At 42.1% G+C, this 243,793-nt stretch overlaps 3 protein-coding genes and 1 long non-coding RNA gene across 7 annotated transcripts; 1 reads left to right on the top strand and 3 right to left on the bottom strand.

The window, feature by feature from the left end:
- Positions 1 to 113,196: 113,196 nt before the first annotated feature.
- FAXC (failed axon connections homolog, metaxin like GST domain containing) lies at positions 113,197 to 151,985 on the bottom strand. Of its 2 annotated transcripts, none has more exons than XM_030554222.1 (6): positions 151,523 to 151,985; positions 147,616 to 147,751; positions 137,775 to 137,971; positions 130,005 to 130,222; positions 116,105 to 116,221; positions 113,197 to 114,446 (listed from the first exon to the last, which is right to left on the bottom strand). In XM_030554222.1, exons 1-6 carry the CDS (start codon positions 151,783 to 151,785, stop codon positions 114,157 to 114,159), a joined length of 1,221 nt encoding a protein of 406 aa, XP_030410082.1. In that variant the 5' UTR covers positions 151,786 to 151,985; the 3' UTR covers positions 113,197 to 114,156. The 2 variants fall into 2 exon arrangements, with proteins under 2 accessions (XP_030410082.1, XP_030410083.1); XM_030554223.1 differs by lacking the exon at positions 151,523 to 151,985 and adding an exon at positions 150,241 to 150,755.
- Positions 151,986 to 170,863: 18,878 nt separating this feature from the next.
- On the top strand, positions 170,864 to 178,095 carry LOC115648408. Of its 2 annotated transcripts, XR_003999547.1 has the most exons (4): positions 170,864 to 170,893; positions 172,577 to 172,711; positions 173,223 to 173,266; positions 177,172 to 178,095. It is a non-coding gene; the product is annotated as an uncharacterized LOC115648408 (long non-coding RNA). The 2 variants fall into 2 exon arrangements; XR_003999546.1 differs by lacking the exon at positions 170,864 to 170,893 and having other exon boundaries at positions 172,551 to 172,711.
- Positions 178,096 to 188,130: 10,035 nt separating this feature from the next.
- Positions 188,131 to 202,959, bottom strand: COQ3 (coenzyme Q3, methyltransferase). Of its 2 annotated transcripts, none has more exons than XM_030555994.1 (7): positions 202,804 to 202,959; positions 196,891 to 197,014; positions 196,279 to 196,431; positions 194,602 to 194,701; positions 192,231 to 192,473; positions 189,991 to 190,150; positions 188,131 to 188,763 (listed from the first exon to the last, which is right to left on the bottom strand). In XM_030555994.1, the coding sequence occupies exons 1-7, from the start codon at positions 202,907 to 202,909 to the stop codon at positions 188,561 to 188,563; spliced, it is 1,089 nt and encodes a 362-aa protein (XP_030411854.1). In that variant the 5' UTR covers positions 202,910 to 202,959; the 3' UTR covers positions 188,131 to 188,560. The 2 variants fall into 2 exon arrangements, with proteins under 2 accessions (XP_030411854.1, XP_030411855.1); XM_030555995.1 differs by having other exon boundaries at positions 196,924 to 197,014; positions 202,804 to 202,958.
- Positions 202,960 to 212,713: 9,754 nt separating this feature from the next.
- Positions 212,714 to 243,517, bottom strand: PNISR (PNN interacting serine and arginine rich protein). The gene is given in 13 exon segments (XM_030555993.1): positions 212,714 to 213,782; positions 214,025 to 215,129; positions 220,845 to 221,015; positions 222,416 to 222,469; positions 223,184 to 223,283; positions 224,232 to 224,311; positions 224,314 to 224,368; positions 225,379 to 225,569; positions 225,977 to 226,163; positions 229,933 to 230,156; positions 232,125 to 232,310; positions 234,249 to 234,355; positions 243,386 to 243,517. Coding segments are annotated over 12 exon segments (2,472 nt in total). The 5' UTR covers positions 234,337 to 234,355; positions 243,386 to 243,517; the 3' UTR covers positions 212,714 to 213,751.
- Between the last annotated feature and the right edge of the window lie 276 nt (positions 243,518 to 243,793).

A 243,793-nucleotide genomic window follows, 5' to 3' on the forward strand; every position in this document is an offset into this window, starting at 1 on the left:
GACACACATTGGGTGGCAATAAGCAGAAAAAAGGGGAAGATGGTTGATGGGCAGCACGGTCCCAAGGAGAAGAAGCAGGTTTATCAGTTGTCCACACCTGACCCATTCAGGCACTGTGTGTTTTCAGGAATGCAAGACAGAGACCCTGGGTTAAATTTTGGCTCAATAGGAGTTTTGCCATTGACTTGAAGGGAGCTAGGATTTCACCCTTTGTGGTTTGCTGTAGAATATATGGCTCCTCTGAATGCATACTGCACCTAGAAGGGTCTTGCTAACCTTCTGAAACAGGTCCTAGCTATCTTGAAGCAATGGACAAGATTTGGTCCAAAATACTACTATGGCTGCTTGAGGATGAAAGGCAATGCTCTGTACAAGAACAAAAGATGGTGGTGAATTAATGACTTGAAGAAATGCTACCTATTGCTATAATATAAATATCTAGTATCCTAGGAGTTCTATAACTTTTTCTCATTTTATTTAGTGCAAGAAGACATGACCAATTATACCAGTATGGGTAGTTGCAAGTGTCCCAAATCAGGAGCCAGGCCTCAAAAACTCATGACATTTTAGAAAAATTATAAATTTGGGGTTCTTTTTGTGTAGCCTTCAGTTTTCCAGCCTAACTAATAACTGTTAAGATAAGTTCCTGTCTGCATCCTAAAAGACTTGCCCATACCAGTATTGCCCTGGCCTCTTCCTTTGTCATTCAGTGTTAAACGCATTCTGAACTATATGCATTTCCTCACCTTTTGGGGGCGAAGCCAGACTTTCAGGCACCTGCTCCCCTACTTGGTGTAAACTTTGCTTGTACCAATCAGAAACGAACACACACAGTTTTTGGGCCCCGTCCCCATGACACTTCTATGATGTCATAGTGGGTATTTTAGGCTGGACTGCCATGTGCAGGCAGAAGGGGAGAAAGAAAAACGAATCCTGTGTACCTTGTGCACACCCGTAACCGAGCCTGATCACCTCGAAGCCTCTCTCAGCTCACGTGTTTTAAGCAGAGTTTCTACATTTGCCGGTCGTTATGAGTTGGTTTGTATTCGTAAGTATTGGTTATTAATAAATGCTGCATCTGTGTTTATAAATATTGTTTACTGCATCTTTGTTTATAAATATTGTTTAATAGTAAATACTTTAGCCATTGTATGTTTTAAGTTCCATTAACCCTATTAGCTAATCATACACTGCTCCCCTACCCCTTGTAACTATCCCCAATAAAATTTTAAATTAATTAATTTTAGTTGTGTGTGTGCTTGCAGTTTGCATCATAACCCAGACCCTCCTTGCATCCCTTACCTATACAGTCTATTGCCACGTGCAGCCTGGTAAATAACAGGTCTGCATTTTTCTTTTGCCCCTAAAAGTACGTGGCAATCTACATGGCGCCACGAACAGGAAGCACGGAAGTTGGGCCATGCCTGTGGCACACTGCAGATCGCGCAGATAATGAAACTGAACAGTTCCAACATTTGCAGTTTCACCTTCTTACTAGCCAAAATTCGACTAATCCAAAATAGAATGGATCTGTTCTCTTGGCTCGGGCAAAACTCTAAAAGGTTATACTGTACCATTAACCCTGACAGATATGGGATGCCTCCTTCGGTGCCACCCGAGCTTTAGGTGTCAGCCAGCCGATTGTTCCCTGCAGCCTCAGTGCACGGATACTGTGGAAAACCTCGGTGCTGCAGATCCCTCTCAACTTTGGAGAGAATGTAGCCGCATTGTTAAAAAATCTGGAGGCACCGTTTCCAAATTAATTCCCCCACCTCAGGTAATACCTGCTGATCTGGCACATAAATTATTATGTCAAATGATAAAAGAATTAAATTTGATTAAGAAAACCAAAAATTGCGACCCGATGAATATAAATCTGAGGATGTTTCCACCGTCCTGTTTAGCATGATATGCAAGGCCCTCGATCTGTGTTCTGTCCTCCATGGAGGCACAACGTTTACAGCTAAACAGGCAGCCCCAGGCTCTCCTAAAGGTAATAATGAGAAGAAGAAAGAAAAGGTAGAGCCCATCACTACCCCCCCAAGTCCCTCTCGGAAAATTTTGCCACCCCCATATGAAGCTCCTAAACTCCTCTGTATCCAGCTCTGCCAACAGCCCCAGAATTTGCAGAATCTGAAACCGTAGCAGAAGCTTTGCCTATTGCAATAACTAAAACTAAAATAGACGCACAAACAGGCAACACCACGCAGGTTACTGAACTGCGAACATGTACTAAGGCCGAACTTAAAGAGTTTTTAAAGGAAACGCAACGAAAAGCCGACGAGGCACCCATGGTTTGGGTCGGGCGGCTAGCCTTAGAACACGGAGCAGAATTGGTGGACCGCGAGGAGGCCGGCACCTTAGCCAAAACGGCCAATTGGGCACGAGGCTTCCCGGGTCATGCTTTATTAAATAATCGCATTTGGCCTCTTACCACCCCGGCAGCTGCCATTTTAGCAATGAAAGGCAGTTTTTAAAGGATTATATGTCCGTCCGGGAACCTTAGTTACTCCACATGATCTAATATGGGCAATCACAGGAGCTTCCATAGCCCTGTGGGATCCACTACAAAATCCACTTAATTAACTGTTCAACAGCTATTGGTGGCCACACCCTTTATGCACGTTACTGATCCCACCCAAATTCCTGTCTCAGCAGAGGCGGTTAATTTGGCATTAGAAGCTGCCCCTGGAGCTGATACCGGTGCCATGCTGCACTTGCATGCAGCCGTTCGCAGACCCATCTTAACATTATTTGAAGTGGTTAGTAAATTAAGTTGATACTGCCACCCCCGCCTGTTGTTCTCCCAGTTGATTCGCCACCAAAAACCCTCCAAAAAGTCAGTTCCCCAAAAATATCCTGAGCGAACTAAAGCTGAACGGGCACTATTTGGCTTCCTTCTTGACAAAGGGATCCCCAAAGAAGCCCTGCGTAAAATGTCAAACCAAGAGCAGCAAAATGTAGCCGAACAGCTAGGCTGGAAAAATTGGGGAGGACTCTGTTAGGACAAAAAACGAATAGGGGCCGGGTGCTGCCTGGCCCAAATTAAAGATCCCACCGATGAACGCCCATACGCCACCCTGTTAGTTAACAGTGACACCCCCACTTCCTTTTTATTAGACACTGGAGCTCAAATTAGCGTTATTGAGCCCAACGTTCCCCACTGTCCTACTGGCTCCTTTATGTTTGTTCAAGGTCTCAATGCAGTACAAGAAAAACCCGTGGTTTGGGTTAAAATTGCCCACGAAAAATACCTAAGAAAAATAAAAGCCTTGTTGGGATCAAAAAATCTGCTAGGTGTCTCAGATGTTAAAAAATTTAAACTGCATGATCAAATTCTGCAAGCCCTCCCTATAACCGTAGGCGATCATTCCCCCTATACCCCCGAAGTAGTTAACTCCCAGCCATGGAAATTTTCCCCTATTCCCACAAAATCCGAAGGACTTCCCCTTATTGAAGCTTTGCTCACTCAGCTTCTAAAAGAAAAAAAAAATAGAAAGGGTCACTGCATCCACCTTTCTGTCCACGGGCTGGGGTATTCCCAAGCCCGGCGATCCCTCTAAATATCGCCTTGACATTGATTACAGACAAGCTAACAGCCGTGTAAAGCCTATCGCATTTTCCAGCTCTGTCACCATTCCCGAAATACAGCGGCAACTAATGCCGCAAGTAATCAGTGGGCATGTACTCTTGATTTAAAAGATATGTTTTACCAAATCCCACTCCAGGACACACAAGGAATCTTAAACTTTGCTTTTAAGGGCGTCCAATATAAATGGAAAGTTTACCCACAGGGGTTCTGTAATTCTCCTGCACTTGCATCCTCCCATCTCAATATCACATTACAAAAGGTAAAACCCCTATGTAGATGACATTGTCATTTGTGGGCCCAATCCACAAGCAGTTCAAAGTACCACCCAAATGATAATTGATGCATTAGAAGCAGATGGGTGGCAAATTAACAAAACAAAGAGCCACCTGCAGGCCAGCCAGCAATTCTCATTCTTGGGACTCCAATTCACTCCCACCACTCACACCCAAGCCCCAGCCAGTGTATTAGACCCTTGGACAGAAGCCCCTCCACAAAATAAACGAGAGCTTCAGCAGCTATTAGGTCTCCTTAATTATCACCGCCAATATATTCCGGCACAGCTAATTTTTAACCTAGAAATCCTACAAAGCTCTCTCTCTTCTAAACGCTCCTGAGAAGTATGGAACGCATCAGCACAACAAAGCTTAGAGAAACTAGCTGGCTGGTTCGCCTCTAACCCCCACCTCGCCCGTTTTAATTCCCAAGAACCCCTCAACATCAATTTGTTTATTACAAAACACCATGCAGGGTTCACTGTACTGCAACATGGTAATGCTATTTACAATTGGGCCCATCGCCTGTCTGGACCCCAGTACAACTATGGTCTAGTGGGAAAAATGCTACTGGCTGCGTCCAGTGCGCGTCACTGGTCCCACTCCCTATCCCAGGTACCCTGTCTGGACCACGTGTTCATTTAATCCCATGGCTTACAAGTACCCCTCCACCCGAGTTTCATGGCACTACTCGCACCTGGCAACTTCTATGTTTCCAGGTTGAGGTAGCTTGGCAGGCATGGACCCTAACTCCCAGCGATAACATCTTACCCCCCCCCTTCACCAACCCATTATGCATTGAAATAAAATATGATCCCTGGGTTGTGTCTGACGGGGGCACCTCACCATCCCCTAGGGCAGGAGTTCTTTGTTCCACATGTAATCACTTTAATGTGCAGTTGCTGCCCCCCCTCCTGCTCCGCACAAGAATGCGAGGTGCAGGGCGTTCTTTTAGCTGCCCAACATGTTGCTAATGCCCACTCTGCCAACAAGCAAGTTGTTTTAGGCATAGATTCTCAATTTTGTTTAGACATTTTAATTGAGCAAGCCTCTCCCTCAGCCTTTGTTAAATTGTGGGACCAAATTTTTGCCCTAATTCGTAAATTCTCTCATCCTTGGTTCGTTACGCACTGTCCCTCCCATCGACCAGTCTCTAAACCCCTGCATTCCAGTCTTCATCAAAGAATGAGAGAGGTCTCCCAAGTTCATATGGCAAATCCCGCCGTACAGGCAGACCCGCTGTTGCGCTGGCTCCACGAAGAATGGGGACACTTACCACCCACAAAATTGTACGGCCTGTTATCTGGCTTTTCTAACCAAAAACCTGACGTTAGCCGCACTCAGTGCGAGCTCATTGTTCAGTCCTGCTTGCAGTGTGTGCAGGTAAAAACTATGAATCGTCCCCGATATGAGCGCTCTGCATACGCTGCAGAACACTTTGCCCCAGGTAGTACATGGCAAATTGACTTAATAGGACCCTTGCCAGGTGCGCGTCATTTTCCAAAAGCCTTAGTTACTGTCGATCTGGGGTCTCGACAAACTTTTTGTGTTCCTCTTAATAAAACCAATGCTGCTTCTGTCGCTGTGGCTCTTAAGCAAACAGCAGCTGCCTGGGGCACTCCCACTGAAGTCCAAGCAGATGGTGGACCACCCTTTATCAGCAAAAGCATTGAACAGCTCATTTTCGGATGGGGGGCTTCCCTTCACATCCATACTAAATATCCTCCTCAAAGCAATGGTGTGGTAGAGCGAAAAATCGCAGTCCTTAAAACTATGTTGCGAACAGCAAACCCCAACCCTGATTTTAAAAACTGGAGCTCATTTTTACCCCAGGTACTTATCACACTCAACAAAAGTTACTCTCGCTGGCCTCACATTTCATCTACACCTAAGCCGCCTTGGTCCCCCATGTTTAACACCGGCCAATTGGTTTGGCTTACAGAACCCCAAGTCTATGGCCATCGAAAACCTATAAAAATCACCATTCTCCGGGCCAGCAAGTACCCTAACACCTACTTAGTGGCTACAAGTACCCCCGGTAACAAGCTAGTTCATCATAACTGGTTCAGCAAATGTAGTTCTTAATAAACAAACTAATGCCCCTGAGCAGGGCTCCTATTATTCTGTTTTACAGGTTATACTGCCCTTCCTCACAACATCTTTGCCCATGGAACCTTAGGAGAAGGTGGACTACAAACATGGTTCGCAGCCTACTGGGTGCAGGAGGTCAGCGGAAACCAGTCCCTGTCAGTGCTGAATCCAGAAGATTGTCTTGTTTGCTCTACTCAGTTCTTACCTAAATATCCATTACCCTTTCAATTTGTACCAATAGTTTATAATTTTTCTTCATTTAATTTGTCTAATGTAAATTGTTATTCCCCCTATGTGCAGTGGGCTGCTTCTAGTGTTTGGAATAATTGTTCTTCACAATTTAATTCTTATGTGTTTCCAGTTCTTAATGCTTCAGGTCGAAGTGATCATATCTTTCCTTTAATTGATAGTATTAGAGTTCCAGCATCTCATTGTTGGGTTTTTGTTGGTAATAGTTTAACCCCAGCCCCTCCTTGGGTGGGTACTTATTCTAATTGTTCTATGTGGAGTTTCTTTTATGCTAATACCTCCCTAACTAAACCCACTCTTACTTACACCTACCCCCATCCCCTTAATTGTTCTTATCGTCTTAATTATAACATTCTTTTTGGAACCTTTTATACCTCCATAACACATACGTATCTGTTCCATGCCCAGCATATGCATCATGCTGAGGCTGCATGTATCAATCGTGCATCCAGCTTTTTCTCCATGAACAATAATAGGTGGAGCCATACCACAATTTCTTCCTTAAGACCCGGTCATTTCTGGATTTGTGGTAATGTCGTATTTGCTGTGCTTCCTCCCAACCCCCAGGGGATATGCACCATTGGCACCCTGTGTCAGAAACAGATAGCTAAGGGTTAATGTCTCTTTCACCTGAAGCACCTGACCAGAGGACCAATCAGGAAACCGTATTTTTTCAACTTTGGGTGGAGGGAATTTTGTGTCTGAGGTTTTTGTTGTCTGTCTGCCTGCTTTCTCTGAGCTTTGGAGAAGTAGTTTCTGCTTTCTAATCTTCTGTTTCTAAGTGTAAGGACAAAGAGATCAGATAGTAAGTTATACGGTTCCTTTTCTTTGGTATTTGCATGAATATAAGTGCTGGAGTGCTTTGATTTGTATTCTTTTTGAATAAGGCTGTTTATTCAATATTCTTTTAAGCAATTGACCCTGTATGTGTCACCTTAATACAGAGAGACCATTTGTATGTATTTTTTCTTTCTTTTTTATATAAAGCTTTCTTTCTGAGACCTGTTGGAGTTTTCTTTTCTGGGAAATTTCAGGGAAATTGAGTCTGTACTCACCAGGGAATTGGTGGGAGGAAGAAATCAGGGGGAGATCTGTGTGTGTTGGATTTGCTAGCCTGATTTTGTATTCCCTCTGGGTGAAGAGGAAAGTGCTTTTGTTTCCAGGACTGGGAACGGAGAGGGGGAGTCACTCTGTTTGGATTCACAGAGCTTGTGTCTGTGTATCTCTCCAGGAGCACCTGGAGGGGGGAAGGGAAAAAGGATTATTTCCCTTTGTTGTGAGACTCAAGGGATTTGGGTCTTGGGGTCCCCAGGGAAGGTTTTTCAGGGGGACCAGAGTGCCCCAAAACACTCTAATTTTTTGGGTGGTGGCAGCAAGTACCAGGTCCAAGCTGGTAACTAAGCTTGGAGGTTTTCATGCTAACCCCCATATTTTGGACACTAAGGTCCAAATCTGGGACTAAGGTTTGACACCCTGTATCTACAGGGGGGAGGTATTTATACCTTGCCATCTAGCCACCGACACCATCGTAGTACCCGCTCATTTTGGACTCGTTTGCAAACAGCAGCTTCCTCCCTCGCCTCCTCTGTTGTTAGTTTTAACCCAGTCGGTTATATGATGTTACGTGATCAAGTGCTGTTTCAATCCCTTGCTATTGAAATGCTTGCTAATACTACGGCCAAAGGCCTCTCCTTAGTTAATCAGCAGTTAAATTCCCTTGTTCAGTATAGTATTCAAAATAGATTAATGATTCAATATTTGTTACAATCTCCCTCATTTTGTACTAAATTTGCTGAAGTATATCCCGAGTTTGCTGATAAATGTTGCGTTTCTTTGCCTTCTATTTCTCCTAATTTGTCCTCAATTGTTAAAGACCTGCAAACGTTGAGCTCTACTGTCAAAGAGTCACGAGAGTCCTTCCAGTTTTGGTCATGGCTCAATTGGTTTGGCCTTGCCCCCTACAAATCCTATCTCCAATCCCTGTTTGTGTCCCTTCTGGTTGGGCTCGCTCTTCTCTGTCTCGGATGTGCCCTCATTAAAGCCTGCATTCACAAGTTTGTTGCCTCGGCCTACATCGCTTCCACCCCCGAAGCGCATCCCCTCATAGGTGGGAATGAGGAGTCGGACTCGGAAGTTTAGGTTTTCGGCCAAACTATTTCGGCCAGGGCACAGGGGCATGTTAAGATAAGTTCCTGTCTGCATCCTAAAAGACTTGCCCATACCGGTATTGCCCTGGCCTCTTCCTTTGTCATTCAGTGTTAAACGCATTCTGAACTATATGCATTTCCTCACCTTTTGGGGGCGAAGCCAGACTTTCAGGTACCTGCTCCCCTACTTGGTGTAAACTTTGCTTGTACCAATCAGAAACGAACACACACAGTTTTTGGGCCCCATCCCCTATGACACTTCTATGATGTCATAGTGGGTATTTTAGGCTGGACTGCCATGTGCAGGCAGAAGAGGAGAAAGAAAAACGAATCCTGTGTACCTTGTGCACCCGTAACCGAACCTGATCACCTCGAAGCCTCTCTCAGCTCACGTGTTTTAAGCAGAGTTTCTACATTTGCCGGTCGTTATGAGTTGGTTTGTATTCGTATGTATTAGTTATTAATAAATGCTGCATCTGTGTTTATAAATATTGTTTACTGCATCTTTGTTTATAAATATTATTTAATAGTAAATACTTTAGCCATTGTATGTTTTAAGTTCCATTAACCCTATTAGCTAATCATACGCTGCTCCCCTACCCCTTGTAACTATCCTTAATAAAATTTTAAATTAATTAATTTTAGTTGTGTGCGTGCTTGCAGTTTGCATCGTGACCCATACTCTCCTTGCATCCCTTACCTATACAGTCTATTGCCACTTGCAGCCTGGTGAATAACAGGTCTGCATTTTTCTTTTGCCCCTAAAAGTACGTGGCAATCTACAATAACCATGAGGTCTACAAAATTATTTTTTTCTTTTTAAATGAAAGCTGAGATAGTCATGTCACAATATGACTCTAGGTACTTGGGCTCTGAGAAAAAACACTAAATTAAAATTGCAACTGATGTCAGTATTTTGCACAGAGGCTGCCTAATTCACTTGACAAGCCTAAACTGACAGGTATACTCCATTTATTAAACAAGCAAACACTGCATGGAAAAGGACAAGTTTACCAGTCTAGGCTGTTTTGAGCTCTCGGCCAGTCTCTTCAAGCTGTTACTATTTTAAAATGTCTCCTTCTCCAAGCTAATGCAGATTACTCTGCACTGTGTAGTTGGCTTAGAGAACACAGGAAAAAAGGGCCAGTGGCCTGTGTTGCCTTTGCCTGGTATTGATTCCTATTTCTTCTCTTTGTGTCTTCCAGAAAATAGCTGAGTCCCTGATATGGTCCAGCTTTTGTTTCTAATTTGTTATTTATTTTAAGAGATCTTACACCAGGCTGCATATTAATTAAAAAAGTTAAGTATATTGTAGGAAGACTCTTTGTTCTGGTCCCTTATGTGTGTCCGAATGTGTGCACATATGCATGAAGAAAAAGCTTTACTTGCATCTGCAAAGCAGCTCTACAAAGTATAGACTTGGCTATTGCAAGAGCCATAGCAAGCAAAGGAGGAATGGGGAAGACCTTGACCACTAATAATCAGAAATAAACCTGTACAGACAGTGCAGTTTCTATTACAGCAGTTTTCATGGAAGCCCTGAAAGATCTTTTAGAGCATCGGGTTAAGTGCAAGTGCAATCAGTGCTAATGAGGATGTGACTGGCTGGTATCTTTTCACAGTCTTTCAGCACTTTTGGATTTGGGTTGGTTGGCTTTTCTATTGTTTATTTATCGAGAGAGTTTTTAGTGGGAGGCTGGATAAGTGGATTTTAAAAGGAACTCAGGGAGATTGCATAACCCGGGGATTGGAAGTAAGATATAGAATTTTTCACCTCTAGGTCACTGGTTCAAATACAAATCCAGATGTCTTTTCAGTGGTCCCTGTGAAATTAGTTGGTGATCTCAATCCAAGCTAAGTGAAATTTGTTGGTGTTCCAAGTGCAATCCCTGCTGGGCAGATATTCATTGTGGCGCTCTTGTTGGAAATCTTGTCAGATGCATCAAAGTCTGAATAAAGTCTAAATAAGATGGCATGAAGCTGCGGATGAAGGGGTGGGTGCAGGAGGATGCTTGAGGCTGGGACTGAGGGATTTGGAGGATGGGAGGTATATCAGGGTTGGAGTAGAGGGTTGAGGCATGGGAGGAGGTCAGGGGTGCAGGCTCCGGGCAGCGCTTACCTCAAGCAGCTCCCAGAAGCAGCAGCATGTCCCCACTCTGGCTCCTACACAGAGGCGTGGCACCGGCCAGGCGGCTCTGCGTGCTGCCCCATCCACAGGCGCCGCCCCTGCATCTTCCATTGGCCATGGTTCCTGGCCAATGGGAGCTGCAGAGCCGGCACTTGGGGCAGGGGCAGCGTACAGAGCCCCCTGGCTTCCCCACTGCTTCCGGGAGCCATGCAGATCCATGGCACGTGTGGAGCGGGGGAAGCTCAAAGGCTGGATTAAAAGGTCGAACGGGCTGTGCGCAGCCTGCGAGCCATAGTTTGCCCACCCCTGGTATAACATGATCCAATGGCTGGAAATTAAGATAGATAAACTCAGACTGGAAATAAGGCACTAATTTTTGAAAGTGAGCATAATCAAGCATAATTGGAAAAATTTTGGATTGTGTTGGATTCTGCATCACTTGAAATTTTTAAATCAGGATTGCATTTTTTTAAGCTCTAGTTTGAATGTGGAAGTCCTATGGCCTGTGTTATATGAGGGTGAGGTCAGACTAGATCATCACAATGAGCACTTCTGGCCTTGGAATCTATTAATTCAGACTCCCAGGTGTTAGGGGGGTTATTCCTTCACCCTCTTACTTCCCTGGTCCTTCTCGCATGAACAGAGAGCAACAACACCCAAAGTCCAAAGGCGCAAACAATTCGATGTTTATTGGGGTAAACTTCCAGCAAGCATGATTCCAGTTTCCTTCCTTAGTGTCCCCTTTCCCAGTTCTGACACCACAGAGCCTTGCCTGTGTCCCTGTTCCTGTTCCCATCCCCTGTTCCCATTTCCCTCTTTAGCAAAACATGATCCCAATTCCCCCAGTCCCCGTTCCCATTCCCATTCCCCCCCCTCACTTCCTGACTGACTGTAGACTATACAGTAAAACCTGAGTTTTGCTTAGCTATTCCTTAACCAATCATTTTACTGAAATTTAACTAACCAATCCTAACATATTGTAACATGGTTATTTAACCAATTATATTCCACCACCTTCATTGGTTTACACCCAACAAAATTATTTATACAGCAGACAGAAACAATTACAGAACCAGACAGAGACCATGCAAATAAACATACAAAACAATACAGAAGTGAGGATTTCACAACTACAGACATAAGGGTTTTCCAGCTGTGTCTATTTGATAAGTGAGTTCTTGCAGACATGATGCTATCAAACTAAGTTTCCTTTTACATCTTCTAGGCTCTTCCCTTTCTCTGGAGGTGATAGGAATATCAGGACAGGACTGTATTCCTAATAGCCCAACAGCACCTTATTTCAATGTGATTAGTTTGGAATGTGAGGATGTGACCATACACTTCCCAGCTTATGGCTGCCTAACTACATCTTAGCTGAAGGCCTTAGCCTGTCACAGTAAGAGAAGGCCATTACACAGAGAGTGGTTTTGATTCTTTCTTTTATACCTCTATAACTGGCTAAGTGATAAGGATACACCAAAATTCTTAAAGTATAAGCCTTTGCTGACAGGCCTGAATATCTATTTCCTAACACCAGGGCTTGATTTTCCTTACATGTATGTAGTCATTTAACTGTGCAAAGCACTGTCAAATCAAAATGGTCATGCTTCCCACTGTATTATCACAGGTGTGAGTACCTGAACAGGATGCTCAGCAGTGGAGAATCAGGCCTCCTGAGATTTACCTTGACCCTTCTGACTGACTTCTCAATTACACTGAGGCTTCTTATACTACTCTCGCAGCATTAAGGGCCTCAAAGTGGTCATAAAATGTAATTTATATCTACTTCAATGCTCATTTATGCTGTCGGATGGATGCAAAGGGACCTTATGTGAAATATGAGAGTTAGGTCCTTAGGATCATATCCACTTACTAACATGTAATGTACACCCTCCTCCTGTATTATCCTCTTAATTTGGCTGTCTGAACCTAGGGGTGTCTGGATTAGTTTGATTCACATATAAAGAGGCTTGAAAAGAGGGTATCAAGAAAAGTTACTAATAGGAGAGTATAGGAAAGTAGGTGAAGAAGGCCACTCTCTACTTTAACAGAGGGTTTATCTATATGAAAAGATTAAACTGGATTAAGTTGAGTGAATCCAGTTTGAAAACATTTGCATACACAGGAAGCAATTTAGTATAGTGTACTAACTCCACATATATCATGAACTCTGGAGTCCTCTTTCACAGTGAACTAACTTTGCTGTGAATTGAGTTAGTTCGGTCTGTTGTTCATGTGTATGCAAAGCTGTTACACACTATTTTTGAAAATCCTCCAACAGCTATCCCACACTGCTTTGTGGGTGACTGTTACGGATCTGCCTGTTTACCTTCCTCTGCTCTGATATCAAGTTGACTGGATGTCCCCTCCCTCTATTTTTTTTTAAAGCTGGTGAGGGGCAAGATTTTGTCCATTTGCTCCTGGATTGGAGTATATCAGCACTGCTGCAATATTATTCGTGAAGTCCTATAACATGCCACAAGCAGCGACTTCCAGCAGTGCTGAGTCCCTAGATCACATTGCCATCTGGGAGTAAGCATTGGTGCAGGAAGCTCTTATGGCCAGCCCCTGGACTAAAGATTTGTTTGTGGACATTGCTAAGTAGATTTGCTTGCTGACTCCCAGCTCCAACCCTCTGCAATGCCTTCTGACTGTGACTCCAGTAAATCTTTCAGCTTAGGCTTTGGCTTCTGGCATCCAGCTACAACCCTTGATTTCACTCCTTGACTGGCCCCATCTGGATTCAGCTCTAACTGCTAGGCTGACTCTTGCTCCAACCACTAGGTCAGACCACCCATGACTCAGTGGTTGACAGTTTGAGCAGCCCCCTGTGAATGGTTTTGCCTAGTGGATGGAGCAGGAGTCTGGACTACCAGTTTGAAGAGAATCCAGAAGAGAAGTGAAGGTTCAGAGCTGGATGTCAGAAACCAAAGCCTAAGATGAAGGGTTAATCAGAATCACAGTTAGAAAACAGAGACAAGTCTCTGAGCTGGGATTCAGAAATCAGGAAGAAGCGAGGGTGAGAGCAGGAGTGCATACAGGTTGGGACAGAAACAAAGCTAGAGACAGCAGAGACAAGGACAAGACCAAGTACAGTTTCAGGCTAAGAATTCACTGGATTGCTGCTGCTGCGCTTAATTATCAGCTTCCTGACTCCTTCAACCAATCAGGTGGCACAGTTTCTATCAGGGTCAGCTGCACTCACTAGTTACCAGGGGACAGGCTCTGCTGCAGGCTAGGCTCCTGAAAGAATCCTTCCAAAAGTGGAAATGTGGACAAATTGTAAGGAGGAGTACAGAAGAACAGCACAAGCATGTAGGGACAAAATGAACTACACCTAAGAAGGGATATAAAATGCAACAAGAAGAGGTTTTTATATATGTTAGGAGCAATAGAAAGACAAAGGAAAGCGTAGGTCCTCTACTTAGCAGGGAAGGTGAAATAATAACTGATGACTTCAAGAATGCTAAGGTGTTTAATGTCCATTTTGCTTCGGTCTTCACTAAATAAGGTAATAGTGACCAGATACTCAACACAATTTATATTAACAATGGGAAAGGAAAACAAGCCAAATTAAGAAAAGAACAGGTTAAGTAATATTTAGATAAGTTAGATGTATTCTGATCAGCAGGGCTAGATGGAATTCCTCCTAAGGTACTTAAGGAACTCACTAAATCAGTCGTAATTATCTTCAAGAACTCATGAAGGATGAGTGAGATCCTACAGGACACAATACCTATTTTCAAAAAGGAGAACAGGACCAGGGAATTAGGGACAAGTCAGCCTAACTTCAATATCTGGAAAGATACTGGAACAAATTATTAAACAATCAATTTGTAAGCACCTAGAGGATAATAGGGTTATAAAGAATAGCCTACGTGTATTTATCAAGAACAAATCCTGCCAAATTAGCCTATTTCCTTCTTTGACAGAGTTACTGGTCTAGTGGATGGGGGAAAATGGTAGAAGTGATGGATCTTGATTTTAGTAAGTCTTTTGACATAGCACAACAAGACATTCTCATAAGCAAACTAGGGAAATGTGGTCTAAATGAAATTACTACAAGGTGGGTGCATAACTGGTTGAATGACCGTACTCAACAAGTTAACAATGGTTTACTATCAAACTGGAAGAGCATATCTACTGTGGTCCAGCAGGGGTTTGTCCTGGGTCTGGTACTAGTAAATATTTTCACTAATGACTTGGATAATGGAGTGGAGAATGTGCTTATAAAATTTGCAGATGACACCAACCTGAGAGTGGTTGCAAGAACTTTGAGGGACAAGATTAAAATTCAATATGTCTGGACAAATTGAAGAGCTGGTCTGAAATCAACAAGATGAAATTCAATAAATACAAATGCAAAGTACTGCACTTAAGGAAAAATCAAATGCACAAATATAAAAAGGGGAATAACTAGCTAGGCAGCAGTGCTGCAGAAAATGATTTGGGCGTGTTGTGGATCACAGTTTGAATACAAGTCAACAATGTGATAGAACTGCAAAAAAAGACCAATATTTTGGGGTATATTTACAAGAGAGTGTCATATGTAAGACATAGGCAGTAACTCAGCACTGGTGAAGCCTGAGCTAGAGTATTGTATCTACTTCTTGGCCACACTTTAGGAAAGATGCAGACAGGAGAGCAACAAAAATGATATAAGATTCAGAAAACCTGACCTATGTAACCCTTCTGCCCCTCTGAATTGGCAGCAACAAGGGCCGGGTTCAGTATCCAGGGGTTCCGTTTCAATAACACAATGCAAAACCAGTTTGAGCCCCCACCCAGTGACCTGGGAAAATCTTACACACACCCCTGGGCGCCTCGAAGAGGCAATACTTCCCCTCTTGCAAGCACAGAATCTCGGTGTAGCAGAAAAGGTTTAATTACATGAGATAAACAACAAACACTAAATTGGGAAAACACCTCAACTAGAGTTCATAGACCAAATCGTGAGCAAAGACCCACCGCAGGAAATTGGGCCGTGTCCTTTTCTCTGGGCTCTTGAGTCCAGCAACCCCCAAATCACCCACAGTCCCAAAACTCCCACAATCCAAAAGTCTCTGTCCTGGGTCAGTGCAGCCCCAGAGTTTGAGAGCCTATCTGCAGAGGTCCCCCCCTACCAAGCCTGGGTAGAAAGGGGCATCTTACGTGGTCTGGGGCCAACTGCCCTGCCTCTCCGTGGGTTCTGCTTCCGCCGTCTCCACGAACTGCTCCGCTCTACCAGCCACTCCACTCTGCTCCTCCAGCCGTCCTCACAAACTGGTCCGCTCTGCTCCACCCGCTGCTCTGCTCCACCAGCTGTCCCATGATCTGCTCCAGCTGTCCCCGCAAACTGTCCCCGCAAACTGCTCGGCTCTGCTCGCTCCGTGGGCCGCTCCACCCATTCCACTGCTGCTCTGCTCCGCCAGCCGCTCTGCTCCACCAGCTGTCCCGTGATCCGCTCTAGCCGTCCCCACAAACTGCTCCACTCCACTCTGCCAGCTGCTCTGTTCCGTAGTATAGCTTCATGATAAAGCCACTTCTATTGACTGTTTTTAGGCTCATGGCATGGAGGGCATATGCCCATCCACTTATTTTTTCCCCCTCTCCTCATCTGCTCCTACCATAGTCTCCAGCTCAAAATGGCAGCCAGCAGCATCCACAGCCTCTACACCACCCCACCTCCTGCAGCAGGTTCCAATAATGAAAACATTCATTTGTGTGAAATGCAAAAGCTTATCAAGATAGTGTTACAGGAAAAGAAATCTGGTTAGTATTCTCAGTTTACATGATGTAGACATGAAGACTGCATGAACATTAAGGGACAAAGATTAAAGCTCCACTCTGAGATATAAATGCCCTGTAACATGAATTCTTACAGGAGAAGAGCTTTACCATAGTGATAGCAAAGCTCTTCATGTCCTTTGACAGGCTTACACAGAGAAAAACTGGGGACAGTGCATGCTTCACACAGTCATTGCACTTTCACCATGTCTGCAGGGAAGATAAAGCAGAATCTCAGGCTAAGAAACTGCTCTATTTTTGTCCAGACATTCTGAGGGATAGCTGCATGGTCATTCCCTCCCCCACACCCCACTCCTGGTATAGTTCACTACTTCCTTCCACTCCTGTAGCATGTCTGGGAGTGGGGACCATCTTAGTGCATAACTTTACAGCATCTCTCACTGGTTTGCTTTTCTGAATAAGGCCATTCTCTGCTTCCTCATCACCCACCTCAGTGTATCATCATCAAAAGTCAGGACAGCCTAACAGGGATGTAGAGGGGATTTCTATCCAGCTTGCACTAGATCTCATCTATCGACCTCGCCAACACCTTATAAGCTCTTCCAAGGCACAGCAAAACTGAAATCCAGATTGGGAACATAATTCCAAATCCACCACCCACACCCACACCTATAGAGACTCCAAGGCACAACAGCAAAGCCGAAGACTGCACAGACAAAAATCCCAATACAGCTTTCCTCTCTGCTCACACCACTTACCATCTCATAAGTCCCCCCACCCCCAAGACTGGGAAGAATCTCAGGGAGGGGGAGCCAGAAATGCACGTAAAAATGCTAGCATTGCTTCTCTGGAATATGAACCATCACCACCTGTTGTTTTTTTTGTACTCCCACAGCTCACAGCACCCGCACTAGCCAGGCCCTCAAGGACAGGACTTTTATCAATGGCCTAGCAGCCAGCTAACTTGAGAAGGAGAAAAAGCAAAACTCGTGATGAAACATTCATTGACCTCATTTCAGAGTCTTCAAAAAACCTGGAGGTAGAGGAGAGAAGGCCGTACATGAAGACAGAGAGGGAAACAGACAGAGCTCTCCAGAGAGCTCCTGGAGTGGCCAAGGACAGTATTGCCATGGCAAAAAGGTAGTATTGAAAAAGACAGGGAGGTGCAGAGGCAACTGCTTCAGGCAATACAGAGTCAGAATGCTCTGTTGCAGCATATGTTGCTGCTAGGGCAGCAGGCCGTGCAGTACTGTGAACCAACAACCAGACATGCCATGCAGCCCCTGGACAATACAGACTACTAGGACCAGCAGCAACCCTTACTCACTGTACCTCCACAGCACCGCTCTGAGAAGCCACTCCCTTCACAGACACAAGCTCAGGGCAGCCAGAACAGCTGCTCCTGAGAGCCATGTTCTTTTGAGCCCTCTAGTGCCCCAGTAATGTATAGCCTCAATGAGCAACAGAAGCTTCACCGACAAGCAGCAGCACAGGTAAAATGTACACTTGCCTGTAGCTTGACGCCCCTCTCCCCTACTTTGTGCTGTGCCCTGCATCACATTGTTGCACTTTGGTGTGGTTTTTTCCACTATTGTTTTAATTAAATGTTTCTTTGTAGTTGTTAGATAATGGATTGCTGTTCAATACATTGCGTGGAAATAAAAACCCATTGTTTCATTACCATTTCATGTAAACGTTTATTTTTATTATATAATAGATCGTTGTGTAATAATAAAAACGATTAAAGCTTCAATCAGGAGTTGGCAATGCATTGTAATCAGGAGTGGGTGGGTGAGGTTCTGTGGCCTGCAATGGGTAGGAGGTCAGACTAGAGATCCCTTCTGACTTTAAAGTCTATGAGTCCATAAGAAAATCATTACGTTTGAAACAATTCATAAGATTTTACAAAAGTATCTAGGCAAAGACACAAGGTAATATAAGAATTGCCAGAATGTTGTACTTACACCACCCATAAACAACACTGAACAGCTCACAATTTCATCCTCTCTCCCCTTTCCCCCTCCCATATGCACCTATCCTCTATGGATTAACAGCTGGATGTATAGCTGCAGAGTTTCAGGCTTGAAAGTCAAAATAAGATCAATAGCATCCCTGATAATATTGCCCCAGCTGTTTCCATTTTCTGTTGGATGCCTTGCTGGCTGCTCAAGCCACTAAGCAAGTCTCTTAACCTCAGCCTTCCACCCATCGCTAAGACTTTCTCCTTACTCTCACAAATGTAAGAGCTGTGTTAAGTGGTGGGACCTGAAGACATCCTGGTGGATTGGCAATCAGTTGGCAGGATGGCCAGCAGCGAGGTGCAGTGGGCAGGCGGCAGGGCAGCCAGCAGCAAGGCGAGGCGATTGGCCAGCAGGGTGGCCAGCGGAGAGGCACTGAGCACCAATGGGCCAGCAGGGTGGTCATAGAAAGGAACAGTGAGCGAGTGCCCAGACAGTGGAGCAAGTAGAGTGCCTTCTTACCCCTCCCTCCACCCAGGGTAGGAGGTGAACTCTGCAGATGCACCTCTGAACTCTGGGCCCACACTGACCAAGAACAGCAACTGTGAGTGGGATGCAGAAAAGAGATGGGCACATTAAAGGGACTTTTGGTTGCTGGACTTAAGAACCTGAAGCAAAAGGTCAATACCCAATGTACTTGGGCTTTTGCTCATGGTGTTATGTTTATGAATCCTGCTTGCGGCGTTTTCCCAAATTAATGATGGGTTACTTCCTTTCTTTGATTAAAAGTTTTTTTTCTACACTCAGATTCTGTGCTTGCAAGAGGGGAAGTACTGCCTCTCAGAGGCACCCGGTGGTGGTGTGTAAATGTCCCAGGTTACTAGGGGGGAGCTTGAGCTGGTTTAGTGATGTATTGTTGAAGAGGAACCCCTAGATACTGAATCCTGCCCTTTTTGCTGCCAATTCCAGTGGGCAGAAGGGTTACACAAATATTGTGCAAAATACAGTATGCTGCTATAATCTTTTACATGGATTTTTCCTGCTGCTTCATGCCTATTCCACAGCAGTGCTACCTTCTTTTCAAACAGCCAAATGTACACGCCACCGTCACTCTGCAGCTACTGAACTGATAGTTAAACAGCTCCTCCCTTCTGTCCAAGTGGCCTGTGAAGGGCTTTGTTAACCAGGAAAGCAGAGAATAAACTGGGTCTTTCCCAGGATTACCGGGGCAATGTGTCCATAGCATTAATGTCCATAGTGTTTCTGGGGGCAAACAGTCCTTTTTCCATTAAGGTAAACAGAGCTGAGTTCCAAAAGATCCTAGCATCGTGGGCCCTTCCAGATCACCCTGCATCTGTGTCCATAAACCTGCCCCAGTCATCAACCAGCCCTTGAGGCACCACAGACAAATACCCCTTTCTGCTTATAAATTCTGAGCCCTGATTGGTATGCAGGGCAAATAATAGACTCCATGCCTCAATACAGCTTGGGAACCTCATGCATGCAAAGCCATCAATATTCTCCTCAGCATTACCCAGCTTTATAACCCACTGCAATAGTACTTTTTCCATGGTATCACACACCTGAATGATCGATCTCCCCACGCCAAACTAGTTTAGTATGGAGCTGTTGCATTCAGGGTTGGCCAGCTTCAAGATGGCAATGGTGAGCATGGGACACAGCATGATTGTATGCTGCTGCTGCAGCTTCAGAGTTAGTTCAGTACATGTTTCTAAAAGAGTTGCCTTCCCTATCCCAAAATTCTCTTGACACTGCTAGTCATTCCAGGTCTGCACAATAATTGTTTCCCACCACTCTACGCTGGTTTTCTGAGCTCAGAAATGGCACTGCACAGTGTGAAAATGATCTTGAATGATCAATTGCTCAGAGTCTCCTTCTTCCTCATCGTGCTTCTGCCTTTGAAGGCCATCCCACTGCTGCTGCCACATTATCTCCCAATGGTCTGGTGGGCAGAGTTCAAACTTGAATTCATCCTGCTTGGAATGCAAAATACAGATCAAGCAGCCTCTGCATATGCACAGTTGCCAGCATAGCAGCGCAGAGCATTGGTGGAGCATTAGGACCAACAGCAATTCAAAAATGAAATTAACACATCAAGAAAGAATGTATGGGGTAGATCACCGGAAAAATGGGATTTTTCTCATTTGTACCCACCGGCTTCTGCCTATGCATATCACAGTGTACAGTGAGAAAAACCCCAGAGTGCACAATGCTCGGCAGAGAACTAAAGGCCATGCATTTAGTAGACAGGAAGCCACAGCCATGTGTACATCATGCTCATTGAAAGAGGGAGCATCATCCCACGTGCATGCTATTACTGCAGCTTTTAATATTGATCATTACCTCAAAGAGATGAGAATAATACTCCCCATTAGATAAGCACTTACTCCTTTTTTCCTAGGCATGTAAGGTACACCAATTTAGACTCCCTTACATGTTGGGGAGTGGATGTCAGCAGGGAGTTTAAATTAAACCAGCTTCCACATCACCTCTGAAACTGACCCACTGTCTTTGTTTTCAAATCTAGAGTTTCTAAACTGTCAGCCCAGATCCCTACATCTAGGCTAAAATTATTCTCCTTCACTGAAATCAGCTACCTGGTTACATTTCAAAGGGACGTTGAAAGTATATGAATGTAATGTTTCTTAAATTTAACAATCACCTTTGAGGAGGAAAACTTCATATTCTGTTTTAACTGAGCAGAAGGGTCCCAGGCACCTTGGTTTAAGAAGTGGTGTGACAAGAAATGAACATTGAAATGTTCCTTGACGTATGCACAAGTGACACCTCAAATTAGTAGCAGAGCTTCATAAAATTAGCAGAATCCTCATCCACAGCTGTAGACCCTATGCTTGACAGGTCTAGAGTTGAACTCTGCCATGCTAGATAACACAGTACAATGCCAGTACTATTCCTGTATTTTATTTTCAATCAAAAGAGAGAAAATCTCTTATTTCTCACTGCTTCCTTTTCATCAAGAGAGATTTTACTTCCTCATGGTTATATCTTATGTTTAAAATTTTGCCACAATTTTGCTTGAAAAACCCAACACATGGGTACACAGGAGGAAAAATGGAGAGATATAGAACAAAAGTGATGCGCTGGACTCAGCTTTCAAACATGGATGCCTGAATAAGACATCCATATCCAGAGTCTGAAGCTAGATTCTGCCTTGGGGTAAACAAATCTGGTTCCACTGATGTCAATGGGAACTATGCTTGTGCATATCTGGTGAGAATTTGGCCACAAAGTACTTTGGCCACTAAATCTATATTTACCTGTGTAAAATTTTGCTCCAGAGTACTGATCTAAGTACCCAAATGTAGGATTTGTGAGCCCTGTTAAAGTACTCATGTTTACTACAGAGTGCTCCCCCTTTTCAAAAAAGATTTAGTAAAATCTTTGTTTTTTCGCACTTTCTTTACCTGAAGTATTTTTCAAAAGCTATATTTACAAGGGCATCTTCTCTAGTCTCATTCTTTTTGATCCATTCACCTCCTTTGATGCAGGTGATCAATCCCTGCTTCTCTCTTCCCAAGACTTCAGAGACTCTCTGCTTTCCTGTCACTCCAATCATCACACTGTATGCTTGGTGGCTCAACTTCCTCCCTCCTCTCTAGCCATATTCCCCAGGTCTTTGTCCTCGCTTTTTCCTGTTTCCCTCTAGATGCTATCCTTAGGTGACTCATCTATTCACATCCCTAGTCTGCTAACTCATAACCCTGCTCTCTGACCTCATCCCTTCAGTTATGTCTCTGGGATGTAGCTATGTTACAGCTTAGAAATATAAAGGTGCAGTACATAAAAAACTAAGTAGCTTGGCTGTATGGAGATGCAGCTGCCATTTTGGAAAGCAGGATTGGTTCAACATGCTACATAAGAGACTTGTGATCTGTCACCGAGGACTTTTCTTTGTTTTCTTGATTTGTTGCTTCCATTAATCTAAAATAAAAATAATTCAAACTGAAAGTATATGATTGTTCTTTCTGTTTAAAAAATATAATAGTTTCCTATAGTTCACTCTTTAATACCCTCCTGGATGTCCCATCTCCAGTTCAAACTCAACATGGCAAAAAGTGAATTCCTTATCTTTCTTTCCTCTTGCCTTACCTAAAGAGCTTACAGTCTAGTCTTACATCCTAAAACTTCCCTCCCACCCCCACACCCTCACCCCATGTACAAGGTGTCATAAACAGATAGTTAAGGGTTAATGTCTCTTACACCTGGAAAGAGGTAACCTGAAGCACCGGACCAGAGGACCAATCAGGAAACCAGACTTTTTCAGGTCTGGGTGGAGGGAAGTTTGTGTCTGAGGCCACGTCCAGACTAGGGTATTAAAATTGATTTTAGGTACGCAACTTCAGCTACGTGAATAACGTAGCTGAAGTCGAATTTCTAAAATCGAGGTACTCACCCGTCTAGACAGCGCGGCATCGATGTCCACGGCTCTCATGTCGATTCCGGAACTCCGTTCGGGTTGATGGAGTTCCGGAATCGATGTAAGCACGCTCGGGGATCGATACATCGCGTCCAGACTAGACGCGATATATCGATCCCTGAGCAATCGATTTTAACCCGCTGATGCCGCGGGTTAGTCTGGACGTGGGCTGAGTTCTTTGTCTTCTGCCTGTCTCTCTCTCGGCTATGAGAGGATTCTGTTTCCTGCTTTCTAATCTTCTGTTTCCAAGTTGTGAGTACAGAGATCATAATACAATAGGGGTTATTGTTTTTTTCTTTTGTATTTGCATGCATATAGTGCTGGTATTTGACTCTAATGGGAGTGCTATTGGGTGACAAAAGACCTGTAACAGCTCCTTAATGGTTTCTTGCTTAATATGCAAGCCACAACTGCCATGAGAGAGCAGAAAAAAAATTCTCTCTGGTTCCCTTTTAAAACCAAACTGTTTCTCTCTGCTAAAAAGCCCCCTAGCAGAGAAAAGAAAAATATAATATTTTTGCATATATTGCATATTACTCAGTATAAGGTAGTTGTCATTTACTTGTCCAAAGCAGAGTCCAGTTCCTTCTCTGGGGAAAAGGGTAATTCCACTTAATTTTGGCCAAGATTCGTCTCTGTGTGTGATCAGTTCCCACAAGAATGGTCGAGAAAACAACCTGCTAGGCTGGAAAATAAATGCTTTCTCCCAAGCCCAAAGTCAGTGGCATGTCTCCATTAATATCACTAGACTATGGATCAGGCCCTAACTGAGGTGTCCGCTTTAAGATGTTTCATGCCTAATGAAACATAGGCACGCCATGTGGCTCTGATGGCAGAATTTGGCCCTAAATCATCCTGTCACATCAGCTACACAGAGAAGTGCAATAATTCAAGTGGGTTATGACAGTCTGTTCAAGTGTGAGATAACTCCTTTCAAAGGAAAGCAAGCTAGTAACCGGCCAGTGTCAAAAAAATCAGGTGATGAAGAGAATGATCATGGAAGGTTTTTTCACTTAGTTATACAGCAACAAACTCTCCCAACCACAAGAGGGACACCAGTATTCTAAGTGCTTCTTTTTCTACAAGATAGTTGCCTCATGTTGTAGAATCTTATTATTTAAAATCATTGACTGAGGCAGAGCAGATACCATAGCAATTAGTGTACTATAAATATATAGATAGGTCAATAGATGCCTTACCTATATCCCAGTATTGGGTTAGAAGTATATTTAAAACATTGAGATCCCCTTATGAAAAGCACTACAGGACATACGAAGTATTATTCAATATTGGGGTTGTCTTTATTTCACTGAATGCCCTAGTAACACAATGGGTGAGGTTTCAACTTTTTGTTTTGATATGCTTACAACTGTTTTGGTCTCTCCTAAAAAACATGAGATTAAAAAAAAATCCAGACATTCCATTAGAGTGATAACTAATTGTACGTGGGCAAAATTAATTTAATTTCTTTTTGCCTGCTCAGAAAAGTATTTTTTTTTCCAAATAATATAACTGCCTGTATTCAATTTCTGATATATGTTTACAAGGGTTCTCCAGCCTGTGTCTTTTGGAAGCAAAGTGCTGCTGCTTACTGTCTGACCAAATCCTAAAACTACTTAGCTGTACTTTCTGGTATTTGGCACAAAACACTTATAAATATATACGTACAGCAATAATTGCAACCCTTCAAATATTTACTAATGTTCATAGCACCCTTTTATTAAAGATACCATCCATGGATAAAGCCTGCTTCTTTGTCCCAGAAAATTCTGTAACAACAGGATAGCACAGCTACACACACACACACACACACACACACAAAATAGGAATTGATACAAGAGGGGAAAGGCGAACTATAGCCACTGGGAGCAATATAAACACACTATCTGGTGGCCTGCCAGTGGATTATCTTCACGGGCCGCAGGCTGCCCACCACTGCATTAACTGTCCAAACCAGAATGGACTTTCCTGTAATTTCTTTACTGAACATAACCTAGCCCCTCCTTAGTAAGTAAGATTATATTACAGTGCTTCTCAACTTTTGTATTGGTGACCCCTTTCACACAGCAAGCCTCTGAATGTGACCCTTCCTCCCCCTTATAAATGAAAAACACTTTTTTACATTTAACACTATATAAATTCTGGAGGCAAAGTGGAGTTTGGAGGTGGAAGCTCACAGCTCGTGACCCCACTACCTAATAACCTTGCAACCTCCTGAGGGGTCATGACCCCAGTTTGAGAACCCCTGTATAATAGGCCAAATCCTGCCTCCTCTTTCACAGTTGTGTAATTTCCCCAAACATATTAGAACCAGGGTAGTTCTGCTGTGTGAATTAGAGGGCAGGTTGTGTGGCCCCGGCAGGAAGTCACATCTCTTATGCTGCAGGGGAATGAGGTTGGCAGGGCCACCCCCGCACATCTTGCAGAAGTAGAATTTGGGAGAAGGGTAGTGGTTGACCAGGAAATCAGTGGGAGCTGTGGTTCCATCTGTCATTGACTGGTTACAGAGAAACTAATACAACCCTGGCCCAGCTCCAGCGCTACGCTTCTCTGGAGTGAAAGCTATATCCCTGCCACACTGAAACTTTCCACCCCCAGGCATACTGCTTGTAGGCCTGTATTTTAAAACAACTGTAAGAATGTTTAGAGAATGGTGGGGGGGGGTCTATATTTTCCTCACTCTTCTCATAGTCAAAAACAACTGAGCAATTTTTACTCAAGACTTCCAAAATATTTACTTTGGCAGAGACCGGGTCTGGATAATTTTAGTCCAATAGGCAGGAGTTTTGGACAGTTATGAGTGACTCAAAATAGGAGTTTGGAATGGAAATGCATCTGCAACCTTAATTATGTAAGTTGCTACCATTCTAGCTATAATCAAAAGCCTCGATTAACACATGAGATAGGACACACATATATCTAGGGAAGTTGAAGTGCAGTTCTGCTGTGAAAAGTGATTCCTAAAACTGGCATTCTAGTGTCTTATATTATTCTCTCTCCTTTTCTGTATTTCAGGTATTCAGTTTACAAGTAAAAGGAAATTTTTCTAACTGCCAGTCCTGAGAACTCAGCCTGGAATCTGATATTCGCACTGGGTTCTTTCCTTCTCATGCATCATCACTTGTAATAAAGATTTGCCAGTCAATTTAGGCCTTCTAATACATTTTTTGCAACTCCACTAGCTTCTGATGTAACTGACTGGAATTTTAGCAAACATAATGTTGATAGTACATGAAAAGGAATAGAATCAGTCTTCCTCTCTCTCGTTGTGATGGTTCTGCACAGCAACAGATAAAAAATCAGCTAAAAGCTTACTATCGTCATTAAGTCAACAGATATTACTCTGAATACACATAGGGTGAAGAAATGGTTGAGCAAAAGGTGCTGTTTTTTCCAGTCACTTTTCCCCGACTTAGAATTATTTAGGGAAAGGTGCATGTGAACTATCTGAGTTGGGAATGCAGCGCTAAATCTATCTTTTCAGTTCTCCGAGGCATTCTTTGAATGTTGTGTCAAGGTTCTCACAGTTAACTCTAACATTCAGTCCATACATCACTGTGTCTATTTCCCTATTAGAAGAATTCAGCATGTACACCACCAAACTAAGTTTAAATAAAAGTTCAGCAGAGAAATCAGATTGACTTTAAATATTTTTTACTGCTATGCAGAAATCAGGTCGAAGTTGACACAGCATACCTCTCTCATGCTTCTAGATGTACCATTCCCATTCAGACATATGGAAGTACATGTGAGCATCAACGTGAAAATGCATTCCTTTGAGAGTTGTTCTCATAAGTGACTTTTGTTGAATTACTCTTTAATACAATATTGGAATTATGAGATGGTGTAATTTAATTAGCTAAACAACAAATCTTTATCTTTTCTTTCAAAAGATTAGTTATGTTGGACCCTACTAATTGTTGGGGAATTTCATCTGCAAGGAATGCTACCAATTTAAAAAATTGAAACCATTCAGTTTGCCTTTCATCTTAACTTGCTCTTCAAATCCAGCCCTGGGCATCCATGACTGGAAGTTACTACTCTCTGACAGCTGTTCATTAGGATTAGGTCTCAGTCCAGTTCCTAGTGGACAGGTGGCCACATGACTAAATAAACCTCTTACAATTAGCACTAATTGACACTCTTGTGGGCAGTGCTCAGAAGGGAGGTCAAGGATTGAATGAGATGAGGAACTCATTCTTAGAAGTGCTCCCAGAAGATCGGGTCAGAAGCACAGCAGCAGGGGCACACGGGGAATCTTGCATTACTACCACTGTTGGTGCTGTTGTATTTCTATGTAGAACACAGAAAAATCGATCTCCAGTGCTTTGATTCCAATACCATTCACCAGCACCTTCTCACTGCCACCAGTCCTATTGTTCACTGCAACAATGAATTGGACCATTTGGGCATTAGTTGAGTTGTAAAACTGCTTCAGTCTGCAATTACACATTTTACTATCTCTCTGACTGTGCTCCTCACCGTCTTCTGTGCTTTCACCCTGCTTTCAGCCTGATGGGCCAGTTTTCTGAATAGACTCAAAGATGTTACCATCTTCCATTTTTATTTTCTTTTAGGAACATTTCCACACTAAAAATGTGTGGTCGACTGATCGACTGCCAACCCTTGAAGCTAAATCCTCTCTAATCTGGCCTGGGAACGTTAGTTGATTATGCAGCTTCCAAATATAATTGAGTGCAGTGAGGTAAGAGGTTAGCAAGTGAAGGGAAATGGCATCTAAACTCCCTGCTATTATTTGTTATTTGCCAACAACTTTCTTGGTGCTGTTACAAGGCACAAAGGGTGAAATTTACCCCTTTGCAGAAGACAAGTACAAAGCCTCTGCGCCACTCAAATGTCACTTTTAACCCTACTTTGAGATCATGGAGTATCTAGATGCCCCCGAAAGACTGATAAGGAAATCTGAAACTTCTCATCTCTAGGTCCCCAATTCATACTTAACCTACATCAGTATCGGTAATTTGTCATCACCCCTTAGAGCTATCTAATAGCTTTTGCAAAATGATATGGTCCGTCCATCTACCTATACTACTCCCAGTACTGTAGTATCCAAGTGCCCTGGTGGTTTTAGTCTAGTCCTGTAGAGGACAGATGTCCACATCACAGTCTCAGTTGTAATGTCCAAAACTGAATGGACATGGAAGCTGAACTGCCCGGACTTCTACAGAGATGGTCCCCAGGCCCTGGTCAAGCTTGAGGTACATTATTAGAAAAGCATTGCCTGTGCCATACAATCTTCGCAGATGCATGTTTTAAGAAAAGTGGAAACAAAGAAAATTGATTGGGTGTGGAATGATGTTACTGAATCTACTTTTGCCAAGAAACTCAGGATGTGACTAATTTCCAACTTGGGCAGTCATACCTGCACTAGCCCCAATTGAACTAGCATGCTAAAAATAGAAGCATAGCTGATGCAGTGCAAGCAGTGGGACAGGCTAACCACCTGGGTTTCAGACAGGATCATGCTCTGGCAGCTAGCTCGTCCTGCCACTCACACCACCACAGCTACACTTCAATTTTTAGCTACCCTGATCAGTCCTAACACATATGTTTACCCAAGCTCTGGTGTAGACTTACTGTCAGATAGGAAGTTTGAACCTTGTAGATAAATCCACACACCATTAGCTGATTATTCTCCTTTGTGATGCTGGATTTTGTGAGGCTAAGCCCAGAGTGTCACTGTGAACATCTGAATCAAAACCTCTGCTCAGTGTGCAGTGGTGGTCAGAAAAACAAAGACTGCTAGGATGCATAAAAGATGGGGCAGGAAAATATTGAAAATACTATGATGCCATTATATAATGCTTCAATAATTAATGTAATCTGAAGCTAACCAGTTCCTGTTGCACCCACATGATGTATATGAGATTACACGTCACACATTTTGAACAGGTTTTTTTAATTAAATAAACCCAAAAGGCATAGGAATATAGAAATTGATGTAGAAGATCAGACAATAGGTCCATCTAGTCCAATAGTCCACATACAGCACCAGAGGCAGCTGTGCTTATGGATCATTGTTCTAATAAATAAAGCATAAGATGGGGTACTAGCTGATGACTGTAACAGACTACCACATCATTCTAGGGAACAGGATGACTGCCTCTTTATGCACTGATCTACAATGTGTAGGGAAAAAAACTGACTGATCAAGGGGGACTTCAATTTGAGTGATATATTTTCTAGACAATTTCCTAACTCAAAAAGTGTTGCGGCCAACGCAGAGGAATTCTTTATCAAACCTTATCCTAACAGGTGACGAGGAACTGATCACAGAACTAAAAATAAAAGGTAGCTTAGGTACAAGTGATCATGACTTGGTCACATTTATAACATGTACGCAGAATAAACTCTGGAGCTGTAATATATATGCTTGGTGCTTTTATAGGGCTAAAAACAATTATGAGCCAAATCAACTGGGAGGAAGAATATAATCAGAAAAATAGGAATGATAATTGGCAATCATTTAAGAACACCTTACTAGATGCCGAAAAAGCCACTAAGGGGAAAGGCCATACTGGTTTAAAAATGACGTGGTTAGAGGGGAAGTGAAGGCAAATATAAAAAATTATATGAAAGAAAGAGGAAGTTGTTTGTAATGAATACATGCCAGAAGTTGGGAATTATAGAAAACTGATAAGGGACACAAGGAAAAATCTATAATGAGCAGAGTTAAGACAATAAGAAGATTTTTACATTTATTAGGAACAAACAGAATCATAACAATGGTATTAGTGCATTACTAGATGGGAATCGTAGAATCATCAATAATAATAATGCAGAAAAGGGCAGAAGGTTTCAATCAATATTCCTGTTCTGTACTTGGGGAAAAACAGATATAGTCTCATTATATGGCGATAACACTTTTTCCATTCCACTAGTATTTTTGGAGGATGTTAAACAGCAGCTCCTGAAGTTAAAGTTAATTAAATCAGCAGGTCCAGATAATTTGCATCCAAGAATTTTTAAAGAGTTGGCTGAGGAGCTCAGTGAATTTTTAATTTTACTTTTCAATAGGTATTGGAGCACTGGGGAAGTTACACAAGACTGGAGGAAAGCTAATGTTGTATCTATTTTTAAAATAGAGTAAATGAGATCACCTGGGTAATCATAGACCTAGCAATCTGACATTAATTCTGGGCAAGATAATGGAGTAGCTGATAATTAATATAGAATTAAAGGAGGGTAATGTAATTAATGCAAATCAACATGAATTTATGGAAAATAGAACCTGTCAGACTAACCTGATTTTTTTTTTATTAGATTACAAGTTTGGTTGATATAGTTAATAGTGCTGACATAATATACTTAGACTTCTGTAAGGGGTTAGACTTAGTAGCATATGACATGTTGATTAAAAAACTAGAATGATATAAAATTAACAGCACACATTAAATACATTAAAAACTGGCTAACTGATAGGTTTCAAAATGTAACTGTCAATGGGGAATCATTGCGGTTGTGTTTCCAGGGCGGGGAGGGGGCAGAGGTGTCCCACAGAGATCAGTTCTTGGCTCTACACTATTTTTATCAATGACCTAGAAGAAAACATAAAATCATCACTGCATCAGATGGCATAAAAATTGAGGGAGTGGTAAATAATGAAAAGGACAGGTCACTGATTCAGAGTGATCTGGATTATTTGGTAGATTGGGAGCAAGCAAGCTATATGAATTTTAATACAGTTAAATGTAAATGGATGCCATTATATAAACTGTATATGTAATATAAAGGTATGTATCTGGGAACAAAGAATGTAGGCTAAATTTACAGGATGGACGATGCTATTCTGAGAAGCAGTGACTCTGGAAAAGATTTTGGAGTCCTAGTGAATGATCAGCTGAACATGAGCTCCAGGGGCGGCTCCAGGCCCCAGCACGCCAAGCGCATGCTTGGGGCGGCAAGCCATGGGGAACGCTTTGCTGGGGCTGCGAGGGCGGCAGGCAGGCTGCCTTCGGCGGCTTGCCTGCTGAGGGTCCGCTGATCCCGTGGCTTCGGTGGACATCCCACAGGCGTGCCTGTGGGGGGTCCTCCGAAGCCGCGGGGCCAGCAGACCCTCCGCAGGCAAGCCACCGAAGGCAGCCTGCCTGCCGTGCTTGGGGCGGCAAAATCCCTAGAGCTGCCCCTGATGAGCTTTGAGTGTAATAATGTGGCCAAAAAAGCTAATGCAATCCTAGGATGCTTAAACATGTGAATCTTGAGTAAGAGTAGAGACATTATTTTACCTTTGTATTTGGCACCATTGCAACTGCTGCTAGACTACTGTGTCCAGTTCTGGTGCCTTCTCCAAGACAGAGCAAATTATAGGTCTATAAAGAACTTACTGAGGAAAAAAAACTATGAAGAGATGAGTTTTGTATTTAGGACTGAAAGTCATGATGTCCATGGTCATTCTTATCCCTTGCAAAAGCAAGTTCCATAGTCTAGGTGCAGTGCCTCTGAAGGTTCTGTCTCCTTCACTCACAAGCCTTTCCCTGTTGGTTCAATCCTATGAAAAAGAGCTTTAATTGTATTCAATGTGAAGTCAGTGCAGAGGGTGAAGCACCAGGATGATGCACTTACAGTGACCTGTGCTGTGGAACAAATAGGTTGTTGGACTTTTTTCAGGGTACAAGTTGGAAGTTTTTCAGGGTGTTGTGGTTACATTCCTACATGTAAGGCATTGCAATAGTCAAGCCCAGAAGTCAATAATGCTAGATCAGCATGGCCGGGTCTGTATCTGATGAGATGACGCACAATCTTTCTGACAACTTGCAAAAGGAAGTGAACTTTTTTTTGTCACTATGGTTATTTGAGCATCTGACAGCATTGGGAAGAATCCAAAAGGATCCCAAGGACGAATTCTAACTTAATCTAAAGCTTTATGTACTCAGACAGTGAGGGTTGTTAAGGAGAAGGCAAGTTCTTCAAAGAACTTCCCTCTCCTGACCAGCAAGACTTTAGTCTGACTTGCGCTCCACTCTTTGTCCAGGTGCTGAGTTCATGTAAACATTATGAGAACTTGACAATGGTGTTATTTATACTTGCCCTAAAGGAGATGCAGAGAAGACTGCTTTATGTGTATTGGTGGCACCAGCTCTCCTAAAAGCCTCATATAGCTGCTGAATAATAAGAGGGAGAGGACAGCGCCCTTGGACAATAAAGGTAAGATGGCAGAATAGTTCGCATAGCGACTCTTTCGGTTTGGTTCAAGAAGAAGGATGTGACTCATTTCAGGGCATTCCTATTTACCTTGATGGCTTCTTAGAGGCAGGACAAGAATATTTTGTTATCTACGTGAAATGTCAGCAGGATGAGTATCAGTACTTCTGCAAGACCACCTTTCCTCTTCCAAACAAACAGAGCTATGACTGCATTTTAGATCACTAATAATTTGAAATGGCTAGCTGGAGTATTTCAGGTACAGTTAAATTGTGAAAAGAAACTATATTTATTCAAGCCTCAGCTAATAATTCTATCATTCAGCTTCAACTCTAGCTTTAACTCTGTCTCTGCAGCCACATAATCACACTTCAATTTTACACTCCAAAACAATAAATAAAGGTCAAAGGCGCACTGACACACAGTAATTATCAGGATTGAGTTTGCAAAGCGCAATGCAAAAGCAGGATCCACTGCAGTTGGTTCTTATAGAGAAAAATAGAAAATCAGAAACGCACAGAAAAAAAATGAAGATTACTATTAGGATGTGCACGCCTTGCATCATTTGTACCATATATCTCTGCACCTTTTGTGTTGCTCTTTATCCTTTCCTGGAATTAAATTAGCTTTCAGTCTTTTTCTTTTTTTTTATTTTTTATTTTTTATTTTTTTTTACATTTGATCTTATTTAAATCAGCCCCTTAGCAGGTTGGCTGTATTCTTGAAAACCTAGCCCAGCTTGCAGATGTCTGTCTGTGCAGCCACATGGCAGAACCAGGCTTTGGGAATCCCTGGAGCCTAGCATAGGACCAGGAACTTCTAGGTACTAGTTCCAAAAATCCATATCCCTTTCCAGTTCATTACAAACGCCTATTGTTTGCCATATTTATCTGCCATCACTGCTGTTTGTTAGCAAATGGAAAAGGAAATGCCAGGACTAAATTTCAGCCTGCCTCCAGAATAGTGGAAAGGGGCTACAGGAATTGAATGACAGATGGTCTTTGAATGATATACAGAACCTCTGCCCTGGGGCCTGCTTTGGAGGAGCTGTTTTGGTTGTTGCTCATAAGAGTGGGAAGTTGTTGTGTGATATGTGATTATTCCATAATAATTTTAATTATTTTGCCTGTTTTCAAACAATAATCTCAGCCTTTTTTAATTTTTACACTCACTGAGTTGAGACACGAGCATTCTTTTCTCTGTGTTAGCAGGGATTAAAAATCAAGCCCTGTATCCCTTCCCATTTTTCAAATAATCCATGTTTAAATAAATTACCTCCGTCTGGAAAAGTGAGTTACAGGGCATTCTCCTGGCATTCACAGTGGCAAGGAAAAAAGGAGGGGAGAGGGAGCGAAGCTTTATTGTGTTTTCTAGCATGAGATGGTCACTGTAACAAGTTTCAAGAAGAGGCTGCTCTTTAACTCTTCTTCCTCAGCACTGAGAGCACAGCTCTGGGAGGCTCATTTACATGCATATGGGTATCTGATTGGATCTGTTCAAAGGTACAGTAGGAGTCAGTCAGATTGCATATGATGTGCATATAAATGAAGTTCCCAAAGTCGGGTGTGATGCTTCAGGAGAGACAGGGAAAATATGCTTTTTCTGCTTCATCCAAAGTCCATGGAAACTTGGAGATGTTTTTTAACCGGCTACAGATAAGCAAAAGTGCAAGATACATTCCCCCACCCACCTATCCCCATCTTCAGAATTTAAATTGGATACCAAATGCAACTCATCGCCGAAACTCCACCTAGATAACTAGGTTATCTCTGTACTGGCAGAACACAGGTTGTTTGGTTTACAGGACTACTTCATACCCCAGTGAAGTCACTGGATTTAATTCCTTTGCAGCATGAGCAGTATACGAGACATGCCAATGCTGCTGCCTGCTGTGTTGTCCCCCTGGCTAATACCACCCCACCTCTGACAAACGGGAAGACCAGCAATCTTTTCTTGCTAGCATATGGGCTGCAATGAATCCTATTCCCAGCAGAAGCCATAAATACATTAATATTCTAGTTATGGTCTATTCACTGAGCACTTCAGTGCATGACTGCCACTGGCGTTTGTTTCTCACATTCAGTTCACAAGTCCAGGAAAGGCTGTGGCTAACTCTAAGTGTGCAGGCAACACAGACATAAAATGAGACAACGTGGGTGAGGTAATATCTTTTATTGGACCAACTTCTGATGGTGAAAGAGACACTTTCAAACTACACAGAGGTCTTCAGGTCTGGGAAAGATACTCAGAGTGTTACTGCTAAATACAAGGTGGAACAAATTGTTTAGCATAGGAGTTAGCACATATTCTAAGGGACCGTTCAAGGTGAAGTGGTCTGTTAACACCCCTGCAGTCACAGGACAAAGAATTGAGATTATTGGGTTACCAATTTATTTCTGAGGGAATTCTGCACCAAAAAAATTAAAAATTCTGCACACAATATTTTCAAATTTTGCACATTTTATTGGTCAATAAATAAATGTGGTTCCAGCATAGCAGTGGGGAGCACAGGCCACTGACTGCATTGAGGTGAGAGATCACCCTAAAGCCCCCATCTCCCCCAGTACAAGGACTCAGCAGTGAGGCTGCACCTGACCCTGACACAGTATAAGGGCTGGGCTTGCCCCAGAAACATCCTAGGGACCTTCCCCTCTGCGCCAGGTGCACCAGGAGCAGGTGGGCAGCCTCAGCCCATCAGGATCCAAGTGTGGGGTGAGAGGTTTGTGGGAGGGGGACTCAGTGGGAGATCTGGACGCACAGGGGCTCATTGGGGGCTTCTGGTGCAGGGACAATGGGATTCTGCAGGGGATCCAGGGGAAGGTGGTTGGGGCTCAGTAGGAAGGTCTGGGTGTGCGGGGCTGAATAGAATGGGTGCCAGAGAAGAGGAGCTTGATGGGGGGGTTCAGGGTGGCAGGTGGAGCCCCCCTTAGGGGAGGCTAGCCCTCGGTTCCACCCCTTCCGTCCCCCTCTCCAGATCCCCTTGCCCCCTCACCACCCCATGACCCTCGCCCCCCTGCATTCCCTCAGCACCCGGAGCCCAGAGCCCCTGGGCCTCCCTCTGCAGCTGGAACCCTGGGACCCTCTGCCCTCCCTTGCAGCCTGAACCCTCCCCTTCCATGGCCAGAACCCCGAGATCTCTCCATGGCCAGAGTCCCTGTTACAATGTATCAATGTGGGGTGGGGGAGAAAAGAAAGATGTTATGGACCCCTGCTAAGAAATCACAGGTATGGCTGTCCCTGAATTAGGATCTAGCACCTAATTGATCTCAATGCAAATAAGGCTATGGGACAAGAAAAGGTAAACTGAAAAAGTACTTTATTTAACATAAGGTAAGTATATGGACAAAATATTTCAGTGGCTTGCATGGGCATAGACTATCAGGGTTGGAAGGGCCCTCATCTAGTCCAACCTTTTGCTCAGTGCAGGACCAATTCCCAACTAAAACCCCAAATGGCCCCCTTAAGGGTTGAACTCACAAGCCTGGGTTTAGCAGGCCAGTGCTCAAACCACTGAGCTATCCCTCCCCCCATTGGAGCCCAGAACCCTCTCCCTCTACAAATGAAAGACAGAGGTACTTATATTTTACAGATCAAAGTTCGTCTGATCATCTGCCTCAGCCTCGAGATGTTGGATCCGAACCTACCAATGAGCTTGGGAATGATAGGTGGTGCAGGAGGGACTCGGACCTTTGATGACTACTGGATCAGGCTCAGGATCACTTTTCAGGTAAGTAGCTGTGGTGGTATCTCTCAGAGATCTTCCAGCAGTTCTTGATCCTACAACACGAACACAAGCTGCCACTAGGGAGGCCAGCACCCTAGAGCCGAGGGCGGCGGGGGGGGCGCTTTTATATCCTCTACTCTCTAGACAGATTAGTGATTACCTGACCAGATCTTTTCCCGCCTTTCCACAAAAGAGCACCAAACTCAAACGAAAGGGCGTCAAAGTTCCAAAGAGAAGGGTAGCCAGTATGGCTGCCAAACAACTACTGGACACCATTCAAGATGGCCATTTTAACAAATTTTTGACATTACCATTTCCCAGGTAAATAATACAAGATATCACATAGACATAAATCAGAGCATGCATATTAAAACATATTAAAGCATAAATATATGAATAATGCTTTAAACCTCGAGACCCCCTGCCGACTCTCCCCCTGCAGCCATAGGAGCCTTGGGCCAGCCTGTGCAGCCCTCTTTAAGCTGCTCAGAGGAGCCCCGGACTGGCCGGAGCCCCCACAGCTGTGCCTCCCCTCTGTAGACCCCAAGCTACCCTGCAAAAATTCAAAAGCTCATCTCTTCTTCTGTCTTCCAGAAGAAGAACTTGAGCTTTTTCTATGCCCCATGCAGGTGCTGGGCGGCTGAGGAGGTGGTATGTGTTACTCAGCATCCTGGGTTCATCAATAATCTCCCTGTAGTCCAGGGAGATTACTAATGGACCCAGAAAGCTGAACAACACATACTGCCACCTCAGCTGCCCCGGAACCTGTGTAGGACATAATAAAAAGAAAAATTTCCCCCCACCAAATCTGCAAGTGGGGTCCCATGGCAGTGGCTGCTCTAGGGGAGGCAGAGCCTCCTCTTGCCTATTATATCTGCTGCCCGTAGTGGGGGTCCAAGGTGCGGCTGGTGGGGATCAGTGGGGTGGGGATCTTGGTGTGGGGGGCTTATCAGAGGGGTCCAGGTGTATGGTGGTAGGGCTTGTCTGGGTGAGGGTTTGATGGACCTACTTAACGGGGGAGCCCCAGCTGCTGCTGACAAGACACTGCAAACCAGGCTCCCACTTTCCTCCACGATTACCCCGTCCCCTTTTCTTTGCCATCGCCTTCTTCTCAGTCCCACATTCCCCTCCCCCTTCCCTACTCCACCCCCTTCCTTCCCCACTGCCTCTTTCCCCCACCCAACCCTCTTCCTTCATTTTCCCCACCCCCCCCTTACCCAGTCCCATCATGGGCACTCACTTGTGCACAGAAAACAGGAAGGCTCCCAGCACACAGAAGGGGATCATGATTGATACTAGGACCCAGGCGGCAGCATTCAGCTGCAGAATCAGCAGAGCAGAGAGGCAGCCTCCTTCAGCTGGGCAGCTCTGTGTTTGCAGAAATGAGAAGGGGGCAGTTGCATGTAACCTTGTGAGCCCTCCCCCCCATGCCTTACTTCTATTTAAACTGAGCCCATGGTCACTCCGCCCTCCCCCCACACACATGCGGCTTCCCTGCCATTTTCTGCAGGAAAGCACAGGAATTCTGCAGGAGCATTTTCTGCAGGCACGCAGAATCCTCCCTGGAGTACCAATTGTTGTAATAAGCCATAGATCCAGTGTTTTTATTAAACCAAGATTTGTATTGTCTATCAATGTTATAAATGTTAGCTCCCATCCTCAACTTTTGAAGGTGTTGTACAAGTTCCCTTTGAGGATGAGGATGGAAAGGTCAGATACAGAGTAATCATTTTCTGAAACTGTTCACCCACAGGTGATAGGGTGTTTGTGTCATCATTTTTCTGAGAGAGTTCATTCAGGAGCATAGTGATTGTATGGTTTTACCCACAGAGTTGTTACTGGGGCATTTAGTGCCCTGGATGAGGTACACCACATGTGATAGGCATGCATAACAGTAGGCTCAGTTTTCAACAGCTTAAAAATTATACTTGACATGACTGAGAACTGCTGGACTATCAAAGTTCTCTTTGTTCAAACTGCTCCTTAAAACACACATCCTCCATGCATCTTTCCATGAGAAATCCACCATCAAAAAAAAAACAACCTTTTAGAGGACTATGTACACCAGTTAGGAATCATACCTCTCAGTCCATGGTGATCCAGTGTTTCATTTGTGTCTGAACCAGATTGTTTATCTGGGTTAGACTGTAAACTTCTTTTCCTTCTCTACCTTTTGTTAAGCACAATAACCGTGCTCAGTAATAAGCAGAATCACTCAAAAGAAGGAAACAAAATGACAATTTTTTGTTAAAATGTTGCTGACCAGTTCTGATAAGTCATATATATACTGAACCAGGTTAGATGAAACAACTCTGCCTACATGTAGGAGATGCCACTAAATAACAATGTGATCCAGTGGTTAGGCCACTAGCCTAGAATTTGAGGGAGCTGCATTCAAGTCTCCACTCCACCAGACACTCCCTCTGTCATGTTAAGCAAGTGACTTTAGCCTCTCTGTGCTTCAGTTCTATAGCTGTAAAATGAGGGGATTCACAAGGGTGATGTGAGGAGAAACACAGTAAAATTGGGAGTCACACAGATACTGTGGCATTGGAGAACATATAAGTACCTAAAATAGATTCTCAATCCTGTGCCATACAGGCTTTTGAAAAACATCATCAGTATCTGTCCTGCCTACTTAGACAGCAACAGCAAAGTGTCTTGCGTTTCCCTTGTCTCAAATTAGCTGATCAGCATAACTTATAAAATAAGGCACTGAGCCTGTGTGACTAACAATGGTTGTTACAAAAGAGAAAGACAAAGCTCATGTAAGGTAAACTACAGACAGAGGATTCCTACGTATAATTCAAGGGACATATTCTGTAACGTTTGCAGCTTTATTATAATCAAATCTTAGGCATCTCTCTGTAGAGAAAGAGTCCAATTCATCCCGTAGTTAATACCCAATTGAAATTCAGATTACTCCCCTCACATCAGTAGCGAGTGCCTAGGAAATATAGTCCAACTGTCCATAGGGAATACACACCAGTGATGAAATCTAGCCAGTCCCTGCAGGGTTCTGTTACACCAGAGGAAAACTCAGAGAGCATTTATTCACCGGGGGTCGGGGGGCGGTGAGGTAGAGAAAGATTCACAGTATTCCTCAGCACTCACCATTGCAGATAGACTTGAAGAAACAGTATAGACAGTGATGATGATGCTCTGGTAAACAGCAATAGCCCCTCAAAGTCATAAAAGGTTCAAAATCCTTAAAGCAACAGTGTATATCTCCACAAGAATAATTTCCAAGTAATTTTTGAAATTGAATACAAAAGCTTTACCTACCCAAACCTGTGTTTCAGGTGTCATCTTTTCACGTGACACAACACATGATATTAACACTTAGGAAGGTATCATTAAAGTGAATTAGCAGCTGCATTCACTGCACTGCTTTAGGTATTACCAAGTGATATTATCAGTCATCAAAGGGGGGAAAACAGCCTGGAACTTAGGGGAATACAAGAGAAATGGATTTTCAATTCTAATGTTTTAAAATAATTGTTTTCATAACTTGTGGATGTTTCCTATTCCTGGTTTGGAATCTAAACAACTTGTCTTCTCCTTTCTCTCTAAATTATGTTTTTAACTCCAAAACTAAAATCTATAGCAAGCAGAGCAGCGGTCATGTCTAAATGTTAACCATTGGAGCCTTTTTCCAAGACAAGGAAAAATAAGAGGACTAGATGACACACAGGACTAGTAATGGAATCAGATCCTTCTACTTCTAAATCACTTGCAAAATATGATGCATATCAGTAGTGACTGAAAAGTTATTACCATCCCCTGGCTATTCAGCCTCCTGCTATATGTGCAATGAGTTTTGAGGTCTCAGTGTCAAATCATCCACACCTCAAAATCCTGCACCAAACTGGGTCCTGGGATAGGGGTTGTTATAAAATTGGATGGGTGGGGTTCTGTGGCCTGCCTTGTGCAGGAGGTCAGACTAGATGATCAGATTGGTCCCTTCTGGTCTATGAGTCTATGAGTTCCAACATAGTGGTTAAGGATTTACTGGGCATGGAGACCGAATACCCTAAACCCTAGAGTTGTTTACTTCTGATTAGTATTGAGGCAATTGACATGGCAGTGAATGGAACCTTGAATGGCTGCAGCTCATCTAGTGTTGTCTTCTATGATTAGGGACATCAGTCTTTATGTTTGCCCATTTGATGTGACCTGCCACGGTCCCTGGTTATTTTTCCTTTGTCCCTCAAAAATCCCCCTTCATTTTGCCAGGATTCATATAGGTTAGCAACTTTCAGAAACACTAAATTCAGATGCCAAATAAAAACTGAACGAAACTACACAAGGTTTCATGCAACTGAAACATCACGTTTGCTTCTGCACTACCTGGCAGAGCATAAAATAAAAGAACCCACAATTTTGCTTGGTTGGATTCATTTAGGAGCCTCTTTAGTGACATGTCTTCTAGGAGGAGGAGAACTTCTATGCAGTGATCAATATTAAAACCTTCAGAACTGCCTTACCAATTAATTAATACTATCACTTTATGCACAATACTCTCTATTAGTAGTATAGGAAATGTGTATATCCTGATGCAACACTGTCACATTCTGGTTCTGGGGTGCAATCCAAACCAGTATGGAGTTGTGTCACCACTTGCCCTGCAACCTTGGGTGCCTTACAAATGCTTTGCTGCTACAGCTCCCAGACTGGGAGGCTCACAGCCATCCTACAAGTTTGCAGATTACACCCTGAGGGTCTATGTGCTAGACAGCCTGGATTCAGCAGCTCTGACCCCTGCAGCCTGTCTACAGTCCCACTCTGTTTCCGCCAGCCTTGTTTACACCAGCAAGATGATCCCAACAAACTCCCAGTCCCAAATTTTGCCAAAACTGTGTACCTTGAAGCATCTAGCCCCTGCTGGACAGCTCAGGAAAATAATAAGGTGTGTTACTCCTTCAAAGGGACAAAAACATTATATGTTTAACTTAACTGGGTTAGACACATTCTTCCTTTCAAACATAACACTAGCTGGTAAACAGCAATAGCCCCTCAAAGTCACAAAAGGTTCAAAATCCTTAAAGCAACAGTGTATATCTCCACAAGAATAATTTATTGTAAAAATAAAGCAAATTTATTAACAAAATAAACCTATGAATAAGTGAGTTCAAACATAGGGAACAAAGTTAGAAAGATTTACAAACAAAAGTGAAACCACACATCTAGAAGTCTAAAACTTACTTGGGCAAGGTACAAGCTCTGTTCAAGATGGTTTCTCTCACCAGTCATTCCTCTTCCCAGCCCTAGTTGGACATTCCACGGTAGTACAAGTGAAAGATCTTTGCCTTAGCAGTCTTCTCAGCTATATCCAGAACTTCAACCCCCCCATCCCTTGGCTGAAGGGCCCATCTTTTTCAGCTTACATGAGTTTTGTTCCCTTGTGTCTGTCTAGTGATGGACACCAAAGATGGCTTCTGTCTTTACTTATTGCTTCCAAAGTTCAATGACCTTGCTTCAAGAGGCAGGATGACCTTATGACATTTTTTCATTTCTTGTGGGTTTCCCATCCCCCCTCTACATAAATGGTGCTACCTTTGTTTTGATTCTACCGTGCTTAATTTACATAGGAGACAGGCAAATAGCTGTGACTTTCCCTTCTGTCTGGAAGAGAGCAGACGGTAAATTAGCCTAATATCAGTGAGTATCCATAATGCCTTATATAGTGTTAATACATACATTTTATTATACTAATGTGTTATTAGATTTCAATGATATATTACATATCACTTTTCGAATAGATATAACATCAGTGTGTGAAGTGTAGTGAGTTTGCCAGGCCTGACGAGAGCTCCTGACAGAGTAGTGAACCCAAATGGGATTCTGTGTCATGAACACCGACTTGCAAAGTCAATATGATAAAAATATTAATGGAAACCATCATATATAGCAGTAAATTCATATTAAAGTTTTGGATAGTTAAGTATATATCTAGCTCTAAGCATTAATATTAGTAATTTATTATTATTATTAACTATAAGCAAATCTTATACTTTATTTAGGTTCTTATGCCACATCCATCACCATGATAGCGGTATGCTCTGCAAAAGTGGGTATTATCCTCATATGAGGAACAGAGATGAAGGGTTAAATTTTCAGAAGTGCCTAAGACCCAGAATTTTAAAGGTATTTAGGCATTGCAGGGCTCAGCTTTGCAATACTTAACTGACTTAGACTCCTAAATCTCATTTTCAAAAGGGATTCAGGTTCATTTGACAGTCAAATGCTGCAATCCTGACCACAGCAATGCCTAAATAACTTTATGAATCTGGGCCTACATGACTTAGGAACTTAAGTTCTATTTCCAAAAGTGTGTAAATCACTTTTGAAAATAGGAGTTAGGCACTTCTGAAAATGTACACCTAACTGACTTTTATTCAAGGTCACATAGTGAGTTAGAGATAGAGCTGGAAATAAAACAAAAGTAAAAAAGTTAGTGTCGCATTATGCTATTAATTATCCTTTGTGCATACACCATGTTACATAGTTAGTGATTAAATGCTTTGGCTTCATTCAGTTGCCATTCTGTAATGCAGCTGCTCAGTGATTTTGCAGTCTCTTCCCTTAGTGAAACAAGTTAGCTCACAGAATTTTTGCATATTTCTGAAAAAATTAGTTCAGTATATCTTACATAATGTTGTTCCTTGGAGCCAAGAAGTGAGTGAGAGCAACATGAATGTCCTAAGGGTTTTACTAAGGAACTTCAGTGGAGTGGAAAGCCAGAGATCGACAGAGGTCTCACAGTAAGAGTTGTTTTGCCATGCCTTCGAGCAGAGCCCTAAACTGGATAGAAAGCAAAATATCAGATTTTTTTGTAAAGATCCCAATACTTTGGAAGCTACGTTAGACAGCCATGATTTTAAAACAACTTTTTCTGCAGACTGAACTTGAAGATTTAACTTCTTATGTCCAACAGTGACATTTAATTCATAGTTGTCATGGGTTTTATAGAACTATTCTGAAAATTGATTTAAGGCCCAGAAAAATATTGTAATCTGACAACTATTTATGGGCCTGATCCTGAGCTCCTCTCCCAAGTCAATGAGGGGCTGCTTGTCTAAGAACTGGAGAATAATGTCCTTGCTGAAATTACATATCACTTTTTGATATTCATTCGATGATGATTATTTTGATTTCAATAATCAATTATTTTCATATTTTCAATAATAAGTATTTTGTTCTCTGAAGTCTGGAAATTGTGTTCTCACATTTCTTGCAAATACATCACTACATTTTCTCTTGTGAATCAAAGCAAAAAGTTTCTCTCTGAAAGCAAAGGTGTTAAATATGAGCTGTGCTTGGCCCCTTCTCTGTACTGGCTGGCAGGGTGAAGACATGTTATTCTCTCTCCAATTTTTCAAACATACACACACTTTCATAAAGAAACCCAAAAGATGCATCCTGGTATTTTCTGAGGGATCCAAGGAAGTTAAATGCCCATTGAATTCAAAGGAAAATGGGCACTAACTCCTTTAATCTCCTTGGAAAATCTAAAAGGAGTATTTGCTCAGTCCATCCAGTAGTAGTACAGAATAATGTACCCTTAATCTGAGCATCAGAATCTGATATTCCAACTCACTTTGAGTAGCGCCTTATACAATGAATTGTAGTGAGGTACTATTCAACATCAATAAAGATACTAATATTTAAACATTCAATTTTCTTCCTTATTTAACCCACTCTTTCACTCAAAAATATACTTATATCTGTGCATTATGCATCACAGGACACCCTAATTCTTGCTTACAATACTCATTAGTTATTTAAATCAATGGTATTGGTTTCAGATTTAAACATATATATTGTAAAAGACAAAACCCACTACATATATTTACATACATGTCATACACATGACCAAATGTAAAAACAGCAAAACTTAACATAATATTTGTGTTACAACCCTTGTAAAACTATACCTAACGCTGTAATTTAACAGTAAGCTTATGGGAAAACAAGGATTTAAAAAGTCAAAACACACACAAACAGTTCTCCAGCAATTCTATGCAGAGATATATTACATAAAACAAAAAGCAAATTATAATGCTAGCACTCAATAATTCCTGAAACAGCATCTCTCTTGTTAACTGCAGTAGTAGAAAGGATTCAGTGAAATTTCAGTAATCATTAATAACATATGCAAAGAGGATAATTCTGTGAGCACAAAGAACTCATCTGCACTGCACATTCGACTGTGTCCCTGGATGTGATTACAAATACAATTTCGAAGTGGCAGAATTCCCTTAAGCATGTCCCTAAACACAGCTAAAGCCTTGGTTGAGTTTCCACATACTGGTATCACTGTTCAATTTTGTGTGTCGTATAGATAATCCCTGTTCATTTCAGTGGTCCATGTCACATGCATCATCATCCACTTGAGCTCCATTGACCAGACTAATGGCAACAGAGGGGACAAAGATGCAGGTCTTTGTCATACTGTGAGTACAATGGCTTTTATAACTAACTTTGCTTGATGTGCTTGCATTTAACTCAGTAAGCAGCTTGTAAACATAATTTTTATTTTAACGAGCATCATTTCTACAAGATAATAATAGAGTGGCTTTCATTTAAATATCATGGATCAGCAGCAACATGGTGGATGCCAATGAAATATGAAAACTAATAATATTCACATCATAGTGCTTGTCTACCTGGGGAAAATTACCAGCATCACTATACTGATATTCTTCTGTCATTATTCCAGTATGACTCTTTGTGGGGACAGTCCTAATCCAGAATAAGAGTGCTTTCTGTGTAATGTATACCACCTTCAAAGAGATATAAATTAAGCCAGAAAATGGCACTCTTATTCCATAAGAAGAGCATCCACACAGGGAGTTTTATCAGTGTAATGATAGTGGTATAGTTATGACAATCTGTTTCCCCATGTAGACAAACCCTTAGCAGTTTGGTCATATTCCCATATACTCTAGCATCGTTAATAATATTTGACCCAGCTAAGAAGAAAAACATTGAAATTATCCTAAATATAGATGTTTAGTGGCAAAGTTGTGAGAATTTAAAGGCTTTAAATATTCAATATTTTAAATAAATCTTTTTTATATTCCCATTGATTTAGGTCATCTTCAGTAGAGTAGCATGAACAAAAGGAAGTCAGGAACTGTCTAAAAACATTATTGTCTAAAAACCACCACATTTACAAATACTTGTAAATTCTGTAGGTATTTTGCAATGGGATTTGTCAATGTATTCGTTGTTTCTGCACATGACTGGGAGAATAGAAGGTAATGATTTAGAATTTTTGCTGACAACTGGCTAATTACAACATTCTACATATCCAGTTCTGAGCTCCTGATTTTTTATTGTCACATCATTCTTTTAGCTGACACATATATCTTCAGGTAAGATGGCGACTGTGTTACAATTTCATATAATATTCTGTGGATCCACCAACAGGAGAGGGGCTCTAGGAATCCTACAATAATAAGCACTCCACCTTCACTCTCCAAAATCAGTTACAGTAGGTCAGCTATTTTATGCAATAACCCAGAAAGTAAAAGTGCTGGGGACATTGCCCTTGGTATTTTGCAGTAAATTCTAATAGATTCACCTCATCTTTGTTATGGCAGATCACATTATTACCAAGACATGGACCTCTGCAGCAAGTATTTAGGATTACAATAAACTTTCCAACAATCTTTGTGCTAGCCACCCCATTTGGCAGAGTTTTCTAGCTCTTTTTAAAATTATGCCTTTCTATAAACAAATGTTTTCTTTTTAAAAAGATCAGAAAAATAACAATACTGCAACAGATGAAGTATTGATATGAGAAAAGCAATTTGAGACACTTCATATCTTAGAGAGCAACTCAGTAGAAAAGCTCTTTACCATGAGAGTTTAGATTGAAACAACATCAAACATTTAACAATACTCCCTCAGAAAAACAGGTCTTTCATATTGCTACATGTAGAGTATGTCCTCAGTGAAACACAAAGTCATGAAAAAAAATCAGAAACTTTTTTGATTACAGTTCATCAAATAAAGTGATTAAGATTTCATAAACTACTCCAAGTCTTTTTGATGTCTGATGTTTCATTAAAATGCCTCTGCCTCTGTGTCCCAGAGTTAATGTGGTGGGGAAACAAAGCTAAGAGAGAAGGATTTAGGGACGTTTTGTAATGTAATAGTTTGAGAGAGTGACTTTAAAATATAATTAAGACATCTGAAGTATATTTACAGCAACTCAGGGGATAAACTAAAAATCACCAGTTATTAAAAATGATGTGTAAATAAATAAATAAATAAATAATCAATCTAATGTGATGGGACTAGAGCATTTATTGTGGTATGTTTGAATGTTTCTAGAAGATCAAAAGATAACTCACTAGAGAAGATGCAGAATAAATCTGAGGTATTATGACAATCAGCATGGTATTTCATTTCAGCCCGTAAAAACTGTTTGAGAAGAGTTTATTTAGTTCTCTTATTGCCATTCGAAAACCCAGCCTTTTGCAAGCCAAACACTCCCACATAAGGCAAACAGCCTAAAAGGTTTTGCTAGGAGATAGTCTTGTGGTGAAAGCACAGGACTGGAAGTCAGATGATTGAGCTTATATTCCTAGTTGTGTCCCACACTTTCCGTGCATCCTTGGGGAAGTCACTTACAGCACTTTCTCAAAAGACGCCACTGATTTTTAATCTCCAGCTTGACATTCCTAGGATATGATTATCGGAAATGCTCAGCACCCACAGCTCCCAGTGAAATTAAGGAGTAATGACTGGAATCAGAGACCAAAGTTTACAGAAAGATTCCCATCAATTTCAAATCTGGCCTTAACTTGAGTAAGGAGGCTGAACTATCCTCCCAGGCATAGGAGGTGGTCCTTTCTAGATCATCTTCGAGGCATACTGGCAGACCACTACCATTGTGCTAATTCTGTTCTGTTTTTTTAAATAAAAGGCTTCTGCCTCCAGTGGCTTCAATCCAGCCCATTTCAGAAGCAGTAAAATTGAGGGTGAAGTTTTTTTAAATTGTTTTTAATAATGTTTCCTGGTTGCTCTTTGATAATACCGGTTTTGTTCTCAAGCCTTTTTTCAGTGATTTATAATAGAGGTAGGAGGGAGAAAATATTTCCCGGGGGGGAAAAATCTGTATTAGCAAAAGAGGGTTTCATGCAACTATAATTCCATTTAGATCCCTGTCAGTGACAGACGGAATTTACTTAAAGATATTTTCTGTGCTTTACAGTTACTCATTCATGCAAATAAAGATAGCCCTTGAAGCCAAGTCACCTTGCCCTTTCAATCATCAACCTTGCCCTCTTTGGCTCTGGGAGGAATGCTAAATTAAAATCTCTCCGCACTGGCAGAGGTGGGCTTTTTGATATAAAGTGAGAATAATTATTCAGACATATGTTTACAACTGCAAGGTTATATTTTGCTGAAGATTTTTTTTAAGTGAAAACTGAGTTGCTAATGAGTTTTTTGCTTAATGACTGCATAGGCATAGGTGTGTGAGACTAGGAATGCTCACAAATATCCCCTCTTTCATTTCACCTCATGAAAGTTTTGTTTATTTTATTTCTTAATAAAAAAAAGTACTCACATTTTTCAGTGCAGGAGAAAAATCAGTCAATATTGGTAGGGTATATTTGTGTATAGAAAAAAGGTTGCAAATGTCTCTAGCTTTTACCGCTGAAGAAAAGACCACTGGAAGAACATAACCATGGTATTAAGAAGAGTTCAACGGAGGGCTTAAAAGAATATTTAAAATAGCTTTACAGCATTGAAAATTAGCTTAAAAGAAGACAAATGCAAATACAAAATGAGAAATGCCTAGCTAGAATTTACAAATCCTTTCATAACGAAAATAGATCCAGACTTCAATTTTTGAGCCATAAAGCTCCTGAAGCAACTGGGGAGAATAGAAGAACCAGAAGGAGAAAATTCTAAAATGGAAGAAAAATCTGCATTTGATGTTTTACTGGCACTCATGTTGCATAACCCTTGCAGCAACAGATAGTGCCATACAAAATAAAACATTCCAACAATTGAGAAGATTTTGCTCCAACTATTAAAATCTTGGGAAGCAATGCATCTAAAGAAACTAATAGGTGATGGTACTCTTGAAACACCTTTAACCATCCTCCCACTTTTTATTTAGGTATACTTTTGCCTCACATGACAGGCTCTGAAACAGCAGTGGCCTGTGACGTTAACAACATAATCTGTAACCGCATAGATCACTGTTGCAACCACTGTCTTATATTTGCAGTAAATATTGTACAAAGGTTGTCATGTGAGGTGTCTATGGGAAGGTTATGGTTTGCTGGGTATGATTATACTATCTGTATGTGTGTATCATTTTCATAGTTAAAGTTATGAATATTGGCTCTGTACTTGTATCTCAGTGTGTTTTGATTCTGAAGTAGCCTTAGTAAAGCATTTGGTCAGCTTCTTGAGAAAAGAATTTGCAAATTAAGTGCCCAATCAAGAAACACTCAACTGACAAGGGATCTTGGAAGACTCCACTCCGCATAAGATGTCTTCCTCGAAACGTACAAGGTAGCATGGGAGCAATGGCTGCCACGTGTAAAGAACTGAGTCATGCATGCACATGTGACTTGCCCATGTGACTCCAAACTCCATTTTGCTATAATTTTCCATATTAAGAACAAAGAGGTGTCCTACCGCCTGGAAGAGAGACTATAAAAGGCAGCTGCCTCACCTCCATCTGGTCTTCAATCCTGCTTCTTACCTCTGGAGGGACTTTGCTACGAATGGAAGCTCTATACAATGGACTGATGACCCATCCCAGCTGTGGATGTACTCCAGAGACTTGATTTGAACCTGCAGTTTATTCCATCACTGCTACAAACCTGAACCAAGAACTTTGCCATTACTGTATGTAATTGATTCAATTTAACTAATTTTGGCTCTCATCTATATCTTTTTCCTTATATGAAGAAACCTTTAGATTTTAGATTGTAAAGGATCTTATTTGTGAATAAGATCTAATTTGTCTATTGACCTGGGTCTGGGGCTTAGTCCTTTAGGATCAAGAGAACCTCTTTTTTCTTTTACTGTGGTATTGGTTTTCATAATCATTTGTCCCCATAACAAGTGGCACTTACTGGGATACTGGGGTGGAGATACTGGGAAACTGGAGTGTCTAAGGGAATTGCTTGTGTGACTTATGGTTAGCCAGTGGGGTAAAACCAAAGTCTCTGTTTGGCTGGTTTGGTTTACCTTGGTGTGCATAGAAACCCCAGCCTTGGACTATAACTGCCCTGCTCTAAGCAATTTGTCCTGAACTGACACTGTGTTGGGTCCCGCCAAAACCAGCATCGTTACATGGCCACAGTATTTCAGGCTATCCATTTCCACCTCAACAGCTGGAAGATAAGTACAGTAAATAAGAAAAGCAGTGCACTCTGATTCTTGTCCTTTTCTTTTGTAAGTACAATAACTAACTGCCCTCAGAAAAAAATCAAGTACAGCTAGATCAATGATTCTCCACTTTTATCATACCACAAGATCATATTATGCCATAAAAATATCTTTGGCAGCCTTGTCTCTTGGAGTTATAAAGAAAGGGAGAGTGGTCATGACCCCCAAAGTTGTGAACAAACTGGAAATTTAAAAAAAAATGGAAAGGGTTCAGAAAAGAGCTACAAAAATGATTTAAGGCCTGGAAAACCAGCCATATAGTGAGAAACTAAAAAAGCTCAGTCAAATTACTGTAATTTATCCACAAGGATAAGAGATGACTTGATCATGGTCTACAAATATCTTTGTAGGGGAAGAGACTTCTGATGGTAGAAGGCTCCTTAATCTAGCAGAAAAAAGGCACAATATGATCCAATAGTAGATTAGATTAGATTAGATTAGAATAGAATAGTAGATTAGAATAGAATAGTAGATTAGAAACTAATCACATTTTTTTTTAACCGTGAGGGTAATTAAACATTAGAATAACATGATGGATAGGGATGTGGTGGATTCTCCATCACTTAAGGTCTTTAAAGCAAGACAGGTTATCTTTCTAAAAGGTACGTTACAGCGAAAACAGAAGCTTTATTTATCCACAAGGGTAAGAGAGGACTTGATTATGGTCTACAAATATCTTTGTGGGGGAAGAGATTTCAAATGGTAGAAGGCTCCTTAATCTAGCAGAAAAAAGGCACAATACGATCCAATAGTAGATTAGATTAGATTAGAATAGAACAGTAGATTAGAAACTAGTCACATTGTTTTTTTAACCATCAGGGTAATTAAACATTAAAACAACATGGAGAATCCACCACATCCCTATCCATCATCACTTAAGGTCTTTAAAGCAAGACAGGTTATCTTTCTAAAAGGTACGTTACAGCGCAAACAGAAGCTATGGGCCCAATGAAGAAAATTACTGAGTGAGGTTCTATCGCCTCTGTTATGAAGGAGGCTAGATTAGATTAATTTAATGGTCTCCTCTGGCCATAAAATCTGTGTTCCCATGAGATTGATTATGAAAGTAGTGAGATACTCAAATGACTCCATGGAAAATATTTTCAAGCTACAGGGCCTGCAGGCAGTGACATTTCGCCTGAAAGCCTAGGCAGCTCGGGTTACCTTATTTCTGTGAATCAAATGCTGTTGAAAGTAACCAGTGTTTATGTGGGAGGGAATGGGTGGAAAAGAGAACAACAACTTTAAAAGAATCCAAGGTTTTCTTTATCTGTTCATCTGTCTATGGTTTATGTACTGCTGTTGAGATAGTACAGTGTAAACCAAAAGTCAAGGCTTTCTTAATTATTAACAAATGTATCTATGTATTAGAAAAGTCTTTTTCTCACCTATGAATCTGTAATCTTGGGTAATGACATTACATTTAAAAAACAATATGGGACCAAAAGTGTATCTGAGCCATATTCCTGGATCCATGTACAGTACTTTCATTATTACACTCATTTATCCTTGCACAAATGTCTTAAAAGACTCAAAACACTGAATCAAAATAGATATTTGTGTCCCTGTAAATCAAGGGTGGGCAACTTCTGGCACGCGGCTCGCCAGGTTAAGCACCCTGGCAGGTCGGGCCAGTTTGTTTACCTGCTGCATCGGCAGGTTCGGCCAATCGCGACTCCCACTGGCTACTATTCGCTGCTCCAGGCCAATGGGAGCTGCTGGAAGCGGCGTGGGCTGAGAGATGTGCTGGCCACGGCTTCCCGCCGCCCCCATTGGACTGGAGCGGAGAACTGCAGCCAGTGGGAGCCACGATCAGCCAAACCTGCCAACACAGCAAGTAAACAAACTCGCCTAGCTCGCCAGGGCGCTCACCCTGGCAAGCCGCATACCAGAGGTTGCCAACCCCTGCTGTAAATTAATATTTACCAAGATTTGACATTTGTCTCAGGCCTGATTCACAAAAAAAAGCTAAACCACATTTAAAAGTATCTTTGCAGGTAAAATTCCATTTCTGAATAATTGCAGGACCATACTTCATATAGGAGTTTAGCACCAGGAATAGAAGCAGTATAGACTTATTAGGTTCTTGAGATTAATGAATCAACATGGAATTAGCCAGGCTCAGGGCCGGCTCCAGGCGCCAGCGCGTGCTTGGGGCGGCATGCCGCGGGGGGCACTCTGCCGGTTGCCAGGAGGGTGGCAGGCGACTCTGGTGGACCTCCTGCAGGTGTGCGTGCGGATGCTCCACCGGAGCTGCGGGACCAGGGACGCCTGCGGGAGGTCCACCAGAACCTCGGGACCAGCAAGCAGCAGAGCGCCCCGCGCGGTGTGCCACCCTGCTTGGGGCGGGAAAATGGCTAGAGCCGGCCCTGGCCAGGCTATTTTAGTCCTAGATATGTACCATCATCATCTTAAATATTTTTCCATTGATTTAATTTAAGAATGAACTTTTTGTTCTTTGAACAATCAGGAATGAGGTGGAGTGTCGTAGAGCTTACTTTTCTGAAATGATTTTTTTCCATTTACAAATAGTAAAGATGCCTCTAGATTTTCTGAAAAAAGCCTGGGAATGGACTTTTTTTTTTAAGGAGCTGTTTGTTTTCCCTTATTTTGTTAATGTCACAAAAGGGATTATCCTCCTGTTTACATGAACAGTTGATTTGCTAGTTGGAGAAAATCCAACTTGCGGATTGACTAGTGATACGGCAAATAGTTGTCTTCTTTCATTAGGCATATCTTACAATTCCAAAAAATGGACTATTGACCAAATTCTGCCTGTAACTGGCTTTTTGAATCCCAGCAAAGGGCTCATCTTATGTCTAATGTCCTTGAGGAACTTAAAATGCCAGGTGCTCTTCTCGTAACTTTATATTTTAAACAGACAACTGTCAAGAAAAATTGACAGTTCTGAGAAGCTATCGTTCATCCTATGCAGCGAATACAGACTAACTCCATCACTTCACTTTCTGCAATATTGTAAATGGACATCACTATTATCCTTAACAAAGATGGGTTTCTTTTTAGCAAGATTATCGATAGGAGGCTTGATTCTTCAACCTTTATTTCCACGGAGTCATACCAAGTAGTACTTACTTATGCAAATAACAGCCCCACTGAGCTCAGTAATGCGCATATGTTGCAGAACTGGTTCCAGAGTAAGGATGATTTTAAATGACTGAGGGAACATGACAATGCTGACCAATGTCCATCATACTGATCGAATCTGAAGGCTAACATTTGCAAGGATTCTGTCAATTTCAATGGCTTAAGGTACATCTACACTGCAATTAAAAACCCATGGCTGGCCTATGCTAGCTGACTTGGGTGTGATGGGTTGTCACCCTCAAGGTACAGTCTGGGAGCCATTGAAACCACTGTGCCCTGTGACAATTCAGCTGGCTTGGCCTCTCCCTCTGCTCTGCCGGTGACCCACAGCCAGCCCTCTCCGGGCCCTGCTATCATCAAACATGACAGCAGGTGGTGCCACACATCCAACTGAATCACCTGAGTACCTTACCTAAACTACGCATGAACCAACCGGCCTGTTTCCCAGCTCCCCAGCATTGCACCCCTACTGGAGTACGAGCCCGGAATTATGCAAAATCCTGTACTGCATGGGGATCTGTATGATGCAAGTTCATTAATTAATCTGTTCCCCCCTCAATGTGGGGAAGATATGCAACAGCTTTTGTTACCAGAGTTAAAATTTCCTAGCACTTCACTCAAAAACACACTGGTTAAGATAAAACATAAAACAAGTTTATTACTACAGAAAGATGGATTTTAACTGATTATAAGTGATAAACAGATCAAAGCAGGTTACCTAAGAAATTAAACAAAATTGCAAATTAAGACCTATACACACTATATAGGATTTGAATCAGCAATATCTCACCCTGACCAATGATACAAACAGGTTTTAGTTTCCTTACACAGGCAGGGCTTTCTTCTTTCCCACCTAGGATCCCCTTCCCAGTTCAGTCTTTGTTCCTCCAGTGTTTTCAGGTGTTGTCTTGTAGGGGAGTAGTTGTCTTGTAGGGGAGGCCTAGTCATGATGTCACTTCCCCCTTATATAGTTTTTCCATAGGATGGGAACCCTTTTGTTCCAAGCCAGATTCCCAGCCCAGACTGTGGAAAAGTACAGGTACCAAATTGGAGTTCAGTATCATGTGATCTGGTCATATGCTCCCAATGAGTCATGACAGCCATTACTCATAGGCTGGCTGAAATGTTCCCAGGTGAGGACAAACCTTTTCCAAGGCCCACTGTCTTTGTTGATGGGCCATTAACACTGTCTGGCTTCTTCATTATTGTACCTGAAAGGCTAGTTGTGAGTGTTTCCAACTTCACAACATCTTTCAGTAACAGATACATAGCAAAACTTTATAACTTCACATACAGTGACAGCATGTACAATCCAACAAGATATTAATGTTCAGCTGATCAAGACTTTTAGAATGATACCTCACAAGGCATACTTTGTACAAAAAATATCATAATTACATCACCATGGTACACATGGAGTGCAGAATGTCACACTGGGCTCATGCTAAGGGGCTGTTTGATTCAGGCTTGGGCTGAAACCCAGACTTTAGGTGCCTCTGAGGTGAGAGGGTCATAAGAGCCCATGCTCAAGTCTAAACCCAAACATCTATACCACAATTAAACAGCCCTTTAGCCCGAGCCTCGTGAGCACAAGGTCAGTTGCAACGGGGCAGCCATGGGTGTCTAATTGCATTGTAGATATATACTAAGAACCAGATTCTGATGCCTTTATTCACAGTGAATAGCTCCTTACTCTTGAGTAGCCTCAATGGTGTCAATGTAAGAGTACTAATGTCTGTTCCTTAATATCTGTAAAAAAATCTCATAGTTGTAGCCAATAGCAGTGCAATTATGTATATCTTTGATTTAGGAAAAATCATTCCAATTCCAGCTATGCTATTCAAGCAACAGTGAATGATGTGATGCATTCCATTGAGATATATCACTAGTTTAAGGTATAGCATGGTGCCATCGTGAAACCTGTCATTATATATTTTATTTCTTTATTTATTTATATTTACATTCTCTCCAAACCTATCCCACAAAAGGCAACTTCTTCACTGATTCTGACCACCCAGAACTGGACTGGAATAGTTTGTTATTTCTCCCAATGGTATCCCATGTTCCTGTAACGATAAACTGGCAGCAAAATAAAACAGAGGTACAGAGAAAATAATAGGCCAGAATTGAGTCATAGCCCTAGGATGAACAAACAGTATTATGGTAAAAAGAAGTTCTGCATTCTACACTTTTGAGGGGCCAGTCTTTAAAACACAGCACTATACCAAAACCTGCTTTTCATACCACGATTCTTTGATTTTATTAGGGGTACTAGTATTCTATTAATTATTTACAAGGAGCCCATCTCCGTAGTATCTGGATGCATTTTATATGGCATACATTCAAAAAATTAAAAATCAAAAATATAGGGAGCAAATACATTTGACCCCTTGCAGCACCATATCTTTAAAGGCAGAAGGACAGGGGAAAGTGAAATGGATAAATTAATGTTACCACCAAACAAGAAGCTGAAGATAAACTAGGGTTACTTTTCTGTCCCATTGCCCGAGAGACTGCTTTGAGGGATCTTGAAATATCCTGACAGGCCCAAGGAACAGGATACCACAGACTTTGACAGTGTTGTTTAATCCAGCAGTAGTTCCCATGAACAAGCATTTCATAGTCACAATGTAACACCAACACCCAGATCCTCAAAGGTATTTAGGCACCTACCTCCCACTGAAATCAGTGTGAATTAGGCACCTGAATACCTTTGAGGCTGTGGGCTCAAGTGGTTTAAAATTAACAATAAGTTGAATTAATGTTCCAGGTAATAGTAAATATTAAAGCTAGAGCAGGTCAAAAATTCCCAATTTTTTATTTTTTTAATGAAGCTTTTCATCAACATTTGATGCAATGAAAATTTTCATTGAAAATAAAGTTTTTGTGGTGGGTGAGACAAAACCAAAAAAAAATGTAACTAGGTTGAAAATGAAGTTTTTGACCATCAAAAAAATTGAGGAAATTTCAGATGTTCCCATTTTTTTACATTTCAAACCACAATTGCTGTGAAATTTGTTACTAGGTAGGTAGGTACCCCGCCCCCTTTAATTAAAGATAAAGAAGCATTAGGAGACTAAAGCCCTCTTTAAAATATTAGACAGAACTGAATCACTTCGAGCCAAATTATGGCAAACCCAGAGTGTGTGTACTCAAGTAGCATGTAAATCCTTCCCCCAAGCCTACAATGTGTGCTTAGTAGGCAACCATAATATGGCTGGCTGCACCTCAGATTGCAAGGTATTGGGATTGTCTGACATGTGCAATAATAGTCCTGGCTCCCTGCACACCAGTATATGCTATCAGGGGAGCCTTCAGGCTACACACTTTTCAGAGTGAAAGATCCACTCCTTATCTCACTTCCTCCAGCACCACTGAAGACATTGTGTGTTATATGGGTACAATGCCACATTCCCCAACTGCTGAAGTCCTATAGGGGCTCCTCCCACCAAAATCCTCCAGAGACTTATAGGGTCATACTTGGTGAAGTATGTTGCATGAAGAATACTGAACTTAGGATAGCTCTTGTGATGCCAATTTTTAAAAAAAGACTTCAGAGGTGATCCTGGCAATTATAGGCTGGTAAGCCTGACTTCAGTACCAGGCAAACTGGTTGAAACTATAGTAGAGAACAGAATTCTCAGACACATAGATGAACATGATTTGTTGGGGAAGAGTCAACATGGTTTTTGTAAAGGGAAATCATGCCTCATTAATCTGCTAGAATTCTTTGAGGGGATCTACAAGCACGTGGATAAGGGTGATCCGGTGGATATAGTGTACTTAGATTTTCAGGTACCTCACCAAAGGCTCGTATGCAAAGTAAGCTGTCATGGGATAAGAGGGAAGGTCCTCTCATGGATTGGTAACTGCTTAAAAATAGGAAACAAAGGGTAGGAATAAATGGTCAATTTCAGAATGGAGAGAAATAAATAGGGGTCTGTACTGGGACCGGTCCTATTCAATGTATTCATAAATGATATGGAAAAAGGGGTAAACGGTGCGGTAGCAAAATCTGCAGATGATACAAAACTACTCAAGATAGTTAAGTCCAAAGCAGACTGCGAAGAGTTACAAAGGAATCTCACAAAACTGGGTGACTGGGCAACAAAATGGCAGGTGAAATTCAGTGTTGAAAAATGCAAAGTAATGCACATCGGAAAACATAACCCCAACTATACATACACTATGAAGGGGTCTAAATTAGCTGTTACCACTCAAGAAAGATCTTGGAATAATTGTGGACAGTTCTCTGAAAACATTCACTCAATGTGCAGCAGCAGTCAAAAAAGTGAACAGAATGTTGGGAATCATTAAGAAAGGGATAGATAATAAAACAGAAAATATCATACTGCCTCTATATAAATCCAGGGTATGCCCACACCTTGAATCCTGCATGCATATCTGATCACCCCATCTCAAAAAAGATGTATTGGAATTTGAAAAGGTTCAGAAAAGGGCAACAAAAATGATTAAGGGTATGGAACATCTTCCGTATGAGGAGTGATTAATAAGACTGGGACTTTTCAGCTTGAAAAAGAGACGACTTAGGGGGATATGATAGAGGTCTATAAAATCATGACAGGTGTGAAGAAAAGTAAATGAGGAAGTGTTATTTACTCCTCATAACACAAGAACTAGGGGTCACTAAGTGAAATTAATAGGCAGCAGGTTTAAAACAAACAAAAGAAAGTATTTCTTCACACAATGCAGAGTCAACCTGTGGAACTCCTTCCAGAGGATGTTGTAAAAGCCAAGACTATAATGGGGTTCAAAAAAGAACTAGATAAATTCATGGAGGATAGGTTCATCAATGGCTATTAGCCAGGATGGGCAGGATGGTGTCCCTAGCTTCTGTCTGCCAAAAGCTGGGAATGGGCAACAGGAGATGGATCACTTGATGATTACCTTTTCATTCCCTCTGGGACACCTGGCATTGGCTACTGTCAGAAGATAGGCTGCACCTAAACTGAAATAGAAACAGATTGCTGGCATGTAAAATTAAAAAGGAATAGAGGAGTTTGTAAACTAAGGGTTCAGGGAAAACCAACAGGTGAAGAGGAGCATATGGTTTGGAGAGAGAAATCCCATCCACAGGGGAGGATTTATTAAAGGGGATCCTCTATGTTCTAGTGAAGAGGAGAGGATAAAGGATGATAAAGTTGTACAGGTACAAACTGACAAGAAATAGTCAAATGAAAAAAAGTCCCATTCATTAACATCATATGAAGGCAAACAAGTAAATATTGACAAATGTTATAAGTGCTTATACAAATGCAAGAAGTCTAAATACTAGTGTAGCCCACGGTCCCGTATGCTTCAGCAGCAGCAGTGGGAACGACAAGTTGTGGACTACAAACTGCTGCAAATTGAGAGAACTTCCTGGCAGGAAGTACCCTCCACTGTCTCAACAGGAAGTGTCACTGCTGACTGAAGCTGGGAGGACGAGTCAAGCAAGCAGAGAGGAGGAGACTGCTGGGCTGTAATCCTGTTCTACGTTTACAGAAATAAACTTTGTTCCTGGTGGATTGTCTGAGTGGGTCTGCTCCAAGTTGATACACAGTGACACACAATGCCATGCACATAGAGAAGCCTTGGGACTAATTTCCCAAAGTTGTATAAAAAAGCCACAAACAAGGCAGACTTACCCTATCTTGAACAACCGCATACTGGGACAGTGAACAAAGAGGGGGTGGGGGTTATACGGAGGAGGGTGACTGAGTATGAGGATATTGATATAATAGGCATTACAGAAACTTGGTGGAATTATGATAATCAGTGGGACACAGTAATGTCGGGGTACAAAATATATAGGAATGACAGATTAGGATGCACTAGTGGAGGAGTGACACTGTATGTGAAAGGAAGCATAGAGTCAAATAAAGTACAGAAAACTTAAATGAATCAAACAGCACCATAGAATCTCTATGGATAAAAATTCCTTGCTTGGCTAAATAACAGAGTAAAAGAGGCGGTTAGAGAGAAAAAGGCATTTTATAAAAATTGGAAGTCAAATCCTCCTGAGAAAAATAGTAAGGAGCATAAACTCTGGCAAGTCAAGTGTAAAAGCATAATTAGGCAGGCCAAAAAATAATTTGAAAAGCAACTAGCAAATGACACAAAAACTAACAAATTTCTTTTAAGTACATAAGAATCACGACATCTGCCAAACAAATCAGTGGGGCCACTGGACCACCAAGGTGCTAAGGTGCACTCCAGGAAGACAAGACCATTGTGGAGAAGCTTTAAATGAATTCTTTTCACCAGTCTTCATTGCAGAAGATGTGAGGGAGATTCCCATACCTGAGTCATTCTTTTTAGCTGACAAATTTGAGGAACTGTCCTAGATTGAGGTGTCATTGAGGAGATTTTGTAACAAATTGATAAATTAAACAGTATTAAGTCACCAGGACCAGACGGTATTCATCCAAGAGTTCTGAAGGAACTCAGATATGAAACTGCAAAACTATTGAGGGTCATATGTAACCTGTCACTTAAATCTGCTTCGGTACCAGATGACTGGAGGATAGTTAATATAACGCCAATTTTTTTAAAAAAGGCTCCAGAGGCAATCCTGGCAATTTACAGCCCAGTAAACCTAACTTCAGTACCAGACAAATTGGTAGAAATTATAATAAAGAACAGAATTATAAGACACAGATGAATACAATTTGTTGGGGAAGAGACAACACGGCTTTTGCAAAGGTAAATCGTGTCCCACCAATCTACTGCAATTCTTTGAAGGGTCAAACATGCAGACAAGAATGATCCAGTCAACATAGTGTGCTTGGGCTTTCAGAAAGCTTTTGACAATGTCCCTTACCAAAGGCTCTTCATTCATGGGATAAGAGGAAAGGTCCTCTCATGGATTAGTAACTGGTTGAACGATAAGAAACAAAAATGAGTAGAAATAAGTGGCCAGTTTTCACAATGAATAGAAGTAAATAGCAGTATCCACAAGGTATCTGTACTGGGATCAGTGCTGTTCAACATACGATCTGGAAAAGGGGGTAAACAGTGAGGTGGCAAAGTTTACAGATTTTACAAAACTACTCAAAATAGTTAATCCAAAACTGAATGAGAAGAGTTACAAAGGGATCTTACAAAACTGGGTGACAGGGCAACAAAATGGCAAAGGAAATTGATTGTTGATAAATGCAAAGTAATGCACATTGGAAAACACAATCCCAACTATAGATACAAAATGATGGGGTCTAAATTAGCTGTTACCACTCAAGAAATATCTTGGAATTATTGTGGATAGCTCTCTGAAAACAATTGCTCAATGCGCAATAGCAGTCAAAAAGCACACAAAATGTTAGGAACCACTAGGAAAGAGATAGATAATAAGGCGGAAAATATCATAACACTGCTTATACAAATGCATAGTATGATCACACCTTGAATACAGCACGCAGTTCTGGTCACCCCATCTCAAAAAAGATATATAAGAATGGACAGGGCAAAAAAAATGAATAAGGATATAGAATAGCTTCCATATGAGAGATTGAAAAGACTGAGAATGTTCAGTTTAAAAAAGAGATGACTAAGGGGGGATATGATAGAAGTTTATGAAATCATAGTGTGGAGAAACTCAAGCACTGCTGATGCAGCGCTGCCTGGACAGTATGGCCACCAAAAGCGCTGTTATTGGCCTCCAGAAGTATTCGAAGGTATCCCAGAATGCCTGTTCTAGTCACTCTGCTCATCAATTCGACCTCTACTGCCCTGGCCTCAGGTGACCAACCAACAGACCTACCCTTTAAATGCCCCAGGAATTTTAAAAATCCCCTTCCTGTTTGCTCAGCCAGGTGTGGAGTGCAATCAATGAATCTTTCCAGGTGACCATGCCTCCACGCGGCAAACGAGCCCCAGGATGGCGCAATGGCGAGTTGCTGGACCTCATCAGTGTTTGGGCGGAGGAAGCTGTGCAGTCCCAGCTGCGCTCCAGCCATAGGAATTACGATACCTTTGGGCAGGTATCAAGGGCCATGATGGAAAGGAGCCATGACCGGGACGTGCTGCAGTGCAGGATTAAAGTGAAGGAGCTGCAGAGTGCCTACTGCAAAGCCCGCAAGGGAAACCGCCACTCCGGTGCTGCCCCAACGAACTGCTGTTTCTACAAAGAGCTGGACGCGATACTTGGGGGTGACCTCATCTCCACTCCGAGGACCACCACGGACATTTCAGAGCGGGGGGAGGAGGAGGAGGAGGAGGAAAGCGAGAGTGAGGGTACTGGGGTAGGGGGAGACACCCAGAATCCCTGGAGGCATGCAGCCAGGAGCTCTTCTAAAGCCAGGAGGAAGGTAGCCAGTTACAGCAGCCAATATTTGGTGGAGGACAAACAGAGGAGTGGGTTCCTGGTAAGCGGCTTTTATTTTCAGGATGGAAATTTTTCGGGAGAGGAGGGAGGGTTAGGGCTGCATGCATGCCTGCCTAGATGCAGAATAGCCCATTGATGTGGTCTATCACGTCGCAGTAATCGGCCTCGGTAATCTCTTCAAAAGTCTCAGCCAGAGTGTGGGCAATGCGCTTGCGCTGGTTTATTAGGAGAGCCACTGTGGTCCTTGTCCCAGTCAGGCTAACGCGTCCACACCACTGTGCCGCGAGGGGTGGGGGGACCATTGTTGCACACAGGCAAGCTGCACAGGGGGCAGGGTGGAATCCGCATAGCAGAAGAAGACCCTCCCGTGCTTCCCAGGTGACCCGCAGCAGCGAGATATCTTCCAGGATAAACTCCTGTGGAAAATGTTGGGATAGTGTTCAATGTAGGTGGCCCCCGCAGCTGTTTGCTTTCCCCAAAGCACAGAAACCCCAATACAGCCCTGAACCAATCATTCCCCCTTACTCACCACTTCGGGGCTCCAGTGGGTTACGTGTGCTCTCTTTGGGATGGGAAAATTATGCTATTGTGAAGACTGTTAATGTGCACTCACTCCTTAACTGCGGGGGAATAACTCTGTCTGGTATAAACAATGCTGCCTCTGTTAAGTGTTGCATTTTGCCTTTACAGATGCCACCTTGAGATCTCAGCTGTCCATGTTATCACTGGCTGAGAGACTACAAGACCTCCGGAAGAAGCCACGAGAAAGCAAACGATACATGCTGCAAGAAGTGAGGCAGCAATCTCTCACAGAAAATCAAAAAGCACAGGACTGGAGGGAAAGGGAAAGCAGGAACTGCAAGAAAAACGCAGCGCAGAGGAAGAAAAGCACGAAGCAGCTGCTAAGCATCCTGGAGTGCCAAGCAGACTCTATCCAGGCGCTCATAGCCATACAGGCGGAGCACTACCGTGCCCGCTCTCCCCGCCACCCTTGTCCCAAAGCTCTTTCCCTTCTGCCCCCATGTCAGCTCAAAACCCCCTTCCCCAGCATCCAGGTTCTTACCACCACCAGTTGCCTCCAACCTGTAGTTCACCAACCAGTCCTGAGAACTACGACCCTTACCCTCTGCACTCAACTCCCATCAGCATGCTGTATAGCCATCCTGAAATGCAGCAGCAGCCATGCACAGCGCTCCAGACAGGACATATTCAAACCTGTGACTGTACAGTTCCCCACCCCACCTCCTTGCCCTTTCAGATTCCCAAAAACTTGTGTGTCTGTCAATAAAGTAATTTTCTTTTCAATAAATGAATTCTTGGCTTTGAAAACAGTCTTTATTATTGCAGAAAGTTAAAGATACCTTAGCCCAGGAAAGAAACAGGCACTGCAAATCAGCTTAGGAAAAACAGATTCCTACTAAAATTGTAACCACCCCACTTCACTCCCATGCAAGGCACCAAACATTACTGTTGGTTTTCAGCCTCAAATTCCTCCCTCAAGGCATCCCTAATCCTTGCAGTCCTGTGCTGGGCCTCTCTAGTAGCCCTGCTCTCTGGTTGTGCAAATTCAGCCTCCAGGCGTTGAACCTCGGAGGTCCGTGCCTGACTGAATGTTTCACCCTTCCCTTCACAAATATTATGGAGGGTACAGTACACAGATATAACCGTGGGGATGCTGCTTTCCCCCAAATCCAGCGTCCCATATGGAGATCACCAGCGCCCCTTTAAATGGCCAAAAGCACACTCCACAGTCATTCGGCACCAGCTCAGCCTGTAGTTGAACCGTTCCTTGCAGTTGTCAAGGCTCCCTGTGTATGGTTTCATGAGCCATGGCATTAACGGGTAAGCGGGGTCTCCAAGGATCACAATGGGCATTTCGACGTCCCCTACGGTGATCTTCCGGTCTGGGAAAAAAGTCCCAGCCTGCAGCTTCCTGAAGAGGAGAGTGTTCCGAAAGATGCGTGCGTCATGCACTTTTCCAGGCCAGCCTGCGTTAATGTCAATGAAATGCCCACAGTGATCCACAAGCACCTGGAGAAGCATAGAGAAATACACCTTCTGATTAACGTATTTGGATGCTACGTGGGGTGGTGCCAGAATAGCAATATGCGTCCCATCTATCGCCCCTCCACAGTTAGGGAAACCCATTTGTGCAAAGCCATCCACAATGTCCTGCACGTTCCCCAGAGTCACGGTTCTTCTTAGCAGAATGCGATTAATGGTCCTGCAAACTTGCATCAACATGATTCCAACGATCGACTTTCCCACTCCAAACGGGTTCGCGACCAATCAGTAGCTCTCTGGAGTTGCCAGCTTCCAGATTGCAATAGCCACCCGCTTCTCCACCGGCAGGGCAGCTCTCAATCTCGTGTTCTTGCACCACAGGGTGGGGGCAAGCTCCTCACACAGTCCCATGAAAGTGTCTTTTCTCATCCGAAAGTTCTGCAGCCACTGCTCATCATCCCAGACTTCCATGACGATGTGATCCCACTACTCAGTGTTTGTTTCCCCAAGCCCAAAAGCGGCGTTCCACGGTGCTGAGCATGTCTGTGAATGCCACAAGAAATTCCGTGTCATACGCATTATGCGACTTGCTATCATCGTCGGACTCCTCACTGTCACTTTGGATCTTAAGGAATAACTCAACTGCCAAACGTGATGTGCTGGCGAGACTTGTCAGCATACTCCTCAGCAGTTCAGGCTCCATTTCCCACAGACCGAAACGGAACACAGAATTGCGCTGCACAGAAACCATGCAAAGATGGCGCCAAATGTGGACGGAAACACAGGGATTGCTGGGATGTGAAGCGATGCATCACGGGGTGCTGGGACAGGAACCAGAATGACCTGCACCCTCCACCCCCTTCCTACAACCCACGACGCCAGAATGGGAAAAGGAGCTCTGTGGGATAGCTGCCCATAATGCACCACTCCCAAAACCACTGCAAATGCTGCAAATGTGGCCACACTGCAGCGCTGGTAGCTGTCAGTGTGGCCACACTGCAGCGCTTTCCCTACACAGCTGTACAAAGACAGCTTTAACTCCCAGTGCTGTACAGCTGCAAGTGTAGCCAAACCCTGAATAAGGAAGTGTTATTTACCTTTTGACATAACATAAGAACCAGGGGTCACCCAATGAAATTAATAAGCAGCAGGTTCAACCTGTGGAACTCATTGCCAGGGGATTCTGTGAAGGCTAAAAGTATGCCTTTGGGTTGAAAAAAGAATTAAATAAATTCCTGGAGGACAGAACCACCATTTTGTTAGGCAAGATGGTCAGGGATGCAAACCCATGCTTTGGGTGTCCCTGGCCTTTGACTGCCAGACGTTAGGACTGGATGACAGGGAATGGATCACTTGATAATTGCCCCGTTCTGTTCATTTCTTTTGAAGCATCTGGGGAAGAGACAGGAGTGGGATAAGGACAGTTTGGAGGGCATTGGGTTGGAGGGGTCATGCTTGGGGGAATGGGCAGGAAAATCTGTGATCACTAGAGCACACTCCCCTCCAAAATCTGGAATGGAACGCAAGTTCTCAAATCTCACCATTCTTCTGCTGTCTGCAAATATTGTAAAACCCACTGTCAAAGTTTCTTCCCTTTACCCCACTTCCGAGTCCTGGCTCAGACAGAGGATGATTACCTACTAGTATTAATCAGTCCATTTGCTCAAATGGCAGAGGTCTGTGTGGTGGATGAACCCTGCTGACGAACAATGTGGGTGTCAATCTGATGCCACAGGACAAAACAAATTGAAAGATCAGATTCTATTAAAACCTAGTTATTTTGTGTGTAAAATCCTATGTTAAAAATATTATGGTTGGACCGTCAGGCACTTACAAATTAGATTGGAAGTGGCACTCAGTGAAGTGAAGCAAGTCCACTTTATATTCATTTTTCCAGCTTCAGACCTTTCATGTGAACCTTCCCACTGTAAAGAGTATGAATAAAATTTTTGAAGCTGAAATCATAACATTTACTTTTCAATTAGGACATCAAGCAGTTGCAAAATCCAGCTCATTAAATCCCAGTTTCCCCTAGTTTTCATTAGCCTTTAATTGACGCACATTACATGGCTGTTTAAGCCCCTACAACCCATAGTAAGCAAATTTTTCTCTTTCTGATTATGCCATACGGCATGCATAAAAAGTAAATGTTGCTCTTTTAGTTTTGGCTCACAGTATCCATTATGAGAGTGCTTCCCTCAGAACTCTTTGACAGTATCTAACCAGCCTGGGATTTATAATGATGTCATCTCAGCTACCACAACATCCCAGCTAAACTCCCAGAAGTGAAAGCTCAAATGTTTACCGATGTGAGGTAGATCCCATGTGTAATACAAGTCAGTGCAGTCTGCACCCAACACATTTCCAGAGGAAACTAAGAAGATGAAATAATACTTTATTTGCTGATGTAGCAGTACTGCCCTCTGTTACTCTTTCCACATTCCTATCACAAGTGAAACATGCCAATACCTGCAATGCTCATGCTCTACAAGTGAGAGAGACTTATTGTCAGTGAAAGCAATAGGATCAGATATCCCAGAACATTACTTTCCATGGGTAGGTCTGCACTATCATTAGGGTCTCTAACCTTGCTAAGTGGATGAAGGTGATACCTTCAAGCATCCTATTTGTGCAATTTAAGCTTCCTGGGGAAGAAAAAAAAAAACAGACTTGGTTTCTAGATTAAATTTTATACCTCTCTCCACTATTTCTCAGGTTGCTTTCAGAATCAGGAAATCCAAGAAATATATTCACAGATGTTCCCTTGTTTATTTGTTGACTCTGTGTAATTTGTTTGCCCTAATTTGTTTTTGTCTATCATGGGACTTCCCTTTTTAATTTCCCTTTCTCTGTTTACCACTCTTTGTGGAGCAGCGGTCTGTTAAGCTGTGAGAGGCGCATGCCAAATTAAAAAAAAAAGCCACTGCAGATTGTTTTAAGCATTTGCTGCCCCTTTGGGCCTGAAGGCCTTGCTTGAAGCCTGCACCTGCTCCTCCTCCTGAGACAGAGGGCTCCTGATCTTTATCCCCTGCCTTTAAGCTGCCTGATTCCTATTATCCAAAGTCAAACAGCGTTCTCTACATTCACGCCTCCAGCATTTGGCATGAAATTAATAAGCCTGGCTGATATATTTCCCTGGAAGCCTGCCACTTTTTAACAGTGGTGTTAGATTAAAAATTTTGGCATGGTTAATGAACAGGGAAAAGCTGAAGCCAAAAGTTTCATGCAGCAATGCAAAGATTTGGGGGTTATGAAAAGAATACCAACTTTGTTCACATTTTCTGAATGCCATCCTAATTACAGGGTTAGATAATAGACACAAAAACATAGTCATAGCTAGAAGAAAGGGCATGTTTTTTTCCTTCCCTCACATTTAGATTTTATCTTCAGTCTTTTCAATCACACGGTATTCTGCTATATTGTTATCTAAAATGCAGAAATAGCTATTTATGTTCAAAAGTCCTGTTTCACTATTGTTACAATTAGCAACACAATTCAGTTCCAAATCTACATTTTGAGCATCCTATAATTCACATTTGGTTCCAATTTCCAGAGGAGAATTGGATTTAGATTTGGATTCCAAATCCTTCTTGTGTTCAGGGTATTTCAGAGCTATGGTTTTGGTTCAACCCCATCTCTGGGTACAATGTATTTAATTAACAAGATTCTGGCAACACTTGGGATCAAAATTTCATCCTTGTAGGAAAGTAAATTCCAAGAAGCATCCCTGGAGTTGGGTGGTAGGGGAGCTGTGTGGTGTGTGTGTTTTAAGAAACAATGCTGGGTCGCCCAGCAGTATCCCTTCAACAAAAATCACACCACCCCAATGGGGAACTTCAGACCCACTTGCTGTAACGTGGGATTTGTCCTTCTGCTCCCCCTCCAACACACACACACTTTGAAAACATTTTATTGAAAATGAGTAGCCCTGGACTCTACCCACAAACTACAAACAACTTTCTGTCTCATAGCTGGTGGCAGTGTTCACGTTGGTAAAGCTACAAAAACATGTCTAGACATACACTGAGGCACTGCCAAAGACAAACGACAGAAAAAATGCTGAAAAAAACAAGGAGTCCTGAACATGCCACCTAACACTTTAATGTTAAAGAAAATTAAACCCAGTGCCATCTCCTGGAATAACTACTCCAACTGTTTGCCTCCAGTGGATCCAACAAACTGTGAAGCACATCAGAAGCAACACAGTACCATATCTAATGGTGCACAGAATATGGCACCATTCATCCTGAAAACCCCTCAAAGCACTTTACAAATTGAACTGTATGCAAAGGGATCACTCCCTCTATACCAAAATGCAGCCATTTCTAGGAAGTGACACAGCAGTGCCAGAAACACTGCAGAACAGCGTTAATGACAACAGTTGAGTTTAGGAGGCAAGAGGAGTAACTTCTACAGTTCAATCTTCAAGGGAATTTAGAGAGGAAAAGGTCTGGTCTTCTCTCACTTTGATCATTCCTACCTCTCCCTATTCTTCACTCTTTTCTCTCCTCTGTCTTCTTTCCCTTTGCCTACAAGCACACACTTATTTCCCTACCTTGAAAAACAACTCTCAGCCCCAATCATCTCCCCTCCTACCATACTATCTTAATCTTCCCCTTTACCTCCAAAATCCTTGGACATGCTGTCGTCTTCTGCCTAGGCTTCCTCTGGACCTACTCTTCCCCTGACCCCTTTTAATTTAGATTCCTCCATCTACACTCCACCAGATCTTCCCTTTCAAAGGTCACTAATGACTTTCTTCTAGCCAAGGCAAAGGGACACATTTTTCACCTTCAGCACCTTGACCATTCTGCCGCCTTTAATGTAATTAAACTCTCCTCTTCCTCCATGGCTCTGTCTGCTGTACCATTTTTCTAAAATGTCCCACTGTTGCACTACCACCAGAGATAGGAGCACAAGTTGTATCGGCTGTTTGTGTCTTATCCATTACGTTCTCTAACCTTGCTCAGAGCCTGTCTAGACAACAGGCATGTCTAATTGTCTGTTTACATTTCCATTCCCATCATTGCCTCAGCAAGTGTAATGCCAAGGTGAGAAATATTCGAAAAACTGCTAGTATAAACCGAGCTCATGACTAAATTTTCTATTCCTACCTTATTGACTGCTCCTTCAGCCTGTCCTGGGATGGCTTCTCAGTCTCTCCCCCAGGGTATCTCACATGGCCTGTCCTATTCTCTCTCTCTCTTTAAGCCACTTCGTCAGCCCCCAAAGTTTCAGCTACCCCTGAACGCCAAAGACTCCCTAATCTATTAGAACTTTTCTCCATTCTCATATCTCATCCCAGCCCACCTCTATCTTAAACTCACTAACATTTCACATCTTATTTTTCCTCCAAGTCCTTCTCTTTTTCTTCCCTTCTTTGTTACAGTTAAGCCATCTACAGATCTTTCCATTTCCTAGGCTCAAACGCTAGGTGCCGTCTTTGTCTCTTCTCCCATCTTGTCTCTCTAATGCATGTCCCATCTCTCACTAAGCCCTGTCACTTCTCCCTCTTCAATATCACCAGAATCTTTCCTTGTCTCATTATCTTCCACTAAAATCATCCATACCTTAAGACATCTGTTGCCCTTAGTACTGAAATCCTTTTCTCTGTCTTCCCCGCTTTTCTGCTCTCTCACCTCCAGTCTATTCACAATACTACAGCTAAAGCCATCTTCCTTTCCTGACGCTTCGACCATGTCAACCCTTTCCCTGAATCTCACACCTGGGCTAGATTCTAGTCTGCAAAATACATGGTTCACTTCTTACAGACAGACTGCTGCCACCATGCACTGCATGCACAGAGCCAGTGTTACATGCTGAGTGGCCTGTTTTTGCCCGGTGGCAGCCTGTCCACAAGCCTACATTCCTGACATCCAGGGGCCTCACCAAACCAGGTCCCTCCTGAAACCTGACCCTCTTTCTCCAGGTCCAATCATAATACAACATTCCTACCTCTTACTACATCAAAATAAAGCTCTTCCCCCTCACTATCAAGGCACTGAACAACCTTGCTCTCAATCTGCTTTCATTTTATCCAACTTCCCCATCTATCTATGCTCTGTCCAACTCTCACTATTATCCAGCCCAATGTTATTTGTCTTCTGATCTTGACTTTCCCATTTTTTTCATGCTGCCTTTTGCATTTGCAAGAGTTACCTATTTCTTGTTCACAGTGCCCTTCTCTGCAAATCTCTTCTCAAGACTCAGTTGTTCTAGGAATCCTCCCTACTTTGCTCTCCTCAACTCTCCACATCCTCCCCTGACTCTGTTGTAAAGTTTGGGGTAAATTTTTGGCATAATAAGAGCAAATTAATAAATTTAGATAGGCAAATCTGACTGGGACATCAGAGTTCTTGCAAAAAGTGACATAGACTGTTTAAAAAGCACCAGTTTTCACAGCTATTTTACTTTTCATCTGAGAAATGGCACCTCCAGAAACAAGAAGTTTCCTAACACCACACTGAAGAATTGGACTGGTAGTCCAAAGAAAAAAAGCCACCAAAAGTTGGTCAGAAAATGGGGGGGGTTCTTTAGACCTTTTCAAGTTTTCATTGAAAAAGTGCAACTTTTTCATTTTCAGCTGAATACTATCAAAAACGAGGGTGGGAGGGATTAGTTTTCAGGTTTGGGGATTTCTTACAAAAAAATCAAATTTTCAAGGAAGACTGACACTTTCAGCCAAAAAAAATAATATCACCAAAATCCCAATTTTCCATAAAAATTTTTGATGAAAAATTTTCAATTAGCCCTGGTCATCTGCATCACTTCGTTCATCATATAGATCTACTTTCTGAGTCTCTCATAAGTGCTGACCTGATCTCCTCCCGACTTGGCACAATCAATCCGACAGCACATTCAGAAGTTCTTTGTTAATCAGATGCACTCTTTTAGATAGTAAAGCAGGATAGCCCTTAACTTGTTCTACAAAGAGGGCTGAGGCGGACACAGCATGTGTCCAAAACATGTCAAGATTGATAATTTAAGTAAAACAACGGTAAAAGCAACTGTGAGCCCAACATTGCTGTTTTACAATCTTCCCTATTGTAACTTTACACAGAGCCAAGGGGTAGTTTAAAAATCCAGAGACAAATGCAGATGTTGATCTTTGTTCTTGATCTTTATGCTCGTTTATTTTGACCTATGAAAATAACTAATCAAAAATAAAGGATAAAATAAGACAAATTCCTACTTATAGAAGAGTTAGCGGGAATAGTGTGCCTGGAGGAAAGGGGCATGATACAGGGGCCATGTTCTCCATGGGGGCTCTGCAGAGGGGCCGGGGACCAGTGGAAGGGAGCTATGCAGTAATACTGGATCTCAAGAAGCCATCATCCATGCTACCCCTGCTCTCCCAACCCCTATTCATCCCCCTACCTCTCCGCCGCATCTACAGTTTTTGAAATCTGTGAAGACAAGTCCCAGGCTGATGCTGATACACACCGATGCATATAGAAGTTGACACAAACATTTAAGAGCTAAATGTGGTAGTGAAGTAGAGTGTGCGGTACAGAGAGGAGATATGGGGAAGCATGCTGAGGAACAGGGCTGTGGGGAAGGGGCAAACAGGACTGTTCAGGCAGGGAAACATGGCTCTATCCATGTTGTGCATAAAGGGGACATGGAGAACAATGGACCCTACTCATGATATGTGAGAGGAGTGTAGGTGGGAGGCCAGGAGAGATTGGTGGTGCTGGAGGATAGGACATCACAGACATTACACTGCAGTAGATAACAGACATCAGTATTGCCAGCTATACATGTGAATAACTATCAACAGTCATACTTCCTTTACCTCTGCTTCTACAACCAGCATTACCCATCTGCTGAGTGACAGCAAACAATGCGAGGGCCTTGCAGTTCAGATTCCAAATAAAGGAGAAGTCAGAAAAATGGAGTCTAGGTATACTTTAAGTGTAACTTGTGTTGTTTACACATACAGCAGTCCAGGAACAGAGGTGGTCACTAACAGCATGTTGGGCAATTCTTCCCTCCAGGAATACCAGCCCAACACCACAGCCCATTTCCCGGGGAGCAACTTTGCCTCAAAAATGGACTCTAATCAGGGCCCAAGACAAAGAGGAAACTCTCCTGCTACTTGCATGGATCAGTGTCTCACAATGCTGCCTCTTCACCAAAACCTTGCATAACTCAGAAGTTATAGCACAGCAAGTCTTTCCAAGAGTCAAACTTTGATCATATGCCACAAAACAGAACTTGGAAGTCTATGTGTAACTGCACCACCTAGTGATGCCTGCCATAACAACATATTACAAATATGGGAAATTCCCCTCCAAAATTAGTTTCTCACAGGCACAAACAATACAAGGCAAAGAAATAAGCAATGAAGTTATTAAGCTCCTCCCTCTACAATGTACTGATTGCTTCCCTCCCTCTACAATGTACTGATTGGTTCCCCTTCTCAACCTCAGCTACTGAACAGGTCACTGTCAATTTCTCACTCTCATGCACTTTCACACCTCTGTCCTGTTTGGATTTATTACACTGCAGCAGAAATTTTAAGCATTTTTCATTTAAACGTGCTACGTACTAATTTCACTTTGACTCTAACCAACATACTAATTCTATATTAAATTGAACAAAAACTCCTATTGATTGATATCCATAAGTGGATAAAACACACCTTGCATAAAGTTTTCCCCTTTCCCCCAATCTCAACATCCATATAGCATTCCCATTCTTCCACTACAGCACACATATTTCCCAACAATTTCACCTCTGCAGAAAAAGCCTGAGAAAATAGAAAAGGTTTGCAGTGTGCCCTAATTAAACAAGTCAATAACATAACAATTATATTAATCAATTTTTGAAATTAGGAACAAAATTCTATTCATGTTAGGTTTTGTAAAACTGCCCATTTGGGGCATAAACTGTATCCCTGTAAATTGATTTTTTTTTAAATAGTGCTTAGAACTCATAACATCCCTTCTTTATCTCCATCTCTGCCCCACACTGCACAACAGTTTATCAGCTACCAAAAGCATTTTTTCAGCAAGTCATCCACCACCCCACCCCAGGCCAAGAACATTAATTATCTTTGTCCTACAGATCCATCCATGATTGTCTGGTATGTGAATCCTGCTAAATATATTAATGCTGCGAGGGGGGGATTAGTTCCTGCCAAAAAGCCACTAATGTATGCATCTAAAGGATCTAGAATGAATAAAAGAGTCCAACCTGGAGAAAGTAACATTAAGGAACCAATAAAGAATGAAATCTTGGGAGGATGGGACTGGGTATGGAGCTGTTGGGGGTTGCTGGTACTGGCTTAGGAGGCTGCATTTGTGGTTGCTGGGGTTCTGACTGGGAGGTGGAGATGACTGCTGGAAGTGAGGGGTGGGGGGCTAAAGCTGGCTGCTAAAGCAAAGGCGTGTCTTTTCTACACCAAGAGGCTCTGAATGCAACTGCAAAGCCTCTAGCAGCACGGCTTTCCCCAGTTCCAGAACTACACAATTTGCAGACAGGACAGTAAAGGAAGATGAGAGCATCAATGTAGCTGGGGAAAAGAAGAGCAAAGCATGGGAGGGACAGCAGGAGGAGGAGCTGGCGGAGGAGGAAGGAACAGGATTGGGTTACCCCTTCTTTTGCCTCCCCTGACTCCTTCTGGATCCTACCGATTTCTCAGCTGATGGCTGTGATCCATTGGGCGCACCATAGTCACTCACTTCCAAGTCACACCCCATCAATTCAGAAAGAGTTATTTTTATATATATATATATATACACACACACAAAGAAAGAAAGAGGGGGCACGAGCACACACACCATTTCTTTATGTTTTGTTCCATTTTAAAGCACTGGAAAGTTCTCAAATAATCATATGGTCTATATGGATCAAAATCCCAGCTGAAGTTGAGAACATGTAATTAGATAAGAGGAGACTTCCTTCACCCCCCTCCCCATGGGCTATCAGTGAATCGCTTGTGCTACTCTTGGCCATTGCTAACTTGCCCTCAAACCAATAAAGGATCCTAAATCATTTTACATAGGTGCCAACTGCAGGTTTTCAACTGACCCAAATGAGGATGGCAAGCTCCCATCTACTCTACGTGACCCGTAGCAAAACCCTGTACAGTGCTTACATTCAATCAACTTTGCTCTACAGAATTTTTGTTACTGTTATTTTTTCAGGGGTCTAAGGATCAATCTTCATCAATTTGTGGAACACTGATCTTGCAGTTACAAACTGATTCATCACCTCAGGGCCTGGGAGTGCACAACTGCTCTTAGTACCAGGAAATCCCAGACACCAGAGGCACCTAATTCAAAACACTATGCCACAGACTCAGTTCTCACTTCACATTTGCTGAAACACTGAAGGCCACATACATTGAAGATGTTAGGCACTGTCATGTGGGTATTACTGATTCCCTGCCAAGCATCCAACTGGCATCAGCTACCAAGGCAGATGCTTGCCCATATCTCCCAGCAGGAGCATTGCTGAGTAGTGACTATCCATGAGAGGAAGAGAAGCACAAATAAAATCCTCATTAAAAGGCCATAGTATGTCCCCAAAATCTGATCTTATATTTCAAATTATTTGACTCAACACTTTTAATGTAACCAATTAACAAGAAAGTGTAATTGCTTGTGACATGGGAATTGCCACATCAGATCAGATCAATGGGAGTCTCTTTAAGAAGGATAATGCTTTTCATAGGGGCTGGCCCAGAACTGTGGAATAAAGGACCATCACAAACTTCACTATCTTCCACTCCAAAGCACATTGCTTCAACCTTGCTTTTTCCAATGTATAAACATGTAGTGGTGCGTATATTTAAAAAAATATCCTCAACAAAACCCTACCAAAACAAAAGATTTTACTGCATACACATTACTCCCCCACCTCCCCCCGGGGAGAAGATGAGAGAGAGAAAAAAATCTCACATGATGTATCTTAGCCACATCACCTAATGCACTACTGGAAGGCACTCAGATATTAAGGTGATGAGGGCAGTATAAGAAGCTATATAGAATAAAATAGATTTATCCATTTTGGCCCAGCTGGTTAGCCAATATTCACGGCCTTTTGATTTTTTTTCCTTAGGAAGAGAAATGACAATAGCCAGGTATTTGTATTTCTTTGATGCAATCCTGTTTATTTACAAATAATGTAACAAAGTCCTGTTTCCTTGGACACATAGGAATCAAACAAGAAGCAGGTTTTTTTTTAATCATCGCTCCAAGCGTCTTTTCAGCAAGCACTCTGCCCAAAAGCTCTCTCTCTTTTTGCTTCCTCACAGGGAAATTTTTCAGTGATTCTCTTGCTGTCTGCTTGCACTTTTCTTACCTGCTTCTCTCTGCCTGTTCTCTAGGTGCTTCTGCTCACAGGCACACATGGCCTCCATCAAACAATACACAGCTAAACCCCTCTGCCCACACTGTTCAGCTTCTGAACAGCTGTGAGCCAGGTCACTCCTGGTCCCAGGACAAACCACTATATAGTCCTCGGCTGGGTATAAAGAAATAAAAGGAGTTTCATGGCTGTTTCCCTCTTCAGAAGGGGCACCACCAACAATCACTTGCCACTGCAACAGCAGGAAAGACACCAGTAGCAAACCAAAAGAACAATAGTCCTGCATCAGGCCTACCTTCCCTCAGAGGGGCAGTATTAAAAGGCACCAACTCATGAATTTTCCCATATTCAAAATGGCCACTATCTCTTATTACTGCCAATGGGGCTGAAGCCAGCAAGATGGCCACCATTTTCCTACAGTCTATCTACATGTGGTGGTGAGGCTGCCCTTAATAACTCTGTTTGCAATGTAGTTATTGTCATGTCGGTCCCAGGATATTAGAGTGACAAGGTGTGTGAGGTAAAGTCTTTTACTGAACTAACTTCTGTTGGTGAGAGAGACAAATTTTCAAGCTTGCACAGAGCTCTTCTGCAAGTCAGGGACAGGTACTCCCAGCATCATAACTAAAAGTAGAGTGGAACAGATCAAGCCCCTTGCCGCCAGTTAACCCTCCCCCGTGTAGTGTGGGCTACATATATCACCACAATGGCCTTACACATGGACTTTGTTTTGGGGAGTGACTCTTATTTTTAGCAATCTAAAAAATAGAGCTTAACACATCCACCAGCTTCAGTGCGGTTTCACCCAACCTCCATCATAACCATATAACAGAATAGTTCAGTATACTGTTTGTTACTGGCGAGCACCATAAGCTTCAGGGAAAGTTACCCCCATATGGACAATTATGGCACAACCTGATCACAGACAAAGTTTCTGCCTAATCCCTGTCAACGAATGGTTTGCACATTCCCTGAAGCACGAAGATTTACATCCCTTTTACATTTTCATCCTAACACAACTGTAGATGTTCTAGTTATCCATAAATTGCCCTAATGGTAAATGTCTAATCCTTGGTTAATTTAGCTAAATTCTTGGGCTCTATGATATCTTGCAGGCAAAGAGTTTCACAAGTTTATTTTGCAATGTATGAAAAAAACTCTTTTTTCAGTTTTAAATATCTGGCCCTTCACTTATAAGACATTCATTTGTTCCTATATTATTAGAAAGGGTACACAGGAACACCCAGCTTATTCTTTCTATAGATTCATTATTTCATACATCTCCTTAATGTCCCATCTTACTTATCTCCTCTGTACACTAAACAGTCCTAATCCTTTTAACCTTAGTGGAGACTCCTCCATTCTTATGGCCATTTTTGCAGTCCAACAGAATATCGTTCTTATTTCTGCTGTATCCTTCTGGAGACAGTGTGGTCAGAACGGAAAACAGAATTCTAGTTGAGGCCATACCTCTGATTTGTATCATTAGGCCTCAGTCTCACTCTTTACATATCCTAACATTTTGTTTTCTTGTTTTTTACTACAGCAGCGCATTGAGCAGTTGTTTTCATTAAACTATCAAAATGATATTCAAGTTATTTTCTTGAGTTGTTACAGTTAATTAGATCCCAGCAATAGGAGTGAGCAGTTCTAATTATTCCTTCCCTACACTTTCCCTTGCATTTGTCAGCAGCTAACTCACATTTTAATTTTAGGGTCTTTTGATTAGTTTCTTTTTTTTTTCTTTTTCTTTTTTTTTCAAATCCTTATGTGGCCCAGGTCACTCCTGGGCTCACAACAAACCACTGGAGGGTCTCCAATCGGGTGCAAAAGACAACAGGGTTTTATCTGACTGTCAGCCCCTAAAGGTGGGGCACTAGTCTTACTCAGTAACAACAGGCAAGTCACTGGTAGCAAATCAGAAGCCTCCCCCTGGGATGGCTCTGGCAGACATCAGTATCGAGTCAATGCCTGCCCCAACAGGCAGAAAGCTGAATGCTGAAGCCAGCTCCCAAATGATCTGGGCTCTCTCCCTCTATTGCAGGTGTTGCAGGGTGGGCTGATTAAGACAGTGGTCCCCAAACTGTGGGGCATGTCCCCTCATTCTTGGGGGTGTCATAAACAGATAGCTAAGGGTTAATGTCTCTTACACCTGGAAAGGAGTAACCTGAAACACCTGACCAGAGGACCAATCAGGAAACAAGACTTTTTCAAATCTGGGTGGAGGGAAGTTTGTGTCTGAGTTCTTTGTTTTTGTCTTCTGCCTGTACTCTCTCTCGGCTATGAGAGGATTTCTGTTTCCTGCTATCTAATCTTCTGTTTCCAAGTTGTAAGTACAAAGATAGGAAGACCATAGGTTTGTTTTTTTGTATTTACATGTGTGTAGTTGCTGGAGTGTTTTGAATTGTGTTCTTTTGAATAAGGCTGTTTATTCATATTTCTTTTAAGCAATTGACCCTGTATTTGTCACCTTAATACAGAGAGACCATTTTTATGTATTTTTCTTTCTTTTTACATAAAGCTTTCTTTTAAGACCTGTTGGAGTTTTTCTTTGGTGGGGAACTCCAGGGAATTGAGTCTGTAGCTCACCAGGGAATTGGTGGGAGGAAGAAGTCAGGGGGAAATCTGTGTGTGTTAGATTTACTAGCCTGACTTTGCATTCCCTCTGGGTGAAGAGGGAAGTACTTGTGTTTCCAGGACTGGAAACAGGGAGGGTGGCGTCCCTCTGTTTAGATTCACGGAGCTTGCTTCTGTGTATCCCTCCAGAAACCCAGGGAGGGAACACCTGGAGGGGGGAAGGGAAATGGTTTATTCCCCTTTGTTGAAAGACTCAAGGGATTTGGGTCTTGGGGTCTCCAGGAAAGGTTTTTGGGGGGACCAGAGTGCCCCAAAACACTCTATAATTTTTTGTGTGGTTGCAGCTTTACCGGGTCCAAGCTGGTAATTAAGCTTGGAGGTTTTCATGCTAACCCCCATATTTTGGATGCTAAGGTCCAAATCTGGGAATAGGTTATGACAGGGGGCATAGCAGGACACAAGCCAGTCCACCCCGAGAGGTGGGGAGGGAGCACCACCCAGCCCCACTCTGCCCCCAGCTCCACTCTGGCCCCGCCCCCAGCCACAGCTCCAGCTCCCAGACCCTGGCCACAACAGGGTGCAGGACAGGTTCCATTTCAGGGCAAGGGGCATGGCAGAAAAATTTGGGGGATCACTGTCATAATGCTTGTTAACTCTCTCCTGGCTAGCATAGGGTTTGTATACTCCATCACACTTCCTTTCTGAAATTCAGCCTCACCTTGTTAGTTATTGGCATAGACCTTCTTGTAAGGATGTTGAACTTTATTATAGTGTGGTTTCTGTTACTTAATGACTCCATTACAGTTGCTTCTTGAACAAACTCCATTGTGTTACTTAGAACCAAATTCAAAGTAGTGAGTCTCTCCTTCCGGAGCTCTAGAATCAGGCATTCCAAGAAGCAAAATTTAGGCCTCAAATTCAGCAAAACACTTAAGCACATGCTTAACGTTAAGCATGGGGCTCAAGCACATGCTGAAGTGCATTGATGAATTTAGGCCTTCAGCTGTCAAGGAATTATTTCTCTAGACCAGGGATCGGCAACCTATGGCACGCAGCCCGACAGGGTAAGCATCCTGGCAGGCCGGGCCGGTTTGTTTACCTGCCGCATCCACAGGTTTGGCGGATCGCAGCTCCCACTGGCTCCAGGCCAATGGGGGCTGCAGAAAGCAGCATGGGACAAGGGATGTGCTGGCTGCCGCTTCCCACGGCTCCCATTGGCCTGGAGCTGCGAACCGCAGCCAGTGGGAGCCACGATTGGCCAAACCTGTGGATTCAGCAAGTAAACAAACTGGCCCAGCCCCCTCAGGGTGCTTACTCTGGCAGGCCGCATGCCAAATGTTGCCAATCCCTGCTCTAAACCTTGCCCTATTGTGACACACAACCTATTTAAATACCGGTAACTGAAGTAATACATTATGTCAATCATTGCACTTTCTACATATACAAAGAACAAAATTTGCAGTTTAAATCTATCTTTCTCCTTAATCTGAAATAAAAGTAACAACAAAGAACAAAAGTCTAAAATTTCCACCAGGAGACCTAGAGGACTGACTGTACATGACTTACTGACATTAGACATCTGGAACGAAACACAAAATGGCAACTCCCACTGCAGCAGGGGAGGGAAACCTCTCCACTTAAAGGTGCAGTAAACAGAAGCAGAATGACAATTTCTACTTTTGGTGATATATCCTCAGGCAGCACAGTTATCACCTGAAACAAGCCTTGCTAATCCAGGTGTAAGTAGCCTGTAGCTTTGTCACATCTAAGAGAAAAGCATGCAGTTATATTTTGCCCAAAGGATCTCAGCAATGGAATAATACCACTGACCAAGTATAAATAGACCAGAAATAAATGCAGTGACAGGTATTACAGACAGTGCTAGAAGATAACATATATTTATTCAGTCTTTATCTTTACTAACTGATCAAATAATTCACTTACAACTACCAACTTTCCTCAAATCACTATTACCTTACCATAAGATAAATGTAGCATCTTTCTGTAAGCACTGAATCAACCTAATCACTTTGGTTAGGTCTATGCTTCAACTGAGGTGTGAATGCACCATGGGTTGTCATACCAGCACTAGCTTTTAATCTAGCTAGCACAGCTAAAAATAGCACTGAAGGTGACATGGGCTTCAGCACAGGTATTAGGGAAAATAAAATCCCCTCCATATATCGGGGCTCTTCTGTCATTAGGGTTTTGCAGGCCCAAGCCCTTAGCTGAACTACTTTAACTTCCCTAAAACTTGTTTACGAAGACTTACTGTCCAAAATAGGGAACTGGTCTTGGGACGAGGGGGGGCCCTGGGTGCCATTGCAGCTTCGTGTGGTTATAGTATAGCAATAAGTTGCTTGCCTAAAGTAACCGCAAGTAGGAAAAACAGAACAGTCAGTACAAAAACAGGATGATTATGACAGAATGTTACTAAAGTTGCAACATGTATGCCATATAAGGAGAATTATCAATTATGTTTGCAGTGTTAGCAATGTATTTACCAAATAAGGATGTATCGCTGTGTGACGTTTTGCAGTTTTAACCTTTATAAGCTTGGTAAAATTTGTAATATGTAGAGCAGCCAGCCTCTTGTGTGGGGTCTATGCTGTCTCTCCCTGCATATATGCTTGTATGAAATAAAGGTGCCTCAGGATGTCTGATCTAAAATCAACCATGTGGTGGATTTTCCACAACACAGGCTAGCAATGTGAGTACATTTTGTACCACTTTGTCTTCACTTATTCTTCACTTTTATTCTTATAATTTACTATGCACAGTTTTAACCCTGAACTGAATATAGAATTATAAAAATCCTCGTCGACTTTTTTATGACACTCATTACTGTGGTATCTGAGCAGTCCAAAAATACTAGTTAATTCATCTTTACAACATCTCTGTGATGTAAGAGGGTATTTTTATCTCCATTGTACAGGTGAGAACTGAGAACTGAGACTTTCAGAGATTAATTTTGAGTGCCCAACTTCACTCTACAACCCAATTCACGTCCTGAGCACCATATGAAACAAGGATCCCTGTGGGCTATTTACAGCACCTATATACTGCCACTACAGGGAACACAGGGTAGAATCCACCAGGGTACTTAGGCACACAAGTTCAGTTTTTACACACCATTGAGAGTGACAAAAAAAAACCCTATCAGCTGCTGCCTAACCCTGTAGACATCTAAATTCATGCTACATGAGACTCAGGCAACTGAAACCTATCTTTCCCCCAGTCCAGACTCAGGTGCTTTGTGAATTGCAGTGCTGTTGCTGTGATTTTTCTAGGTACTTAAAGGTTAGGCATTGTGGCACAGTATCACAACACCTAAGTCTCTTTGGTGGATCCCGCCCATGATTTGAACAAATGCTATGGTTTGACAAACTTCTTTGAGGCCTCCATTCTCCTATCTTGAAAACTGTGGCAAGAACCCCATTAGGTTAGATAATTGTCTATTAGGGATGGTCTAGACAATATTTGGTCCTGCCATGAGGGCAGGGGACTGGACTCGATGACCTCTCGAGGTCCCTTCTAGTCCTGGAGTCTATGAGTCTATGAGTCTATAACTGTAACAGGAGCAGGACTTAGATTAACAACAGTTAATAAAATAAATGATCATTTTTAAAAGGTTGCTTTTCAGTTAGCCCCTGCAGAGCTACTCAAATGATGGGGTTCAAAACAGGTACATCTGTATTTCATCTCATTCAGCATGGCCTTAAGCATCCATATTCTTTAAAGATAGAAGGAGGTAAAGAACATACATCCAGAAGACAGAGTGGGAGCATGTTGGACAATGTAGAATTCAACAAGCCAAAAAAAAAATGTGACAACATTGTCAGGTACACTGATACAAATATGATGGGTCATAAAAACATTCAGAAGATTAGACAATACAATGGGGAATCTACAGGACAGACAACACAATGTGATATGAATCTGACACAACAGGATCAAAGAATCCGGAGGACGAGGAAATTATTTCATTTAGAATCAAAAGAACTGTTACAAAGACAAGGGAGAGCACAGGTAACAAGGCTGGCTTTCAGCCACCACATCTGAGCAAATAGCCCAGAGGAACTTTACAGTTATGTGTTTAAACTGTCTGAATACCTAAATGAAAACTTAAGGAATATCCCAGCTAGATATGCAGCATTCTGTCTACAAGACAGTCCTATTCCAGCAGAAATCATTGCTTAAGTACAGGAGAACATTAAAAAACAGAAGGTTAAAAGCAGGAGGGAAGTGATGGGAATCTTCATTTGCACTTGATCTGTCAGCAAATGATTTATTTGGAATAAGAGAAATTCATGTCTTTCGCTACAGAAGAGCTCTCAAAATTCCAGGGTCCATGGCAAATTCATTCATCAGAAGGTTCCTGATAAACATTCTGACAAAACCTGTGGCCACCTAGAAACTTCCTGGTTGCCACTCTGGCCTGATTCTGCACCAGTATAGTCCTCAGAATCCTTTTATAATGGAAAGACAGTCAGTCTGAAGAGCAGGTGATTCACATTAGAAGCTGATAATGACAAAACTAACACTTGACAAAACTCATGTCCAGGCATAACAACCACATTTTGTCACATTTTAATCGTTTTCAAAGTGCATCTTAGAGACCAACCAACACTGACCTCAATGGAAGTTGGATAAGGCCCTAAGTAAAATTAAAAAATACACCTCTACCCCGATATAATACGACCCAATATAACACAAATTTGGATATAATGCGGTAAAGCAGTGCTTTGCGGGGGGGGGGGGGGGCTTCGCACTCCGGAGGATCAAAGCAAGTTTGATATAACGTGGTAAGATTTTTTGGCTCCCGAGGACAGCACTGTATCAGGGTAGAGGCGTATTGAGTCCCACTCTTTGTGGACACATTTGGCTAAATACATCCCCAGCAGAACTCCATTGTCTTACAGCAGAGATTAATTTGGTCTGCTCTTTTGACACTTTCATGATATGTTAAATGCTCTATCCTCTACCATTTATAAGAAATGACAGTGTGCAATAATCAAACACAGACATCCCATACCAACGGAGGCCATATATTTTATTTTGCTGTAAAACAATTGCTGGCTAAATGGACCCTTCTGTATTAGTATTCTAGTGGCACCTGAGCAACAAAGTGGTATTGAGACTAAGCAGTTGTTTTGGGTTTTGTCCATCTTGTATTTTTAGCCCTCAGCACTGCCTCCAGCCACTGGCACTTACTTAAGAGGATCATTTGCTACTGATATTTGCTTGACGCATCAGCACAATGTGATGGTCTTGCCTTGACCTAGGGAAATAAGCAAAGTTAATGACCAGGCAGATGGCCAGGAGGGATTACTGATGATTAGGAATTAACACGTCTTGTTTATTTTACCTTAAAAAACAAAAACAAACAAAAAAGCCAGTCTAGAAATTTGTTAATTGGGGATATGGCTGGCCTAGTTAACCCTGGGTTTCTATCATGTTACCATCTTTCCCCAACCTATTCCTGCTGTTAGTCAGGTCTACTTGTTGTGTCTTGTTTTTACAGTAAACTCTTCAGGGCAGAGATTATCTCTTCCTGTGTTTATAACGCAGCCAGCACAATGGATCCAGATCCTGACTGGCATCTCCAGATGCTACTTCAGTGTAAGTAATAATACATTTACAAAAGGAATGAGGCATGCTGCCTTAGTAATCAGGGAAAACCATAGAGCATAGAAGCTCAGGAAAGGAACCACATCATTTCTTAGATTGGGATCCTCTAGTAGTGCTCCATACAACTTCTCAGACAAATCATGTGATGGCAGGACATGAAGAACTATGTTAGGTTATCTGCTTCTGTTGGCTGCCTGTATCTTTAATACCTGCTATTGTTATTTCCACACTTACAAGTTGTCCCCAAATTAACAACATCCAGCATCCTATCCTGGGCAACAGAGGCATTCAGCTCATTATAAAGATTTACCCATGGTACATAAATGGCCTTCATTGCTGTAGTATCTGAGCACCTCTGTTGTGACAATTGGGCCTTCACATTTACCTGAACTGTGAACTCAACTGTAATATATGTCATAGTTCAGCGGTTCTCAAACTGTGGCCCAAAGTGGGCCATGACCCCATTTTAATGGGGTTGCAAGGGCTGGTTTAGACTTGCTGAGGCCCAGGGCCAAAGCCCAAGCCTGAGGGCTTCAGCCCCGGGCAGCAGTGCTAGGGTTGCTATGGCCCCAGCCCTTGGGCTTCGGCTTTGGCCCCTCAGCCTAGGGCAGTGGGGCTTTACTCTCCCCACAGTGTGGCGGGGCTTGGGCAGGCTCAGTCTTTGGTCTCCCCTCCTGGGGTCCTGTTGTCACAAGGGGTTCACGCTGCAATGAAGTTTGAGAACCCCTGTCATAGTTCATAAGATGTTATAATAACCTATGATAACAAATGTTGATGAGGAAAAGTAGGAAAGGAGACAGAATAACTGAATTAGTCTAAACAAGAAGGCCAAATTGCTGTGACTGAAAGACTGTGTTGAAATTATGCTTGTTAAAAACAGGAGATGTGGAGCCAGAAATTAATGAGCCAAAATTGGCATGCCAGATATAAAGCCTACTTGGTGGACAAAATAATGAGGGGATGGGCTATTCCACCCATCATTGTCTTTTTAGATCCTTAAAAGAAAGATATTTTGTGGAGAAAGTATTAAAGAAAAAAAACAAGCACAGATGGAAAGAATAGAGGTTACTGGCATGAGCTTCACCATCATGACTGCCACCGCTACCATGGGACCCCAGGCCTTCATCATCCTGATCCTGTGATATGTCCTGACCAGAACAGGCCAGATGACATTAACATCCCTATCCACACCAGCTGAATCTTAAACGCCACCTGGGACGACTGTTATCATCATCTTTGATACCACCTAAAAGACTGTCAAACAAGCGGGCTTGTCCTTCTAAGATCAGTTTAACAACAGCAGCAGCAAAGACATCTCCAGCCCATCTCAACTAACTTCTCTTTTCCCCAAAAGATAGCTCAGTGGTTTGCGCATTGGCCTGATAAACCCAGGGTTGTGAGTTCAACCCTTGAGGAGGCCATTTAGGGAACTAGGGTAAAAATCTGTCTGGGGATTGTTCCTGCTTTGAGCAGCGAGTTGGACTAGATGACCTTCTGAGGTCCCTTCCAACCATGATATTTTATGATTACCTAACAATAGCAGCTGCTTCACACAATTCAGATGTGGTTGTTCAGGCCTATCTTCTAGTTTACTATAAACCATCCATCCCATTAATTCCTCATTCCCATGCTGACTATGAGGCAGAAGAAAGAAGCCTTGATCTATATGAGGTCTGATGTGGTGCACAAAGAAACAGAGACAGCCTCTTTTTGTACATTCTGTACTGTTCCCCAAAAGATCTGAACGCTGAAAGCCACCCTGCTGTGCAGGTGCCACAGGCAGCATTCTGTCTCAGACTTCATTGAGGACTTCTACTCCTTCTCCATTACAACACATTTCAGTCGTCGTGTGAGAAGAGACTTCAGACTGAAGGTTCCACAGCAGAGCCTCAGGCTTGGTAAACAGAAGCAGATACTGGGGGAGGGAAGGTTCTGTGCAAAGTAAGAACAGACCTAGACTTTCCTACTTTCAACATTTTTACAGATCACCCTGGTCCTTGTCTCCTTCCCCTTGCTTTGGAAATTAAGTACATCACCATCACTAGATGACCTCTGCTTTACTGGTATCATAATGAGACACACAAGGCTGCTCCCTCCCCTTACCTCCGCCACGGACCTTCTATGGCCCAGCATATATAGTTTCACCTAAGCCATCTGGACAGCACAGATCCTGGATTCTTAAGGATTTAGGAAGGCTCCTGGGAAAACAGAGCAATTCAGCTAGACAATACCATTTATTCAATCTCTTTTACAGATTTGTGGAATGGTTTAGATAAATAAGAACTGACATGAATTTTTCTGAGTATTGAAAACGCCCTTCTCACAAATATCTGTTCTTTCTGGGTCTAGAAGCAGAAATACTAAAACACCATGATAGTGGCTCTTCTGAGTGTATTTCCAGTTGGGTCAAAACTGGCGAGGACTGGAAAACTAATGAGAAATTCTGATTTACAGCCTCTCGAGAGTGGAGGCTCACAGGTCAGATTTGGCACTCAAGATGTCTTTATCCAGCAGACATGATGGCTTTATCCAGACAGATTCTGCTTTTATAGAATAAAAAAAATTTTAAAATAATTGTCTAGCCATTAGGATTGATGAGAAATGTAGCGAGGGAGCCCCACTCCCCCGCGCTCCTGAGGAGAACAGGCCGGAAGTCAAAGGGCGGGACAGGAAGTACAAAAGCCCGGCCCCAGGGCTCAGTTAGGAGGAGGCGGCCAGAGAGAGCAGACGCTAGGGCCCGAGCTCCTGCTGGGCCCAGCCTACCCTGTGCCCAGTGGGGTACTGGCCTGACCTCCCCTGGGGCCAGTACTCAGAGGAGCCGACTGAGCGGTCCGACGCTCAGCCTGTGGAGGAGCTGCCTGGACCTCCCGATAGCCGGTACCCCGAGGAGTGGATCGGACCTCCCGACCCCTGGTACCCCGAGGAGTGGACTGGACCTCCCGCTGCCGGACACCCTGAGGAACCCATGATCTGGGACGCCTCGGACGACGCTTGCAGAGGGCAGATACCCAGCGAGGGGGAGGTTGGAAGTGGCCTGGGGTCAGCCGACCCCAGTCAGGCTGAAGGCTCGCCTGAGCCAATGGCAGTGTGTTTCAGTCAGGATCCCCCACTGACCGTCAGCAGCGTTAACCGCTGCTAGGGCCCCGGGCTGGAACGCAGTGGAGTGGGAGGGCCTGCGTTCCCCCTGCCACCCCTCCAAGGGTGGCAGACTCCCCCTCCCCTGACCTGAGGAGGCCGTCTCAGTTACCGGGTTGCTCAGTCCCTGCTGAAAGGCCTGAGCATAGACTGTGTGCTGCCCCGCCCTGCCTAAGGGCCTGGGCTTATATATATACTGTTTTCTCGTGCTCAACCCCGCAGCAAGGGACGGGCCTGAGGCAGAAGGAGTGAGGCAAGCTGGTGTGGCTCCCCTCCCCCCGAGGGTCGAGCCACGGCCGCGCTCTACTACAGAAAACTTTCTGCATCTGAACCAATGTAGCTCTGCCTTAGCCGGAAACAACAAATGTAAGGGTCTGATGCTGTACCATTGAAGAAAATGGGATTTTTATCATTAAGTTAAATGGGAATAGGTTTGGGGCCTAAGAGAGGTGAGATCTGTCCTCATTCATCAAAAATGAGTATGAACTCTGAAGTTTACTAATGCTAGAGTAAATCCTAGCTTTTCAAACAACCTAGGTACACAACAGTGTGCTTACATTTGTGCAGGCATGTGTGGTAACTGCACATGCAAACAGCCAATTAAAACAAAGGGCAGAAATAGCCTGAAGTGTCCTATCCTTTTACCACTCCATGTGGCAGCTGTTGGGAGAATGCTCTGCATGTGTGTATTTGTAAATAGTGAACAGATAAGATGCCAGTAGGTTGCTCTCAAGAATCTGTAGCATAGATCCTGGATTTTGTAGACCCAATAAACTTTCTGCTGCATATACAACCCCTTACCCATTTAGTATGGCACTCTGTCCCCAGCTAGTGGTGGCTGGACCACACTGCTAGTGATTGATGAGTCTACTACAGCCTTGTCTAACAGAGGTGGGTCTTATTCATCACAGGCAGTAGAGGCTCTCACTTTTAGAACCAGAGATCCTAGGTTTAATCCCCACTGCTGACAACCCATCCATCTGTGTGCTGTTATTTGTGCACTGCAAATACTATCTTTTGCACAGCTGTTTACATTGGCTGTTAACAGCAACAAACTAATTATAAGTTTAGGCCTACATTTCAAGAGTCATAGATTTTAAGTCCCAGTTTTTAGACCCATTGAGCCAGATTTTTGTGAGCTGCTGAATATCCAGAGCTCCCATGGGCTTCATTTGGAGCTGTGAGTGCTCAGCACTCCTGAAAAAAACAGGCACTAGCTGTCTCAGTTTAAGCATCCAGAATCAGTGATGACTTAGGAAATACTGGCCCTTACTTACTAGATAAAGGCTATACCCTACCTTGGGTCATTGTGCTGCTCTCCTACTATCAACACTGGCAGATCTGCTGGAGATTGAGAGTGGTATATGGTTCAAACTTTGAAGCCCTTACCTACAGACAATAATTGAAAATAGAAAACATTGGAGACAAACAAATGAGTTTCACAACTATGATGTTGACCAAAGAGGCTTGGTTAACCATTTGGACTTTGGATGCTTATCTGGAATTGTCATAAACAGATAATTAAGGGTTAATGTCTCTTTCACCTGTAAAGGGTTAAGAAGCTCAGTGAACCTGGCTGACACCTGACCAGAGGACCAATGGGGGGGGACAAGATACTTTCAAATCTTTGTGAAGGGAAGTCTTTGTTTGTGCTTTTTTTTTTTGTTCGTTCACTCTCGGGATTGAGAGGGACGGGACATCAATCCAGGTTCTCCTAATCTGTCTGAATCAGTCTCTCATGTTTCAAACTTGTAAGTAATTAGCCAGGCAAGGCGTGTTAGTCTTATGTTTGTTTTCTCAACTTGTAAATGTTTCTTTTTGCTGGAAGGATTTTACCTCTGTTTGCTGTAACTTTGAACCTAAGCCCCTCTGGTCTACAGGAATCTGATTACCCTGTAAAGCATTTTCCATCCTGATTTTACAGAGATAATTTTTACCTTTTCTTTCTTTAATTAAAAGCTTTCTTTTTAAGAACCTGATTGATTCTTCCTTGTTTTAAGATCCAAGGGGATTGGATCTGGACTCACCAGGGATTGGTGGGGGGGAAAGGAGGGGGGATAACTAATTTCTCCTTGTTTTAAGATCCAAGGGGATTGGATCTGGACTCACCAGGGAATTGATGAAGTCCCTCAAGGCAACCCAAGGGGGGGGGGAAGTTTGGGGGGACAGAGAGTGGTCCAGACACTGAAATTCTGGGTGGTGGCAGTGTTATCAGATCTAAGCTAGTAATTAAGTTTAGAAGGATCCATGCAGGTCCCCACATTTGTACCCTAAAGTTCAAAGTGGGGAAAGAAACCTTGACAGGAATGAACCAAACTTTTAAATTGATTATTGGTTTTCTGTGGAACATTCCAGAGATACAACAAAAGGAAATAATGAAACAGAATGAGCACATGTATCAAAAAGATAGTGCCTCAGTGTCTTACAAATCAAGCCATAGGCTATTCATCAAAAGGGAAAGAATCTAACGCTACATTTCTTGAAGTACAAGAGCATATGCACAACACCTGAAGCAAAAGAAACAATTATAAATGTACAGACACTTATTAGCAATGTGGACAACAGATGACAATTTATTAATTTTGACTTTTTGTGCATGTGAATTGTTCATGAATAGATTGCAATTTTCTTGAATGTATTCAATATATGAAATTATTCACTAAGTATTTTCTTTAATTAATTCTTGGTCTGTAGTGGGTTCACAAGCAGTTTGTTCTCACTATGTGATATTCAACTTTTGAGCTGTTTTGTTTGGACACAGGTCTCATGTTGCGTTTGAGTTCTCTCTCTGGTGAATGTAACACTAGTGCAAACACTCATGATGATGACCTTAGAATCCATTTCACATTAGTAGTCTACAAAAATTGCTTAAAATTTACTCTGCCAGCAAACATCCCTGCCAGTAAACTAATTTCCAACAATATATGAGGAGAGCAAACAGAAAAGGAACATGAATACAATAAAAATAATGGTTAAAGAAATATTTGTAGCCTGTGTGTGTGTGTGCCTTATTTGCCCACATTTTAGTTGTGATATTAATTTTTGCAGTGCTTTGTATGCTATAGATGGGTATTTGAGGTAATGCACATAACAGAAAAGTCTGTCTTTGTCAACAAGTCTGGATCTAGTTTGGGATGTACTGTAATCCAAGGTTAAAGTCTTCAAATGAGAAACCATGAGATAAGGCTTTTCATGGAGTCAATCAACAGTTCCATCCATGACATACTTAAGCATGGATCTTTGCCTTTTCAGTGCCACATAATTGTCCATTTAACAGCAAGGAGGGCCAGTGTCATCCATTTTTTACTGTGTGTCTTACAACAAGGATCAGTCACGGAATAAGCAGATACGGGATTAATGGTCTATTTATACTGCAACTGGCCTGCATGTACGTGTGCCATTGACCTCCACTAGATGGAATCAGAACTGCTCCGCTCTTGGTCATGGGTCCTACACTGTTAACAACTAAAGGAAGTTCTCCTTTAACTCACGTGGTGGGGAGCTTGGATTTTTGGAGAATCTGAGCTCTGTCTGTGCTGTTGCCATCCAGTCTGAGGGGCCGTGGCGAGCAGGTCTGACTATACTTATGAAAAACCCAGAAGCTGTAAAATAGCCAGAGGATAGTAATGCTTAAATGATAACACTGTTATAGCACCTTCTATCCCAGGATCTCAAAATGCTTGTGAATTCAGCCTTAGAACAGCTCTTGTGAGGTAAGTTAACGCTGTCCTCCTATTACTAGTGGGGACACTGAGGCACAGAGCACTTGGATGACTTATACAAGATCAGACAATGAGATGGTGGAATACTGGAAATATGGCCTAGAAGTTTTTAATGCAGAGTTTTAGTCTAACTACAAGGACTATATTTCATACCTTTTTGGCGTATGATAAGACGCTCCACCTTTTTCTTTCGTGCTCAGTGTCCTACAGAAGCAGCCTTTCTTCTCTTCCACTCTATTACAAATATTTTAAAACTTCATTTGTATTGGGAATTGTATAATTTTTATTCTATTTCTAAAGAATGTTTTCCCTCCCAGGATTTTGTTATTTCTACTCATACCAGCTCATGCTGGTTACGTCCCTTTCTCTGATTTTTTGAGGTTCACTAATTTCTACACATCTTCTAAGATTCAGATTCAGTGCAGATAGCTTGTCTACTTGCTTTTGTAGACTGTCTTATGTTCTCTGGAAAAAGACTTCTTGAGCCCCACACAACAAAAAAAGGGAAGATCATGTTTTGTTTTTCATACTTTGCTCTCTTTTCAGTTACAGTTTATAGCCATTACTGATGGACTGGATTTGAATGGATATTGTACTGGCAAAAGACACTACAGCACATCAGCAATCCTCTAAACCATCCAAATTCACTATTATGTGGGTTTCTTATTAAATTCGTTGTTGACAGAAGTCTGGCATGTGTGATAAATCTAGAGGGATGTTTTAGACAGAGACAGCAGAATTCTCAATACATCGAGGCCAATCTGTGAACCTGTAGAAATAACCATTTAAAATGTCTTGGGCTTCACTTTTTGTTCTTGGGAGAAATTCCTGACCTTGAGAGTTGTGCAAACATGGAAGTTGTGCAAACATGTTTTCCCTCAACCTTCCCTCTTGCTCTGAGTGCAATTCAAGGTATGGTACTGCTCACGAGTCACACAAGGATGGTAAGCTGAACTAACAAGAATATGAAGAAAATGTGCCAAACCCACACAGGGAAATGAAAATCAAATCCCCTTTCTTGCATCAGCATCAAATTTTTATTTCTTGACAAGATAGGAGTTCAGTGGTAGGGAAACGAAATGATTAAAATACAAATGATAAAACTAGGACCATTTTATATGACCAAATCATCTACTGCCCTCTTGTGGTTATGGCTAAAATAGCTTCAAAACACTGACGGAATCTATTCAAATAACATTCTGAATTGGTAGCATGACATGATTGGATTGTCCAGTCCAGCTACTTGTGTTGTGCTGCTAGCAGCAAGATCATTTCTAACTTAAATAGTGACAGATAAATGAATCAGAATGAATATGAACAGAAACCTAGGGAGAAAGATAGTGTATCTACACATATCCACAATCTAGAGAGAAATGTAACAGTATATTCATATGCAAAATCTTAACATAATAGCATTATTAGCTGGAATTAAACCTGTATTTTTCTTTGCTATAATACAAAAACCATTACAAAATTATTAGATTAGGATTAGTTAGGATTACAAAATCTATCTTCTCAGGCTCTCTCTAATGGAGGGGGATTTGTACTGTTGAAAGGAAAGGATGACCTTTTTGTGGCTTTTGAGCCAATAACATTTTGCATGTGATTTTTTAAAAACATGTATGAGCCAAGAGCATTGGAGAGACACGTGACAACCTGAAATCAAAGGATGAATAAATATAATTTAAAGAATTTCTAGTCTTGTTTCATATCAGTTTTACACTTTTGTTAATAATGGAATTTATGAGCTCAAAACATATTGCTAAATACTGTATAAGTATGTCCTGCATGATAGAGATGATGAGGTATTATCCTCATAGACTTTAAGGTCAGAGGAGACCATCTAGTCTGACCTCTCGCACATTGCAGGTTTAAAGTAGTGTAAATGGTGAATTCTCTGTAATTTGAAGTCTTTAAACCATGATTTGAGGTAACTCAGCTAGAGGTTATGAGTCTGTTTCAGCAGTGGGTAGGTGAGATTCTGTGGCCTACAAGTGACCCACACTACAGAGGAAGGCAAAAAAAAAAAAACCCAGGGTCTCTGCCAATCTGACCTGGGGGAAAAATCCTTCCCAACCCCAAATATGCTGATCAGTTAGACCCTGAGCATGACATCAAGACCCATCTGGCAGATACCTGGGAAAGAATTCTCTGTAGTAATTTAGAGCCCTCCCAACCTAGTGTCGCATCTCCAGCCATGGGAGATTTTTGCTACTGGTAGTTATCAGATGGGCCCCATGCCATTGTAGGCAGTCCCATCATACCATCCCCTCCTTAAACTTATCAGGCTCAGTCTAGACGCCATTTAGGTTTTTCCCTCGCTCCCCCCCCCCACCATCCCTATCCCAACTGCTCTCCTTGGAAGGCTCCTTCCAGAAATTCACTCCTCTGATGGTTAGAAATTCTGTCACTTATCACTGGCATTGAAGGCCAGACAATGGACACACTATTAATAGAAATGGAGTCTTCACAAACGTGGAAATTAAGGGTCAGATCCTCCACCCCTGTTCCAGATGCTCAGTTGGCACAAAAAAGGATAGCTGCCATGTGAAGTAACTGGGGATTCCCCTTACATTGGATAAACCCCTGACGCTGTAAATCTGACACAGCCAACTCTACACCACCTTCTCCCACTCCATCATAAGGTGCATTCTGGAGCAGTCCAGGGCCTGCCTGGAGTATGTTGAGATCTGGCACTGCTAGACTAACAGAATGGTCTCAAGATGACTGTTGCTGCCATTGTAGTTAAGAGCAGCCTTTAGGTTGCTCTAAATTACAGTGGGAGTAAATTGGATAGTTTTGCAAAAAAGCAAAGTTTGTTTTATTAAATTGGAAAATAGACAATTTAGACTTCTTATTTTCTTATTTATTTATGCTTTAATCCTCTCCTACCTTTTCAGTGGCAAGGAGAATGAGAGGGAAAAGAAAAATGGGGAGCGGGATGAAAAATTTGAAGACAGAAAGATTTCTAAATGAAAATTTTATATAAAAAATTCACATGTTCAAATAAGCCAAACTCTGTTCCTTTTTGAAATATATGGCATGAAAGTCACTTTAACATATTGAATTTTTTTGGTGTGATTTTTTTTTCTTCAACCTGATCTATCAAAATACAATATTGATGAAGGGAGGACAGAGAAAAGGCTGTTTGAGAGAATGGGACCACCCACATCTCATATAATATGACCATTAAGAGATTTTATTAAGTAGCTTAAGGCCTAGAAGGTATACACTCCTCTGTTGAATCCTTCCACTGCTACTGACTCCTTCCATGATGTCAGGCAAGTCACTTGGAAACACTGAAATAGATATATCTATAAAATGGAGAGAATACCTCACTGGGATGTTGCAAGGATGTATTAGCTAACTTTCGCAGTTGCACACTGGTGGCATGCATTACATAAGTGTTAAGTATTGTTACTCCGCAATATGGTGATGAAGTGAATAGATTTAGATTACAATTGAAAATGGAACTTCCAAGTCTCAGAGAAATACACATAAGGTGAGAACTAGAGGCCAGCCAAATTGCGGGAGGTTTTGGTTTCTCAGACATTTTCTTATTCAGATCTTCATTTTGCCAGATCAAAATCAGGGGTTGTTGAGTTCAGGGAAGTTCAATGAATGTCTCTGGTTCTGACACAAAGAATCAGCTACAGATGGTTGGATTAAAATTGTAACCAACCACACTAGTGCTCCTGTTTAGGGGCATATCTGAAAGCCATATCCTGCCCTTGTTCAGTATGTATGGAAATGCTGCACTGATAGCAAGGATATCAAACATTGACAAAAGTTACAAAGAATTAATTGATAAAACATTAGCTGGGGGACCAATATTAAGCCAAATAGCCTTCTTCGGGGTTACCTCTTTCCCACTTGCTTTCCTCTCCTCCTGTGTTCTACGCATTTGTGTTTCTGTCTTGTCCTTTAATGCGCACCATGCATGCAAATCTTTCAAAAGGGCATTTCCACTCCAGAGTGGCAAGCATGCTGCTATAATCAGCACCCTGTATATACAATTCCATGGATGTAAAATTTGCTTCAGAATACATCTTGCTGCAGATTTATGTTATAGGGTCCCCAACCAATGAGTTGTACTGGGTCCTGCCCAGGGGCATCTCCCCTTCCCAATTACCCTCATCCCTTCTCCAACTCTATCCGCTCTTCGTCCCCTCTCCACCTACCAGGACAGATCTAGACCCCAAATCCACATCCTGCTCCTCACCTCTAATGGCATTTGCCCCATCTCAGGCTCTCCCTTCATCCCTATCCTCTCCACCTCCCACTCCAGTTGCTGTTGCCATCTCCACCCCTCTCATGCCTCCATTCCTATCCTCACACCCATCCTCCTCATTAGCCATTCCCTGCTCCCCTTCTCCTAATGTCTCTGGAATGCCCATTCCATATCTGAAGTGATCACAGCCATCTATCACTTCTTCATATCTCACTTCCTCCAGCTCTTAGCTCTCCCAGAGACCTGGTCCCTTCATCTGACATTGCTTCTGCAGCTGCCCTTATACTCCCTGCTTCAGATCAGATCATGGTGGAGATGTTAGGTCTGACTCTTCTGTTCCTGCTGCTTCCAATTCATCCCTTTTCCTACCTTTTTCTCTCCTTTTGAACAGCACTACATTTGACTTCTCTCCTCTCCCCCTCCATTTTGCTGTTCATCCAACTCCTCCCCATCAGCATTCCTCTCTGATTTCAGCTCCTGCCTCTCTCTCTTCCTCTCCTCATAACCTCCCACACCTATCCTCAGTGTCTTCAGCTTCACGCTAATGACCCATCCCACCCCTTAGCTGCATGCTTCTTCACTCTCACCTTTTCATTCAACATGCAGCCCTGGTTCAACTCTCCCACTCACCAAAAGGGCTATTCAGTTGACTTGGCCCTCACATAGCACTGCTGTCTCTGATCTCTGTTGCTGAGTCCTCCTACTCTGACTTTCCCACTGTCTCTTTTAGTATCACCCATCAATCCTTCTCCCTCCACATCCTGTCACTCAGCCTTTCCATGTCTTTCAGTTCCTCAGCTTTGATGAACTTTTCCTCTGCTCTCAGCCCTCTCTTCCCTTTCTTCCATCTGTATGGCATTTGATTCTTTCCGTCACTCTTCTACACCACTGATGCTTTTGCCTCTCTTCTCATTTCACAAGGACCACCCTGTAAACCTCCAGCCCTAGCTCACTCTAAACATCTGCTTCCTCTGTTCCTGTTTTCCCCCTGTAGAATGTCTCTGGCAGAAATGGGATCATCAGGCTGACTTTCTCCACTATAAATTCATTCTCTCTTTTTTCAGTTCTGCCATCTTTCTAGCTAAACAACACTACTCCTTCAACTTAATTGAATCCCACACCACAGTCCTAGTTGCCTTTTTACCACTTTTGACTCACTCCTCAAACCCTCCTCTTCTCCTGCCTCCACTTCTCTCTGCACAGGATCTGAGTAAACTGACAAAATATGATGTGCACTTCCCCCTCTCCTTAGCTCACCTTCATACAGGGACAGGAGTAAGGGGTGTGTGAGATAAACAGTTTGGGGTGGGGACCACTGGCTTTCAGCACCCCCACTGTAAAAATGTTCAGCACCACTGCTGCAGACCATAAAATTTTCTTCATTAGATCATGTCCTCCCTTGGCTCTTGTGATTGTCCTCTCCTGGTTCTCTTCCTACCTCATTCCTTCAGAATGTCCTTTGCAGGATCTTCCTCATCCCTCCTCTAACTTCCGGGGGGAAGGAGGAAGGTTTCCACAAGGCTGTGTCTACAGTAATCTCACCCGCAAATGCAAATTCATCTTCCAACTCTATGGTGATGACTCACAGATCTACCGCTCTACTCCAGACCTGTCTCCTTCAGTCCAAATTAAAATCTCAGCCTATCTGTCATCTCCTCATCAGTCCACCACTCCCCTTCCCAGCCCTTTCCACTGCCTCCTTGCTTAGTCACTGTGGACCGGATGTCCCGATTTTATAGAGAGAGTCCCAATATTTGGGTTTTTTTCTTATATAGGCTCCTATTACCTCCCACCCCCAGTCCCGATTTTTCACACTTCCTGTTTGGTCACCCTACACTATTCTGGCCATCATTTAGGCCCATAACCTGGGTGTAATTTTTGCTTCTGACCTCTCTATAGGTCCTCACAACCCAGCTATGTCTAAATTTTGCCTATCCTTTCTGCATGGCTAAAATGCAGCCTCTAATCACAATTACTGCAACATCCTTTTCTCTGGTCTTGATTAATGCAATCTCGCCCAGCTCGTGTCTATTCACAATGCTGCTGCAAAGATTATTCACTTAGCCCAGGGATCAGCAATTTTTGGTATGTAGCCCAATGGGGGCTGCGGGAAGTGGCGTGGGCTGTGGGATGTGCTGTCTGCCACTTCCCGCAGCCCCCATTGGCCTGGAGCGGCAAATTGCGGCCAGTGGGAGCCACGATTGACCAAACCTGCTGATGCGGCAGGTAAACAAACCGGCCCAGCCCACCAGGGGGCTTACCCTAGCGAGCCATGTGCCAAAGGTTGCCATTCCCTGACGCAGCCCATCTCTTTGACCATCTCACCCCTCTCTTTGCAGTCCTCCACAGCTCTCCCTTCTCTAGCATATCAAACATGAGTTTCTTGTCTTCAATTCAAGGCTTTTCATGGCCTATCCCCATGCAGCCTATCATCTGTCTTTCACTATCAAGATGTCAACTCCAGCCATCAATCGACCCATAATGCCAGCATCCATTTCCCACTTGCTAAATTTTCAAACAAGCACCTTCCTGCATTCTCCCATGCTGCCCCTCACAGCTGAAAGGAGCTGCCCATAAATGTCCCCAAAGCTAATTCATTGTCCTCCTTCAAATTCCTCCTTAAAACTTTCCTTGGCAGTGATGCCTACAAATAACTTGACAATAGCTAGGCTGCTGATACCATTGCCTATCATGCTAAGTAATATTGTCTCATTGTTTCCTTGTATTCCCCTGTCTGTCTCCGTGTATCCTTGTCTTGTACTTAGATGGTAAGCTGTTTGGTCCAGAGACTGTCTTCTGTTCTGTGTTTTTACAGCACCTAGCACAATGGGATCTTGGTCTGTTACTACGGTTCCTGGGCACTACAGTAATACAAATAATAAATATAATGGGAAAAATAAGGTTTTCGTCTTTATTGGTGTGCAGAAAATTTCAATATTTAAACAATTGGTCTGAAGCTGCCACAGAATTTCCAATCTGCTGCGGAATCTAGGAGGCTTGTTGCAGATTGTAGTTCAAGCTTGTCATGAAGTACACAGGATTTACTAGACAATATAAGCTGAGTAAGCTAGATGGATGGAGTGTTATTCCAGTGAAGCAGCCTTTCGTATGTAAATCCTGTGGCTGAAATCCTAGAGGGCAGGGAGCTCTCTTCTTCTGTCTGCTGGTGAAGAGGGAGAAGAACAATCTGCTTTATTTGCATAAGCTGAGAGGGATAGACTCTCCAGAGGGGAAAAGGTTCTCTGCCACAATTTATTGGTAAACAGAGGGAAAGATGGCATAAGCTTTCTACCCAGAATTCCTCCAGTGACACTTTGGAGGTCACCATGACTGCACAAACTCAGAACTGGTTGGACAGTTGAATTGAACTGAGAAAATGGAAAAGGGCTCCTACCTTATAGCAAGGAGTGTGTGTCTGGTGACGAGGATTCTGCTCATGGGTCCTAGCAGGCTACTGGTTCTTCTCCAATGTGGATCCTGTGCTATTGGAATGGCTCTTTGGGGTGGGGAGCAATAATGTAGATGCAGTTCTTTGCTGAAGCTGCAGAGGACAGCAGCACTACGGAGTGAATTCTAGAGCACCTACCCACCCAGGCACTAAATAAAACTTAAAACACTATAGCTGCGGTAGGTGATGGAGTTTCAGAATGAGAGACAGGCCTGCTCAAGTGCACCTCAGGACTCTGGGCCTAGGCTACCCGCTGACACCAAACCATGAGTGGGTTTTAGCAAATGAGTAGTAAAGGACATTTACATATTGGGCAGTCACGCTGGCAGGTGGAGAACTGAGTTAATGGACTACGGCCCAAAGTTATTGTGGAGGAGTATTTTATTTATCATTCATATGGACAGATTGTTGCTGTTTTCCCAAGCTCATGCTGTGTTCCCTTTTCTTGTAATAAGTTCTCCTTGTTTCAGACACAGACTCAGTGCTTGTGAGTGGGGAAATATTGCCTATTAAGGGTGCCCCAGAAATTTGGGGGATGGGTTGGAGGTTAACCAGGTAGTGGGTTGTTAGTTTAAAGAGACCACTTGCTATTGGAGTATGGCCCTTGTTACTACTGCCAACACCTGACAGAAGGGTTACACTTAACAGCTTCTAAACTCTGCAGTAATAATAATGATTTAAAATGGCAGCCAGAGTTTCTCTATGTCTATCCCTGGAGAACTTAAGAATGCCATTGGGGTGGGTGCAGCTATTGAGCTTCTAAATGCTAAAAGTCATTGCAGTGCTTCTAAACTCAATGGGGACAGGAATGGATCTCAGAAGTTCTGCCACATATGACTGGTGAATCTTCTTGATATTCATAGGGAAGGATTGCATCTTGCAACTCAACAAAGTAGCATTATATTCACCAGTAAGAGTCTTTCCCATTGAATATTAGTGGGAATAAATTGGCTTCCTGTGAATCGTCTCTATTAAACATCAGATATGCCTGTTTTCCACATACAGATTAAATGGAGTGTACTTTATATTTACTTTGCTTTGTTCCTAGCTACGTAATTGTGTGAGGGCCACCATCAAGAAAGACAGAACTGGGGACCTCCAGAGCTGAAAGCATGAGTTTCTATGGCTTGAGCTAAAGAGCCAGATTCTTAAAGTCAGTGATGATAGAGTCATCCTCTGTGGCTCAGACACAGAGGGGAATGCATAACACACACTGACTAGTGGGTTACCTGTGTACTGTTTGGCAGACTAGTTACCGCTTCTTTGAGCTTTAAAAATGTGATAGCTAAAACAAAAATATTTAGCCAGAGAAGAGCATCAGACAGAAGAAAATAAACTAATAAAAGACTGTAAAAAGAAATACATTCCACGAAGTATTAGAATTTAAGGCCAGATGGGAATGTTATGATCATCTAGTCTGACCTCCTGCATAATGCAGGCCATAGAATTTCACTCGGTAATTCCACAGTTGAATTAAGGCCAGTCTTGCAATCTACTGATTGCACGGTAAAATGCAGCTGTTAGGATTCAAGTTAAAAACCAGCCCTTCGATTCTCTTCAGACAGTTCTGCACTGAACCACTAGAGGGAGACGCAAGGGGGAGAAATCATGCTGCAGTGCCCCTCTGGTGGAAAATGTTAACTGATGTAAAGTAGTCACTAGGGCTGAAAGACTGTCTTTTCCTAAAGATCTCAAGTTATCCACAGTCCTCAGCCCCACAGACAGCTGGTCTTTGGGGTATTCTCCTTTGCGTCAGAAGCTAGTGTTACCCCACTCACCTGCTGTGTTCCCCCAAAGAAGGGGATACTTTTCAGTAACACCTGAAGTGATTTCCACATTACATATATGTCCCTTCCCAATCCTACAGCAGTGCCATGAGGTTTCTTTGTAAACATTAAGAACAGGACTTTGAGATCCACAGATAAAGTACAAATTATTATGATGATTAATAATTGTCTGACCTGTATCCATCTTTTCAGCCAGTTCCAAAATTATGAAAAGATTAGTTAGCAATCACCTCATTCATTACCGAGGCTCTCTCTTGCTTTTTCTCTGTTAGTCACATTTTCAAGCCCACTGTGGCAATACTGGCAGATTAACTAACAATATTATTAATGCTTTCAATAAAAGATAAGTCTGCACAGCCTTCTTTATTGACTTGTCTAAAGGATTTAATGTTGTGAATCATTTTATTAAATAGGTTTTCAGAGATTGCTGTTCATTCTGAGTGGGTTCCAGAATTATTCATAGCTACATAAACAGTGTCATGTGATGATTTTACATCTCAACCAAGTTTTATGACTAAAGGAGTATCTCCCACTAGGGTTTAGTTTGGCCCACTTTATTTTTCCATCTATAGCATATAAGGCAGCTGGAAGCTCCTCACTCCATCCTTAGGCTGACACCGCCATTTGGTATTCTGCAAGTTGTGCTCAGTTAAAAGCGTCAACTGAATTTTAACAGCAAGCCAAATATTTCCTGGCTTGCATTTGTTACCACATGTACATTAAACAAAAAATAGATGCTTGTTTTCAACAAACATTGACTTTCAGGGCATATCTGAAATAATAACTATTAGTCAGACAGCACTAGAGCAAGCCTGAGCATATAAATATTTGGGTATCTGGCTAAACACAGCACTCTAACCTTCCAAACATGTATCAGACTTGTGCAAATGAAAAATTACATCTGAACTGCTAAGGACAGTTGTAACAGAAAGTTTTTGCTGTAAGGTTACTTGTACTGATAGTGTGATAGAGTGACTGGAGTTCTGAGCTTGGAACCAGGAAGTACTGTATTTTAATCCTGGCTCTGCTACTGACTTGCTGTGTGACCTTCAGAAACTCTCTCAGCCTCTCTGCCTCAGTTTCCCCATGTGAAAAATAGAGATACTACAACATCTTACTTTGGGGTGCTTTCAGAATTACAGATAGCTTATAGAGATAGTTGAACAAGTAAAATGCTATGTGGTTATATTTTAGAGCCTTCCTAGCTCTAGCAGATGAAAATTTGTCATGAATGAGACAACACATGAGCTTCTCACATACCAACGGGAAGCTCCAAACAACAGAATAAAATAATACACTTCATGAGTTAATCAGCAGCAGAGAAAGAGAAATGAACTGGCACCGAAAAGAGAAATGAACTGTTAGATGAGACTGGTAAAGAGTCAAAAAAACAAAAAACAGGGAAGAATGACTTTTAGGCACTGAGGCTGAAATACTCCCATCCCAGAAGAATATTAAAAGCAATTTTCTTCCTTTGTTTTCTTTTTATACCCCTACTCATCTTTCCACAGAAATTGGGAGAAAATAAGTTGGGCAGAGGTGCACACGGTTCCTGCCTTCACCAGCTCTGTCCCTGACATCTTGCAATGTTGCTCACTCTTATGACATTAGGTCTTGTGGTGCTGATGATTTTGTTAAAGCCCTAGCTACCAGTCATACTATTATAGGAGCATCTCAGCTTTCAGTTACAACAAAACTTACATTTCTAGACCTCATGGTGGTAGCCAAAAGCTTGTAAACGTGAACACTAAAGGCACACAACTCATAAAACAAATTAAAAGAACCCTAACATTTTACTTAAAATCTCATGATTTTTAAGTCAGTCTCACAATACTCTGGGTGCTGTTCTGTGATTTTTGCAGTTGGTGAGAATGCCCTTGTCTGCCCTTTCTCCTACTTCCAGGGACACACACAAAGAAATAAAATTTATCTTTTACCTTTGCTCCCTTGGAGATGTTCAGCGTGTAGCTCCAATCCCCACTAGAAAAGGAATCTTACCTGCTGCTGGCTGCCTCTCTGCCAGAGTTATGCTTGTCTGGGAGACAAATTTCAAAATGGAGGATAGGGTTTGTCTAGAGTAAGCCCCTCCCACATGGAAAGCTATGATAATTAGGAGTAGGAAAGGTGAATGGGTAGGTCTTTGAACCTGGCTGATTTTTTGATGTTCTTTAGTCAACTGACTCATGTTGATGGAGTTAGTCTAGTGACCATTTGGTGGGGGAGAGGCTCCTCAAAGAAAGTTGATTGGGTCAGATTGACAAGCCTGTGCAGTCTATCCTTCTGCTTGTACATTAATGAACCCTTCTTAAAGGGAGCCAGAGGATGGAGAAAAGGTAAACTCTTAAATGGAGACCTGTGTGATAGGACAGCCAAACTGAGGTGCTGTAAGCCACTTTTTATGTGCATGTTCACACATATGTGGCATCCATGTGTGATCAGTTACAGAGCCAACCAGTAAACTGCACTTATCATACACACTTGACTACCTCAGCTGTCTTCTCCTCACTAATCCATCTCAACCAGGGCTTCTTCCAACAGTCAGGACTTCTGAGCGGTTCCAACTACTACTAAAAACATTTATAAAAACCCCAGCAAACTACCTCCACGGCTTATGGAATCCTTCCTCCTTTCCTCTGCAAACTAGGCTGGCAGGAGATGCAGAAAGGGCACAGATTAGTTCTGCAGAAGTAGAAGGAGTACTGGGGACTTTGTATCATTAGAAAGGGCCTGTAGTGGATGGGAGATTTCTTTCCCAATTAAGTAAAAAAAATTATCTGGGTTTCCAGAGCAGGACAGAAGCAATCACACTAAAATCATTTTAAATTATCTAGTATCAGAGGGGTAGCCATGTTTGCTGCTTTTAAAGATCCAGACTAAGAATCCTGTGGCACCTTATAGACTAACAGACATATTGGAGCATAAGCTTTTGCATCCGATGAAGTGGGTATTCACCCACAAAAGCTCATGCTCCAATACGTCTGTTAGTCTATAAGGTGCCACAGGACTTTTTGCTGCTTTTAAATTATCTAAAACCCTAGTCCTGCAAATGCTTATGCATGTGATTAATATGGCACAGAAGTCAAGTTAAGCAGATGTGTAAGCATTTGCAGGACTGATGCCAGAAGCATTTCCATGTATTTTGGCAAAGTATCTGGCACATACAGAATGTTCCTGTATATACTCTGGGCCTTTGTCAGCTGTGAATAATGCAAACATCATATAATCATGCCAATAAATCCTTATTCCACACTATATCATTGTACAATTCCTACACAATATCCTAGCTGGAATGCTATGGTTGCCTAAAAGCAGCAAAGAATCCTGTGGCACCTTATAGACTAACAGACGTTTTGGAGCATGAGCTTTTGTGGGTGAATACCCACTTCATCGGATGCATGACATGCATCTGAGGAAGTGGGTATTCACCCACGAAAGCTCATGCTCCAAAACGTCTGTTAGTCTATAAGGTGCCACAGGATTCTTTGCTGCTTTTACAGATCCAGACTAACACGGCTACCCTCTGATACATGGTTGCCTAAGAATTTCTAGTATCAGAGGGGAAGCCGTGTTAGTCTGGATCTGTAAAAAGCAACAGAGAAGCCTTTGGCACCTTATAGACTAACAGATGTATTGGAGCATAAGCTTTTGTGGGTAAATACCCACTTTGTTGGATGCATGTAGTGGAAATGTCTAGAGGCAAGTATAAATATGCAAGCAAGAATCAGTCTGGAGATAACAAGGTCAGTTCAATCAGGGAGGATGTGGCCCTCTTCTAGCAGTTGAGGTGTGAACACCAAGGGAGGAGAAACTGCTTTTGTAGTTGGCTAGCCATTCACAGTCTTTGTTTAATCCTGAGCTGATGGTGTCAAATTTGCAAATGAACCAAAGTTCAGCAGTTTCTCTTTGGAATCTGGTCCTGAAGTTTTTTTGCTGCAGGATGGCCACCTTTAAATCTGCTATTGTGTGTCCAGGGAGGTTGAAGTGTTCTCCTACAGGTTTTTGTATATTGCCATTCCTAATATCTGATTTGTGTCCATTTATCCTTTTACGTAGGGATTTCTAGTTGCTTATAAGGATGCAACTTGATCTTTTTAACCCAAGGGGCGAGGGTGGATTTTAATCGAAAACTGTTCAGCCTTTTTTGAATGAGGAAGTTGGGGGCTGAGGGGGGCAATTTCTCCAGTTATACAATTGATTCTTATGGCTTTTTTTCCTCAGAAAGCTCTATTGCTGTAGAGGAAGTTGTAAGAAATAATCCAGGTACTGTAAGGTTTGAGGCCTTTTTCTGCAGACATATTAGGACAACAGCAGCCATGAGCCAAGAGGCAGAAAGTCACATCCTCACATTCCTTCTAAATTACATTAAAACAATGAAATATCAGGCTGTTAAGAAGGCGATCCTGTCCTAATAGTACCCACCACCACCAGATAAAGAAACAGATCTTAAGATGTTTAAAGAAAACTTTGTTTGATAACATTCTGTCTGGCAACGAATCATTTATCAGCAGTTGTGGGTGTGAAATATCTACTTCTTTATTATTTTGCCTTTATGGTCCCCACTTCCTGGAGCTCCGATTGGCCAGGAACAGCGAACCGCGGCCACTGGGAGCTGCAGAGCAGCCGTGCCTGCCGATGGTCAATGTAAATTAACTGTCTCATGGCCCATCAGGGTAATGTTGCCCACCACTGTCCTAGAGTGTGCGGGTAACAGTACTATTTAGCTACTTCATTAGGAATATAAGTCTTTAAAGAGACAGGTGCAATCTTGCATCCCCAAGACCTCAGCTCCAAATATTCCCAAATACTGGGAAAGTTCAGCTCCATACCCCTGAATCCTGATACAGCACTTAATATCATGGCTTAAACTACTTTGTAATGATCATCCAATTACAATAGTGGTGCTGGGACAGGCTATGTCAGTGATCTCCGCTGGTTAGTCACAGATTATTGTTTGTAGGGACTGCCTGGGGCAGAGGTTCCCAACCTCTATTGTTGAAGAACAACTTTGTAACAGATTCAAGATGGACACCCATGGTGCCCCAGTACCCCATTTCACTATGCCTGGAACAGTTGACATGTCCCTACTGCTTTCTGTCCATTCTGTCTCCGCATCTTCTCTCCTGTTCTGTCTCCATTGCTCTTTTCCAGGTTTGTCTTATTTTTTGCTCTCAATTTTTGCTGTCTAATTTACATTCAAATTTTTCCTTTTTTTTCTTGGTTTTTGCTCCATGTTGCTCCCTGTTCCACCCAAAGTCTGTGTGCTGCTCAGAGTGAGGAGCATCCATTGGAGGTTTGGTGGGGTCAGGCAACACATCCTCACAGCTAAGCTGTGTTGAAAGAGCCAAGATACAAAGCATGGGTTGGCATGGGTTGGTCCATCTATGGCTATTAGTCAGGATGGGCAGGGATTGTGTCCCTAGCCTTTGTTTGCCAGAAGCTGGGAATGGGTGACAGAGGATGGATCACTTGATTACCTGTTTTGTTCATCTCTGAAGCACCTGGCATTGACCACTATCAGAAGACAGGATACAGGGCTAGATGGACCATTGGTTTGACCCAGGATGGCCATTCTGATGATCTTAAACTCCAATCTGTAGCCCTGTATGTATTCTGCTCCTATAGCCAGCTGGATTAGAAACTGCCACAGAAACAGGGAGGAAGGTAGGTTTCAAGGAGCTCCCAACCGCTTTACCCACAGCAGTATATTTGCAGTGGGGAATTGGAAGATTTCTCTAGCCTTGGACTATAAAACACTGTCTGAGGAGGATCTCTCCAGATTCTATTTCCCATTTAAATGCATTAGGTTGAAATTCCACTGGGTAACCAGAATACTTGAAAAATTCATTCTCTATGATTGAAGTCCTAATCCTGCATACACTTAAGCATGTGCTTGACTTTAGGCAGATGAGTAGTGCCACTGGGTGAAATCCTGGCCCTACTGAAGTCAATGGCAAAATTCCCATTGACTTCAACAGGGCCAGGATTTCACTCATTAACTTTAATGGAACTATTCTTGTGCTTCAAGGTACATACTGCTTAAGCATTTGCAGGATCTTGGCTCAGATTATTATCTTAAACTCAGACACACACATCTATATATGCATCTATAAGTGGATCATTTAAATGCATACCAAATGTCAGCACTTCAGAGATTCCTCTAATGTAAATAGTTAGACAATGAAGATTTGCAAACTGCAGCGCTATTCTGAATAAAGACATGCACGGCAAAGTATTTTATATCCTTTTGTTATCATTTACACATCAATTACATACAGCATTAAGACCAAATATACAGATTTCATCTGTATATACATTGATCAACATAATGCACAATTTAAATTTATGTTACAATCAAGTGTACAAGTTTAAATATGGCTTTATAAACTAGTAGTAGTAACGATGCTAAAATAATTTGTCTCATGTAGGTTCACACACAAACAATGGAATGCAGCTATACCACTAGATTCCCCAATTAGCAGAATGTTACTTCATTATGTTGGTAAACTTTTGTGCACTGTATAATCAGTTGTAACCCTCCCACACACATATACGCTATTTCAGAGGTTCTCAACCTTTTTCTTTCTGATCCTCCCCCACCCTAACATGCTATAAAAAACTCCACATCCCATCTGTGCCACAATAACTTGTTTTCTGCATATAAAAGCCATGGTCGGTGTTAAGGGGTAGCAAGCAGGGCAGTTGTCTGGGGCCCCATGCCACAGGGGCCCCAACGAAGCTACATTGCTCAGGCTTCAGCTTCAGGCCCAGGTGATGGGGCTCAGGGGCCTGGTTTCAGCCCCAAGCAGTGGGGCTTTGCCTTTTGGCCCTGGGCCCCAGCAAATCTAATGCTGGCCCTGCTTGGGCCCTGGGCCCCTGAAACCTGCTTGAGGCCCCCTAGGAGGCCCTGGACTCCTGGTTGAGAACTACTGCTCTATTCTGTCCATAACACGGCTGGATTATATATTATAATTATAAAAACTTTGGGTCCCGCAATTCTCAGGTATCCTGAAAATATCAACCTGTACATTCTAGGAAAGATTAGTCCGAATAACAAATCATAATGAGAGGTGAGGAACACACACGCAAACACACTGTTCTGTAAGAATACCATTACAATCAGTGAAGCAGAAAAAGTAAGGGCTAAACCCTGCTTGTCGTACTCCAGTGAGTAGTCCGCTGGAGGCAAATTGTTAACCGTGAGAATTATTAGCCATTGGAATAGTGTAATAAGGGATATGACAGATTCTCCATCTCTTGGAACCTTTGGGTGAAATCCTGATCTCAGTGAAGCTAATGGGAGTTTTGTTATTTACTTCCATGGGGCTAGGATTTCACTCTAAGTCAAAATTAAATGTCTTTCTAAAACATATGTTCTAGTTCAACCCCACATTGTTGGGCTTGACATGGAAATTATTGGGTGAAATTCTGTAGCCTGTGTTATGCAGAACAGACTAAACTATAAGCAGACCAAACAGGATTTGGCCCTAGAGGTTCAGCACAATACATATCACATAAAACATTCTTCTGCAATAAGATTCCTGTGCTGTACACACATACTTCATTTCTTTTCCCAGTACCAAATCATGGAACTTTAAAATCTATGCAAATAAAAAGCACTTTATATTACTGACTACAGAAAAGGAATGAAAGCGAGGCCCTCCGTGATGACTATCAAAGTAAGGAGTCCTCAAAACTGCTGTCTCTCTCTGATAAGGCAAAGAAATGAAGACCAGAATGAACAGTTCTCCCATCCCATCCACACCTGGGCCTGATTCTGTGAGGTACAGAGAGTGCCTTCAGCTTTTACTGATTTAATCTGGAACATAAGATAGGAACTCAGGACATATAGAACTGGAAGGGACCCCCTGGGTCAGTGAGTCCAGCCCCTGCTCTCACGGACAACCCCATCTATACCTGGAATTGAAGGCACACAGTATCTGACAGCATCAGCTCACTGATAAGTCTAAAACTAAACTCCATGTGAGGCTATCTGTACAAAAACCATTTCCAAAAGTCTCCTACCAGGTCTAACATCCTTTAATAAACACACCGACAGTTCTCCAGAACAAACACAGATCTTTGTGAAAGGACAGCCCAATAACCTCCTCACATAATAGCTAACACCTATCAAAAGAAATATCTTCTTTGTCTATTTAGCTCTAAAGAATACCTACAGTTTATGGCACTACAAAGCTATTGGACATTGCACATACTGTCACTGGGTGCTTCAAAGGTCTACATCATCAACTTTGTCTATGAGATGTTATGGATGATTAGATAGAGCTACCTTGACATTCCTCTAAACTGCAGTCACCAATGTACATATGTGTGACTCATTGCTGTATTATGTACATCTGTTTCCACCTCCCAAACACTGGGGTACGCAACATAATTTTGCATTTAATTAACATAATGTGATGAATACAAAACATATCCATGGGGTATTCATGCCAAATCCAAAGTGTTGCATGATGTACAACTATTTTTCTTCTTACAATGAGAGTAGCTCTAGTGTCAAAAATCAAAGGACTCAGATTATTATTATTTCAACATCTAAGGTCAAGATCCACTTTAGTCCATCCCTTTCCAGAGAATTTCACTTGCTGAGCACCCCTGCATAACACGTAACACGTTTTTCCCCCAGGCAACACTTCATAAGGTTTATTACTTGACAGATAAAATCTTTTCGATGGAAATAGAAGGAAACTGTCATGATTACTTGAGCAGACACCACTGACAAAAGGAAATTTGTGTCTGAACTGTTGCTAAAAAAATTTTCAGGCAATATTTTTCAAAGAGAAAATGGATTCAAAGGAACACTGTCAAGGTTTTAAAGATCAAAATGCATGACCTACAGGGTTATAATTGGATGAAGACAGTCCTCCAGTTTTTAAACATCGTTTGATTTGTTTTTTAAACATAGCACAACATTCATCAGATTTTTGTAGGACTTCTAAAAACAACAGTGTATTATTCCTCTCTTGACTGTAGTCAGAAGCAGCGGGCTCTGCTGATGTTGCTGATGGTGCTAATGGTTATAAACAAATCCACTTCAGCATGACAAGGTGCTATATAATATGAAGTTGCAATTGCTGTTAAACAAGAAACAACCAAAAAGTAAGAAGCAAATCACCATTTGCCAGATGGAAAAAAAGACTAAAAATATGTATTCATCTTCCTCAGAGGTTTGTCATAAACAGATAGCTAAGGGTTAATGTCTCTTCCACCTGGAAAGGGGTAACAAACAACTGACCAGAGGACCAATCAGGAAACAAGACTTTTTCAAATCTGAGTGGAGGGAAGTTTTGGGTGTGAGTCCTTTGTTCTTGGTCTGTTCTCTTTCTCGGCTCTGAGAGTGACCACAGGAATCTCCAGGCTTTCTAATCTTCTGTTTCCAAGTTGTAAGTACAAGGATAGTAAGACAATAGGTTTATATTGTTTTTTTTTTTTGTATTTACATGTGTGTAGTTGCTGGAATGTTTTAAATTGTATTCTTTTTGGATAAGGCTGTTTATTCATTTTTTCTTTTAAGCAATTGACCCTGTATATTGTCACCTTGATACAGAGACCAATTTTATGTCTTTTTTCTTTCTTTTTATACAAAGCTTTCTTTTTAAGACCTGTTTGAGTGTTTTTCACTGGTTAAGGCTAAGAAACGAAGGGAGGGAGAAAATCTCTTTGTGTTAGATTTACTAAGCCTGATTTTGCATACCCTCTGGGTGAGTGGGGAGAGAGATTAGATCTCTCGGTACTTGTGTTTCAAGGACTTGAAGCAGGGAGGGTGGAATCCCTTTGTTTAGATTCATGGAGCTTGAATCTGTATATCTCTCCAGGAACCCAGGGAGGGAACACCTGGAGGGGAAGAGGGAGAAGGGAAGTGGGTTATTTCCCTTTGTGGTGAGACTCAGGGCATCTGAGTCTTGGGGGTTCCCCAGGGAAGGAATCTGGGTCTTGGGGTCCCCTGGGAAGGTTTGGGGGGACCAGAGGGTATCAGGCCCTAAAATTCCTGATTGGTGGCAGCGCTATCAGATCTAAGCTGGTAATTAAGCTTTGGAGGTCTCATGCTAGCTTCTCATGTTCTGAACTCTAAGGTTCAGATCTGAGTAGGACAGTTATGACATGAGTGGCAGTGGTGTGGAAAGACAAGAATCCAGAAGCCAGTAGGAATATTATTTTCTTTTTCTCTGCTAGGGCTTTTATGCAGAAAGAAAGGGTGGTTTTAAACAGAGCCAGAGAGAATTTTTTTTTCTGTTCTCTGGTTGCAGTTTGGCTTGCATATTAAGCAAGGAACTATTAAGGGTCTTTTGTTAAACTATAGCACTCCCATTGAGAGTCAAGTACCCAGCACAATACACATGCAAATAAAGTGGTTTTTCTGGTTTACTTTACATTTAAAAGATTAGCTAGAGGAAGAAAAAAAGGCACTGTTGCTAGGCAGACCCCAGGAGGCAACAGAGAGCCAGCAGTTCCAACAATAAATACCAGAGGGCACCCCAACACAAGAAAACAGGAACCATGACTTCTAAGGCAAAAATGGATGCAGAGCACAAGCGAGATATGGAAAAGAAAAACTTAAAATAATAATTAACAGTTGGACAGTGATATTATTAAAAAAAACTGGGGGGGCGAATGCTCTGATTTATAACAAAATAAAAATAAAGAGCCAGATTCTGATTTAATTTACATGATATAAATCAGGAGTGACTCTAGAGAAGTCAATGGAGTTACACTCATATAAAATAGTGTGAGATCAGAGGCTCAGATTGTCTCTTTCCATTGTAAGATCTGGGAAAGGAAACACCACATCATTCCACTCCCTCTTCCTCTGCAGAGCCCATGCAGCATAAAGATCCTTCTACAGCAGCCAGGGAAGGGATGGGTGGAGCAAAAGCAGCACCTACCTGAGCCCTCTTTCTGTACAGAAGAGGGGAGATCCGTGTATGGAGGATTCTTCCATATATGGACCGGGAGGGAGGGGGCACAATCTGGGCCACAATCAAATTCAGAGGGATGGATATTGATAGATTAATGAGTAATCCAAAATTCTAATCCATTATACTCCTCTAGTAAAGAATACTCTGGCTGCCCCAGTTTCAGTATCCTACATTACAGACCTAGAGATCCATGATTTGATTCCCAGGGCCAATCTCCTGCACTGTGAACCAGCACGGACTGTGACTGCTATGCAGGCAGTGCATGTATTGTCTGATCCTGGAAGATAGTAACTGTTTTCAGAGTGAGTTGAAGGCCCTTAGATCCATTCCTTGTGTCTCTTTGCTGAGAAGTTCCATAGAGAATCTTCGCCATGCTTCCTCAGCCAAAGAACAAGAGTCACTTGCAATAGTGAGGGCAAGGATAATGAATCGGGACAAAATGGAGATTAACTATACAGAACACAGAAGAAGGGAGGGGAATGGAATACCCCTTTGATGGTTTTCAACTCGATATATTTCATCAGAGAGCTGGTCAAAAGAGGTAGGTTATTTTCCATGAAACAATTTGAAGGAAATGAAAATTTTGCATTTCTGACAAAAAATTTCCAAAACATTTTAGCAGGGGGACTTTTCCTCTCACTTTTTTGTAAAAAGAAGCAGGAAAGTAAAAATGTAATGTTTAATTTCTCATTTTTTGTCAAAAAACTAAAGATTTGAACCAAAACTATTCTTATGTATTTATTGTGAAGAGGCATTTGTTTTAGCCAAAACACATTTTCCACTGAAAAACAAAGTGTGAACAAAATATTTTTTGACCAGCTCTAGCAGGAAAAACAGCTGATATTTGTTTCTGGACAGGCTAAATTTAGGATAAAAATTTCCTGTCATGCCTTGAAAATATGATGTATGTGTATATTTAACATACATACATTGTTTCTGCAATTTCTTCTGAATTTTAAATCAAGATAATACTGTAAGCAACACAAGAATGCACACTTTTCCAGGGCACCCATGATGAGGAAAATGTTACTAACCTCCTCCTTTAAAAAACGTGAGTTGCTCCTAAGAAACAAAAGGTATGGCCTGTGTTGTAAATACATTTACACAACTGAGCAATACATAAACAAATCAGTGCAGCTAGAAAATCGCAGCTGATACTGACAAGGGCTGCTGCATTTGTAGTCTCTTTGGATCCTTACAAATGTTTTTAAAATGTTACTTTTCTAAAAGGAAATGTGTCACTGTGCTTGTCAGTTTCAAGTTAAGCCTTCACTGGAAAATTTCTGGACATTCAGAATAAAAATAAAAACCTTAGCTCATAAAGTGACCGTTGCACAGCTTATTTTTCCAACCTAAATTTCAGTGGGAGATATTTCTATCTTAAATACACTTCCTCCTTCTTTAGGTACTAAATCTGCAATTCTAAGAGTAACAATTTTTATTCAAGTGGCCCTATTGATTTCACGTGAACCTGTTGATACAGCAGACCATTGGTCCAAATATTGCCCTATATTATTAGACCAGTTTCAATCCAGGGAGGTGGTCCAGGTTTACACCGTTCTAGCTGAGGGCACTGTGTCTGTGACTTCCATTGGAAAACTAGCATAAATAAGTTTTACTCACATGAATACGAGTTGTAAGTTCAGGCCTTTTCTCCCCACGCTGTTTGCCTGCCTCTGTAATACAGAATTCTAAGTACTGGAGATATCCAGAATCAGCGATCTAAGTTCAATCTCCTTCCCTCTCCCATTCCTGCTATTGTGTGGGGGTTACTAATATCTAAAGGCCACCTCCAGCAAGTGTTTGTCACAAGACATGACACAGTTTTTTAATGATTTTGCTCCAGCCACCTCTCTCCAAGGTGTACATATGGAAGCATCAAAATGCATGAGAATGCACAACAGTGGGGGCAGAGAACCTTGTTAGCATTCTAGTCATTTGTAGAGAAAGACTCCAGAGTGCTTTTATTTTTCACTCTCCCCAGAGATGGGAAGACACCAATAATCATATCCTCTAACTGGGTTTTTATTTGGCATTCTGAATGAAAATGAGTCTAGTTCTCTATCAAGATATAGAATATATCATACAGTTATAAGGGAGATTCTGTTCAGATAGGCTTGAGGTCAGGAATTAGGAAGAATTCAGATACCTAAGAACACGATGGACAGAATGCTGCTCTCTCACTGGTTTTACATCAGTCTAACTACCCTCATTTCAGTGGTTACTGCTGTTTATAGCAATGTGGGATCAGAACCAGACCCCATGAATTTAGAGGGGGAAAGTTAACTCTTAGGCTTCTGGTTAGATTGGGTCCTTTCCCTTTATGATGGACCACAGTCACAGGCAGATTTGTCAGCCTCTGCAACTGGGGAAGATGCAAGTACCTTATAAATCAGGTTAATCTTTTAGCTACAGTAGCTTATTGCTGTGACACATCGGTTTTCAGCAGTGTACTCGATACCTGAAACTCAAGCTCCTGACATCAAAAAGTTGACAAAACACTGCCTTAGAGCTTTGAAAGTTAAAACAATATATAAACAAAACAGATACAAACCAGAGTCACATCTGACATTTTTAAGGAACAAAATTCCCCTGTCAAATGTGATTTTTTTGGTCAGAGTTCAAGGTCTGAATTTCTTCAGGTAACACCTGGGTTAAATGATCTGTGGGGTTTCAAAGGCGTTTCTAACCAAGCATATCTGTCCTTTTGGTCCCAAGACTTTACCCTTTGTGTCCTATGTTTTGTGCTTAGTTTGCTGACAAGGTTCCTAAATGCTTGGATTGCACCTTCCTCTCCCATCATCTGCAAATCAACTGTAGCTCAGATTCATTTCCTGAATAGTACTCGTCCATGAGATTGGAAATATTTGATAGAAGCATGACTGCAAAGGAATGTCTGGCCTATTTTAAGAAACAAACACAGAACTATGCATCCCACACTACGCAAGCCATCAGCTGTCTTCATAATAGCTGTTCTCACCTAAACACAAGGAGCAGCTACCAGGCTGGCTGTGGATCTCCACTTGTGAACTGTGACTCTTCCATTCCGGATCCACAGCTAGCTCTGTGATTCCCCGGAACAAGCATCTTCTGAGCTAGAGGGAGTCTTCACAATTAGTGAAAAGATGCCCAAAAAATTAAACTTCTTTTAAAGCTTTGGGAAACTCCGCCATTAATTTTGAATTCTCAGTATTAGGAGAAGCAATAACAATCATGAGAAGAGTCCCCAACTGCCCCTTTTACTATTAGCTGCCCAGAATACAAGATACAGGAACAAGTTATTTATCAGCTGCATGACTAATAATGTTTCAAAGTGGTCCTGTTCATGTAACACCTTTTTCCTTAAACCATGAAAGCCAGGCATAAAACATTTAAAGGGATGTCGTCAAGGTTTGTGAGCCCAAAATATGATTTTTCTTATATATATTTACAAACACCTTGACATGCTTTAATTCCTCATATGCTTTTTCTCTGCCTGAAATCAGTGTGAGCATCCAGTCTGGCATAGGGAAATCTACACAGGCTACAGAACTGGCATAGCTATACTATGCCACCCACTGTATTACCCACTCTCACCTACCTGGTTACAGATAGCGCGTCAGGTGCCCTAGACCCAATGTAGATGACCTACCTAGCCTTCCCATGTTGAGTTCTCCTCTGGCACTTCTGAAGATCTGGTATCTTGAATTTACATAGTGTCTTATACCCTGCAGCACTCCAAAGTGCTTCGCAAACTTTGCCAACTGATACACAAAAACTACAGAGCAGGGATCAGCAACCTTTGGCATGCGGCCCGCCAGGGTAAGCACCCTGGCAGGCCGGGCCAGTTTGTTTACCTGCCATGTCCGCAGGTTCGGCTGATCGGGGCTACTACTGGCTTCAGTTCACTGCTCCAGGCCAATGGGGGCTGCGGGAAGCAGTGCAGGCCGAGGGATGTGCTGGCTGCCACTTCCCGCAGCCGCCATTGGCCTGGAGCAGTGAACTGCGGCCAGTGGGAGCCGCGATCGGCCAAACTTGTGGATGCAGCAGGTAAACAAACCAGCCCAGCTTGCCAGGGTGCTTACCCGGGAGGGATGCGTGCCAAAGGTTGCCGATCCCTGCTATAGAGACTGAAGTGTCCAGCACTGCTGTGCAATTGACTCTGGGGAGGTGCACTCTAGGTGTTTAACTCAACAGTATCTAGCAAGACCAAACAACAGTTCGCAGTGGAAAGAACACTTGACATAATCGAAACTGCAAGGGGAATTTGATCAGGCAGAGTATATATACCGGAGATGAGGGTTAGCCAAGACTCCTAAACAATCTTCTAGGGGATTGTTAGGTAATAATTTAAAATACTTTGAAGTCTCCCTTTCAACTAAAACAGTTATAAAACTGAAAGATTTCAAGCTATTGTACAGAATAGGAATTATAAAATGTTGCTTTTTGCATGAGCACATTTTCTTCTTGCCTTTATTGACGGACAATCTGTGAAAGCACTGGAGACCAAACCCCTACTCCTTTCCTATACACACTCCTGTGTAACGTACACACCCAGAGTGCAAGAAGCTGTTGAGTAAAGTTGCCCTGGCATCCTGCTGCATTAATACAGTGCAATCATTGCCTACCAAGGAGGGAGAGGGGAATTCCAATAAACCCTTTTCCCTTTCTCTCAGCCCCTGCTGTGAAGATGAGAAACTCAACACAAAGCAGCTCTCGTGACCTCTCTGCTCTACCTGTGGTAGGTTTACTCACATTATTTTGGAATCTGTTTTCAGTGGGAGCAATATGTAGGCCTAAGATTCTTCTACCCTATGGATCTCTTGTTTGCCTATTTTTGTTCTAATTGTTTAACCTAGGCTCCATCTGAATGGATTTACAAAATGAAATAAGGGTTAAATAGTCCAGGTAGCATGTGAAATGTGTCAAGCACAATGATCTCTTCCACACTGGCATGAATGTGGGAAAGCTGGACTGGTCCCAAGAAATGGCATTTCTGATACAAACGGAGAAAGTGCTTGGATACATCACTTGCATTGTGCATGATCTGTATAGTCATCCATGTCCACATCAGAATCAAAGAGAGACTGTCCAGTATAATCCGTGTCAGGGGTTTGGGAAATACTGTTCTCTGTCCCTTCCTCATCAAATGTTTCTGTCCTTGAATAAAAGCTGAAGTCCTGCAATGGGGTGTGAGTCTTGCTAGCTTCACTACTTTCCTCAGATTCGTACAACGTGTTATCGTCGTCCTGGTGCCACTCTGGCCAGAATTTCCTCCTTATTCTTTCACAGTACATAGCAAGGTTAATCAGTTCACCTGCAACATAATAAAATAAGCCAGTGTAAATACTCCTAGTCATTAATCCTGTGACCATGTTCACTGCAAAGAAAATTCACAGGAGCTGTCTTAAAAGAAATCTTCCTGGCTTGTTTCCAGGGAGACATTAGAGATCTCTTTCCAAAAGGCTAAGATACGATCAAACATAGTAACGGTACCGTTTACAAGTTCAGTCAAATGAAAAAAGCAAATGGTTGTGACTTGATTAATGTACCTATGGTAAGCAGGGTCAAAATGAAAGGATTATGTATGAGTGTAGCTATAAAGTTAAGCAATTAGAATTAATCTTCATGAATGTGGCTCACAGGAAAAAGATTACTTATTTTATAAATCTGTCACAATAAAATTGTTATGCATTTTGTACAAACCTGGCATCCAAAGACAGAATTTGGCCATACGTATTCTATGTATTTATTAAAAGAATGTTGTGCAATTGAAGGCAAATTTTGGGTTTGGACCACAAGGTGGCAGTACTGTTTACAAGATAAATTTGGCATTTGACACACCGAATTTTTACATGGTCACTGTAGCACACCTTTAGGTATTGTACACATTAGGGATGGAACGATGGAATGAAAGTATTTTTCTTATCCATTTATGAAGATATTATAAAAACCTCAGTGAAGGACAAAACACAACAGTACATCCAGGAAAAACACTTGTTGTGTGCAGTATTTCATAGCATGAGCAGCTGTCTGCTTAGGGGGAGTCAGACTGGAGAGTATTATAGGGGATGAGAGTGTCCATCTGATTATTTTGGTAGGGCAGCTGGGTTTCAAGCAATATAAGGCTAGTTCTTGAAATTCATGGGTCCTCTAAGATTTTGCCTGAGATCCTTCAGAGATCAAAGTCATAGAAGAGAAGCATATAATAGCAACAACAATAATAATACCTAGCTCTTATATACAGTGTTTTTCATCAATAGATCTCAAAACTCTTTACAAATGTGTTTAAAGTTCCAAATTTGATTCTGTTCCTCCAAATTTATTATCATATTTAGCCCTTATATAGGACTGGATTCTATCCTTCTACTAAAACTATTTCATGCCATGCCCTCCTTATATTCTATCACCCTTTTTTTAATATGAAGTTTTGCTCTGAAAAATTATGTTAAATGGTTCGGGGGTGGGGGAGCCTTCAAATTTATCATGTGTCTATGACTCCAGATCAAATGTGCTCAGCTTACCAATGAAAGGTGGGATCCAAAAGTCAAGATGGGCTCCTTCTTCTTCCTGTATCTGCAGTAGTGATTAAGGTTCTGATTTCACTGAGACTACTTGCAGAATATGATACTACTCAGTGTAAGCAAGAGAGGCAGCATTGAGCCCATAGTGATTTCATTGTCAAACACTTTGCTGTAGTATGTAAGCTACCAAGTACAGTAATAGAAGCAACTAATGTGAAGAATTTCATGGGAGAAAATGAAGGCACCTTTGGATAGCAAAACAATATTACAGACTACATCAAAAAACAGGACACTCTAGCTGAACTTCTAGATTCATTCTGTCTTTAAATGTCATATGATCCTGGCAGTGTTCTCCTGCATATTATAATGAAATCTCCCTGAAAGCCTGCCCTAAGCCTACAAGCAGAGAATGCAACGAAAAGAAATGTCCAAAACTCTAAGATTGTCTTACCTTTGATTAGTCTCTCAGGTCTAGTCCCTGGTAATGTCCACATTGCTTGAGCCAGGTGCCCAAAGACAGTGGCATCGAGAGTGGAAAGCTTTGGTCCCATGATGTACTTCTTGTCACCTGTAAATGGTAAAATGGTGAACAGTTATGGACCTGCAGGTACCTCCCCTAACTATAAATATGGATTGCATCTTTTAACATATGTCTTACTGAAACAATTTGACTGGCAGCCTGTATGCTCCCCAAAAATATCCGGTTCTTTATGCTTTAGCAACTGCATGTGGGCCAAATTTTGGCTTGGGCACAGAAAAGGTTCCCAAGAATGGACTCCATTACTGCTATGTAATCCTGTGCAAGTAAGTTGGCTAACTGATGTATAGTGTTACAGAACCACCAGGCCGTCTGCTCCCCTTCTTTCTGCCATCCCCTATGCACTAAGTAGCAGAATCCACCATGGCATGCAGAGAATACACACTGAGTCAGTTTTGCTGCATTCAGGGCCTTCAGTGCTATCAGTAGTGGTGGAATGTGTGATTTCCTCTTGTTAGGAAAAAATCAAAGCTGATCCATGATTAACATCTTTGCTGAAAGGATGCCCATGGCAGCCCATGGGTATCCTGCACTAGTCTTTCACCAGTGGAGATCTGGTTTCAGGTCCTTCCTCAGATTACAAGTGAAAATGAGAGTGGGTGACTTCAACCGAGCACTTACTTAATATTCGTCCAAATCCAAACCATCACCCCATTGGGTGTGATTGGCGACTTCTGCTCAAAAGAGGCCTAGTGCTGGAATAGTTAAGTGCGTTGCAGTTCCAAGCTACTGCATGCCCCTGGATTGGTGAGGAAGTTTGCAAAATGCCTACTCACACTATGCTTGGCTCTAGCCAGTACTGTTAGATCTCACAAACACCTCCCCATTTCAGCCACAAGTTTTACAGCAATTTAAACTGCTTGTGAAAGGTACCAGAATGACAGTCCTGGAGTCCAAATTCTTCTGCTTATCCACAGACCAGGCACAGCATGGAAAGGAGCAGCGGAACCTTCCCTACACTGTCCCAGAAATGCCCTACAATCTGGATTTCAAATTCAGGGGGATTAATAGGTTATTTTATTCTCAGTCCCACTCAGTCACTTGGTCCTTCTGCTGAAATTGCCAACGATGGTGCAACAGTATGATGGGGATACTAGTTCATTAGAAATGAAACTGAGATCAGTAAATCATTTCACCCAAGCCACTAAAGAGCAGGTCTATGTGGACTGCTGGGGAGGTGCTATAGTGCTCTGCTCCCTTCCCCAGGCTGTACCTAACTAGCAGGATCTAGCCCTAAGTAATGGCATTTTGTCATACATTTTCTTATGGAACTGAAATGGCAGTCACATGTAAAAGTCACATTCCTTGGACTGTAAGGTCTGCAGGGCAAAACTGTCTTTTTCATCCTGTTTGTACAGCGCCTAGCACAAAAGATCCTGGTCTATGACTGGGGCTCCTAGGTGCTACTACGATACAAATAAATAATTATAATCATAACATAGTAAGGTATGAAAGAAGATTCTTTTGAAAAAAATTCAGTATCATCATCAGGAAAGGTATATCCAATACTGTATGTATCTGAATCATCCAAATCTATGCATCCCACTTCTCAGTGATAGTCTTCCTCGGTTTGGTTTACAATGCTCTGGTTTGTTGGGGTTACTAGCTTTAGGTGTATTAAACCACTTTAAGCAAAGCTGTACACTCTACTACTCAAGCGTCCTATATCGTAGCAATGCAGCTTTGTGAATAACAGAGAATGACAACTTCCTCTAAGAAGTCAAAGAGAATATTAAAATTGAACACTTTTTCCTTATAAAAAGGCCAGTTACTACATAAGTCCATTGTCTAAATAGAACATTCAGGTAAACAATCCCTCCTGGCAGCAGGAAATACGGCAAATGTCTTTGTGGTAGTTACATTGTGTCTAGTCTTGAACCATCTTGTACAAATCTCAAAAGTTGTTCCCAACACCACAGTTACACACTTTGAGCTAAAATCCCATTTTACCTGCCAATGCCAGGAACTGAACACAATTTAATTGTGCTTCACGCTCAAGTCCAGAACAGTGTTATGCTGGGAAGTAATGCTGCATTTCAGGGTGGATTTTAAAAAATAATAATAAAATTTTAAAAATCAGAATTTATTAATTTAAATTGAGTATTTTCATTTAAACATATTTTTATTTTAAAAAATAAATCTATTTGAAATTATGACAGCCTCGCTTAAGGCCTAAGCTTACCATAATGTATTAAAATCATTTAAATTAAATAAAAAATAATATTAAGCCAATGATGTTTGCTGCTGAAGTTTTAAAGAAAGTCATACCAGTGAATTAGTGAAAGTCATTAGCTAAGCACCCCAGCAGCAAGTGTTGCTGAAGTGCTAAGCCAACTTTTTACAACAGTAGCCTCTTCTGCAGGTGCAGAGTGAATATTTTCTTCATTTCAACTTATTCAGCTAGTTCAGTTCAATGACAAGTTCATTCAAATGTTAGAAAACAACAGGGAGTTGAAAAATCAGGAAAGCTTGTTTTCTTCTTCCAATCTATGAATAAAAACTAGATGTGAGAGGATGAGATCTACTAATTCTAAGACTTTGTCTATACAACAGACCATACATACAGTGGCACAGCTGTATCGCTTCAGCTGCGCTGCTGTAAGGTCTCCAATGTAGCTGCTCTACTCTGTCGGGAGCAAGCTCTCCCGCCGGCATATTTAAACCACCCCTAAAAAGCAGTGGTAGTTATGTTGGCAGGAGAGCGTCTCCTGCAAACACAGAGCTGTCCACACCGGTGCTTTCGTTGCTGAAACTTTTGTCGGTCAGGGTATGTTTTTTCACATCCCTGACTGACAAAAGTTTTACTGACAAAAGTGCTAGTGCAGACGAAGCCTGAAACCTGGAAGGACATTGTGACAAGAAACAATCAGTTCAATTCACTAACTATATATAATACTTGCTTTGCTTTGTTTACTACATCAGTTAGTTTTAATGCAAAACATATTGTAATAAACTTAAGTAAGTACCTAATAAAAACTATTAAATGTTGGTTTTGCACATTATTAATTTAATTCAAATTTCTGTCCAAATGCAGCTTGACACAAGTCATGAGTAAAAATTTCATCATCATCCCGTAAATAAGAAATGCACCATTCACTATTTTCTAACACAATAAGAGGCAAAAATTAAGAATCTGAATAAATGTGTGTTAAGCTATATAATTTATTAAATAAATATGTACAGATATAGTGCATCCTCATGGTTAACAAAAGAGAGTACCAAATTTAGTCTAAAGGCTATCTCTAGTTGCAAATCAACATGTTTTAATGTTTACAGATCAAAGAGAATCAACATTTCTTTAGGAAAATAACAAAAGTACAAATGCAAAACAAGGTGAGTTAAATCAAGGTTTCTTGGTTTCTGGCTTAAAACATTCTTAAATCACTTTGATTTAAATCAGTCCACCTTGCTGTATGTAGATGTTGGTACAGCCAGGGAAGGTAGTGACTATTATATTCACCTACTCTCCTGCCAATGGCCTCATCTCACACCTGAAGCACTCCTAGCTGGGAGCGGGCAGACAGAAAATCTCAGCAGATCTCTTCAGACCGTTAAAGCATAATACCAGACATGTGAGAAGAGAAATTTCTTCTGAAATTTTGTTCTCAGATCCCTAAAAACAAATGCAAACAAGACTGTAACTAGGACTACATGCCTTAGGAAGGGATTAAAAGGAAATAAAAACACCCCCTGACACTTCTGCATGGGCTACTTGGACTCTGGATTCAGGTGTAAGCAGGCACTCCCAACATGCCATCGTTACAGCAGAGCCATAAGGCAAGTCATCACTGAGACTACATCTACACTACAAGCTCGGGGGCAATTCACAGTTCACATACACATACTCAGGCTAGGTCACTGAGACTGTGTAGCCACAGTAGCACAAGATGCTGCATCACAGCATAGCCGTGCCAAGTACAAATCCACCTGAACCCCATGAGTACATATTGGCACAGCTGAGTCATGCCAGCATAGCCCAAGCTATCATAGCTACACTACAATTTATACTCATGCTAGCATTCATCAAGCTAGCACAGGGATTGGCAACCTTTGGCACGCAGCCTGCCAGGGAAAGCACCCTGGTGAGCCTGGCCGGTTTGTTAACCCGTTGCATCCGCAGGTTCAGCCGATCGCAGCTTCCACATCCCTGGGCCTGCACCGCTTCCCGCAGTCCCCATTGGCCTGGAGCGGCAAACCGTGACCAGTGGGAGCCACAATCAGCCGAACCTGCAGACACGGCAGGTAAACAAACTGGCCCGACCCACCACGGTGCTTACCGCAGGCCAAAGATTGCCAATCCCTGATCTAGCCCCAAGAGATGTTAAGAAACCTGATTCTTGACCATCAGAATTTCCCTGAGAACTTCTCCTTTAAGATTTTAGATAATTAAAAAGAAGAGAAACAGAATTCTCCACAGGGATTAGGACAAGTGCAATAAAAGGAGAGACCACCCTGCCCCACAAAGATAATTTAAACTGCATCTCTCAGAGTGCTCACCTCCCATAATCACCAGTGCACTTACTTCACTGTTGCCCCATAAGCATGAAATGCGCTCCCTGTGCTGACTCCAAGCCAGTGCCCTCAAGTCCCTACTCAGAATCCACCTCGGCCATGATGCCTGTGGTATATTGCTATCTGAGAACAGCTGGGTGGCCAGTTAACAGATTCATTAAAATCTCTTGCTCATTTGCAACTGTAAACGAAATCACAGAAATCTACTAAAGTCCCTGTGTGGATACCACCATTGATCCCTCTATGCTTCAGTTCCCCATCTGTAAAATGGAACTAATATTATTTCCTTATTTTTCCCAGCGTTTTCTGAGGATACATTCATTAAAGATCAGTGCTAAGATAGTTTGATAATGTGGGCCATTTAAATACCTAAGATATATAGACAATACAGCAGATCACAAACTATACCATCTTTCTGATAAAAGTAGCATCTCTGGCAGTAATCTGTGTGGAAGGGCTTTCTGAAAACTGCAGAAGAAAATTCTAGTAAGAAAAATTGACTAAAAAGCTCCTAGCCCACATCTTAATGTGGTGTAAATTGATCTCTCTCTGTTGATTTACAACCATTGACGATCTAGTCCTTGGTGTCCAAAGTTAAGCAAGCATGAACTGTAATGTTTACTAATCTGCTGTTTTGCCAGGCCTTCTGGGATATTTTCAGTACAAAAGGGGCTATACAAAATTTGACTTTGACCCTATTCTATGCATGCACTTACTGACACCACACACATGTTGAAGTCTGCTTCAGAACTTTGCAATATTACTCTACCATTAGGTGAGGAGTAAAGCTCAGCTTCAAACCAACCAAGGTAAATATTTCCACCCCTTCCACATAGAGAGACTGGGCAGCAGCCAACTTATTCCTTTATGGAAACTATTTTTGGAGCTAAAAATAAATATTGTTGTTCCAGTGCATATTTGTCATACTGCAAAAGGGGCTCCAAAGTAATCTGATCTGTAGCAGTCTCAAAATCAACTCAAGATAAGCAGCCAATTTGCATTAGGATTTAGGCAGCACTTTAATCCTCCTACTGTTGCCCTGAGTTTTTTTAATTAAGAACCAAGAACCAATTGCCCCCTCCTGTGGGAAAACTCATGGAAGGGAGAAGATAGGTGGGGAATCCGGTAGAGCTTTTTATTGAATTGTAAGGGTCAGGGCAATTGCACCTCTATGGAACATACTATGGCTTTAGACTCAGGGGTGAAAGTAACTTAAGGGACTTACCGGTACGCAGGGCTGGACTCCTGAGCAGGAATGCGGGGCCTCAACTGGAAGGGGTGAGGCCTTTAAATCCCCAGTACCTTTAAACAGTGATTTAAAGGGCCCGAGGCTCCGACTGCAGTAGCTGGGAGCCCCGGACCCTTTAAATCACGGCTGGAGCCCCATGGTAGCGGTAGCTGAGGCAGCAGCCGGGAGCCCCAGGCCCTTTAAATCGCTGCTGGAGCCCTGGTGCTCCTGGCCGCCGCATCTACCACAGGGCTCCGGCAGAGGGCCCTGGTGGCAATTTAAAGGGCCAGGAGCTCCGGCCACTGTCCAGAGGTCAGGGTCCTTTTAAATTGCCAGCCCAGGGAAGCTGCCCCCTGCGGGTACAGTCGGCTGTGTACTGGCTCTTGCCAGTACGCCCTAACGGACCGGACCAGCCTACTTTCATCTCTGGTTAGACTGCAAACCTCATGGATACCCCTCACCCCAGGGAATCAGCAGGAGGCCAGGACCCTTTGCGCTGGGGCCTTATGATTTCACGGGAGCTCTGGATCTTCAGAACTGTCTCTCCACCTTGCCCCCCACACACAGTCCCTAGCAACAACTGCCCCTTAAAGGAGGATCTCCATTACAAAGTGGACCAACAGAATGTGAATGTCTCTTCCATGTGGGACAGTACACCAAGAACCTTTTTCGAAGTCTAGGGGCGGATGCTGCTGGGGAGACAGCTGAGCCTCCCTTCACATAGGAGGGTTATAAGCCACAATGTAGGGGGTCTCCTCTGTGTAGAGATGCAGACACAATCAGCCTCCAAGACTGGATTTTCCAAAGGAGCCTAAGGGAGTTAGGTACCCAGCAGCTGCCACTGAATTTCCTGGGAGCTGGACATCTAACTCCAATATGCACCTTTAAAAATCCCAGCCTAGGTGATTATGTCAAGATATCACACACTAAGGAGAACTCTTGCAGCAGTGCTATTTCTCTGTCTAGGCGCCTATATGGCTCCCAGTGCTGTAGTGCCTGAATGACACTTGTATCAGCTGAAAAAAATTAAGCCTAGATAGGGTTTGTCAATCATAGGGAGAATCGTTTTGTAAAGACAAAGGACCAGATTCTGACACCTTATCGTTGACCAGGGCCACAAAAAACTGCATTAAAATTAGTGGGAATAACACCTGGGGGGCAAGGTACTATTCAACAAGACAAACGGCAGGGCCAAAATTTGACCCAGTGATATTAGACCATTCCGATAAAGTATTTTATGTTGCTCTTTAACTACTATGTAAATTTCTGTGTTTCTCTGTGTGACACTGTATGGAATATGGGAGACACTTTTTATGATACTGTTGATACCAATATTATGAAAGTGCAATGAATCTTACCAGATGCACCATGTAAGGTATCCCTGGAAAAGTTACAATTCACTAAATATGATAATCTTGTTTATATGTTTGTATCACCTTTGTATTGTGAGTTATAGATATGTAGAGTATATCTGTGTTTCCAAACTTGTGCTGTGTTTCTGGGTGACTCCCCTAGACAGATTGGCATCAGCACTACCTAGCTTGTTCGATGGCCCATCAGCTGTACAATGAACCCAATTGAAAGGCCAAGGACTACACCTTATGAGTCAGCAAGGCATGTGGTATGCATGTGAGCAGAGAACACTAAGGCTTTTCCATGCCATGTGCTGTAAAACTTGTGTTTGGGATACAGGAAGTACAAGCCACATGGCAAAAGCAATATAAAGGGCAGCTGCATCATCTCCATTTTGTCTTCATTCCTGCTTCTTACCTCTGGAGTAACTTTGCAACAAACTGAAGCTCTGAACAAAGGACAGACAGACCCATCCAAGCTGTGGATGTATTCCAGAGGGACTTTCAAGCCAGCAAACTCACCAATACTGCTCAGAACCTGATACATAGACTACAGAGTCTCTGTATATATCTGAGTGCTTTATCATTTAACAACTCCCTTCTTGTTCTCTCTTTTTTCTTTATATTAAACCTTTAGTTTGAGACACTACAGGATTGATTGGCAGTGTGGTATTTTGGATAAGATCCAAACTAATATTGACCTGGTAATGTTGTTGGCTCTTTGGGGTCAGAAGAACATTGTGTATAGTGAGCAGAGTTTTTAAATAACTTCTCACTGTACTGGACCTATGTGCTGATTGGGAGCCAGAGAACTGGAATGCAATAAAGGGGGCTGTGTAATTTTTCTTTCTTTCTTTCTTTCTTTGCTTCTTGATAACCAGTGTGGGGGATCAGAGGTACAGTTTGTGACTCGTTAGTGAGTTTAACTTCAGTGTTAACCACCAGTTTGGGGAATATCTGCTCTCTCTTTTGCAGCCTGCCCTGACTTTGGCATTTTCAGTGAGGGTTGCCATAGGCACCCTGGGTCACACTCTGTTCATTATTAAGAATACAAATTTCATGCAGACCGCCAGTGTCCTAAAAACATTCAGTGTGTTCTGCTATCATGCTGTTATACTGACACTTTAACAAACCAAACCAAAAAGGTGATCAACCAGTTTTAGGAGAAAAGATTAGATCACAAATAGAGTTTTCTGATTGGCTACCCAGATGTCATCATAATGTCAAGCTCTGATTGTTTTTTATTTATAAATTAATTTTGCCTCATTTTTATTTATAAATAAACTTTTACAACAAGATATTTGACACTGCACTTCCAAGGATTATTGTGCTTCTCAAGCAGCTATTCACATGCGCTTCTGACTGATGCCTTACTTATTACATTACCCAAGATCTGCAATAATAAGCTAGGAGAAGTGTCTGTAAAGTCTTATTGCTTGATTATGGGTCTGATTTCAAACTATATAAACTAGGAAATAAGGACTAGCACTTAATTCAGCACACTGTGCCTAGGCATATTATAAAATGTATCATTCTCAGATATATGACAAGACAACGTGGAAAGTTAAGTCATTCCATTGCAGAGAATGACCCAACAGCATTTTGAAACTGGGGGAAGTGGAGGGAGACACTGCTTTATTTTATAACACCACAAAACTGCTAAACAAATTAAAGCCATTTTAGGAAAAATAAATGAATCCTAGCAACTAGTTCACAAACAAAGAGCCCACTGATACTCACCCAAGTCCTCGGCTAGCCACCGAAACATCTTTCCTCTACTTACGAATAATGAATTCATTCCCAGAAAGCTGGGATAAGTTTACAACTGATTAGCTACCCAACAAGGGCTAAACTCAAAATGGATAGTTCAACCAATTCTAATTTGCTTATTCATTTAATTTACATGTGGCCTGCTTTGCAGCTGTCTTCAATATCAGCTGCTGGAGCTGTGAATCTCTGCAAATAAGGCCAGATGTATCTTTATTTACATAGTGGTCCAGCTGTTGGAAGGAATGCAGAATATTGTAGGAGATCCCTGTTGACCACTTGATTATCCAATTAGTGGCAGTCCCACAGAAGTAGTGAACGCACATCTGCTAAGATCTCCTCTAAACACACTCTTTGGAAAGAAGTAATATTGCCACCACTGCACTCCGAGAAGCACAGTTTGGAAGACATATGGTGGAGGTCTCACATAGCTAGTAGGAAAAATTGTAGATGATAATTTTTCTCACACCAAAAGTATTGCATCCAACGTAAGGTAACTATTTTGGACTTCTTTATGATAAATTAATCTCTGGATGGAACTTTGCGGTTGGCCAGGAACCAGTGATGATGGCCTGATTGCATTCAATATGGGCAAACAGAAGACAGTTCCAACCAGAAATACACACACTCATGATGCTTCAAAAGGAAAATTTGGGCAAAAATGACTGGGAGAACAAATTTAGACAGAAATGTGAATGACAATTGGGAGCTCTTTAAGACGAGTTTATCAAATGGCCAAAAAGCCATATTTCCAAAATCAAGAAAGAGGAAAACTTTGGCTACAAGCCCATCCTGGTTCAGTGGCAAAGTGAGGGCTGCAATTAGAAAATTTTTAAAAACCAAAATATAACAAATGGGGAAAAGAGAAGAAAGATATCATCAATATGAATCAGAAGTTATAGGGTACAGAACAATGATAAGGGAAGCTAAAGACAACAGGGCAAATCCAGGGCTGGCAGGACAAAGGACAATAAAAGGGAGTTTAAGTATGTTAGGAACAAAAGAAATCCTAATAATGGTATAGATCCATTGCTATATGGAAAGGGTAAGACTGTTAATAATGACACATAAAAGGCAGAAGTGTTCAATAAATATTTTTGTACTATATTTGGAAAGAAGGAGGATGATATACTAATGACAATGATGAAGAACCTTCCAGGCCATTATCAGCTAAGGAGTAGAGCTGGTCAGCACAATTCTAGCAAAACAATCCCTCTTCAGAATTTGCCTATGCAACAAAATTGGAACTTTTCTAGAGACAGTCTAGATGATGGAACTCAGCCAGGGAATGAAACCAAATTTCTCAATCAGAATTAAACCAAATTTCAAAATACTGAAATCCTCTTCAAAACAGAATTCCCTTTTTCCACACATCTCTAGTAAAGAGGATGTTAGACAACCTCTACTAGGGATAAAAGTTTTAAAATTAGCAGGCCCTAGATAACCATGCACCCAAGTGTCCTAAAAGAGATAGCTGAGAAGATCTCTAGACCAATGATGTTAATTTTTAATAAATATTGGAATACCAGGAAAATTCCATAAGATTGGAATGTGCCAATATTCAAAAAAGACAAACTGGATGATCCAGGTAACCAGATGCTGGACAGCCTAACATAAATCCCAGGCAAAACAATACAAATCTGATATAGGATTCAACTGAAAAAGAATTAAAATATATGAATATAATTAATACTAGTCAACAGGGTTTATGAAAAATAGCCCTGATTTCATTCTTTGATGAGATTGCAAGTTTGGTTGCTAAAGATAACTGCAATAAAGTTATCTAATATAGTTGCATGCTTATATCAATATAGATATATAGATATAGTAACAGTTATATAAAATTAGTTAAAACTACTTTAAGACATTGGGCTTAGTACTACCTGACTTCTGATTAAAAAATAGCATTATGTAATATCAAGAAAACAAATGTTAAGCAGATTAAGAACTAGCTAACTGGCAGATCTCACAAAGTAGTCATAAAAGGGAAATAATTAATGGAGAGGGGTATCTCCAGTGGGGTTCTTCAAGGAACTGGGATTAAGTCCAATGCTATTCAACATTTTAATCAATGACCTGGAAGTAAATATCAAATCACTATTGATAAAATCTGTAGATTACAAAGATTGGAGGAGTAGTAATAATGATGAAGACAGGTCAGTCATGCAGAGTGACATGGATCACTTGGGCCCATTCAAACAAAATACACTTTAATACAGACAAATGAAAAGTTGCACATCTAGCTACTACGGTGACCACCTGTACTGCATTAGGCAGGACAGTCCTGAAATGCAAGGTTCAAGTCCCGGTCCCAGGCTGAATGACTCCAGGACACTATTTGTCCTGGATTCCCTGTAGTGCTGCTCCATGGCTGCCCAAAGCTCAGGAGCAGTACCAGTCTCTTCCTGGAGGGGAAGCTGAGGTGGGCCTTAGCCCCCCATCGCCTCGAGGCCCTACTAGGTACAAAGAATGATCATAGCCCAGGGCAGGTGAAGGGTCCAGTGCTTCCCACAGCGGTCTGGGCTTCCTGGGCTGCTCTTACCACAGCCCAGCTCAGGGTTCTGGCCTGGCCAGGGGGCAAGGCCTCAAGGGAAAGAGAAGAATCAGAGGATGAGGCCTCAGGCAAGAGGAGGAGCAGGGGGCGGGGCATCAGGGATGAGGAGCAGGGGTGTGGCCACAAAGGGCGTAAGGCTCCTGCATGTGTCCTGCTTCTGCCTTTTGAAAAGGTGGTCACCCTCCTAGGTACAAGGAATGCAGGCCATACCTACAGAATGGGAGTGTATCCTGAAAGCAGTGTATCTGAAAAGGATTTATGGGTTAGAATAGCTGGTGTGCTGAAACCTCAGCCTACTATGCCAGCCAATACTCTCTCTGTTTCCTTGTATTTCCTTGCTGGTCAGTCTGTATCCATCTGTTGTTTCTTGTCTTATTCTTAGATTATAAACTTTTGGGGCAAGAACCATCTTTGTTCTCTGTTTGTACAGCGCCTAACACAATAGGGTCCTGTTCCATGACTGGGGCCCCTAGGCACTATGATCATTCAAATAAATAAAATAATAATAAATAGCATGCACTCCCAATGCGATGGTATGGCAAAAAGGGCTAATGCGATCCTTCCATGTACAAACAGGGGAGCAGTGAGTGGAAGTAGGAGCATTGGTGAGAATGGAATACTGCATACAGTTCTATTTTTAAAAGAATGTTGTACAATTGTAGAGGATGCAGAAAAGAGCCATAAAAATGATTTGAGGGCTACAGAAAATACCACTGAGAGAGTTAAGAAGATCAAAAAGATTGAAAGGTGACTTGATTATACAGTTTAAGTCCGTTTACGGGAAGAAAATATCGTGTACTAAAGGGCTCAAATCTAGTAGAGAAAGCCATAATAGGAACCAATGGCTGGAAACTGAAACCAGACAAATTCAAGTCAGAAATTAGGCTCCAATTTTTAACAGTGAGATGGATTAATCACTGGAACAAACTGAAAAGGGAAGTGGTGGATTCTTGATGTTTATAAATCAAAACTGGGTACATTTCTGGAAAATATGCTTTAGTCACACACAAGTTATTGGGCTCACTACAGGGGAGAAATTTAGTAGCCTGCAATATACAGGTTAGATTAGATAACATAATGGTCTCTTCTGACCTTAAATTCTATGATTCGTAATGTGAATCCCAGAGAAAGAATGATGTAGCTGAAGCTAGCAAAGAGCTGGAAAAGATGTTATGAAAAATAGAATCAAGAGTGGAAAAAGCATTGTTAATAAATAAAAGATGTGCATTTCTTAAATTCCTTGTATATCAACATTGCTCCAACAGGATTTCATCCTACACAGCTAGGCATGAGCTAACTTGATTAAGTTTTACCCTATTAACTTTACAATACACATATGAAACAGAGGAAAGATTAAGGATAAAATTAAGGAACTAAAATTCTTCTTTTCTACTACAGAGTATCACTCCTGCTATATCAAGCAGTCAACTGAATAGTATTCCTAAGGGGCTGGGGATGGGGAAGGGAGCGCAGATGAGTGGTGTAGACTAGCTTTTTTGAAGGAGGAAACCAAAAATTTTTTAATGTGGTCACTAATTTGGTTCAGTTTTGTCACTAGGCCTGGTCTATACTTGGGGAGAGGTGGGGAATTGATCTAAGATATGCAACTTCAGCTACGAGTATAGTGTAGCTGAAGTCGACGTATCTTAGATCGACTTAGATTGCCTACTTCGCATCCTTGTGGCACGGGATCGATGGCCACCGCTCCCCCGTCGACTCCACTTCCACTTCTCACCCTGGTGGAGTTCCAGAGTCGACAGGGAGTGTATTCAGGGATCGATGTATCGTGTCTAGATGAGACATGATACATCGATCCCTGATAGATCGATCACTACCCGCCGATCCAGCGGGTAATGTAGACATACTCTAAAGGTCCACCTGCTGCAACAAACAAGTCCTACACCATCACTCTGACAGTACAAACCCATGTCTCACCAGCAGCTCAACCCCCAGTTTGAATGCCAACCGAATAACAGTTATAACTTGTTAGTAAACAGCTCACTCAAAGACTGTTAATGTCAATCAAATTCTCAACTCATCAAAACAACTATAATACCTTCAAGTGATTTTCAAACACCAGCTTTACAAATATTTGCTGTTAAAAAGCCCTGGGCCAAGTTCTGCCCTCATACACACACACAAAGAATTCTCAGTGAAGATAAAGGGAGATGAGTGTATGCCTCTGGTGGCAGAATTTGGCAATATACATGTACAATGGCAGCAAGAAAAAAGTGACATCCTCTTAACTAGGAAGACAGACATGGAATGATAGTGCCATGATAGGCTGCACATATAGTTTGGAAACAAAATGTAATGTTTAAACAGCCTGGCAGAGAGCATTACCAGTAAATCTAATTATGCAAAACGTGACTGTGCAGAATATAATGGGTTGTACATTACCCAAGAGACCTGCTAGTGACCGCATGTCTTTCTCCATCAGCTTGTATATCTCTTCCTCCGAGAAGCGGCCGATGCCATGGCCGTACATTTCTCGTTTCACAATTCCTTTTGTTAGGTGGCACAGAATCCACTTCAGCAGGTCACTAAAGGGGCCACGGCATGAAAGCATCTTCTGGGTCTCATGGAGATTGTCCACCCACTGGCAATAAGCTAATGTCCTAGAATGTGGTGAAAAGAAGTTATAACTGTGCAGCGCACTGACCCCCCAACTCCTCTACAAAGTAGCCCGCAAAAGGGTTTGATGCGTAAGTCTTGAGGCCCTAAGGATTATTGGCCTGATGGAAAGCTAGCTCTGTGGTAAAATATACATCTTGGTATGAATGTGGAATATCACCCAGAATCAGGGCCGCTGAGAGTTGGTTTGGGCCCCAGTGAAAATTTTTTTTCAGGCCCCCCCACCAAGGGCGGACCAGCTAAACAAGGCCAATGAAGCTGGGGAAGCCAGGCCCCGGGCTCCCTTCTGGACCGCCAGGCCCTGGTAATTTGTACCGGCTTCCTCCCACCCGTCAGCCCTGCCCAGAATACTAAATGTTGGCCTTCATTCTGAAGCACTTGTTCACACTGCATAGCACTTAGTTATGTAAGTAGTCCCACTGAGATCATTGAAATTCAGGGAAGTAAGTACCACTCAACAGAAATACGGGTTGCAGATCCGGGCCCTAGATTATCCCAGCGAAGTGTTGTGCAAACTGGATCTGGTGTTAATAACAGACTGGTACACATTAGATAAACCTTTCCTACCTATCCATTCCCTTTGGCTTATGCTTTATTTTTACTTTGTCTAAGAAGTGACTGTGCACTGCTGAAGCCTGCCAAATGAATCATTTTGCTGCAGTATGATGATTCTTGTAATAGATATTTGTTTCAGAGGCCTCCATTCTCCTCTGAAATGTATTATGGTTTATGGTTTAAACAGAAAAATAATTCATTTAAGAGATTTATGCTTTGTCAGGTTGGTTTTCTTTTGTATGTTATCCTCCTATGAAGTGCAGGTTTATCCTGAATGAGATATGTTTTCAAAGGGATTTTGCTGTATTTTAATCTATATGTTTGGTTGGTTGAATGGAAGATGTATTCTTTTAAAAGGAGTCTTTATTAAATTTGCTTTGCCAGTCAAAAATCTCCCGGTCTCACTTGAATTGCTGGTCTTTATTATTCTTCCAACAGGTTAAAGAGAATTTCAGTTTTTTGCCGAAGAAGCTTGTGAGAAAAGGAACAATTAATTTGGAAAGTGACAGTCATTGTAAGTAAATATTGAACAGTTCACCTCTCCCATTGAAGGCAATAGGATTATTGTCACCAATTTCAGTGGGAGCAGGAGCAGGTGGTTTAAAAAAGAGTTATCCATCGGAGGAGGAGGTGGGAAGAGCAGATGCAGCTTCGGGTGTCTGGGAAATGCAGGGTGTTTATGACAATATGTGCTGGGTATTCTGAGTAATTTCCAAATTGGAAAATATAAAATCAGCTTAAACATTTGTGGTCATGTTGGAAGCTGGTTGATGGAGGCACAACTGCCTCATACAATTAGTTAGAAATGTTGAAATGTCACATAGTGTAGAATACTGTCTACAGGTTAACTGTTCCACTTTACTGGGATTTTCCAGCAAAAGCCACCAGAACCCAGTTTTTCCTGTTCTGAACATGACTTCAGTTTATCATTAGTTCAAAGCCTATGAGATTTCCTCATTGTACATACTGATCAACTAATACAAGAGAGAGAATGAGCAAAATCCTTTTGGGCACTCCTATACATTTTCTTTCATATCATCACAAATTTCTGCAACCCAGACAGAAGCAGAGTTCAATATTCCCCTGCCACTACACCTACTTTCTCACTAGGGTCCACTTCTAATCTTTTTAGGAAACAGCTTACAAATTCTTCATTTTAATGACTCTATTAACATGTAGTAAAAAGCCACCAAGGATATTTCTTGCTAAGAGTAAAAGGAGAATATTTGGCTTAATAGCCAAGCAAGTTGCAATAAAAGCCCAAGTTATACAATACTCTCAGAATTGAGCACCCAGAGACACTTTCAATTAATCAAATTAAAATTAATTCAGTGAATTAATATTCACATTTCAGTATTCTGAGAGCTGGTCTACTAAAGGCAAGGCAAGTTTTTTAATCTGAAATTGATTTAGGTAAGTCAGTTTTAAAAAAATAAGGTGGATGAGGTAATATCTTGAATTGGGCCAACTTCTGTTGGCAAGAGAGACAAGCATCTGAGCCACACAGAGCTCTTCTTCAGGTCTGGAAAAGGTACTAAGAATGTCACAGCTAAATACAAGATTGAACAGATAGTTTAGCATCAGTAATTAGTACATATTCTAAGGGACCATCCCAGGTGATCCATTAATACCCTGTAGTCATAGGACAAAAAGGGAGGTTAGTGGGTTATATACATTGTTGAAATGGGCCATAAATCCAGTGTCTTTACTGAGACTGTGATTTTCAGCATCTAGCAAAGATATGAATTTAAGCTCCCAGGATCGTCTTCTGAAAGTGTTCTGCAGGTTTCCTTTCAGGGTGAGGACTGAGAAGTCAGATATAGAGTGATAGCTCTGTGAAAAGCATTCACCAATAGGTGATATGATGTTTTTGTCTTTTACCATTTTCCTGCGTGACTTCATTCGAGAACATAGTGATTGTCTGGTTTCACCCACATAGTAGTTATTGAGGCATTCAGTGAACTGGGTGAGATATACCACATTGTGATAGGCATGTGTAGGATCCATGGATCTTGAAAGACGTGTTGTGGGGCGTGTTGATCATTGTAGTAGTGGAGATATGTCTGCAGATTTTGCATCTGGTGTTCTGGCAGGATTTGGTGCCACTTTGAGTTGGAATGTCCTGGTCTGCGGGGAGCTTCTGACTATGAGCTGGAAAGATTGTGGGGTTGTTTGAAGGCCAGAAGAGGGGATTCAAGAAATATTTATTTCAGGGTCGGATTCCCATTGAGTATGGGTTGTAGTTGTTGGATGATACCCTATATGGGCTCCAGTGCGGGGTACAGGTGACAACTAGGGGTGTGTGGTAGAAGGGAGTCTTATTGCTGTATTGAAGCAGGTTCTCTCAGGGTGTTTGGGTGGCCTGTTCCATGATGTGATCTACTTCTCTGCTGGAGTGTCCTTGTTTGGTGAAGGCAGTTTTGCGTCTGTTAAAGTGTATATCCCAGATTTTCTCCTCAGAGAATATTCTGTGGTACCTGAGTGTCTGACTGCAGATAATAGGATTTCTTGGTGTGTTTGAGGTGGTCACTGAATCTATGAAGGCAGATATGACAATCCCTGGGTTTCTTACATATAGTTGTTTATAAGATTCCATTGCTGAAGCTGACTGTGGTATCCAGGAAGTTGATGCTTGTGTGGGAGTGTTCGCAAGAGAGTTTATTGGATGGGTAGTGGTTGCTGAAGTTGTGGTGTAAATATATGAGGGAGTTTAAGTCATCTGTCCAGAATCCCTAAAAACTAACCACAATAATGATCAAACCAGCAGACAAGGGGGCGCCATCATAGTCCTCAACCATGATGACTACATTAACAAGGCCAACTGACAACTCATAGTCCTCAACCCACCTAATGTAGTGATGACTAGGTTAACAAGGCCAAGTGACAACTCTCTGACACTACCTATTATACAGCACTCAAAGAAGACCTCTACAACACAATTTACCCAGGAATTTAAGGATATCATCAAATCCTTTCCCAAACAAATCCAAGAGATACTCTACAAACTCATCCCCCACGAACCCAAACCAGGGACCTTCTACATGCTTCCCAAGATACACAAACAAGGAACCCAGGCAGACCTATCTGGCCACAGCACTCTTACTGAAGGAATATTGGGACTCATAGAAACCATCCTCAACCGACTCACCACACAAAGGGACAGCTTCCTCCAGGACACAACCAACTTCCTCCACAAACTCCACAACATTAAGAACCTCCCTCAGCAAACCCTCTTTGCCACTCCAAACACATTGCTAAACTCATCCATTTCATCCTCACCCATAACAATTTTACATTCAACAACAAACACTTTGTCCAAACCATAGGAACAACCATAGGTACTAGAGTGGCTCCCCAATACGCCAACCTCTTCATGGGACACTTGGAGAAGAATTTTGGGACAAATGTACCAATGATATACCTGAGATACATCAATGATATTTTCATCCTCTGGACAAAACTCCCTCATAGATTTCCACCACAACTTCAACACCCAACACCTGTCCATTAAACTGTCACTTACTGATTGTGGAGCAGTACTGAGAACTGGTTGGTTCAGGAAAGGACAAGAACAATATAAAGATTGCCGATATGGATATTAATCAGGTTAAAGTACAATGGGGGTGGACCCAGATGATCCATTAAAGGCCTAATTTTCATGAACAGCCTCAGACTTGTGACACTTTGTATGGATGCTCTGGGTAAATCAGGTGCCCTAAAACTCAAATTTGGGCCTGAAAAGAAGGTAACTAAATAGCCAACTACCTGATCTGTTCACACAAAGCCATGATTTGAGCACGCAGAAATGCGTGTGCCAACAAATTTAGAGGTTGGGTTAAGGCAACTGAAAATTGGCCCTACCCAGGGTCTTATCAAAGTATGTTATTGTTATGCAGCTTGATAAACTGATGTATCTGTACTTATTACCAATATCTATTCATTTTGTATCTATAATATTAGAATGGTGAAACTTGCTTAAAGCTGAGCACTAATTCACACTTCATGTTAGCAAACACATCTGTTGCACTAAGACGGGCCTCAGCTCACACTGTCGCTCAAGTTGACTATTTCATTGACTCCTAATAGGCCTGTTGGGCCAATCATAAAAACTACCAGGGATCAACAGTGGATATCCTGATGATCCAGAAAAGAGTCATTAAGGAGAGTTCAGCTTAAGAGAGTACTGGGAGCAATCAAACCACTGTAGCTCAAGGCCAGTTCCTTCCCCACACCCCGGGTACGAGTACCTTTATAAAAGGCCTCTTTGAACGCCGGACTTTTAGGAAACACTGCAAGATGATCTGTTTTCTCAGACATTGGGAGAGGGGTGAGTAGTGTCATCAGCTGGTTGTTTATTTGGTTAAATGGGTCTAGACTGTTATATACTAGCGTTAAGTATTTGTGTGATCTGTATATTTTTGAAAATGTACTAGTGCCTCAGATAGGCACTTCTGTACAAATCTTAGGACATAAATGAAATAATAATCCATTGAATAGGAATGGTCCCAGGAACTAGCATATCTAAAACAAAGACATAGGTAATTACTTTAGTCTCAGTACATATGTCAGGATTGGGAGCAGGCAGAGAGAGTCACCAGAAGTGGCTAGCTTGAAGCCCCCTTTCTGTTGAAAACTAATTGAGAACTTATGCAAAGCAAGAGATAGGTGTTCACAAAGGTGAAGTAAGGGGGTGGCTCCTTAGCATGAAGAAAGTAGGAGACTATTAGGGACAGATCCTCAGCTGGTGTACATCACTGATGCTCAAGGTTCTTCAATGACAGCTTGCACCAGGTGAGGATCTGATCCTTAGATTTTGTCTAGTTTAAGCAAATAGTTGAGATCGTTCTGGGTAAACAAGCATATTCCTAACGTGTTAACCAACTCCAACCTAATCTCAACCTCTCTTCCTAATCTAGACTATCCCTTAGAAAGCATCAAGGAGACAGACTCCATTTTGAAGAGACAAAAGACTTCTCCTGTAGACTCAGCAGGAACCATGATGCCTATGTTCGTAATTCATAGCTAAAAATTCAGAATGCCATGAGTAATATTCCTTTCCTTTCCCTTAATTAGGAACCTTTACCAGAACCCCAGAGAACAGTCTGTGTAAAGAAGCTAATGTATAAATTCCTAGCTTTCTCTGCTGTACCATAACTTTAAAGTAGCTTCTGTTTCATCTAATCTGGATTGACATTGACTATTCTAGCAGGGGACATATCAACTGACTGAGACCATTGTTTAAGGCCATTTTAAATCTGACCTCAGCCTAGAAGGCAGGTGGCAGATCTCTGTTCAAATGTCTCTCATCAGGTGAAGGTGGGACTCGAACCAAGGGTCTCCCACATCCAAGGTGGGAGCCACTGAGCTAAAAGTTGTAAGAGAGCTCCTCCTCCTTCCCCTAGTTTCTTGTGGAAATGCTGTAGGCACTTAACTGCAAATAGGATTCCCAGATGTGAATCACTAGTAGAGATACACATCTCCCTACAACCTAGACTTAAGCACCTATCTTGGTGAGAGGGGCGGGGCCTAACATATACCCTTTACGTCGGCATGTCCTAATGGCTAATTTAGGTGGCTTCCTGCCTAGCCTGCTAGCTTTTGGGAATCACAGTCTAAGGTGCCTCTCTGTCCCCGTTCAGTGTCTTGGAATCTAGGCACCTAACTCAGGCTTTGTGATTTGCAGTGTGTTCCTGTGATTTTCTAAGCATCTAAAAGTTCGGCATTGTGACGCTCAGTGTCACAATACCTATGTACATTGGTGAACCTTGGCCCAAGTGCCTTTTCAACTGCCATTGAAGTCAATAGTTCAGATCTTGAGAAGCATCAGGCATGTACAATGCCCACTGAAGATATCTGGAATTCCAGGTGCTCAGCTGCTCCTCTCAGCAGCTGGCCCAGTAGGAGTGGAACGCCTCAGCAGGAGGCACTCAGCCCCAGGCAGGATGGGGCTCATTTTTTTTTTTAAAAAGCAAGAATAAGGCATCACAAAATGTACTTTGTTCATTTATTTGCAAGCATAGTTTAATTGTAATTATTTATGACAAGACTCCCCACAATGTGAATCGGTGTTCTGTCATACATATTTTTAATGCAATGAAGTCATAATAGGAACCCTCACTCTGCTTTTAAGGGCCTTACTCAACCAGTAGCCTCACTGATGTCACAAGCAGCATCCTACATGAGTCTTGGTTGCTGTGTCTAATCCTAAACCTTTGCTGGTGAGTGGGCAGACTCTCATTTTTGTGAGTGTGAGTGTAACCATTAGTAACAGGAGATTTATTGAGGTTCTATACTATATTATGGTTTATGGGCTTTTAAATGACTTTAGGTCACTTTACCACCAGATAGACAAAGAGAGAAATCCTTCAAGTTGAACGTTAGACCTTACTTTGCTCAATCAACAATACTGCATCCCCTTAAGGATAGTGGAAGAATAACAACAAAATTCTATTAAATGAAGAGGACTGTGCAAATATATATATATAGTCTTCAATTAGTTCACAATATTGCATTCCTGTCACCAATTAGTCCCCAAAACTGGATTTTTCTCCCTCCCTTTTGGCAATCACAAATGTATTAAACAGTCTCAAATTTAGCCTATTATTAATCAGCCCAATCCTGCAGTTACTTCTCATGTGCCACTGAAGTAGTATATGTGAAAGGACTGCATATGCATAACTAGCATATGTGAAGGAGCCTGTTGTTGCTCCTCTTTATAAACTTGCAGATGAGCAAAGGGCCTGATTCTGAACTTCATTTGCAATGGGCTTTGCACCCTCCAGTGGTGTTTACTCCTGATTCATACTGGCACAAGAAAGAACAGAGAGAGACACTAATACTCCAAGAGTGAAAAGAATTGTGGAATTGACAGCTCGGTTCTGAAGTATTTGAAAGACAAAGCAAGCATTCATTTCTAGATAAAATGTGCAGCAGCAGGTTTGATAAGATCAGAACAGAACTAGCTTTACAATGCAAGCTTACCAATAGAAGTGCTCCTCCACCATTTTTGTCACTGCTCTGGAAACAGCTCTTTCATGTGGACCAAGATTTTTATTTAAATTCACTCCGAGTTTCTCTTCCAAAAAGTCAATAATGAACTCAGTGCCAGATACTTTTTTGCGATTGTATTCAATCCAGGGCATTTTCTCTTGAGGGGAAAGTTTTCCATCAAAATAGTTCTAAGAAAAGAAGCAAGTAAACAAAAACAAAAAAACAAACACACACACAAAAAACACCCTTCAGCTTCTGTTTGATCAGTATAAAGTTTTCTTTAAAAGGTGCCAATACCCAAAGCATAAAATCAATATCGTCCATTAACTATCAAACTAGAGCAACAACCTTACTCTAAATGGAAATGCAAAACCCTATTTCCAGCATAAGTAATTCCTAGCCAAAAGAATGTACCCATCATTGTTTTTCTTTTGTTTTTTAATGCAAAGCAATGGGACCAGTCCTGAAAGGTGTTATGTGCCTTTGATGCCTTCTATGGTGTGATTTAATGTTAATTATTTAATTAAAGGCCAGTGGGGAGAGAAGCACTCAGAACTCCACAGGGTCAGGCCCAATATTCTGGACAATTTTGCATCATAGACAAAATGACAATAATATTTGGTACTTATTCACAGTAGTATTCTTCATCTTAAAAGCACTTCTTGAGTTTTTTACCCACAAAAGCTTATGCCCAAATAAATCTGTTAGTTTTTAAGGTTCTACCGGACTCCTCATTGTTTTTGTGGATACAGACTAACACGGCTACCCTGATACCTAACTAATGAAATATCTCAGTAGCCCTGAAAGATAAATGTGACTAATCCGAAAAACCTCTAATCCACACCAAAAGTGGATGCAGGAAGGAAAGAGGGAACAGGAAGGACCCAGACTCCACCTCAAGCTCAGATGAGGAAACCCCAATGGCATGTACTCCTGCCTTCTTTCAGGCTTTCAACAAGCAGCCAGGCCCAAGCAATGGAATGATATGTCACTCCCTCATTGGAGAGGGAAAGTATGTCTTTGCCTATGATCCTGAAATTTCCTGGTCTGCGAACTCCACTCATCTGCAGCCAAGGTCCCTGCAATCAGATCCACAAGAGCCCATCACCTGTGTGGAGTCCCATTAAATTTAACAAGTCTCTGCACCTACGTATTTATCCCCATTTTACAGATGGGGAAGTTGAAGCAGAGAGATCAAGCAGGGAATGAGTAAAACACAGGAATTCCTGGCTTCCAGTCATGTGATTAGATCATTAGACCATAATTCTCTTTAATTACAAGTCTGTTTATTCCTAAAAGCATAGGTATGAGCTACTGTATTCTTGTTCTTTTATTTCCTTTATTTTAAAGGACACTCAACAATGTTAACTATTCTTGTGATTTTTCAGCAAGTCTCATGATAGTTGGTGTTCTTCTTAAAGACCCAGCTCCTGGAGTCCTGTTATTACATAAAAATCTCAGCTTCTGTTTAAAGATATCCTTCATGGCCGTGGTGAAAGGCTCAAAAATGTGAACCCTAAAGGCTCAAAATGAGAAGCCAAATAAAAAAAACTCAAATTTATTATTTTTTAAAATGTTATGGGTGCGTGACTCATGATTTTTGAAGGTTTGGGATTGGCAATACAATGTCAACCTGTCTAGGCCTCAAAAATTTAACTTTCAGAAATCCACTAAGGTGGAAGATAGACAAACACATAGCATACTGTGTGGCGATGGAGATTCAGTAGGAGATCCTCATTAGATGGCACTTCACCCTGGCTACATTTAATAATATATATGTGTGATACACTACACATACATGTTCTTTCTCAGACACATCTTCCTTCTGAATCAAATTAGAAGAAATATTGGGGAACATTGTTGGGAACAGTGTCTTCTGGTTCTAGCCACTCTTGGATTTCTGCCCATACACAGATATCCTGATATGAGAATAAAATATGATGTGTCATGACTTGTACCTAGAAATGAATGAATAAGGGAATGGGAATCATCTGTCTAATGTACGAGTGAGGAGGAAAGATGGAAGGTGTTCTGGCTCGTAGCAGAAAGGCTACAGAAACAATGACTTGAAACTTAAAAGAGAATACCAACTCTTCCATGCTCTTTAGTCCAGACTCTTCTCTTATGAAAAAAGGCCTATAGAATTTTAAATAAACTGGTAACCTTTTTATAGATTTTTTTAAACCGTCCTATAGAATTTAATAGTCCTTCTATACAATGGTTAAAAAAACCTATAGAAAGAATCTCATTCTTATTAAATTCTACAGGATTTTAAAATAGTTTCTATTGGACCCTATTAAATAGATATACAGTACTGGTGATTTAATCTCAGTTAAACGCCATAGGACTGTTCCATTAGGGTTTTTTCCCCTTATGCCAAAAATATTGATATTTTGGGCATTTGCTGTTAGCTTTTATAAAATATATTTGCATAATTTTCTTTACTGCAATAGTTTAAATCAATATAGCTTGGATTAATAAAAATGAAGAATATTTTATATAATACATGTGTGAGTGTGTGTGTGTAAAGAATTACGTTAACGCAACATCAAGTTTACACATTTTAAACTCAGAAAATGCAAAAGTTAAGATTCTAGAAACAACATTGACAAGCATATTACACAGGTAAAATCTGCTGAATCTTAGGCTTCCTAGAGTTTGTTTTTTTAATGTTTTCTTACAATATGATTAAGCAAGGAAAATGGAATATAAGGCTTTTATTCATTATCCTGGGATATCCTCCATCCCTGGGCAAAATCTCTTATACTACATTGTACTGTGTCTGAAGCAGATATCTTTAGGCCCAAAACCTAGATATCTTTAAAGCTGCTACTAATTGTCATAAAATATTTACCAAGCTCTCACTTACGAACCAGTCCACTGCAAAGAACAGCGAGTGGCCATGGTATTGGCATGTCAAAGCTAAGAAATCCGCCCTAGTACATTAACTGTAATCTACAAAGCAATTGTCACAAAAGCCCATGGGAAGCTCATTTTATGGAGATGGAATTTACAAACTGAATTGCATTGAAAGACATTTTGGGGCCCTTTTACAGTGATAACCAGGAATAATTAAGCTTAATATTTCCAATTACTGCAGTTTGTGTTGTGTCCTTTTGTATCTATTTTTTTAAAACTATTTCTTAACATATCTTATATAAATATAACGTTTCTGTTGCCTTTATACTTTATCAGACTGTAAAAAAAAAATCCATGTATTTCAAAAATTCTATTTTACAGAAAACCCCTGAACCCAAAACTGGTTCCTTCAAACCAAACTCTACAGAGAACATCATCAAAGTTCAACACCTGGAATAAAAACCTTTTGCTACATTATAACATTGACAGACACCAACAAAGCAATCAGGCCAAGATGGCTTGGGAAGAGAAAGCAATCAGTGGCAACTTCTAGCACAGGAGGACTGGCAAAGCAAAGCTTATATTCAACAAGCAAACACATCTGATCAAAATAGCACAGCGACTTGTTGGCAGTGGTCAATAAAAATGGACAAGGAATTCTAGCAACAAGTGAACTTCTTGATGGTTCAGAAGTCAGGCAGGCTCAAAAATGTCCTCGCCACATTGTGTGGCCTGAAAGGTGCCACAGTGCTGATGGAAGACAAAGGAACAGTAGAAATGGGAGGCACATTCTCCTTTAAAGGTCTATACACCCCGTAGGGCACAGACATTACACAGGCAGCACCAGCTGCCAACATATACTAAATGCAAGAAATGCTAGCAAAACTGATGTGTAACTGTCACCTTCTGCTTCTCTATGATACTTATATCTGGAGGGAGGGGGAGAAACTTTGGATAAATTCGCCAGATAATCACTCTCCAGTGACCTTTAAATTGTATGCTGCAGGAAGCAGCAAATGATCCAGTTCAAAACTGTGCTGTCTGCTATTGTTCAGCTAACTGGAGTTTCTGAGTTCTAAAGGTTCCTCAGTAGCTTAACTCCATCTTTTTTTAATCCTCCTTTTCTTTGAGGGTGTGTCTACACTTGGAGCTGGAGGTGCGATTCACAGTTTGAGGAGACATACCCATGTTCGCTCTGATCCAGCTAGTGGACTACAGTGTAGCTGCGGAGGTGCAAGCAACAGGATGGGCTAGCTCTCCTGAATACATACCTGCCATCTGAGAGGGGTATATACTTGGGCAGCTAATCTCTCCCAATGTTCATGCTGCTGCAGATACACTCTATTTTTAGCACTCTAGTTTGATCAGAGCTAGCGTGGGTGTGTCTTCTCGAGCTAAGAATTACAGCCCAGCTCAAAGCGTAGACATGTCCTTAGGTGCTAAGATGCGTCTCTGGGTAGCACCAGACTCCTAGTAGGATCGTAAAAAGAGAATCCTTGCTGCTTCAAAGAGTAGAGTTGCTTCTGCAGCTCAAAGGTACAGTGCCAGCTTGGGAGATAAAACTAGATCTTCAAAAGCACTCGGTGTTGGTCTCACTCTGTTCCCATTCAAGTCAACAGCAAAACTCCTATTATCCCCAATCATGCTTAAAAGAAGGTTCCCTCTTGCAGAGCAGCCATGGTGTTAGCATGATTCAGCAACAGCTAACACATGGCTAGGTCCCATCAGCACTGCAAGAAAAAAATGGTACTTCAACCATAAGACAAACTGGGAAATAGCTGTATTATTTTTATGAATATGGTACATGCCTCTCTGCGTTTGTCTATGATGGGTACTTGGCTATGGAGTTAGATAAAAAAGGGTTGTTAGAGGAACCAAGAAGGAAAGGTAAAACAATGAAACAGGTAGGAGACCTAGAGGAAACAATGGAAAAAGCTGTTTATTAGGGAATATCCCTTACAAGGAAGCCTGAGAACAGTTTATTCTTCCCAAAGCTAAATCTAGGATCAGAAGGAGGATACCAAATATGAGAGGACCCTGGGCCTAGAAAAGGGCTGGGGTTCAGTGGGTGGCCAGACACTGCCCAGGAAGTGTCAGTGGGAGCTGGTAAAGAAAGAGAGAGAGAGAGAGAGAGAGAGAGAAAGAGAGAGAGAGTGCTGTGAGCAATCTGTTCCTCCCAGCCAGAGATGGGGATTAGCTGGACTGAGGGAAATTTACAAAAATTGGCAAGAATAGACTAAGACATAAGTAAGAACAAGGCATACAGGCCTTTTATTGTTTGTACCCTTTGCTCTACATGTTTTCTACCTTTGGGGGAAGGAATAAATACAGCTTTGTTTTGAAGCTGCTGATTCTGAGTCACTTTAATCAACTTGCTCGTCACAGGTCCCCAGAAAGAAAGGGCTGGCAGGTGCCAATGCAGTTGGGCCTGTTGGATTAGCACAGTGGGGAAAAGGGGGCTACAACCCATAGATCCCATCTAAGAGTGGCTGGACTACATGGTTCCACCCAGAGTGAGGTGCAGGGAGCCAGGGCTGTCACCCACTGGGTACACTCAAGAAGTACTAGAAGGCATCTAAGGTACATTTGCCCTGTAACTATAACAAACCATGTCAGGAGAAAACCATGGTCTAACTTGGTCCCTCCAGCGCTGCTGGTTTTACAATGTTTATGGGACCCAACAAAGTACAGTGCTTTAATTTACACTGGAAAAGGGGCCCTCTAAAACCTGCAGGGCTAGAATCTTTCTTTCCTTGTAAATAAAAGCTTAGATTTGGGGAGGGGGAGCAGAGGGAGATAAAAATCTCTAAATCCTCAAACCCCATAGAAGTTTGAATATCGGCAGTCAGATTTCCATTGTCTCAGCCAGTGAGATTATTGGACAGCTCCCTGTGACTATATTTATAAGGAAGCTGCCCCAAGCAGCATCTTGTGAAACATAAGGAAGGTAGGTTCCTCCAGGGCCAGCAGCAAATACTATGTTAGCTAAAAGGTCTGTCTTTGTCCCTTCCTGTCAACAGTTTAGCTGGGATAAATTCTGCCTTTAAACCCCATGCAGCCCCATAGATTTCAACCCCAGGGACTGAACATTAGGCAATTTGGGGGTCATGGTAGAAAATTTTCCCTCCTGATTATACTTTTAAAAAGTTTATTAAGACTTCAGCTAGGTTTCCAAGTAACCTGCAGCCCCTCCAGTAACATCTGTTCCAGCAGGCCCAGAAACACAATGCACAGGGGAGGTTTAGGTTATGTTTACACAGCAATTAAACACCCACAGATGGCCCAGGTCTGCTGACTTGGGCTTGCAGGGCTCGGGCTGCAGAAATGTAAGATTGTGGTGTAGAGGTTTGGGCTCAGGCTGGAGCTCAAGCTCTGGGACCTGCAAGGGGGATGGTCCCAGAGTCTGGGCTCCAGCCCAAGCCCAAATGTCTACAATGCAATTTGGCAACCCCATGATCCCAAGTCAGCTGTGGATGAGGGTAAAGCAGTGAGGGTGTTATTCCTTCACTTTAGCAGAGCTTTTGATATGGTCTCTCACAGTAGTACTGCCAGTAAGTTAAAGAGGTATGGGCTGGATGAATGGACTGTAAGATGGATAGAAAGCTGGCTAGATCATTGGGCTCAACGGGTAGTGATCAATGGCTTGATGTCTAGTTGGTAGCCGGTATCAAGTGGAGTGCCCCAAGGGTTGGTCCTGGGGCTGGTTTTGTTCAATATCTTCATTAATGATCTGGATGATGGCGTGGATTACACCCTCAGCAAGTTTGCAGATGACACTAAACTGGGAAGAGTGGTAGATACACTGGAGGGTAGGGATAGGACACAGAGGGACCTAGACAAATTAGAAGATTGGGCCAAAAGAAATCTGATGAGGTTCAACCAGGACAAGTGCAGAATCCTGCACTTAGAAGAATTCCATGCACTGCTGCAGACTAGGGATCGAGTGGCTAGGCAGCAGTTCTACAGTAAAAGATCTAGGGGTTACAGTGTACAAGAAGCTGGATATGAGTCAACAGTGTGCCCTTGTTGCCAAGAAGGCTAACAGCATTTTGGGCTGTATACGTAGGAGCATTGCCAGCAGATCAAGGGACGTGATCATTCCCCTCTATTCGGCATTGGTGAGTACTTATCTGGGGTACTGTGTCCCGTTTTGGGCACCACACTACAAGAAGAATGTGGAAAAATTGGAAGGAGTCCAGCGGAGGGCAACAAAATTATTAGGAGTCTGGAGCACATGACTTATGAGAAAAGGCTGAGGGAACTGGGATTATTTAGTCTTCAGAAGAAAAGAATAGGGGGGGATTTGATAACTGCTTTCAACTACCTGAAAGGGGGTTCCAAAGAGGATGGATCTAGACTGTTCTCAGTGGTAACAGATGACAGAACAAGTAGTAATGGTCTCAAGTTGCACTGGGGAGGTCTACGTTGGATATTAGGAAACGCTATTTCACTAGGAGAGTGGTGAAGCACTGGAATGGATTACCTAGGAAGGTGGTGGAATCTCCTTCCTTAGAGGTTTTTAAGGCCCAATTTGACAAAGCCCTGGCTGGGATGATTTAGTTGAGAATTGGTCCTGCTTTGAGCAGGGGGTTGGACTAGGTGACCTCCTGAGATCCCTTCCAACACTAATATTCTATGATTCTATGAGTGGGCCAGCAGTGGATGTTGAATTGCTGTGTAGACATACCCTAAGAGTGCATGGTGTAATCAACTGACCTGACTGGAGAACACCAAGAAAAGACTGCTGTCATGCTCCTGTGCAGGGCTGAGACAAGCATAGCCTTACACACACTTGACCTGCTAAGTGGTGGTAGGAAAGTAGATATAATCATGCAAAGTCTCTGTATGGCCAGAGGAAAGAGGACTGTGCCACATGCTTCCTTCCAACTGCATGTAAAAATCCAGAGTAAGTACAGTGCAAAATAAAGCTGGTTGAGGGTGCATGTGTTGGAGATAACACTAGCAGACCCTGGGCAGAGGGCAGCATAGCACAGCCTCCTGCCAAAAAGGAAGATTCTTAGAGTAGCCCGTGTGTGGTTGTCCCCTGACAATGGGCAGTTGCAAAAATGCCTGTGCTCAGTACAGACGATGCACTTGCCATGGGTCAGGATTCAGTGCCAGGGCACAACAGCTACTGGGATCTACACACCAGCTGTGTGGAAGGCAGGTCTGCCCACTCTGAACCAGCCCATTTGGTAGTGCCCCTGTCACTGGCCATTATCAGCATCCATCACACACTGCAACCAGGACCACTGATGCCTCCTGCCAGCTAGACCTACCTCCTATGGCATAGAGGGCCCCAATACACACATTCCTAGAACAGGATGACCAGGGAGTGTATCATATACGTGGTAAGTAACATTCCTTTAAAAATTGCAGAACCATGGGATAAGCTGCTTTTATATTGCAATTTTGTCAGCCTCACCTGCCTTCTGCCCACTACTCCACCTTCACTAGAGCTATTTTAATCATTCCAAACCTGCTTAACCAACCAATTACAAAGACACAATCCACCAAAAACATGTTTGTCCCTGCAAACAGCAATTTCATCCCCAAATTACAATTCAGTCTCAAATTGGTCGGAGATGTCAGAGGGGCTTTTGCCCATGCTGCACCTAAGATATATTTAAAGTTCACTATCTTGTGAGCTGTGCCAGCTGGACCTGGGAGGCATATATCCTTGGGAGGCCAAGAATTTCCTCCTTTCCAGTTCAATACTTGGTTCTAGTGCGGGAAAATCACAAGATAATGGACATTAAAACCAGACATAACTTTTTTTAAAACTATTTTAGTTATTCTTAAAGGGTTCTAAGGGATATCAGTTATCATTTTTCTTTACCTCAGATGCCCATACGTGTTCACTATTCTATTCATATCAGTAAAGAAGCAGAGTTTTGCTGGGGGTGGATACCAACAACAATAAAAGTAAAAATACTCTAAATAACATTTCTAAAAAAAAAATCCTGCCAGCTACATGGCAAAACCAAAATAATTTTCATAACAGTGTGATATAAAAGTGTTACTGGAACCCATCTGAGATGACGACACAACGTACTCATGGCTCCACTACCTGTGAATAATGTAGTCATCCCAAAACGTCTACCAATAAAACAAACATTTATATCACATTGTACCATCATGTATTTTTATCATATTATTAAGCATTCGTATAGTCCATTTTAAATTTACATGCAGAAAAAGGTATGTTCTCTGCCTCAGCGAGCTGACAAACATATATATTATAAAATGTAAAACAGCTCTGTTAAAACTGCAACAACGGAGCGTGAGCTTATCCAGTGGCCTGATCTTGACTTAACAGAGTGGAGAGTCAGAATACATTTCCCAGTCTCCTGTCTCTCATTCCCTGGTTTACTTTGGGATTCATTCCATGGAGAAAGACAGTGCCTCAACAGCAACCTATCCACTATTAAGAAAGGGCATTCATGGGCTTTGCAAGGAATCCTGTCCTCGTCAGCGAGGAGGGCAGTGTCTGCAATGAAAGGCCAAATGAGGGATTTGTCACTATTCTATTAGGACAGCAGAGAAGAGACACTCTCAAAGGAAAGAAAAAAAAATGGCAACAGCTTAAATTTGCTCTATTAACATAGCAGACCTGGTAGGTTAAATAAAACTACACAACACTGAATTTTAGAGCAAACCCAGATCATTATGTAGCATTACATGAACCCCGAACTACTCCGAAAGTTCATTTCCCCCAAAATTAAATTTTCAATTGCCATCAAGCAATGAAATCTGGAATAGTGCTTGAATGTTTAGACCAACCAACTTATGTTAGGTCTACCTTGAAGATCACAGACCAAAACTTCACTATAGTGATAAGTGTGTATCTAGCTAGCTATGTGTGTACATATACACTTCTCTTGGATATGATAGATATTTCCCCTGCACATTTAGTATTGTGTGTTACTATAGTTAACCATAATGTAAAGGGAAACAGTGCACTCAAGTTTACCTGGTAGGGTAAATCAGCCATCCTTAAATAAGTTTCCATTTTCAAACAAAAAGGAGATAAACTCGGAACACCATTGTTAGGTCTTGAAAATTGATGCAGTATAATAGCATCTTTGGAATCAATCTCTTGCTCTTTCCTGGCAAAACAAAAAAGAATTAAAAGAAATCCAGATTACAGCATGTGCCATATATCAATATATTAAGTGCATGAAGGAGCGAGAATGGCTGAGGCAAACCATTTTGTCCTCCCTTTAATAGGTTATTGTAATTCTTTATTCATCAAGTCTGAAATCACTGAAAAGCACTTACATTGCAGGAGCAGGATTCAGACAGGAGGCTTAGTTAATTCTATGTTGGAGAGACCAAAAAATCTTGCAAACCTTAGGTAATACACCCAGACTCGTAGACTAAAATAAATAAGCAAGCAATGAAGCCTGAATCTCCCCTGCCTTGTGCCTCATGTAGTCACTTAGGGCTTGTCTACATGGTGCCTTAGTCCACCCTAGCTGAGGTGTGAATTTTAATGTGCACTAGCATGTTGCACACCATCTGGCCTGTGTGGACCCTGCTGGCACACATTAAAAGTTTCCTTGTTCTGGGTAGCATATTACTGTTTGAAATGGGACTATATTAACATGCACTAGTGCATGTCAGTAGGGTTCATACGAGCCAGTTAGTGTGCAGAATGCTAGTATGCACTAAAATTGACACCCAAGCTTGTGTGGACTAAGGCAGGGGTTTGCAACCTTTTTTCATTTGCAAACCCCTAAAAAATTTCAGATGGAGGTAAAGACCTGCTTGGACATTTCAAATCGAGGTGCAGGCCCCTTTGGAAATCTATTGTCTGTATATATAGTTGAATTCTGTTTTCAGTCTGTCTTTTACTGACCCCTTAGCAAAGTGAGTGTAAAATGCTCCAACTTTGCTGTGGTAGGGGTTTTCAGGCACTCTGCACAGTTATAAATGACAACACAAGGGTGAGGCAATGTAAAACCAGGCCCTGCAAATCTACTTCCTTCAGTTAAGGGTCTTAAAGAAAAAAGAGGCTCTCTTGAAGAACATGATCAACTCAAGCATAGTTCCAGCTCTCAAATATGCCATTCACCTCCACTGTCTGTAAACTGGTCATTATCCTTGGCCTTGTTCTCTGTTCTTTGTATCTCCTCCCATTGTACATGTGTCCATCACCACCTCTGCACTTAACTGCCCAAATACCCCACTGCCTTGACACCACCCTGTGGAAGCCTTCATCCCTTCTGGCCTCAACTATTTTAACTCTCATCTCTATGGCTTCTCAAGATCCGTATTCTCCTAACTCCAGAATATCCAGGAGACTGCTGCCTCCCTTCTCCCATCTACAAAGACTCACAGCCACATTACCCCTGCTGTCAAACAACTCCAATGGCTATTCATTCATTTCAGGATCCAATTCAAAATGTCCCATTCACGGTTCTCAAAGCTCACGATGGACTTGCTCCAATCTACCTCCTGGACTTGGGACCAAACTTTTGCTCTCAGTTACACTAAGGCAAATCAAGAGGATTCCAAAGGATTTACACTAGTGTAACTGAGAGCAGAATTTGACCCAAGCTCCATGAGATCCATCAAAGTCAATGTAGCTGTACAGGTGTAAAACTGGAGCAAGTCAAAGGAGTAAGAAGGCCCATTGTCTTTTACGCACACTTCAGCACCTCCGGCACTTGTCTAGCACTGGCATGTTATCTGTGCCTTCACACAAATTTGCAACTGCTAGTATAAAAGCCTTCTGCTCTGATGCTTCTGCCATCTCTAACAGTGTTTCAGTTTCCATCCACCTCATCCAGTCTTCATCTCTGTTGATTTCTTATCTAAAAACATATCTGTTCTTTGCTCTGGCCTGTAAATTTATCTTACGGTAACTGCTTTTGGTTATTGACTTTAAGGGAGATTTTCCTAGGCACATGTCTCAAAGGGAGTGAGCTGCTTACTGGCTCTTTACGCCTTTGGAAAACACCCCCTTTAGGACTCCAGGCCTTAACTGAATCATCACACACTATCTTGATACAATACATTGTGTTGAATAGTTTCAGTCTTCAGTTTTGGTTAACATGATGATGATAATTTTAATCTCTCAAAAATGAGCTCTGAACGGCCAGAGATGATGTTAGTTTGCTTTGCTTTTAAAAATTTGGCCACTAGCAATTGCAATTTGACTGCTAAATTTGACATATTTTCAAATGTTTGGTTTTAAATCATTTAATACATTCATAGCATCCCTTTATATACTGTACATATTGAAACATTCAAACACAGATTTAACATTGCTAGTAGCCTGTGCAGATGGCACATATTTGCTGAACCAGTAAATCACATCTACATATTTCTCCAGAAAATGTAATATCTTTTAAAATATGGCTATGTGAAGTAATTTCATTCTGTAAATCTCTCCTAAAAATAGAGGTAAGACAATCTATGAAATTTAAATTATAAAAACATCCCTGAATTCAAGTATTTTCCAAGAATTATGTTTATAGAGTTATTTATTGTAAGGTGAATTAAAATAAGAGCATAAAATATATAAGGCAAATATATCTTTTAGTGCTAGTGTTATTAAAAGGTTATCAATGGCAATGTTATCTTTGTTTACCTTATGTTGTGCATGGCAGCTCATTAGTACAGGGCTACTTTGATCCTTTATTTCTTTATAAATGTTGTATCCAGAAATCACTTCTATATTTTGCCATTGTTTATATTACACAAACCGCTGTCTTGTGCAACGATCATAGTAACCAGTTAGGACCCAGTTACGCAGTCCTCACTGAAATCAATGAGAGACTTAGCTGAGTAAGAAGGGCAGGTCGAGGCCCATAGTGGTCTGAAGTTCATCTCCATTCCATTTTCATAATGTTAGACTCCACCATACGTCTATAGTGTACATAGATCAAATCCCCTGAGATTGTTCTCATCGATTTCTTTAAAACACTGTACTAGTAATATATCACTTCTGTTGCAGATATTATATTTCCAGGTACATCCTTGGGAAATCAGTAGTTAAAGCCACCATTTTCTGAGATGATTTACTATCCTTGTAAACAAACTGCAGCACCATATGCAACTGTTTACTTCAGATCTCAGTCTATGACAAACATACTCCTGTGTCTATTCCTGCTCTCATGCTCCCTATTACTCACACCATTATGAAGCTAGAGATCATAACCAGACACAATACTACATTGAAAACAATTGTGGCTTCTTCTTATTTCCAAGAGATCTTGTATAACCAGTTGATGCTGCATCATTTTAAATATGCATTTTCATATTAGATTTTTGAGCAACCCCAAAAAAGCACTGACCAGTATGTTTAATTTTATGCTGAGGTTTATTATGCAGAGTTGTCTTATTTAAACATACTGGTAGTTTGGGTGAAGATGGTTTAATACATGACGATCTATTAAACAATTTTGCAAAGCAGCTAAAATGGCAAGATCTAAAAGTAAGGTGGGTCCATGATGAAGGTAGTTCTTGTTTTAAAGCTCACTGGTTTAATTCTGAGCCCCTGTCCTTAAAACACAGGCCAGACAAGTCAGATGTTTCCAGATAAGGCTAAAACTCTCTCTGAAAAGAGCCCTGTGGTTGATCCCCCTAGAACCTATGACACTTGAGTTTTAAGAATGATGTATCTACTGGTGTAACATTAATCCTTACAGAGGTTAAGCTCTGAAATGCCCAGTAAAAACAATTACAAAAGACTCCTGATTTCTGCCTTGCTCGTCGTTATTGTGTCAGTTTCTCAAGGGGTGAAGGTCGAGTACAATGCATTCCCATCAGATCAGCACTGTCTCATTATTTCCTATTCCCATTGCAGCGTCTATTCCAAATACTCCCTGCTGCAGCCTGCCCCAAGCTCTCTCTCTCTCCCTGTCTCTCACCTAATTGCCAGGAGTTCATGTAGCAGATATGCCGCGGCAGCGAGCAGGGCTCCCCCAGTCAAATAAAGGGTTTTCTTCCACCACGAATCAGAACCCAGCCCTGCCATGATCCCACCGTAATCCTGCCAAGGGAAAGCGATGATGTCCCCATAAAAGGAGAAGTGCTCTTCGGATCCTGCACACCAGCCGAGGGTGAGGCTCTGATTCCGGCTCAGCTCAACCACACAGGACCTGGAGGAGGCAAAACCAACACCCCAGTGCATGCTGCGCGTTGCCTGCTGCTCCCTTTCCCCTCGCCGCTCGCCAGGGCAGGCTGCATGGGCAAGGGCTGCTTGGAGCCAGCCGGCACACTCAGCTTAGCAACGGGCCAGGAGGGGATGGAGCAGCGGTGCTGGGTCTCCGTGGTGATTTCTGCAGCAGCAGCAGCAGCAGCCTCCTTCTGCAGCTGCCTCTTGCCTTTGTCTCTTCGCATCGAGGAGGCTGGGTGATGTCATTGCTCCTGGGAGTATCAAAATACCGGGGTAGTAAAAATCACACCCCTCTCTCCTTTCCTCCTCCTGTCCTCCCCCACACATAGGCTTAGCCTCTTCCGAAAAGCAACCCTTCTCTCCCCATCAGCGCGGGCTAGGGAAGGTCACAGGAAAAGGGCAAAACTCACCTAGAGCTAAAGGGACATGCTGGCATTTGCTACTGGGCGGAGAGGGAAGAATCCAGATCAGTGGCTGGATTGGAAAGACTTACTCTCCAGGGGGAGGAAGCACCTTTCTGCTCTGATAGCTAATTTCCCCCCCGAAGCTATAATTACATTACACAGTTAGCCTGGTCCAGGTCACGTGTTTAGGCTTTAGCTTGAGAAAATGGAAAACAGCCATTGTTGTGTGTTTTATTTGGTAAACAAACCTGACTGCAATCTAGCCTCGTTTGGGTTGTATTAAAACGGCAGTAAAGACCTGCGAGTTGCATCCCTACCCTTGCAATGTGCATTGGAACAGGTAACAAGACTAGGGTCTGGGTTTTTTTAAATGTTAAATACCTCCCAATAAGTGTGCTAGATGGGCATCTAGCATAACTGCACCTCTGGCCGTGTATGAAGAACCATGTCTTTTATAAACATATGGCAGGGAATTCTGAATGACCAGCTGTGCCATTCTGTAGAATCATAGGAATGACCTATTTTGTAGGTGCAGCTGTAGATACATCCGTGCATAGTAGGAATACATGCAGATTTTGTGGATGCCGTTTAGACAACTGTGTCTAAAACTCTGGGGTGAAATGCTGGACCCATTGAAATCACTGCATATTGCACATCTAGTCTTTCACTGCTGTTTAAGTCCATCATTTAAAACATCAGTGGTTATACAACACAGTCAGAGTTTAAGGCCAGACAGGACCGCCACATTATCTAGTCTGACCTCCTGAGCTCACAAGTGAGCCCCCAACCTACCATCACAAGCAACCTCCACCATACAATTACACTCAAATTTGTCCAGCTCTCATTTAAAACTAATTAATTTTTTGCCCCTCTCTCTCCTATTGGGAGGCTGTTCCAGAATCTCACCTCTCTGGTGGTTAGATACCTTTTGATTTTCAGCCTGAATTTTTTCATGGCCAGTTTATATCCACTTGGTCTTGTGCTAACTTTGTCTGTAGGCTTAAATAGCTTTTCACCATCCCTAGTATTAACTCCCCCTAATATATTTATAAAGAGCAATCATATCCCTTTTCAACCTTCTTTTTGCTAGACTAAACAAACCAAACTCTTCCAGTCTGCTCTCATAAGATAAGCCCTTCTTTCCCCTGATCATTCTAGTAGCTCTTCTCTGCACCTGTTCCAGTTTAAATTCATCTTTCTTGAACACAGGTGATCAGAATTGTACACAGTATTCCAGATGAGGTCTTATCAGTACCTTGTACAACGGCATTATTACTTCTCTCTCTCTACTGGAAATAACTCTAATACATCCTAAGATTGCATTTGCCTTTTTTTCATAACTACATCACCTTGCTGGCTCATACTCATCCTGTTAGCAACCTACACACCCAAGTCTCTCTCCTGCTCTGTCACCAGGGCCACTGAGAGCAGATTCAGGTCCCAGTGAAAACATTTTTTTGGGCCCCTCAGCCAGGATGGATTGGCTAAACAGGGCCGACGAAGCTGGGGAAGCTGCGCCCTGGGCCCCCTTCTGGACCACCCGGCCCCAGTAATTTGTACTGGCTTCCCCTCACTCTCGTTGGCCCTGTCTATCATTTCCAAATGATGAGCCCCAAGCTGGGAGCAAAGGTTCTTATTATTAGACCCTAAATAAATGACCACCATTTGGGGCTACTGAATTTCATTTAATTTCTGTCACTCCCATCTTCAAGGTCACTCAAATCTTCCTGTATAATATTCCGATCCTCCTCTCTATTGACAATGCCTCACAACTTTGTATCATCAGCCAATGGGGTCATTTAGCAGCTAAGTTTTAACTTACCTTTAAGAAGTTTACTTTCCCATTCTGTGAAATCTTTTTGAACATCCTAGTTTGGGAAAGGCATCCTAAGATTCATTTTTGCTATCAGAGATTTCACAGTTATTGTGGGTTGCATTAATTTTCTAGTCCAATGCTCCTGCAGAGTGATGCACCTTGGGCAAGCTAGAAAGTCTTGGGCAAGCTAAGGAGTATCAGAGGATTTCCCAGGGGCAGAAAAGAATATTGTAAAAATGTGCAGGCATTTCTGTGGCCTTGTTACCACAGCATCTTAGGCCCTGACATAAATTCATGAATTTACCAGTGTAACATCCTGTATTATTACTATCCCCATTTTACAGATAAGGAACTGATGCACAGTCAAGTGACTTTTCCAGGGTCACAAAGGAATTCTGTAGCAGATCCAGGAATATAGTTCACATCTCTTGAGTCCCAGTCCAGTGCCATAACCACAGCTCATTGTAATGCTAAATTCAACCACAGTCTGTTTCAAGTACAGTGCTGGTAGTCAGACGGCCATGAATGCTAATCCTGGCTCTGTCACTGGCTCATTCTTGTGGCCTTGGTCAGGTCACGTCCATCTTATTGCTTCAGGTTCCTTCTCTGCAAAACAGGTCTGATAACACCTCACATGAGTGGTGTGAGGAGTGCTTAATTGATTGTGAAGTGCTTTGAACATGTGAATCTGTGTTTAATAAATGTTATTAATTATTTCTAATCTTGACTCCATTTTAAACTTCTTTAACCCACAGCCAGATATAGTCACAAGTCATCTAGCAAAGTAAAAATGTCTACAGTTTGATGTCTCTTCCCTTCTCATAATAATGTAGTTCATTAATATTGTTACTATCCTGGCTGGATAAAGATTTAGTATTATCCCTGGAGAGGGAGAAAAAGCCTCCAAAATGCTGGTTAAACTGTCCCATATTGGACATTGTGATTCTTTTAGAAGTTTTTTGTCTGAATGAAACGAGTCCTCCTTTCTCTATTTAAATTTCATCTTCGCTAGAAGGAAGATGCTACTGATAGTGGCAATAATCACAGTACTTGTGTCTGCTTTACAAGAAATGAATTTCTTGAGACAGCTCTCTAGGAGCTGAAACACCAGAAACACTGGCTCAACTATACATCTGGTTAAGCTAGTGCTGGCATGGGAAGGAGTGTTGGTAATTTTCCTTAAGAATAAAGACTATAGGAAAGTTTAGATTCATGTGTCAAAAACATCAATGTATGTGAGGATACCAATATTATTTGAGTACATACGTATATTTTAAAAATTTCTGGAAGATCAGTGGACAGGTATTAGAAAAATGTATGCACATGGGCACATCCATTAATCTTTCTTAAGAATTTAGATGGCTCCCCTCACCACAGAGTGTGTGAACTGCATAATCTTTAATGTATTTATCCTCTCAACACACCTTTGAGGCATGAGGCAAATAGGAAACAGAGACTAAGTGACTTACCCAAGGTCATACAGGAACTTTGTGGCAGAGCAGGGAATTGAACCCAGTTCTGCAAGTTCTAGGTTAGTGCCCTACCCACTGGTGTAATGTATCTATATGAAATGAGTTTGGTTGCCTCAGTACATTACCCAGTGAATATGAGTTTTGTGGTTTGGACACACCAGCTGGCACTGATCATCACCATTGTTAGTAATCTCAGCAGAGAGGCCAAGGATCAAATGGGTAAGATGGCTGAACTATTCTTCCTGCCAGGGATGGTCCTTCCAGGGCAGGGTTGAGGGATACTGACAGGTAACGAGGGAAACTTGCACTGCCACTGTCTCTGCTGTACCTCCTCTGCATATCACCAAAAGGCTTCAGTCTCCAGGGTCAATCTGGCACTTTTCAGAAGTATTAAATTGTCATCACCACCCCTACTATCTGGTAGCATTGCCCTAAGGTTCAGCATTTCTGGTCAGAGGTCTAAGGGAACTGCCATGGGATGCTAGATGTTACTTTTGAAGTTTCCACCACATGAAATCAGTAACAGTGAGTGGAGATCGTTTCTTTCACATGTATAGGTAGCTGCCCACTATAATACCATAGCAGCATTCTGGGGAAGAAATAAATCCCCTGAGAATGTGATCTGGCTAAACCAAATAGAGGAGATGTTTGCTAAGGAGAAAAATACACAAGGGATCAGGAAGAGAAGTAGTTACATGGGCTGAGCCTTGAGGTGGTACCTCTAGGTTGGGGTGAGGTTCAGCATGGGAATACCTGCACAGTCACTGTCTGTGCTGTATGTAAACCCTAAATAAGGTAAAAGCTTCTGTTTCCACAGCTGTCATCCAAGCACCTTTTACCAGCCCCAAACAAAGATACCTACCCTTCTGCTGCAATGCCCTTTTATTTCATTTCTCCAAGGATGCAGACAGTCATGCAGCTGCAAAAACACAAATCACTCTTATCCCTCTTTATTTCTGGAAGCTCTCTGAATCTGAAAGAACACTCTCACCCTGGGGACATACACACTGAAATGGGATCCTTGCCATCCCCTATACCTATAACCCCCTTATTCTTCTGCTATCATCTTCAGCTTTAATTTGATTTGTTGATGAACATGTTGCATTTAAATGATCAATGTTTCTTCCTGATCACTTTTTTATCTTATTACACTGCTCTGATATGGTTTGGGTTAGACATTCCACTCTGCAGGGCAAGCATTGCCCAGCTTTTTATCTGTTATCACAGCTTTGGGCTGGTCATTTACTAATCTGAGACAAATGCATGTAATAACCTATTTGTCCACAAACATGGGCATTTCCCAGGCAATATGATTGCATCTGAATTTTGTATACATCATTTTTAAATAATAAAAAACATACAAGGAAACAGAAAACCCGCAAACAAACTGGTTCATAAATCTTTATTGCTAGTCAAATATGAACAAAGACATTGAGCCAATTATAGGAGATTGCAGTATATATCTTAAATATCACTGCATCCAACCAAAGGAATTCATACCAGCAAGTATAGTGCCTGTACATCCCCAGGAAAAGACGGGATCAGATTATTTCATTTTGGTGGAAAAAACTGTGTATTAATTACTATTTATCTAGCTTTTTGGAGATCACCAGGCTGTCAAACACAACTTCCAGTGCTGAAATAATGTATCTGAAACCTGTTGGCGAGGCATGGACCTCCAGCAATATTATTATTTTAAATATATAGGTTCTTGTACAGTACTCATTAATGTAGGATCTGCTACAGTGCAGTACTAGTTGCAGACACTGGTCAACAGCATTCCAGTAAAATAACATCACTCGTCCTCCATGAGTTCTCCAAGATACCTAGCAATTCTGAGATTGCTTCAGCTTGTTCCTTAAGTACCTTAGGATAAATTTAATCAGGCTCTGCTGACTTTAATGCATCTAATGTATCTAAATATTCTGTAATCTATCCTTTCCCTATTTTGGCTTCTATTCCTTCGATCTTATTGTTCATATTACTTGTGTTGAGTATCTGGAACCCCTTAACCTTTTCAATGATGACTGAAGCAAAATAGGCATTAAACACCTCAGTTTTCTCAATGTCAATTGGTTATTAGTTCTCCTTCTCTGCTAGATAGAGGACATAGGCTTTCCTTCATCTTTTTCTTGCTCCTGGTGTATTTAAAGAACTCCTGCTTATTGCCTTTTATGTCCTTTGCTAGGTCCAACTCATAAGCATAAGAGTTTAACAAATCTTTCATCTGCAACCGGTCAACCTTGGCATGAGACTCCTGCCACCAATGCTTTAGCTGTCTTCTCTCTTGCTTGCTTGCAGCTCATCCACAAAAGAGCGGAACCTGTGAGAACAAATCCAGAGAAAGGGACACCTCATCAGTGGTGGACAAAAGGAGTATTTTAATGTCCTACCTGACCACTGAGGGAGTAGTCTATCAGTAGAACAAGATGCTTCCTCAGAGCTCTCTGGAACCTTTCTAATTCCATTAATCTCCAAGGATGGATCATCAACACAGGTGTTTTGGATCAAACTTTGTTTCTACAGTGCCTAGCACAATAGGGTCCTAATAGATGACTGGGGCCGCTTGGTGCTACCACAATACAAATAAATAATAAAACTTAAAGAATGGGGATTAAAATGAAAAACTGTAAAGGATTACTGCAGGAAAAGGCAGATGGAATATGATATCACTCCTATTAAATGTAGGTTAAGCACAGACACTTGCTCTTGCTTATATGGCTGAATAAAAATGAGCCTGTATCCAAACGCCATTGAATTTTGAGGGAGTTTGGATACAGCTCTGAACTTCACAGCTGTTCCTTTTCTCTACAGTCAGCGTAACCAAAACCTTGGATCCAAACGCTCCCAAACTTTGAAGAAGTTTGTTTGAGAATCAGGTTATGAATCTGATATCTGGATATGAACTTTACTGCTTAGCCTGCTTCTAGTTCTGAGTGATGAATAATTATGGCAGATTTAACATTAGGGATTTCAATTCTTTCAACTGCTTCTGTGTTGTCTAATCTATCCCGTATGCATGAGGTAAAACATCTCCAGCACTGTGACAGCTATCTGGTATGTTCCTATTGAACTCTGAATATCATTTCATCAATGTTAAGAATCTTGTAATTTTAAGAGTAACTCTTTTTTTTGTGATGATATGAACAAGTATCTAAATTCATGGCAGTTATCTGGGGCCAGCTCTGTGGACAACAGTATTTGGTAAATAATTAGCTATATGCTTTTCTTTAGTGATGATGCCATGCAGAAAGATAAGGGCATTTCTTAGCAGGGGAATATTAGGGCTATCTTATCTAATGAGAGAAACAGGTCTGTTGTTTATTATATGCAGGCTAAGATCTTGATCCTACAATCTTTGTGCACCCAAAGCTCACCGTGTAGTAATCGATTTAAAGTAGGGCTGTCGATGAATTGCAGTTAACTTGCGTGATGAACTCAAAAAAATTAATTGTGATTTAAAAAATTAATCATGATTAATTGCAGTTTTAATCACACTGTTAAACAATAGAATACCAATTGAAATTTATTAAATATTTTGGATGTTTTTCTATATTTTCATATATATTGTATTCTGTGTTGTAATTTAAATCAAAGTGTATATTAATTTTTATTACAAATATTTGCACTGTAAAAATGATAAAAGAAATAGTATTTTTCAGTTCACCTCATACAAGTACTTTTAGGTGACATTGTAAACAAGAAGTGGGCAGTATTATCTCCTGCAAATGTAAACAAACTTGTTTGTGTGAGCAATTTGTTGAACAAGAAGTAGGACTGAGTGGACTTGTAGGCTCTAAAATTTTGACATTGTTTTATTTTTTAATACAGGTTTTTTTGTACATAATTCTACATTTGTAAGTTCAACTTTCATGATAAAGAGATTGCACTACAGTACTTGTATGAGGTGAATTGAAAAATACTATTTTTTTTGTTTTTTTGCAGTACAAATACTTGTAATCAAAAATAAATATAAAGTGAGCACTGTATACTTTGTATTCTGTGTTGTAATTGAAATCAATATATTTGAAAAGGTAGAAACCATCCAAAATGTTTAAATAAATGGTATTCTATAATTAGTTAACAGTGCGATTAATTGTGCAATTAATTGCGATTAATTTTTTTAATCACTTGACAGCCCTAGTTTAAAGTTACAGGAGATGGATACAGTTTATCCTGAATGAGTGACAGTAAAATCTCTATACCACCTTATGGTACCTTGTATTTTTTGGTATCATATTGCAGAAAAGAGTTATTCTAGAACGCTTTTTAGTTTTAAAAAATTATATTGAGACTATTTTTGTACCCTTTGGCCTTTTAAACTCATGTTTCTTAGTTACCATGTGCAAGCCTCAAAGTGACAGAAAAATTAGAACTGGTATATTCTAAATTGATCATAAGTATTTTTTTAAATAAACCCACAATTTTATGGTATGGTATATTGTGACCAGCTGGAGTTGAATAGTAGAGATTTGGGATCCCAGATCCTTTATGGAGAAAGTGAAGAACAACTGAATATTAAGAGACATTCTTTTAGAAAATAACTGATTTTTTTCAATAAGGGAAGTGCGGTAGGTCTAATGTACTTGGACTTCAGTAAATGATCTGACACAGTAGCACATGGGAAGTCATTAATTCAGCTGGGGAAGATGAGGATCAGTACAAGCATTGTAAAGTGGATTAGGAATTGGTTAAAGGAGAGAAGGCAACGGGTTGTGCTGAAAGGTGAATTATCAGACAGGAAGGAGGTTACTAGTGGAGTTCCTCAAGGATTGGTCTTAGGACCAATCTTATTCAATATTTCTATTAATGACCATGAGTAGTAATAAGCTCGATAGTATTCATCACCATGCAATTTTGACAGGTTTCCACGTCCCTTTTAGGGCTTATGTCCCGCCTTCCCACCCCCCCCGTTTTGGTTGGCGCTGTCGGCCATTTTGAAAAAATGTGTGTGTGTGTTTGACTAGGGGAAGTGTATTAAATATCAGGGTGGATTAAGAGAAAAGTTAAATAATATTGAAAACTAGGTTTATAAAGGGAATTTACTACGTCAAAACCTGTTTGTTAAGCACAGGATAAAAAAGCATTGAATCTATTCCATACCAATGTAGGTTAAGAAAAAAACATTATAAACTAAGTTTAAAAGGATAATTAAGTGAAGCAAAACCTGTTTTGTAAGGACATAAGCAAAAACTATAAGGAAATACTTAAAAACTAGGTTTAAAAAAAATTAACCAAGGCAAATCCTGTTTGGGGTGCCCCGGGTAAAAAAGTGAATAAAAAGGGATTGAAACTATTGAATGCCAGCATAGGTTAAAAAAAGCTTTTTAATATTATTAAGTAATATTAAAAGCAATACAGCTAGGTTTAAAAGGGGAATTGACTGAAGCAAAACCTGTTAAGTAAGCACATGGCCAAAAACTATAAAGGGGTACTAAGAAAAAGGCTTTTAAAAACATTAAAAACTAGGTTTAAAAAGGGAATTTACTACGGCGGAGCCTGTTTGGTAAGCACAGGGTAAAAAAAATGAATAAAAAAGCACTGAAACTATTCAATACCAGTGTAGATGAAAAAAAAGAAGAGCCCCCTTTGCAACGGGCAAAGATAGACAGCACACGATGGAATCAAAAAAAAAGAGAGAAAACAACATTGGCGCCAAAGTGTGGCGCCGACGGCCATTTTGAAAAAGAGTGTGTGCGTGTATGTGTTTGACTATGGGGGAGTGTTGTGTATGTTTGTGCTTGGTGACATGAAGAGGAAAAGAGAGAGTTATGAAAGAATAGGGGGATAAAACTTAAAGAAAAAGGAAATATATTAAAAACTAGGTTGAAAAAGGGAAAGGCAAAATCTGTCTGAAAGGCCCAGGGTAAAAAAGGGAGTGAAAACTATTTAATACCGAGGTAGGTTAAAAATTTGCTAAAAAAGGCATTAAAAGTATTCAATACCAATGTAGGTTAAGAAAAAACGAGGTTTAAAAGGAAAATTGACAAAGGCAAAGCCTGTTTGGGAGGCCCTGGGTAAAAACTATTGACTACCCGTGTAGGTTAAAAAAAAAACATTAAAAACTAGGTTTAAAAGGAAAATTGACTGTGTAGTAAGCACATGGCCAGTAAATTTAAAAGAAAAATTGCCTGTGCAGTAAGCACAGGGTAAAAGCTCTATAAAAAAGTGGCTAAGAAAAATACAATAAAGCTCAGGGTAAAATAAAAAAAAAGAGAAAATTTTTACCTTTGCAGTCTTTTTGTAAATGAGGCAGCTTTTCTGGTTTAACCCTAGTAAATAAAACACATTAAAACTATTCAACACCAATGTAGGTTAAGAAAAAAGCATTTAAAAACATTAAAAACTAGGTTTAAAAGGGGAAATTTACTAAGGCAAAACCTGTTTAGTAAGCACATGGCCAAAAACTATAAAGGGGTACTAAGAAAAAAGCATTTAAAATGATTAAAAACTAGGTTTAAAAAGGGAATTGACTGAGGCAAAGCCTGTTTGGTAAGCACAGGGTAAAAAAGTGAGTAAAAAAGCATTGAAACTATTCAATACCAGTGTAGGTTAAGAAAAAAAGAGAGGTTAAAAAAAAGAACAGGACAAAGAACAAAAATAGAGAGCACATGATGGAATCTGAATGAGACAGAGAGAAACAGGCAGAGTCTGTTTAGTAATCACTGGGTAAAAAAGCATTCAGAATCAGGGTGGGTTACAAGACAAGAAAGAGAGCTCCCTCTGCAAAGGGCAAAGATAGAGAGCACATGGTGGAATCAGAAAGAGAGCGAGAATTCTCACCTTTGAAGTCTTTCTGTAGAATGAGGCAACTTTTCTGGTTCAGACCCTCTCACACTTGTTATCAATTCCTTTGGATCGGCCCAATCAGAGGTGGTTTTACAGCAGCGTCATAGAATTCATTTTCCTGAACCAATCCTAGTGTCCCAAGATTTTAAACAAGAGCCAGCTCCCTCCTTTCCCCCCTCCCCTCCTCTGTCCCCCTCCCTTTTAACTGTTTTTTTCTTATCTAAAGAAACAGACCCCCAGCATTTTCCAGCCACGTAGCCCTTTTACAAAGGGGTTTTTATAAAAGTTAAAACCTTAAGCTTTTAGTAATACACCATTTTTAACACATGTTAAAGTTACCTTAGTTTTGCAAAGGAATAAGAGACATCCCTTTTGTATGTGTTGTAATAAAAAAATATGCAGAAGCACCCCAGGTTAATAGTAACAAACAATTTATAAACCCCTTATTTTGTAAACCAGTAAATTAGAAAGACGAAGCAAAGCGCCTGTTAGCAAAGCAGCCTCTGTGAGTTAGTGGATCAGAGATAAGAAGGCAGCTTCTGACCCAAGCTTTTTAACAAACACATGTTAAAGTTACATTAAGTTTTGCAAGGGGATAATGGCTTAAAAAGACAAACTTAAGACACAACCCTTTTGTATGTGTTGTAATAAAAAATTATGCAGAAGCACCCTAGGCTTAAAACCCCAGGTTTTTAGTAACAGACGGTTTATATTTTCCTTAGTTTGTAAACCACTGGATTAGAGAGAAGATTGCTTCTTTCCCCACTTTTTAACAAAGAAAGGTAAAAGACATGCCAAAATGAAGGCACAGTCCTTTGGTGTAGGTGTTTTAATAAAAAAAAGAGCATGCACAAACAGTCTAGGGTTTATAAAAGTAATGTATAGTGACAAAAAAAAAATTTCCCCTAGGTTTTAGACTAGCACTGCTTATTTTTTAGTAAAAACTGTGAAGCTGCAGCAGAGCCCTGTTCTGCTCTTATCTAAACAACCAGGACTCTGTAACAAAAGCTGAACAACACATACTATAAACCATTTTAAAACGTCTTTTTTTGAAGTAATGTCTAAAACCCCCTCTTTTTAACGTATTAAATACATGAAATAACAAACTTACTTGAAGACACATTTCTTTATTTGTAGGGGTATTTCAATTAAAAAAAAAAGAGCATGCAGAAGCATCCCTGACCTAAGCCCGCAAAACCCTTACTAAGAAAAAGTCCGTCCCCCCCCCCCAAGGTTTTTAGTGTGAACCACTTGAAACAGCCTTTTGAAGGTAGTGGATTAGAAAAGAAGACCCCTTTGAAAAACAGGCCACCTGAAGACACTTTTTTTTTTTTTTTTTTTGTATTTAGCCCCCTTGGCATAAGTGTTTCATTAAAATGTAAAAGAGCAGGCAGACCCCCCCCCTAGATTTTTAGTAACAGATGGTTTATATACCCCTTATTTTGTTAACCATTGGATCAGAGAGAAGAAGATTGCTTTTTTACCTGCTTTTTAACAAAGAGAGGTGAAAAGGAATAAACAGTTGAAAAGACAAGCCTACCTGAAGACCCATAACCTTCATTTAGCCCCTCAGGCATAGGTGTTTCAATAACATGCAAGTCTGCAGAAACAACCCAGGCTTAAAAACACAGAAAGTTTTTCCCTAGGTTTCGGCTAGCACTGGTCATTTTTTAGTAAGGACAGCAGGCTTTTGCAGCAGAGCAGCTGTCAGCAAAAACAGCCTCTGTAAACCAGTAGATCAGAGATAAGGCAGCTGCTTCTTTGCCTGTTTTTTAACACATACAAGTGGAAGTTATATTAAGTTTTGTAGAGGAATAAACACTTTAAAAGACAAGCCTATATAAAGACAGAGCCCTTTATTTAACATTTTTACATGCGTGTTTTAATTAAAAAGAGGGCTTGCAGAAAACACGCCAGAGTGAAAACCACAGAACCTTAGTAAAAGACGGTTACTCACCTTTGTAACTGTTGTTCTTCGAGATGTGTTGCTCATATCCATTCCAGTTAGGTGTACGCGCCGCGCGTGCACATTCGTCGGAAAACTTTTACCCTAGCAACTCAGTGGGCCGGCAGGTCGCCCCCTAGAGTGGCGCCACCATGGCGCTCCATATATACTCCTGCCGGCCCACCCGCTCCTCAGTTCCTTCTTGCCGGCTACTCCGACAGTGGGGAAGGAGGGCGGGTGTGGAATGGATATGAGCAACACATCTCGAAGAACAACAGTTACAAAGGTGAGTAACCGTCTTTTCTTCTTCGAGTGATTGCTCATATCCATTCCAGTTAGGTGAATCCCAAGCCTTACAAAGGCGGTGGGGTCGGAGTGAAATGTGGCAGAATAAAACTGCTGAGCCAGAGGCTACAGCCTCTCTTGACTGCTGAACCAGGGCATACTGCGAAGCAAAGGTATGGACCGAGGACCAATGGAGCTTCGCGACAGATCTCGTGGGTAGAAACACGAGCCAGCAAGGCGGCAGATGAAGCCTGAGCCCTGGTAGAATGCACGTTGATGTGGCTTGGGGAAATATGAGCCAAATCATAACAAGTGGGGATGTCCGCCATCACCCCAGATGAGATCCTCTGAGAGGAGAACAAGCAAGCCCTCCCTTTGGCCCGCTACCGGGATAGAGCTGGGGCACCTTAGGAAATGGTTCTGTCAGCACAATATAATGCGAGCACTCCACAGATGTCCAAGGAGTGCAACGGTTGTGCCCATTGCGTTGAACTGTGGGTAACATGAAAAGCCAAAACCACCTTAGGGAGGAAAGCCGGGTGCGGTCATAACTGCACCTTGTCATTGTGAAACCTAGTGTACGGCGGAACCCCCGTAAGAGCTCTGATCTCAGAGACCCGTCTGGCCAAGACTAGGTTGAGGTCCCAGGTCGGGGCTGGGCGGCGCACCCGAGGGTGCAAGCGCTCCAAGCCCTTGAGGGACCTCGAACCCATAGAGCGTGAGAACACTGAACGTCCATCTCAGCCTGCTGGAAGGTAGAGATGGCTGCTGAGTGTATCCTCAGCGCTGATACCGCCAGGTCCTGCCGCTGAAGGCCAGAGGCAGGCCAAACAGAGGGGATCGAGACCTCAGCAGGAGCAAGATCGAGCGTATTGCAGCTGTAAAAGAAACGCTTCCACCTGGCCCGGTACGTTGACCAGGTGGAAGGCTGCCTGTCACCCCGACTCAGGTACGCAGCAGCCACCGTGAGGCGAAGAGGCTGCGGGTCCGAGTGACGAAGCCTGTCGTTGCCCTGAGTGATGAGGTCTGGGCTGACAGGCCGAGTAACGTGGTATGTCAGCGCTGCCTGGACCATTCTGGGGTGATCATGATGACGCACGCTCTGCCCCTGCGGAGTTTGAGCAGGACCTAATGAACCAGTGGGAACAGTGGGAAGGCATAATGCAGTTGGCCTTTCCACGGCATCAGGAATGCGTCCAAGATCGATTCCGAGGAGAGATCTTGGAAGAAGCAGAACACCTGGCATTTCCTGCTCTCGCGGTGAGCGAACAGGTCTGTGTGAGGAAACATCTCCACTTCCGGAAAGCGGGACGCCTCACATGGGGTAGAGTGATCACTCGTAAGGCAGGAAAGACCTGCTGAGGCAAAGAGTTAGGACGTTCCAAACGCCTGGGAGAAAGGACGTCGCCAGCTCCATCGAGTGGGCCATGCCAAAGACCCGGAAATGGATGGCCTCCTGACAAAAAAGGGGGGGGAGGACTATGTCCCCCCTGAATACTTATGAAGCACCTGGTCGTTGTATTGGCTGTAAACACCGAGATACAACGGCCTCGCAGCTGCCGCTGGAACCCCTGGCATGCCAGGCGGACTACTCTCAATTTTTGGGGCATTGAGGAGGAATGCCAGCTCCCTAGAAGACCAAAGGCCTTAAGCTCAGAGGTGACTATGAACACTCGAGCAGAGAGATGAGGCGTCCGCCGTCAGGGGCAGTGAGCCGGACTTGGAGAGGACGGAGGCGGAGCTTGGCGTGTTTGGTTACAAACTTGCGGGCAACCATGGACCCAGGAGACTGAGACAAGAACGAGCTGAGGTCGTTGGGAAAGCCTTCAGACCTCAGATGATTGTTGCCATCGCCTAAAATCTCAGTTGCGATAAGCAGGCTCCGGCTAGGTAGGAGACCAGGATAGCCCCTAGGGAGCCCAACCTCTGCGTGGGGACCAGAGTGGATTGCTCTATAATAAACAGCAGGCCTTGACCTGTGAATAAGACCGTGGCGATGCCCACGCGCTGAGTGGTTTGTGTCTCAGAGTCTCCGTGGATAAGCGAATCGTCCAGATACGGAAAAACGCATATCCGACATCAGCGACGGTAGGCGGCGACTATGGCCGTAAACCGGGAGTATTGACAGTCGGCTATAGAGCGGAGGCATCTCCCGTGCGGAGGGAAGATGGCATTGCGAAAGTACGCGTGCTTCATATCCAGGGCGGCACAGTAGCCCCCAGGAGGCAAGGATGGAATAATGATTCCCAGGGATACCATGCAGAACTCCAACCTTGTCCTAACCCGGTTGAGTCCGTGCAGGACCAAGAAGGTCTGAGACCTGTGTTCGAGTGGGGGACTAGGGCATAACGGGGGTAAAACCCCTTACCCCTTTCGTCCGCTGAAGTGGGACAGGGCTGGAGCAAATTAAAGGTGGTACCTATGCTCCATCGTGCGCAGGACCCAGCGATCTGAAAGTAACTGGGGCCATGCCAGGAGAAAGTGGGATCGGGATCCCGTCCTGCGACTGGTACACCGCCCTCAGGTGAACCTTGGAAGGTCCGTCTTTGGTCCCAGTGGTAATTTCGAGGGACCTTGACTTTGGCTCTTTAGGGGTCCTGACGTTCGTCTGCGACCACCTTGGCCCTGCCGTTTGCCAGAGTTCTGCCTCTGGCTAGGCACAGAGTATGGCGGCTGGGGCCAGAAAGGCCTGCGTTTTGTCGCTGGCGTATACATGCTGAGACGCATTAGGACCCTATTGCCCACCAGACTTCGCAGTCTGGGGCTGTCTCTGCCGCGAAGATGCCTTTACCAACAAAGGGTAAATCCTGAATGGCATACCGCAGCTCCGGCCGGAGGTTTAAAACCTGAAGCCATGAAATGCACCTCACGGCGACACTCAAGGCCAGAGTGCCGGCCGCAGAGTCTGCTGCGTCCAACGAGGCCTGGAGGGACGCTCTGGGAACCTTCTTTCCCCCCGTCCTCCAAGACGGCAGCGAACTCCAGGTGGAAGTTTTGAGGGAGAAACTCCTTCACTCAGGTGCTATAATTATCGCAGCTAAGCAAGGCTTGTTGCTTTGCTACACCGAGCTGCAGGGCCCCTGCAGAGTACACCTGGCGGCCAAGCCTGTTCATTCGCCAAGCCTCTTTCTGCTTCGGGGCTGGCGCCCGCTGGCCATCATATCAGGATCATGGTCCTGAGCATAAAATCTGCGCATATGGGATGACACGGATGCGTGTCCGGACGGCCATGGAGGTACTAAAAGAAGGCACAGGCAGAGTCTCTGACTCACTCGGACCTTGCCCAACTCGGCACCGGGGACCGGCATCGGGAGGCGTATCGGTACCTGGAACGAGATCCAGACCCGCAACCAGAACGGTGTCGGGAGGTCGACCGAGATCTCGAGGCTCGGAGAAGGGCTACAGGAGTCAAGGTACCTGCCCCGGTGCCAGAGGTCGGAACGGTGCCGATAGCGGGTCGGCGAACGGGATACCGACCGGTGCAGCGAGTGTCACCAGTACCGAGGAAAACAGCACCGGGACTGCCAGTGGTGTCCGGCGTGCCGACAGGACTTGGAGTGTCTGCGGGACCGTGATCATGAACGGTGCCGCTCTGCTGTGCTGACAGGGGACAGTCCCCTGAAGAGACTGTATTATCCGTACCGGCGGTGCCCGGGTCAGGCCGCACTGACTCTGTCATGGCACTGAGAGCCCTCGCCGTTGGTAATATCTCCGGCGTGAAGGGAACAGCAGGCTCAACCACAGTGCATACTGGGGAGCTGTCAGGCACCGGATTCGACGGCCCTCGTGGGACCGGGATCCACGGTACCGAGGTCATCAGAGCTTCGGTAGGTGTCGGTGCCGGGCGAACCGAGTTAGATAAGCTGTCTGGCTGCGGTGCCGTCAGCACTGAAGCAGCGGGAGTAATACGCTCAACCACGGCGCGTGCCGGGGAGCCGTCGGGCACCGGATTCGATAGCCCTTGTGGGACTGGAATCGACGGTGCCGATGTTGTCGGTGCCTCAGAGGCGTCGGTGCCGGGCAATCCGACTTAGACTAGCCCTCTGGCTGCGGTGCCGTTGGCATGGAAGCAGCCGGAGCAGGAGCTCAACCACGGCGCGTGCCGGGGAGCCGTCAGGCACCGGATACTACGGCCCTTGCGGGACCGGGATCGACGGTGCCGACGTCATCGGTGCCGCAGCAGGTGTCGGTGCCGGGCGATCCGACTTAGACTAGCCCTCTGGCTGCGGTGCCGTTGGCACGGAAGCAGCCGGAGCATTAGCTCGACCACGGCGCATGCCGGGGAGCCGTCAGGCACCGGATTCTACGGCCCTTGCGGGACCGGGGATCGACGGTGCCGACGTCATCGGTGCCGCAGCAGGTGTCGGTGCCGGGCGATCCGACGTAGACGAGCTCTCTGGCTGCGGTGCCGTTGGCACGGAAGCAGCAGGAGCAGTAGCTCAACCACGGCGCGTGCCGGGGAGCCGTCAGGCACCGGATTCTACGGCCCTTGTGGGACCGGGATCGATGGTGCCGACGTCATCGGTGCCGCAGCAGGTGCCGGTGCCGGGCGATCCGACTTAGACGAGCCCTCTGGCTGCGGTGCCGCTGGCACGGAAGCAGCAGGAGCAATACGCTCAACCACGGCGCGTGCCGGGGAGCCGTCAGGCACCGGATTCTATGGCCCTTGTGGGACCGGGATCGACGGTGACGACGTCATCGGTGCCGTAGCAGGTGTCGGCGCCGGGCAATCCGACTTAGACGAGCTCTCTGGCTGCGGTGCCGCTGGCACGGAAGCAGCAGGAGCAGTAGCTCAACCACGGCGCGCGCCGGGGAGCCGTCAGGCACCGGATTCTACGGCCCTCGTGGGACCGGGATCGACGGTGCCGACGTCGTCGGTGCCGGGCGAGCCATCTTAGACGAGCTCTCTAGCTGTGGTGCAGTTGGCACAGAAGCAGCAGGAGCAGTAAGCTCTACCACGGCGCGAGCCGGGGAGCTGCCAGGCACCGGATTCCGTGGTCCTGGGGGACTGGAATCGACGGAGCCGAAGTCATCGGTGCCTCTGCAGGTGTCGGTGCCGGGTAACGCAACTTAGGCGAGCTCTCTGGCTGCGATGCAGGTGGCACGGAAGCAGCGGGAGCAGGGGGCTCAACCACGGCGCGTGCCGGGGAGCCGCCAGGCACCAGCAGGAATCGTAGGCTCTCTCGACCTCGGAAGAAGGGAGCGGTGCCGAGTCGACATCGGTGCCGGCGACGGTCGGTGCCGAAAGGCCTTGGTAGTACCGGCGGGGTCCGGTGCCGAGGAGGCGCTTCTGCCCGCCGCTTGAACATCGCTCGGCGCCCAAGGTGGAGGGGTAAGTGAAAGTCCCGCACCTTTTTGTTCTCGGCTTAAAAGCCTTGCAAATGGGGCACTTATCTGTCAAGTGTGATTGCCTGAGGCACTTCAAACAGGAGTCATGTAGATCTCTCTTCGGCCGCGGCTTCTGGCAGGCCGGGCCCCTTTTAAAACTCGGTGAGCCATGCATGGCTCCGGCACTGGGCTCATGGAAGGGGCTACTTCCTGAACCCCGCTAACTAAACTAACCATGTTAGCAAAGAAAACACGTATAACCATACAAATATATATATAAAAGGGTTATAACTGCATAATTATATACGAGAAAACGAGTAGCTAGGGAAGTGGAGGTCAGCTAAGCCGCGCTCCACTGTTCCAACGACCGACACGGGCGGTAAGAAGGAACTGAGGAGCGGGTGGGCCGGCAGGAGTATATATGGAGCGCCATGGTGGCGCCACTCTAGGGGGCGACCTGCCGGCCCACTGAGTTGCTAGGGTAAAAGTTTTCCGACGAATGTGCACGCGCGGCGCGTACACCTAACTGGAATGGATATGAGCAATCACTCGAAGAAGAACAGCTAGTTTATATCCTCCTTATTTTGTAATCCAGGGGATCAGAGAGAAGTTTATTTTCCTTCCCATATATTTGAAGCATTATGTTTTGTAAAGTTTATTATGAAAAAGCAGTATTGCCTGAGCTGTAACAAAACAAGGCCCCTCTTAGAGATATTTTGTAGAAGTTTAGTGAACTAAAAGGCTTAAGATACTAGCCTGTTCTTTTAAAAACAGTGTTTTTAAAGTACCAAAACAACAACTGGGTAAGAATATGAAAACTGGCAATTGAGGGGAGTTTACATATGTTTTAATTAGAAAAAAAACAACAACCACCCAAGATTGCTTTTTAAAGGTTTACTAGAGATATGGAGCCTTCCTCACCCCCGCTCCACACACACACACACACACTCTTTTCTCCTCCCCCCGCCACCCTTCCCCTTTTTTTTCTTCTTTTTTTTAACTGTTTTTTAAAATCTAAACCAAGGACAAACTTTTTTTTTTTTTTTTTTTAAAAAGCCAGGGCCACAGAGATCAGGCCATGCTGGTAAGAAAGCTGTCCTGAGTTTTAGGGGGCATGTTGATAACTCTTTTAGTGAAACAGTTTTGTAGGCAGCCTGTCTGTGTAAGTTGTTATGCTTTAGCATGGGCAAACGTTTATTGTTTGAAAGCACTTTTTTACTTTATGAGGTATTATCTCCCCCATCTTACGGCCTATCAGAAATATTAAAAACAACAAGCTAAAAGATACATTGCAGCAAGGACTGCAAAACAATAGTTACAATATTGTTGATTATTACCTTGTCTAAGGCCCTAGAGAATATATTTTGTTTTGTTTTTATAAAACACTTTTATGCAAACTGTAACCCTAGGTGATGTACAGCATTAAATAATATGAAACAGTAGACGAGAGACCTGAGACATTGTTGAAATTAGAGGGGCTATGATTAAGTCCTAATGCAGAGGGCCTTGGGGTGGAAAATGAAAAGGTGCAGCCGAAGCGGAAGATGGTATGATTTAAGAGGGGTTTGGGGGCTGCTTTGCAACGGTCCATAGGGAGCCTATAACCCTTACGCACAAACACCAGGGCTGGGTGAGGTGGTTGGGCCTTTGTTAGAGGAACAGGCCGTTCATGTACCTTTTGTTGTTGTTGCTTTTGACAAACCCCACATGATGATGTGAATTGTAAAATTAAAGAAATTAGCAGTGCTTTGTGTATGGAAAGTGTGTTAAATATCATCATCATGCTGGAATACGCACTGCAGTGCCTCTGTTTAACCCAGGAACATTTAGCTCTAGGGGCAGAAGTGGTGGACAAAGTGACAGAGGCCGAAAACCCCAATAGCGTTTTAAATGAAATCATCAAACCGACAGATAAATGTTTAATGCAAAATGTTGAACATCTTCTTCGTTCAGCAAATTACAAAATCTTGCTCAGAAAAAACACTAACAGAGCGTGTTTGGGAACAAAACAGGCTGAGTTGTAAAATAAAATGTCAGTTAAAAATAACTGTGTAAAGCGTGTTTTTAAGGAGTTTCAGGGATGTGGGGTTTGTTCATTTTGGCATGTCTTTTACCTTTCTTTGTTAAAAAGTGGGGAAAGAAGCAATCTTCTCTCTAATCCAGTGGTTTACAAACTAAGGAAAATATAAACCGTCTGTTACTAAAAACCTGGGGTTTTAAGCCTAGGGTGCTTCTGCATAATTTTTTATTACAACACATACAAAAGGGTTGTGTCTTAAGTTTGTCTTTTTAAGCCATTATCCCCTTGCAAAACTTAATGTAACTTTAACATGTGTTTGTTAAAAAGCTTGGGTCAGAAGCTGCCTTCTTATCTCTGATCCACTAACTCACAGAGGCTGCTTTGCTAACAGGCGCTTTGCTTCGTCTTTCTAATTTACTGGTTTACAAAATAAGGGGTTTATAAATTGTTTGTTACTATTAACCTGGGGTGCTTCTGCATATTTTTTTATTACAACACATACAAAAGGGATGTCTCTTATTCCTTTGCAAAACTAAGGTAACTTTAACATGTGTTAAAAATGGTGTATTACTAAAAGCTTAAGGTTTTAACTTTTATAAAAACCCCTTTGTAAAAGGGCTACGTGGCTGGAAAATGCTGGGGGTCTGTTTCTTTAGATAAGAAAAAAACAGTTAAAAGGGAGGGGGACAGAGGAGGGGAGGGGGGAAAGGAGGGAGCTGGCTCTTGTTTAAAATCTTGGGACACTAGGATTGGTTCAGGAAAATGAATTCTATGACGCTGCTGTAAAACCACCTCTGATTGGGCCGATCCAAAGGAATTGATAACAAGTGTGAGAGGGTCTGAACCAGAAAAGTTGCCTCATTCTACAGAAAGACTTCAAAGGTGAGAATTCTCGCTCTCTTTCTGATTCCACCATGTGCTCTCTATCTTTGCCCTTTGCAGAGGGAGCTCTCTTTCTTGTCTTGTAACCCACCCTGATTCTGAATGCTTTTTTACCCTGTGCTTACTAAACAGACTCTGCCTGTTTCTCTCTGTCTCATTCAGATTCCATCATGTGCTCTCTATTTTTGTTCTTTGTCCTGTTCTTTTTTTTAACCTCTCTTTTTTTCTTAACCTACACTGGTATTGAATAGTTTCAATGCTTTTTTACTCACTTTTTTACCCTGTGCTTACCAAACAGGCTTTGCCTCAGTCAATTCCCTTTTTAAACCTAGTTTTTAATCATTTTAAATGCTTTTTTCTTAGTACCCCTTTATAGTTTTTGGCCATGTGCTTACTAAACAGGTTTTGCCTTAGTAAATTTCCCCTTTTAAACCTAGTTTTTAATGTTTTTAAATGCTTTTTTCTTAACCTACATTGGTGTTGAATAGTTTTAATGTGTTTTATTTACTAGGGTTAAACCAGAAAAGCTGCCTCATTTACAAAAAGACTGCAAAGGTAAAAATTTTCTCTTTTTTTTTATTTTACCCTGAGCTTTATTGTATTTTTCTTAGCCACTTTTTTATAGAGCTTTTACCCTGTGCTTACTGCACAGGCAATTTTTCTTTTAAATTTACTGGCCATGTGCTTACTACACAGTCAATTTTCCTTTTAAACCTAGTTTTTAATGTTTTTTTTTTAACCTACACGGGTAGTCAATAGTTTTTACCCAGGGCCTCCCAAACAGGCTTTGCCTTTGTCAATTTTCCTTTTAAACCTCGTTTTTTCTTAACCTACATTGGTATTGAATACTTTTAATGCCTTTTTTAGCAAATTTTTAACCTACCTCGGTATTAAATAGTTTTCACTCCCTTTTTTACCCTGGGCCTTTCAGACAGATTTTGCCTTTCCCTTTTTCAACCTAGTTTTTAATATATTTCCTTTTTCTTTAAGTTTTATCCCCCTATTCTTTCATAACTCTCTCTTTTCCTCTTCATGTCACCAAGCACAAACATACACAACACTCCCCCATAGTCAAACACATACACGCACACACTCTTTTTCAAAATGGCCGTCGGCGCCACACTTTGGCGCCAATGTTGTTTTCTCTCTTTTTTTTTGATTCCATCGTGTGCTGTCTATCTTTGCCCGTTGCAAAGGGGGCTCTTCTTTTTTTTCATCTACACTGGTATTGAATAGTTTCAGTGCTTTTTTATTCATTTTTTTTACCCTGTGCTTACCAAACAGGCTCCGCCGTAGTAAATTCCCTTTTTAAACCTAGTTTTTAATGTTTTTAAAAGCCTTTTTCTTAGTACCCCTTTATAGTTTTTGGCCATGTGCTTACTTAACAGGTTTTGCTTCAGTCAATTCCCCTTTTAAACCTAGCTGTATTGCTTTTAATATTACTTAATAATATTAAAAAGCTTTTTTTAACCTATGCTGGCATTCAATAGTTTCAATCCCTTTTTATTCACTTTTTTACCCGGGGCACCCCAAACAGGATTTGCCTTGGTTAATTTTTTTTAAACCTAGTTTTTAAGTATTTCCTTATAGTTTTTGCTTATGTCCTTACAAAACAGGTTTTGCTTCACTTAATTATCCTTTTAAACTTAGTTTATAATGTTTTTTTCTTAACCTACATTGGTATGGAATAGATTCAATGCTTTTTTATCCTGTGCTTAACAAACAGGTTTTGACGTAGTAAATTCCCTTTATAAACCTAGTTTTCAATATTATTTAACTTTTCTCTTAATCCACCCTGATATTTAATACACTTCCCCTAGTCAAACACACACACACATTTTTTCAAAATGGCCGACAGCGCCAACCAAAACGGGGGGGTGGGAAGGCGGGACATAAGCCCTAAAAGGGACGTGGAAACCTGTCAAAATTGCATGGTGATGAATACTATCGAGCTTATTACTACTCATGGTCATTAATAGAAATATTGAATAAGATTGGTCCTAAGACCAATCCTTGAGGAACTCCACTAGTAACCTCCTTCCTGTCTGATAATTCACCTTTCAGCACAACCCGTTGCCTTCTCTCCTTTAACCAATTCCTAATCCACTTTACAATGCTTGTACTGATCCTCATCTTCCCCAGCTGAATTAATGACTTCCCATGTGCTACTGTGTCAGATCATTTACTGAAGTCCAAGTACATTAGACCTACCGCACTTCCCTTATTGAAAAAAATCAGTTATTTTCTAAAAGAATGTCTCTTAATATTCAGTTGTTCTTCACTTTCTCCATAAAGGATCTGGGATCCCAAATCTCTACTATTCAACTCCAGCTGGTCACAAGATACCATACCATAAAATTGTGGGTTTATTTAAAAAAAATACTTATGATCAATTTAGAATATACCAGTTCTAATTTTTCTGTCACTTTGAGGCTTGCACATGGTAACTAAGAAACATGAGTTTAAAAGGCCAAAGGGTACAAAAATAGTCTCAATATAATTTTTTAAAACTAAAAAGCGTTCTAGAATAACTCTTTTCTGCAATATGATACCAAAAAATACAAGGTACCATAAGGTGGTATAGAGATTTTACTGTCACTCATTCAGGATAAACTGTATCCATCTCCTGTAACTTTAAACTAGGGCTGTCAAGTGATTAAAAAAATTAATCGCAATTAATTGCACAATTAATCGCACTGTTAACTAATTATAGAATACCATTTATTTAAACATTTTGGATGGTTTCTACCTTTTCAAATATATTGATTTCAATTACAACACAGAATACAAAGTATACAGTGCTCACTTTATATTTATTTTTGATTACAAGTATTTGTACTGCAAAAAAACAAAAAAAATAGTATTTTTCAATTCACCTCATACAAGTACTGTAGTGCAATCTCTTTATCATGAAAGTTGAACTTACAAATGTAGAATTATGTACAAAAAAACCTGTATTAAAAAATAAAACAATGTCAAAATTTTAGAGCCTACAAGTCCACTCAGTCCTACTTCTTGTTCAACAAATTGCTCACACAAACAAGTTTGTTTACATTTGCAGGAGATAATACTGCCCACTTCTTGTTTACAATGTCACCTAAAAGTACTTGTATGAGGTGAACTGAAAAATACTATTTCTTTTATCATTTTTACAGTGCAAATATTTGTAATAAAAATTAATATACACTTTGATTTAAATTACAACACAGAATACAATATATATGAAAATATAGAAAAACATCCAAAATATTTAATAAATTTCAATTGGTATTCTATTGTTTAACAGTGTGATTAAAACTGCAATTAATCATGATTAATTTTTTAAATCACAATTAATTTTTTTGAGTTCATCACGCAAGTTAACTGCAATTCATCGACAGCCCTACTTTAAATCGATTACTACACGGTGAGCTTTGGGTGCACAAAGATTGTAGGATCAAGATCTTAGCCTGCATATAATAAACAACAGACCTGTTTCTCTCATTAGATAAGATAGCCCTAATATTCCCCTGCTAAGAAATGCCCTTATCTTTCTGCATGGCATCATCACTAAAGAAAAGCATATAGCTAATTATTTACCAAATACTGTTGTCCACAGAGCTGGCCCCAGATAACTGCCATGAATTTAGATACTTGTTCATATCATCACAAAAAAAAGAGTTACTCTTAAAATTACAAGATTCTTAACATTGATGAAATGATATTCAGAGTTCAATAGGAACATACCAGATAGCTGTCACAGTGCTGGAGATGTTTTACCTCATGCATACGGGATAGATTAGACAACACAGAAGCAGTTGAAAGAATTGAAATCCCTAATGTTAAATCTGCCATAATTATTCATCACTCAGAACTAGAAGCAGGCTAAGCAGTAAAGTTCATATCCAGATATCAGATTCATAACCTGATTCTCAAACAAACTTCTTCAAAGTTTGGGAGCGTTTGGATCCAAGGTTTTGGTTACGCTGACTGTAGAGAAAAGGAACAGCTGTGAAGTTCAGAGCTGTATCCAAACTCCCTCAAAATTCAATGGCGTTTGGATACAGGCTCATTTTTATTCAGCCATATAAGCAAGAGCAAGTGTCTGTGCTTAACCTACATTTAATAGGAGTGATATCATATTCCATCTGCCTTTTCCTGCAGTAATCCTTTACAGTTTTTCATTTTAATCCCCATTCTTTAAGTTTTATTATTTATTTGTATTGTGGTAGCACCAAGCGGCCCCAGTCATCTATTAGGACCCTATTGTGCTAGGCACTGTAGAAACAAAGTTTGATCCAAAACACCTGTGTTGATGATCCATCCTTGGAGATTAATGGAATTAGAAAGGTTCCAGAGAGCTCTGAGGAAGCATCTTGTTCTACTGATAGACTACTCCCTCAGTGGTCAGGTAGGACATTAAAATACTCCTTTTGTCCACCACTGATGAGGTGTCCCTTTCTCTGGATTTGTTCTCACAGGTTCCGCTCTTTTGTGGATGAGCTGCAAGCAAGCAAGAGAGAAGACAGCTAAAGCATTGGTGGCAGGAGTCTCATGCCAAGGTTGACCGGTTGCAGATGAAAGATTTGTTAAACTCTTATGCTTATGAGTTGGACCTAGCAAAGGACATAAAAGGCAATAAGCAGGAGTTCTTTAAATACACCAGGAGCAAGAAAAAGATGAAGGAAAGCCTATGTCCTCTATCTAGCAGAGAAGGAGAACTAATAACCAATTGACATTGAGAAAACTGAGGTGTTTAATGCCTATTTTGCTTCAGTCATCATTGAAAAGGTTAAGGGGTTCCAGATACTCAACACAAGTAATATGAACAATAAGATCGAAGGAATAGAAGCCAAAATAGGGAAAGGATAGATTACAGAATATTTAGATACATTAGATGCATTAAAGTCAGCAGAGCCTGATTAAATTTATCCTAAGGTACTTAAGGAACAAGCTGAAGCAATCTCAGAATTGCTAGGTATCTTGGAGAACTCATGGAGGACGAGTGATGTTATTTTACTGGAATGCTGTTGACCAGTGTCTGCAACTAGTACTGCACTGTAGCAGATCCTACATTAATGAGTACTGTACAAGAACCTATATATTTAAAATAATAATATTGCTGGAGGTCCATGCCTCGCCAACAGGTTTCAGATACATTATTTCAGCACTGGAAGTTGTGTTTGACAGCCTGGTGATCTCCAAAAAGCTAGATAAATAGTAATTAATACACAGTTTTTTCCACCAAAATGAAATAATCTGATCCCGTCTTTTCCTGGGGATGTACAGGCACTATACTTGCTGGTATGAATTCCTTTGGTTGGATGCAGTGATATTTAAGATATATACTGCAATCTCCTATAATTGGCTCAATGTCTTTGTTCATATTTGACTAGCAATAAAGATTTATGAACCAGTTTGTTTGCGGGTTTTCTGTTTCCTTGTATGTTTTTTATTATTTAAAAATGATGTATACAAAATTCAGATGCAATCATATTGCCTGGGAAATGCCCATGTTTGTGGACAAATAGGTTATTACATGCATTTGTCTCAGATTAGTAAATGACCAGCCCAAAGCTGTGATAACAGATAAAAAGCTGGGCAATGCTTGCCCTGCAGAGTGGAATGTCTAACCCAAACCATATCAGAGCAGTGTAATAAGATAAAAAAGTGATCAGGAAGAAACATTGATCATTTAAATGCAACATGTTCATCAACAAATCAAATTAAAGCTGAAGATGATAGCAGAAGAATAAGGGGGTTATAGGTATAGGGGATGGCAAGGATCCCATTTCAGTGTGTATGTCCCCAGGGTGAGAGTGTTCTTTCAGATTCAGAGAGCTTCCAGAAATAAAGAGGGATAAGAGTGATTTGTGTTTTTGCAGCTGCATGACTGTCTGCATCCTTGGAGAAATGAAATAAAAGGGCATTGCAGCAGAAGGGTAGGTATCTTTGTTTGGGGCTGGTAAAAGGTGCTTGGATGACAGCTGTGGAAACAGAAGCTTTTACCTTATTTAGGGTTTACATACAGCACAGACAGTGACTGTGCAGGTATTCCCATGCTGAACCTCACCCCAACCTAGAGGTACCACCTCAAGGCTCAGCCCATGTAACTACTTCTCTTCCTGATCCCTTGTGTATTTTTCTCCTTAGCAAACATCTCCTCTATTTGGTTTAGCCAGATCACATTCTCAGGGGATTTATTTCTTCCCCAGAATGCTGCTATGGTATTATAGTGGGCAGCTACCTATACATGTGAAAGAAACGATCTCCACTCACTGTTACTGATTTCATGTGGTGGAAACTTCAAAAGTAACATCTAGCATCCCATGGCAGTTCCCTTAGACCTCTGACCAGAAATGCTGAACCTTAGGGCAATGCTACCAGATAGTAGGGGTGGTGATGACAATTTAATACTTCTGAAAAGTGCCAGATTGACCCTGGAGACTGAAGCCTTTTGGTGATATGCAGAGGAGGTACAGCAGAGACAGTGGCAGTGCAAGTTTCCCTCGTTACCTGTCAGTATCCCTCAACCCTGCCCTGGAAGGACCATCCCTGGCAGGAAGAATAGTTCAGCCATCTTACCCATTTGATCCTTGGCCTCTCTGCTGAGATTACTAACAATGGTGATGATCAGTGCCAGCTGGTGTGTCCAAACCACAAAACTCATATTCACTGGGTAATGTACTGAGGCAACCAAACTCATTTCATATAGATACATTACACCAGTGGGTAGGGCACTAACCTAGAACTTGCAGAACTGGGTTCAATTCCCTGCTCTGCCACAAAGTTCCTGTATGACCTTGGGTAAGTCACTTAGTCTCTGTTTCCTATTTGCCTCATGCCTCAAAGGTGTGTTGAGAGGATAAATACATTAAAGATTATGCAGTTCACACACTCTGTGGTGAGGGGAGCCATCTAAATTCTTAAGAAAGATTAATGGATGTGCCCATGTGCATACATTTTTCTAATACCTGTCCACTGATCTTCCAGAAATTTTTAAAATATACGTATGTACTCAAATAATATTGGTATCCTCACATACATTGATGTTTTTGACACATGAATCTAAACTTTCCTATAGTCTTTATTCTTAAGGAAAATTACCAACACTCCTTCCCATGCCAGCACTAGCTTAACCAGATGTATAGTTGAGCCAGTGTTTCTGGTGTTTCAGCTCCTAGAGAGCTGTCTCAAGAAATTCATTTCTTGTAAAGCAGACACAAGTACTGTGATTATTGCCACTATCAGTAGCATCTTCCTTCTAGCGAAGATGAAATTTAAATAGAGAAAGGAGGACTCGTTTCATTCAGACAAAAAACTTCTAAAAGAATCACAATGTCCAATATGGGACAGTTTAACCAGCATTTTGGAGGCTTTTTCTCCCTCTCCAGGGATAATACTAAATCTTTATCCAGCCAGGATAGTAACAATATTAATGAACTACATTATTATGAGAAGGGAAGAGACATCAAACTGTAGACATTTTTACTTTGCTAGATGACTTGTGACTATATCTGGCTGTGGGTTAAAGAAGTTTAAAATGGAGTCAAGATTAGAAATAATTAATAACATTTATTAAACACAGATTCATATGTTCAAAGCACTTCACAATCAATTAAGCACTCCTCACACCACTCATGTGAGGTGTTATCAGACCTGTTTTGCAGAGAAGGAACCTGAAGCAATAAGATGGACGTGACCTGACCAAGGCCACAAGAATGAGCCAGTGACAGAGCCAGGATTAGCATTCATGGCCGTCTGACTACCAGCACTGTACTTGAAACAGACTGTGGTTGAATTTAGCATTACAATGAGCTGTGGTTATGGCACTGGACTGGGACTCAAGAGATGTGAACTATATTCCTGGATCTGCTACAGAATTCCTTTGTGACCCTGGAAAAGTCACTTGACTGTGCATCAGTTCCTTATCTGTAAAATGGGGATAGTAATAATACAGGATGTTACACTGGTAAATTCATGAATTTATGTCAGGGCCTAAGATGCTGTGGTAACAAGGCCACAGAAATGCCTGCACATTTTTACAACATTCTTTTCTGCCCCTGGGAAATCCTCTGATACTCCTTAGCTTGCCCAAGACTTTCTAGCTTGCCCAAGGTGCATCACTCTGCAGGAGCATTGGACTAGAAAATTAATGCAACCCACAATAACTGTGAAATCTCTGATAGCAAAAATGAATCTTAGGATGCCTTTCCCAAACTAGGATGTTCAAAAAGATTTCACAGAATGGGAAAGTAAACTTCTTAAAGGTAAGTTAAAATTTAGCTGCTAAATGACCCCACACCATAGTTGGTGGGGGCATATAGAACAAATTTCTGTGTTTAACTCAAATTTCATTTTAGGGTTACAGTTCACCTTTAAATAATGTGTGTTTATTTTATGTTTGCAGTGTTGTTGTAGTTGTGTAGGTCCCAGGATATTAGAGAGGTGGGTGAGGTAATATCTTCTATTGGATCAACTTCTGTTGGTGAGAGAGACAAGCTTCTGAGCTTAAACAGAGCTCTTCTTCAGGTCTGGGAAATTAACTCAGAGTGTCACTGCTAAATACAAAGTGGAACAGACTGTGTAGCCTCAACAAATTCTTTCACAACAATGACGACACCACTCACCACTACCACCACTGACAATCATAAGAAGAAAGAATCACCTGACCAGACATCACGGAGCAGATGAAAGCACACACTTGATCATTACATTGATTGTTTCAAGAAAAAAAATAGACTATGAAATCCTTAAACATCACATCCACCACAATCTCTCCACCGCCAAGAAGACAGATATACAGTCCCTGAAATCAGATCACACGATAGTAATCAAACAAGAAGACAAAAGGGGCACCGTCGCAGTTCTCAATTGTGATGACTACGTTAATGAGGCCCCACAAAATAATTTTACCCAGGAATTTAAGGATATCATTAGATCTTTCCCCAGACAACCCCAAGAGAAAATCTACAAACTCATCCCCCACAAACACATCACCACACTCATCAATTTCATTCTCACTCATAACAATTTTACATTCAACAACGAACACTTTGTCCAGACCATGGGAACAGCCCTGAATACTAGGGTGACTGCCTAATAAACCAACTCTTCGTAAGCCACCTTCAAGAATTTCTGGACAAATGCACCATGAAACCAATGATATACTTGTAATAAACCGATGATATTTTCATCCTCTGGACAGACAAATTCCCTCATAGATTTCTCCCACAACTTCAACAACCACCACCCGTCCATTAAATTCTCTCTGGAACATTAGCATCAACTTCCTGGACACAAAATCAGCTTCAGCAATGGAACTCTACAGACAACTGTGATGCTGTATGATTGAAATGTGACCATGTATATCACTGTTGCTACCACTGTTAGACAACTGCAACAAAACTTCTACAAAATGTGTCATGTAAAGTGTCAATGAAAAAGTTATGATTTGCAAAGTGTGATTATTCTATTTATATGCATGTATCATTTTTGTATCTGAAGTTATTAATATTGGCTATAGATCTGTATTCCAAATGTGTTTGTTCCTGGGGTAACATCCATCAGGTAAAAATCTACATTGAAGCCAGACAGCTTTGTGTTGCTGGTTCCTCAAAAGCAACTGACTTGCACAATGGGCCACAGAAGAAACTCGTCCTGTGAACGCCTAAGCCTCCAAGTGGGCAATGGCTGATCCTTTGAGTCATCAAAGCCATGTAAGGGTATGTGACATCCTCATGTGTCCCTGGACTCCACTTTGTGCCTGTACTTTCCCACAAACTATGCTGTGGGCTTTGTTCGGAACAGTGGAATTCCATCCACATGGCAGAGGGTATAAAAGACCCTGGAAACATCTCCATATTGTCTTCAGATCCTCCTTCATTTCTCTGAACTGGATTTCTAACAAGGAAGCTCTAAACAAGGACTGATGACCCCAAAGCTGTTTGGGTAATTTCCAGAGAGATTTTGCAAACTAGCAGTTTATTCCATCACAGCTTCAAACCTGACATAAGAACTTTGCAATTGTGGAATCATAGAACTGGAAGGGACCTCGAGAGGTTACCTAGTCCAGTCCCCTGCACTCATGGCAGGACTAAGTATTATCTAGGCCAGTGGTTTTCTAACTTTGTATTGGTGACCCCTTTCACACAGCAAACTTCTGAGTGTGACCCCTGCCCCCCATACATTAAAAATGGAAGGGGTAATTTAATTTAATGGGGGCTGGGAGCTGTCAGCCCCAAGGAGTTGACAGTTCGCAACCCCCATGTAACCATCTTGTGACACCCTGAGGGGTCATGACCCCCAGTTTGAGAACCCCTGATCTAGACTATTCCTGACAGGTGTTTGTCTAACCTGCTCTCAAAAATCCCCAATGATGAAGATTCCACCACCTCTTTAGGCAACTTATTCCAGTGCTTAATCATCCTGACAGGAACTTTTTCCTAATGTCCAACCTAAACCTCCCTTGCTGCATTTTAAGCTCATTGCTTCTTGCATTCCTCAGGGCCGTCTCTACCCATACACTAATTACGCAGCTGCGGACAGCCCGATCCCCTGGTTGGCTGAGCTGGCCAGGAAAGCTGCATCGCACCTGCTCCATTTCTTCCCCAAAGCCCCCACCCCTACTCTGCCACAACCCCACCCCCACTCCATACCTTCTTCCAAGCCCCCACTCTGCCTCTTTCCACCCCTTCTCCACCCCTTCCCCTGAGCTACGTTCCAGGGGACTGCAGCAGGGGTTGGGCATGCCCTGCACTCACCAGGTGGCAGGAAGTGCAGCAACCTGGCCCCTGCTCGTTCCACTCCACCAGCTCGTGCTGGGGGGAAGTTTCTCCCCTGCCCCCCAAAGGCCTTGGGTGCAGCCCCACCCTGTGGAGGCCTGGGGACACCCTCCACCCCCTGCGGAGGGCTGGGGCCAGCAGTGGAGGGGCTGCGTAAGGCACCACTAGGGATGGCCCTGCTTCTCCTATCCTCAGAGGTTAATAAGAACAATTTTTCTCTCTCTTTGTAACAACCTTTTATGTACTCAAAAACTGTTATGGCCCCTTGCAGTTTTCTCTTCTCCAGTCTAAACAAACCTAGCTTTTTCAATCTTCCCTCATAGGTCATGTTTTCTAGACCTTTAATCATTGTTGATTCTCTCCTCTGGGCTTTCTCCAATTTGCCCACATCTTTCCTAAAATGTGGCACCCAGAATTGGACACAATATACCAGTTGAGGCCATAGTAGCATGGAGTAGAGCGGAAGAATTACTCCTTATGTCTTGGTTACAACACTCCTGCTAATACATCCCAGAATCATGTTTTCTATTTTTGCAAGTATTATACTATTCACTTATATTTAACTTGTAATCCACTATGCAACCCAGATCCCCTTCTGCAGTATTGCTTCTTCAGCAGTTGTTTCCCATTTTGTATGTGCACAACTGATTTTTCCTTCCTCAGTGGAGTACTTTGCATTTGTCCTTATTGAATTTCACCCTATTTACTTCAGACCATTTCTCCAGTTTGGCCAGATCATTTTGTGTTTTAATCCTACCCTCTCAGCTTGGTATTGTCTGCAAACTTTATAAGTGTACTTTCTATCCCATTATCTAAATCATTAATGAAGATATTGAACAGAACCAGACCCAGAACTGATCCTGGCAGGACCCTACTTGTTATGCCCTTTCAGCTTGACTGTGAATCATTGATAAATACTCTCTGGGAATGGTTTTCCAACCAGTTTTGTACCCAGCATATAGTAGCTTCAGCTAGGTGGTATTTCCCTAGTTTGTTTATAAGACAGTCATGTGAGACAATATCAGAAGCCATAGTAAAGTCAAGCTATACCACATCTACTACTTCCCCCATCCATAAAGCTTGTTACCCTGTGTCATAAACAGATAGTTAAGGGTTAACACCTCTTTTACCTGTAAAGGGTTAAGAAGCTCAGTAAACCTGGCTGACACCTGACCAGAGGACCAATAAGGGGACAAGATGCTTTCAAATCTTGGTGGAGGGAAGTCTTTGTTTGTGCTCTTTGTTTTGGGTGTTGTTCGCTCTTGGGACTAAGAGGGACCAAATGTCAATCCAGGCTCTCCAAATCTTTCTGAATCGGTCGCTCATGTTTCAAAATTGTAAGTAATAGCTAGGCAAGGCGGATTAGTCTTATTTTTATTTTCTCAACCTGTAAATGTTCCTTCTTTTCCTGAGAGGATTTTACCTCTGCTTGCTGTAACTTTGAACCTAAGGCTAGAGGGGGTTCCTCTGGGCTATATGAATATGATTACCCTGTAAAGTATTTTCCATCCTGATTTTACAGAGATGATGATTTTTTTTAACTTTTCTTTCTTTAATTAAAAGCTTTCTTTTTAAGAACCTGATTGATTTTTCTTTGTTTTAAGATCCAAGGGGATTGGATCTGTGTTCACCAGGGAATTGGTGAAGCCTCTCAAGGCTGCCCAGGGAGGGTAAAGTTTTGGGGGAGGACAAGAAGTGATTCAAACACTGAAATTTCTGGATGGTGGCAGAGTTACCAAATCTAAGCTAATAATTAAGCTTAGAAGTGTCCATGCAGGTCCCCACATTTGTACCCTAAAGTTCAGAGTGAGGAAGGAACCTTGACAATCTGTCAATGAAAGCTATTAGGTTAATTTGACACAATCTGTTCTTGATAAATCCATGCTGGGAAATTATCATTCTAGGGAGGTATTTCTAGTGGGCACCTACGACAAGCTGCTCAAGCCTGATGCTATTCAGCATTTTCTTCTAAATCATTAATAAAAACATAAAATCACTGTGTCATCTGCAAACTTTATCAGCAAACATGAGTGGAGTGGTATGTGATGGTTGGTGCTTGCTGGAAGTGTTGCCTAGTGGCCAAGGGATCAAGTCCTTCTGAATGCAAAAAGGGGGGTTGGTAGGGGAGGCCAAGCCCTCCCACTCCACCAGGCTCTGGCCCAGGGTACTGTAAGGGCTACCAAAGGTCCAGGACCCCAGAGCACCTTATGGCTCCCCTCCTTGGTTCACTTCTTACTACCTCTCTATCGTCCACGTTTTGCAGCTTATAGTAAAATGATCATAGAAGGCGGCACTATCTCCACTTTCAGTCAGTCTGGGACCAGCAGGCAGACTCTTCTTTCCCAAGATAAGGCTGCTGTAGTGTCCCTTCTAAGGAGTTCTTGGGCAGCTTCCTCTCCATGCCTTGTCAGGCCCCTTTCTGAGCTGGATGGCTTCCCTTTAAGTTCCAGCTCCACCTGGAGCATGGTCTGCACGTGTGGCTAGGCAGGATCATCTAGGGTGGCCTAGAGTTGCTCTTTAACCCCTTCAAGTCCTAGTGTGGGGTTTACATGGTTAATTTTGGTGGGGACAGGTCACTTACATAGACCAACCTGGCTCACTTGGGAAGGCGTGCTCATTTAAACAATGTATCTGCATTCTAGGATGCTGTCTCTCATCTTAGGTGACTTTCATTCTTTCTTCTAAATGTATGACTTTGTGTTACATTGTGTTAAAATACATTGTAACACAAAGTCATACATTTAGAAGAAAGAATGAAAGTCACCTAAGATGAGAGACAGTATCCTAGAATGCAGATACACTGAAAAGGAAGTGGAAGTCATAGTGGATAGCCAACTGAACATGAGATCCCAGTGCAATGCTGTAGCTAAGAGAGCAACGCAATCCTTGGACGTATAAGTAGAAGAATATCAAGTACAAGTAAGAAGATGGTATTACACTGTAGGGGAAGGTAAGTGAGAGCCATTACTGGAATACTGTTGTCCAACTCTGGTGGTCACTCTCAAAAAGAATGCTGGAACATGAGAAAGGGTTCAGAAGAGAATTACAATAATTATTTGAGGTCTGGGAAGAAATGCCTTTTAGTGAATGGCTTAAGAACCTCAGCCTATTTAGTTTATCCAAGAGAATGTGAACAGGTGACTTAGTCTACAATAGGGATCGGCAACATTTGGCATGCGGCCTGCCAAGGTAAGCCTCCTGGTGGGCTGGGCCGGTTTGTCTACCTGCCACGTCCGCAAGTTCAGCCGATCTTGGCTCCAACTGGCCACGGTTTGCTGCTCCAGGCCAATGGGGGCTGCGGGAAGCAGCACGGGACGAGGGATGTGCTGGCTGCAGCTTCCCACAGCCCCCATTGGCCAGAAGCAGCGAACCGCAGCCAGTGGGAGCCACGATCGACCGAACCTGCAGACATAGCAGGTAAACAAACGAGCCCGGCCCACCAGAGGGCTTACCTTGGCAGGCGGCATGCCAAATGTTGCCAATCCCTGATGTACAAGTACCTGCACAGGGAAGAGATTTCTGATAGTAAAGGGCTCTTCAATCTAGGAGAAAAAGGCATGATGAGATCCAATTGTTGTAATATGAGAGAAATTTTACTACAAATAAGCTGCAAATTTTTATAATTATGACAATTAACCACTAGAACAACTTATCAGGGGCCATGGTGGATTCTCTATTACCTGAAGCCTTTACATTGAGACTGGACATCTTTCTAAAAGAAATGCTATAGCTCAAAGAGAAGTTAAGGGCTGGATGCCAAAATGGATGGGTGTGGTTCTATGGCCTGTTATGCTATGGTCAGAGTAGATCATCATACCAGTTGCTTCTGGCCTTTTAAAAAAATATATATATTAATTACTGACAATACCATTGCAAAGCCAAAATCGATTAAGCAAACTGGATTCTATACTTTTTTGGGCATCAGATCATCTACTAAATTCCAATTACAAGGCCAGTTGCACCTGTGCAAGGCCAGTGAAGGCAAGGGGATTACACAGAGCACAGAGGATAATTTGAGCTGCTGAACCTTTTACAGGTGATGTGCGACAAAGAGAACCCTGATAACTTTCAGATCCCAAGATGAGTTTGCAGGACTGCAGTTAGGAAAATAAAACAAACCTCTCTCTGTGTAAACTGAGCACATTTGACAAAAAGAGAATTGGGGACAGATGATCATGGATACATGCAACGCAATTTTGTTCAGAGACTCACATTTCAGAGCAGAATAGCTTTTTACTAAGTATACCTCCCATCAGCCCCGTGAAGTAGTTGAAGGATTGTGACATTCACAGACCTCAGATTCTATGACAGATTGTAAACAAACTGCTGCCCTGATAACTGCGGCTTATTGCTAGAAAAGTGACTGTTTAAATTGTGATGATTTTACTTAAACATGGAGGACCTGATAACAGGTCCCATTTTTGGAGGGTGTGACAGGTTGACATTCAGGGACCAGATTCTCAAGTGTGGTGTTGCCACAGATGAACCAGGCTGCAGTACCAGTGTAACCAGCCATGGAAGGCTCATACCAGTGGCTCAGAGGCAGAGCAAGATCTCGTATGTCACTAACCTTCCCTTCTTTTCCCACAGTATCCGGAACGGAAGAAGGAAAAGAGAGTTTTGGTGTTTTAACAATTAATTAAACACAGACACAAGTTTCTGAGCAGTGCACTTCGGTAGTTTAATTTAAAAATTGCTTAAATCTTTCTATTTACACAGTGTATTGCATTTTTAAAAGTGACTTCAAATTGAACTCAGCATAAACCCATTACGCTCTGGAGTCCTGTTGAAACCTGTGTTTTCTTGGTAGGACTGTAAAAGCCATCAAACACAAATACTGACAATAATTTGAAAGTTTGAAATTGTTTTCTCATAAAAACTTCTCTCCAAAAACTTTGCCCATCTTAATCCTACACGATTCCTGAGAGAACTAACAATTGTTCTCCCCTGAGACTACATTGAAACAGACTGGCAAAAACATCTTAACTGCCATTTACATGAACAGCAGACTTGTTGCAAACAGTTTTATTATAATCATTTATGCAAATCTTCCTTCAACTTCTTGCTGCTTGCCTACTACCGTGTCTCAGACAGTTGTGCTGGCACTAGCTTCGGCTGGATGCTCCTCCTTATCTGTCTCTGAAGGCGGCTCTCTTGAACTTGATTGTTCTTTTACCCTACATTTCATGGCATGCACAGCATAGTTAATGCTAGTGCTTTCAGTCCAACTCCAGGACCCTGACAGGGGGTTGTATGACATTCCATTCACTGTCTTGACTAAAAAGCCATCTGTAAAAGAAGGGAAAAAAGACAGTGATCCTAGACAGTCTAAATTCTAAATACACATTCTTCCACTGAGCTTTAGAGCAACAATACTGAGTCATCAGAAGCATATTTATGTCGCTCAACTTTCGCAGATTCAGGTCATCCACTTCAAAATGGAATATATACCTCTACCCTGATATAACGCTGTCCTCGGGAGCCAAAAAAATCTTACTGCATTATATTGAATTTGCTTTGGTCCGCTGGAGTGTGCAGCCCTGCCCACCCTGAGCACTGCTTTACCGTGTTATATCTGAATTCATGTTATACCGGGGTAGAGGTGTATCTATGGAAGATGCTGGAGATTTAGCTATGAATGAAGAAGCTATGCTTAGCTATGCAAGAAGAATATGGATCAAGGAAACAGTGTAAATAAAGAGCAATTTTATGCTCTCTTCTTAATATCCTTTAGGTTCATCATATGATGCTGCAGCATCCCAGACCCAGCAGGATACAAGATAAAAGATTGAGTTCAGACATCAGTTTGTTTATAGTGAGTTACAGAAAAAGTGAGGTGCTTGCTGCAGTTTTTTTTTTGTTTATTAACTTTCTGTAGAGAAGAAGTATCTGAAGGAAAAAGCCAGCACCTCAGAAATCAGTCTTTTAGGAAAGAATTCAAACTGGGACCACTAGTGTGACTTAGTAATATACTCTCTCAAATTTTATTGGAAAGTCTGTGGTTAGTTATCAACTTCAGACAGCTTTTAAATGAAATGTTTTAATAAATGTAAGGCTAGTGAAAGATGATGAAGACAAAAGCCCTCAGTTTATACAATGCAGCAGCAGTGCAACCTTTGGACACTGGCTCATCAAGTATCTCAACCCTGACCTAGAGGACTCACCCTTAGAAATGAAACACTATTGTCTCCAAAAAGAGACCAAGAATTTGCATCTTTGATGCTGTGGCTATCAACAAGGGGGCCAGTTGTGATGGTGGTTTTGTTTAGTTGACCTCTGTATGCTTGAAATTGAACTGAGACCATCAACTCTAAACACTCAGCAGAACAGCCAGAATGTGGTAATGACTTTTAGCTATGCCTGACCTACGCCTAATCTGAGCTGCTAACAGGAGTACAGAGCTCTTCATTTCAAGGTTACCAATCATCTTAACTATCTAGCTCCCTAACAGTTGCCATTATAATCAGTAACACTTGGATCTCTCTATTCAATCCCGTCATTCTACTTGACACTTACTTGAGTCTAGCAGGCATTCTAGCTCTTCAGGTGAAATAAACTTCTCCCAGTCATGGGTGCCTTCTGGTACAATGCCCATTATTCTCTCTGCAACTACAATCCCCAATATATAGGACAACTGTGTTTTGTTGATTGTAGTAATGAATAACGAGCCTTCAGGCTAATAAAAATATTAAAATAATATTCTATTAGCAGTACATTTAATTGAACAAAAAGCATGAGGACCCTTCACATGAAAAAAGTACAAGATTAATCATTTCTGAACTTCAAGTACAGAATTTGTCCATTTTGAAGCCGTGGGCTGCAGGAATTAAAGCTACTTTAATTGATACACGTACATAAATGTTTTAAGACATCGGTAGGTGATAGAAAAATCAGGATGTTATGTTCTTTTTGTAAAAATTGAGTCTTTTCAACATTTAACCACAATCAACATCTTTCAGGTTTTGGATCATTTAAAAAGAGCAATCATGCCCAGAAATATCTATGCTAATCAAGGATAACACCTAATAAATACATGTAAATGATCCCCAAGCAGAGAATGAATTACAAGTATAAGAATGTGTATAGCAGGGGTAGGCAACCTATGGCATGCGTGCCAAAGGCGGCACACGAGCTGATTTTCAGTGGCACTCGCACTGCTCCGGTCCTGGCCACTGCATTTTAATTTAATTTTAAATGAAGCTTCTTAAACATTTAAAAACCTTATTTACTTTACATACAACAATAGTTTAGTTATATATTATAGACTTATAGAAAGAGACCTTCTAAAAACGTTAAAATGTATTACTGACACGTGAAACCTTAAATTAGAGTGAATAAATGAAGACTCGGCACAGCGCTTCTGAAAGATTGCCAACCGTTGGTGTACAGCAAACACAAGACAATATCTTATCTTATTTTTTAAGCTTCAATTTAATTTAAACAAACATACACACCCTTGTCCATGGCAACTACAAGACTAGTTTGGGCTATTTTCATACCTAACAGTGGCTGCTGATCACACCACAAATCTGTACAGCAAAAACTGCCCAAGGACATTTCTCTTACAGCGAGTGGGATCAGTGGGGCACTTACTAATGGAAATGCTTGTTTGCGTAGAGGACTTTTATGAGCAGCCAAATGGATAGTGCAGCCAATCAGTGCTCATTTTTTGGGGCTTTCTTTTGGGCCATCATTGAGTGAGCGTTGTCCTGACTAGCAGACTTGCTATTTCAAATAATATATATTCTGCATCCTTGTAAAAATAAGCACATTAATAAACTTATATTGCATAGTTCATCCTCAAAGACCTTAAAACAGTTTACAGACTGTACAGAAAGATCACTTTACCCACAGACATGCAGCCATCTGTGAAGCAGAACACAGGCATTGTTTAACAGGTGCAACAATGTTACACTACACAGCAGTTCCGGACAAGAAGTGAAACTTAGTTTATCCATTGAAACGATAGGTAAGATTAATTCCCATCCTGGAATTTGGCCATAACACAAAATCACCAGCAAATCTTCAAAACATACAGCAGTATAAATTGCAAATTATGAGATATCATTGCACAATTAATATACTTCTAGATACAATTTTGTTTAATTGATTCTCGGTAAGTGTTTACATTAGGACATGCAAAGAACAAAAGTAATACTTAGAGGTCCTGTGCACTGGTGGAAAAAGAATAAATTTCTCTTGTCCCTATCAGACAGAAGATAGTGATGGTTCCTGTTCAGATAAAGTATGTTCCCTGTGTGACTAGTTTAACAAAACTGTGGAGTAAAGGAGAGTCCCAGTTTGCACACTGGAGCTACCATCATCCTCTACTAACCAAAAACAAGAATACTAGAAAAAATAAAATAAATCTCAAGCATGTCTAAATGTAAACATGGCACTCTTTAAAGCAATCCAGGAATATGTCTAACTTTTAATGCTGAGTTGGAATAAAATGCCATGAGACAGAAGTTTAACTGCGAACAGAACTTCAGTGCACAGTTAATTCATATTTGCAGACACCATAAACATAGCTGTTAGATCTTCCTCCATCAGTGGAAAAAATCAGGCTGCAAGAACTTTTCATTAGGTTTTGACCTTGTACACAATTTAATGGAAGTCATGGTACTACTGCAATATTAAGTGATGATGTCACTGAGGCCTCTGGGATCTACATGTGTTCTGATTAACTTTTTAAATAAAAACTTTATTAAAGAAGGAAGGAACAAACATTTTCTACAATTAAAACAAACACTTACTTTTAATACTTGATAGCAGTACTTGATAAACATTTCTAGGTCAGCCACATGCTCCACTACTTCAGAAGCAACAATTACATCAAAGGTTTCTGTAGTCTCTTCCACAATATCCTCCAGTGAACATGGTTTGTACTGTATTCTCTTGGCTAGAACTGGATCAAATGACTTGTGCTGTTCTGCTGTTCTAATATTGTCCTCCAGAGGATCAATTCCAGTAACTGAAGCTCCCAGTCTACCTAGAGGCTAATGATATACCACTTGTTTATTCACTGCATTAAAACAATCAGTATAAACATAAAGCTCTATGTAAATTGACAGATTCTAATGTTGAAGTCATAGAAAAATCTTGCAGTAAGCATCATTAGAACAGTGAGACAAACAGCTTTGAGGGGTGGCCTTCGATCTGCAGCATTTTAAAAAGTTTATTAGAGAGAAAGCACAAAAAAAATTAGATTTTCTAGTCTTTTAAAAACTAATTTTGTCAAATAGAAGATAGTGATTCTTTTACATCTGTTTTTAAAATAATTGTACTTTGTCCACTTTGCCACATGAGTGCAGATTTTCTCCACTGCAACTATCACAGAGACACTGTTTTTCTCCACTGGTTTTTTTAACCTATACTTATGGTCACTCATTAGTGAAATGGTGAATCCACATGTCTTTTTAATGATTACTCTATACATGATTATCTATGATACCTGCTCAATGCTGAAAGCTGAATATTCAGATGTTTACTAGGAAAGTACCAGTCTTGACTGTCACTGAAATATCATAAATGTGTTTTTTCCTCAGAGGTTGATGTCTCTTTTGAAACTGGAATACTTTGTGCAACACAACCAACTTTATGTTATTGGAGCTCTAAATTCACTAGTTATTAAGCTTGTGAAAGTTACAAGCCCCACTGGCTTTACCAGCAGAGTGAGAGAGCCACTCATCCATATTCATTCAGTGTGTGGAGCTTGGAAGTACTTTGAACCAGACAGTGAGAACTTAGCTAGATGGACACATGTGCACAGTATATCCACCCTTACGCACACATGCAAAATTTTCTAATGCTCAGGTACAATTTTCAAGCAGTCATAATTTTATTAACTAGAAACCATTTGTTTTATTTTTCTAAAATCAAGCAAAAGTACTAATAGTCAATGAGAATTAAGACCATACCAAGTTTCCACGTCAGTAGTTTTTGCTCTAGCTGGCTCACGTATTTAAGGGATGGGAGGTGAAGGAGGAATTGTTTTATAACAGGGTAAAGATACACATTTTTCATTCTCTCGCGGTTAAAAAGGATTTACCTCTAGCTACCAGAAATAGGGGGAAGGGAGAGACCCACCTTTGTGCAGACAGCCAGGGTGAGTGTCTGTGCTACACTTCTGAACATAAAAGCTTCAAAAAATCTTGGGCTGCTCTGTGGGCTAGAGAGATCCCCAGTGTAACTTAGACAGTCCTGGGGGCCCATCTAAGTTAAAGCAGCCCTGTGGGTCACAGCGCTGACCAGAATTTGTATGTTACACTCCCACCCTCAACCTGGGGTGCTGGAACAATTTTTATACTGGGGGTGCTGATAGCCATTGAACCAAACTGTAAACCCTGTATATAATGGAAACCATTTCAAGCCAGGGGGTGCGGCAGCACCCCTAGTTCCTGCACCTATGCCCTCAAAATGCCCCCTTTCCCCAGGCTTGTGAGGGGGTCCTCATGAGGCATCCTTACAACTGCCCCTTGCACCATAGGAATCCTCCTTATGCCAGACACGGGGCTTTTAGGGCCCCTTTGTACAGCCTCAGTACTATTAGGTGGTGTCAAGGGGCAAGGTCAGAGACGAGAACTTTACCCAATATGGAAAATTTAAGCCCAAAAGATGACGGTTTCAAAAGCGTCAAGCATGTGAAAATAGGTTATAATGGAAAACATGTTACTTCATTAACAAGAGTGGTCATGATAAAAAGTGATCTTTTACTAATCCCAGCCCCCAACACAAATAAAAGTTATTTTGCAATGACTTTCCAAAGGAATGCTAGAAAGGATCGATGCTATTTTGCTGTTTGCGACAATATTTGAATAATCTGTTTGTTGGTTAACCTTAAGGTTTTAGCACCTCCTCCTATAGTTTCTCTTTTCTTAATGAAGCTCAGTTGTTTATAACAAAACATTGCATGTACTTTTTTTAACACAAATACAAATGTGGTTTTGTAGAATTTACTGCAATCCAAAATATGCATTTATCAATGTACCAATATTACAGAAAAGGGCCTGGGATGGCTCCTCTTCATTTGAGATTTAGGAGTTAAATAAACAAATCGTAACACCTTTCAAAGTCTTCATATGCTCCTTAGCTAGAGAGGCAGGAACAACAAACTGTGTTTCTTACTTCACTTAACAGTCCACCACCACAGCCAACATCTAGAATCTTTACACCGGACAGAGGGCTTCCCAACTGATGATCACTACTCATGTTCAATAGAGTATCTCTGAAATAAAGTGTACATAAATAAGCACAAAGATACAAAATGGTTTAACTGAAATGTTTCCTTAAAATTTATGTTAAGTGCCGTATATACTCGATCATAAGCTGGTTCGTTTATAAGCCAACCCAACTCTCCTGCCCCAGATGGATAAGTAAAAATGGAAATTTTTTTATAACCCATTCATAAGCCAACCCTATAATTCAGGGGTCAACAAACTTTGGCTCCCAGGCCATCAGGATAAGCTGCTGGCGGGCCGAGATGGTTTATTTACCTCGAGCGTCCGCAGACCCGGAGGTAAACCTAGAGTAAACAGAGTGTCCCAGTGCGCCAGCTGCTTACTCTGATTGGCTGGGACAGCAACTGGTGGGGAATTTTTTTTGGGGGGGGAGAGAAGCTAGGAGTCAGTGACCACCACCCCACATAGACTATCAAGGTTAGAAGGGACCTCAGGAGGTCATCTAGTCCAACCCCCTGCTCAAAGCAGGACCAATCCCCAGACAGATTTTTGCCTCAGTTCCCTAAATGGGCCCCTCAAGGACTGAACTCACAACCCTGGGTTTAGCAGGCCAATGCTCAAACCACTCAGCTATCCCTCCTCACAAATGACCCCACCCTAGCCCAGGACCCCCACACTCTCCCCATCCAATCCCTTCCCATCTTATATGGGGAGGAACAGGGGAGTATGTCTCTGGCCTGGCTGGAGCTGCTCCGGAGGCTGAGCAGAGAGGCCACAGCCTGCTCCGGTGGGCGAGACCGGGCGGCGCAGCCGCAGCATGTTCCAGAGGGCTGGGCCAGGCAACACGGTCGTAGTGTGCTCCGATGGCCCAGGCGGCACAGCCACAGTCTGCTCTGGAGGGCGGAGCTGAGTGGCAAGGCTGCAGCTGCTTCAGAGGCTAGCGGAAGAGCAGCGTGGCCAGAAACAGAGAGACTCTGGCCCCACCTCTTCCCTTCTGGCTCTGCTGGCTGTGCTGCCTCTCCATTCATGAGCCGACCCCCTTCTCCGGTGCTTCCTTTCTTACTAAAAAAATTCAGATTATGAATGAGTATATATAGAGAGGGAGAGGTGGGACATAGCCCCTCCCCACAACAGAGGGAGCAAGGAGAGGCAGCACAGCCAGAATGAAGAGGTGGGGCCAGAGTCTCTCCACTTCTGGCCACGCTGCTCTCCTGCTAGCCTCCAAAGTGGCTGCAGCCATGCTGCTCAGGCCTGCCTCCCAGAGCAGGCTGTGGCCACGCTGCCCGGCCCGCCGGAGCACACTGCAGCCGTGCCACCCGGCCCAGCCTGCTGGAACATGCTGCATCTGCGCCGCCTGGTTTGGCCCACCAGAGCAGGCTGCAGCCGTGCTGCCCAGCCTGTCGGAGCAGCTCCAACCAGGCCAGAGACATCCTCTCCTGGCCCTCCCCAGATAAGGTGGGAAGTGATGGGATGGGGAGAGTGTGGGGGTCCTGGGCTAGTGGTGAGGTCATGTGATATTTGTTCAACAAGTTGTGTCTCATTTTCCTGTCTAGTTATTTTACACTGTTTTTAGATGGATACTTAGAAATAGCATTACATAGCAAAAGTAATCCCAAAACTGTACCTAATAAAAGGCACTCTAATATCATTCAGAGAATGCAGGGTGGAATATTCTCCTTGTTCATCCCACCACCTATGTGCCAAAAGCTGGAATTTGTTCATCTCTTTTGAATCCACTGTTGTGTGTGAAGTGCTGTATAACCTCTTCATAGCAGACCTAAACAATGAAAGCCAAACATCATGTCATAAACATGGATACCTGGCACCAAAACATGTGACTGAAACAAAAAATTGGATTAAGAGGCGGGAAAAATATTTCCTTCAAGGTGGGAGGAGGGACAAAGCCAGAGAAAGCACTTTTTATTCATTATATCTCACTGTTTAGAATCTAAAACCTCTCCTTTGAACTTAGTTAAGACCATTTAACATCACACTGAATTAATAATAACTCTGAGCATAAAACAGATTATGGAATGTACATAACATTGGGGATTTTTTTTAATTTAGTAGTATGTATTTCTGTAAAGTAACAATAAAAAACATGATCAAAAATTATCTGAAAAACTCTTCTGAAAGATCAAAACTGATTTTATCAGATCAAGTTCTCATCACACATCAAGCTCATTTTTATACAGTAAAGGATGTAACAGATAATTCTACTAGCTACTGTACTTACATGCTGCTTTTCATTTCAGTCAAATGGACAAACCTGGTACTGTTGGATGTCAACTGCATTTTCCAACTGTCATTCTCACTGAAGCCCCCAGGGCCTCTCTGAAAAGCCGGACCATAATGGTCACCTGCATATATAACAAAATCAATGCAATGGAAATCATCAGCTTTATGATCATTCAGAGATTAAAAAATCTGTTTGTCAAATTTGTTTGAAACATTATGTAGTGGTAATAGGATTTTAAATAATTAAAATATGCATCCAGGAGCTAATCAATGTATTTACCTTTACCTGTGAATACATTGTTTTCCTCACAAAACAGGGAGAAAAACCAGTCCCCTGTTTTTAATAGATTTATTAAAAGAACATGCAAACAAATACAAAGCTAAGCAAATCTATCACCGATTTACTTCTAGTTTCCCATAACTAATCAAATATGACACAATCAAATTAATATTACAATTGAAATTCAATTAACAGATCTGTGGTTCAATTTATCTGGTTTGCCAATTACTACAATAAACTTTTAAATCGATTTACTACGTTAAAACAAGAATTACTTCAACACTTCATAGGAAAGTTAAGAAAGAATCCATTTCTTTTGATCTAATCAAGTGATCCAAGAGTCTGCTAAAAACAGAAGCTGACTCCTGCCTTTGCACTACGAAAGTACAGCTCTTAGAGCCTGTCTACACTGTAAATGCTAGACAGGCACAGCTGCAGTGTGGCATTTGTGTATCTCTGTAGGCACCACAGTAAAGGGGGTTTTCCGTCACTGTAGTTAAGCCACCCCCTCAAGAAGCCATTGCTAGGTTAAGGGGAGAATTCTTCCATCGACCTAGCGGTGTCAATTCCACTACAGTGTTCAGGATAGCAACTGTGGAGGAGCTAGAGATGGAGACGCCTGTCATGAACAGCAAGGGTGGGGGGCTATGGCAGGGAACTCAAACCATGCCACAAGCTAGGAACAGTCTAAAACTGTGCAGGAGTCTAGCCAGTTCCACCTGGAGAGCACAGATGAACCCACTGCAAAAGGGGAAGGGGATTTGAATAAGTGCACGAACAGTTTCCCTTGCAATTTTTTTTTATTATTTTCCTTTCCCTCAAACCTCATCTCCCGCCTTTGTTCCCCATTTTAAAATGACACCAGTCCCATTCACAAGACAAGACACAGGAATCAACTTTTCATTGCTGTACTGGTGTCATGTTAGAAAACACATTTCAAAAATGGTTGTATGGCAGTCTGGTCATACAATACACATTAAATCAGTGTCTTACTCAGGAAGCAGTGGAACAAACAGAGGCAGACTCGAGGTCCACTTCTCATTTCTTTGGCTTGTTGGGCTGGGGGGGGGCACCCATGTGGATTACTATGTTTATCAGAATAGGGATGTCTCTTTTATCCTCGAGAGATCCCGATAAAACTTTCATGGAGATATTCTGCAATCCTCTCCTGAAGAATTCTAGGGATGGTAGCTGTATTTCTTCCTCTGAGATAAGACACCTTCTGATGCCACTCTGTGATGAGTTCAGCTGGCATCATTGCAGTAAACAGGCTAGCCCCACACAGGCCCAGGCGGCTTAATACTATACTATAGCAGACTGGCAAAATGCTCTTTTATGGCCTTCCTCAGACACACTTCTCCTCTGCTAGTAGCTCCTGTGTCTGGCTGTTCAAATTCAGCAGACAGCCAATCAACCAGATCTCTCCAACCCAGTGGCAGCTATTCCCCCGTTGCTTCACAGATGTTGTGCAGTATACAACATGCAGCTATAACCATTGAAATGTTTCTCACGGAGATCCAATCTAGTAAGTAAACACCACCAGCGTCCCTTCAGTCTCCCAAAAGCAAATTCTAACGTCATTCTGCACCTGCTGAGCTGAGCCAATTAAACTTTCTTGGTGTGTGAGATGGTCAGTGTATAGCTTCATGAGCCAGGGAAGCAATGGGTAGGTTGGGTCCCCCAGACTCACTATTGCCACTTCAGCATCACCAATGGCAATCTGCTGGTCGGGAAAGAATGTGCTCACTTGCAACTTTTTGAAAAGTCCTGTATACTTCCCTGATCAGCCACACTGGTATCAGTGAAGTGCACCTGGTGATCTACTAGCACCTGCACAACCACAGAAAATTAACCGTTTCTGTGTGGCAAGGTGTGCTGGTGCCAAAATAGGGATGTGTGCGCCATCTATCACCCTATCGCAGTTCAGGAACCCCATTACTGCAAATCTGCCTACTGTTTCCTATACATTACCAAGAGTCACAATTCTGCACAGCAAGAGATGTGATCCAACTGTGTAAGGCCATACAACAATGGGCCCCACACTGTGGATTTTCCAACCCAAAATTATTGCCCATTGACCAGTAGCAAGCCAGCGTTACAAGCTTCCAGACACAAGATCTCCACTTGCTTCTCCACTTGTCAATGCTGCTCTCATTTTGGTGTCCCTGTTGCGGAGGGCTGGGGTGAGCTTGACACAGCCCCAAGAATGTGGCTTTTCACATCTGAAAGCTCTACTCATCATTCCAAACCTATATTATGATGCAATCCCACCTATCAGTGCTCATTTCTCAGGCCCAGAAACAGTGCTCCATCATGCAGAGGAGCTCCGGGAATGCCGGCAGCAACCTGGCATTGTTTTTCGCTATGTCCCTCAGCATTCAGTTATTGTGCTCAAATTACGCTGCATTATCTTCATCACAATCCTGATTGCAGCAGTAATCCCTCAAGCTGTGAAAATACTGGACAATTGTGTGCCCTGCATTAGCAATGCAGATGAGAACTGTACTGGGCTCTGCCGGCTCCATACTTCTGTCAGGCTGATGGCGGACACCAAAAAGTACTCCGAGTGAGCATGGTGGGAATTTGACCCCTCACTCCCATAAATTTGTAGGCATTTGCTACTATTCCACAAAGCAATGCGAAATTGTCCCAAAAGGCACTGCGCCAGAAAGCAGGGCACACTGGGATACCTAGCCAGGATATACTATACTTCACACTACTGTTACATCGACACACAGACTCTGGGTAGGTGTACACGGTACCAGTGCAAGCAACCAGAAACACACACACCCATGCAATACACATATTTTGGTGGCTGTATAAATACGTAATTTGCATCGACCAAACTTTATAGTGGAGACCCCAATACTGCAAAAACGTATGCACATGCTTAATTTTACTACCACAAGTAATGCCATTGACTTCAATGAGACTTCACGATAGTTAAGTTAAGGATGTGTGTGTTTGCAGACTGGGATCTTAATTGGCAAGCTCTTTGGGGAAAAGGACCATTTTTAATGTATATGTACAATGCCTAGCACAACAGGACTCTGATCCCTGATACATTTGCTGCAGGGAGCCGAGAGAAACAGGGATCACTGGTGCCCAAAGGCACAGTTTCAAAGTCTGGGAGGTCCCAGGCTTGCCCTTGTGGAACTTTGTGAGTTCTTGAGGCCCAACACACAAAAAGGATCACTCCCCAGGAACAGGTCGCAAGCTGGGGCATAGACCAGACCCTGTGAATCCATGACAAGGGTACTCTTTAGAACTTTACTCCTCTAAGCCACCTTTGCAGACCAGTAGTTCCATTCAAAATTGCCAGCGTCAAGCTTTAATAGGGCAAACACACCATGAAATGCTTCTAAGATTATTTTTATATAATTAGTTTCATCCTAAATATATTGACAATTATCTTTCCTGTTTAAATTACTATAGCAAAGTAGCTAATTATTACTCACTGTTGAACTTCCATCGTGCCAACTGACCAACCCTCCATTTGTTTCTAAAAAGCTACTCCTCCTTACATATTATAACAATTTAGTCTGCAAGTACAGTATTATGACATTTCTAAGCTACTGACCACAGGAACAGCTACTGCAATGGTGGGCAACCTGCAGCCCGACAAGATAACCCACTGGTGGGCCGCAAGACAGTCTGTTTACATTTGAACAGCTGCCTGCAGCTCCCAGTGGCCAGGAACGGCGAACCACAGTCACTGGGAGCTGTGGGTGGCCATACAAATGTAAACAAACTGTCTGGCAGCCCGCCGGTGGATTACCCTAATGGGCCACGTGTGGCTCGTGGGCTGCAGGTTGCCCGCCACTGAGCTATATTATGTAGCTATCACCACACATTTTACTTTGTGCCCCTTAATTTTGTGCTGTTTATATCTTTCACAATGATTTGAGCTTGCTAACATAACTTGTTAGGGTCATGCAGAAGTGTTGGAAGGAGAGGTCCCAAAAAAGGTCTGTCACTAACCCATGGAAGCTAACCTTTACAGAAAGCCCCTATGAGCCAGCTGAACAAGATAGCCTATGGTGCCACTTGTGATCAAACTCAGATATTCTGCAGATAACAGCAGGAGCCCCTAGTTGTACCCCTAGTGTTGGTTTTCGCAGAGACACACTAAACTAGCGAGCTGAGCTGTTTCCATGGGTAAGCTCCTTGCTCTGAAAGTTAACTGTAGCCAAGAAAGGACAAGGAGCAGACAAGGAGCGCTAAAGAGAGTAAGCTGTGAACTATATATGCTGCAGCTCCCAGAAAGACCCAGTGAAGTGAAATCACTGTGCATAATCCCAACTATACATATAAAATGATGAGGTCTAATTTAGCTGTTACCACTCAAGAAAGAGATCTTGGAGTCATTGTGGGGGATAGTTCTCTGAAAACATCCACTCAGGGTGCAGTGGCAGTCAAAAAAGCTAATAGAACACTGGGAATCATTAACAAAGAGATATATAAGATGACAAAAAATATATTGCCTCTATATAAATCTACGGTACACCCACATCTTGAATACTGCATGCACATGTGGTCACCCCAATTCAAAACAGATATTGGAATTAGAAAAGGTTCAGAAATGGGCAACAAAAATTATTAGAGGTACGGAACAGCTTCCATATCAGGAAAGATTAATAAGATTGGGACTTTTCAATTTGGAAAAAAGATGACTGGGGGGGGGGAATATGATAGAGGTCTATAAAATAATGACTGGTGTGGAAGAAAGTAGTGTTATTTACTCCTTCTCATAACTGGAGAATTAGGGGTCACCAAATGAAATTAATAGGCAGCAGGTTTAAAACAAACAAAAAGAAGCATTTCTGCACACAATGCATAGTCAACCTGTCGAATTCCTTGCCAGGGAATGTTGTAAAGGCCAAGATAATAACAGGGTTTAAAAAAAGAACTAGATAAAGGCATGGAGAATAGATCCATCAATGACTATTAGCCAGGATGGGCAGGGATGGTGCCCCTAGCCTCTGTCAGAAGCTGGGAATGGGCGACAGGGGGTGGATCACTTGATGATTACCTGTTCTGTTCATTACCTATGGGGCACCTGACATTGACCACTGTTGGAAGACAGGGTACTGGGTTAGATGGACATTTGGGCTGACCCAGTATGGCCACTCTTACTCACAGAGAGCCTAGCTTCCACTGGAGCTGACTAAATGCTGACAAACACGGGTTACCAGGGGCCGTAGGAGGCCACGCTACTGTTTTCGGCGAGCTAGAAGTAGCCCTGACAGCCGGCTAGCACTTCAGCATGTAGCTGTCCTTGCCACACGCTGCAGCTCTGGACCGGGGCAGGGCTGCTGGGTCCCGCCGCGGCACGTTTGCGCTGTGCCCCGGCTAAGCGGCCGCCCGCCCGCCCGCCGCACAGCACTTCGGGGTCATGGCGAGGCGCCCAAGCGCTGTCAATCAAGCCGATGTCGCAAGCCGGCCGCAGAGGCCCCGCGCAGGTTCCGGGGCCCGCACCCAGCGTCACAGAGCGCTACCGGCCCCAGCACAGCCACAGGGGCTGGCAGGCACACGTAGCCCGGCCGCCGCAGGCAGGCCCCGCAGGAAACCCCCAGAGCCAGCTAGTGCCGCCGCCCCGCTTGGCTCTGGCCAGGCCCAGAAGGTACTCACCGGCCACTGCCCCCAGCCTCCTCCCGGGCGGGCCCGTCCCACTGCTCCGGCCCCGCGGCCCGACTAGAGCCCGGGCTGCTCTGCCCAGCCCGCCGCAACCCCACATTGCCCCAGGCAGAGCGCTGCCGCCGAGCTCCGCCCCTAGCGGGACCCGCCTCCCGCCGCTGCACAGCGCGGTTCCGGACTAGGTGGGGTGAGCGGATCGCGAGAGGAAACTATCGGGAGGCGGGGAGGACACATGGGGCCGGGGGCGGGGCAGCCACAGGCGCGCGTCCCCGACGGGAGCCTTTGGGGTGGAGGGGGCGCACAGCGCTGGGAAGCTGCGAGGGGGCGGAGGGCCCCTGCTCCACCCCCCTGCAGAAGCGGCGGGACAGGGGCGCATGATCCCAGTTCCAGCCCGCTCCGCGCTGCTGGCTCAGCCCAGCTGACAGTCACCTCACCTCACAGCAGGGCCAGGGGAGGGGGAAGGGCTTGGGGCAGTGAGTGTCTGGGAGGTGCTGGTGGGGTGCCAGGCAGTGGGGGAGGTTTGTGTGTTTTGGGGTGCTAGGCAGGTGGGGAGATCTGTGTGTGTCAGGGCACTGGGCAGTAGAGGTCTGTGTGGGGAGCTGTGTAGTTGTGGTGGTGGGGCTGTGGGGAAGGGCATTGGGCCGTGGGGGAGATCTGTGTGTTGGGGCACTAGGGAGTGGGGGTTATGTGGGGGGGCTGGGCAGTTATGGTGGAGCTGTGGGCGGGGGGGCACTGGGCAGCAGTGGTGGTGTTCAGGGTACTATGGATTTGTGGGGGGGGCACTGGGCATAGTGGGTCCAGGGGGTATTGGGCAGGGGAGCTGTGAGGCACAGCATGGGCCCACCCCCAATAGGAAGGGCCAGGCATACCAGTGTGCATCTGATCATGCCATGCTTGCCCCTGGCCGACCCCTCCCCCCCCACCTTCACACCTGAGGGCTGGTGTGGGGGGTGGGTCCAGGCGGCACGTATCTGGGGCAGCTCCCCGGAAGCAGCAGGCATGTCCCTCTGGGTCCTAGGGTCAGGGCAGCTGGGGAGGTCTCCACATGCTGTGCCCACCACTAGCGCCAGCTCCGCATCTCCCATTGGCCGTAACTGTGCCAATGGGAGCTGCGGGGATAGGGCTGTCATGGCATGGGCAACATGCAGAGTCCCCTGGCCACCCCTGACCCTACGCATCAGAGGGACCTGCCTGGGGTAGGGGTGAGGTGGCGCTTACCTGAGGCGGCTCTGGGGAAGTGGCCGTCAGGTAGGATCATGGGGCTCTGTGTGCTGCACACGCTTGCAGGCCCCGCTTCCGCAGCTCCCATTGGCCGTAACAGAGATGGCACTTGTGATGAGCGCAGCATGCGTACGGAAGACCCCCTTGCCCGCCACTGTACCTAGCTGCCGCAGGGCCCTGCAGGCCACTTCCCGGGAGCCTGCCAGCTAGGGTGACCAATCCACTCCAGCCTCATGCCAAAATATCGGGACAAATGGCATCCCAACAGTACATTGGTTGGGACACGGGACAAACAACTATATATCGGGACAGTCCTGATTTTATCAGGATGTCTGGTCACCCTAAAACTGGGCAGTGGCCCAAACGGCTCCTGGGAGACGTGCAGACACAGGTGCTGCGATCGGGGCTATCACCCCTGACCCCTGCCAGTGGGGAGCAGGAGTGGCAGAGCCCCTGCCTGACCCACACTTCTTTATTTACATGCCCCAAGCCAGACTGAAAAACATGATCACCGCACAGCATACAGCAGCCTCCTGGGAGAGCCCCTCTACCTGCCTCCCCAGCGCTGCAAGAAGGTCACTGCTTTACTGTCCTACAGCCCTACCCCTTGTCTCCACTTCCCGCCATCCTTGCTTTTGGGGATTGTCTGAACACAGGATTTGCACCGTTTATTTTAAATCCTTTTAAAATTGATTTAGTTAAACCTGTGAAAACTTTAGTGTGGTTTCAACCTAGTTATATCAATGGTACCTGTATATATTCTGACACATTACCCCAACATCGGAAATAAATCTGACTGTGGAAATTATAGAGGAATCTCTCTGCTAGCAACTTCAGGAAACGTCATTGCTAGATTTCTTTTGAACCATCTTCTTCCTCTGTGAAGACATTCTTCATGAATCTCAATATGGATTTATACCAGCATTTCTCAAATGCAGCCACCTAGGGCTTTTCTTGTGGCCACAGCATGCGGGGCTGTGATCTGGTGAGGGAAGGAAGAGGCAGCCTCTCACGCAGGACTGCTATTAGAGGTTGGGTCCTGCCCCCACTCTGGAGCCACAAATGCTGGAGGAAAAGGCAGCCAGCAAGTTCCCCACCTTCCCAGGGACAATGGGGTTGTTTTTCAGCTCTGGGGTGGCAGGCAGCGAGCTCCAGCCATGGGGCTTTAGGCTCCAGCTATGGGCCCTAGCTGCATGGCAGCAGACAGTCTCCCGCCCCAGGCTCATCCTTTCCCCACTGCTCCCCCCCTTCCTCCTGAAGCCCCAGGCTTCAGTCATGTGGCAGCAGGCTCCAGCCCATGGCTCGCCACCTCTTCCCCATTGCCTCTGGCCCCTGCTGCCTTCTCTGACCCTGCACTTCCACCATGCAGCAGGGGGCTCCATCCCCCAGGCACAGAGTTTCAGGCTCAGGCCCAAGCTATGAAGTTCTGGCCCTGGGCCCCAGCTGTGTAGCAGCAGTGGGTGCTGACCCCAGGCTCACCCCCCTGCCCCACTTGTCCCAGCTGCCTCCCACGAACCCATCAACTCTTCCTCCATTGCACCCTGCTGCCTTCCTCTCCACCAACCTATCCAGGGCTTAATTTGTCCCAGAGCGAAGTAAGGCTATTTGTTAATATCACTTTTCACAGCAGATTTAGGAGCCAGCTAGGAGACTATGAAAATGATATTAACATAAAAGTATTTCTTTTTACAGCAGCAGCTGCAGGAGCTAGCAAGTCTTTTAAAAACAAAAAAACAAAAGAAATAACAAAAAAGACAAGAACGTGCAAAGCACGCACCTTGTGTTTCTATGTTGTTTAGGGCCAGTAAAGAATGGAGACAACAGTACATTTTTATTGAGTGTGGGAAAAAAAAACCCTACATAAATAAATTACAATGATTTGGACATGTATATGTGCATATTTGTTTTTCCTAAAGTTAATTAGTACTTTAAGAAAAATTGTCAGAGCAGCCACCAGCACAAGTGCGTGGCCATATTCTTAGGCCACCAAAAATTTTGTTGTAAGAACCCCTAATTTAAACCATCTAGAGAGGTAACACTGACATGTACTTTACTGCTTGCCAGCTGCAGGAAAAATGTAGAGACCACAGACCATTATAGCTGGTGTTCATGGACCTGACAGAAGCCTTTTTCTCCATCAAGAGAGACGCACTGTAGAAAATCCTTCTGAAGTATGGATGCCCACCGATATTTATCACCATTCCTTGTCTCTTTCACAATGACTTGGGCCTTGTCTACACTACAAAGTTGCAGCGCTGGTGAGGGGGTTACAGCGCTGCAACTTAGGAAGTGTACATACCTGCAGGGCATTACCAGCGCTGCAACTCCCTGTTTGCAGCGCTGGCCGTACACCCGGTCGTGCCTTGGGTGTAGAGGATCCAGCGCTGGATCACCAGCGCTGGTCATCAGGTGTAGACACTCACCAGCGTTTTTGTTGACCTCCGTGGAATAAGCAGGTATCCCAGCATACCTGAGGAAGGCTCTCTGGTAATTAAGCAAATTCCACTGCCCTCCAAGCAGGTCTCCTTCCCCGCGGTGTGCTCTGGCGTTCCCCGACCCCCCCTCCAAGCAGGTCTCCTTCCCCGCGGTTTGCTCTGGCGTTCTCCGACCCTCCCTCCAAGCAGGTATCCAGCCCCGCAGTGTGCTCTGGTGTTCCCCGACCCCCACTCCAAGCAGGTATCCAGCCCCGCGGTGTGCTCTGGCGTTCCCCAACCCCCACTCCAAGCAGGTATCCAGCCCCGTGGTGTGCTCTGGCGTTTCCCAACCTCCCCTCCAAGCAGGTCTTCTTCCCCGCAGTGTGCAACAGCGCTGCAGCGTGGCCACATCTAACACCACTTGCAGCGCTGGTTGCTGTAAGTGTGGCCACTCTGCAGCGCTGGCCCTATACAGCTGTACTAATACAGCTGTAACAACCAGCGCTGCAAAATTGTAGATGTAGACATACCCTTGGAAGCAGTGATCCTTTGTAATGGATCTACTATGGTGCCTTTTAAGGTTAAGACATGCATTAAACTGGGCTGTGTTATTGCCCCAATGCTCTTCTCCATCTTCCTCGCTGCGATGCTCTATTCGATCACTAACAAGATTCCGTGCAGCTAATCTATCAAATAGATACTAAGCTGTTCAACCTCGGCCACTTCTGATCCAAAACCAAAACATCACTGACCTTCATCATTGAGCTTCGGTAGGGTGATGATGCTGTAGGGGCAATAACTTTTGAGATTTCCTGTGTAAAATATTTTCTCCCCACCCAGGTTCCAGGCTCCTTTGCAGTACTGTTCTTTCCAAACTCAGGACTTGAGATGGAAGAAGGAGAAGAGGTAAGTTACAATATCTGGGTAACTCCCACTTGGGGCCTCTTCTCCTTGTGCTGGAGTAGCCAGCTCAAGGTGGTGGTGGTGGGATTACTTTGTGTATTTGTGTATTTCTCGAGCTCCTACTGGTGGGAGAATCTATGGGAGATGTTCCACATATAGCAACTGCAGTGTCCACAGAATAGTGGGTGTAACTGATTGCTCAGTAGCTGAGTGAGCCACAACTGTCTTAGTCCAAGTTTCAGAGATTTCTATCTACCTCAGTCTGCAAGTCCCAAAATAATGGAGTCCACAAATCTCCCAAACTCCTCAGACATCTGGCCTCAGCAACCTACAGGCCCAATCTAATCACTTTTTGTGCAACAGCCCTAACCCCTCCTACCACTTTGCTGCTCAAAACTTCTGCTTATATCATTCTGCCAACAGACCCAGCCAATCTAAAATGGCTGCATTCACGGTGTCATAATCTGCTGCTTGTTCATCACTGAGTGACATTGACCTTTTTACAAGAGATAGAAAGCCACATGTAGACCCATACCCTCTTTTCCCAGTCTGCTCCTGAAGTCATTTTCTCAACTGTTAACAAAAAAGGCTCAGGGTCATCCACTAGACCCATTTTGCAGTGTCATGCCCATTGCTGGTTATCATTCCCCTATTGAGGGATTCACCACTTCTCAAGAACTATTGCTGCACATGCAATTGGCCTGCAATACCATTACTGTAGATTTGTTGTTCGCTTTCTAAGATAACAAGATCTGTGAAACTCTTGTAGGGGTGCTGTCACTAGGGATGGCAACCTTTGGCACACGGCTTTGGCACAGGTTTGTTTACCTGCCGCTCTGCCGGTTTGGTCAATCGCAGGCTCCCACTGGCCCCAGTTCGCCGCTGCAGGCCAATGGGGCTGCGCGGGGCAGTGGCGGCAAGCACCAGCCCCCATTGGCCTATAGAGCAGGTGAACACAGCCAATGAAAGATGCGATTGGCTAGAACCTGCGGACGTGGCCGGTAAACAAACTGGCCTGGGCCGCCAGGTGCTACCCTGGCAGGCCGTGTGCCGAAGGTTGCCAATCTCTGCTGTAACGCCTACCACTCACCTAACTACATAGGAGTTCCTCAGATTCCCAGTCTGCCCCACTTCAGCTTCCCTTCCAGTCCTTCACATACAGTGGAGTAGGAAATCCCAGGACAAGCCTCTAAATTGCATGAGGTTCCCTCAGACTGGCTTTCTCTTTGCAAGCAGTCCTCACACACCCTTGGTGAGTTCACTGGCTGTGCACTTTATTTACAGTATCTTATGCAGACTTCATGTCCCATTACCAGGTTTCTCCCAGGCTTCAACACCCCTCCTACCACAGGGTCAGAGAGGTCTTACTAAAGATCTTGGGCTGTTTTACCTTTCCTTCTGTTGCCTGTCTCCCATTTAATAGTCCTTAGCTGAGCTGAATCACCCAGTTCTAATCAACTCAGTCTGGCCCATGTCGGGCTGCTTACAAAGTGCAGAGTGGTGAGTCAGCCCTAGGCTACTCCCACTCTGTCACAGGTTGGTTTTGTGTGTGTTTGCAGAGGACATCAAAGATGTATCTACATCTTATTGAACTATATTGAGTTAGTATGAACAGAGGAGAGTAACAAAAGCTTGGACACAATACAATGATTGTACTGTATTAAGAATTTAAAAGTTTTGTTTCCAAGCTGTAGCAGGCAATGGGAAACACTGAAACTTTGGGTAAGATCATCAATGGATCTGATGCTAATTGAGAACATTAAACTAATAGTGTTGAGAAATCAAAATGATGATAGATAACAAGTAGCAATTAACACATCAACTTGGAAGCAGTAATCAGAATGCTCGAATCAAGTGGTGGTGGTGGTTTTTTAGTGGATTATAATGTGCTAAAATAGAGGAACAGGTATTAGTGTGCTGCATTACTAGGAGGAAACCTAATCAAGCAATTTCTATTTTTGGAATATGGAATTACTGAAATAAGGAACAAGGGCCCAGATCTACAAAGGTACTTAGGAGTCTAAACCACAGACTTAGGAACCTAAGCCTCAGGCACTTACATTTCAGTTTTGGTTCTACTATGATCCACAGAACTTCTGCTGAACCCAGTAGGTGCCTAAACTACTTGGAAGCCTCAGTTTTCAGGGTGGGAGTATCCTAGCATCTATGTTTTTGCATCTGGGCATGCACATAGGTGTGCAGCTGCCTAGATGGAGACAGCAAACTCCTGCCTAGGTCCCAAAGCGATTCACAACCTCAGAGGAAGACAGGCGGCCGAATGCCTAAGTCACATTCAGGGCCCAACCCAGTAGGTGTGCTTACAGACTGGATTAGGTCCCATTCAAAATTTGGCCACCTGAGATGATGTTGCCCATCTTATTACTTTTAGCCCAGGGGTTAGAGCATTCACATGGGATGTGGGAGGAACAGGTTCAATCCCCCCCTCTCTGCCAGAGGGGGAAAAGGATGTGAATAAGGGTTTCCTGCCTCTCAAGTGAATGCTCCAACCACTGAGCTATGTAGTACTCTGATTTTGGAGGGTTTCCCCAATCTCTCCTATTGAAGTTGTGCCACTGTGGCTAATGAAAAAAGGTTCTAATAAAAAGAGTTTGGGACTAATGCATAGAAATTAAGTGCTTCCTTACTACATTTTTTTGAGATAAATGGGACACACTTATAGCCACAGTGATTTCTATCTCCACAAAGAGGACAGAGACAGGACAAAGAGAAAGACAGTAGCTGCAGTCCTTAAGAAAATGCCTTTGTACAGTAAAAAAGAGGAAAAAAAATAAAATGAAGAAAAGAGGGCAGTAGAAGTAACCCTTTCATGAAACCAAAAAAGCCTTCATTTGAGAGAAGCCTTACAGTGCTTAAACAGGGTGACTGAGACAGGACTCTCTGATACTCTTGGTACCACTTTATTCATTTTGATGATGAAATTTTTAAAAAGTCATGTAATGTTAAAATGCATTTCCATGTACAGGGCCGCCCAGAGACGAGGGCAAGTGGAGCAATTTGCCCCGGGCCCCGCAGGGGCCCCCACGAGTTTTTCGAGGGCCCTGGAGCAGGGTCCTTCACTCGCTCCAGGGGGCCCGGAAAACTCTCACAGGGCACGGGCCCCCGGAGCTTTTTCCACTCAGTCTTCAGCGACGGGGGGTCCTTCCACCAGACCCAGCCCCCAAATTACCGCCAAAGTGAGACCCACCGCCAAAGTGCTAGGTCTTCCGCAGTAATTTGGTGGAAGGGGCCCCCACTGCAGGTCTTTGGGGCACTTCGGCGGCAGGTCCCAGAGCAGAAGGACTCCCAGCCTCCGAATTACCGCCAAAGCAGGGCCCCCCCCCGCTGCTGTAGACCCCAGACCCCCTGAATCCTCTGGGCAGCCCTGTCCATGTAACAATGTAAACACTAGAAAGCCAAAAAACAATGCAGCAGGCTCATGCAACATAAATCTAGGTGGTAAGTACTAGTCCACTACCAGTAGCAAGGCTTGAAAAAATGTGTTGACATTAACCTGTTTCTTTCCAGTTCAAACGAAACATCCTCTGGTGCTAGGTTTACATTTGTATTGCCACAAGTTCACTGCCTCACTAATAAATCAGCTTCCACGCCCTAAATAAAATCAATATTGACACTTCCTCCCATAACATATGTTGGGTTCACTCAAATTAATTCTGGACTTTTCCTTCCTCTTTTTCACATGGGTAGACATGCTGCTTGCTAATCCTTGCGGGAAAAGCAGCAGCAGCAGCTTTGGCTACTCTACTCCTCCACTCCCCTGAACTTAAGAGAGAATGCTGCTCTGTCCCCTTTGTAGGAATGTATTACTGAAATACAAGCCATAATTGGCTATTTACCCCATAAGGTGCCTAATAAGTATGATTTCCTGATCAGGCTTAGGCATTTTTGTCTTCTAGCTCTTCAATCAACTACGGGGACTATTGGTGAGCTTGGGATAGGATGCACATAAACTATTTAAAACCATTCTGTAGAACCTAATATAGTCAGTTCTACTGGAGGTGAGATGGATGCAGGGATCAGACATCTGCTGGCTCTAAGCCTTAACTGAAACTCTTGGAGCAGTTGCAGAAAGTAAGGGTTTAACTACATAATTATTCAAGGACAAGGTTGGTTGTAGGCCTCCTCAGATAGTCGTGCCTATGGATTCTTCATTCTTAGATTATCTGTATACCTTAATGGTCTCTGTAGCTGCAATCACTAATATTTAGGTGCTTCCTTCAGCAGTCTAAACATGCATGGAGAGGTTCATGGTAAATAGCATGGAGTCTTCTGCTCTTGTTCCTGGTTAGAGGAAACTGGTAATTTAATTTTAAGTAATTTATTTCCTCCCTCATCATCACAATGCCAATTATAATAGAAATTATTTGTGAGGGAGGGTTGTGAAGTCAACAGTCTCAATATGTTGGCTCTCTGGAATCTGGTTTTAGTTTCAAAAGACAAACTGGATGAGGACAACCACTAAGAGGCCCCTGGTCTCACAGAAGTTTGTCTTGGTGATGAGGACATACAAGAGGCCTTTTCACTTTGGAGTGCTTTCGGGCCTTCTGTAAACCCCTCCCCCCAGGTAGGTTCATAATGCTCAACAGAGCCAACAGAGAAGAGGGGAAGAGGAGAAAACAAAACTCTACTGGTGTACAAAGCTATGGATATGCTTGCTTGCTTGACCCCAATAAACACTGCATTGCTTGCACTTCAGACTCTGGTCGTCTTTTTGTCTGCATGACAATAACCAAGGGAGGATGAAGGTAAGCCCTAACAGGGAGGATACTATTTTCATTCCACCCCAGCCTTCATTTGTGAACTTGGGTTTTAAAGAAACCCCATAACATTTACTCCATACACTTAAAAACGTTTTTTTCTTTTCCCTACTACACAAATCTTTTAAAATTATTTTAATCTGTGTCTGTTTAGAACAAGCAGAAGCCTGCACATTTCTAAACTAATAGAGCATCCAAATTTAAAATTGTCTTTATTTATACAACCCCCCCATTATATACTTACCCACAGAATTAAGATCACATCTCCTCCATCTATAAAATTATACCTGGCATTCTTATTTACCCTTCTCATTCAAACATGCTCATAAGAGAACTCTCTTATAAAACACGATGTAGTTTAATGTTCGTGAACGTCAACAATGTAACAAAATTAATGCCAATGTACTGCTAGTAATAGATGTTCTGTATATGCTATTTAGCTAGATCTATGGAATTTTTAAATACAGCAGTACTGTAGTATGCTCTCTTTCTTGGCAACTCACTACCAATATCAGTGCAGTTGTGTCAAATAATGTAATTTCCATAAGTACAGGATGTGACAAAATTCCAGTTGTTGGCAGAGTATATAAACCTTTCACACTTTTTTTTTTTTTTAACTGAACAGATAATACAAGATCTGGACTGAAAACCAAATGCAGCGCATCACGGAAGCTGTATTCCACAGTAGTGTATCTTACACTTAATTGTAGCTGATTGGAAAAAAAAAATCTACGCATTCCCAAATGTCTAAACTGTCAAGATAAACAACTCTTCAGAAAATTTTTCCTTCTTAAGAGAACCGATAGTCTATTGAGAGCAGAGTATTATCCATTATTTTATATTCCAACCAGGATTAAGTAGCGTTTGAATACAAAATAGAAGTGGTTGATTGAGGAATATAGTTCCAAAGCTGAACATTCATGGTGCACTTAATCAGTTACTTGCACATATTCCTACTGGTGCTCGGTTGGGTTTAGCATCTCTCATATTACAGAATGATCTATATTTTACACACATAGCATATGTTACTTGACAGTCCAAAAAAGAAAGAGAACTGTAAAAATGTTAAGACGTTTTCATCTAAAGAAAAAAATAATTAGAAGTCTATTCCTTTTTCTCCCCAACCCCACCCAATTGATTAATCTTAAATCCCTGGACCAAAACAAAATCAAAACCAAAAAACCTCACATACTTTGAAAAACGATAGATGTTAAAAACTTTTTTCAAAGTATTTTTTAAGATTTGTTATACAAAAAAACAGCTGCCTTTTAAAAAAAAGTACTATCTATATTCTAACACGTAAAATTAAGGTGCAAGAATTTTAAACAAAAATGAACTAAAGAGCTTTATTGACATCACAGTACATTCAATAGTAATTTTAAGAACATTACAGCTGAAAGAGAATGGCATGTTTTATATTCTTATTAAGCACTACTGTTTCTGAAAAAATTGCAATACAAAGAAATCCTATTATTTAACTGAGCAGCATTTGGAAAAAAATACACCTATTTACAGTTTAAAAAAGGATTCTGGTTTCACCTACACAGCCACAATGTGCCTCTATAATGAGACAAGCCCTTAAAACTCATGGAATTTTTTAATGTCATATCACTGGTGCCACATCATTCCTCAGCGTTTACGACGAGGAGGGGTGGTTGACCTGAAAAATAAAGGGAAATGGGAAAAAGTTAATGGGGAAAGACACCCCGCCCCAAAACCACACATACTTTAGGCTTAACAATTAGTAATTGTAAAAGACTTCCCAAAATTACTTTTGCCCAAGACAACAATTATAACGAATACCGAATTTTATTTAAAAAAATACTTTTATATGTTGTACACAGGAAGACGAATAGTAAAAAAAAAAAAATAATCAGACAAAATACTTAAAAAGTATACTACCTTGATCGTGACTTAGACTTGTGTTTGCGGCTTGCCTTCTTACCAGACCTTTGAGATTTCTCCATGGATCGTGACCGACTATGCTTTGATTTCTTAGCCTTCTTTTCTTTGCTGCTTCCTGGTGATTCAGAACTGCTCCTGACACTAGATTCAGAGCCTGAATGTCTTTTACTATCTTTGGTAGAACTTTTTTTGCTTTCCTGTCTAGAATCCTGTCTTAAAATTTTAGCAGACATTGAATTGCTGCGAGAGAGAGCTCTTTCACTATCTCTTTTTCTCTTTAATCTACTTTCATCATGATTGCCAGACTTACTGTCTTTTTCTTCTTTTCTTTGCTTCTCTTTTCTTTTCTCCTGGTCTCTCTCCCGTTCTCTGTTCTTCTTCCTATCTTTATCTATGCTCCTACTTCGTTCCTTTTTCCTCTCTTGATCTTTACCGTCACCCTTGTGCTTGTGCCTATTTCCACTAAGACTTCTATGTTGGTCATCACTTTTACGCCTACCTCGACTCCTGCTGCGACTAGCACGACTAGCTCGCCTATCCCTTGAGTGACTACTGCTTCTATGCTTCTCCCAACTTCTTTCCCGGGAAGGACTACGATTTTTTCGTCTCTCTCCCTTGTCCATGCTATTTCTACTAGACCTTCTCCTTTCTCTTACCTTTTCCCTACTTCTACTCCTCTCTCTCCTATTTCTATGAGAATAACTCCTACTTCTGCTGCGCCTAATTTTATGTGATGGAGATCTACTGTGACTACGTCTCTTCTTCCTTTTAGGAGAGGAAGACCGTGAAGAACTGCGGCTACTACCTGAGCTTGTACTATATGATGTACTAGATACAGTACTGCTGCTACTACTGCTTCTACTGTTGCTGCTAGTGGTACCACTAGAAGAACTTCTTGACCTACTCCTTCCTGTTCTCTCTTTTTCTTTAACCTCTTTTTTGGGTTCTATATCTGGTGCAGTTTCACCTGGAGATCTTTTCTTTTCATTAAACACATCATCCTCTGTTTCCTTCGCTTCCTGTGGTGCTGAATTGCTATTTTGCTCTTTATTAATGAATTCATTCATCTCTTTTGCAATTTTTTCATTTTGTAGTTTTTCTTCTGGAAAAGCATATGAAAGAAAAAAAAACAGAAATAATGCCAAATAATGTGGTACAGATACATGGCAAGAGAACAAATGTGCTGTCCTTCTTGGCTAAGGAACAAGTTCCTAGACCACCTTAGTCATTTTTAGAAAACAATTCACTTGCCACAATCCTCACTACACCACCATCTTCAAGTTCCAAAAAAATCCCCCCACCCAGTGCTTAATACTGTTTAACATAAAGGATTTAATTCACAAGCCTGTAATGACTGGGAGCTGCATTGGATGACCTAATTTTATGACACTATAATTTAGAAGTGATTTCTAAAACCTGCTTTCTGATTTTTTATTTTTTTAAAGTCTAAACAGATTTTTTAGCAGTTTTGGATGCTATTTTAGTTTACATAACTCAATTTTGGCAAGTGATTAATTCATACTTTATGTTCGTATTTTAAACGTATCTGAAATTGGTGCATATGAGTAAGAGAAACCATTCTGTTTCCATGACGACAAAATCACCTCAAAGCGATATGTACTGCAAGATGTGTTAACTTCTCCATTCCACTCTGACAGACCACATCTCTAGAAAAGGATAGTGGAGACTCCATACTCAGGCATTCAGTCATTAGGTTCTTTGTTGAGACTAATTAGCAATGTTGTAGAGGGAGAGGGGGCATGATTCTAGTGGACATCTGTCCACTAGGACCGAGACTAAAGGCTTGTCTATACATGGAGTTGATCCTAAGTAACTCCATGTATTGATATTATCTGGAATAAGACTGTTCACACATGGAGTTAATCAGGAACAACTTCATGTATAGACAAGCCTTCAGCATACCAAACTGCTGACAGATCACTACCAGTATGGACTAAAGTCAAACTGGTGACATGAAAGTAAAAAGGTTATATATCCCATTTCCAAGTTCCCCAAATCATCCAGACCTTCCATATATTTTATTTTAAAATAGCCCTTAAGCACAAAAAATAAATACTTATCATGAATTGTATAAGGTTTTTCAGAGCATTATACACATTTTAAACATATTAAGGATAAAGATACCTTTAAGGGGTAAAAAATAATTTTAGAATACTTTTTCCCCTTCAATATATATTTTTTTAAATAGCAGAACAAGACACTGTTACATTAAATGAATACATCACCAAAAATCTCAGCTATCCAGAAAAATCTGTACATGCTCACCTTTTACAATTCAATTATAATCAACTCTGATATATAGCACACACAGATACGGAGTAACAAGATATGTTTGTTTCAGCTGCATGTTGAAGAGGTTAAAGGTTGCCCCCCAAAATTCTACATAAAACTGAATCGGCTGTACCTCACTGATCACAGATAAGGATTACAGTTGTGATCCAAAAAATGCACTCAAGCAGGGTAAAGCACTTCTGTTGCAATAAAGCTTTTTTTGTCCATTTATGATAGGAAACATCCATTTACTGCTCTGTCTGGTGATAACTTAGTCTGGCTAAATAGCTATGCACAACTCCATTGTTTGCTTGCTGTGACAGTTTAAATGGCAAAGTGAATACCTCAGAAGAGAAGTGTTTTGTAGCTAATGGGCTTGGGCCCATAGCTTTAATATTGCCTTTAAATGGGGAATATTACATGATGAGCAGAAGACTAAACAGTATTCTAAATAGTAAATATCCTAATATAAATACAAATAAAAGCAGGGGAAGAGAAACTGAAAATTTAAAGAGGCAACATGGTTTCTAAACAGAAAGTTTAAAAGCCACACAAAACTTCGTTTGAGATACACAGATGCAATAAAAGCAGCAAAGAATCCTGTGGCACCTTATAGACTAACAGACGTTTTGGAGCATGAGCTTTCGTGGGTGAATACCCACTTCCTCAGATGCAACTTGCATCTGAGGAAGTGGGTATTCACCCACGAAAGCTCATGCTCCAAAACGTCTGTTAGTCTATAAGGTGCCACAGGATTCTTTGCTGCTTTTACAGATCCAGACTAACACGGCTACCCTCTGATACTTGACAGATGCAATAAGTAAGTGTGTGTTCATGTAAGAACTGCCTTATGAAGAGAACATCTTTTACAGGGGGGGAAAAAACCCAGGAGAATGAAGAGATCTGGAAGAGTTTTTGGATCATTTTCACTTCAAGCTTCACAAAAAAACCCACCTTCTTGAATATTCAGCAATGACAAAGGTTCTGTGTTTGCTCATGTTTAACTAGAAGTAATCAAGAAGGCCAGGAAATTAATATTATAAGGACCACCTTGACAACAAAGTTAAAATATCCTTTCAAAATTCCATAGTTTCAATATTTTTCCTCAGGGAGACCTCGTCTCCCTCATGTGACCACAATACAGATCACTTCTACATTCCTCTCCTTTGATATATGCACTTAATACACCTAAAAAGAGAGGAATGGAAACTAAATGTTGAGATATCACACCTCTTTATAATGGAATGGCTGATCCAGGTCAGCTTCCAGGCCTTTAAACAAAAAGGAGAAAATGTCCAACTTCAACACAACATGAAATAAATATGCCAGTAATACACTGTTTGAACTTTAACTTCTATGCCACCATCAGATCCTGACTGAAGTAATGAATTGCCTACAGTCCCCTTTTTTTAAGCAAAATGATTGGTAATCATTATTCTCTGCCTACACCAGTGGACTTACCCCACTCTGAGACTTAAGTGAGCCTCTCACCCATGCATGTACCAAGCACCATTGCTCTCCAGGAAGGAAACACAGAAGTAACTCCAGCAAATTTTCTTGTGCTGTAACCACCATGCATGAGGGGGGACTTAATATTCCAAGTGTTAGGAGAGGTAGGCCAGAGAGAGCTCTGATCAAGGAAGGCTATGTTCTCCGAAACTACAGTTGGAGTGACTGAATGTGAAAACTGGAACCAACACCAAGTTACGAAGATACATATGTAAACATATCTAGTTGCATAATCTGAGTTCCTGAAAGGAACACTTTAGCAGAGTATCTAACCTGGAAGTGTTTTCTGCAATGGGACAAGGAACTTTTGGCTGGTTTTGAGAACCCAAAAACCCAAAGGAACTTCTTACTGTTTGAGTGAATGAGTATGTGAATGCAGGCCTCTTGCAGAATTCCTTCCATTTGACTTGCTGAATCATGGACAATTGAGTCTCCGAAATTAGATTGGCACACAGAAAACAGAGTTCACTTTCTTCATATTTAGAATAGAGTGGAACCCAACAGGTGCCGTAGGCTACAAACAGCAGTGAATATATCTCTACATCTGTTTTAAGAAATTGCATATCCTGGGTCTTACTTTCTTCAAGGACTGAGCAGTGTCAAATTACTTCAAACCAACTTTCAGCAATTTGAAAGAAGATAATCCCTCTGGCTGAGGACTGCTCAGCTTTCTCTCAGAGACCTAAGTTACAGTATGATTTTCTTTGGGGGAAGAGAGGGAAAAACCCTAAGGCAAACAAGCAACATAAAAGTCTAACTATCCACAAAGAAGCATCCTATGCTAATCTAGCCCTAATGAAGTGACAAGAGAAAAATTCTAAAAAGGCAGGGAAAGGGGGAAATCCCCAAAAAATCATAGCTTATCCAGCCACCAAGTTTTCACCATCTAGTGAGACAGAACCAGACTGCCCCTTTGAAATGGGGAATGACATCATAGATTCATAGACTCTACGACTGGAAGGGACCTCGACAGGTCATCGAGTCCAATCCCCTGCCCTCACGGCAGGACCAAATACTGTCTAGACCATCCCTGATGGACATTTATCTAACCTACTCTTAAATATCTCCAGAGATGGAGATTCCACAACCTCCCTAGGCAATTTATTCCACTGTTTAACTACCCTGACAGTTAGGAACTTTTTCCTGATGTCCAACCTAAATCTCCCTTGCTGCAGTTTAAGCCCATTGCTTCTTGTTCTATTATTAGAAGCTAAGGTGAACAAGTTTTCTCCCTCCTCCTGATGACACCCTTTTAGATACCTGAAAACTGCTATCATGTCCCCTCTCAGTCTTCTCTTTTCCAAACTAAATAAACCCAATTCTTTCAGCCTTCCTTCATAGGTCATGTTCTCAAGACCTTTAATCATTCTTGTTGCTCTTCTCTGGACCCTCTCCAATTTCTCCACATCTTTCTTGAAATGTGGTGCCCAGAACTGGACACAATACTCCAGTTGAGGCCTAACCAGCGCAGAGTAGAGCGGAAGAATGACTTCTCATGTCTTGTTTACAACACACCTGTTAATGAATCCCAGAATCACGTTTGCTTTTTTTGCAACAGTATCACACTGTTGACTCATATTTAGCTTGTGGTCCACTATGACCCCTAGATCTCTTTCTGCCATACTCCTTCCTAGACAGTCTCTTCCCATTCTGTATGTGTGAAACTGATTGCTCCTTCCTAAGTGGAGCACTTTGCATTTGTTTTTATTGAACTTCATCTGGTTTACCTCAGACCATTTCTCCAGATCATTATGAATTTTGACCCTGTCCTCCAAAGCAGTTGCAATCCCTCCCAGTTTGGTATCGGCCGCAAACTTAATAAGCGTACTTTCTATGCCAACATCTAAGTCGCTGATGAAGATATTGAACAGAGCCAGTCCCAAAACAGACCCCTGCGGAACCCCACTTGTTATACCTTTCCAGCAGGATTGGGAGCCATTAATAACTACTCTCTGAGTACGGTTATCCAGCCAGTTATGCACCCACCTTATAGAAGCCCCATCTAAATTGTATTTGCCTAGTTTATCGATAAGGATATCATGCGAGACTGTATCAAATGCCTTACTAAAGTCTAGGTATACCACACCCACCATTTCTCCCTTATCCACAAGGCTCATTATCCTATCAAAGAAAGCTATCAGATTGGTTAAAATATTTTTCATGTATTTAGAATGTATATACAAAATTCTTCATCTGCATAAGCTCTTTTCTTCATCCACATGTAGACTGACATATACCCACTGTGTAGCCTGACAAATAGGTTTGGAGAATGGTTCTCAGGTTGATAACACTTTGTAAATGTACACTATTTCAAAGATCCTTGTGCAGTGCAGTCCTTGTAAAATTAATTCGCGTGTGAAGGGACAACATAAGGTTTATGTCCCACTTTAAAGAACAGTGGAGAAAAAGATTCACATGGTCCCTCTCCAGAGAGGTGAATTTTACCCTAAATCAGCACTGTTATGTTAAAGGAATTTATTTTTGCAAATTATCTGTAAAACCCTGAACATATACAAAATATGTATCTGCATCTGATCTGCAAAAATAATTTGTGGATATCCGCGGATATAAATCGGATATCCATGGATTTGCAGGGCTCTATCTGTTATAATTTGCTCTTTTAAAAATAACAAAGTAAATAACTAGTCTATGAAGAACATATATAATGGATTTTACAAGCAGGAAAGAAAAAAGGAACACAAAACCAGGTTTTGGCGAAGTATCTCAAACACATTTCTGAGCAAAACTTTAGAATTAAGGAACATCATTTTTATATTAGGCTCCATATGTTTTAGCATTATATATATTGTATATTTTACAACTTAGTGGAATATGTGTGGGGTAGTGATATACATACATATATACATATATATATACATACATATATACATACATATATACATACATATATACATATATATATACATATATATCACTACCCCACACATATTCCACTAAGTTGTAAAATGTATGCATGTATATGTTTTTACAGCAGGAACACATTTAAGTGACTTACCTTCTAGCTGTTTTTCTAGTAATAGTTGCTGTTCTCTCTCTTTTCTCCAGAATGCTTCCTGTTTTTGCCTGATTCTGTGTCGTAGTTCCTCATCATCAGTATCAGATGATTCAGAGCCTCTGTCACTCCTCTCATCTTCACTGTCTCCTGATCCATAACCACCCAGTCCACCTGCGTGCATAAAGCCCAGTCTATCACGAGGAAAGATTAAGCCTTGTTCTTAATATTTCTGTGGGGCAAAGAGGAGAGTACATTGCCCTTCTTTCACTTTCTCTTCTCTGAAGAAGCCACTTATTCTTAGGGAAGTGCCAATGCTGGTTGACTGGAGTGTTCAAGGCCCCCATTTCTGTACTGATGCTTATTATCTGGGTTTACTCCTTCTGGAACAGCTTGTCTATTTCTCAGCAAGCAACCACTGCGATCGTGGCACTTTTCTCATTGTATGGAAGGGCAAAAAAAGCTCCATATAGAGCCAGTAACAATGCCTTCCCATTATCAGCAAGCGCACAGACAAAGCAGTGAAATGCCTGGGACACTGTCCCTGAAGACATCTCTGCAATGACTTCGGCAGCCTTCAGTTGTCCAGGGCTTAGAATTCCTGAATGCCATATCAACTTTTCTACTATGGTTTAGAAAATACTGTACATCAAAAGGTACAGAGATGGAATAAAAATGGGACTTCCCTTGCCCCGAAAAGAAAGATCTGAGTATATACTGGACAGACACAAAGTAACCTTAAACATCTGAGACAGAGGCATTTTACTTTCTTTCCATTTGAGTCTCTCTTAATCTTTATTACAATTAGTTTAAAAACAGATGAATAATTGGGACAGAGAACATTTCATCTTATGTAAAGGAGTTCAACAAAGTTCGCAATATCGTGAAATCAGCACATGATCATTGACATTTTATTGTAGCACTGCTACTAGACTATGGTAAGATGACAACATTGGGAAAGAGCTTTTCCTATTACATCTCAGAATGCAATTCTATGTTTCACATCCTGCACATCAAATTGATTATCGTGGACATGGGAGCTTTAGTAAATGTGTAGTTTTTCAATGAAAGTATACATTTATTCTAAACATTTGAATAGGCTTTTTCTGCAAATCAGAGCTTTACATTTTTATCAGTTATATTGTCAACTGTTACCCACGGTTAATATAGGCTGGACCAAAACGGGACTAATGCATAAAAATAGTCATCTTCCTTCAAAAAGATTGTAGTTTGCTCCTGGAAAAATTTAAAAGCCATCCTTTTAAGATTAGTTATCGAGTAAACTATCCAGCCAAAAAGAAGTAAGTGTACTTCTCATGTGTTTACCTAGTTTACAAACTTAGGCAAGATTCTGATACTCTACTCATATGATTAGTTCCTTACTCTACAAATTATCCCTCTGAAATCTATGGGATAACTTATACTGTAAGGTTCTACCCAACATGAGTAAAGGTATCAGAATGACCTTAATTATTATGGTAATTACAACCTAGTTTCAAAACACAATTTCTGGAAATGCAAGATAAGAGTGATTTCCCCATTAAGCCCCTCTCAAAAATAAGGAACATACTTACCGAGCCCAGTGAGGGAAGCCAGTGCACTGGACTGTGCCAGCTGTTTTGCAGGAGCTTTGTATCACATCAACAACAGGAACAACATGTTAACACAAATAGCCACGATTTCATAGTCATGAGAGTCTATGGTATTGTTAAATCTACTACTACTGCTGTTTTTTGGAGGGAGAGAAGAAACATTAAAAACGTATCATCCATTTAAAACGAGTCCTAGATTTTCTCACCATGTAAAAGTTTCGCATTATAAATGTGAGTTAATAGTCACTTGCAAACCACAAATCTATATTCATAGATCCGTTTCCAAGTTACAGCATCTGCATATATATTTCAAATACCAGTATTTACATATTTAATTTTACTCATAATTGTATAGAAAAAAAATCACCTGCTGTTATATATAAAGTGGCTTGTTAACAGTGAAAGAAAATGAGCTACTTGAGGATTCACATTTGTCTCTCTTCATTTCTGATCAGCTAAAAGTTTGAGGTAAAATGATAGCATTAAAGAATAGATATCTACACTGCAAAAGCCATTAACACAGAGATACCATCATAACTAAAGAAATGAATTATATGAAAGACATGGAATAACTGAAGTAACTCACAATACACTGCACAGGACAACAGTATATGATTACTGGATTTGAGCTCTAGCAAATCAGATGCATTAGATATTGATTGCTCTTGGGAACAGTTGCTATGGAGTAAAGTGTTCTAAAAACATGCAAATATAGAATATTCACTAACAAATTAAAAAAGAAAAGCATACCTTTAGTTGCTTTACGATGTACGTCTTTGGCTACATAATAAATTTCTTCATTTGTGACATCTAAAAGAATCTCTGTCAGCAGCAGTTTTGTCAACATCATCTGAAGAAAATAATTTTAAACAACACTGGAAGCCAAGTATTTGGACTAAATTTTACACTTTGTTACATGTATGCAACCCCACTGCTTTGCATGGGTGTCAAACCATATTTGGTTCCTTTTACTTATTTTTCTATACAAAAGATCAGTTAAAATTAGGACTCTAAAGTAGTTTGGAAATCAAGTTCAACTGAAAAAATCAAAACGGTCTGTACTCTCACACTGACCTATAATCATAATCATTTCACATACAGAAGCATGGCAAAATAAAGTGCATGCATATGACTTTGCAGGTTTGGGGCCTTAAGTACCAGGACTTCTTTCTGAACCCTCTACAACTGAACCACAAAAACCTATATGAGTCACCTGAAATAGCCTTTTTATACATAGGCGATAGAGACCCTCCAAGGTCATACTGGGAAATAAGCTCCCATTTCTCATCATGCATCACAAGATACCACACTTCAAATAATTATAATTTTTTGATAGAAAAGTTGCTGCTAGTCCAAGACTTAATCTTACTATTCTTGGGCTTTAAGAAACTGTATTTTTAGCAAAATGTAGATGATCGGGGGGTTGGAATGTCAGAATAAATTCCAAGGAAGAATGATAGAATTATTAGTGGATGAAGACCAGTGAGGTGGGCAAAAATGCATGATAAATAAGTGTATTGTGTTTCTTTACATCTTATCAGATAGCTCTAGACTTCACATATATGGTATGGAACGGTACAACACATATGTAAGTATATTCTCCCCTATGTAGATATGCTATCCATATGTTAAGCTGGAGACACACACGACTCCATATATATTCCCAGTACATTATACAATCTATGTTATATATTTATTTAAAATGTCAGGCATAGAAAAGCACAGCTACTCTTCTATGCTTAAAAACAGAAACATATGTATAGATGAACACCCTTTTGAGAGAACTACGTTATTATACCATTTGATACTCCTTTTCTTCTTCTGTCTTTTGGTTCACTTTTTGCTCCCTCTGAGGAGCAGGAGAGGGGCTCCTACTAACTTTTCAACACTTGCAGCTTCTGTGTTTTCGATGTCGTCTTCTTCCTCATCACTGTCCTATAAGAAGAACATTGCATACTTTAGGACTAATTAATAATTAAAACAAGGCAGTTTCTATTTATGGTTCTCAACAGAAACTGAAATACAGCACTTCAGAATGAAGCAAAACAGCCCTCCAAACAAGTAAGTAATCCCCCTTCCACTCTACAAGCCCTTGGAGCTAGAAATCCCACCATAAATCACCAGCTGCAATGCAGGTTTGGTAATCCTCATATGGATCGTCAAACCAGTATTTGCAGAGGACAACCCATGGTGGGTCTATTTGGTTAGGACACGCAAAGCTGTTATTTGAGGCAGGGTGTGGAGAATATAATGTATGGGGACCAATGTAGACACTTTTCCCCAAGTGAATGGGATTTATGCATGGATTGGAGGAATCTGACTATAGGATCCAGAGAGAGGACCTTCACCCAACAACCTAGGATATTCGTCAGGCAAGGGAGCTGCCCAAGAAGAAAAACTAAAGGCTCTCGACTGCTCACCTGACCCCTCTATGTCCAGAAAGACCACCTATGCTGTGGTCTGGTCACTATAGGATAGGTATCCAGCAAATCATTTAGGAAGAACTACCACAGACACAAGGCTACAGCATAAGACTCCCTAAATTGGTTCAGTTTGGCAAGCATGGATGCACTGGTACATTTGTACTCAAACTAGTCCAAGTACAAACAGTTCAATTATTTACCATAGACACCTCCCTTCTAGTCTATGCCAACTACCAACTTACGCAAACAGAAAATAAAGGCCAATTTTTCCACTGCCTCTTTGCTATTACAAACCACGTAAAAATAAATATTCTTTAAGCTATGCTTAAATTTTTGCCCATTATCTACCAAGAATTTACAAAGGTCAGGTAAGTGGCACTGCAGTTGACACAAACTTAATTTTTAACATGAGTAACAAATAAGTGTTGTAGATAAAGAAACTATTTTTCAGTTTACAGAGAGAAATGTTAAGATCTTTCAGGAAAATAGATATCTAGATCAAAAGTGAATGCTTCTACTTACAAATTTACTTTTCTGAGGTAACCGTGGGCCATCTCCTTCTTCAGCTTCCTCACTTGCTTTTTTTTCTTTTTTAGACATCTGAGAACGTTGCTGTTCCATTCTCTCTTTCTCCAGCTTTTTCTGCTTTTCTCGTTCCATCTTTTCCAGACCCTCACGAATCCAAGCAGGAAGGGTTCTACGTTTCACAGCATCTGCATGCCAGAGATTTATAGTTTTGTCAGAAGAAGAAAAATAAAAAGATACATCTTTCTCACTCAATTAGAATTTTTTGTTGTTGCTATTATTAAGTATCAGAGGGGTAGCCATGTTAGTCTGGATCTGTAAAAGCAGCAAAGAATCCTGTGGCACCTTATAGACTAACAGACATTTTGGAGCATGAGCTTTCATGGGTGAATACCCACTTCGTTGGATGTGGGTATTCACCCACGAAAGCTCATGCTCCAAAACGTCCATTAGTCTATATGGTGCCACAGGATTCTTTGCTGCTATTATTAAGTTGTAATTACAGATTTCAAATGTTACATTTCTTTTTACAATGAAAACCATCTCTGAAATCATGTTTTTGGATTTCTTTCATTAAAGTGTGATTAACATGTACCAATCTGTGGAGGCTCCTGCTTCACAGGCATCGCGATGGGTGAACGTTGACGGTCTCTGAACGAGGGCCTGTCCCTTCGGTTCTGGGGAGGCGCTGAAGGTGCTGGGGGACCTGGTGGCCCTGGTGGTCCTGGCTGCCAGTAAGGTGGATGAAATCCACCTTGGGGTGGACCAAAAGCAGCCCCATGCTGAAAGAGTAATGCAGTTCATTTTTCTTCACATTTAATACAATGCACTCTAAACTTATTCCTTGGGCTCCACATAGCATGTGTGCACGCACATGTGTGTGTAAGTGAAACAGAAGTCCATGCAAATTGAAATCATGGATTTTTCTACCTAACTATGGTCTTTCTACCTGTTTTACTGTGATCCCCAAAATCTAAACTGTCATTTTTATTTAAAAACTGACTTATTTAAGAACTTCTGGTTTTGAAAATGGATTTTAGAATGTAAACCAATGCATAGACACCATAATGAATCTATGAATTGGCTGCAGACAACCCCTTTTCACAGCCTCTCAAAACTGAAGTCTGATACCCATCTAGCTGCTGTCAATATTAACCAATTCACTACCAACTACCATCAGCATGCTCAGTTAAAGCTGGGGTGCACAAAGTGCAACCTGAGGGCCATAGTAGCATGCAGAGTCCTGAAGTGTTGACATACAATCACTCTCCCTATAACTACAACTTGAGGACAAAGGTGAAACGCTCCAACTTTTTGTTGCTTGTTGCTGGACTTCACCAGCAATCTCCACTCATCTAATCGAGGATGTTACAAATAAAAATATATATTATGGCTGATCAAAATAATGCATACATTTATATGCAAGTTTGGTACACTTCTTGCATTCCTACCAAGTTGCCATGCAAGTCAGAGTAGCAAAGCTGTGGCACAGATGAGTGCATGTTATAGCTGGTTCCTAGAAATAGCCACTGAATCCATTTAAAAGGATGTCGTATAGGTATAAGGCTGCAAGCAAAAATTTTATGACGATGATTTAAGTCAAAATTATTAAATTGCCAATTTTCAGCATGATTTAAACAAGCAGGACCTTGATTAAAATGGATTATTTTAATCTTGTTTTGCATTTGTACTTATTTTCTTTAAAATAAGGTTGATTCTCATTGGTTGGTAACCATTAAAACATGCCGATTTGCAACTACATATACCCTTTACACGAAATTTGATACTACTCTGTTAACCAGGGGACACGCTATATCTATGCATATTTATTTAAGCAATTATATAGCTTAACACAAATTTTTTTTTTTACATTTTTTATTATGTTTGAAATGGTATCTATTTTATGGATGATACATTTATTATTTACTAGGTTCATTTTTGTGTGTGATTTGAGTCAAGCTCTATTTGCATGCAAACTGGAATTCAATTAAAAATGCACAAAAACAGCATTTTAATTTTTTTTATTAGTTAACTAAAACTCCCTTAAATGTGCTAGATACATAAAAACAAATTTATCAAAACATGTTTTGCATTTAAAACTGATTATTAAGAAAAGTATTATATTATGTCCATGACTAGTCCTACTAGGCCCTACAATAACACAAATAAATAAAAATAATAAGAGTTATCTGTAGTTAATAAACTGAACTGATTGTTTCGGGTTATCATGTCCTTCAAGATTTTAGAACTAGTAGATCTCATTCTCTCACATAAGAGTTTTTATTCAGACTAGAAGAGGAAAACAAACTTTTCTTCTTTTTCTACTCCAATCAACTTTTTAATTTTGAATGAACTAGTCATTGAACTATCTGAATAATCTGAAATGAAGAAAATATCTGCTACTACTATCAAAAGCTGGCTTAGTACTTCAACAAACTCTGGTTCTAGGTGCTTAGCCAGTGACTTCCGCGGCTCAGTAAGTGATTTTTTTTAAGATTTTGGCAGAAAACATGTACTGTTTAACATTTTAATTCAATTTAAATTACTTTAATATTTATAATAAGTTTAGGATTTAACACAGGTTGTCTTAATTTGAAATTTAATTTGAAATAGGTTTATTTTAAAAAAGAAAAATGATTTAAATTTAAAAAACCTGATTATTTTGCTCTTTTTAAAATCAGTGCTTTATTATATTCTTTTGGTTATTCAGACATTTAGTCCTTCCAATGTAATTTTAAAGATAGTTGCATTTACTGCATCATTTGCTACAAAGTGGACTTTCAGTACCATTTTTACAGGATTCTGAGAAGTTGTCTATAAAACTTTGTCCAGTAACAGTAGACAGAAGACTTTTATAGTCTAAAGTATTTGAAAATGGATGGCTCACCTCACGTCTAACAATGATGCCTGACACTACAATTTAAGAGTAGAGAAATTAGATAGAAAAGAGAAATAAATTCCTATACCTTTTGTCAGCCTTCCACACAGATTTCTATTGTCTGTGAATATGAGATAGATATTCCAAAAGGTAATGTGTGTTTATAATTTATTGTAACAGGTTTGAGCATACAATACCATTGAAAATTGGGGGAGAAAATCTAGAGTAAATTCTTTGGATATAGACTTGGACAATATCCCTCACTGTAACACTAAAAAAAAAAAAATCTACTCTTTATACACACTGCACATAACTTGTTTGCAAGAGTAAAGAAAAAAATTGGATGTGAATTTTTTTTTAAATAATTGTTTATTCACAGACTCACAGAAGACAGGCTGGAGGATCCAATTGATCTTTTCCATCTCTATCTCCCTGCAAATGCAGGACTATTCCCTACAGCAGGGGCTCTCAACTTTTTTCTTGCTGAGGCCCCCCTCAACATGCTATAAAAACAACAGGGCTCAGCGGGGGCCAAGGGGAACTTGGGGCTCTGGACCAGGGGGGACCCTTAGGCATAGTTTTGCTTCTATGGGGGGTGAGGGGTAGAGGGCAAGAGCTGACGGGGCCTGAACCAGCTCCATGCATCGGGGTCCAGGAAGGGAATGCCACCTCCACCCCCCAACTCACTCAGGTGGCCATCCAGCCTGTCTGGGCTGTGTGGGGATGCAACCAAAATATATAACTCAAATGGGGAGGGGACTCAGTTCAAAAAGGTTGAATACCACTCAGGGTGCAGGGAGGGGCTAGCTAGGGGATGTGTGCAGCCAGGGGAGTAGCTTAGGGTGCAGGCAGGAGGTAGCTAGGGGCTATGTACGGGTGGGTGGGCGGGCAACTCCCAGCTTGGGGGGCAGGGAGGGGGGAAGAGAGGAGGTTTGCCAGCTTCAGCCCCACACCACTCCTGGCTTCGGGAGCTTGGGAAGGTCCAGCATCAGCCCCGCTCCCAGCTGTGTGGGGTGGGGGAGGGGCCACCGGCTTCAGCCACACACTGCTACTGGCTCGGGGGGGGGGGGGGGGGGCGGAGGGGGACGTGGGGGCGGCAGAGAGTGTGCCAACTGCAGCCCCGCGTTGTTCCACTCTGGGGTGGGGTGGCCACCAACTTCAGCCCTGTGCCGCTCTCAGCTTCAGCGCTGGGCTCGGGGCACTGGGTTTCAGCTGAAGGGCTCCATGGAACCCCTGAAAGGGCTCATAGACCCCCAGGGGCCACAGATACCCAGTTGAGAACTGCTGCTCTATAGTACATTCTCTAGTATATTTAGGTATATTATTTTCTTAACTTTATTTAATGCTCCTTTCTTTTACACAACTTTGTCATGTTAATTATATACTGGAAAACACTGAGTCATTTTAATCTTGCACATAACAACCATTTCTCATTATTTGTATGGAAAAAATCTTGTTTGGCCTCAGAACTGAAAACTCTAAAGTCTTCTTCTGTATGCATAAGGTATTTTGCATTGTGTTAAAATGTATCTTAGCTGCTAAGATTTAGCAGCTAACAGACTTCTTGTTTGTAGAACTGAAGAGTGAGAGTCGCCGCTAGATATTCTTAGAGGAACACTTCCACAGAAGGGACTCTGTACGTCTACAATATTAAAGCAACAAATATGTTTCACCTGATAGTCAAACTGGTTCACTGGCCCCATTGCAAAGTTATCAGGTGGTCCCCCAAAGTTGTGATTGTTCTGGTTAAATATATGCCTGTTGTCAGGGGCAAATTCCCCACTATCCTGACTGTTGCTGTCTTCAGATGGAGGAACAATTTCCATTGGACCAGGGGCTGGAGGCATCCACTGCTGATCTGGAGGTGGATGTGGAGGTTGGTGAGGCATTCCCCATTCTGTTCAGGATTTAGAATAAAATTCAGTATGAAGATAACAATGACACTTAGACAAATAATAAAATGTTCTTAAGCTATCAATCTCATGAAGTGCCAAAAACAAGACTTTCAGCTTTTGTCTGATAAGGAGTCAGGTAGGTATAAACTGATATATAGTCATAGATTAGGGTTAGGAGGAGCCATTATAACCACCTAGTCTGATGAAACAGGAATTAATTCCTACTTCAAATCCAAAAAACATGGTTGAATATAGCATGTAAACTTTTAGAAAGATATTCAATCTCTATTTAAAAATCTCCAGCAATGAAGAATCCACCACAATCTTGGGTAAATTATTCCTAATCTGAATTTGTCTAGTTTCAACTTCTAGCCACTGGATCAAGTTATGCCTTTGTCTGCTAAACTAAAGAGCCTTCTAATATCAAATTTCTGTTCCCCATGTAGATACTTATACATGGTGATAAAGTCACCCCTCCACCTAGTCTTTGATAAGCTAAACTACCAAATAAAACCCAAACCAAAACAAGAAAAACCGCAACCCTTACACCTTGCAAACATTTATAGGCAAGATTCAGTACTCCACACAGTACTCCGCACAGAACTTGAAGACTAGGAGTGGAAGGACTCAGGTGCCCTTAAGACACCTTTGAACCTTGGGGCTGCTCAGGGGGTAATTTAGACAGCCCAAAGGGCTGCCTACTTATTGCAGCTTCCCTGTGGAAAGCAGCACTGCTCAGATTCTCTGCAGAGCGGCATACTGGAGCCATGACTCCCCTGGATGTTTAGTGAATGAGGAAGAAGAATGTGGTTAAGTCACTGAATTGGGACATTACAAGCCACATAACTTCTACCTTTCAAAACTGACATTCTATTCCACTTTGTTAAGCATGTATATGCACCACAAGTGATTGTCTGATTGTCTGAGATAGTCTATTTAATGAAAATTTCCATTCAGTTCACATAGGCACATTTGCCAAAGTGCCAATAGAACTTTGGGAAATAATTGTTTTAATGGTTTAAACATAATTCAGTGCATGTGCAGATTTGGGGTTTTTTTCCTCTCCCTTGTAGCTATAAAATCAAATGCAATTTTCACTGAACCAATTAAAAACCATCTACGGACTTAGAAACTTCATTCCTGCCAAATTTCATATTCGCCATTACATTCTGCAGATGTGCTAGATCTGTTTTTTAAAAATTGCAAAAGAAAATGTTTGCAAAATAATTCTTGGAAATAAAACTGCAATTCTTCTACTCCTTCTGTTCTTGAAATCAGCTCTATTTCATTTTTTAAATGAAACTTTCAGGACAAACATTTTCCTTGATAGGAAAAGAAATATATGTTTCAGCCAAAAACTAAATTTTTGAGAAAGTTATAATTAATCGAAAGTGATCCATTTTATTGTAAATGTTCAGTTAATCTTAACTATAGGCATCCCATGTGCGGTGCATATAATAGGTAGGGCAAGACCTGGGGAGAGCAGATAACCTCAAAAAGGAAGACACGTACAATAAAAGTGTATTTCACAAGCAGACCTCTGCCCTTTCTGATCTCCAAGCTGTTGTGCCTTAAAAGAACACCACAGCAAACATCCCACCAGCTAAGTGCTGGACAGAACTCATTCCATAACCTGTCAAAAACATTGTCCAAAACAGCTAAAAGGGTTGCAACAGAGTGACAATAAATGCTCTCTTCCTCAGTGCCTATGAAAATTTCAGATGACTGTGCTATAAAATCTTCATGGCTGTACTCTTTCCCATCCCTGAACCAGCTATTTGTTGCTTGTAGACATCATGCTGTCAGAAGTGAATGATGCAATGGGGAGGGTGACACACACAGAAAATAGAGAAACAGGGCATAATATAAATACATATTCACACATTCACCAAATTACTGAATAAATAATTAAAATATGGGAGGGGCTGGAGAGAGAAAATATAATAAAATAAAATAAGAGAGACACAAACCTGGCTGCCACATTCTGTTGAAGTTGGGATCCCCCTGAAAATTACCATGGTTGTTTGGACCAGGCTCTATTCCGGAAATATCCTGTCCATTTGGCATCATTCCTTGTTGTTCCACCACGCTCTGCTGCCCCGAGGCTTCCCGTTGGGCAATCCATGCCTGAGCTAATGCAGCCCAATCAATCTGGCCTAAAACAAATTTTAAAAAAACTTTACCATTTCAGTATTTAAACTTCCAAAATACAATTCTACTAGTGAAATAGATATATATTCTCTTAACGGAAGAATCACTTATTTACCTACAACTACCTTGCCACGACTCATGGCATGTAATTAATTACATTTTTATTACCGACTGCAAATATGTCAATGTGTATGTGCATACTGTCACAGTGGAGTTTCTCTAAATGAATATTATATATACTGTTTTAGTTTTCCTATCATTACTTGAATGGATGGTAGTAATACTCTTGCTGAGAGTGAAAAATACAAATTCAGATTTTAAAAGGTGTAAACTCTGTAAATTCTATATCAGTGAAGTTAAGTTTAAGGAAGATGTATAGTTAGAGCACATATTTTGTAGTGTGTGTTAAAATGACCTTTTATCTTCTTATAATGGTCTTTTGAGTTCCTATTCTTTTTTTGTTCCCTTTTCTCTGTCACTCCTCATTTTTACCTTGTCTATTCTCCCATAATGTTTTCTTAACTACTGTTTGTTCTGCTTTGAGATTGGACTTGCTACTTTTTTGTTCCACATTTTTTCTCCCATCATCACTCCTTGCATTAAAGCAAGAGACTAGCACAGGAGCTAGACGCAATTGGAAGTGTGCCAAGAAACAGTAGGCAAAGGTACAACGTACTTCAAAGTGAATAACTATACATTAATTACTCCTGATTTAAGTTATCTACGCACAGATGTGTACAAACAGGAGCACAGAGTTCCATTTGCTAATCATCTAGTTTAAATGCACATTTTCCATTTTTCATGTATTTGTTGTCATATACTGTTGTGTTATTCTTATTTCATTTATGGAGGACATAACTTGTATTTAGTCCTAATAACCTTTTGGGTTCACATGTATTTTGTGCACTTCTCATTTTCGACAATTCTCATACATATCAGTTTTAGTTCTGCAAAACACTAAAAAGAGTTATCTTAAAAATTGTACAGTGTCTTACATCTGAAAAGGGACTTGCTTGTGGTAAAGATTTAAATAGACTCCAGGTCTCTGGGTCACTAGTCCTCTGCATTTCCCTCAAGATCATCTTTCCCCTACTGTACGGTACCTCACTTCTGTTATGCAATTTATCTTTACAAGAATGGAGGGGGCGGGGGGGGGGGGGGGGGAGAACAACTTACTTGGGGTTACACCACTGGTGAATTACCATAAAGCCATCAATTCACAAAGATACTGTCATAATAAGAATTAGACATCATAAAGTCAGCAAATAATCTCTAGATAGAAGTGCAGTTGGGGACAGTTTATGCAACAGACAAAAACATAGAACTAAAGAAATATGTGTCTGCCAGCATTCTGCACACTTGAGTTGGGCAGGGACTGTCTTATGTGTTTGAAAAGCATTTTGCACACCATTCACATTACTGTAACCAAAATAAATAATATATCCATCTACACAAAAACAGATTTCACTGAAGTGATTTTTAAACACATCTGCATGCACACTTTACCAGACAGGCATTTCCTAGTACAGCAGGCATTCTCAACTACAAGGTTTTTCATGACCTAGCTTGGCCAAAAGCCAATGTTTCTGAAAAGAAAGGCCAAGAGCCATCAAGAATCACTAAGGCAACAAAAATCAAGAACAAATAAGGCAGACTAACTGTTGGGAACAGATTATAGTCTGTCAATACTTTACCAACCCAAGACAAATCAATTCACTTACTTGTATTGTACATATTAAAAATCAATGAGGGTGGAGACACACTAAGCATTATTGTGCCTAATAACTGTTATGGTCCAGAAGAGCACCAGAAAATACAATTTCTCAATAGCTAGTATAAGAAAGGAGTAACCATGGTCATGCTGTAATCCAAGGACTAAAATTCAGATTACAAAATATAAATTAAATTGTATTTGGATAGCACAAATCTTGTTATTTACTTACTTGGATCTTGCTGATGCTGGAAGGACTGCATCCACTGTTGCTGGTTCAAAGGCCACTGCTGCCAAGGCTGTCCACCTTGATCCCACATCTTTAATTCTTTAGGTATTCTACATTTAATAAAAAATATGGTTTTACATTTGAACTGATACTCAGGAAGCTTTACATACTTGAAAGTATTACACAATTGCACAGAGACACATAACTCCTGCAAAACCAAGTTGACAAAGCAGTATCGGTTTAATAATTTTAGCTGGAGGAAAATGCTAACTGTTCAAAACATCAACTGAAAGAGGTTATTAAAACAGCTGTGTACTGTTTAAACTCAATAACACTGTATGACTTCTGAAACACTAATATTCTTTCCCTAAAATTTTCATAAAGCATTTAATAAATTACAAAACGATATGCAAGATGTGGTAATAAGTTTCTTAAGATAAAGTTATATGACAGCAATTTAAATAAAGTAAATACTAGTTTACCATTTTACATTTAGGGAGTTATTTTTATAAGTAGAACAGTATTATCCAACTGATGCACCTGTGTGTTCTTTAAAAAAAAAAGAGATTATTATATAGACAGCATATCTTGTGGAGAAAGTATCAGAGGGGTAGCCATGTTAGTCTGGATCTGTAAAAGCAGCAAAGAGTCCTGTGGCACCTTATAGACTAACAGACGTTTTGGAGCATGAGCTTTTGTGGGTGAATACCCACTTCGTCAGATGTATCTGACGAAGTGGGTATTCACCCACGAAAGCTCATGCTCCAAAACGTCTGTTAGTCTATAAGGTGCCACAGGACTCTCTGCTGCTTGTGAAGAAAGGTATTTTTCTATACACTCTACAAACAATGCTGTTATCAAGAGACAAAGAAAGGCCCTGATCCAAAGCTGATCTGCATAGACTTTACTGGGGTTCCACACAGGCATCAGGCTCTACCCACATATCGGCTTGTGGGAGTGGGGCCAAATTTGTTGTATGTAATTGTATGAATACAGCACAGCAGGTAAAAGAAAATGCAATCCTCTTGGAATCTTTGAAACAAACTTTTGTAGATTTTTAACAAGACCAGTTCAATTTTGAGATTATCAGAGGGATTATCAGCATGAATTTATTTTACTTCTTTCACCAACTTTTTGTTGCAGGATAAAACAAGGAAGTTTCACTGTTACATTAAGGTATCATACTACTCAATGGCACCAGTTTAGGACATATCGACACCAAATAACATGAAGGAAGAGCACAAGACAGTAGCATCTTGATCTGTAACTAAGAAGACCACTTTGTATTTGTATCAGTAGAAAGATGAGAAAAGTTACACGACAAGGGCACAAGCCTGGCATTTAAAATGATCTTGTAAGGTCTGACTTATGCTTAAGAGTGTCTGTATTAGACTGCAGGTATGAATTAAAGCAACTTTACAAAAACCTTGCCTTCATACATAAATAACAAAGAAATAGTACACAATTAAGTTTGTTTTTTCAGTGATCTTCACATCTTCTAATTGTGAAGATAAATCAAGTTTCTTCCTAAATCTTTACATTCTACAATAAAGAATCAGATATTGTAGACAACCACTAAACTCCAAAGAGCTGACTAGTCACACGATGCCATCTGTGTTGACTTCTGGCTTCTATATTACAGTAAGAAAAACTAAAATATATATTTCAATACTCCCACTGTTATGCTTCCACAAAAGCAAATAACGCAGGCTGCTGTAGGGATGTCATGTGACAAACAAATGGAAGGACGTATTAGTGTAACTACTGATCAGTGCAGTTACACCAATCTATACTTCCCTAACGTAGATAAGGCTCTAAATACTAATAGTTCACCACTAGTCTCTGAATACTGAACAGACATTAATGCTATCCACTATGGCACTCAGGAGTCATGTACATAAATGGCATGCAACTGACAACATGAATACTCAAAATGCATTCTGATTAATGCTCAACCAAAAAGATCTAATTATACGTTACATCCCTAATTGGGAATGAACAAATTTTTGTTCTGGGTACCTCAAGCCGACACATTAAGACTAAGATCCCAGAACATTATTAACAATTTTACACTTAAATAAGCTGTCAAAATTGGATGCTCCACGCTGCTGGAAATGGACTTCAAATGAAGCCCAGCTCTTTGGTTTATTCTTTGAAAACGTAAGCAGGTAACCTGCTAAATGGGCTAATGCGCTATTAGTAGGTCTTTGTAATAATTTAAAGAAACAGCATAATTGTAAAATACCACAAACAGCAACTTGGTACATAAGTGCCAGCAGCCCAGTTGTGTAAGAGGACGCACAGACTATTTAATCTTAAAATTGAAGGGACTATTCCATTTACACAGTTTGTTTTTATTGAGTAATCCTTGGACCTCAGTCAGTAGTAGAGATAGCTCTTATACACTCCTTTGATGGCCAAGAAAATAATACCGCAACACTAAAAAGTATCAATATTTCTATAAAAGAGTGGTGCAGTGAAGTACACAAAGCAGTAGATTCAGTGAAATGAACTTATAAGAGAAAGTGTAGAATTAAGAAAACATGCCCTTTATTTTGGGATTTATATAGAATAATCAGAATTCATAACCCATCTCCCTTTCACATCCCATGATGGTAAACTAACTCACTTTTAATTCTGCCTCTCAAAAGAAGATATTCTGACAGGCTTCTCACTCTTGGGTCTCTGCTTCCTACCATGACACCAATCTCATACAGCAGGTTTGAAACCTTTCCTCCAAATGAGAATTTTGCAATGATGGTATCTCCAAAGAGAAAATTACATAACTTGTAATTCTGCTTCACTAACAATATAATCTCATAAGATTTTAACTCTTGGAGGGTGATGGTCTCAAACCTCCAGTATGAGACTTCAGTCTCATGCCTGGTCTTCACTACAGAGTTAGGTTGACACAAGGCAGCTTACGTTGACCTAATTTCGTGTCTGCACTAGAATGGTGCTCCCGCCAATGTAAGTCACCTTTTACCTCGACTCAATCACTCCACTTCTGTGAGAGGCATAGCATTTATGTCAATGTAGTTCAGATGATGCATGGCCAATGTAGACCAGTGGTTCCCAAACTGGAGTCCATGAACCCCTGGGGGTTCGCAAAATATTACAGGGGGTTCTCGTGAAAATATTTCCTAATGGCAGACAAGAGCTGTCACTAGGGACCGGGACAACTTGGGGCCAGCAGCCCAGACCCCCTGGTCTTCCAAAAGCTAAACATATCAAAGCAAGCATATCTATCACGCTGAGGAGATTTAAACTTCAAGACTCCTTAGAAGAAATGGAAAGGGAGATGGACATTTTTTTGCTGTTTTTAAAACTAAATAGACAGCTAGTATTGTTTTTTAAATTACTATGAAGAACAAGTTTAAGCTTTGTTGTAATGTGCGTTGTTTGCCTGGACTGCTCAAGACCTGAATGCTCGTGTAGGAGGAACTCTGAGTTGGCTTCTTAAATACCTTCATGCTGTTTCACATTTGATATTCCTTGATGAAACATAGGAGCCTTGTCTTATAAGAGGCTTATTGAAAACGATACAACCTATGAAAGTGAGATCTTGGAAGAGCGCTGCCATTTTCAGAATGTAATAAAAATACTGTAATGATAAACAATAGTGTGTAATAAGCTTATCACAAAAACAAATTTTATATTTCCAAGATCACTGCTTTTATAATTTATACTCAAGTAAAGAAGAAAATCCCTGAACTATTCATTTTTAGGAGTGGGTTCACTCAACTTGACATTTTAGTGAAAGGGGTTCACAGGTTGTTAAAGTTTGGGAACCACTGGTGTAGACACTGCATTGCTTACATTGCCTGCTGGCTGACAGCCCAGAGCCCTGCCACCTCCTCTCCATGAGGGGTTGGGGGGGGTAGGGGGGAAGAGCCCAAATCCAGCCGCTGCCCAGGTTCTCCGCCCCCAATACATCACCAGGAGGCGGCCAGATGAGCCCAGACCTGACAGTAGGAGCCAAAGAGGAAATGTGAAATAGCAGCAGCCATGAAACTGACAAGAATGTCAATTTCACTGCTGGAAGGCACCTTGCTGTGAAATTGAGCCCCAGCCTGGCTCACAGCCCCAAGTTTGGGAAAGGGGGACTCCAGCTGCAAATCTGTAAAGCAGCCACCCCACACAGACAATCTGGGCAGAAAAAGACAAGAGTTTTCTCTTAGGAGGATCATATATCAGAGAAAACTGAAGTCTTTCAGTCCAGATCCTCTGTGTGGGGTGGCTGCTTTACAAATTCACCACTGGGACAGCATGGCTGGCCATGGGAGGATCACCACAGTGTAGGAGAGTCCTCTGGTGCCAGCATTTTGTAAGACATTCTGTGAAGCTGTAAGGTTTTAGGATTCAAAGCTAGTAGTTAATTAATTTGAACAAAGTTATCTGTTTTATCCATAACAAACTATAAAGAACACTTATACCTTTCACCATGCAGTCTGGGTAGAAAACTAGAATGCGAAGGCAGATTATGTCGTCTCATACTCCTAAGCAATATATAACAGGCGCTATTCTTTTATTTTCCCCTGTCAGGATCACCAATTTAGTGCTCTCAAAAATAATTTTAAAAAACTGATCTCAGAGAACTGATGGACGTCTCCATATAATAACTGACAGGGTGTTCGGCACTTTCCTCCCTCTGAAAGTTAACACCCTTTTCTTCAAATTAAGAATTGACACCTGCAGACAGCAATGAGCGGAGGCTATAGAAGACAGAATCCAAGTTAAAGAGATATAAGAAAGATACCTCTGAAATTAAAAGTGCTAGATGATGAGCTGATTAAAAACTGTATTGCTAAGACAAGTATGGTGCCTAGTGGGAGTACTGCTACACAAAAGATAAATGGTTGGGACTTTGCTTTGCCCGTCTTTTCCTATGCTGGCGACACCGCAGAGGTGGAGCCCCTTTGGGTAGCACTTGGACAGATCCAAATCCACTTCTCACTAATGAAAATTCACTATAACACTGAGTCAGTAAGTGTTGTGGGAGGTTCTAAAAGATATTTCCCTTCCAAAGAGATGGTGGAGCCCCTTTGAGAAGGAAAGAAATGCTGGAAAATACAGTTCAGTGTACAAACAGAATCTAGGAGCTTGAGGAAGCTGAACATCTCTCTTGCTGGCTGGATTCAGATGTTAAGCAAGACACCTCTCCTCCAATAGAGTGGTATGTCAATTTGGCATTTAGCAAACAGGAAGAAGGTATGACTCTGATCTCATAAATGAATACAATTTAAAAGGCATAACTGGATATAAAGGTCAAGAAAAGAATGTTAAATTCATATGTGCCTACCTGGAAGGGGAAATCAATGCACACTCAAACACAAAGTTGTGGTACTTTCATTTCTGGCTGTTTCACATACCAGTGAAATTAGCTTTCTCTCTTTTGTACTTCCTTGCTCTCGCATGCCAGGAGTAAACAAAAGACCACTTAATCAGAGCTCTAAGAACTGTTTTCTTATTCCCCCATGTCAGACCAGAAGACTAGGACCTATTAAAAATCTGTTTACCAAAGGGGGAACAAGAATCTAATTCCGTTTTCTTGCTGTACGGACATGACTACCTGAAAGAAAGGTACCTAATGAATTCCGATTACCCTTTTTTTTTTTTTAAACTTGTATATATTTTCCTGTTACAGACAATATAACCGTTAGTACGATGTCACAGAATAATATAAATAGTCTTGTGACGTTCTCTGTAATACTGCTTCTGTGTGTTATTCTTTAAAATACTGGCCCAGATTTCCCCCTCTAGTAGAGCTATGTTGCGCCACGCCACCGACACGAAAAAGGGCCTAATGTTGAAGCAAACACCGATGAGAGAATCAATATTTTGTAGGAGGACCTTCTTGTGCTGTAGATCTGGTGTAATGGCATGTCCAGGGCCTTCCTGTAGCCCAGTGATCCCAACAGCTATAACAGACTCTTGGAGACAATGGCAACTAGCATAATTTACAGTGGGGGCTGACCCAGCACACAGCCTGCCCAGGACAGAGGGAAGCACAAAGGTTACTTAAAAGAAATCTATGCATATTCCCCCCAAATAGCAATGTGCACTCTTCAGCCACAGCCAAGAACAGTGGTCACAATATCCTTTATATACATTTCCCAATTCTTTCAGAAAACATGCATTTGTTCTTTTTGCCCCCCTTCCTTGCCCCAACAATGAAATCTTTTCTTGTAGATTTGTAATGTCTGCCCAAATATGCTACACAGTCCGATAACAGGTAAAAGCACCAATTTCCCTTATTTCATTTTTTAAAAAAGGATACTAAATATATTACTGTATTTGGTGGCCTTTAAATATGAAAACTTTGCAAAGTGAGTTTGGACTGAGTTAATATAACTATCTTGGGTGTTACTCTGCTTCACCCAATCCATTTTTAGTTGACCAAAGGCTTCAGTGTTACCATGAGTAGCATTTCTAAGTTGCTGAAGTTATTTATTGCGCAGTTACTGTGATATCTGCCTTATACCTAAGATAGTCAGAAGAACCATAAAAAAATTTAATATTTGTTTCAAATGTCAACTTCTTGCAAAATATAATTATTTCTACAGCTTCTGTTAGCAAGAAGTCAGAGCAAAACCTAATGCATTTTTATCTCAGTTACTTATCATTATGGCCCTTACAGTTAGGCCTACCTGCATTAGGTCTTAGTATCTGAAGTCTACTTTAACCATTCTCCCCAATGTCCCTTTGTCAAAGCATGGAATACAGGCCTTCCAAATATGTACCGACGATCCAAAATAAAGGACAAATAAACGACAAACTGTAATGTGTGGCTTGTTTAACCCCTGTAACTGTCTTCAAGAACCAGCAATTCTGAAAAACATTTAAATTACTACTCACCAGAATGAAGCAGGTTGAACAGAGGTAAATTTAACTGAAAAATTGTTATAAAAACACCTGTACTGAAAGAATAATCCAAAAGGAATGAAACTTTAGTCTTCTGTTATTTCAAACTTATACGTACATAATGAACTGATCCAGAAAGATAACTTTAAAAAGCACAATAGGCAAAATATGGGCAACTGCAGTGTCTTATGTGCATTTTCTGATGTTTGGAGAGAAAAAGACAGACTACATAGGTACATCCAAGCCATCATAACCTGTCATATTTTATTCTTCTTCACCTGGTTGTGGATCATACAATCTCATAAATCTGTGACTAATGTAACAAATATACCAAATCTACTTTTAAATTATCTTTAAATAAAAGATTACATTGATATCATATACAGAAACAGCTGCTGGACTGGTTACATTTATATGAGAAATAAAATTATTTTTTTTTAAATCATGGTCAAAATTCTACTAAATTTCGAAAACGTTCAGGAAAAAACTAATGGGTGCACAAAGAAATGAAATCAAGTCACCCCAACTAACAGGGCTGGCACTAGATTTTTCAACTGATCATCCAATCTATTGTGTTCCCCAATAGCACTATCAGTCTACATTAGACTGTAACATCCTTCCCAAAGGATTTTTCTTCTATAGAAACCAAGTACACTGATGAGGCCTACGATACACAAGTAATGTCTGTGCATCAGGGAAGGTGACTCCTCCATTATATTTATTTCTATAGCCAAGTAAAACTCAACCAAAGACCCACTGCAAACCTGTTGTCAATGGCAACCTTATGAATTCATACTTGACTTGCCAGCCATGGAAGGAAAATGAAGCTGGAGGCAACTGCCCCCACAATACCTTACTTTGCTGAGCCTAACCAAAGGCCAAACCTGCTTGAGACTCCTCCATCTGGTGGTTTCATTTTAAAGCAAGAATATGCGAGTCTCCCCAACTCCTGAGAGGAAGGCTCTTATTGTGTGTTTCAGGGCAGATACGATAGTAACAGAAGAAAAGAAATAATACATGGCAGGCTGTGAAGTTAAATTTCCGCAAGTTAGACAGGTCAAAACTTTAGGTAGAACAGTAGCTACATAATTAAAGGCCCAATCCCTTATTCACAGAAAGTAGTATATACACTCAGACAAGCAGTCCCATTGAACTCCATGGAACTGTTTGTGTATTACTCACTTAACAGGAGTAAGGATTGAAAACTGGAGCTCTGATTAAGGTGTTCAGAAATGTCCTATCTCGGCTGAGCTGTTCAGCTAAGTGTAGACATTCTGTAAATGAGTATTCATAATGTTACCCCTTAGGAGTCCCCCAGTGGAATGATCATCACACATGCTGGTGCAATGCAACATATATTTCACAGTAAGTATTTAAAAGAGGTATCCTGGTAATTTAACAGTTACAGAATCCTAAAGTTGTTATGGCAAAAACCTGGCCCACAGCTATTAATGCTCTGGTCACTTGCGCACAGAATCAGCACTGCTAGCAGCTGAAGAATCCTACTTTTTTGAGTTTAAAGAGAGGTTTGAGTTTCACTATCAGCCGAACCCTGTTGTCACTCACTTTCTTGTACCTGAGCAAGGCACTGCCTAAGTTACCTCAATGGCATAATCCTTACTGGGACCTAAACACAAAGCAGGTCGGGTGTATGCAAACCTAGTAACCCTCCACCCAGGATGGCTCAACTGGGTTTCAGAGTAAGTTTAATGACACTGCCACAGGCAAAGTCCCAAAAGCTGGGAAACCCTAAACACAATAGGCAGGTCTCCCACACCCACTGGGACCACGGGCACATGGCAGAGACCTCAACAAAGAGCTTCCCTTCATGCTCGAACAGCAGCGTGGGCTGCGCGCTCCAACCCATTGGGTTCTGCTACACTTGACCACTTACGCATGCGCAATATGGGGTACTAAGACCAGTCTCCTCCATCAGTCACTTGGGTACCCCCTTGGACAGCAGCGCATGCGCACCGCGAGAAACGGGGCCACTCTCTCCAGTAACCTCGATTGTACCCCAGCTCCCTCGCGTAGCGCATGCGCAAGTGCCAACCGCCACGGGGGCAGGAGATGCTCTCCCTCTCAGCGGGAACGTAAATCTCTACCAAGGGGCGGAGAAAGCCTCGCGCTGGCCACCCAGCCCCTCACACCGCGAGCGGCTCAGACAACAGCGCCGAGCGCCCTCCGGCCCCTCCCCCCTCGGCTCAGCGGGGCGGGGATGCCGGTCGCTTCAGCCCCCGGTCGTCGCCATGAGCGCTGCCCGCCCCGTTACTTACATGTTCCCTCTCCTCCCCTCGCCAGTCACAGGTGGCGCCCCTTCGTCTCCTTCACCGCCACCGCAGCTTCCTCCCCCTTACTCCTCGTCTTCACGAACAAGACAATATGGCGCCCGCTGCCGCTCACCCGGTAGGGAAATTTGCGTCACTGGGCTGACCCCTTCCTGGGCAACGTGAACGCTCTCGGCCGCCATCTTTAATGTGGGCATTAGCGTGGCCGTGAGCGACTCCCTATCAATCGCCCTCTTTACTGCGGGGAACGGGCTGGAGCCTCGCTTGCAGCCATCTTTAGCAAGGGCAAGACCAAGCTTCAGCCGCCGCCATCTTTAGCGAGGGCGACTGCACCGATTTCACCTTAGCGCTTGGGGCGGGGAAGCCCCTGTGGCGTCAGCAGGGACCGTGGAGCTG

Source organism: Gopherus evgoodei, chromosome 3, assembly GCF_007399415.2.
Source record: "Gopherus evgoodei ecotype Sinaloan lineage chromosome 3, rGopEvg1_v1.p, whole genome shotgun sequence".
NCBI classification, from domain to species: Eukaryota; Metazoa; Chordata; order Testudines; family Testudinidae; genus Gopherus; species Gopherus evgoodei.

What these genes read in the sequence shown, in the direction of transcription:
- COQ3 (XM_030555994.1), bottom strand. Translation starts at nt 202,909, where the DNA reads ATGTGGGGTTGCGGCGGGCTGGGCAGAGCAGCCCGGGCTCTAGTCGGG. An exon ending in GAGGCTGGGGGCAGTGGCCG is followed by an intron (nt 197,015 to 202,803) that starts GTGAGTACCTTC and finishes TTATATATGCAG; the next exon opens with GTGACCATTATGGTCCGGCT. An exon ending in GTGGTGGACTGTTAAGTGAA is followed by an intron (nt 192,474 to 194,601) that starts GTAAGAAACACA and finishes GTATATCATTAG; the next exon opens with CCTCTAGGTAGACTGGGAGC.
- FAXC (XM_030554222.1), bottom strand. Translation starts at nt 151,785, where the DNA reads ATGCACTGGGGTGTTGGTTTTGCCTCCTCCAGGTCCTGTGTGGTTGAG. An exon ending in GTGGAGGAGCACTTCTATTG is followed by an intron (nt 130,223 to 137,774) that starts GTAAGCTTGCAT and finishes ACCACATTCTAG; the next exon opens with GACATTAGCTTATTGCCAGT. An exon ending in GTCACTAGCAGGTCTCTTGG is followed by an intron (nt 116,222 to 130,004) that starts GTAATGTACAAC and finishes TACCATTTACAG; the next exon opens with GTGACAAGAAGTACATCATG.